Raw genomic sequence first — 288,358 nt, forward strand, 5'->3', positions numbered from 1 at the left:
TGGATAAATGTACATTCTGTTACAACTTCAGAAGCCAGAAATAATCACATTGCTCAAACCGCATTGCTTTCCAACATCCTACTTAGCTGGAATGTAATCAGTTATACAATTTAAAAATGTAATTATCCTATAGTGATGGGATAATTGGGATTTCTCCTCATGTGCCGAAATTGTGCATGTGCTCACACCCATAATGCAATGCCCCTTGCCCCCTGCGCATGTCTGCATGAAAACATTAGGGATGCTCAAAAGTTGTGACATACTTTGGGGATTGTAAAGATATTTTGGTAACTTTAATATAATTTTGATTTGCTTGGTAAGTAACAACATAAATATCATAACTTTTTAAACATATTGCTTGTTTCATGTATATTTTTTTAAAGTGAATTTACTGCTGTGCACTTAGCTTTTAATGCCCAGGCAATCTGTCTTGCTATTTTCTCCCAGACAAGTTCATTTATTGTATCAATTATGGGAGAAGAAAGACCAACAAGGTAAGAAGGCAAGCAAACAGAGGTGTTTAGCATTGCTTTTACTCTTGCTTAGTCAGCTTCTTTTTGCTAGATGTGTTTAAGTAGAGAATGGATACTTTTTCTGAAGAATTCTTAAATCTTAATTCATACACTCAGCACAGTGTTGAATTTGATGGCCAGTAGCTTCTTCCAGTTCTGATTCACTTACATTAATTACCCTGTTTCCCCGACAGGGTCTTATTTTCTTTTGAACCCCGAAATAAGTGCTTGGCCTCATTTTTTGGGAGGTCTTATTATTTTTGTGATGCAGGAGGCCCCTTAACCTCGGCCCATGGCCCACAAATCAGCTGATCCAGAGAAGACTGGAAGTTCAGTCTCTGTTTCTGTCATACTCTTGCCAGCCCTAGCCTCGCTGGGCCTCTTTTTGTGGCCGCCACTAAGTGACGGGGCGTGGTAACTAGGGTTTGCAGGAGCGGCCTCTGCAAGGCTGTTCCGCATGGATGACAGGTGCATGCGGGGTGAATGGGGCATGTTCCACCCCCAGGAAATGATGGAGACTAGCTGCGTATGCGGTTAAATATTTGGGGAGAGGGCTTATTTTAGCGCATGCGCTCAAAAGCCCGATTGTGCTTATTATCTGGGGAGGTCTTATTTTTGGGGAAACAGGGTAGTTAGACACATCTTTCTATGTATTCAAAGTGGCGTATACAAAATATTATATATAAAATCTATAAGAGTAATTTTAAAATAGCAATTAGAAAAACAGCAATAGAAATAATAAAATAAAACATTTGAAACATGTTGGAGAAGAAAGCCCCAAAGACCAAAAGATGAATCAACCATTCCTTTGTTGATTTATCAAGTAAAACATGGAAAATGCACTTTATTTATTTATTTATTTATTTATTTATTTATTTATTTATTTATTTATTTATTTATTTATTTATTTATTTATTTATTTATTTATTTATTTATTTATTTATTTATTTATTTATTTATTTATTTATTTATTTATTTATTTATTTATTTATTACATTTGCTAGCCGCTCCCTCTCCACAAAGGGACTCGGGGCGGCGTACAATAAATAAAACACATAATATAAAATTACACATTGTGTAATGTGTGTCGTTGTTGTTTATGTGGGAAGTGGCAATCTGATTTATTTCTTTACCTGTTCAAACTAATTGAGAGGATGGACCTTTTGTCTTTTGTATGCCTTTGAAGGAAGAACCACACAATGAATGAGTATAAATAAGAATTTGAAAAGTGAGAGCAATTTGAAAACAGGAAATGATTTTACCAAGAATGTTATCCTGCAAATCTTCTTACAATATCTGGTTTGATTTTGGTTGGACTCCTTCTAGGAATTAGCAAGTTTGAGGTTAGAAGAGAAAATTAGTAGAGGGAGCTTTTTCAGGTAGACATGGGTTGGGGACAGATTTCTTTCCTCCAAGCTTTTATTTTTAGACAAATGGTGGTTTATCTTGTCTTGGCCACAAGTGGGAGCCCACGGGGCATGATGAATGACTAATTGTGGCTTAATTAGGCTGGAATTGAAGAACCTTGGAGAGCACCAAGTACAATAGTTGTCATAAGATTTGCAGCTTAACAAAGGCTTTTTATCCCTCCTGGGCTAGACAAAATATAATTTGCAGGCTCCATTCCTTTTGTCAAGAAGGAAGAGTTTGAAACATATAGTTTACATGCTTAAATTACAGCACTACCTAGATTTTTTTTTCCAGGGGCTCATCTGAAAAGAGCACCTATAAGCTTGACAGATAGTCTAATTTACATTGTAGGAGGATATTCAAATTAATTTATGGTAGCCTCAGATTAGGAATCTGGAAGCACCTTTCCCAACTAAAAGCTTGTGAAGGTTTATGTCTTTCATTAAAAGGTTTTGGAAGAAGGGTCAGCAGAGTGTAGTTTAAATTTAGTATTGCAAGTTGGGGTTCAACATTCCTTAAGGTTGTTTTTCCTGCTGCTGCCCCTAGCCGATATCCAGGATTAGGATTGTATCATATTTGTGCTATTCATGTTTATTGCTCACTTCAACTCCAGATATGTTGGTTATTCCAGAGTGGAATAAGAGTGGAATAACCACTCTGTGGTTTGACAATTTGAGGAAATCATTGCTCCAATTTATTCCAAATGTATCAGATTGGGAAAGGTTATTGTATGTGATCTTAGACTGTTGTCAGAATGCTAATTCTTTTTTTGGGAAAAAAATGTTATTTGCCAATATTGGAAGAATAAAGGTCTAGACCCGTGATGGCGAATCTATGGCATGTGTGGCCAAAGTGCACCTGAAGCCATGTCGCCCGGCACATGTGGCCTTGCCTGTTTGTCTTCCGGGTTTGTAGCGTGCATGTGATGATCAGCTGTCCTTTGCGCATGAGGCAGTGCCGAAAACTGATATGCTCATGCGCTCTGACCAGCTGATTGTCAGGTGCGCATGCGTGCCAGAACCCGGAAGTTAAGCTTTTCCAGAGAGTGATCCCTTTGCACGTGCAACTAAGTGCCAAAAAGGTTTGCCATCACTGGTCTAGCCATAAAAACATCAGGTCCTTGATAAGAGATTTTCATTTATGTCTTAACCTTTTTTGATCAACTCCTGCAAGATGCCCTTGCTTCTCTTGAAGCCAATACTGCAATTAACATCAGTATGTGATGCTAGCAAGGGGAGTTATTTAGAGAGGTCATCCCGGTGGGCAAAGGGCAGAAAATTACTGTGAGGGGAAAATAATTTGGGAGTGACTCTGAAAGAGACAGAAAGAAATGGACACAGGGATGCAACAAGGAGGCAAAATGGGTTGAATGCAAACTGTGGGTCCCAGCCCTTTCACACATAGAGAGCTTCCATGGCAGACATTCAGATGTTTCTTGGTGGACAAGTCAAGTGAAAGTGTCCCTGGAAAGGATTTTTTTTTATTTTTTAAAGGAAAAATATAACCCTAGTGTTGGAAGAAATGTCCTTCTGGGTTCAATTCCAAGTGGGGAAAAAGACACTGGAAACATGGAGGCTGCTTGGAAAAATGGTTTAATGGTGGACAGGATCACATATCTTGAGCTCCTGAACAGAAAAGGGGGATCACATGCTTCCAGATGTTGGGTGAAGAAGAAAAGAGACAGAGATGCTGAAAGTCCCTGGTTTTATGCCCTCTCTGGCCTTTGAACCTGAGCTTGTATTCTGATTGGTTGTCAGATTCCCATGGGGCCATGCAGGGGCAACTCTGTAAGCTGTGTTTTGAGTCCAAGTTCAGTTGAGCATTGCTTCTTCCGAGGTGCCCAGTGGTGAAATGGGTAAAGGGCTAATACTATCATGCCTTAACCCCATCACCCTGAAGCTGAAGTGGGGAGATCTTTGTTATGTAGAATAGACTGGCTCAAGCTTTTTAATGGCCAATTGACAAAAGTGGGGGCTATTAAGTTTGAGTCAGTTTCCTACTAAAAACATGTTTCTCCATTTCCTATCCAGGGAAATGTAATATTCTGCCTTTTCAATATTTCCCAAGATATTTCATTTTTCTAGGAGAGGGGTGGGTTTTAACTTCCTACACTAGGAAATGTGAGATTTGGGGCAGCAATTTTAGTTATTTAAAATTTTAGTAATGGCAACACAAAAAATCCAACGTAGTTGTATGTTTTATTTTTAAAAATATGGTACATTAATATGTATTACTAGTAGTACGGTATTTCATAGTAAGCTACTTATAATAGTCTATACTTAATGTACAATAATATGATACTTTAAAAGCAAAACATTGGTTTTGACAGGCAACCGGTTACTCTTTGAACCTGAATTTGTTCATTGCCTTCATTTCTAAGCCTTGCAGAGAATCTTGCAATAGAGGCTTGACCTTCAAATACCTGTGGCTTGTATGATATTTGCATTTCTATCCTGGGCATCAAGTAGGCGTCAAGGGAAATGACAACATTTGCATGATAACCTCATCATGCAAATGCTGCAACTTACTGTATGTCGCAAAGCCTGATACAAATAGATAAGTACGTAATTATGACATTTGTGTAATAACATCACGTTCCCTTATCACAGTTTGTCATGAATGTGACTGTTCCTTATGTTTTTCTTTTTCTGCCTTTTTGTTTCCCCTTCCCTTTCCACAAACACTTTAAAAAAAATCCTGCATGATAATTGCAATAAGAAATAGCGTAACTCTTTTAAATTCCTTGAGTTGATGCCACTGAATTGTTGGTTGAATTGTTTAAAAGGAGAACTAAGTGGACTTGGAGAAAATGTTCTTTGCCGTGAACAGTTTTGCAGTTTCTCTAGACTTACTAGGAGAGGTTTTCCCATTCACAAAATGTCAGCAACATTGATGTAGCCAATTTCATTTCATTGACTGGTTATGTGCTATCATGTTGTTTTGGACTTCTAGCAATCATATCGATAGATTTTCTCCATGACATCTGGCCAGTACAAAACACCACTTGATCTGAAGGTGAAATGCTTATTCCATGCTATATTTTAGTTCCCCCAAAATATTTACTATCAAATCCATCTTTTTCCTTGGCAGGTGGGCACAAATAATTCATTGAGTGAGTCAGTCCTGATATCTTCCTAGTCTGTGATGTCCAGACCAATCCAATCAAGATGATATCTCTTGACTATGAAAATTCTCTCTTTGCACTGTTGGCTAATGTTCAGTTTGTGATCCACAAAGAAATCTGTATTCTTTTTCAATGTACAGTTGCCTCATACTATATGATTTTTTTAAAAAAATGCTGTACTCGTGTCTTTGATTTTTCCTACCGAAATTTAGGACTTTGCATTTATTTCTGTTGAAATTCATCATGATCGTTTTTATTCCATATGCCAGTTCATGAAGATTATCCTGAATATTTTGATACTATCTTCTAAAGTATTTCTCATATGCTCCTCCCTCCCTTTCTCTCCTTCCTTCCTTCCTTCCTTCCTTCCTTCCTTCCTTCCTTCCTTCCTTCCTTCCTTCCTTCCTTCCTTCCTTCCCAGTGTATACCCAATATGACTAAATTTAAAAAACTTGAGTATCCATTCAAACATCAATAAATGAGTCACTTTGTTCTGCACAGACTTGCAAAATATTCCTAGTATACAAAACAGCTAAAACTTTCTCAACTTTTCATGGTTTAAAGATTGGTAATACTTGACTTAAGCACCTTTTATTAAAGGCAATCATTGTAAGCTGGGAGAAAGTAATGCTAATAGGAAATTATTATTTTGGAACTAATGAACACACACCGAGGCCACCAAAGTTTCAAATCCCTCCTGTCTCCTACTTTACTTACTACCCCCCTGAAATCTGATAAATTTAAATTCATCAGCTCTAGATTAGACAACTGAACAAAACTGACGGGTTCTTCAGTGGAGCTTAGTACCTACTACTCTGATGGCATTTAAAGGGATTTGACATATTTTTGTTTTAACTGAAAAATAGTCCAATTATGGCATTATTGAGAAAATTAAATCTGGATTAAGAGGCCTGACTTTGAGCTATCTCAAGCTTCGAAATATTTTCTTTCTTGATAGTTAGATCTAACGTTTTCATTCCAATGAAGCCATAAGGACAATTGCATTTTCTCCAGCTGATGCCATCTCAGCAAAGCTTTTATAGTTAAGGCACAGGGTTGTTGTTTTTTTAAAAACAAAAGTTAGCACAATACTTCATTGTTACATATACAAAAGAAATTTAAGCCTATAACTCTAACCCTAGAATACAGTATGTAGAAATTATAGTCTAGGCTGGAACCTACATGAACCAATAATTTTTACTGAACAAATTAATAAGTAGGTAAACTAGTCAGTTAGAAGCTGAGAATCTACCTCAAGAACCAGCAGAGAAAAATAAAATAAATCAAAGCTCCGCCACATTTCATCCTTTTGCCGAAGATTCAGAGCTCGAAATGGTACCAAGGGCACCAATCCTGCTCCAACTAATTCTTTCCCTCTTTCTGTCACATTTGTCCTTTTTAATTTCTACAGGATAGGATCCAATTTATCAATGTTCTTTTTTGGACACAATTTTTCTTAACCAGCACAAAATGACTCAGGAGGCAGGAGGAAGAGCTGCAGCCTAGATAACTCTGATAAAAAAAAAATCTGAGCCTGCAGGAGGAAGGATGGTGAAAGCATCTCAGAAGGCATCCTCCCTAGCTTTCAGAAGAGTAAAAATGAACATAGGGTGGAGTACTTTAAGATTTGCAAGACTGTTGTGAGCTTTGTAATGTAGTCCATATAATAAACACAACCAGGACTGCTACCTTACATTAACAGAATCTTACAAGTCTGAAAGTGACTTACGTATTGTTAATTTCAACATCTAATGGAAATAAAGGGGAAAAGTTGCATCATCACACTGAGAAGAAGGGGAAAGTTTATATTCTGCTCCTGATTTTCTTAAACTCTTAAATTTAAGGGGCCTTAATTCAGGGGTGGGCTTTAAAAATTTTACCAAGGGGTTCTCTGCCCAGTTGCTGGGTTGGCGTGGCCATGGTGGCCATGGCCTAGTTGGCCTCCTGCACCATGGGGGGGGGGCATTTTTGTCCTCTCTGGGGTCCGGAGGCTTTCCTTGAGCCTCTAAGAGGGGGGAAATTGCCTCCCCAGGCTCCAGAGGTTCTCTTTCCAGCCTTCCGGAACCTCCAGTAGGCCCATTTTTCACTCTCCCGGAACCTCCGCATACACTCTGCCCTTACCTGCATATTTTAAAAAATCCTCCTTCTGAATTATAACAATTGTTTATCAGTAGAATATCTTGAAATGTTTAAACATTTAAGCAGAAGATGGATGTTCATCTGAGGAATGTAGATTCTGCTGTCAATAGAAATTGTGGTTAGATCATTTTGAAATTTTCTTCAGTTCTATAGATTGGTGATTCTAGTGCATGGATAAATCATGTTATAACTAAAGTAATGAAACATACCCGTATAAGCCGCACCGGAGTATAAGGCGCACCAAGGTTTTGAAGAGGCAAATTAAAAAGAATTTTTTGGCACTCTGCAAACCTCCCAAAAACGGAGGTTCCCCCCCCGCAAGGCATGAATAGCCTTTAGGGGCTTGCAGAATGCTCCGGGGAGAGGGGGCAAAAATGAGCAAAAAATGGCCTGTTTTTCGTAAAAAAAGGGGGCATGGATAGCCTTGGAAACTTATAGAGTGCTCCTGGGGGCTGGGGAGGGGGTAAAATTGAGCAAAAAGGACTGTTTTTTGCTCATTTCTGCCCTCCCCAGCTCCCAGGAGCTCTCTAAAAGCTTCCTAGAGGCTCTGAACAGCTGTTTTGGTGAAGGGGGCAGGGTTTCAGAAGGCAAAAAATGCTTATTCAGTATATAAGACACACCCAGATTTTCAGCCTCTTTTTAAGGGACAAAGATGCGTCTTATACTCTGAAAAATACGGTACTTTAATTCTTATCACCCTCTAATATGCCTTCTTATTGAGTGTTTGCTTGGGTAGACCTGGTAATCTTTACATTTACTTTTAGAGAAAAAATAGCCATTTTTCAGATTAGCCCATTTTTTGAAGAATATCATGGAACTCATATTTAATATTTCAAGGTAAGAGATTCTGGAAAATTTCATTTATTGCATGGTGCGAAACGGAAAAGTCAGGCAAAGCTTTGGGAATAAAAATTTAAAAGTGCACAGGTGTTTTGTTAAAGAAGATCTTGGAATGAGAAAGGGCTGAAATAAGTAATGCTTTCCTTATACTATAAATGTAATGCTTGTTTTGTAGGCTTTATTCCTGATTGTCTCATATGATCCTTGGACTCATACTTATTAGCAGAGATCCAATGAAGCAAGAATGCTGTCCAATCAAGTATTGATTGATCAATCTTATCTATATCTTGCCACAGTCATACATAGATTCTCAGCTACTTACAACGTAAAAAAAAGCAACAATTGCACCCTATAACAATTGCGTGCTGGTAGTGATTAAAAAGAAGATAAATGACAGGGGGAGGGAGAGAGAGAGATGATAGGGAGTAGCTGAGTAAGTAAATTAGAATATTAGGTAGGTAGGTAGATAGGCAGGCAGATAGGTAGATAGATAGATAGGTAGGTAGGTAGGCAGGTAGTGCCAAAATTGCACGCGCATGCACACGTGCCCACTCAATCTCTCCACCCACCTGCACACACAACCCCTCCCCAGGTGGATTGTGATGAAGATATAATTTCCGAACTTCCGGTTGGCCTGCTGGGGCTGTTTTTCTCCCTCCCCAGCCTCTGGAGGCTTTCCTGAAGCCTGGGGAAGGTGTAAATTGCCTCTCCTGGCCCTCTGGAAGGACAAAAAAATCAGCTGGCTGGCACGCGCATGCACACTGCAGCTGATGGCTGGCATGCCACCAAATATGGCTCTGCGTGCCACATGTGGCATGCATACCATAGGTTCGCCATCAAGGCTCTAGGCTGATGTAAGCTGGTTCTTGACTTTGCAGCCTATCAGCTTCCTATTTCACATTTTATAACAATATTCTTTTAAAAAGCCTTTTAGGGACTATCCTCCTAAGCATAAAAGGAGGTATGTGAGGAGTCATTGGTTTTCGTGGCAGTAGGTTGCCTGTTTTTGATTAATACAGAACTCTGACTGAAGTAGTGTTTTAGACAGAAATCAGATAATTCTAGCTCTTATGAACTTCTACAAAAATCAACTTTTTACCAGCCTTGGGAAGTCGATACCCTATATATGCTAATAGATTGAATATTTCATAATTCTCAACTAGAGTGACCATTGCCCCCCTTAACTGAAAATCAAGAGAGCATCGAACTGCAGAAAATTAGTTCCCAATAATAAAAATTCATTCTTCCATTTACAAGTTTTAATTCAAGAAAAAAGGACAACAGTAATATAGGCCCAAATCTCCTCAATTTGAGAGCAGTTATTGTTTTCCCAAATAAATGGTTCCTTTTGTAATAAGCATAACTTCCCCTGCCTTCCCTACTTTTGGTCTTATTTTGATTGCTGTTTGGAATTGTATTCATGTCTTTGAGGTACAAGCTGCTCTCTATCGTCCATGTGCTGCGAACAGCCTTGCACTTCCTGATTGTCCTTCATAACAAATTTGCAATCAAATAGCTTGAGATTTTTGAAGGACTTATTTTCTCCTTTCAATCTAACATAATTTCTAGGACAGTTTTATCCATTGCCATAAGCCTAGTAAACCAGAGGGAAAGAAAGTCACCTCAAACTACCCAGTGGTTCAGTTTTGGGGAGAGCACACAAAAATCCACAATTCTGGAAAACATTTAGGTTTAAGATTGCTAGTAACAGCCAAGTTAAGTAGATGTTGGAGAAACCATAAGTAGGTTTAAGAACATGTCAGGAACTGCCGACCACTGACACTTGTGGAAAGTAAGTCTGTAGGTAATCAATCAATTGTTCCATATGGCATGTCAGTGTTTATTATTTTTCTTTAAAAGGTTTTTTAAATGTCCCTAATCCCCATGGATTCAATGCAGTTAAGTATGGCCAAATAAGTTTTTGCCTCTAATCTTTTCCTCTTTTTACTTTGCTCTTGGTGATCTTCTCCAGGGCTAAAATGTAGACTGTAAGATCCTCAGAGAAAGCATATTCTTTTGTTGTCATATGGAATGGTATTATAATAATTAATAGTTTTTAATGTTTACCCAGAAATAAGCCCCATTGTGCTTAATAGAATGAAGGGTAAATAGGCTTATACTGCAGTCATACACATATTTTGGGCAAAACTTACACAACTGAATTTTTTTGCCTGCATGACCTCATAGCAAAATAGTTATACAATTGGAAGGAGCCAGTTATTCCTGTTCAGAGTAGAAATTCAAATAACTGTCTAGCTTCCACTTGAACACATCTACTGTGTTTCCCCGAAAATAAGACAGAGTCTTATTTTCTTTTGACACCCCCCCCCCCAATTCTTTGCTTGGGCCTTATTATTGGGGGGGGGGGCTTATTGGTTTGGGGTTGCCGGGTGGCTGCTCTCTTGCGAGCGGGCGCCCGAAGAGCCGGGCACAGCCTCAGGGGCAAACGGCTGTGTTGTGCTATGGCAGCAGCGCAACAAAGCTGCCATGAGGTGACCATGCTCATGAGCAGCTGCCTGGCAATGCCCCTTTCCAGCCGGGCAGAGCGCCACTCACCAACCCAGTAATATCCCAAAGGCGCTAAGCCGCGTGGTGCTCTGCCCGGCTGGAAAGAGAGGTTGTGCGAGCACTTGTTCTGCCTCCAGCTCGCATGCCCCCCTGCCTCACCATGCCCAACTCTCCCTGCAGGGCTGGGCCAGGGCGCCGTCAGCACTGCCACCGCCCCACCGCCGCCACTGCCCTGCTGCTGCCGCTGCCGCCCTGCTGCCGCCGCCGCTGCCCTGCTGCCGCCGCCATGCTCCGAGCATAACCGGCTTCCAAACTCCGGAGATCTGCTACCGAGTCTTCTGGCAGCGGCCGCTCTGGGACTACGCTCTTGGGGGGGGACTGCGCCCTGGCTCAGCCCTGCAGGGAGAGTTGGGCATAGTGAGGCAGGGAGGCACGCGAGCTGGAGACAGAACAAGTGCTTGCGCAACCTCTCTTTCCAGCCAGGCAGAGCGCCATGCGGCTTAGCGCCTTTGGGATATTACTGGGTCAGTGAATGGCGCTCTGCCTGGCTGGAAAGGGGCATTGCTGGGCAGCTGCAACCCCCTGATCCAGCTGGGCACAGGGCCACCCACCAACCTAGCGGTATCCCAAAGGCGTCAAGCAATGTGAGCGCCTTTGCCCCCCCCCCCCAGTTCCTGCGGCTTTGTTCTTTCGGGATATCGCTAGGTTGGTGAGTGGCGCTCTGCCTGGCTGGAGGGGGGGTTGTCCAGGGGGCTTATTATTGGGGGAGGGCGTATATTTTTGTTCACAGGAAAAAATATGGCATGGTCTTATTATCAGGATGTCGTAATTTCGGGAAAAAGTGGTAGTGAAGAGAAATCCATTGTTTTTCTGGGTAATTGGCAATTCAAATGGTTTTATTATTAGGTCATTATTTTCTAACATTCAACTGGAATCGGCTTTCTTATAACAAATGTCCCTCATTGCATGTGATTCTTCTTTATGAAACAATGAATTACAGGTCTTGACTTTCTTCTGCATGATACCCACTTAGGTATTTCAAAAATGCCTTTCTACCTTGCCTCTAGCGCCGCACTTCTCAATGCTAAATATATGCAGCTCTTTCTCCATAGTATTCTTTGAGTCTTAAAATCTTTTTTCATAGATCTTAATTTCTAATCTTCCTAGTGAATTCTTTTAAGTAGTAAATTTCTTGACTGCTTACTCTTCTAATCATCTTTACTGCCCTTCTCTGAAGCTATTCCACTTTGGCTATATCCTTAAGCCACAGGGCCATGAACTGCCACAATGCTGCACTTGGGTGGGATATTGCTTCTCATGATTTGGAAACCACATTGAATCTGTTGAGTCAGGCTAAAATTGCATTTCTCCATTCTGCAATTATCTCACAATGCTGAGTTACATTTGGCCTGCAGTTAGTTACTAATCCAAAATCCTTTTTACAACCTCTTCTACCAAATCAAATATCCCCATCCTATACCTCCCCACTGAATTCTATGTATTTTTGAAGAACTTTGCCTTTGACTCAGTTAAGTTGCCATCTGTAAAGCTGTCAAGATCCACTTGAATCTAATTTTTTATCTTCCAAGGTATTACTCATTCCCTCTATATTTGATAAGCATTCCTTCTACCTCAATCTAATAAAAATGGCGAAAAATATTAAGTAGGGTGCTAGTTGTTGCACCCCAATAAATACCTCATTCCAGTTTGATGAGCAATATTGATGAACATTTTAAAAATATTTCTAAATATCAACTAACGAGCTTCACTATCAGAATACTAAGAGATCTCTGACACTTTGATGACATCAGATTTTTTTTCATGTAGTCAACATTCCCCTAGAAGTTACCTATTCAAAAAAGCTGAAATCAGGCTAGTTTGTCAAGATCTATTCTTGATAAATCCATGCTGATTACTGACAATTAACAGGCTGCTTTCAAGATCCTTATACAGCAATATTTTTATCATCTAACTTTACAGGCTTCTCAGGTATTGATATCAGATGAAGTGTATTGTTTTTTCCCCCCAAATTTTCCTTTCTCCCCATTTTTGAAGATACAGATACAAAGTTTTCTTCTTCCAATCACCTGCCATTACCAGTTCCTCTGCATTTTTCAAATAAAATACATAGAGGATTGTTGGGATCATGAAAGTGCTCCTCCTTTATCTAACTCTGAAGAGATTTAAATTAACTCAGATAAGACCTGAGCATGGTTCTCTGAACCGCCGGCTTTAGAACTGGTTCATCTTGCCTTTATGGTTGTTTAGGTGAAATGTACCTTTTTGATGGAGCAAAGTAAAAATAAGAGTTCAGTAATTCTTCCTTTTTATCATTGCCTGCTAGCATTGTTCTCTCCTCATTGAGCGCCTTATAGAAAGATTCTTTCCATTTGTTTAATTTTTAATTAGCCCTTTAAATAAAAAAACTACACCATTACATGATTTTTTTAAAAAAAGCTTTAATATATAGAAATAAAAGGGAAAAAATGCAGAACCAACATAGACAGAAAACAATGCAGTTGAAGTGTGCAACCCCCTTTACCAGCAGTTACCCAGGAAGTATCATTTTTTAAAATTTTGTGCAATGAATAAATATGAAATAAATATGGCATATATTAGTGTGCACTGTATATTTTTCTTACGTTTGCATAGGTATTTATGTATGCACACATTACAAATGCTAAAGATGCGTGTGTTACTTGGAGTCAAGGTGACCAGAGAGTTTAGGATGAAACAGTCAGCAACATTTCCAGCTACTGCTCAACTGTGTCTCCCATAGAAATGTCCCAAAGGTGCTTTTCCAAAAGGCAAATGAACTTTTGGGTTTTTTCCCATGAAAATGTTTTGCTTCTCATCCAAGAAGCTTCTTCAGAACTAAGGAAGCTTCTTGGATGGGAAGCGAAACATTTTCAAAGGAAAAAAAAACCAAAAGTTCATTTGCTTTTGGAAAAACACTTTGGGACAACCATGACCTGGATCATTGACATTCTTCATAGATATCCTTCCATAGAAATGCTTTCTGGATTTTTTCCTCCTCTGCAGTCAATGGATTGATCTGGCTTATTTTCAGACTCCACATTTCTTTTGTTGTCTTCTTCTGCCACATCTAATTTCTCTTACTCTGTGGTTTTCGGAAAGTTATCCTGCTGATAGACAGAAGGACAGAGATAATAAACAAATGTAATTTCTCTCCAACATTCCAAGGAAGTGGAAAGAATAACAGGATAGAGAAATAGGCTTGTAGGATTATTTCCAAATCCTTTACCACAGTGGACATCGGAGGCATCTGTATTTTTTTTTAACATAAGAAGATAAGCATTGCCTTGGAGCCTTGGCCTCTCTAGTCCAGTGAGGGCCAACCAATTGCACAATGAATGTCACATGGCATTAAATCTAATAATCATTGATTCCCATGACCTCCAGGAAATGGTCCAATCCCGCTCCCCTTTCTTTGGTCAAGTCAGAGGAACTGGCATCCAACACCAGCACCAGATTCTCTATTTAACAAAGTAATATATTGCTTCTCTCTGTGTGTGAATGTGTGTGAGAGAAGGAAGGAAAGAGGAAAGTTGACTTATTCAACATATATGCTGCCCCTCTCTGCATATGGCTTGCCTCTAATGTAGATTTAATCAGTGTGCAAATGTGTTGCCACTTCACTGTGGATCATATGACTATGGAGGAAAACCGGGAGTAGGACTGAGCCATTAGCACAGGGGTGTCAAACTCAAGGTCTGCGAACGGGATCCAGCCCTCAGGCTGCTTAGATCTGGACTGCGGGCCCACCCTCAAAACAGCGAAGGACCAGCCCATGGTGCCTCTGCAAGTGGAGTTTGGGAGTGCGACGTGCGGTTCTCCCAGGCTTCATTTTTGGCCGTGATGGCCTCCTGCAACCCTCTGCTGTGTGTGGCCCTCCTGGGCTCCATTTTCACTGGCAGAGGGCTACAGGAAGCCACCACGGCCAAAAACAGAGCCTCAATGAGTGACGTTGAGCTGGCCACACACTCCTGGCCACGCCCCGTCCTCCCAGGTGAAACAAAACCCTGATGTGGCTCTCAATGAAATCAAGTTTGACACTCCTGCATTAGCAATATAACAAACTGAGCCAGTCTGCTCTAGTGGTGAAGGCACCAGGCTAGAAACCATGAGACTGTGAGGACTGTTAGGTAGAATTGCCGCATTTTTACAAAATAAAAGTTAATTATAAAAATAATAAAGGCAAGATTAAAAAAAATCTTTAAAAATTCCCATACCAAGCTAGTACCAAACAGCTTCCCCCTTAGGGATGTAGAAAAGTATATTTTCCTCCAGGAATCACTTCCTCTGCACTTTCAGCCAGATCCAGGATCAATTTTGACCTTGCTATTTCTTTTGCTGGCTTTCACACACATCAAATTTGATCCTGTTGTCTTCAGTTTGTGGAGACTTATTCTGCTGATGGATCATGAGCCCCTTTTCATGATTTCTTTCCAAAATTATGTTGTACCGAAAATACTATAAAAGGTAATAGGACAAAAAAAAGGTTATAGGACAAAAAAACATACATACAAAAAAACAGCTCCTAGGTGTTCAATCACTGCATTAAACCTTGGTCAAATTCAATAGTATTGATCAGTCTTTCCATTACATCCATAAAAAGCCAGTTTGCAAGCACGGCATGGATACATATCAATCCAAGATTATAGCAATGTCTTTCCATTATAAAACAGTAAAACCTGAACTATCTTTAAATGATGTTGTATATGACCTCCTGCTTGAGTAGGGGGTTGGACTAGAAGACCTCCAAGGTCCCTCCCAATTTTGTTATCAAGTGAACATTCTGTTATTCTGTTCTGTTATTATCATTTTCTCTATATCTCATGCTTGATAGGTCCATAGTTGTATACCACATTCACATCTTAAAATATATTACTCTTTGCAAAATATTAAGGAACCTATGGCTATGAAACCAAAATGGGACCATAGTGTGGCAAGTCCATATGCACAAGAACCCCCCTCCCATTTTTACTTCCAGTATATGCGTGTTATGTAATTAAGCTCCCCATTAGAAGAGCGAGTATGCAGAGAAGCGTAATGAGAGTGATATGGAATAACACGCACAAACCAGCATACAGAGACACTGAATAGTATAAAAATATAGTAGTTTACTATGTAGAAATATAGAGGTATTCAGAGTCCGGTTATCAGTCCAAGTTATACACGGTTCAGTAAGCCAGTTATCAATAATAGTCAGTTTGACACACAAAACAGCTAAACAGTAGCCAGACTCAGTAACTCACGAGCAGTATCAAACAGTGTTCATGATCAGTATCTAACAAACACAGAGAGAGCTAACAGTCATTCTGGCTCCCTCTTATAGCTGCATGAGGTAACAAACCAATTACACCTCTTAAGCATTTAAAGCAACAGTAAAATAATCATAGCTTATATACATTGCCAAACCAAGCCTAGGGTTACATCCCTAACAATGTGTGTCATTTTAAAACATCTTCTAAATTGTCCAATAAATATGAGAAAATGTTTTTGATTTAATGTCATGTTAATACAACAGGAAACACACATTAGACAAGACCTGTTTGTTATTATGAGGAATTTCAATTTTTTATTCCAAAATTCTTGCAAATACCATGCCCATTTTAACAATACTTTTTAATTTGGAATAATCCTGAACACATTTCAGTGCTTGCAGTAGTCAGGAGTTTTAGATCCTGCTAATGCAATTGGATTAACCTTTGAAATAAAAAGTTGTTTTGATTGGATATATTACGATCCCTTAATCTTAGATATCCCAATTCCTTTTGCAATAATTTGGGTGTTTAAAAAAACTTGACTGGAAATGAGCATAACTGCAGTACTAATACTCCTATTAGTCTACGACTTGAAAAAACAAATTTATCTGCAGTTGCTAGATTATGATTATTCCAAAACATGTTTATGATATGAATCAAAGTCAATGTAACACTTCTATTCTGAATTCTTTTAAATATGACCTGCAGTCTTTAATACTGCAAATATGTTATTGACTAAATTACTCAGTTATAGTCTGGGTAGAATACAAATCTTTTAAATAAATAAATAACCAAACCCCAGTGCCAAGATATCATAACTTTTTAATTGCACCCATAATGGTTTGGGACTTGTTCAGTTGGATTAAATAAAGAAGTGAAGTGAAAATTTTCCAGTGATAAAGCCAAAAGTTATGAACATCAAAACTTTATTGTTATAATTTAAAGAAAATTTTCAGGTTCATCTTTCCCATAAACACTTTCCTACACAATCATTTTCTGTCAAATGTTGCTGCTACTTCCATTCCTTTGATTAAAACCTCCCCTTTTCATTTTCATTGCCTTATGTTTTTTGGCAAATGAAATAGGAAAAATAATGTCCCCAGTAAAATGTGTGAATTTAATGAATAAAAACCACGATAGAAGATTAGAGCGATAGACATAACTTTGTTTTATGGCACTTTGATTTAATACACTCCTCAGATATTTCATTTTTTTACAAGACCCTACACCAGCAAAGAGATTATAATTCATTGAAGGCTCAGATGATGATTGGCATTTATTTAAATAATAAAGTGTTGTTTTTTTAAATTAAGGTATGTACTTTGGGTTTTTTTTTTTAGACATAATGCTATTGCATGCTTACTAGACTATAGTATAAACATAATTTTATATGCATTGGGAAATACACAAAGCTGTGTAACTTGCTTTATTGCGATAGTCACTTCATTGCTGTGGTCAGGAACTGAACCCGCAGTATCTCTGAGACATGCTTATTATACATATTATCTCACACCCTTCTTTACGTGTGGTGATATTTGGGAACAGTTCAGTATAAGCTGTCAGAATGTATCTGTGCACTTATCGGTATCTAGAAAATAAAACCAAGCACTGTAGGCTTATACCTGTTATCTCTAATGTAGATTACAGGTAGTCCTCAAGGTATTTTAGTCCTCAGGTCATTTAATGGTTGTTCAAAGTTACGACAGAAAACACCCCCTCCCCAAAGTTCAGCTCTTTAAAAGAAGTAGCTGAGAAACCTTTTTGTTGCCTGCCTGGCGGCCTTTAGGACAAAAGCTTCTGCATTTGGTGAACATTTGTGCTGTGGCCACTTTTGCTTTTGGCCTGAACTTTTTCTTCAGCTTCTCAGCTGAAAACAGCCTGCAAAGAGATTTCCTTAGTTTGTTGGCGTCCTTTCTTCTACTGTACTCTTCAGCCTGGTATCGCTTATCAAGGCAAGTATCTTAACATAATTTGTTACCCTCTTTCCATGCAGGCAGCTGGCCTTCCCCAAAGGCTAGCAAGAGCCAGGGGAGGTTTGCAATCTCCCAATGGCCAGCTGATTGGGGTAGACACCCACCCCACAAGCTTGGCATCATCGGTCAAGCATGGAGGTTTGTTTGGAAATCTCTCCAGCATTGCAACATAGTCCTGGGCCCTAATCTCTCTCTCAATCTCAATCTCAATCTCAATCTCAATCTCAATCTCAATCTCAATCTCTCTCTCTCTCTCTCTCTCTCTCTCTCTCTCTCTCTCTCTCTCTCTCTCTCTCTCTCTCTCTCTCTCTCTCTCCCTTCCCTTCCCTTCCCTTCCCTTCCCTTTATTGGCCAAGTGTGATTAGACACACAAGGAATTTGTCTTTGGTGCATATGCTCTCAGTGTACATAAAAGAAAAAAAAACACACATTTCTCAGGAATTATAAGATACAACCCTTAGTGATAATCATAGGTTACTAAAAAGCAATCAAATTGTACTAGAAAACAAATAAAACAATATAAATCGTAAAGATACAAGCAACATGGTTATTCTCATAAGTGGGAAGATATAGGAACTAGGAAGGATAATAATAATAATAATAATAATAATAATAATAATAATAATAGTAATATAGTCTTAGTAAATAGTTTGACAGTGTTGTGGGAATTAGTTGTTTAGCAGAGTGATAGCATTTGGGAAAAAACTATCCTTGTGCCTAGCTGTTCTGGTGTGCAGTGCCCTATGGCGTCGGTTTGAGGGTAGAAGTTGAAACAATTTATATCCAGGATGTGAGGGGGTCTGTAGATATTTTCATAGCCCTCTTTTTGACTCGGGCAGTTATACGGATCCTCAATGGAAGGCGGGCTCTTTTCCCCTGCTGAGTTGCTTTCTGGCTTTGCAATACTCTTTACTGCTGGTCTGCCTCCTTTACGGACCCACCTGGTGTCACTTAACGATTGTTACTACTTGTGTGTCAAGCTCAGGAAATCAGAAGAGAAGGCAATTCAAATTAAGGCAGGGTGATTGCATGCTAACACTCTACAGGAATCTGAACTACTAATGGTCAAAGCAAACTGGCGGTAGATCAGAGTCAATAAAATGTAAGGTGGGCTGAAGTTAGATGTGTGAATGTGAAGGGACTCGTGACTGATGACACACTTGACCCCACTCCCTCGGGCTCAGCCTGGTCATTTCATACATTGGGATCCTACTGAGCAGGCTCCACCATGGTTATAGATGGAGGACTACCTGTACTACAGCACCTTATATGGAGAGATCCCTTTGAAGACTACTAGAAGCTGTCATTGGTATAAAATGCAATAGCCCATATTGTGTTGTGTAGGAACTATTAGACATGTATAATACTACAAATAGGCTTCCAAGTATCTAATTCAGACCTATCAAGTACTACTAATTTTAACTTTTCATATGCCTTACATACAGATGTTGAGGGTTCCCCTGTGGGAAATTTAGTGTGTCTTTGTGTGTGTGGGGGAAGAAGTAATATTTCTCAGCGATGACCCTGATGCTGTGAAACCACCTTCACCTTCTTGTAGAAATTTATGACATTACATTTCAATCCTGCCTTATTATTTTTATAAACAACTCAAGGTGGTGAACATATCTAATACTCCCTCTTCCTCCTATTTTCCTCACAATAACCCTGTGAAGTGAGTTGGGGGTGAGAGAGTGAAGATAAAGCAAGTTCGTCAACAGAATTTCCAATACTTAAAATCTTTGTGGGAAGGAAGTGCCTCCTTATGATGGTTTATTGTTATGAAGATGTTGTTTAATTTGGTAGTGCAGTATAAAATAAGAAGAGAAATACATGAATGTAAATAATTGGTTTGATCTTGTCTTTAAAAAAGTGATTCATTCTAAATAGACATGCATAGAATCATGGCAAAAGACAACACAGTGTTAATGATCAATAATTATCTGATTGATACTGTTTGGTATTCCTTGCATGGTGTATATTTTAGCACATTTTGTTTAGTGACCATTTTGAAGTTACAACAGCATTGAAAAAAGTGACATGACCATTTTTCACATTATGACTGGTGTAGCATCCCCATGGCCAGGTGATTTACATTTGGATGCTTGACAACTGATTCATATTTATGATGGTTTCAGTGTCCCAGGTTCATGTGATTAAGTTTTGCAAATGTCTGGCAAGCAAAGTCAATAGCCAGATTCACTTAACAACTGCGTTACTAACTTAACAACTGCGGTGATTCACTTAACAAATGTGGCATGGAAAGTTGTAAAATGGGACAAATGTCACTTAACAAATTTCTCGCTTAGCAACATAAATTTTGGGGTAATTTGTGATTGTAAGTCGAGGACTACCAGTATATAGATGCAAGTTGTTCTGCATCTAACTATTAAAATGGCAGAATGTAAAAATTCTACATGTTATTTTAAGCTTGTGGGAAGACAGTTCTACAAGGGAGAAAAAGACAAGAAGAAATAAAACATAATTTTGATATACTGAGAGACATCTTAATATTGCCTTATTTGCAGAAAGACTTTGCAATGTGTGCAGAATTTTGCAAGGCCTAAAGCCCTTCATTCTAATCATGTTGAAAACTGATCTCTAAAAATGCCCAATGCCTAGTGAAATTGCTCTGATGATTCATTTGGAAAAGAAGTTGAGATAAGGCTGGGGTCAGATAACTCCGATTTGCGTACAGAAGGGAATTTCCCAAGTTTTTTCAGCTAATTCTTTTTCACGGATGGGAAACATTTTGTAGTCAATAAAATCAAAATATTTGACTCTTAAGGAATCTGTTAACAGGAATAGACAAGCAGTGAGCTTCAGGCTATACAAAATTGCTGTTTTTCATGGACCTACTAAATATGATGCAAGACATGATGAAAAATGCACCCAATGTTTTTTTCTGGACGAACGTCAGTATTTTAAATTTGCAAAAGAGACGTTTCATGCTGGGTATGGCTTAATGCAATGCATTATTCTGAAACATGGTTGTCTTGGTTTTGGCCTAAAGGTCCACCTCAGGCTGAATGATTTATAAAACAGGGCTTGTGGTTTCACATGATCTGTGAATTTTACTGTTGTAACCTAGTTTTCAAACTGTAGCCAACATCATCTATGACTGCTTATCCATGGCCACCAAACTTGTGGTGGCTTTATGCTAGCAGATGAAGAACTTTATTTATTAGTGAGGGTTTTTTTTGCCTAATGCATCATTCTTATACCACATCTACACTCCAGGCTACAAAACGTGGGGACTTTTGTTATTATGAATATGGGGGCCTACTGTAGATAAAATAAATTAATAATGTAATGTTTCCACATGAAATAAACAAAGCCAAAAGAGTGATATAGTGGCTAAGATATTAAAAGTTGAATTTGGATCAAGTACGGCCTGTTATTGTATCTCAGTCCTAGATGTTGGACTGGATGCTGTTTGTAAATCAATAAATAGGCCCCTCTACTCATCTTATGCATCGTTGAAAGGACAAAATGAGGGAAAATGCAGAAAGACAGAATATAAATGCTATATTAGCAAATGAAATGCCTTCCAGATTTCGGGCAAAGCCATTATTGTTTACAACTGTATCAATCAGTCTTTATTTGGGGCCTTTGTAGATAATGTGTTTGTGATGATCTCATTTTTCTTATAGCCATTCACGTGGAGGTGCTACTTTCATCTCCAATGAAATGATCTTGCTAGGGTTTGGAAGGCTATTGTTCCAACATGCTGCCAAGGTCTTTACATAAATGTGTGACAGCACACATCTTTTCTATGCTGAGGTTTCAGGTTCAGTCCTAGCCATTTTTGGACAGAAACCTGGAATGATTGATTATTGACAGTACTGGTTGAGGATGACAAACTTCTCTCTCTCTCTGCAAGGGTCACATTTCTTTTGCGGGAAGAGGCAAGGTAGGTCACACTGAAGCCAAAAATACCTCTGGTGCTCTTCCCCCTCCCTCTTCTGGAACTCCTCTTACTCTACGCTCTTCTCTGTTACTTGTGGAAAACAAGCTCTTCCTGGGTATTTGGAATTGCTCGCTTGCAGAGCCCATTTGAAAGTAGGTCAAGGAGCACCAACTTTGCTGGGGTTGCTCATTCCTGCGGTAGACAGGAGGGAGCGGGACTAATAATCTGACTTGAGATAAGCAACTTTCTGCAAGACCAAAGAAGAGTACAAATTATGGCCATCCCAAATTCCAGATATTACTGTAATGCACATTCTTATTTAGGTATCTCTACCTAATTCTCCCTGTGTAGTTCCAGTAATACTCTTGCCTGACGAAGAGTCAACAAATACTTGCTATATTTTAATTTAGAAGGCAATGGAATATTTTTAAAGTCGGCTGTCAAACCTTTGGAGTACTGTAAAAATGCATACAATATTGATATTTTGAGCTCAAAACAAAATACTATGTTTAGAAGCTTTCTTCTTCCAAATTTTGGCCCCCTAAATTGTTTTAAAGTTTTCTGTATTTTAGAATAGAATAACAGAGTTGGAAGGGACCTTGGAGGTCTTCTAGTCCAACCCCCTGCCTAGGCAGGAAACCCTATACCGTTCCAGACAAATGGCTATCCAACATCTTCTTAAAGACTTCCAGTGTTGGAGCATTCACAACTTCCGGAGGCGAGTTGTTCTACTGATTAATTGTTCTAACTGTCAGGAAATTTCTCCTCAGTTCTAGGTTGCTTCTCTTCTTGATTAGTTTCCACCCATTGCTTCTTGTTCTAACCACAGGTGCTTTCGAGAATAGCTTGACTCCCTGTTCTTTGTGGCAATACCTGAGATATTGGAACACTGCTATCATGTCTCCCCTAGTCTTTCTTTTCATGTTATGGTTGATGTTTGGCCTTTTAAATTACCAAACTTTGAAGTACATCAGCCAATAAAAAAACAAGGACAACTAAATCTCTGGTCTGAAGACAGGACAAAGGTTAGTAAGGTAATCACATGCTCAGAGACTGTGACAAGTAATTTGGACATAGAAAATACATGTAATTCAGTCTGATTTTTAAGTTTACTGTTATTTTAACTCTTTGTTATAAGAAAGTTAAAGTTTGCAGATAAAGCAAATGTCTCATAGCAACAGAAATGTTGGGCTCAATTTTGGTCGTACATTGAGGACTACATATACATATGAGCTTTCCTTTTCAATAAATTGCCATTTGTAAAAAAACATGCATTAAAGATGAAGTTGCAATGCATTATTAAGTTTTCAAATTGCCTAATTATTTATTACATTCATACTCCATGTATCTGTTTATACAATGTTCAAGAAAGACTGGATATTCTAAAAATGATAAAACATAATAAAAAGAATGAAATCACAAGCAGTTCAACAATAACTGCTGAAAGTTATTGATGAACTGATGAAAGATATGAGTTTTCATAATTTTCCTAAATACTGGAAGAGTGTGGACCAAATACATCTCCTTTGGAGTGTTTTCCTTATCCTGAGGGCCACATAAGAAAACCTTTCTTGTTAATTAAGCTTTAAACAAAACAAATATACAAACACTGTTTGTTTGTTTGTTTGTACAAAGAATCTTGATTTATTTGTTGCTTATTTCTTCCATGATTTTCTCTGAAAATTTTAAAAACAGTTTAAATACGCATTTAAACATCATCTCCTTGGAAAAAAATTTCTTTAAGGTAGCTGGTTACATATTATTCACGAAGTGATATTCAGACCTAAAACGACGACTAGCAATTTTGCCTTACATACATGAATAAAACCCAATATGCTTCAAATTTTCCATGTCAAGGTACCTTAAGTATTTAAGCTATAAAACTGCTGCTTCTCTTTTCTGCTGACTTAACTCACTGTGTGGCCTTAGTTAATCCATCCTTCTCTTAATCTTATCTTTGCATCAACAATATGAGATTGATCTAATTTATTTTTTTAATGTTGCGGAATTCATTGAGATCATGTATTTGGCAGCCAATATGTTAACTTGATTTATACATCATTCCAAGGCAGGGTTTAATTTGCTGCGAGCTGATTACAGTACAACTGGCTGGCTATATAAATGTGTGGAATAAAATAAATAAATTCACATGTCACATTCAACCATATACTGCAGATATATGCACAATGGCTCTGGTAACACAAAACGGTGACATTATTAAAACCAAACATATAATAAATTTGCAATATTGTTAAACCATGTGACGGAATTCCTTTGGAATAATCTATTAATTGGACTTAGTTTTAGCACAGTTTATAAATCTAATCTCTCAATCTAATTTAAATTGTTTCTATTCAGGGTTATGATTAAGATAAATTGGGAGAGGACAGCAACTGTCACACTTGGCTCATTGAAATCCATCCAGCCACCCATAATGGATGGGTATCCATTAAATGCATCCGATTCTTAGAAATATGCTATATAAATCTTATGTTTAAGTACTTTAGTTCCATTCTTCATCTCAAAACAGATACTGTAGCCTGTGACTTACAACAGTTTGTTCAGTGACAATTCAAAGTTATAACGGCACCAGAAAAAGTAACTTATTTTTCACAGTTACGACCACTGCAGTATCACCATGGTTACATGCTCAAAATTCAGATGCTTGGCAACTGACTCGTATTTATGACAGTTGCAGTGTTCCCAAGGTCATGTGATCACGTTGTGCCACCTTCTGACAAGCAAAGTCAATGGAACAATCAGATTCACTTAACAACCATGTTACTAACTTCACAATTGCGGTGATTCACTGCAAACGGTGGCAAGAAAGGTCATAAAATGGGACAAAATTCACTTAAGAAATGTTTTGCTTAGCGACAGAAATTTTGGGCTCATGTTGTATTTAGAGACCATGTTTTTAATATCTCTACCTGGAGCAAGAAGCTGTTATTTTTTTGTTTTGTTTCAGGAAAACAAGGTTTAATGCTGATGTGTTATTGTGCTCATTGGATGTGTGTGCTGTCAATAAAAGACCGAAATGCACCAATGAGGCACATGTTTGTTGTGTTGAAACCACTGGCATTTATCCATATATACATGTGCTAAGCTGGTGCTTTTTGCTTATACTTGCTTCTCTAGCAGATCCTAAAAATGAAGTGAGGACGTTTTGAAAGGTTTATGTAAAGGAGGAAGAACTTCCCATGTCTTTTTCTAGCAGAGGCTTGCTGTACTAAAATCAAAAAAGTTAGATGCTCCCTGGTAACCGGGTTGATAAATCACAGTAAGTCATGTGGTCTGTTCTTCATTTAGCGTGTAGCATGAACTCAGTCAAAGATTATACGCTAAGCAAGCCACGACTTTATGCGATGTGCGAAACTAGCTAGTATAATATCAAATTGCAAAAGTAATCAGTATGATTTCTCAATTGTTGTATGGTATTATGGCTGGGTGTCATGGCGGCCCAGTGCATTATTAGAAATTATTGCTCAGGCATGACATTCTACACATGAATTAACATTAATCATGATTCAGCAAATGTGCTAGGGATATCACAGCACACCACAACTGATGACAAACTGACACTATTTCGCTTTTAAATATATTTCCAAAATAAAATAATAATGTGGCCTGATCAAGACAGGATAATCCCATGTGGATTTGGAAGTGTTAACACCCAGCCTTCTATATTCTACATAGAATACATCCTATGCTCAAAATGAAGTAGTCCAGACTTACTATCTTTGCTAGTCCTAAGTGAGGTTAAACTAAAATGTTCCAATGCCACACAATGGAAGACTGCTGATGTTGCTCATGCAGCCATCATTTCTACATTGCCCTGATGGCTGGGATCCTTATCAGTAGTAAACCAAACATTTGCTAACACCAGGTTGTAAAATGGTATTTTATTTGGCATTGCTAAAATATAAAGCCATTGCAACAAAACATGACTCTGTTGCAAGCCTTTTGGATGAAATGTTTATTCCATCAATCCTTCAACAGGATGGAACTGAGTAGCTCTAATAAATTCAAATAAATAATGCTACTTTGAGGGCTAAAACAGATGTAGTATCTTTCATGCAATTAATAGTTCATGAATGTTTTAAAACAATAGATGCAGGTTGGATTAGAAACAGCGGTCATAAGACATGTTGGATCTGTTTATTTAATATCAAGTATTCATGTATTTGCTAAATATATGAGTACAATTATACCTATACAGGAAGTAGGTCTTTTTCAAGAGGCAACTTTTTCAAGAGCATCTTTGGGACAACCATGACCTGGATGACTGAGAATAGACAAGTAGGTCTATGCTTTCTCAGAAATTCTTCCTGGACTTCTGTTCTTTCTTCTAGTTCAGTATTGGAGATGTAACTAGAAATTGCAGGAAGCAGCTACTTTACCACACAGCTCCTGAGCTTCTGCAGCACAATTTTGTTATTCGGATTCCCTACCAAGCCATTATGGTTGGTGTGGTATTATTACACCAATAAGGAGAGGGTTCTCTGAATTTAAAGCAAATGGGTCCAACCCGTGGCCTGTAGGTGGCCCTGGGCAGCTAATAATGCTGCTCCACAAGATGATAAACTTTATATATAACACACAGTCACTATATTATATATTTTATACACAGCCCAAGATGATTCCTCCTCATTCAATGCAGCCTAGGCAAGCCAAATGGTTGGACACGCCTGATTTCAAGTAAAATTTCTCCTCCACAAGAGCAGAAATAATGCAACTGAGTGGGTTGTGGTTTATGGCTACAGCAGCCTTCTTGGATTTATTGCCCTTTGGATATACCAGATCTGTTGATCTTCAACCTCCGGAATTCTCAGAACCAGCCTTGCTGAAGCTCAGAGATCCAACATATTTGGAAGATACCAAAATCAATGCATGTCCTCCTTCGGATCTTATTTAGGAGGTAATGTGTCTGGGCTAGTCACATTCTTAATAAAAGGAAAAAAACCACTGGGGATTAAAGCACTGTCCACCACGTGTGTTCCTTAATAAATTAAGAAAAACTACCGTATATTAAATTTCTTAAAAATGTTTTCTGAAACATGCTGGAAATAACACCAGGCATGTGGATATTTTCCCCCCCTTACCATATTATAAGTCCAATTTGTCTAACAAAATCTTTGGGATGCTTCTTCATAGGGAAGGAATCCTTGTGTTGCTTTGGATTCTATGGAAGAAATTTAGAGATACAATTATAATAAAGAAAATTAAAGCATGCCCACGCAAATTAAATATCTATTTTGGTCAAAAAAAAACAAACAAAAAAAAAAACACCCAACCCCCCCAATGGTACTAGCTTAGGTCACAGATGTATACATTTAGTGGCACCCCTGGCTTTTCAGCTCATTGATGAAATCGACAGATGATTTGCTTGAATGCTGTTTTCAAGTGCAGATTTTGTTTCAGCTTACTCAGATGTGCTATTGACTAGCCGAGTGGCATACTTCTTTCTGCTTAAGAGTGACTGCATCAGAAGGAAAAGTGGGAATGATATCAGTTGAGTAGAGTTATAACGAATTAATGAAGGAAGATCCTGGATCCAAATTTCATAAGCTGGAATAAAGCTAGAATCCAGAATGTCTACGTTAGTTGGGTTTAAAGCCAAAGACATAACGTGTGGACCATATAAAGATCCTTGAATATATCAAGGGAAAGGCAAAAATCATGATTTTGGCCTACTGTGATTCAAGGACTGAAGCTAGAACAATGTATATATTTAATAATTAAGTTATTTTGTAACTATAACTGACTTTCTGATTAAATTCTAAATGACAAATTAAACACTCAACCTATATATCCCTGTTTTAATTTTATGGCCAAAGGTTACTTTTTAAATGTACTTTTTTTGATACACGTTGTGCTTCTTAATAAACTATATAATGGTTAAGAAAGATTGCATTGGGTTGTCACACTTGGTAGCCACCATGTAAGGTTTATGAGCCAGAACATGAAGCTGGAAGAACACAAACCAGTCTGTGCTGTTTTCAGATGGCATGGGAAGGGGTAGAACAAGCATAGCTATGGGATTTACAAGGGTGGTATTTTAAAGTGACAGTGACCTTTTTCAGTTAAACCAGATAGATTTTTTTAAAAGTGTATTTATAAGAAGGTAATGGATAACTACTTCCAAACAGTTGCAAAGCAAACAAGATGGACGTGTCCATGTAGCCACTGTATGTGAGTTAGGCAAGTTAGCATTTCTCAGGTCAAATACTGTGTAGAATTCACAATCCCTATCAAGGGCCAAGCTGCATCTATTAATTTATGGAAGAGACAGGGGGGAAAAATGATGGGCTTGAGGCATTGTGAAGTGCAAGATGACTATCCATTGCTATTCAGGGAAAGCACAAGCAATGTGCTTCATTCATATCTGCAGTAAACAGTCTTTTGTAGCTGAGCCATGCCTATGAGATTTCTGCCAAGTCCTCACCTAGGAGTCATGTGAAGCCCTATGAAGTCACGAGATCTGTGATTCGCTGCCAAATCCTGGCACAGGAGCCTGACATAATGTGGCATTACCTCACCAACTTTACTTAATCTTTAAAGCACTAAGCAGGGTCAGATCTGGTTTCTGTCTGTATGGGAGACCAACAGAAATTAGTACAGGTAGCCCTTGACTTATGACTGATGGCTTAGCAACTGTCCAAAGTTATAATAGACCTCCCTGAAGGTACTTATGACCCAGTTCTGAAGGCCAGGCTCCCACCCACAGTCATGTGACCACATCAGATGTTTGGCAACTGGCCCTCATTTACAGCTGTTTGCAGTGTCCTACAGTCATGTGACCACACACATCTCACAATGCTTTTGCTGAAAACTGACATTTATTTCCATTTTTTTTTGGCAAAACCAGGCCATAGTCAAACATTGACTTGATTAATGACCCCTGCAATAAAGGGTTGTAAAAGTGGGCTGGTCATGTGGGTGACCTGTTTTATGTTCACAACTATGATGGTGATGGGCAGGCTCCATTATGGTCATAAGCCGAGAACTACCTATACCAGGGTTGTCCAAACTTGGGAACTTTAAGACTTGTGGACTTCAACTCCCAGAATTCCCCAGCCAGCATGGCTGGCTGGGGAATTCTGGGAGTTGAAGTCCACAAGTCTTAAAGTTCCCAAGTTTGGACACCCCTGACCTATACGAAGTCTAAGGCTAGCTCAATGCTTCTTTTCTTTATTTATCCCAAAGCCGCTTACCATAAAGTCTTTTATTTAAATTTTTCTGTTATGATTAGATAATGAATTCATGTCTTGTTATCCCAAGAAAACCCCATATCTAATTTTGAGTAATTTACTCAATGTGTGGACTACACTAAGTGAACTATCCCCTACGAAAGCCGTTTCTACAGGTGACCAGCATGTTAGATAAAGGTAAAGGTTCTCCTTGCAGATATGTGCTAGTCGTTCCTGACTCTAGGGGGCAGTGCTCATCTCCGTTTCAAAGCTGAAGAGCCAGCGCTGTCTGAAGATGTCTCCGTGGTCATGTGGCTGGCATGACTAAATGCCAAAACGCATGGAACGCTATTACCTTCCCACCAAAGGTGGTTCCTATTTTTCTATGTGCATTTTTTACGTGCTTTCAAACTGTTAGGTTGACAGAAGCTGAGATAAGTAATGGGAGCTCACTCCGTTACGTGGCACTAGGGATTCGAACTGCCAAACTGCCGACCTTTCTGATCGACCACTGCATCCCTGGATCAGCATGTTACAAAGAGGCAAAATGTTGGAAATGGTGTCACAGTCCCAGCCCCAAACCTTTTATACAAGCAATGCTACATTTGTCCCTTTTTGATCCCTGGCTCCCGTGGACACTGCTGATTAAACCACTTCTGTATTGTTGCCAAGAAAATGAAAGGGAAGTGCTCATGTAATTCCCAGGAGCTGAGCTTGATTCCAGGAAGATCCTACCTCAATCTTTTCAGGTTGCAACCCGATTTCTGAAATGGTTAGCCAGCAGCCGTATGAGAATTCAGGGTGACTCAAAAGCCACATAACCTACCACTATGTTTAGAAATGTGAGTTTTGGATTATAGCTTACGTGTTCAAACATTGCAGTTCTGTTGGTGGTCTGACTGTATTTGACTGGTATTCTTTATTATATAAGGTCTAACTATACAATAATTACAAATAATACATAAATTAGCACTTGGGTTTGAGTAATACCTCTTTGCTCAATTCAAGTAAACAAAGTGCTCTGAAGATAATAGTGAAACAAGTACTGGTAATAGCTCTTAGCCCAGCTGTAAGAGGTTGCCTGCCCAGATTTATTAAGGTCATGTTGCTTGGACTAAAGCAGTTTTTTTTACATGGGATATGGAAAATTATGGTAAAGCAAGCATATTTCTCGCATTAATAAAACTAATAATGATCAGAATTGGCATAACACACCTAGAAAAGTGGAAAACGGCTGAGCATTTTTAAAGGTTTTGTGTATATCACAAGAGGCAATCCTTTGTGGGGATAACAGGTAAGAATATCATATTTTTTTAATTCGTTCCCTTTTTCTAAAACACTTTACTATCTGCTGACCATCCCTGTATGTGCAATGTGAGCTAAAAAACAATTCCCTGCTACAATGCAACATATTATAGTTACTTGAAACTGCATGCCAACATTTGAAGTTGTGTGGCATAAGATTGAGAGACCTATCCAAACCATAGCTGTGCAGGCAAAGGGTTGTAACAGAGAAATCTCACAAGCAGTGCAACTGCTCCTAAATGAAACATCCTTTCCTATCTCTTGGCATCAGTTCTCTTCCATGCAGTTAAGCTAACTGCCTTTTCACAACACTTTTACTCATTTCTCCCCCCCCCCAAGATTACTCATGTTAGTACCAGAAATCTGTGGAGCAGGTAACTGTTCATCAGTAACCACAAAGGACAATATGCTGATAAGATGTGATGTAACCAAAGCCTCAAGGATTACTTGATGTGTGTAGTTCTTTTCTGGGAGAGGAGGGGCGGGGGGAATGAAAATAGCCCAGATATTTAGAGGCATTGTCTGGGAATCCAACTATTCCTCTGGCTCAGCCCACCCAGCAAGTTCAAATGATTTACAAATCACAATCATTTCCCTTAACAAATCTACCCAACACTGGTGTTTATGAGGATATTTTTGGCTCTTTCTTTACACATTTACATATTCAGTATATAGGATGATAGGAGGATATTTTTTCTCTTTCTTTACACATTTACATATTCAGTATATAGGATGATAGTAGCAAACCCTAGAAGTCTATTGCCCCCCCCCCAATGCCTTAAGAATAAACAACTTTTACAGAGAAGAAGGGCACTTAATTTCTAGACTTGCAACCCCAACTTCTAAGTTGCATGATAAGTGGGTTTCAAATGCATAACAATTGCAGAATTCTAGTTGCATAAACTTTCCTTGAATGGGGAGGGAGAATGTTTTTGGGATTCTATTTCATTTTCTAAGCCCCTGTAGACTTCATAAAACAGTGGTTAAGAGTCTCACAAAATAAATCAATATTTGGTTTAAGTGTAAACTGACTGTGATTTGTGACCCATTGTTTATATGACTCAGGGTGCTGTGTAAACCCAGCAAGTTCTACTTGAGTTAAGAAACTATGGTTAAAACAAACAATGGCTTAGCACAACGGGCCAACCCTTAAAAGCTCATGTCACAATATACAGTTGTTCTCTCCCACCAAATCCAGAGTGATTCCAGGTATTCTGTCTTCCAAGGTGATAAACCTACATATTTCCTAATTGGGGGCTGGCAGTTGAATCTTCCATAGAACTGGTAAGACAAAACTCCCCCACCTTATCAGAAGGCAAACTGGAGAAGGCTGTTCATGCGAGATCCGCAGTTGTGTCCCCCCCCAAAGGCAGTGGTAGAACACCGTCCCCTTCCCATCCAACAAGGCATCTTCTCCTTTGCTTAAAAGTGGCATCTGATCACATCAGTTTGGCAGCAACTTCCTCAAATCAAACATCTGAGCCACCATGGAAACGTTCCTAAAAGCTCTTTTACAAATGGCTGCTAGTCCACACGAAATATACATAGTGTAAAACATGTTTTCTCCAGGTGGGTCCCTCCCCTGCTTTTTCTCCCCACCTGTTGGGACCCTCATTGAACCAAGTTGAGAAAGTTGCTGCACCTCTGGAGCCTTAATCTCCTCCCTTTTTCGGTTAGAAAGATCCAAATGAGGCATACTTTATTCAATCATCTTTATTAATAATGTTATAAAAAGCTCATAAAAAACAGGTATTTTACAAAAAAAAGATAAAAGAAGCTCAATATACCACCAGATCAGAAATCACATAAATAGACTTGTGGGATGTTTTTTTGTTTTTTTTCTCTTTTTTTTTTAGCTTTCCTCAAAAACCAAAACTGGCAATTCTGGCATCTCCCAATTTCAGACTCGGTTTCCTGGCGCTCCAGAACCATTTCGAAACCGGTCATCATAAAGAAACGCTAGAACTCGCAGCCAAGGTTTTTGCTAGGATAGCGGAGGAAAAATAAGGAGAGCACACACACCGCTCGGCCACGCGAAACTTCTCTCCAACAGACACACACGTGCAGGGCAGAAGACCGTTCCCATCGGAAACACCCGCGCACACGTACACCCGAAGCCCGCACGTGCACGTGCACGTACAGCAACAGGCCCTCCAAAACAACCAGGAAGCGCGTCCCCCCCCCCCCGAGAGAGAGGGAGAGAGAGCGAGAGCTGTTCGTTCACGCACGCAATCCGGAAATAAAGGGAAACAAAACTGCACGTGGAAATGGATGTCAATAACAAATGCTGGGCAAATCAACATGATTTGAATAACGTCTCGCATGAAAACTCACACAGAGCCTCTCGGGAGTTACGGAGAGGGGCGGGAAAGGCGAGCGCAGCATTTCGAGCTGCGCTCTTTCCTTCCCGTCCACTTTGCTCTCCGCCCGGGAGTCTTCCTTACACCTGAACGATGACGGTGCTGGGCCCGGCCCGGAGGCTACTCTTATACTGGTCGAGCCAGTGCCTGAGTTCGGAGATCTTGTAGCCCTCGGGGCCCCGGCCGCCCTGGTATATCACCTTCCGCTCTTGGATAATGTAGATGCGCTCGAAGTACGCCCCGTAGGCGGCGCTGGAGGCGTTGTCCATGGTGTCCACGGCCAGCGGGCAGCCCGGCGCGCCTTCCTTCATCAACTGAGCCGCGCGCAGCCGGTCCTGCAAGCACTGGTGCTTGGGGATGTCGTAGGCGGCGTCCGAGCTGACCCAGCCGTCGGAAGGGTGAGCCTCCTCGATGTAGACCAGCAAGAAGTCGGCGATGTCCACGAAGCGCGTGGCCAGGCGCTCGAAAGCGCGCAGGCGCGCCATGAAGGGCGGTCAGGTGCAGCTGCCGAAGTTGAGGATCAGCGGCCTCTTGCCCCGGGCGTAGTCCAGGATGCGCAGCCGCGTGCGCCCGTCCAGCTGGACGACCTCGGGGTTGGGTGCCGTCGCGCCGACGTGCGCCGCCTTGAAAAAGTCCAGCTTCTGCCCGTGCCACACGGCTTTGAGCGACTCCAGCGTGAACATGCGGTTCGAGTCGGAGACGCAGAGCGGAGGGTCGTCCGGCGGGCAGGTCCCATCGCTCGAGTCGCCGTCGTCCTCTGCCGCCAACTCTTGCTCCTCACCAGGTGCCGCCGCCTCCGCCGCCGCGGCGGTCAGCAAGAGTTTCTTCCGGATGCAGAGAAAATCCAGGAGCCAGAGCATCACAGCGGTCAGGAGGAAGCGGGGCAGGAGGAGGACGCCGGCGGCCACCTGGCTGAGCGCTTGCAAGGTTTGGGCGCCCACGGAGTGTAGCATCGCCGCGGCAGGAGTGGCAGCTCTGCTGGGCACCCACGCTGTGGTCCCGAGCCTCCCGCTCGCCTCCCCCGTCGCTCACTCCCACCAGCTCCTCTGGGCGCCTCAGCTGATGAGATCCCGCTTCTCCTTAAACCCATTTTATAGTCGGGGATTTAAATGAAAAAAGTGACTCCACCTCCGGCCGGAACCCGCCTCCTTTGGAACCTGAGCCCGGGGATTACCTACCCCTCCACTCCAATGACCTAAAAATATACTGGCCAAGAGAGGCACTGGGGGGGTGTGGACCGAGGGAACGCGCAAGCGAGCCAGCCCCAACCTGGCTTTGGAAGGACGGGGGGACGTGCCACGGCGCAGGGAACGGCCGTTCTCAGGCCAGGCAGCTTTAGGGCATGTCCGGGTCTTTTCCCGGGCAGGTCGGGCGTGCCGGGAATAATCGACGCAACAGGCGCCCTTCTCCTCCTCCTCCAACATTGCTCACTTGGGTGTAAACTTGGGGAGCGAGCGAAAGTAATCAATGAAACGCTGGGGACGCGGCGACCAATACCGGACTCCCCCCCCCCTTCCCAAGCACTCTCGGGCAAGTAGTCGCCCCTTTCTTGCCTCTTCTCTTTTCCCGCGCTCGCCACCCCAACCCTCCAAACGTGGATGGAAAGCGAGGCCGAAGTGAAATTATCCCGAAGAGTGAATCCTCCTCCCCCACCGGTGCACGCAAACGCCTCGGAAAGCAAACCTCTCACGCGGAGCAGCGTCGCCAAACTTTGTCTTAAGTCTTGGAAGAGCCGACTCGATCCCCACCTTCCCCTCAAGGTTTTTTTTTTTTTTTGCCTCCGCCCGTCCCCCTTTGCCAGCGGTGAGGCGCGAGAAGCGGTGGGCTAGTCGGTTAAAAACCAAAGTACCTGGCTCGGTCTTTCTCCGCTTGGGAGACGGACGCCTTTTCCTTTTGGGCCTTCGGGTTCTGGGACGCCGTCGACGTGGTGGTGGAAGGATAGACGTCGTTATCCGGGAACCCGGGAGTTAATGTTTGGTTGGTGACCTCGTCTCGGAGTTACCTCGCTGGTTAAACCTGTTGACCGCGGCGAAATCGACAGCCTGGTTTTAAATGCGCGAGATAATAGGTTTTGCTTCCCGCAGCCGCCGCTAGGGGTAGCTGTTGGCCGAAGGGTGAAATCGGTAGCTCGGAGCCCTCCGCGTGTCTAAACTCCCGTTTTTAACCGACTTGACTGAGAATATTTGGAATTTAGCAGTACAAAAAGCCAAAGGTGTTCACTAACTCCATCCCCAAAGGATATAAAGTTCAGCATGGTATATAAGATGGAATGAATGCACCCTCTGAAATTATGAGTCCTTAAACAGCTTTAGGATTCATTGGTTACACAGGGACATTGCATACAAGCACACACTTCCCCCTTACATTAGAAGTCATTCTGTTCCAAGGGGGACTGTGTTTATGCTGGGTATTAAGCAGAAGTCTTTCCCTTTAGCTGATAGCATACTTTTTTTCAGCTGGAGATGGCTTCAGTAAACTACTAACAAAACTAAGTTCTCTCATACCATCAACAACACATTAATGTTATGCAACAGGACTTTCACTCTGTGGTTTTGCTCTGTAGAATACTTTGAAAACGATTTAGAATTAGGCTTTGAACCATGCACAAGCACTTCCCTGCTGTTTATTAAAGGAGCCCATTCTTTTTCAAGCTTCTGTGCAAGCCGAAAAAAATAGACCTGGTGCTTTTAAAGCTTGTCTTAATGAAGAGAGTCCTTAAAGTAGCAGCAACCTTTTAAAGCTCCAACAGAAACTTTTAAAACGAGTGTCCAACTCGTGCTCATAAGACTTGTGAGCTTAAAGTTAAAGCATGGCTGGCTGAGGAATTCTGGGAGTTGAAGTCCACAAGTCTTAAAAGTTGCCAAAGTTGGATAAGAGAGGTCTTGTGTTTGAGTATGTCTGAATCATGGCTTCTAATATCTTTCAAATAGTGTTGGCCCCTGTCATGCAAGATAAATTTTGGATAATGTTACACTGTATATTGCATTTAACAGCCACCTGTTGTATAATGTATAAAAAGTTTCCCCCCCAAACATCATCAGTCTGCTAAACATATAATTCCCTCAATACTGTCAAACTATTCACTAAGGCTGCATTACTATTACTATTAATCTTCTCATCATTCCTATCACCCATTTCCTCCCACTTATGACTGCATGACTGTAACTTTGTTGCTTGTATCCTTATGATTTATATTGTTTCCTAGTATGATTTGATTGCTTATTTATACCCTATGACTATCATTAAGTATTGTACCTTATGATTCATGACACATGTATCTTGTCTTTTTATGTACAAGGAGAGCCTATGCACCAAAGACAAATTCCTTGTGTGTCCAATCACACTTGGCCAATAAAAAATTCTATTCTATTCTATTCTATTCTATTCCATTCCATTCCATTCTATTCCATTCCATTCCATTCCATTCCATTCTAATAAAATAAACCAACCAAAAAAAAAAAAAAGAACCAATCCTGAATGGAGACACTTCATATTTTTCTAATAACTTGGTGGTTATAAAATGTTGAAGGAGAATGGATCAATTGTAGTTCCTGGGTAGTTATCAAGGATAGACCCTTGTAGAGTGCACTGCAGTAATCCAAATGGGAAGTGATCAGGATGTGAGTGCCCCTGACGAAATCTGCTTAAATGACCAAAAATGACCAAATTGTATTGTATTGTATTGTATTGTATTGTGTTGTGTTGTGTTGTGTCGTGTTGTGTTGTATTGTATTGTATTGTATGTAAACTGCATTTCTGGGTTCACTATCAGATTGGGATGTAAGAATATGGACGGCCAGTGGATGGCAGCAAAGCAGTACAGAAAAAAATATGTATTTAAAACATTTATATAGCTTCCCATCTTATTTAGCATAATTTTATGAAGAAAAATAAAAGCATAAAGATCAGCATAAAAACTCATAAAAATGAACCCTTTGCTCCTATTAAGAGGTGGTGTGAGTTTTTAATTTCAATTTTAATTTGGGAATTTTTCCAGTAACCCTAGAAAAGGAGACAGTTCCATATTTCAAAATAGAGAATGAAGTAGATTTAAGTAGTGCTCTCCAGATGTTTGGCTACATCTCTCTTAATCTCTAGTGGTTAGCTGTGCTGGGAAGCCTGAGAACTGAAGTCTAGAATATCTGAAAGGCACTAGATTGCCTATCCCTGATCTAAGGATCCCAAAAAGAAAAAGAAAAAAAACTCCCCCTACAGATACAAAGTAAATTAAAACCTCCAAAACTGGAGACTTTAATTTACTTTCAATCAGCCAACCAGTTTTCTGGAGACTCTAGAGATCAGTGAACACCTGTACATTATTGGGCACTTGGCTTTGGAGACTATTGATGACAAGAGGACCAATAAGTACAAGAGAGTGATTATGTTCAAGGAAATAGAGCAGCATTTCTTAACTTTGGCCACTTTAAGATAGGTCTGTGATGGCGAACCTATGGCACGTGTGCCACAAGTGGCACACGGAGCCATTTGTCAGGGCACGCGAGGCGCTGCCCTGTCAGCTGGCCAGCGCGCATGCGCGCACTGGCCAGCTGGGTTCACCTTTTTAAAAGCTATTTTTCGCCTTCCCCAGGCTCCAGAGGCTTTATAGGAGCCTGGGGAGGGCAAAAAGAGCCCCCCCGCCCCCCCGGAGGCTTCAGGGACCGTCCCTGAAGCCTTTGGAGCGCTTAAAACCACCCTCCGAGCAAACCGGAAGTGACTTGCAACCCCCCTGCGCTCCCCCCACTTGTGGCACGCGAGCCAAAAAAGGTTTGCCATCACTGAGATAGGTAGTCTTCAACTCCCGGAATTCCCTCTTAGGGCTCCAGCAGACTTTTATTTTTTTTTATTTTATATACCTATTTGTATCCCATCTTTATTATTTTTACAAATAACTCAAGACAGAAAACATATAAAATCACAAATGAAGAGGTGATAAGCCGCCTGGGAAAGCAAAGGGAAATAATCAAAGTCATTAAAAAGCGAAAGTTAGAATATTTAGGACATGTCATGCGACACCCAGAAAAATATGGCATACTTCACTTAACCCTCCAGGGAAAAATGGAAGGCAAATGAGGTCCAGGCAAAAGAAGAACATCATGGCTTCAAAATCTAAGGGACTGGTTTGAACAAAACTCGACAGCACTTTTTCATGCGGCTGTTGAGCAAAATGATGGCCAACATCTGATGATGGATATGCCACAAGAAGAAGAAGAAGGAAACATATCCAGCATACCTTCCTCCTCCTATTTTCCCCACAGCAACAACCCTGTGAAATGAGTTGGGCTGAGAGAGAGTGACTGGCCTAAGGTCACCCAGCTGGCTCTCATGACTAAGGTGGGACTAGAACTAGAATTCACAGTCTTAAGCATCAAATCAAACTGGCTCTCCTTGTGGCTGGGGAATTCTGGGAGTTAAGAGTTTGCCCATCTTAAAGTGGCCAAGGTTGATAAAACCTGGAAAAGAGCATAGTATAGCTACACCTATTAAGGTTTTAGGGAAAAAAAAGTTGAGCAAGAAGTTATGAAATAACTACAAACAATTACAGTATGGAACCCTGACTGCTCTTTAGAAGGCCAGATCCTGAAGATGAAGCTCAAATACTTTGGCCACCTAATGAGAAGGAAGGACCCACTGGAAAAGAGCCTAATGCTGGGAAAGATGGAGGGACAAAAGAAGAATGGAAAGACAGACAATGAGGTGCTGGATGGAGTCACCGAAGCAGTAGGTGTGAGCTTAAATGGACTCCATAGGATGGTAGAGGACAGGAAGGCCTGGAGGAACATTGTCCATGGGGTTGCGATGGGTCAGACATGACTTTGCAACTAACAACAACAATATTAATGCCAAAAAAGATATTAGGAGATGTTCTGCACTGTACTTTTCATAATATTAGGACCCTAAACCACCAAGGAAATGGAATGGTGGAAAACTCAGGATAGACAAGGAAGTGCTGCTTCATACAGCCCATATTTCAACTATGGAATTTGCCATTCCAAGAGATGGTAGCAGGAACCTTCAAAGGTGTATGCGTGTTAAACATGTTCATGACAATTGCTCTTGGAATGGCTCATAGTTGTGCGTTAGAACATTATCTCTAGTATTGTGAGAAGATCCCACTTTATACTCATCGCTGAAGAAGAGAATGCCAGGATATTGTACTCCTAACCTGCTTGTGGGCTTTCCAGAAACATTTTATTGGAACATCACTTTAGGAAGATAAAGCTGGCCTGGATCATCTATGGAAAAATCCGATACTTAACTATGCACTTTGTGAAGAAAAGGAGCTTTTCCCTGTCATCTTTCTCCACAACTTACTCTATTACTCTATTACTGTATGTCCCTCAGTTTTTAAAAAAGATCTAAGCGGGGGTGGGCTTCAAAAATTTCAACAACGGGTTCACTGCCTGGTTGCTGGGTGGGGGTTGCCATGGTGGGTGTGGCCTAGTCAGCCTCCTGCATCATGGCGGGGAGGGGATACACACAGACCTTTTTGTCTTCCCCAGACTCCGGAGGCTTTCCTCGAGCCTCTGGGAGGGTGAAAACTGCCTCTTCTGGGCTCTGGAGGCCCTCCAGAGTTCCTTCTGGAACTTCCAGGAAGCCCATTTTCCCTGTCCCCAAGCCTCCGCACAGGCCCTGCACTTACCTCGCATCCAAAATGAGCCACATGAAGACTCCTGGGAGGGCGGGGTGGGGTAGGTGGGGCCAGTCGGGTTGGAATTTGGAGGGTCTCCAAACTGGCCATAATGTTAGCTACGGGTTCTCCCGAACCCAGGCGAACTCATAATGGCCCACTCCTGGATGTAGGTAAAGGTAAAGATTCCCCTTGCACATATGTGCTTATCGTAACTTACTCTAAGGGGTGGTGCTCATCTCCATTACAAAGCTGAAGAGTCAGCGCTGTCCGAAGACATCTCCGTGGTCATGTGGCCGGCCTGACTAAATGCTGAAGGTGCACTGAACACTGTTACCTTCCCCCCACAGGTGGTCCCTATTTTTCTACTTGCATTTTTACATGATTTTGAACTGCTAGATTGGCAGAAGATGGGACATGTAGCGTGAGCTCACTCCGTTACATAGCACTAGGGATTCGAACTGCCGAACTGCTGACTTTTCTGATCGACAAGCTCAGGGACTCAGCCACTGAGCCACCGCATCCCCTGGTTCTAAGGCACCCTCAAATTTAGAACTTTTCATCATAAATAAACTTAATGTTCTTTTGTATTCAATGGTTTCTCCCTTGTTGTTGGTATTGTTTTTGAACTGTGATTGTTTTCCTCTTACATAACTCTCTTACATTTGTAACTTTATTGTGTTTAATCTGAAATACGAAGTGTGAGCAAGAGGAACTAGGTTCCCCCCCCCCCCCCCCGCCGAATATGTATTGGGTCTCTTTAGTGCTAGTACTGCTGCATACCACACAAATTTGATGTTTCTATCCTTAAAACCATTCATACATCCATGTTTCCTATTCAAGAAATATAGACTGGAAAGAGCATAGTACATGTACTGTAATGTATTTGTGGTTGTGACCTTGTTGCCTGATCTTAATTCCTTAACAACAAGTGGTTGTTTGTGCTATATTTTGTAACTTTACATTGAATTGAGCAATGGGAAATGGAACGTGCCCATAACAGAATTTTAGCCTTGGAAGAAATTTCAGTTACTGCTCTTACCAAACCTATGGATCAAAAGGGATTGAGCCTCAATTGCTTAGGCAGTATTTATGCATGCTTAACTTGCTTTTTTGGATTTTAGTGGAAATGCTCCTACATAAACTTTCTGTAAGAGTTACTGATATTGCAGATCAATCTTGACTTGGGTTTTTGTGCAAAGTTGAATCCTCAACTTGGCTATATTTTTGAAGTCTAGATTTGATTCATATTTAATGTCAAGCATTTAGGAAAAATGGCATGAAAACCCCGAAGCCAAGCATTTTCTGGCCCCTTCATCCATCCCTAAGCCTACTAGATTATCCACATGCCTTGAGGGACATATACGTTATATTGGGGTAGGGTTCAATATCCAAACATTGAATAGCATAACATCTGTTTTTACTCTTGGCACTTACAAAATCAAACAAAACTGAAGTAAAAGTATGCTGAAAATGTATATATGTACAGCCTCTCACACACTGATAATGTTACACAGCATTCAATGAGTCCTATGCTGCTCCACAGAGAATAAATTAGTAATCCTTGCTGGAGCATAACATTGCTATAAAAGAAAAAGAATACTTTTAGAGATGATGTCTCTCTTTTGTAGGATTAGGATCAGTTAAAACTCTTACAAAGGGGACAGCCCCTTTAGAAATGCTCACAATTCAGATCTTTGCCAGTTTAACAATCCTGCCTGTTTTGAACATTCAAAGCAAAAATTGGCATCCTTCCATCTCAAACTTCTAATCACATAACGTTTCCAGATTCCCCTCCCCCCTGTCCTCCCCAGTTAGATTCGAGAGAACTGCCGATTCAGTTGCGTTTCTGGGGAAGTCATGACTCTCCCATTATGGTTAGATTACAGTTTCTGTTATCCTTGGCTGTTAGCCATTTTACCTAGACTCAATAAAATGTGCCATTTTGGAATGTCACAAGTTTGTTTGTTTTTTTAAAAAAGTTCTGGTTAAGCTCTGAAAAACTGTTGCCATTGATTTAGGTGTGCAATTGTCTTCCTTGCCCTGCAAATGAAGAATTCTCCAAAATACAATTCCAACAACAACAACAACAACAACAACACGTTGGAACAGAATTCTAACTTTTTTGTACCATGGATCCATTTGAGAGTCTGTAAACCTATAGACCAGAGGCCATAAGAATGTGGCTGTTTACATCACTATTGAACAGCAAGTTACATTTCAGTTAGAGGTTAATGAAAATAAGATTGCATATTTCCCCAATTCCCCAGGGGGAAAAAAAAACCAGCTTTAGAAGATACTTTTTTGTCCAGCCAGCTACATCTTGTACTAGTGATTGATTAATTATGTGCCATCAAGTAATTTTTAACTCCTAGAGACAACATAGATCTGTATGATGATCTGTAGTAATTGTTCATTTTATAGATTAAAGATTCTTTCCATCTACTTTCAAATATTGTAGCTAACAATGTGCAGTTCTTCAGGTTATCACTACATGAGTTCAGCATTGTTCTATTGCTTAATTCAGAATTCCTCAACTTTTCTGGCTTTGTAGACCAGTATGTGTGTGGTGTGGGTGGGTGGGTGGGGAGAGGGGATGGTTTCATGCAAGCAGCCAGCAAGCGGCACATGCTCACCCACTGCTCGGGCAAGTGGGAATGTACCCATGCACTCACATGCCGCTTCCGTAGCCCGGTTCCAAATGGCTTGTGGCCCAGTAGTGGTCCACAGTCCAGGGGCTGGGCATCCCTGGCTTAATTGACAACTTAACTTCCCTAACAGATCAGTCTTATTATTCACTAAATTACAGTATGTCTCCATGGGCCATCTGAACGTGGAGATGAATATCACACAGGAGAATTTAACATTGATAAACACAACATTGCTTTATTCGTGTTTTTGGATTTAGCAATCAATCCCCGTGAGTGCTTGAAATATAAGTAAAAACAGTTCAATGATTCTCAATTGATTTTGCCCTTGCTTTGTGCAGTAATTACGGAGACTGTAGGATTGGAGGATGGTATGGAGGTAATACTTGAAATGAGTTGATGTGTGAGGTTTTTGGCCTTATGCTAATTAAATTTAAGCTAGTTTATTTTTCTTACTGTTTTCAGTCTAAGATAAAGACGTCCTGATACCTGTGGATTTTCATAAAAGTCCAGTTCTGCAGGTTCCTCCCACTTTTACTGTTAGTGACCTTGCTCTGAGCATATATGCTTTGTATTGTGAAGAACTTCTGGGAAGGTAGGACAACTCACCTGTGAAGGCTTTGAAAACTCAGCCTCTAGGTTAAATTTACAGAGCAATCTTCCCCAAGGATAGAAAAGCTGGTAATTCTTGTTTAGCACTCTGAACACTGGAAAAAAATTGTCAACTAGCTGTTCCTGGATATTGACTTTTTTGATGGGTTAGGTTTTTTCAGTGTTTGGTTACTGAAAATTTGAAAGGTACTTTCCTGCAGCAAAGCTACTGTGAAGAGCAAGATATCAGAAGGAATGCGTAAACCTTTTGCCATTAGTTTTCCTCATTTCTACAACCTGTCTGCCTGGAATCCACGCTGTATACAATTGAGTGGGTCCAGAGGTGTTTCACAAGAAGAGTACTCCACTCCTCTGCTCACAATAGAATCTCTACCAGGCTCGAAATTTTGGGCTTGGACAATCTGGAACTGAGCTGCTGTGGTCCAACCTAAGCATAGTACACAACATCCTACCTGTCAACGACTACTTCAGCTTCAAATACAATAATACATTGGCAAACAATCGATACAAACTCAAGGTAAACTGCTCCAAACTCAATTGCAGAAAATACGACTTCAGCAACAGTGGTCAATGCCTGGAATACTCTACCTGACTCTTTTGTTATATCCTCAAACCCCCACAGCTTCAACCTTAAACTGTCTACTGTGGAGCTCACCCCATTCCTAAGAGGTCCGTAAAGGGGGCGTGCATAGGCACACCAGCGTGCCTACCATCCCTGTCTTACTGTCCCCATTTATTTGTACTCATTTCCTTTGTTCATGTCCATTTTTATACTTATTCCTGCCATCTTGTACATGTTTGACAAACTAATAAATAAAAATAAATAAACCTCCCCAGTTTTTCCTTACTTGCTAATCCAGAAGCTAACGTGATGCACCCTCTGTAATGGAATGTAGGAATGACCTTGGGGAGAGGCAGGGAAAGAAATGCCGCCAAGGAAACAATTAGACAAGAGAGGGAGAGCTCCCAGTAGTACAGTCCCCAGTAATCAGAGCAGGGCAGAGAAATAAACTTACAAAGAATCCACCCTAAAGGATCAAGTAAGTTATACATGGTGGAGGGAAATTTTGAACTTCCCAACTTGCAAGAGTTTTTAAAATATAACCTTACAATAAAGTAGATTTCGCTCATCTGGTTGTATTTTCTGCCTAGTTGGGGCTAGGAGAGCTAACCCCCACTTCCCTGTTCCCTTGCAAAATATTCTCTTAATTACATTCCAGGAAAGCAGCTTGGTTGTGATTTTTCAGTGTAGGAGATTGGCCTCTAGAGCAGTGTTTCCCAACCTTGGCGACTTTAAGTCCTGTGGACTTCAACTCCCAGAATTCCCCAGCCAGCTGGGGAATTCTGGGAGTTGAAGTCCACAGGACTTAAAGTCGCCAAGGTTGGGAAACACTGCTCTAGAGGCCACAAACTTGTTGCAATCCTGATTCCAATATTCTCTAGATCTAGCCATTCCTTGTGAAATCAAAAGGATAATTTCTTCTTGGCATTTTAAAAGGCTTTAAAGGCTTTAAATGATTATTACTACTACTTTAGATTTTATCTGCTAGCTTGATTTTTAAAAAATTAATTCTGGTTATATATATATATATATATATATATATATATATATATATATATATATATATATATATATATATATATATATATATATATATATATATATATATATATATATATATATATATATATATATATATATATATATATATATATATATATATATATATATATATTTATCGTAAGCAGCTGAGAGATATTGGTAGTTGGTACTAAATTAAAATTTAATAATAAAAACAAATAAATTGATTCAAACTCCAAATTCTCCAAATTGAGTCATGTGCTACTGTTGTAGAAGAAACAATTGAGGTCAAAGACCAGGACATGTTACTCTTCCATTAAGCTATAAAAAGTGAGGGCAAGTAAGTTGAGAGAATTTTCTAACTTTTATGCTTGGGTCCTATATAAGATTATTATCATGCTTCTCATCTTTATATTTTAGATATATTGTATAGCTTACAAATGTTATAAAGGCCTCCGGAAGCCTTTATTTTTTATTTTCCTAATTCTTAAACTCATCTCTTTCACTTTTGGAATGTGTCTCATTTTTAAAACCCAGAATCTATAACGTAAAACAAAGGCAGCTAAAACTATGTTGACAACTGTGCTTAATTTCTGGAATTTATGCTAAAATGATCATTTTACAAACCTAGCTTTTTACTTCCCATTATTTACTTACTTTTTTTTTACTTATTATTTTTTACTTACTATTTTAATTTGCATTTTTCTAGCCATTTTAAGTGTTTATGGGGTAAATGTGAAGCCTTTTGCTATAATCTGGGAAAGAAGTGGGAGATTTTCTTCTCAGAGGTGAAAACCAGTGTGTTGATGGAGAAATTTCAGATTTATGGGATTTACCTGGTCTTTTTACAGAACTTCCACATTAGTTAGGATCTAATGCCAAAGGCTCTCATGGACTTTCCCTTGTCTGATGTGAATATTTTCACATCTAGAGACTGAGCTTCCGTCTAATATTTTAAGAAAGCACTCATGTTTGAAGTAGCGTAGTCCAGAAACAATTTTATTGCCACTTCTGCTATTTGTAGGAGTTTTACCTAATCCCATCACAGATAAAGCCAATAGGATGACATTGGTTCAGTATTGCTCCTCTAAAGTAGCTACTTCTGCATACAAAGGCACAGATTTTCAATTTTGGGTAGTCCAGAGTCACTTTGAAGGTTAGTTCTTTGTATTTTATTTCAGTGTAAAACAAACATAATTCTTTTTTTCAAGAAGCACTAGCATTCCTTGCTTTGCTCAATGTTATCAGGTAAACTGAGACTATTTTCTGACATAATAGAAACCTTTTCTAGTATTTTTCCCCCCATCCCTGGTGTTTATATTGCTGCTAATTATCCTTAGCTAGATAAGATGACATGAAGACACACCATAAAATGGATGTCTATCAAAACTGTTGTATTCTGAATGTATGTTCTCTTGCTTTTCTTTGGGAAATTAGTTTTTTCCTTCTAAAAAGTAAAATAATGCATCACTTCACTGAGGTGAAGTCAAGAGAAATGCTATTTAGTTGTCAAAAATCAAGAGAAGTATAGCTTGTCTCTACGTAAGTTCATTAAAATAAAGAATATCCTGCTACTTACAGATTTTCTTTACAAAGACCCCCTAAGAGTAACCAAAAAATACTTTAATCTTTTACTTAAAAAAAAAACCAGGAACAAGACTCCTCTTCCTATTTTAAAGACTTATATCTGCCAAAACGTTGAAATAAAACAAATTACTGTTTCCGGTTCATATGGCATGTTACAACAGGTTATATTGATCTATTAATTTCCGTTTGGGGTGGCTTTGTTTTTGTTTGTTTATTTGCACTGCAAAGATTTGGATATGTTTTCTGACTGATTCTCTGTTACCAAAGAACCAAGAAACTGCAAGCAATTAAATGCTTTGCCATTTATTTACTCAGCATCTGACTGGTTCCATTTTTGTCTTCTTTCGTAGCACATTCTTTCGTGATCTACACTGGGAAAACCCATCCATCAATGTTTCTTGAGATGTGTACGCATACAAAAAAAAAATGAAGTTTCCAAACAGGGCATGCCCAGAGCCTCTTCACATGTAACTTAGAAAAGCCATGCACAAATCTTTGATGTAAATAAAACAAGTCAGATGCTACACAAGAGAAGAATCACATAATTCTTCATTCCCATATATACATATACATACACATACATACATACATACTGTACATACATGCAATATATAAACAGAATCATGGATTGATCCAGACTCTTCATACTTAAAAGTCACATGAAATTGGGTCTACTCTAAAGGTTCCACCTAATTGTATCTTTAGTTGGAATTTAATTGAAAACTAATTTTATCTAATCTTGGATGAACAGGAGGAATTCAAATATGAAGATGTCGAATTGATCCCAGAGAGATCTGATGCGTATCATTTAATATGACGACAATTTCATTTTTTTTTTGCTGAAATAAAAAATAAGCAAATGTGAGGAAACTGAATGGGATTGATGAAAATTAAAGCTATGGTAGTTAAACCGGTGTTCAGTTTCTTTTGTTCTAAATATTAAGTTGTAGTCTGTATGAAAAAAATAATAAACATTAAATTCCAGATATGTTCATAGACGTAAGCGGTCAATTTCTCAAAACTGGATCCTTAGTGAAATGTTTGATAATGATTAGCTACCAGAATAAATTATAATATCCTGCAGTGTTTTTTTTTTACTTGTCAGTGATATCATGGAGACACACTAACAATATATAACATTCAATCTGTTGCAATATTGATTTAATAATATCAGCCACTGCAGTGCCAAGCAAAGCAGCTGTCACTTTTCAGCAAGATAATCATTGCCAGTTAGAGACATAGAAAATTCTAATTAAAAGCCTGTTTTGAAATGCAATACATATTACAGTCCAAAGGCTAACCAGGTTTCTCACAAAAATGGTCACAGGAAGGTGCTGCAATTCTTTTTAAGAATCAGGGGATTCACAGTATTAACCTGTTTATATGTGTCAATCAGTGGTGAAATTCAATTTTTGTTACTACCGGTTTGTGGATGTGGCTTGGTGGGCGTGGCAGGGGAAGGATACTGCAAAATCCCCATTCCCTCCTCACTCCAGGGGGAAGGATACTACAAAACCCCCATTCCCTCCCCACTCCTGGGGAAGGGCACTGCAAAATCTCCATTCCCTCCCCACTCCAGGGGGAAGGATACTACAAAATCCCCATTCCCTCCCCGCTCCTGGGGAGAAGATATTGCAAAATCTCCATTCCCACCCCACTCTGGGGCTGGGCCAGAGGTGGTATTTGCTGGTTCTCTGAACTATTCAAAATTTCCACTACCGGTTCTCCAGAACATGCTGAATTTCACCCCTGGAATGAAATACAGTATTCTTTAATTAGCTTAGGTGTTGTTTAATGCTTAACATGTTAAAGAATTTGTTGCTCTTATGCTATCCTAACTTGCTTCTACGGATGGCGATCTAGTTAATTTCATAGGTATTTAAACTTGTACATAATTCATGTGTAAAACTCATTCAACCATCTAGTCTCTAGGATATGATCATTTTGGATCTCCCTCTCATCTTGAGAGATCTTGTTCTTCCTGGCCCTTTTTATTTAAATCCTTAATCCAGCCTTTCCCAAATTGGTATCCTGGATGTGTGAGCAAAGTAGTTTTGCCCAAGATTCTGTCCTTCAACAAACAGAATAAAGGAGTTTTCTCTAGTTAAACAGGGTAAGAATGATGGGACTTGGAAGTCCAACACATCTGGAGGATAAAAGATTGAGTATGGCCAATACTATTTAGCTTGCTCTTTTAACTATGTTACTTGTTTTTTTAAAAAATTAACTATCTTCTCCATTGACCAATTTTTCTTAGTATGTAATTTCCCCCCCACTTTATCTCATTGTCCTTTTATTTTTACCATGACACATTTTTATTTTTCTCCCAAATATTTTAAAGTTTTGACCAAATTTATGCAAGCCAAAATTACTGGCAAGGAGGATTTTCAACTTTTGCCAACTCTAAGCAATTCTTTTTGGAATATCAGTCTTGGCTTTCCTACAAAATAGCAAAACCAATGGTCATATTATTGCTCTCTGCCATTTGGAATTCCATAATACAGTGGAATCATGTTGGGATTCTCACTCATTTTACCCTGGCCAGCATTTCCAGGATTGAAGATGAGAGAGGCTGTATTTCAATAAATGGATATGCTACCAGTTTGGGAAAGACTGATGAATCTTTTTTCTTTTGCCTTACATTTTGCTTATTTCTTATTCTTTTTGCTCCTCATTTTGTTCTATACTTAGTACATTGTGGAAATCAATAGGTTTATGTTTTTAATTCTCTTAATTGCTTAATGGTTTATTACTTACATACGCTTTCCCCAAATCTTTTATTTTTGTAATGAAAAATATATTGGTAGTTATTGCTTAGCTGGAAGATCTAATTGAAGGGTTAAAGTCCTTCTTAAAATGTTGTGAATCCGATCTGGATCAGCTTCTCCTAAATTTATTTTTTTCATAAAACAACTAAAAAGGACACTGGCTTTTTTTTTGTATTAAACACAATGTGTACTGTTGTGGCCTAGCAGGAGCCGTTGGAGCGGCCACCTGACTCCGACAGCGAGGGTCCCTATGAGTTGGCTCTGGAGGATGTGGAGGACCATGGGCAGGGTTCTGACTCTGAGCAGGGAGCGGGGAGTCTGGTCAGCCACCAGGAGGCGCCTGAGGCATGGAGCAGCGGTGAGAGCCAAAGGAAGGGGGCTCTTGATGCCATGCCTTGGAGCAGTGGTGAGGAGTCACAGGACAGTGACTCAGACATCAGCAGGGAGTTCTTAGATGCTCGTTACTGCCACGCCCACAGGCGCAAGGAGCAAGGGCGCAGTTACCAGCGGTAATTGCTCTCAGCTGCTGATAAGTAGACTCCTCTCCAGTCTATAAAAGGACTGAGTGTGCATACGCCCTTTGCAGAAGTCAACATAGGAACTATTGGGAAAGTTCTGTCTTGTGAGCTTGGCATGCTGGATAGCTGCTATCATGTCTCAGTGCTGGAGGGTTCTGAGAGTCTAGTCGTGGTGGATTGCTGCCAAGGATCTGTCTGTCTGTCTGTGCAATAAATCCTGTTGAAGTAGTTTTGGTCCGGAGTGTGTTCTGTGTTGGCAAGAGAAGAAGGGGGGTCAGAACAGAGTACTATTGTGACTCCTGAGTTCAAACAATTAACCATAAAGGATTATGCTTTGATGTTCTATTTGTGAACTTAGAAGACTTCTGGTTTTCTGGAGAAACAAAATGTTGGGTTAACTGATTCTTTGGTATCATTTAGTAAATATTTTCTTCCTCCTGTTAATGGTTTTACTGCATGGGAATTACATGGTTCTTATTTTTTATTCTGCATTCTCTTGGAGATGCTTTGGTTTATTTACAAATGTTCATTAACAACTATATGCTGTTATATTCTATTTATTTTTCTCAATTAAATAATCTTTGTGAATCCTCTCTATTATGCATTTACATGACCTTTCAGACTAATTAAAAAAATTAAAGTCTAATTTTTCTACTTTTCTCTGCTCAGAGGTATGCTTCATTGTAGGAGTTATTTTTATTTTTCAGATTTGTGATTATTATGCCACTGTATCTCTTCCTTCTGTTTCCATTTCCTCTCATCTTTAATCTAAAGAGTTTGGGCAGATATTCTGTCTTCCCCTCCCCAATATTTTAGTGCAGTTTCTGCCTATCCATATATGAGAATTGAGGAACTTGTGACTTTCTAGATCAGTGTTGGCGAACCACTTTGGCACTGAGCGTTGAAATGGGAGTGCGGAGTGCGCAGGGGAGCACCAGAAACTGGAAGAACAGCTCCCTGGCTTGCATGTGTGGGAGCACTGGAAACCAGAAGAGAAGTTCCTCGGTGCGCATGCACGCACTGGGAAGCTGAGCTTCTGTCAGCCTCTGTTTCGTTATTTGCTTTTGGCTGCCATTGAAATGGGGAGGGGGCCCCTGGTATTTGGGAGGGGAAGCTTTAGTACAGGAGAGATTATAAAAAGAGAGTTTTGGTCTCACTGTCTACTGCGCATGCTGGAGATTAGCGCTTGGTATCGGTCAAGGCCAACTGTCCTGCATACCAATCTGATGATGCTCCTTGAAGATGGAACTCACATGACACCTAAGGGATTTACAGATTGGACAGTGGGATGAGGATTACCGGGGTGTGGCGGTCACATATTGATATGTATGATTTCGCACGCTTTTGCCTCAGATCTTGCTTTGCTTAGCTGCTATCTTTTCATAACCAATAAAAGTACTCTTAATTCTGCAAAATGGAGTTAAGTGGTTTCTTTCTTGGTGCACATCAATGCGCAAAGACCAGCTAGTCAGCACACATGTGCATGCTGGAATCCATAAAAGCAATGGGTGACGGCTGGTGTGCCCAGAGAGATGGCTCTGCATGCCACTTCTAGTACGCGTGCCACAGGTTCTAGATCAATGGTTCTAGATCAATGTTTGGCAACTTGACATTTTGTGGACTTCAACTCCCAGAATTCTATAACCAGCATTGCCAAGGTTGAGAAACAGAGTTATAGATAGTCTATGAACAATATCTTCTAGCATTAATTCTTATTGACCCTGTTGATAATAGGAAAGTCACATTATGAATATCTGGAGGGCCATAGGTTTTTCATGCTTCAACCTAAATCCTTCAAATTTTGTCATTATTTAATTCCAAGAGTTGTTTAAATATTATTTTAAGTCTAAGTCTCTCAACTAAAAGAACAGATTCTATAAAAGAGAGTTGTATTCCAAGATAACACATATTTTTTCTTGATTTGTGCTCTCCCATTAAAATGCCACTTTGATGGAAATGCTTAATAAAAAGTAGACTGAACACTGGAACTTTTGTTCTAAGTCTTACATTAACTTTTCAAATTTCTGTGTCTGTCTCTCCCTCCCTCTGAGAAATATAACTAGAAGGGCCAACATTAGTAATTTTTCAGGTCATTTTTATGTTCAGCTCATATTTTCAGTATAATTCTATCAGAATTAAGTGGGTATTATTATATATTTCCAGTTATATTTTTTCCAGTCCAACTCAGTTTACTTGGCTGTTCTGTTACAGGGAAGAATAGACCTGTGTTGGGCCTTGGAAAATATGCTATATTTTTCCATTCTGTCAGATTGCCTTTCTGGTTATAGTTGCATCAAGTTGGGGTTAGATGGTGAACAAAAATATTAAGTTCAAGATAAAAACAATACTCTTTTCTCACATTTGTTTGGGGGTTTTCAACACACATGTTTAGCATTCAGAATAGACAAATCTGCCAATTTCAATTTTTCTCAGGTCTGCATTTTTAAAAGTTTGCATTAAAATGTCCATTATTTGGGTAGATAGTTCCCCAAACATATATGTCTCAGGTCACAATTTCCCTAATGTAGACAGCAATTGGAAGCAATTTTATATAAAATGATGCATTTTTGTACATTATTCTTCTGAATACATATATATGAATACTACCTTAAAAATGGTAAATTGCAAGAGAACTGCATTTTTTCAGTATCATCTATTACCTAAATATCTTTGTTCATTTATTTAAAATATTTATATTTTAATGTAGTCCTAATGCATTTTCAAGGTGGTATACACCACCCAATGTTAGAATATAGGGCATTGATGACAACAAAAAGTAAACAATGTTCACATTAAAAACATCAGAACAGTAAAACAATCACAGATCAGAGCACCAGAAAAATGAAATTCACAAAACTCAGCAAATCCTGAAACAATCCAAAGTGGTGGTGCTTCATTGAAAATAAGATCAACTTCCCAATATTTAATCATTCTCTCTCCCTCCCTCCTTTGCAAGCAAAGATGAAAAAGAATCTTTCTACAGAAAAATAAAGGTATGGTAGCCTGAGAAACTGAAAAAAAAATATTCCAGAAGAAAGCACTGGCAAATCATTTCTATATTGTTTGCAATACATAAAGCCATTAAGAGTTAAGCTGGACATGAAGCAGTTTTTACTCACACTAAGTATAGATTGAAGACAATGGTCTTAACACTCAAGTAAATGAATCCTGAAATTAAATCATAATCCTATATAGTCAAAGCAATAAGCAATCACAAGAAAACAACATGGACAGTGTCTATATATATGAAAACAACATGGACAGTGTCAATATATATGTCCAACACAGTCCTAGGCTGCATCAACAGAGGGATAGAATCAAGATCACGTGAAGTGTTAATACCACTTTATAATGCCTTGGTAAGGCCACACTTGGAATACTGCATTCAGTTCTGGTCGCCACGATGTAAAAAAGATGTGGAGACTCTAGAAAGAGTGCAGAGAAGAGCAACAAAGATGATTAGGGGACTGGAGACTAAAACATATGAAGAATGGTTGCAGGAACTGGGTATGTCTAGCTTAAGAGAAAGAAGGACTAGGGGAGACATGATAGCAGTGTTCCAATATCTCAGGGGTTGCCACAAAGAAGAGGGAGTCAAACTATTCTCCAAGGCACCTGAGGGTGGAACAAGAAGCAATGGGTGGAAACTAATCAAGGAGAGAAGCAACTTAGAACTGAGGAGAAATTTCCTGACAGTTAGAACAATTAATCAGTGGAACAGCTTAATAATAATAATAATAATAAATTTGAATTTATTAGCCGCTCCCTTTCCAGACAGGACTCGGGGCGGCGTACAATAAAACATATAAAACATAAAACATATGTACAAACACATAAACATACACATATACAAAGACATACATGCACGGAGGAGGTAACAAATTACATCACATTTAGACAGTTAAAAATCACCATTAAAATACCCCATTAGTAATAACACAATTTAAAAATTTAAAAAATTTGAATGGACTGTCAGGAGGAATAAGAAAAAATTTACGGTTGAGCCAGGCCAGATAATTGAAAGAGGTGGGTCTTCAGCTGTACACGGAAGGAGCGGAGATCGGAAATAATCCTGATGTCACGGGGGAGGTCATTCCACAGGGCTGGGCCCATCACAGAGAAGGCTCTGCTCCTGGGTGTCGCCCCCCGACACTGTTTAGCGGACGGCACCCGAAGAAGTCCCTCTCTGTGTGAGCGGATTGGTCGTAGGGATGTATGGGGAAGGATGCGATCCTGCATGTAACTAGGTCCTGTGCCATGAAGCGCTTTAAAGATCATAATCAAAACCTTGAAACGCACTCGGTAGACTACAGGAAGCCAGTGCAGCTCGCGCAGGAGAGGTGTTACAGGGGAGTATCTAGTCCTCCCCATAATCACCCGTGCGGCAGCGTTCTGGACCAACTGCAGTCTCCGAGTGCATCTCAGGGGAAGCCCCATGTAGAGAGCATTGCAGTAGTCCAGGCGAGACGTCACTAGCGCATGGGTGATTGTGCGTAGGGCATCCCGGTCCAATAAGGGGCGCAATTGGCGCATCAGGCGAACCTGATGGAACGCCCCCCTTGCCACGGCTGTTACATGGTCATCCATGGACAGCCGGGCATCCAGGAGGACGCCCAAATTGCGCACCCGTTCCATGGGGGCCAGTTGCTCGCCCCCAATGGCCAGAGATGGAAGCAGCTGGTTGAACCGGGAGGCCGGAAGCCACAGCCACTCCGTCTTGGAAGGGTTGAGTTTTAGTCGGTTGCCATCCATCCAGACCCGTACGGCCTCCAAACACCGGGACATCATTTCAACGGCCTCGTTGGGGTGGTTCGGGGTGGAAATGTATAGCTGAGTATCATCAGCATACAGATGATATCCCACCCCAAAACCACGGATGATCTCGCCCAGCGGTTTCATGTATGTGTTGAACAGGAGAGGCGAGAGCACCGACCCCTGTGGCACCCCACATGTGAGGGGGCTCCGGGTCGATCTCTGCTCCCCTGCCAACACACGTTGCGTCCGGCCAGAGAGGTAGGAGCCAAACCACCGTAAAACGGTGCCCCTGACTCCCAGCCCCTCTAGCCGGTGCAACAGGATACCATGGTCGATGGTATCGAACGCCGCCGAGAGATCTAATAGGACCAGGATAGAGGAACAACCCCTATCTCTGGCCCTCCAGAGATCATCAACCAACACGACCAAGGCCGTCTCCGTGCTGTGCCCAGGTCGGAAGCCGGACTGGCGCGGGTCTAGATAATCATTCTCCTCCAGGTGACGTGGGAACTGTTGAGCCACCACACTCTCTACAACCTTCGCTAAAAAAGGAAGGTTGGAGACTGGACGATAATTGACTAGATCCGATGGGTCCAGGGAAGGCTTCTTGAGCAGGGGCCTCACAACCGCCTCTTTCAAGGCGGCCGGCAGAAACCCCTCACCCAACGAAGCGTTCACTAGGCCCAGGAGCCAGTTGCGCGTAACCTCCCAGGATGCCAGTACAAGCCAGGAGGGACACGGGTCCAATAAACATGTGGTAGGTCGCAGACGTCCACGCAACCTGTCCAAATCCTCGATGGCAACCGAGTCAAACTCCTCCCAGAGCGGTCCCTCAAGACTCGCCTCGGGCGTCTCAACTGGACCACTGAAAGGGGCCCATCCCATCTGGATTTGAGCGACTTTGTCCTGTAGATATTTCCCAAACTCCTCTGCTCTGCCCTGTAAAGGGGCTTCCCGCGGTCTCTCAAACAAGAGAGAGCGAGTCACCCGAAACAGGGCGGCAGGGCGGTTATCTGCGGACGCAATAAGAGCGGCGCAATGTTGACGTTTGGCCGCTCTTAATGCCACAAGGTACATCCTCAAATAGGCTCGTGCCTGTGCTCGGTCAAATTCGGAACGGGAGGATCTCCAACGACTCTCTAGGCGTCTCTTGTGGCGTTTCATCACCCTTAGCTCCTCGGTAAACCAAGGGGCCAGGGTGGTTCGTCGCCGCAGGAGAGGCCGCAAAGGCGCCACCCGGTCTAGGGCCCCGGTAGTCGCACTATTCCAAGCGTCTACCAGGTCCTCCACTCGGGGGCGGGTCAGTTCCACAGGAGGTGGCCCAAGCTCCGTCTGGAACCTATCTGGTTCCATCAGGCGTTTGGGGCGGAACCATCTAATACCTTCCGGTTCCGCCTCCCCGCAGCGGGGGGTAGCACCGGGGAAGTCAAGCCGGAGAAGTGAGTGATCTGACCATGACAGGGGAATAATAGTTGGATCCCCTATTCCCAGATCACTCGTCCACTGGCCAGAGACAAAGACAAGGTCCAGCGTGTGGCCTCCCTCGTGAGTAGGACCCTGAATTAATTGGGTCAGGTCCATGGCTGTCATGGAAGCCATGAACTCCTGAACCCCCTCAGACGCTTCTCCCATCGACGGCAGATTAAAGTCCCCCATCACTAAAAGTTTGGGGGTCTCAACCGCCACCGATGAGATCAGCTCGAGGAGTTCAGGCAGGGCCGCTGATGTATAGCGAGGAGCCAGGTATACTATCAGCAGGCCCAACTGCCTCCCTGGGCCCCATCTCACGACAAGGGACTCACACCCGGATGTCTGTGGCACAGTGAACTCTCTCGGCTCCAAGTCTTCCCGGATAATCACTGCTACCCCACCGCCCCTTCCCTGGGCCCGAGGCTGGTGAAATGCTCGATACCCTGGCGGGCACATTTCCACGAGGGGTAAGCCTCCCTCGTGGCCCAACCAGGTCTCAGTTATTCCTGCGAGGTCCGGCTCCCCCTCCAAAATTAGATCGTGGATGAGGGGGGCCTTATTGACAACGGACCTCGCGTTGCATAACAGCAGTCTCAGGCCTTGGGTCTGTAGATCCTGACCACCTAGTATGCAGGGGTTGGTACAAACGACCGGGTATGACCAAAAACCCCGGTCTCCCAACCGACTACGTGCTCTTGATCTGTCCTCGCACCTGCCCCTCCCCACGACCGTTGGTATCAAAGAGCCCTGCACAGGAATGCTCTCTTCCCTCTCCTCCCCCTCCAGAAGTTGTGAATGCCCCAACACTGGAAGTCTTTCAGAAGATGTTGGATAGCCATCTGTCTGAAATGGTATAGGGTTTCCTGCCTAGGCAGGGGGTTGGACTAGAAGACCTCCAAGGTCCCTTCCAACTCTACTATTGTATTGTATTGTATTGTATTGTATTGTATTGTATTGTATTGTATATAGGCACTGGAAGTTAAACTACACCTGTTCTTACCTACTCAACCTTTGTATCTTTCTAAAATTCTACAAATTCTGTCATTGTTGTCTGAGGATGAAGAGAACTCATTTCTGCTGGTCATGTTGCTTGAAACTCTTCTGCATTTAGTGGAAGAGTTCTGTTTTACATACAAATGACACACATACACACATCTTGGCATTCAAGGGAAAAGATGTTTATTCTTTTTGTATCAGCTCAGCATAAAGCTATAAAACTCAATCTTGCTCATAATTAAATTCCCACAGTCAGAATTTATTTAGCTTTTTATTTGCTCATAACTTTCACTTCTTTCTCTCCCTCCTTTTTATATTCAATGCCAGATTCTGAGGAAGAGGGTGATCAAGTTGATTAGATCATGCCTGTTTAAGCCTGACCTCATCAGTAAGGTAATGATACATTTACCTAATTAAACACATTTTTAATTTTAAAAAGTTTATCCAGTTTGTTTACCCCTACGTTAACTCATTGGGTACAGCCTAACCTTGATTAGTTCAATGTTAGTTGAAACAGTGACAGTCATACCCCTCCCAAGAGAAAATGGCAGTGGGATGAAAGTAGGATCTTGTCTACTATCATGAGAGTAAAGGAGATGTAGCTCAACTCAGGAAGTAATTCGACTGTTCTCTTAGAAACAACTAAAACAGTGGCTGCAAACAAAACACATTTTACTGTATTATAACACCTTTTAACAGTATTTTCTCAAATGGGTTGAATGCATCTCCCATTATGCTTCTTTATGAAGCTTCTTTCATTCTACATTCAAGGCAATATGGTCCAGGTTAATAAAAAGATACTCCATGGTTCAAAACCAACATTCTCTGTATTTTTATTCCTGTTTCTGGATTATCTTTCCTAGCTTTGTGGTGCTTATCTTTAGGACTAGAGATTGGTGGGAAATTTGGGAGATGTAATCCTAACATATCTGAAAGGCATCACTTGGAGATGAAAGAGTTTAACACATTTGTCAGAGACTAAATTATCCATAAATAGCAATAGCACTTAGACTTATATGTGTCTTCACAGAGCTTTACAGTGCTCTCCAAGGGGTTTACAGAGTCAGCATATTGCTCTCAACAATCTGGGTCCTCATTTTACTGACCTTGGAGGAATAGAACTCTTGAGTCAACCTTGAGCCGGTGAAGATCGAACTCCTGGCTATGGGCAGAGTTGCTCTGCAATACTGCATTCTAACCACTGTGCCCACCAAGGCTCTTTGACCCATGCATGTGAAGTTCGTGGTACATCCATAGTTAAACTGTTAAAACACATGGAACAATGAGGAAATAAAAGTCTGTTCCACAGGACACATTCGTGCTTGCAGCAACTTCACTGACTTCAAAAGCATGTGTGAGGGAAGAGTTCAGAGACTGTATTACTAGCAACATGCAGACCAGTAGAGCTACTTAGAGAGCAAAAGGAGAAACAAGCATGCTGAATTGAAACAACCAAGGTTTGCAGAATGACAAACTCCCCTCCCCCTCTCCCTAAAAACAAACCAGTGAGGAATGGGTAAGGACTAGCCTGATAAAATGAAAACCAAAACCCCGGGTCAGCATGACTAGAACCAATGGAGTTGGAATTGCAGAGAAGCAACTTCTGATTGATACCAAGAGATAACTTTCTATTGATAAGATTTATTTGACAATGGAATAATGGATTTCTTATTGTCAGGATCTAAGCAGGAAATAGACAGGTTTCTATGGTGACTATTATGACATCCTTTATATTGCACAGAACCTGGACTAGATGACCTCAAAATCTCATTCCAGCTGTCAGTTCTATGCGGCAAACAGCCAGGAAGATGAAGTCACTTATTCACAAACAAAGCTTTGTTACTTGTGAATCAGAAAAATTTCCAAGCTTGAGACAAATCAGCCCAGAGGAAGTCTGAGAAAACATTGATATATTTTTCCTTTCTCTTGGTGGAGTTTCTATTCTTTGCTAACAATTCAACTGGTGACATTTTTTGCATTGGCCATTCAAAGCTAAAGGCTGCCTTTTGTCTGGAGCTTTTGTTAGAGGCTCATTTTTTTTACAGACTGATCTTAGATACTTAGCCCTAACTTAGCAGAATTCAGTCCCAGCTCTGCAATCTTGCTGCATAAATCAAGTCTTTCTGATCTTTGGTGTTGATGCTTTGGTTTTAGGGTGAAGGATTCTTAACCAAAATAGCCTTTGGATGTTAATAATGTTAATAATAAAAAAGTAGATAATTCCTCTGTAAACTTTTGTCCTGAGCATTTAAAAAATGTATATATTTGGAGAATCGGAAGCTTTATACATATAGTAGTATAACAGTATATATTTGTACCATGTGGGCATAAATCCACTAGGGACAACAGTGAGACCAAGCTTTCAATTCCTTAACCTGAAATCCCTCAAGCCATCTCGAGCCCCTGTTTCTCTATTTGCTTTTCCACTAAAAGCATTGACTGACTCCTTAAATAATTTCCATCTTATGTGTACAGCCTACTTGGTTTGCAATAGTATCTTAATTTATGGCAGATGAAACCTTAATTTTCTAAATTTTTCCCTGGGGTCACAACTGAGGAAGCAACAGAATTATAAAGAACAAAAGAGTGGCTGTTCAAAATCTCCCTAACTGGAGCCAGTATTTCTCAAACTTTGCAACTGTAAGACTTCTGGACTTTAACTCCCAGAAATCCCCAGCCACCAGTCCACATGCCTTAAAGCTGCCATGTTTGAGAAATGTTGAACTAGATAATGTTTAATTGCAAACATGATGATGACACAAATATTTTAATGTTACCTAGTCATGTCCAGCCTTCCCTGTCAGTTGGCAAGCATTTTGCAACTTGATAATTACAGCACAAGATTTTATCTAGTACATCACAGGGACATCCATGCATAAAAAACAGGTGGAACTTTGACTATGGCCATTATTTTGATCATGCCCTGTGGACATCCAGGATCATATCTATGCTTCTTGGATTCTATTCACCATATCACCTCATCTGAGGTTAGCTCCAGCTTTTCTACTGTGTATAATATGAGGGTAGAACAAGAAGCAATGGGTGGAAACTAATCAAGGAGAAAAGCAACTTAGAACTGAGGAGAAACTTCCTGACAGAACAATTAATCAGTGGAACAGCTTGCCTCCAGAAGTTGTGAATGCCCCAACACTGGAAGTCTTTAAGAAGATATTGGATAGCCATCTGTCTGAAATGTATAGGGTTTCCTGCCTAGGCAGGGGGTTGGACTAGAAGACCTCCAAGGTCCCTTCCAACTCTACTATTGTATTGTATTATTGTATTAATCAGTTCTTCTTGCTGTCACAATAAAGGTCAATTAAGGGCTACAGAAACATGATGACTTTGAAGGCAAATGCAAGTTCCCCAGGGTGTGGGGTGGGATGTAAACATGATTAAAGTAGAATCTGAAATAGTGCAATTTTGCCCCTAGACTGAGGGATGGAGGGAAAGCATGCAACAGTGTGCTTTCCCATAACCTTGCTGTACAAAAGCTGTTCTTGGATTTCCATCCACTTCTTTAGCCATTCTAAAAATTTGTATTTGGAGATACAGAAGAAGTAATCATGTCACATGCTGGTCACAGTTCCACTTTTTGTAGACAAAAGAGCAAAGAGTCACATTGTGGCTGGTTTTGTGTGGAGAGAACAGAGAAATCATTATTAATCCGGGTTTATTAATGCATGTATGTGCATGCCCAACAGCAGCCAATACCACTCTTCATTATTTATGTAGTATGGACAGCTGCCGATTGATTGTCAGTGTGGTTTTGGCAGCTCTACCGGAACATTTTATTTACTCTTGTTGACTGTGAAGAGTTTATGCAACTTATTTATCTTATTCTAATCTTATTAATCTTCCAGTTGCCTTCAGTGAAGATTGCCTTTATGAATCAGGATAAGAATTCCTTTTTTGTAAATGGTGCTTTAGTACACAGGGCCAGTGAAAGAAAAGGTGTTAAAGCATAAATGTGTCCAAAAGAATATAATCATCCTGTAATATGAGTACGAATGTGTAGATTGACATGTAGATGTGGATATTTAGCCAAAGGCAACATTTGACATACTGTGGTTTCAGTCTGTTCTGGATGGGATTGTAGGATGCTTAAAAAGATCAAGCTAGCAGGTCAAGATTATTTTCATATTCATGTTTCCAGAAGGATAACTCTTTTTTTTCCAGTCAAGACAATAACATGGGGCTTTACAGAAAAACCTATTCCATAAATATAAAATACATTTGTTTATCTTCAAGATGTCATCAGATTCTCTAAGGATTTCCTCAAAAACATTCTATGGTATGGAGCAGCGACTGTTCTGACGATAAATCACTAAATTCATATCAGAACAATTATTGCTGGCAGAGAGATGCTATAAATCTCTAGTTTGGAAATGCTTTTTGCTGCCTTTAAATTTTACGCATGTCTTGAAGAGAAAATAATCACTTCTGAAATTTATTTTTTATTTCCAAGTTGCTTACTTGTCCGGATGTATGACATGGTGGATGAGGATGAGGGATTTGTAGTTCAGCATATTTGGAAAAATATCAGGTTGGGAACTACTCATCCACTAGATTACTGGATTGTTATTGTAGATTTAACACAGGATTTTAAAATCCAAAATACCGTAATAGCCTGAATACTCATGAAACAACAACCTTGAGACCATTTGGAAATCCTTTTATGCCAACATGAATTTTAGGGAAAGAATGTGTAAAATAACCACATGCATTGTATTAAATGCCCTTTGTCCCCAAGTATAACTTTGTTAGGGCCTAAAATCTACTATACATATAAAAGGGTTTTTATTAAATAACAGTGTATTTAATGCTCTAACTAAATCCCTCCCCGTCATTTAATGACCCTGTAATTCCTTGCATTGGGGTGGAGTCGGGGCAACTGAATCAGTGGTGGGTTTCAAAACTTTTTAGAACCTCTTCTGTAGGTGTGGCCTGCTTTGTGGGAGTGGCTTGCTGCCCATGTGACTGAGTGGGAGTGGCTTGCCAGCCATGTGACCAGATGGGAGTGCCTTGGCAGTCATGTGACTCGGTGGGCGTGACCAACTTGTAAAATGTGGTGAAACTCACTTAACAACGCTCCTGCTTAGCAACCAAAATGTTGGCTCAGAAACTCTGGCATTTGAAGCACGCAAGTCTTAAAGCTGTCAAGTTACAAGACCCTTGCAGCCCTAACCCTTTAGAAAAAAAACCCCAGGGATGTTCAAACTTGACAGCTTTAAGACTTTAAGGTTTAGATAGGACTCTTAGAAGCGGGTGGGGCGATGGTAAGCCAGCCAATCAGTGAGGGGCGAGCGGGGCAAGCGTGGTGCGGACAGGCGGGAGGAGGGAGCTGGAACCTGTTCTAAACGGCACAGTACATTTGTGGAACCTCTTCTACAGAAGAGGTTAGAACTGGCAGGAATCCACCCCTGAACTGAATAGAGCTGAGTGTTTACTGGCCTTCCTGTTGCCAATGTGGAGTTCGCTGCAGATATTTTCTCATTGTGCCCAGAGAGAGAAATATCTGCTGCTACCTAGGATCGAACTCACAGCTTCCTGATTATAAGGCAAGAGCTTCACTTCTAGGCCACTGCACCACTCAATGCTCCAGCTAAATAAATAAATAAATAAAAATCACTTTATTTGCTTTTAATAAATAGTCTTTTCACATCTTTGCTTTATAAGCTCTAGTTTTTATTTATTTAAATTGTGACCATCTTTTTGTTGCTTTTGGCACCATGCTTCTCAATTATTTTGGCTTTTAAAACCAAACTTCCCAAAGGAGTAATCCATGATTACGCTAATTAACCACATTCCCATCCTCCTCTGTTTGTAATTATTTTTCCTAACTTGTGATATGTTTTTGACCCAAACACCTGCTACTGTGATTTGGATTAACTTTAAGTATCTCAATAATTATTAATGGCGTGCTTCCATTTCATATTCCTTTTAATCAATCCTCTCCCTTCTGGGACTATCATGGTTTCCAGAAGGACACCCAAGAGATTACAGTCTACATATAACAGATTGTCTTCTTTGTCCAGGAAGAAGAAGAACTGGTATAGAAGAACAATTTTATTCTTGCAAGCATCCCTTTTGTGTGCAGAGACATCTCTACTACCTTATGAGGAGCAACAGAAATCATCAAAGGAAGAGTAGAGGTGTGGTGAAAATAGTAACAAAAAGAGGTTTGAAAGAGGTCAATGAGGGGAAGTGTTGGGCTTACTGCATTCAAAGTATTGCTGTTTCCTGATCTGGGTGGCACCATGAGTCAACAGTTCCAGATTTGAGAGGTCCTGGTCTCAAGGAACAAGTCTCAAATGACAATGTTATTGGCTTTGGGGAAGCATTCCAAACAATACTTTGGCAGCTAGATCCACCCATTTTCTTACTTTTCTGCAGTATTCCCTTGTAAGTGTTGCAATGTTTGGGCTTTCTAACCTTTTGATAATCTAAGCATAGAATATTTACTAATTTACTTTTTACTTTATCTGATTTCTCAGAAAGATATGTTTGCATTTTATAAAAATGATGTAAATGCGATTGACTAAACGATTGGCAAATAAAGAATTGGAAGACCTAATGCTGATTTCTATACCTTAATGAGGATTGGATAGTTGGTTGGAAGGGAGTTGAGAGGACAATAACAACCCTCAAATGATGATTAGCCTGATATATTCCTGGGTTTTAGCACTCTTAGTAGCTGCACAAATAAGACAATAAGCAGCAAATCATATGAAGCATGAAGGCTCAAAGGGTCCTCTGACTGAATTATTTAATTTGATGTTGTTTTTAATGAAGATTACAATGGTAGTTTATTTTGCTCATGAGGTTTATGCGAAAGAGAGATTTAGTTTGATTTGGCATGACCCAGTCAGAGCTCTTAATCATTGCTTCTCATATAACTTAGTGCCGTCGACTCAAGTATATTTTGGGCAGTGGTGGGTTCCGGATTCCGTTACAACCAGTCTAGCATCAAATGACGCTTCCACAAGCCTCCGCAATGCTCCAGCTGCTCCGCTGAGCATCATGCAGGTACCGAATGCGCCATGCGCGTGTGCGGAAGCACCAACAGCATACAGCACCGGCAAGGAGCGCGGGCGGGCAGGTGGGCCCTCCGGAGCACCGTGCTGGAATGGTATCCGGTGCTCCGGGCAGGATCCGGTATGCCCGTACCGGGGCGTACTGCCTGCAACCCACCACTGATTTTGGGCTTCAGCCAGTTTGGAGTATATAATATGTATTTATTTATCCCATATGATGAAAGAAGAGTTGAAATACAAGATGTTCATGCTGAGCTATTTAGAAAATAGAACTGTGATTTAGAAATGTTTTTTCTTTTTTCTTTTGTCCTGTCAATTTTTCTCCAGTTTGCTAAAAAGACCAACCTGTTAAAACAGTTAATGACTTAACAATAAAGATAATAAATAAATACACAGTTGTCTGGTACAGATATCAGCTGGGACCTGAAAATATTATAGGGTAATTTGGGAAAATAAATCGGTAATTATTTCTTTGGTTAGAAAATATTTCAATTTAGCCTGTTGCCAAATTAAGGCATATTGGGATGCTGATATGTTACTTCATGCAAATTAGACCAGCTCATGATACATGTGGAAAAGAAGGGGTGGAAAAAAAGGTTGTGCCTGTAACCAATAATTTTCTTAAAATACACATTTTTTAAAAAGTGTATTGATATTTATTTTAAATTAATTCATTAAATTAAAAATTAAATTAATTTAATTTTTCTTCTTTTCAAAGTTTTATTTTTACATTGTTATACTTTTTCTATTAGATATATTTCATTTTACGGTTTGGTAGTTCTTAGAAAAACAAATCTTTTAAAAAGCATATTTTGGCTTTAGCTGTGCAATGGTGAATGGACTTTTTATCATAAACTTAAAAGATTAGGTTCAATGTTGAAATAATTTTAATGTTTTTTTTTAATCCAGATTTCTGGGCAACAGGAAGTGTTTAATCTTTTTCTGGAATTTAATTTTTTTCCCCATCTAGTTACCAGTTTTGGATTTTTGTGGTAAGGATTCCCACTCAAATCAGTTCTGAGTCTGCATAGCCTTTGTTTTTACTTAGCCAAAGTTTTTTAAAAAACTCATTTTAAATTGTTGAGAACAATTTGCAATTCAGTCTGGATTTAAGCATCATGTTAGGGAAGACAGATTTAGAAATATCAAAAGTTTTAGTCTAAGGACCAGTTTGAAGGACAGCCAGCTGGATTCCTTCTGGGAAGCCCTCCAATAGGACATGAGGGCAATAGTACACACACATTACAAGGGATTCCCTGAATTTTTAATTCCTGGAAAATTTTGGCTCAAAAAAAATATTTATCTGGAAACCTGGTGGAGCAAACCAAGTATCGCCCTTATTTGGAATTGTTGTCTATAAGTGGTAGAGATTTCAAAGCAATTTTAATTTCATTTCTAAAAAAACATCTGGGGCTATTCCTGGTTATTTCACCAGAGTTTATTTCTTCAAAAGCATGCCATATGCCACTCATGTACTTGTGCTGTTTGTGCAATATAAATGAAAACCAACACTACATGCTTAGTTGTGGATTAAGACAGTGGAGTCCTATTCATTTATAAGAAAAAAGGATGGTTGTGTGAGTCCATTAGGAACAATAAATGCAGCTTGAAAGCTTCTGTGTCATTTGGTTGGTCCTAATAATGATTCTTTCATACTACTAAAAATGTTTTCCATACACAACAACAATACATGTATTATCTATACATGATTAAACGTACACCCCACTTTTCTTTTAAGAACATATGGTGACACATAGAGTTCTCCCATTCCTATATGATCCTTAAACAACCTGTGTGAGATGCACTAGGCTAAGAGTGGGGGTAGACAACCCAAGCTCTTTGTCTGCAGCCCTCAGAAGTGTTCCTGATACTGTAATGATGGATGAAAACAGATAGCAGAGTTTCCTATTATTTCTGAGGAGGAATTATCAATAGCAATAGGACCTATATACCACTCCATAGTGCTTTACAGTGCACTCTCAGTGGTTTACAAATATCAGTATTTTGCCCACAACAATCTGTGTCCTCATTTTACTGAGCTCAGAAGGATGGAAGGCTGAGTCAACTTTGAGCCGGTCAGAATTGAACTCCAGGCTGTGGGTAGAGTTAGCCTGCAATACTACATTCTAACCATTGTGCCACCATGGAAAATAAACACATAATTAACGCAAAGGACTCTCCCCACCACTTCAACCTGCCATTCTAAATCCTGCCTCTTCTAGATGTATAATGTGGCCTCACCCAATTTAAGTCTCTGTCCCCCATGTCAAAGAGGCTCTGGCCCACCAAAAGGTTGACCTTTTCTGGGATAAGAGACACTGGTTGGGCTAAAACATTTGTACTTCTCTGCCTACTCAGAGGGTTTTTTAAAAAAAATATACAGTCACTTCTTGGTTGAATGAACTTGGTTTAATGGACTTTGGATTTGATGGACAAAGTCTGTCCATATTCTGTTGGGTTCTGCACATATATCAAATCCTGTTTTTAAGTTTACATGTGTATAAAATGTTTAACACACACACAAACATCACATTCCATTTCCTTTCCCTCTTATGCATACAATATGTAAGCATAAAGATTCATCTGGACTTACTTCTCAATGAATGCTCCTTTGCTCCATTAGTCCATTAAATCAAGGGTTTACCATATAGACATTTGGATTTTTGGGTACAATTTTGGAAGAGATGGGGAAAAATATAGTAAGCAGATCATACACAGTAATTAAAATATTGCTTTAGTGGCTGATGCTTTACGTACTGGATGTATTAAACTAAGGTTCCTTCAACTTCAATTATTTTGATTGCATTAAGGACAGACCCATGTCCTTTTCTTGGCTACTATACACATATGGCTTGCCATTGCCTTCATTGGGGATTTCCCCACCAGCATCCTAGGCTACTCTATAACTCTGGTATTTCCTGGGGGTGTCCAATCAAAGGGCTAATATGGTAATTGTGGAATACAAAGATGCATTTTAGCATGAAATGTTTGCCTTTAGGTGTGGTTGCACTGACTTCATCTTCCCTTGTACCTGTCCCAACAGTCAGCTGGGTAGTGATACTACAAGCCCATGTATCCACATACCCGTGAAAATGATATGTGACTTTCAGAGTTCCTTCCTGCTGCAATGAACTAAGGATTAAAAAGGTGAAAATAACAACACGAAAACCCAGCCTGTCAGGTTTTTACATAATGGACATTCCTTAGAAAATAAAAGTTTCAAAGTCTTCCTGGAACTGCAGATTTATGAATTGCCACAGAACCCATGGGGGCTGCTTCAGCCTACGCCTGCAAAACTTGGTTTTATAATTATGGCTTCCACCACAGAATTCATTCTTTATGACTAATTTGCACTGCAATGCTGCACTGTCTGCTCATAGAGAGCAGGTCAGGATGCTGGAAGGGAGATTTAACCAGAGGCCAAAGAGTAGAAGAGTTATTAAATAAAGAAGTAAGAACAATGACTCGTGAGAGGAAGATATAAGGGGGTATTTTTACTTCAGGGAAAGTATATTGGGCTAGAATGTAGGACAGACAACAAGAAAGAGTGAGGGTTCAATTTTTATACTTGACATAAATTACAGAGAGAAACCTCTTTTCCCCTTGTTACCTCAGCCAACCGTTGTCACTTACACCAGGTCAGCTATAGCTTCTTTAAAATGTATTTATTCCATTTACGTCCCTTCTTTCTGCCAAGATGCTGAGGCCAGGATATGTGGCAAATACACCCCTGTCCTCAAAAAGGCTCTTATGGCCATTACTCATCATCTGAAGCCATATTCTGTCCAGCTGCACGGCTGTCCTACTGCTGCCCTTGGCCAAAGGGGTATATCAGGTTTTGTGTAGTAAATCAAGAGCACATTCCAGAAGTCATCAGGGCCTATTTTATTTTGTTTATTCATTTCTCCAAGTTATACAGTCCCCCATCTCACAAAACAAATGTCTCTGGGCAGGGTACAACAAAGCTAAAACAATGAAACGCTTAAAAGAATTATCATGATCATCATTCGTATTAAAAACTATAAAAACAAAGCTAACAAAGTTTTGGGAAGGGGTTTCAGAAGTTTTTGAAAAGTGAGATCAGTGCTTTAAAAGCATGGATAAGAAATAAAGCATTACTTTTGATCCTTTAGATTCAAAATGGGCCTGCTTTGGTTCTTTTCATACTGGGGGATTCTGAGGATTGCTAATAGAGCTATAATGACCCTGGGTCAATTTTTGCCAGGCTGCATAGAAACATACAAAGCTACCAGTATTTTGTTCTCAGAATAGTGAATTGATGTGGCTAGGAAACTCTTAAGCCAAGCTTAAGCACATAAGTATCCTTCCCTCATGTTTTTTATGATTTATCACTTGGAAGCATACTGGTTCTGATCCTGCTGGAACTAATATGTTTACTCATCACTGTTTCTCATATCAATACTAAGGTCACTGATTGCCTAATATCAACATATGACATCTTATAATATTATAACTGCTTCCTTTTCACATTGTAGGTGTCGATCTCTCCTGTGCTCTATGTATAGTAGCAATTTTATTATCTTTCTATTAAGAAATAGGTGCACGGGAATTAGACTCAAGTACTTTTACATTCTGTTTTTTAAAAATAATAATTTCTTATGACATTTTTGTTAGTTGAGATAATTGGATGAGATTTGCAATCATGGCTACTTTTTTTCTAGGATTCAAAAATTAATTTTAGGTATAGGTAAATACAGGAGATCTCTCTCTCTCTCTCTCTCTCTCTCTCTTGTGTGTGTGTGTAAGAATAGTTTTATAGATTCAGAGGAAATTTCCCTAATTGCTTTTTCTCAATGGGCAACATTTAGGAAACTACAGGCATTCTAAAGATGCCATTTGGTAAGATATTAGTTACCGTATTTTTCGGAGTATAAGACGCACAGGAGTATAAGACGCACCAAGGTTTTGAAGAGGCAAATTAAAAAAAAGTAGATAGGTAGATAGAGGGAGAGAGATAGAGAGAGAGTAAGAAATACGTAGGTAGATAGGGAGAGAGAGAGAGAATAGTTAGGTAGTTAGGTAGATAGATAGGTAGGTAGGTAGATAAAGGGATATATAGAGAGAAAAATAGAGAGAGAAATACCATAGGTAAGTAGGGAGGGAGAGAGAGAGAGGTGGGTAGGTAGGTAGAGGGATAGAGAGAGAGAAATAGAAAGAGATAGAGAGAGAAATACAGTAGATAGGTAGGGAGAGAGAGAGTAGATAGGTACATCGGTAGATAGAGTGGGGGAGAGAGAGAGAGAGAAATACAGTAGATAGGTAGGGAGAGAGAGAGAGTAGGTAGGTAGGTAGGTAGGTAGAGGGGGAGAGAGAGAGAGAGAGAGAGAAAGTGAAAGAAAGAAATACAGTAGGTGGATAGGTAGGGAGAGAGTAGGTAGGTAGGTAGATAGATGTTTCCAGGTGTATTTATCATGTGTTGGAGAAGGAAATTGCTGACAATCTGCAGCACCTAATACTTTGTTTCTGCTGGCACAGCACTTGATCAATGTAATTCTCATCAATCAGTTAAAGAGCTTTCCAAAAGGAAAGAAAAAGTTTTTGCACTCTGCAAACCTCCCCAAAATGGCCTGTCTTTTGCGAAAACTGGTCTGTTTTTAAAAAAGGCATGAATAGCCTTGGGAGAGGGGAGGGGGCTTGCAGAGTGCTCCTGGAGGGGGTGGGGTGGGGCAAAAACGAGCAAAAAATGGTCCGGTTTTTGTCAAGAAAAATTGCAGGCATAGCCTTATGGAGGCTTATAGAGTGCTGCTGGGGGCTGGGGGGGGGGGCAAAAAACGGGCCATTTTTTACTCATTTCTGCCCTTCCCAGCCCCCAGGAGCTCTCTGAAAGCCTCCATAAGGCTAGGCATGGTCATTTTGGTGAAGGGGGCAGGGCTTCGGGAGGCAAAAAATGCTGTATTCGATGTATAAGATGCACCCAGATTTTCAGCCTCTTTTTTGAGGAAAAAAGGTGCATCTTATACTCCGAAAAATGCAGTAAATTTCAGATGATAGTTGCCAGGGTTTAGAAAGTTATAAATTCAACACTTTCTTAAAAAACAGTAAAAAAAGAGTAAAAAAAGGAAAGTCCATAGATTTTTGATATTAGACAATATTGATTAGAGAACTGCCAATGAAGTGTTCCCTTTGATTAGAAGAGATATTGAACAATCATGTCTACTCTTGTTTTCCTTTTCTCTTTGCCATTTTATAAAATGAGAAAAGAGAGCTAAAATTAGAAGGGTTTGGGTTAGATGCTCTGTTTTGTGGCTGATACTTTTGCTTTCTGTAGTAGTCCAAAATAATGACATACAAAGTTAAAGTTGCAATTTAGGTTTAGCTACCTCAGCGGGATCCCCTTTACACTGTCTAACAAATCAGTGTGAAGCAACTCAGTATGATTTGAGACTCAGCAAACTCCCCATACATTTGAAGGTAGGATAGTCAAACTGTTATGGGTTGAGTGAAGCAGAAGGATGCTCAGCTAATACAACAGCTCTTTATTTGGTAGACCCGTACACAGAAGTGTCTGTACTGTCCGGCAGCTCCCTCTTTTAAAGGGAGCTGTCTGACAGCTCAGCCACTGAGATCTCTTGAATTTCCCACCTGTAATATGAACCTATCACTTTAAACCACCAGTCTTTTCAGTCTGACAGGCGGACCAGAGGGAAACCTTCATCCAAGGTTTCCCTCCCTATTATCATAATCAACACAAACATTGGAAACCCTGCTTTCCTAGGGTCCTGGCAGAGACAAAGAACCACCCACTCTTAATCTTTCTCCTACTTATTGTTACAACCACAGTTGAGTCTTTTGCTCTGCAACTTCCTGCTTCTTTCCCTTGCTTGAGCCTATTATCCCTCTGTGCTCATTGGTTGCATTAAATGAGTAATGTGCTTTTTATATGAGCCACCTAGCCAAATGCCTAGTGAACATATTTTAAAAAATTGTACTCAAATACCTTATTCAGTCTACTGTTTCTGCACTAAAAATGACTCTGTCATTCACATAAAAGTTCCATATTGAAATACTTAAAAAGTTAGCAGCTTTAAGTTTGCCTTATTTTTCCCTTTTCTTATGTCAGGGGTGTCCAAACCTGGGAACTTTAAGACTTGTGGACTTCAACTCCCAGAATTCCCCAGCCAGCCTGGCTGGGGAATTCTGGGAGTTGAAGTCCACAAGTCTTAAAGTTCCCAGGTTTGGACACCCCTGTCTTATGTCTTCTCTGGTGAGCAACAGTAAAGCTGTGAAAGTTTTTCTTTGATACATAATTATAATGACACCAATGATTTATTGGTATGTTGTAGAACCTGATAAATACAATCTGAGGAGGCTGAAATCACAGCTTCATTTTGTGTGATCTGTGAAGAAGAGTTGATGCCAAAGCAAAATAAAATAAGGGCACTGCCTTGCTAGATTTCAAAACTATTTTCAAATTTTATCTCTGATCTGGAGGGGTCCTACAATATATTTAAAAAAAATCCAATTGAAGAATTTATTTGAAACCTGGAATTATATTTTAGTTTTTAAATGAGGATTCTCAGGTGCATTGCCAACAGGGATCACAGCATTCCCCAGTTTCCTAGTCTATCAATAGCTTCCTAATCATCATTAGGGCACATAAGTGTGATCATGTAATCATCAAGTGGTTTGAAATGCTTAGGTGTTTGTACACAAGACCTTTCAGTGTTTCATTATGAGAATGTATGCAATTTTGGGAGTAAAATCATAAGATTCTTGCAAGGTTTTATTATCTTTCAAAACTTGGGATATATTCAAATTGAAGCTTCAAGAACAATATTTCTGGCTTTTGCTTCAAAGAATTACTCATTTCTTCCAATGCAACAGGAATACAATCTGAAACCTTAAGTATACATTTTCATTTATCCAATGCTTATTTAAAATCTTGTTCATTTTACTGTCATTCTTTAATTGAAAGTAATATGTTCTGGTGATGTTAATTCAAGCAATGTTTTACTTTGCAGATAATTCCTTTTTTGCGTGATAGCATTCATTAACATACATTGCACTCCCTGCCTGTTTGCTCTTACCACCCTCTATTGTTTCTCAGCTGTTCATTTAGACTATAATCTCCTTGGGAACGAAATTCTGTCTATACTGCTTATGTAACACAAGCAGTTTGATTGCATATATCAACATGTCATAATGCCAGGTTTATCCAAGGTTACTGAGAACAAGTTCACAGTGATAGGATATTGTCAGACCAGGCTTTTGTTAAGATAATTCAAATAATGGGATTTTATGAGGGGTCCAAAGTATGTCATCCATCATCTATTACTCTTCTGCTTTCTTGTACCACTTTTTCCCAATTGTTTTGCTTTCCCGAAACAAAATTCATTCAGGAGGACAAGATGGAAGATATTTCTAATTATATACTAGAAATACTGCACCCAATTTTGGTTACCACATTACAGAAAAGATGTGGAGACTTTGGAAAAAGTGCAAAGAAGAGCAACTAAGATGATTAAAGGCCTGGAGAGGAAAACATATGAAGAACGGTTGCAGGATTTGAGTTTGGCTAGTCTAGAGAGAAGAAGGATTTGGGGGGAGGGGGGTGGGACATGATAGCAGTATTCCAGTATTTGAAAAGCTGCCACAAAGAGGAGGGTGTCAATTTATTTTCCAAAGAACCAGAGGGCAGGACAAGAAACAATGGATGGAAACTAATCAAGGAGAGAAGTAACCTGGAATTAAGGAGAAACTTCCTAACAGTGAGGACAATTAACCAAGTAGTATAGCTTGCCTTCAGATGTTATGCGGGGCTTCATCATTGCAGGTTTTAAGAAGAGACCCGACACCATTTCACTTGTCTGAAATGGTATGGGGTCTCTTGCTTGAGCAGGGGGCTGGATTAGAATACCTCAAAGGACCCTTCTAGCTCTGTTCTTTGAATATTTGGTTTCATCCATCATGCTAAGTTACAGTTTAATGTGATGTGAAAACAGGGGTTGGTTATGAAATTATGACATATTTCAAGACAGTCATGGTTGTTGTTGGTTACTGACCATAACTGTAGTTAACCTTGATTCAGAAACAAGGACAGATGACTTGATGAGGTTTCCTAGGTAATACCTGTCCAAGTTTCCAACCAGTCTATATAGTTCCAAGATAAGAGTAACTAAAAAAAGAGAAAAAGCAAAAGAGAATTTGGTCAGACTGTTGAGACCTTGAGCTGGCTGTGTTGCTGATCAAATTTCCTATGTGTGTGTGTGTGTTTAAAATGACTGTTTAAAATGACTGTTTGTCATTTGTCATCTTTTTCTACCTTTTTGTTACAGAGTTACTTTTTGTGAGATGGACAGTTGTATAAATTTAATAAGTAAACTAACAATGATTATTTTGCTCATCTGCAAGATTGACTGTTTATTTCTGGTTTAATCAACAAACAATGGTTAAACCAAATAATGCTCCATATCATTGACTGATTCAGGGATATGAATAGTTCTATTAACCAGATTCATTAACCATAGTTTTGAAATGTCTTAGTTAAAAGGGTCCCCAACGAGGGGTGGGATTCAATTTTTTTTACTACTGGTTCTGTGGGCGTGGCTTGTTAGCATGGCAGATGAAAGGTACTGTAAGATCTCTGTTCCCTCCTCGCTCCAGGAGAAGTTTACTACAAAATCCCTATTTCCTCCCGATCAGCTGGGTCTCGGGAGACAGATAATAGATGGGGGTGGAGCCAGTTAGAGGTAGCATTTACCAGTTCTCTGAACTACTCAAAATTTCTGCTAGCGTTTTTCCAGAACTGGTCAGAACCTGCTGAATATCACCTCTGTCACCAACCTCTGGGCATGTCACCAACCATTGGACCATGGTCTATTCAGAACTGGGCCATGCAAGAGGCGGGAGGGCGCACACACACAGCTCTACTTGCACAGTGGGCCAGGGTGCAAACACATGCACACTAGCCCATCGCTCGCATGGCCCAGTTCCCCTCTCCCCATGAGCTGGGCTGCCAAGCCACAAAGAATGGGGACCGCTGCCTTAGTTTGAAAGAAAGAGAAATCTGTCCTTAAGGGGACAATTGACAATGGAAGCCAGTGCTTCCTGACAGTGATATGGCCAAGTAATAGCAGAGAAAGATGCATGCACCTGATGAAAAACTCTCTCATGTTGAATGCAAATAAAACCATGTAGGCAACCAAGGATTTACCAATGACACATTTACACTTATTCATAAATAAAAATAAACAGAATGCCTGGGTTACGGTTTTTGTATTACATTCAATTATTTTACATGGAAAATGTCTTCTGCATGTTCACTGGGTCTCCGAGTCCATGATAGAAAACTGAACGATCAGGATTCTATCTACCCCGCATGCTCTTTTTATTTTTTTCCCCATTTCATGATTGCTAAACATATATTGGCTTTTTTTTTTCATTCTTAAAAAATATTTACCCAAGGACCTTGGTATTTAACTGAGAATTATATCAATATGTTCACTTCACGCTCACAAACATTGCAAGTCTACTGCACCCAGTCCTTGGAGAGAAAATATATTTAAGTGCTGCCTTGCCTTTGTTAATCTACACAGTGGTTTTACAAGATATTGTTAAGAATAGGAAATTTAGCAATGGGCTTGGAGTGAAAACATAGTTTCAGGTTTTGCAGAAACACTTAAAAGTGCATTGAAATCTGTCCTACCCTTTTGTCATTTTAAAGCAATGCTTTTCTATACTGTAACCCAATTCTTATTTAAGATATTATTTGGTTGCTTCTATTCCCTTAAGTTGAATACAGGTGAAATATTTTTACAACTTCCCCATCTGTGAAAGGAATAAAATGGTAGGCACCTACTTTGCCTTATTGTTTTTTCTCTGCTTGGGCCGTTTTCCCAGCAAAGGTAGCTAATAAAGCTGCAACTGTGACATGTTTAGGGTGCGGAGTTGGGAGGAGAAGGGACAAGACTTGTGTTTTGGACACCAACAGAGTGCAGCAACCAAGGAATTTTTACTTCGGGAAGAGAGGATGGTGCAAAAGAGAAGTAAAGAAGCATAGCATCCAGGGGTGGGATGGCTGACCCCTCCCCTCCTCCCCTCCCCTCCCAGGAGTCTTCATGTGGCCCATTCATCATCCCAGGTAAGTGCAGGGCCTGCGCGGAGACTGGAGAAGGCGAAAAATGGGCCTACTGGATGTACCAGAAGTCCGGAAAAGGGACCGTTTCTGGCCTCTGGAGGACCTCCAGAGCCTGGGGCAGACTGATTTCGCTCTCCTGGAGGCTCAAGGAAAACCCCCGGAGCCTGGAGAGGGTGAAAATGCCCCCACAGCTGTGGTGCAGCTGACTAGGCCACACTCCCATGGCCACACTCACCCAGCAACCAGGCAGAGAACTGGTTGCTAAATTTTTTCAATCCCACCCCTGATAGCATCCCAGCAAGACAAAACACATATCATGGTTTTACAAAATAAAACATCTCAACCCTCAAAAGGAGATATAAAAAAACCCTATAAGGAGATATAACCCCCCCCCCCAACTGTCCAGGGTCCAGTGCTTTTGCATCTTTCTTTAGTTTTGGTCAATCTAAGTGGGAAAAGTTTAAAAAAGGATTCTGCTGACAGAAACATATAACACTCATCTCAGACATTAGATCTCAAAGTCCTTTGACATTAAAAACGCCTCTGTTATAGTTAAAGTATCTTGGGTAGAAAAGAAATGTTGATTATTATGAATGTATTCCAGAAGAGATAGGATTTGACTTAAGGAGATTGTTTCGTACACTATCCAGCTAATGCAGAGGCCAAGTTGTCATTTCAACAGATTTGGAGGGCTGGCCAAGAGTTACAAAATAAAATACATAAATAAAACCCTACTATAATTAACTGCAGTGGGCTTTGCATATTGCTAGGGGAACTTGATACCAAGTAACGGTCTTAAAAAGTTGAATTCCCATGGACTTAAACACAAAATTGTGGGGATGGACTATTATTTAATTGGTTAGTTCTGCATTTTTAAAATATTTAGTTAATGGTCCATGATTGCAGAAAATCTGAGAAACGCTGTGCTAGGCCATTCTTGTTTTAACTGGGCACAATAACCATCTGCTTCAGCCAGATTGGGGCTGTTTTTATTGCTTTTAATTTGTAATTACTTCACATTTTGTCCTACTAATGTTGCTTATGTAAGTTTTTCTTAAACTCTAAGTGCAATTATTGTTTTGGTGGTGTGTTTCTAATTATTCCTGGATAGTTTTTTTTAAAAAAAGCAGATTATAATATCAAAAAATAGAATACTGATATTTTTTATTTAATAACAATATATTAAAACCATGTGTGCCTTTAAAATAAATTAAGCCATGTTCTGATTTACCAAGAACTAGGCTTAGTTGAAAATCTTTTATTTTCTCTAGACATTTCTTATCCCAAACGAAATGAATAATCAATCTAAAACATTGCCCTGATTTTTTTTTTTAAAAAATGCGTTGTAGACTTCTGTGATAATTTCTCAATAATTTCTTCCATTGCTCCCAAAGTTTTACCTCTCAGGACAGGGGTTTTGAATGCATACATTGGCTACTTCCTTTTTAAAATCTTACTTCACTGAAGACAGTGGGGAAAATTTGCTTGCTCAGTTCAAACTAGTGGAAACCCCTGCTCCCTGGGATAGGGGGTGGTTGGAATATGGAGAATGGTAGGATTTGGAAGGTGATGATTTTGTAATAATGCATAAGCTTTGGATACCCAAAGCCCCAGGTTTCATTTGTGATTTCCTCTTGGAAGATCCTTGTATAGAACTATCGTCAATCAGTGTAGGCCACACTTAGTTATATAGGATAGGATAGGATAGGATAGGATAGAATAGAATAACAGAGTTGGAAGGGACCTTGGATGTCTTCTAGTCCTACCTCTGCTTAGGCGGGAAACCCTACACCAAATGGTTGTCCAATTTCTTCTTAAAAACTTCAGTGTTGAAGCATTCACAACTTCTGGAGACAACTTATTCCAGTGATTAAATGTGCTAACTGTCAGGAAATTTCTTCTTAATTCTAGGTTGCTTCTCTCCTTGATTAGTTTCCACCCATTGCTTCTTGTCTTGCCCTCAGGTGCTTTGGAGAATAGTTTGACTCCCTCTTCTTTGTGGCAACCCTTGAGATATTGGAACACTATTATCATGTCTCCCCTAGTCCTTCTTTCTATTAAACTAGACATATCCAATTCCAGCAACCGTTCTTTATATGTTTTAGCCTCCAGGCCTCTAATCATCTTTGTCTTCTCTGCACTCTTTCTAGAATCTCAACATCTTTTTTATTCGTAAGTTATACCAGAAAGGGATCTGGTTTCGATGGTTGATGCCTGAGGGTATGCTAATATTCTGGGAGGACACAAGAGTTAGAATTAATACAACCATAGAGGCCCAGGCCTTTATGGAAAAAAATAAAGAACTCCTAGATAAACCTGATGATCCTATACCAGATTTACAGGACACGGGAGGGGCCGGAGCTCTGCTGGCGGGGGGAGAAGGGGCAATACCAAGAAAACTCAGATCATAAAAATGAGTAAGAAAATCTGCTTGACATAAATTGATTGAAAATATTTGAAGACAAAAGTTTATATGCTGACAAAATATTATTATGTAGTATTAAACTAATCTATGTATAAATGAAAACTATGAGTACGAGGGGGGGGGGGGACGACGACACTGCCAAAATTTGTAACCTATTCCACTACCCCTTTTCCTTGATATTTTTTCTAAAAATCAATAAAACTTTGTTTTAAAAAAAACATCTTTTTTATTCAGTGAATGTACATGAATCAATGACAAAACAACTTCCTGTGTTTCTACAGCAGGACCTTTCTTTTGTTTTGCCCTTGCATCAGAAGTGCTTAATTGATCCATTACTGTTAGTGCAACACTTTTCCTATGTGAAAGTTACCTATTCTGAAAGCGTCATTGACCTGGAACTGTCTTCCTCCAATCAGTTGGGGGTACACGGTTTTGCCTTGTATTTAAACAGGATGTGTTAATGATTCAACAGTCAATAATGCGGAAATGATACAACCTCCTTTTGGCAGGGCCTGCCTATTGCAGTATTGCTTCCTTCCAGTAAGGAAGCTCATTTCTTTGTAAACACAATTTATTTTTTAGATAGAAACTAGAATGGGAAAGTATGACTCCCTCTATGAGGCATAATTTAGTACAGTAAAGTAGTTAGCACAAAGAGATCCAGCATCTACTGTATATTTAGGCTTGAAAAGTCTCCTCTCTGAAATAAACGGAAGTGAGGTAAGGTATAGCAAGGTAAGATATGAAAGGCAGAATCTCTATGGCAGGAGTGTCCAAACTTGGGAACTTTAAGACTTGTGGACTTCAACTCCCAGAATTCCCCAGCCGGCTGGCCGGCTGGGGAATTCTGGGAGTTGAAGTCCACAAGTCTTAAAGTTCCCAAGTTTGGACACCCCTGCTCTATGGGGATTCTCAATCATCCAGGTCATGGTTGCTCAAAGGTGCTTTTCAAAGGCAACTGGATTTTCTGGTTTTTTTTCTTTGAAAACATTTCGCTTCTCATCCGAGAGGCTTCTTCAGTTCTGAAGCATCTTTGGGTGTGAGAGCCAGTTTGGTATAGTGACTAAGGCACCAGGCTAGAAACCAGGAAACTCAGTTGTAGTCCCACCTGAGGCACAAAGCCAGTTTACCTTGGGTAATCTATCTCTCTCAGTTGTAGGAAGAAGGCAATGGGAAACCAATTCTGAAATCCTGCCAAGAAAGTTGCAGGAACCCGCCCAGGCAATCACAGCTGAGACATGGAGACTTAATCAAGGTTCTTAGTTCAAGCTCTTTGTTGACCAGTTGATCTGACAAATATGTTCTCTCAGCCTGTCCACAAGGCTGAACCCAACTCATAGCAATGGATTGTTGTGATCCTGGGCAAAGAAATATTTTGAGGCAGTGGTAAGGATCAATCAATTGAATATTTATTCAGTCATCAGCATTACTGACTAGGATGTAAACTAGGAGTTGAGAGTATTTTTCTACTTTCTATATTATATAATTTTTGGGAGTTGTGAAAGAAGAAATCACAGAATTTTTAGCCAGCAACCTTGCTGAGAATAAGTGAGGTAGGGATTCATGCATCTGAAGGGTAATTTGTGTTAGAAAAAGCTCCTTAAAATTATTTTCAAAACACCAGACAGTTTTGTTTTTCATAAAATAATAAAATGGTCTAGACTTCCAATTCAGTGTTTAACCTTGCCTCTCTCTAGACAACAGCCCCTTCCGGAGAGTCAAGAGTATTTTTTTTCTGTCATTCTATTTTTCTAACTTTTTCTTCTTTCTTGTTGACTCTACTAACTTTTCATAAAAATGTTATATTAGTTCTATCGGCTACACACATTTTGTCTTTGGAATAGTGCCATAGCTGCAGTAAGAAACAATCTCTTCCAGTATAATATTTAAAGTATAATAGTCATTTATGTTTATCTTTAGAGTGGATGGAATTGAATATTTCATCCTAATCAAAAGTGTTAAACCATCCAATGAAAAACAAGCAAGTAAACTCTTGTTTAGTAACTCTTCCTTCTCTCCGTTCCCTCCCTTGCTTTTAAAAGGCATATATATCTTTATTTTTCAATAAAGCATACCCCAAATATACTTTATCTGAAAGCAGATGAAAAGTTTTAAAAGAGGCACCATGGCACAGGTGGTGGATTTGGAGAAGCTAGGGCAGTTGCATGTTGATATGTGAAATAAGATACAAATCCTACCTGTGATCTATTAGATCAGGGGTGTCAAACTCGCGTCATCACGTTGTCATCATGTGACATATCGTGTGGGAGTGGCCAGTATGTGTTGCATCCGGCCCATGTCCTGCGAGTTTAACACCCCTGTAGTATTAGATGAATTATTGTAAATTAAAAAATGGTGGTGAGGGAAAATAGAGAAATTAAAAAAAAACAATTTCTTTTTGGAATTACTGGGTTAATTTCATTAAATATTGGTTAAAACTTAATTTCTCTGCTGCTTTAAATAAAGAATAATTCCAACAATTAGTTTGTAGTTACCATATACAACCGAAAACATTAGACTAGAATAGCATAAACTAGCTCAACTGTAATGGCAAATCAGGTGGGGTTGATAGTAGAGGAAGCCAACATAGCTATTGAATCATTTCATTCCCAAACTAGGCATCCTCTCTGCTTTTTCCTCAGAAGGAACAAAGCCCTTTAACTAAAAATTAAAAGTAACAGGAATTGGAACAAAGAATATCTGACCATCTAGAACAGCAAAAAACAACAGGATAAAATTGTCTGAATAGAGGCTTGTTCCACAGAAAAAGCTAGCATGTAATAAAAGATGCCAATATTGTAAGAAACATTCAATTGCAATTATAACAACAACAACAACAACAAAACAACAACAACGCCCAAACAGTACACCAACATGAAAGATGAGGTTGGAAAATAAGGTCAGTTCAGATGCAAGCAAGCTGGAGCAGATGAAAGAAAGGAAGCTGAATAATATCCAATCAAGAAATATCACCTAGAAACAAAGAAGGACTGGAATAAAGCAGCAAATAACAGTTTATAGCCAAGAAGATCAGCAGATGTGAAGCTACAGATCAGAAACTTTTTTGCCAGTTTATCTATAAAGAAACTGCAATGAACCAGCCAATGCCTTAACAGAAAATGTTGGAAGAGACCTTTCAGGTCTTCTAGTCCAACCCACTGCTGAGACAGAGAACCGTATACCATTTCAGACAAATGATTGTCCAATTTTTTCTTACAAAACTCCAGTGCTGGACACCCACAATTTCTGGAGGCAAGTTGTTCCACTAATTAATTGTTCTAATTGTCAGGAAATTTCTCCTTATTTCTTGATTAGTTTCCATCCCTTGTTTCTTGTCCTGCCTTAAGGTGCTTTGGAGAATAAGTTGACACACTCTTCTTTGTGATAGCTCCTCAAATATTGGAACACTGCTATCATGCCACCCCTAGTCCTTCTTTGCATTAAACTAGATATAACAATTCCTGCAACCATTTTTCATATGTTTTAGCCTCCAGTCCCCCAATCATCTTTGTAGTTCTTCTCTGCACTCTTTATAGAATCTCAACATCTTTTTGATATTATGATGACCAAAAGTGGATGCAACATTCCAACTGTTGCCTTACCAAGGCATTATACATCGGCACTACATTCTTGATTCTATTTCTGTATTAATGTAACTTAGGACTGTGCTGACATTTTTGGTGGCTGCAGCACACTGCTGGCTCATATTTAAGTGATTGTCCACTAGGACTCCCAAATCTCTCTTGCAGTTACTACTATTGAGCCAAGTACCACCTGACAAAGGAAAAAAATAATGCAGTTCTGGGACATTCGAAGCAAATATCATAAGAATGCAGCTTGGATGAAGGAAATGGAGAAGAAAAAAAATGGAAAGGAAATACCTTGAAATGTTCATGGAGAAAAGGGCAAGGAAGATCAAGAATTGGTCACCACCAAGCAAATATGAACTGCATGTTTTTTGGGATGAAGCATCTGCCAAACAATTTAGCAATATATTCAAATAGGTGGAACTGAAGGGTGACTAACATCTTATAAAACTTATCTGGTAATGAAAGATCCAAAAAGGTGCAGCACCAGGCAACTACAGGTCAATTACCTGCATACTAACAACTTTCAAAATGGTAACTGGTGTTGTAATTGAGGCAGTCCAAACAGCATCCAGTTGAAAATAAGCTCTTTCCACCTGGGCAAAGCAGTAGAGGGACAAATAGCAGAAGGACAAAAGATCAGCTCCTAACTGACAAAATGATTTTGGAAAACTGCAAGAAAAGGAAGACCAATTTGAATGCAGCTTGGATTGATTACAAAAAGGTGTTCAACTCCCTGCCACATGATGAGCTAATCAAGTACTTAGAAATAAGAGAATAGAAACATCAGAAGCTTTATACAAATGGCAGAATGAAAGACAGTTGCTAATCAAATCTGATAGAGAAGGAGAGGTTAATATCAAGAGAGAAATTTTTAACAGGAGACTCATAATTGCTATTAATTTGTCATTGCATTCATTCATCCATCATCAATCCAATAAGTTGGGGCATGGCTATCAAACATCAAAAACATGTATTAGACTACCCTACCTCCTTTACATGGATGTTCTGAAGCCGTGTGTAAAAACATTATCTGAAATAGTATCGTTGCTCAATCCTGTCTGAATATAGAGCCAGAGATATTGCAATGGAGTTTGGACTGGACAAATGTGCCACGTTTGCCTCAACAGGGGAAAAAATAATAGAACTGAAGGAATTAAGATGTTCTATGGCAATAACAACAAGTGTCTGGATGAAGGAGATCACTATAAATATCTGGGCATCCTTCAAGACAACAACACCAAGTACACTGAAGTCAAGAAGAAGGTTAGAAGTGAATATATCAAGTAAGTGAAGGCCTTAAAGTCCAAACTGAGTAGAGGAAATACCATCAAGGAAATTAACACTTGGGAAATTCCAGTCATTAGATACATAGCCTGAACAGCAGACTGGATTCAAGCTGAACTAAAACCTTTAAATAGGAAGGATGGAAAAATCATGATGATGAACCTTCATCATTCAGTGATGTTGACAGATTCTACTTACCAAGGAAAATTGGTGGGTGTAGAATGTTTCAAGTGCACATACAGTTGAAGAAGAAAAAAAGAAGATTGGAAGAGTATCTGAAGGACAGTGAAGAAGATCCACTGAAGCTAGTACATCATGAAAGCTTATTGAATACCCCAGAAACCAAAATGGCTTACAGGAAAGAACAGAAAGGAGACATGGCAAGGCAATCCACTACATAGCCAGTAAATTAAAAAAACTAGCAGACAGAACAGATAACAAGAAGACATAGGAATAGCTAAAAGCAGGAAAATTAAACCAAAAGGCAGAGGGGCAAATTTAGGCTGGAAAAGACCAAGCCTTAAGAACAAAATCATGTAAAGCTGGAATTGAGAAGGCAAACAGCAAATTTAATCTCTGCAAAGAAGCTGAAGAAACAGTGGACCATCCAATTAGCTGTTGCAAGAAAACTGTATAAACTGCAAATAATGGCAATTAAAATCACCATCAATCAATTGCAAAAGGCAGCTTTAGTTGGAACTTACATCCTGCAACGATTCCTTTAACACCAACGATACACTTAACACCACTAAACAACAACATTTGTCCATCCCAGATCCTTGTGAAGATGATAAAAATACAAAATCCAATCTAAACCTTTGACTGTGCGACCAACAATAATGCACCAAGAAAATCTGCAAAAGCACTTTAAAATAATAGAAATTGAGAGAATCTCAATTCCTCAATTGCCAAAAGGTTTATTACTTGGACTAGCACATGTATTGTGAGAATCTCACAGAGACACTTGCTGAGATGGGTGGCTATAGAAATCAAATAAATACAAACATAAATAAAAAATACCTTTAACTATTGTAGATGTTTGGAAAGGATCTATGGGAAGTCAAAAGTAGCAATTCCAGTTAGAACTATTGGTAGATTGTATAAATAACAACAACAACAACACAATATAAACAAATGAAAGCACTAATTTGGAATGATTAAGGCATCTCAAAACTCCTTGACCAAGTGAACCGAAGTCATTGCTATCAGTTCCCTGTAGCATCCTGGACCCAGTTCCCAAGAGAAAGGCAAGGTCATGAAAACCAGCAGGATTAGGACCATCTAAATCTCATGGAGGAGGCTGTTCCACAAGACAGGCTTCATAGCAGAAATGGCACACATCCTAGGTCCCATTAGATGACATTGTTTCAATAAACCCATAAGAAATGAAGGACACAACCTGGCACCTCCTTGGTTTGTTAGGCTGCAACAGTCCTTCTAGCCTAATATGGATAACCCCAAAGCACCAGGACGAAAAGAATTTAAGATTTAAATTATAGTCTTATTTACTAGGAAGTAAGCTCTGTTGAACTGCATGGGATTTTATTTCTGAGTAAACATGTTCAATCTTGGTCTGTAAATCTTTCAGTTCTGTCACTGCCAAATCAATGTTAGCAATGGTGGAAAACATTTGGAAAATGTCACTGATGTAGAAAAGGGGCCAACAGAAGCAAGTAGGAAGGAAGTCAGGGTGAAATAAAAGCGAGGTATTGCAACACAGTTGTCCTGTATATGAGTAAAATTTTAATCTATAGAAAAAAGTATATACCAGGCAATAAAATAAAATAATTATGGCTTCATCTGAGTGAATCTGTCCACTCCTCTAGAGTATTCTGAGTACAATTTCGTATGCCTATTAAACATTTTGGCAGTAATTGGGGTTTTGGTATTAGTCCGGGGTCAGTCATTTTGCTGAAGTAATTGTTGCAACTGTTAGAGCTTAACATGACAAAGGAAGCAACAATCCGATCTGGACTCTAAACCTTTGTGAGGAAAGAAAAGAAAAAAAGAAGCAATTTAGCCAATCATGTAAAGGGCTCAAAGGATTCTGGAAGAAGGCAATAGAAATGGTATTAAAAGTGTTTGGCAAGGCATGTCATCCAAGAGGAAAGGTTAAGATAACTTGGCATCCCTTGCCAAGTTCAGAAGAAGAACGGACGGGGCCCACGAGAACAGGAAGCATAAAGGAATGTCATAAAGAGGACAGGAATCAATTATTCTCATTAGTCAATGAGGGTGGAACAAGTATAATTGGCTGAGAAGAAAGGGAAGTTTTAGGTTAAATATTCAGCAGGGCTGTTACTAGTAGGCCTGTTCAACAAAGAGGTAAATTGCCAGAAGCTGTTGTATAACTGCCTGAGCCAGAATTACCAGAGCAGAACCTACATTTTCAGGAATAGTTATAGAATAATTAAACCAATCCTGTCACTGAGGGGGTAAGTGAGTGAGGTCTGTTCTAATACCAGTAGCTCTGAAGGTCTAAATAAAGCAGATTCTCTAGAGGATAAAAAAGTTGTTTAAGTTAAGCTTGATGTCAAAAAGCTGTAATACTATTTTTTCCAAAATTAATTATGCTCTTCATCCCAATGTGGATAGTTCTAAAAATGATTTTCTTACCCAGGTGTTGTGCTTATAAATTTAGTACAATATAATTATTGTTCTAAGTTGTTCTATCTTATTCTAGATAGAATTTGGAATAAAGGGATCAAGGTTGTAAAACAGAAATTAAAGGGAAAGGGAACATAAATTTGTGCTTGATTATGACTCATTTGTGATTGAAGTGTCCTGTAACATACTCACACCCAAATTAGAAATTTTAACTTATGCTGCATGGCAGTATAGTATGCACATAAAAGTTATGTAAGGATAAATTAAATAGTTAGTAGTGTGGTCCTTCAATTATATTTTGAATAGTGTCTAATAGAAAAATTCTCCTGAAGCTTTTCTCATTTAATTTGAAAAGAAAGTTGCTGTTAAAATTTGTTTAAAGAAGACAATTTCACATAAATTCTCAAGAAAGGAGTATGGTGCACTTGGCCTAACTTAATGAGGAAGATGTAGCCAAGAGATATGTGAATGCTTCACTATATAAATCTCTCTCCAGTGGTATGATTTTTTTCTGGCAACTTAAATTTCAATTACATTCTAAAGGAGAACATTACAAGAGATTTTTTTCCTGTTTGTAATGCAATCCTACTGTTGCTAAACTATCAAATAATTTCTCCTCCTTCTGAAGAAATCAAAATAAGCCACTACGGAGTTTCTCTGCCCAGAAATTTTGGGAAGAACTTTGAAAGGTCAGCTAAATTGTGTTCCCTTGTTTTCCCTAATTTGAAGGTTCAGATAATTATAATTTGCATGTGATTAGCCCTTTATTTCTGATTTTATATTATTATTGGTTTTCTTTCAATCTTTGTGATTAAATTTGTTCACTGGAATGGGGTAAAAATAAACATCTGTTTAAAGAATTTCAAGTACAGAAATGTAATTGGTTCAAGAATTCAAGTTATTAACAAGTTGAAGTACATATATGTGCATGTTAAAATTAGCAGACAATATGAAATACAGAGGATGTATGGTTTATCTAAAATCTAGTACATCTATATATTTTTTTTGAGAATTTCCAGTAGAGAATTTTTTAAAAAAGGGAAAAAAACCCCAAACCAGCTATTGTTACTTCTAATAAAGAATTCTTTCAGAATTAAAGGGAAAACAATGCTAAAATCAACAAGGATTTGCTGAAACACAACCCACAAACCAGAAAACAACATCCTTAAAAAAAAACCACAGGAAACAAATTCTCATTCCCTCCCCACCTCACTAACCTGCTTTCCAGCTCCATTCTCCTGTTCAGGGCAACAAAAGAAGATCAGCTGGGGGGAGGCAATGGCACTACAGCCTATGTGCCAGTTTTCTGAACTACTCAAAATTTCCACTACCGGTTCTCCAGAACCTGTCAGAACTGGCTGAATACTACCTCTGCTAGTCATCCAAAGAGTTCTGCAAGACTTGGTGTAATCAAACATTCTTCCCAGTGTTTCTTGGAAGTTCATTTTCCTTTCGTTTATATTACATTTAAGCATTAGTAAGTTTTAAACCTTCAGTGACATCATCAAAAAGTCCAGTCAGTTCTCATTACCTTGCCAAAACTGAGCTTGTTGTCTGCAATGGTCTATCCAAGCATATTTGGCCCACCACACAAGGAAGCTTATTCCATCTGTCAGATAGGAAGCTACTGGTTGTGGAGATTGGCACCATCTGTCAAGTTCAAAGGAACAGTATAAATGATGGGAAATATGGAATTATAAGAAAAATGTGAATTAAAAGCAACCCTAAGTACTCCTGCCTGTCTTTGCGGTTGCCACTCCTTGTATCATCCCCAAGGGCTAAACAGATGTGATCCTGATTGCATGGATGCAATTTGTGGGTAGACTGCAGTTGTCACTTATATGTTCACAGCCGTACAAGTTGGCCCTCAGAAAAATAGAATACTGTAGTTATAAATTACAACACAGAAATGAAATACTTTTGTTTAGCATTCCAAACTAAAATTTATAACTGTGTTGAATAAGGAGAAAGAACATGCAAAAGGAAAGGAAAAGATGAGAGAGATGGACACATGTTACAAAAAATTATTACAATAATTTTGAGCAATATGACTGGATGTTATAGACTGATTAAATAAAAATACATTTTCACCAAAAGTTTTTTTAAAAAATTTATATTGTTGTTCACTTGCCAAGCAACTCTGGGTTTTTAACAAAACTAAATTAAACTAAACAAACAAAACTAAACTAAAACCAACTGAAGGAATACAAATAATAAAAGTTCAGAAAAGAAAAAAAAGTGACCATAAGGAAATACATATATGCACTGGCAAAACCATATGGAAAGAGAGAGAGAAACAGAAGAAACTAGATATCAAAGAGCATATTTTAAAATGTGCTTTAAAATATGTTACCCAAATCCTTTTTTGAGATGGCAATGGAATATAAATTACATGATATTTGGAGAGAAAGGCACAAAACAAGAAAGCAATATACCTTTTATTCGAACCCCCACCAGTCCCTATCAAGAATTGACATGGCTTGGGTTTCATCTGATCTATGCAATCAAGTAGATGAAACTGAAATAGAAGCAAATGAGTGGGCAGATCATAATCCAATAAAATTAAGATGGAAAGGTCAAAGAAGAAAAAGATGGATGATGAATTCAAATATAGTAAATGAAATAGAATACACTCAAATGCTGGAGAAAGAATTAAAACTATTTTTAGAATAAATAAAAAAGAAGACACCTCAATTCAAAATCTCTGGGACACTATGAAAGCATACACAAGAGGCCTTACGATTGCCTACATGGCGAGAAAAACTAGAAAACAAAAAGAGCAACAAGAATGTATGCAAAAGGAAATTATGGAAGCCGAAGATGAACTACAGAAAGACCCAAAGAATAAAATTAAAAAAGAAAAAAGAGAGATAATAAAACATAAGATCAACTTAATAACTCAAAAGGACTTAGCACAGAAAATTAAAGCAGCCAGACAAAATTACTTTGAACAAGCCAACAAACCTGGACGATGGCTGGCATACAGACTGAAGAATGAAAGAGAAAAAAGGATGATATATCAATTAAAAGATGATGAGGGAAGAATTCAATACAAAGCAGAAGAAAAGAAGAATATTATTCATAAATACTTCACAAAACTATACGCACAAGATAGTATGGAGGAAAATAAAATAAAACAGTATTTAAACATAAAAGATAACACCAATCTCAAAAGAGCAAAGGGAGGCGATAAACAGGCCAATAATGTTAGCTGAAGTGGAATTAGTCTTGAAAAACCAGAAAAATAATAAAACCTCAGGACCAGATGGAATACCAATGGAGCTATACAAACAGAATATAATAATATTTGAAGAACTAGGAGTGGAAATGTTTAATGAAGTTTTAGGAAAAGCCAAGATACCTGAATCATGGACAGAAGCAATAATATCGCTAATCCCAAAAGAAGAAATCAGCCTACAAGAAATTCAAAACTACAGACCAATTTCATTATTAAACTCCGATTATAAAATATTTGCAGCAATTATGGCAGGAAGAATTAAACAGGTGTTAAATGAACGAATACACCCTGACCAAAACAGATTTTTACAGATTTTCACAGACACATTAAAAATAATACGAGAATCATCCTAGATATAATAGAATGCTACGAGGCGCATCCAGAAAAGCAAATGGTACTGATTTTCCTTGATGCACCAAAAGCATTTGACAACATAATCTGGAAATTTATAATAACACTATTGGACGAGATGAAATTTGGAGAAAAAATTACAAAAATGATAGAAGGATTTTATAACAATCAGACAGCCAAAGTTCTGATGAATGGAGAATTAACAGAGAAGATTGAAATTAAAAAAAGGAGTCAGACTGGGATGTCTCCTCTCTCCTTTGCTGTTTATATTAACTTTGGAAATTTTATTAAATGAAATTCAGAAGGACCAGGGAATAAAAGGTTTAAAACTCAAAAATGAAGAATATAAGGCCCAAGCCTATGCCGATGACTTAGTATTTGTTCTAGAGGACCCAGTAGAATCCAGCCTGAAATTAATTCAAAAATTAGAAGAATATGGCGAAGTGACAAGACTAAAGATCAATAAAGACAAAACAAAAATGATAACCAAGAACGTGACAAAAAAGCAAGAAGAGGAACTGGAAGTAACAACCAGAATGCAAATAACTAAGAAAGTGAAATACTTGGGGATCTGGGTGTCAGCAAAATGTTCCACAATTAAAGACAATAATTATAATAAATTAGTGACACAAATAAAAAAAGATTTAGAAAATTGGAAAAATATTCAAATATCACTCATGGGACGTATAGCGACAATTAAAATGAATATTTTACCAAGAATCTTATTCCTGTTGCAAGCCACACCTATTAATCCAGGTAAAAAATTTTTTCAAGAATTAAACAAAATTACCGCTAGGTTTATTTGGCAGAGATGAAAAGCGAGGATTAAACTAAAGTCAATGCAAGACAGCAAGGAGAGGGGAGGTTTAGCATTACCAAATTGGGATCTATATGCATCAGCAGTAACAATAACATGGGTGAAAGACTGGATAGAGCTAAAGAATAAAAGAATTTTGACCTTGGAAGGCCATGATTTGCAAGCAGGCTGGCATACATTCTTATGGGATGATAAAAATAAAGCGCACAAATACTTTCAAAATCATTTAATTAGAAGTGCGTTATTGCAAAAATGGCTCAAAATAAAAAAAAATCCACTATGTGAAAATTCCGAATTGGCTATCACCGACAGAAAGGACATCCATCCAAATTTTATAGATTTGAACTTAATTGATAGACAGGAAAAATTAAAAACAATTGAAGAATTGGCAGAACAGAACATGAAAGTTGACTGGCTAACTTACCTTCAAATCAAAGCAAAATACAGTAAAGATACCAAATTATATGACATTGAAACAGAACCACACGAATTGGATAAAATTATTCAAAGCTCAGATAGAAAGATGATAGGGAGAATATATAAATTTCTCCTGAAGTATAAAATGGAAGAGGAAATTGTGAAAGAACAAATGATAAAATGGGCACAGAACTTTGGCTATAATATTGAATTAGACAAATGGGAAAAATTTTGGGGAACAAACTTAAAAATGATATTATCAGTTGCATACAAGGAAAACCAGTACAAAATGTTTTATAGATGGCACCTGGCACCAACAAGGTTTGCTAAAATCTCAACAAATACCTCCCCAAAATGTTGGAAATGCGAATCGATACATGGAACATATTACCATTTATGGTGGACCTGTGAGGAGGCTAAATTTTTTTGGAAAAAGATCAAAAATTGGCTGGAGGCAATAACGAGGGTTAAAATAGAATGGAAACCTGAAATTTTTTTACTAGGAATAATGTCTGCAAAATACAAAAAAGAAATCCAGTATTTAATACTACATATAATTACGGTGGCAAGGATTGCTTTTGCCCACAAATGGAAAAACAAACTAACTCCAAGCGAAGATGAAATAATAAGAAAGGTTATGGACTGTGCTGAAATGGACAAATTAACTAAAGAGATTCAGGGAAAAGAAGAATCAGAATTCTATCAGATATGGGATAAATGGTATAGGTGGATGGAGGAAAGAAACAAGAATCAATGAAGGAATATAACAAAACTCAAAAATAATAGTTATGAGTAAAATAAGAGAGTTATGAATGGTGAAATCCAAATGAAATACAATATACAAGGGGAAATAATATAAGGTGAGCGGTATCGATTGATAATTACTATTAAAAAGAACAGGAAGTTCCTGTTTGTATTGCATTGTGTAAATGTGTTGTACGTCTAAGTTTTGTGTGTGTGTGTATTTTACATGTTTGTTAATAAAATTGAAAAATTGAATAAAAAATAAAATAAAATGTGCTTTAAAGAAAGAAGGGGAAGAAGCAGAGATATCAGAAAAATGGAGGAATAGGATTAAAAAAAATTAATGAGATATAGCAAAGCGGAAGGTATTGGCAAAGGAAAGATGAAAACTGACAACACAAATTAAAAAGAAGGAGCAAATATTTAAAAATACAAAGAAGTTACTTAAAGTGGATCTGTAAAGAAATAGATGTTGCTGAATTTTCAAAACAAAGGGTACAAAACCAAATGTAGAAGCCAGTAAGTAAAGCATTTAGTAATATTTAAAACTGAAAAATGGCAAGTTGTTGCAATACACGTGGTTTTGATAAATAGTGCAAAAGAGTGATTAAAAAAAACCTCATCAGATCTGAAACTATACACGAAGGAGAGAAAACCAAACTCTCAGGTTAGCTAAGGAGACTTTTCAGCAGCTGATGGGAAAGCTGTAGGAGGTGTAATTAATAGTAGCTGTCTTTTTCAACTTTAAAATGTGCTCACACTTCCCTTGACAGCTGCTTGTGAATATTGTTCCAAAATGGTATACTGAAGCTTTTTCTTTGCATTGCATGTATATTCCAACTTTGCTTGTAAAGCTCAAGATAACATGTTGAAGAACCACTCTAACAAACAAGATTTGGTTGCTTAGGTTTAGCATATCATGTCCTTTCAGCCCCACACCATAGAAAGACAATTTTGCACAGGACTGGGAAATTTCCAACCTGCAATTTAATCTACCTTGTGGACTTTCCACTTTCCTATCTGGTCTGTAAGCTCATTGAGAACCCAATTCTTCTATCTAAGCAACCCACCCCTTGTTTCTACTACCTTTTGCTAAGTGATGACCATACAAGGTTCATCTGTGGCTCATCATCAGTGCTCTGTCCTATCTCATTCATCACCATTCCTTAAACTTGAAATGGGATTTGACTCCCTGGCCACTGTAACATCTGAGATGAATTAGACTTTTTTTCGATGTGCAAGAGAAAAAGGATGCATCTACCCTTAGGTTACTGTTAACAGTTTCTTGCTCCTGCTGGATTTGCAATGTTCTTGAGAGGACTGAAGGAGAAAAGTAAGTGGCATGCTGAGGGAAGTGTCTGAAATTTAGTTCAGATACGTCTCCAGAGGCTAGTCATGACAGAACTTACAACACAAGCATTTGGAAGGAGGGCACTGAAAACAACTTGTCCTCATTTCAGTTGAGCAACTGCTAGCAGAAATTTTTTTCCACGTGGGCCATTTAGGGACAAGATGAGGAAAGAGAGAATGACACTAAGAAGAAAAGAAAGAAAAAAACCCCTCTCCTTAAATAAGATTCTGGAAGATTGTTCAGCATGCATTCACATTTTTATGTAAAGGCAGTTCTCATTCCCCTTATCCCTTTCCAATTTCCCCATCTCTATTCCCATTAGAGAAAGCAAAGAAAGTGCAAGTGACAGAAATTCTATTTATCTTACAGTAGCCTGACAGTTAATAGAAGGAAACTGATAAAATAAACTAGTTAGACACATCTGCCACAAAACAGTCTACAGGCTAAAAAAATGCATTGCTAAAAATCTTTTTATTTCAACCAATGAAAAATAGGCTAATCAAGCAATTTGCATGCTATTATTTTACATAATTCTGATTGCCAAGGAAAAAGATATACAGGACTAAAATTACCCTCCCTGCTTTGGGGAAAATCTGTTCTTTGTGTCTTTGACTTCTGAATGTCTATTGACCATTGTCCACTGTTTTAAACTCAAAATGAGAACCAGAAGCATAGAAAAGATGCAAAGAAAAATGAGATTCCCATGACACTGAATTTTGTGCTACATATATATTTTGAGCTTTGTTTTGTCCTTACACAAAGCTGCCTCTTCAAATACATTTAATCATAAACAGATTGGCATTGTCTGTAGTTTGTTATGAATTCTAAAGTAGTTTTACAATTTAACATGACACTGGAACTATCAAATGTTACTGCTATATGGTTTATGGGTCTGAGTGAATATTTAAAGAAAAAATGCTAGCTATTATGTGCACTATTTGTCAAACTAAAACATGGACCCATACAGTAGTACCAAGGTACAAGATTTTTTTTATAAGATAGAAATTATACAAGTTCAGTTTGATATTTTCTCATTCAATTCTTTTCAAGTGTATCTCATAAAATTTAGAAACTCTTATCATAGTCTACAAATATACATTTTCTTTGAATTATATGTCTATACACAAAAGTACGAATAATTGTTCTAAATAACAAAATTATTTGCTGCTATGCATGAGGAAAACCTTTAAGAGTTTCACCAAAAACCACATAATCCAATTCCTTGTTTCATGGAGAAAGTGCACAAGAAAGGTGGAAAACCAGTCTCACAGAGCCAGTCCTGCCACTAGGTTAACAAATTTGGGTTGTCTTGAAAGGACAGAGAATTCTTAGTTATTTTGTCAGCATATTTTTATTGCCGGGAATAGATGGAGATATTTCTACTTCATGTGCTAGAATAACGGCACACATGAATGGCTTTGATGGACATACACTTTGGTATGTAATGGAGGCACCACACTGCTGCTTAGTCTCAGGCAAAATAATTCCAGGAGCCAATGCGGATATTTCCCTCTTCTGCTTTTCAATAAGTGATGTTCAGTGAAAGATTGCCTTTGAAAGGAAAAGTTCCACATTCATTTTAACTAGTAGCTAGACCTTGTCCCATCCATTCACCTAGGCTTCCAGGTTCTGTAGAGCACCAAATTTCAAGGAAAAGAAAGCACTCTTGGAGTTTGGGGTGGGACACCAACTGCATGGTTAGCTTAGGGCAACAGCTGCTCGCAGTTAGTGTAGGACCACCCTTGCTAGCAGCCATTGCACAAATGACTCATCTGTGATCTATTTCACCTCCTCTCCTTCCATTCTATACTAAACTAGTCATTGGGCTTTGAAAGATTTCATGGAAATTGATTTGATCAATGAATCGTGCATTGTGTGAAGATTGAGGCTTTTTGTCTGCTTTGAAACTCTTTTCAGTTTTATTGATATGTAATGTTTTCTTATATGCAGATTATTTTATCTCAAACCAATGCTTATTTAAGATAATTTATAATTTACAGCTAAAATGTTAAAAGCAATGTATTTACTTTTTTTTTAAAAAAATAGTTATTTTAGACTATTTTTGACATTTTCTCAATATAAGATCATAGCAATAGCACTTAAACTACACCACTTCACAGTGCTCTACAGCCCACTGTAAGTGGTTTACAGAGTCAGCATATTGCCCTCAACAATCTGGGTCCTCATTTTACCAACTTCGGAAGGATGGAAGGCTGAGTCAACCTTGAGTCAGTGAGACTTGAACTGCCGAATTGCTGGCCGCAGTCAGCAGAAGTAGTCTGTAGTACTGCATTCTAACCAGTGCGCCACCATGGCTCATATTTATGGTACAGTGCAAAGCTACTTAAGGACCATCTCATTGCAGTGGGACTGGCCTGTCCCACCTGTGCTGGCAGAGGAGACGTGCTACAGTTTTGTTGGTCAGGGAATTCTGGCTGGCTGGCTGGCTGGGTCCCCAGAGAAGAATCTTTTCTGCTGTGTCTCTGGCCCTTTGGAACATCTTGCCCCCTTAGGTGAGATTAGCTCTCACCCTCATGACCTTCCTCAAGAGCCTTGGGGCCCCAATGGGGGACTATCATGCTGGAAGTGGTTGATGGGCAAATACCAGATCCCATCCCCCTACATTCTGCTACCCCTTCCCCATCTTTTAGCTATAACCTTTATTTTTATTGTAATTTTAGTGTTTGTCTATCTGTATCTACTTTGCTACTTTATGATCTCTCTCTCTCTCTCTCTCTCTCTCTCTCTCTCTCTCTCTCTCTCTCTCTCTCTCTCTCTCTCTCTCTCTCTCTCAGATATAGTTTTGATCACCTCACAGATGGGCAGAAAACCAATTTAATTAATAAATAAAACAAATAAAAGTAAGATATTGGTTCTATGATTTTGAATAAAAGGAAGCAGCACTTGGTTAACAGACTGGTGGTCCATATGCTATACTCTGATTACCTGAGAAGGATATGCAGGTAGTGAACAAATGCAATTTCTCTTTACAGTATTGGATTTTTCACTTAAATTGTACATTTCTGTTTAATACATTCTTTGTGTCCCTTGCTGTCAATAATTTTGGGTTAAAAATCCATAATCTCAGGAGTCTGCTCATCTTTAAATCTGCAAAATTATAAATGTATTATAATCTCATCAGAGAAACTTAATTATTTGGAAAGTATTGAGGAACATTAACATGCGATGGGAATTATTAATGTAAGCAAGGAGTGAAGCTGAACAATGTCTTATTCGCTGGTCATTCTGCATTCAGATGAAGTATCGTAATTTCTGACTGAGCGAAGTTCCTTAAAAAACAATACATCGTGACTGGAAGGAAGCCATTTTGTATCATTTGGGATTAAATGTCTGGGATTCTGGAGCAAATTTTTGCATATGCTCAAAGCCTGCTGTGGCTCTAGTTTGCTGGTTCCAACCATGAGGGAGAGAGTTATGGTGTACTAGGAAATTCCATCTTCTAATAGAATCCAGACCGGCACAGAAAGTTTTCTCTTTCCATTTAATGCAAGATTAACGGCAAGGCAAATGCACGATCCAACTGGAAGCTACATAACATTGAGACAAAGTGAGAGGTCCATCTGTGCCAATAACCTTATGCTAGGAAGATCCCTTACTTCTCACAGTGAGGAAACAGCTTGCTCTTATTATTATTAGAGCCTGGGATACAGGCAACACCAGCATAGAATCCATGCTTTATGGATCCAATTTAGTAGTTTGTTTATACATGCCTACAAAAACATTCTTAATCTAAAAGAAATTTTGTCAGCAATGTGGGTATCTGGAAAGCTTATTACTGCTCACTGCCGCCATCCTCTGTCCCGCGTTTGACAGATTATTATTTTGAGCTCATAATCATTCAGGCCATAACTCATAGCAGGACATGTGCTGTGTGTAGAATGTTGCTGTTTACTTCTACAAAACCTGCAGTAGCTAGGCATTGTATCAAAGGTAAGTAAAGTCCCAGGGCTTTGATTCAAATAGTGTATTGTATGAACAAGCAGTATACATGCTTGACTTGACTTTAAATCTAAGCATATGAGACAATAAAGTGATACATTTTCCTGAATATAAAATATAGTTCCACCGTTACATCTTCCCACTACAAAAGCTTCCTAGAAAGTTGGAGGTAGGTCAGCATTATTCATTCAGCACAAATTTAGGGCAAGCCCTTTCAAGTAGGTCAGCTTTCTTCAATTTAATAGTTTTATTGGAGTTGTGGTCCCAACACTTATGGAAATAACAGGCTGCGAAATGCCTTTTAATGTTCTAAACCACCAGATATTAAGTGGATATGAGAGCTTGCTTTGGAAGGTAAGAAAATAATTCATAATCATATTATTTGATTAGATCATTATCTTCATTTCTTTTGAGTGCAAGTCATAGGCTTTTGGCTCCAGATTTCCAAAGGAAGAAGCCAAATGCCAACAGAATGAAGAGTTGTGAAAATGATGACAATGAATCAGGTTCTTTCAAGGAATTTTGTTACTAAAGAATGAGATGGTCCATGCTCTCTTCTCATTCCATATTCAGAAATCAGATGGTTTCACCTTTGAATTTTATTCCAGTACAGGTGATAGGACACAGCATCTGAGAGAAACATATTAGCTTATAGTGTGTAGTCAATTTTCCTATTACTGATATAGCGTCGTCTAGTGTCCTCTACCAACTGCTGAGGTAATACAAAGCTTGTCCTGTTATGTAAATAGAGTAATAACTGGATGACTATAAATCAGCACTGAGTAACTGATCATAGCTTACATAGTTCCAACCTCCAGAATTAGGAGCTTGTATGATACAGTCAATGACGTTTTCAGAGTTCAGGACAAAATAGTCTCCTCAATAACATCTTGCTGGAATAGTCTAGATTGGCTCTGCTATGCCGGAACAAAACTCAAAGCGGAGTGTTATGGTTTTGCATCAGAACAAAACTTTTCGTCATATACATTGAGTTCAGAACATGTTACATGTTAGGAAGTCATAATTAGATGTTCTTTTCTTTACCCAGAAATCACAAAATGCTATCATTCAAAAAGATCTGAACTTTGTTCTGAAACATTTTATACATTCCTATGTGTAACCTTGTCTTCCCTGATTAATTGCTACACCTGTTTGGTGCATGCTCAAACACAACAGTGCCAACACCAGTGTGTCAACTGGTGCCAACACCAGTGTGTCAGAATTAAGCAATGTGTGTCTGTGCTGGCTATTCTATGTCTGATGGAGCATATGATCTGATTAGTTGTTTTTTTATCTGCTCGCTCACCTAAGCATTTCCCCCAATATTTATGATGTTTTGGAAGATTTCTGGGTGAGACAGCTACTCAGACCAACAAGGGAACAAATAAGCAACCTTTCTAACAGGTTTCCAACTTAGGAAAATGGAAATGTTGGGACACTCAACATGAAATTACCACTGGAGACTCCTGCTGCTCCAACATCTGCTTGAGTAGCTGGTTTGTTTTATACATAACAAACTTGATAAGGCACTGTATGAAAAGATACATTTTTATCTGCAGGGAGATGATTAAAATAGATGATCTTCCTGCACATTGTGTCTTATTTTTACTACCTCCCCTATGCTTTTTCCTTTGGTTAAAATATCTGAAAATGCCTTATCAACTTATTATCACATAATATCTATCAATAACACTGCTCTATCTATCTATCTATCTATCTATCTATCTATCTATCTATCTATCTATCTATCTATCATCTATCTATCTATCTATCTATCTATCATCTATCTATCTGTTTTAGCACATTTCCCTCAGAGATCCTAGGTTGCCAGATGTATTTTCAACACTTTCCTAAGTTGCAAGGTGTATTTTAAAATATAGTGCCTTCTCTAAAGTAAAATTAAGACTCTGAGCTAGTAAATCCACCTCCTTTCCCCTCAAATTTTCTCTTGCAGTTCCTCCCCTTGCAACCCTTTTAGCTGTTTGCTCCAGATTTTTAAAATTTGAGAACTGATTGTAGGAGTGATTTCGGCCGATCATTTACATTTAAAGATGAAGAATGAAATAGCTTGAAGACTTGGAAAGTGATGTTTTACATCTGTGAAGATTTAGATCATTTCTGCATATAACTAGCAATAGTTCAGAATTACCAGCGTAGTATTTATGAAAATTCCATCCTCGGCTGTGTCTGTTTTTCTTGTTAAATTTTCATTATTCATTTTTCTTCCCTGTATAAAATCTCTCTATCACTTTTTAAAAAGTAATATTGAGCTGGAAGATTCTTAAAGAGAAACAAGAATCAGGGAATTAATGTCATCATGACATTTGAGAAACAGACCTGAGGCCTTCCCTCTGTCATAACCCAATCCCAGCCCTACCTCTCCCACAACAAAATCCCAACCACCACGAATCCACCATGAAAGAAAAAATAATCCCCATCTACAGTACTCTCTTTCAGTACCTTCATCCTTGTCTCAGGGCTCTTGCCCCTCTCTGTAAGTCCCTCCATCACTATTGGCTCAGCATAACATCATAATGTCATACAATTCATTACATGACTGAAAATTTTCTGAAGTCATGTTTGAACCTTCAATGTTAAATAACTATGCTTGCTATAAATCTGTTGCCATGCAGCAAAATCTGAAATGTGTATTTATCTTATTTATCTATTGTGTTTATCTTATTTGACTTCCAAATTTCACTTATATGATTAATACAGAGATATGAAGTTGTTTTAGCAGGAATAATGGGGAAAAAACAATTCAGTATCAAATATCAAAGGAAAATGAATATGTGTTATTATGTTATGTTTGACTCTTGCAATCACATAGATAGAAAATAGAATAAAAAGGAAAATATAATTTAAAAATCAGACATACAGTTTAAAAATATGCTTTTTAAAATCCTGACTGAAATTTGAGAGAGGGGACTTGAGACTGTAGTCTATTGCCTCTGGAGAACATCAAAATGAAGAATGCTAATGAGGATTTGCTTTGCATAAAGCAAAACAGAAATACCAGTTCAATTAATGCCCTTCAAGCATAACATTAATTAAAATCTTAATCCAGCAACAGTCGTTCACCTTTTTCTTTGCAAATATGAGTTAAATCTTAAATATGAAGGTTATCTCCACTTTTCAAGTAGGAATACATTTCAGCTACATTCAGTTACATTCCAGGCATTGCTCCCCTACCCCAGTGGTGGGTTCCAGCTCCCATTGCAACTGATACGCTCCAACAGGGTCGCGCATCAACCACATGCATGTGCGCAGCATGTGCATGCATACCCACCACCCACGACGCTCCAGCTGCTCGGCGGAGCATCGCGCAGGTGCTATACCCCCCGTGTGTGTGCGCAAATCCCCAGTCAGCTCAAATAGAGGTAAGGAGAGTGGGCGGGTGGGCGGGCCTCTGGAGCACTGTACCAGAACGGTACCTGGTGCTTACAGCAGGCATTGGTATGCCCGTACCGGTGTGTACTGGTTGTATCCCACCACTGCCCTACCCCAACGCCAACACCGAAGAATTGGGTGTATTTGTAAGAGCTGCATTTGAACAAGAGTTTAGTAGGTTCAAAAAAATGAGAAAATGAAGTTTAAACAAACTAAAGGCAGGATCTATTCCCAGAATTAAAGGACAAACCTAAAAAATTAATTTCTTTTGTTTAGAAAGTGATTATTGGAATGAATCATTTGTGAGACAAAACTATTTGTCTGATTAATGCTTAGGGAGCATATAGACATCCCAGTATAACAGTATTGAATTAAGCATCTGCTATCCAGGACATGATCTGATTAGTGATGACACTAAACCTTATCACTGTGAAGCTAATATGTGTGATTTACAATCCATGAATCATTGATAAGCAGAACTCTCCCTCCCTTCCTAAGTCTTCCAACAATTTGGTGTAATCATCAGCTTGTTATGTAGATCTTAATGCAGTTTTGAGTTATGGGAAGTACAATAATCATTCTTCAGACAAATATTTTTGACTCACAAATGATTCATCCCAATATTTACTTTCTAGGCAAAAGAAAGTAATTTTCTTTAATTCTGGGATTAACTTTCTATACATCCTACTACATTCAAGAGTCCAAGAAGTCTCAGTCAACATGGCCACAAACCAGTCTGTTTTCTAAAACATTCTTTAATGCATGGAACAAGCTTGATTTGTGATATGGATTGATACAATACAATACAATACAATACAATAGTAGAGTTGGAAGGGACCTTGGAGGTCTTCTAGTCCAACCCCCTGCCTAGGCAGGAAACCCTATGAAGGAATGTACTGGGCCATGAAACATTGATACCACTATGCGGTTCAAGCTTCCCAGTTTCTAGACTAGACATAGCTAAATATTTTATATGGTAAGAAGAACATGATCTGAGACCTTTGGATTTGTATAGAGCAATGAAGATGACCTTGATGGAGATATTGTATGCAAACTCAGTTATTAAGTTGACAAAGAATATTTTTTTAATCCCTTGTTGCTCTAGTAATGGATAATGCATATTTCTGACAAGGCCCTCTTCCTTACTCTCTACCAAGGTGGGCTCCTACCGGTTTGGCCTGGTTCGGCCGAACAGGTAGTGATATGCCAGCCTGGGTCGCAGGACCGGCAGTGACCCAGGCAGGCCACGCTCCTGAACCGGTCCCCCGGTTGCCTCCATTGCCATCTTTTTTTTAGTTCTGCGCAAACCAGCAGTAATGCCAGCTGAAACCCACCCCTGCTCTCTACGGAATCTTATTATAACCCTAGTACAAGCACTGGAAATGCAGTAAGACATTAATTCAGGAAGAAACTCAACATAAAAATGAATTAATGTTTAATTTGAAGCAAGCCCAAATGAACTTATTTAAAGGATACCTATTCTAAGCCCAGTGTAAGAGAACGTATTTATGGTGAGTTGCTGGTATGATGACTCACAAACCTCTAATGGGTTCAAGACGGTATACAGAAGTTTCTTTTATTTAATCCTCACTAATCTGTAATATGTGGGCCTTGGAGATAATCCAGAGCATCCAGTTATCTATCAGAAAAAGAAGAACTACCACTACCACCACCACCACAATAACAAAAGTCAGCAGGAGAAAACAAAACTGAATGTTTAGCTTGGTCTTCTGAAAACATAAATTCTTATAATCCGAAGTATGATCTTCCTCAGACACAAAAACAAATATGCAAAATAAATATGAACATTATTGCAGTATTCTTTTAAAATAAATGCTTACCTTTAAATATTGGATGTATGTAATTTTTTAAAAAATATAGGCACTTCTGAAGATATAACAATCAACACGCACACTTGCAGGTTCTTTATGTTGAACAAAATGTGAGTGGCTCATTTTTAGAACCACAGAACCATTTTCTTATCCTAAGGTGGTAACAATAAAAGCCCTTTAAAATACTACTTACTTTCGCCTTTATGTAAAAAAAATAAAGCACTCCTAGGTATACCTGATGATCCTACACCCGACATACAGGACACGGGAGGGGCCGGAGCTCTGCCGCCGGGGGGAGAGGGGGCAATACCAAGAAAACTCAGATCACAAATAAGGATAAGAATAAGGAAATCGGCTTTATATAAATTGATTGAAATTTTTATATGAATTTATATGCTGACAAACTATCACTATGTAATATTGAATTACTTGTTTAAATGATTACTATGAGTATGGGGGGGCGGGGATACCCTTCACACATTGTAACCGTCAAAATTATGTAACCTACTCCAATACCCTTTTCCTTATTATTTTTTAAAAAAACCAATAAAACTTTGTTTAAAAAAAATACTACTTGCTTTCCAGACTAAAGGAAACGTGCTATGATGTTGGTCTTTCCTACCACTGCCAATTGTAGTCACCTGCAATCCTTACCGGCTACTCTTGAGAATCCTTTAATATAACATCCTTCCACCTGATTTCTGCCCCTCGTAGTTTAACTCCCCTGAGTCTAGTGCTTTTCTAATGGTTCCTCCAACCTTTAGAAGTAGAGTTGGGGAGATTGCAATGGAAAAAATTAAATACAAAATTCTGAAGCAGTATTTGTACTACTACAATGACTTTGGCTATGTTGCATCAGTTGCATATCCTACATGGACCTTCTGCAAATAGAAGTTGATTTTATTCCTTCTAGAAGGATCCAGAAATTTCCAACTCTTTTTAAGACCTCTGTATGCTACCTACTAAGGTATAAGGATATGCCCTATCCCAAACTAGCGGTCTACAAATGTGTTAGACTCCAATTTATTGTATATTGATTAGAAAGTATTAGGTTGTGGGAAGTGCCTTGACACATTCCCATTTGAGAGCTTTATTTATATATTATCAAGAACGCCCATAAATGGCCATGACTTGGCTGGTCCCTGTGAAATGTCTCAGTGATTTTGAGAGCTGTGTAATAGGTATCTTCTGAACAATCTTATGTTCTGTTTTGGAATTGTTTTCTTTTAATGTGCTTTAACTGTCTTCCAGATCTCAAATTAATAGTATATGAAAAGGTGACACATTCTGAAGTCAGTCAACAGAGACCAACTCAATGCTGTGTACATAAAAGAAGAAATACTAAAAGCCTAAGGCTGTTGCCTAGGTGATTTACAGAATCCTGCTCCATTAAGGTACCTTGAACTTGTCCATAACAGCAAAAATGTCATACTAAAATTAAAGCTAATCATGCCTTTCAACGGTTCTTAAGAAAAATTGCACAGGGAAGTTTTTTCCAAAGTGAACTTTTGGCTACACGTTTTATCTTTTTAAAGTCTGATCTTTTTTGCTCATATCATAGGAGGACCTTCAGTCCACCATAATGTGTCCTTGATGAACAAAAAAGTAAAGATGGCCATGCTAAGAAATAGATTACTACATGCTGGGATTTACCTTTGAGTGTATACCTTAGTTGTAGAGTAAAAGCATCACATAACATTTTAAAGACAACTTTTTATCACCTGGACACCTTCAGCCAAATTGATGGCTGACTAGTATAGAAATCATGAGCTCCAAGACTACATGAATTCCATAAAACAACCTCCTCCCCCCCCCAATAACTGAATTTTTTGCCATTTGTATAAAGAAAACTCTTGAAATTGCAATATAAAGATAAAAAATGGCTTAATGTTGTTTTCAAAATGAAGCTAAGCCTTGTCTCTATGCATGATAGACCTCTTCCTGGTCTGTGTCATCACATACCAATTGTTCCAATTGTTTCCAAAGCTACCAAATGCAGCCTTTGACCCCAAAAGGGTTATCCATTTCTGATATAAATCTATGTATGCTCATTCCCTACAATGCATATTGCATCTGATACGTTCAAGGTAGTTAAGCCACAGTTTTCAAATGACAACAGACACTGCATCTGGGAAAAATGCTTGTCACACAACCTAATGTCATTCTTATGGCAAGAAGTTCTACTGATATGCCTCTTATGTCTCCAGTCCAAATAGTTGATTCCCTTCTTCCAGGCAAACACAGTTTTTCTAGTACTGTAGAGATAATTTAGACATATAAACTTGAATTGAGGTCAAAGGACACAAGACAGACCAAGAAGAGGATGGAGACACAACTTCAAAGACACATTGCAATGGCATCAATTTGCTCATCAGTTCAGGCTGCCAGAAGAACAAGAGCAAGAACATTAATACAATTGAGTGAGTCCAGAGGTATTTCACAAGAAGAGTACTCCTCTGCTCACAACAGAATCCCTTACGCCATCAGACTTGAAATTTTGGGCTTGGACAACCTAGAACTATGCCATCTAAAGTCTGACCTAAGCATAGTACACAAAATTGTCTGCTACAATGTCCTACCTTTCAACAACTACTTCAGCTTCAACCTCAGTAATACATGGACAAACAATAGGTACACACTCAAAGTAAACTGCTCCAAACTTGATTGCAGAAAATACAACTTCAGCAACAGAGTGGTCAATCCCTGGAATTCACTATCTGACTCTGTTGTTACATCCTCAAACCCCTATAACTTTAACCTTAATCTGTCTACCATGGACCTCACCCCATTCCTAATAGGTCTGTAAGGGGGCGCGCATAAGCGCACCAGCATGCCTACCATCCCTGTCCTATTGTCCCCATTTATTCATACCCATTTCCTGTGTTCATATCCATGTTTATACTTATACCTGTTATCTCGTACATGTTTCACAAACTAAATAAATGAATAAAATAAATAAATAAATAAAAGAACCAAAACTTTATACCTCCCTTGACATCAGTAGTAAAAGAGGAAGTAAAGAAGAAGAATACCTAACAAATTTGGGCACAAATTTCTTTCCCAGCTCTGGTTTCTGAGATCTTTTCAGTGGAATATATCTGAGAGTTAAATATCTACAAAAAATGATAGGACACTTTTATGAGAGATGGTAGTTGTGCCATTATTAAAATCTCATATAAAGCTGTGAGATTGTACTAGTTCTTCAGTTTTTCATGAAGACAGGGAAGAGATTCAAAAGCTAGAGCAAAGATTAAAAAACAGAAGACAACAACGATTGAAGGAAAGTTGCAGAGTAATTGTCCAATATATCTTAATTGGGTTCCAACACTCTGTTCTTTCCAAACCTCTGCTTATCCTTCTGCACTTAGATGTCTTTATTCCTTGTTTGTTTTGCAAAAAAGGGATGATTCTTTAAATTCTGGCCAATACTAGAGACTTTGGCTTTCCAGCATAACATAAATGTTCATGTATATGATGTTATTAGCACCAGGGGTGGGTTCCTGCCAGTTCTAACCTCTTCTATAGAAGAGGTTCCACAAATCTACAGCGCCGTTTAGAACCGGTTCCAGCTCCCTCCCCCCGCCCGTCCGCACATCATCAAGATGAAGAGCGAGAGGAGGAATTCTGGGAGTTGAAGTCCACAAGTCTTAAAGCTGTCACGTTTGAACACCCCTGGGTTTTTTTCTAAAAGGTTAGGGGTGCAAGGTAACTTGTAACTTGACAGCTTTAAGACTTGTGTGCTTCAAATGCCAGAGTTTCTCAGCCAACATTTTGGTTGCTAAGCAAGAGCGTTGTTAAGTGAGTTTCACCACATTTTACAAGTTGGCCACGCCCACTCAGTCACATGGCTGGCAATCTACTCCCACCCCGTCACATGGCCAGCAATCTACTCCCACCCAGTCACATGGCCAGCAAGCCACTCACACAAAGCAGGCCACACCTACAGAAGAGGTTCTAAAAAAAATTGAAACCCACCACTGATTAGCACACATAGCCTAATATTAGTAACTGGAAGAGAACTTTTAGAAAACAGACTAAGCAGAAATACTGAGTCAATTTCAAACTGAAGTGAGAAGAATAATTTGCCCATCATTAACAAACTGCAGTTTGGAGAATTTTGTACTGACATTTTCCCATGCTCCTCTAGTGGCACAAGAGAATCATTATTAAGCCATCTTCAAACTGCAGTTTACTGTATACTTGCATAATGAACTAATTTCATGTGTTCCAAGACTGAATCCTGGTAGTTAAAATATGTTCAGAGAACAATGTTTGGTTTGCATAAAAACCAATTGTTTGTTTTTGTTTCATTTTTGGAACATCATTTTGTTATAATTGTAGAATTACTTCTGACTGGCAAGAAAGTTCTTTGGTTAGAAGCTCTTTGGCTGCCTCCCAAGAGATAACATCACGTCATTCCCATCTAGCATCATGTTCTGTTAGCAACACTTGGGTAAGTCATTAGTTCATCAGCTCCATTTATACTAAAATAACCAGACACATTCCATTGAATGTCTCAGAACTGTTAATGATTACGGGAAGCATCAGACTTTTATCCGGTTTCCCACTCTTTTTCCCTAATGTGAGAGTTCAAGGAACTAAATCAAACATACACACTCACACAATGCTATCCTGCTTCAGCAAGAGCCAGTGGGAGTCTTTTGGTGATTATTTTCTCAGTCAGAAGAATGTAACCATTTTCAGAACTGACCAGAAAAGCTGCTCTAGGAAGCAAAAAATGCTAAATTCCCACAATTCAGACTTCAGACTGTAAAGATATTAATTGGACCTCATTAAAGCTATTCAGATGTGGAGAATGAAAAACTGAAAGTGATGGAAGCTTAGAAAGGACGAAGCACATGTTAATTCACTGCAGTTGTGTCTTTGAATTTTAAAGATTGAATTGTACAGCTACCCAAATTGGATAAATCCTAACTTTCAATTACCTACCATTTATCAATTCTTAGAAACTAGCCTAGCATGTTCTCTCTTGATTTTAAGATACTTGTATAAGAAGCCTCCAGATCCCTGTTCTATCTAAGAGTGCACCATAAATATGCAAAACTGGGGGTTAATATGATGCTCTGCAGCCTTGGCGTTTGTGTAAAAGATCTGGAATTACCATGATGACAGTTCTAACATGACAGTTAGAACAATTAATCAGTGGAACAGCTTGCCTCCAGAAGTTGTGAATGCCCCAACACTGGAAGTCTTTAAGAAGATGTTGGATAGCCATTTGCCTGAAATGGTATAGGGTGGTATAGGTATAATGTTTCCTGCCTAGGCAGGGGGTTGGACTAGAAGACCTCCAAGGTCCCTTCCAACTCTACTATTGTATTGTATTGTATTGTATTGTATTGTATTGTATTGTATTGTATTGTATTGTATTGTATTGTATTGTATTGTATTGTATGATGCCAAGCTCTGTCCATTTGCATTATCCTAATGCATGTTTTGGTATTTGCCTTTCCTTTCTCTCCTTTGAATACCTGTGTTCAGTGGTGTATTAACCATTAAGCAGACTAAGGTGTGCTTAGGGTGCCAGGCACAAAGGGGGCACAACAATGTTGAGAAAGAAAAAAAAGACCAATGAAGCTTAGCTTCATTTGTACAGTATGTACAAAGGAGGGGGACACCAAGATTTGTCACTGCTTAGGGCACCAATGAGCCTTAATCCGCCATTGCATGTGTTGTAGTGTTTGTGTGTTTGGGTGGCCTATGAAAATAATAGACTAAATTGCTGACAACTGAGAATCAAAGGCCTGGCTTTTTAGTGAGGTGAGGCTGTTTTTAATTTATTTTAAAAGAATTACTGGCAAATTGAGGAAAACGAAACTATAGTATTTCCTTTTTTCTGCAGGGGATTATTGTGTCAGATGAGAAATGTGGACTTCATATTTCTAAAAAAAAATAATCCAGTTAATTCTTCCAAAGTATGAGCTCGAGTCTCTTTGGACTCAGGGTCATTTACTTCTTGGTTTGCACATTAACTATCTAATATTTTCTGGCTTGCCCAACTCTATGAACTTTCCTCTGGTCTCATAGCCACAGTGGCAACACTTTTCTCCACGCAGCAATGCAATTCTTCAGGGCCAATGTGCTGAGTTTTTCTTTATGGAAGTCAGGTTTGTGCTCTTAAGGACAAAAAATCATTGGAAGTAACTTGGAAGTTCTTACAAGTAATGTTTGCTCTCTGATTGGAACTCTGTCTTACTTCATGAAGGCCTGTATGAAAGAATCTGCCAAATAAAGTTGGCTAAGATTAATTTCCTCAAATTGTTCTTTCTCCCACTAAATCCTGCATGATTAGTTTACTTCTCATGGGAATAAAGCATAACCTTGGGCTTGCAGTATTAGCCCAAATTTTGACAATGTCAGAGTTTGAGAGGGCCATCCTAGACAAATTCTTAACCTGGATTTGGAGAAATGAAGCACTTCATTATTATAATGATGGTCTCAGTAGTAGATAGTTCTTACTGAATTACATATATAATTTCCTTTCCATCCTTCGCAGAAGAGCACATTAGCCAAGCTAAACTCATTACTACTTATGATCTTGGAGAGAGGATTCAATGATACTTAAAATGGCTTTGGCTTTAACTTTGGAAATATCTGCTGGCTGATTTATGTTTACTCTAATGGTTTGTGATTCATTATTTTCCTTTCTCCCTTTTCTCTTTGTTTAATGAGATTGTATTGCTATTTTGATATTTGTTACTTAATTCAATTTGACTTGACTCCACTTTTTCTTGTAAAGTAGTAGGTACTGGGGAAACCAATCATTCTGTGTCATAGAATCTTTTATTTTAATCTTTTCCAGCCTTACTGGAGTTATTTTATCTTTTTCTTATAAAACTTACTACCAAACCACTGACTGTCTCAATTTCTCTTCCCTGAATCATCTACAGTGTATTCATATTTGCTGCATTTATTATTTGGAGCAGTTGTTAAAGGGACATGTGAGTTGCAGACCACTTTCTGGTGACTTTGGGGTTAACTGGCACCAGAATCCTCCACAGGGAGGTGGAGCCAATTCAAGCAATATCAGCAAATAGTCCAAGCCTGTAAAGATGAAGTGAGGAAAGCTAAGACTCACAATGAAGAAAGGCTTGCCACAAAAGTAAAAAATAATTTAAAAAGCTTCTTCCAACATGTTAAAAACAAGAAAAAAGTTAAGGAAACAATTGGTCCATTGCTGGGAGAAAGTGGCAAGAAGGTGACAAGCAACAGGGAGAAAGCAGAACTATTTAACTCATGTTTTGCATCTGTCTTTACACAAAGGGATAAAACAGTCCAACTTATCAAAAACAGCACCACAAAAATCAGATTAGGAACACAAGTTGAAATAGGGAAGAAAATGGTAAGTGAGCACCTGTCTACCCTAGACGAGTTCAAATCACCAGGACCGGATGGATTACACCCCAGGGTTCTGAAGGAACTGGCAGACGAGATCTCAGAACCACTGAATTATATCTTTCAGAGATCCTGGAACACCGGGGAATTGTCAGAGGACTGGAAAAGAGTGTTTCCCATCTTCAAAAAAGGTAAAAAAATAGATCCAGGAACCTACAGACCTATCAGCCTGACCTCACTACCAGGAAAGGTTCTGGAAAAGATAATCAAGCTACGAATTAGCGAACACCTAGAAGTAAACAAAGTAATAGCCAAAAGCAAACATGGGTTTGTCAAAAACTGATCATGCCACCTAATCTTATTGCATTCTTTGATAATGTGACAAAATTAGTGGACCAGAGGAATGCCGTCGATATAGTTTACTTGGCCTTCAGTAAGGCATTTGATAAGGTAGACCATAACCTACTACTAGATAAAGTAGAAGAATGTGGGTTAGACAGCATCACCACCAGATGGATTCGTAACTGGCTGACCAACCGCATTCAACATGTAGTCCTGAATGGAACTGTATCTACATGAAGGGAAGTATGCACTGGAGTACCCCAAGGCTCTGTTTTAGGCCCAGTACTCTTCAGTACCCAGTATTCTAGTAACTGTGAGAGGGATCTTGGAGTCCTAGTGGACTCCAACTTAAATATGAGCCAGCACTATGCAGCAGCTGCCAAAAAAGCCAAAACAGTTCTAGATTGCATGAACAGAGGGATAGAATCAAGATCACGTGAAGTGTTAATATCACTTAATAATGCCTTGGTAAGGCCACACTTGGAATACTGCATCCAGTTTTGGTCGCCACGATGTAGAAAAGATGTGGAGACTCTAGAAAGAGTGCAGAGAAGAGCAACAAAGATGATTAGGGGACTGGAGACTAAAACATATGAAGAACAGTTGCAGGAACTGGGTATGTCTAGTTTAGTGAAAAGAAGGACTAGGGGAGACATGATAGCAGTGTTCCAATATCTCAGGGGTTGCCACAAAGAAAGAGTCAAACTATTTTCCAAGGCCCCTGAGGGTAGAACAAGAAGCAATGGGTGGAAACTAATCAAGGAGAGAAGCAACTTAGAACTGAGGAGAAATTTCCTGACAGTTAGAATAATTAATCAGTGGAACATCTTGCCTCCAGAAGTTGTGAATGCCCCAACACTGGAAGTCTTTAAGAAGATGTTGGACAGCCATTTGTCTGAAACAGTATTGGGTTTCCTGCCTAGGCAGGGGGTTTGACTAGACGACCTCCAAGGTCCCTTCCAACTGTATTGTATTAATCAATCTCAGGCACTCTGTGGATATATGGATACTCTATATATACTGTAAACATACTCTATGGATGTATGTATGTATGGATAGATGGATGGATGGGTCCAGAGGTTTAAGAGAAGAGTACTCCACTCGTCTGCTCACAATAGAATCCCTTATGCCACCAGGCTCAAAATTTTGGGCTTGGACAATCTGGAACTATGCTACCTGCTTTCATAGCACACAAAATTGTCTGATACAATGTCCAACCTGTCAATGACTACTTCAGCTTCAACCACAATAATACACGGGCAAACAATCAATACAAACTCAACGTAAACCGCTCCAAACTCGATTGCAGAAAATACGACTTCAGCAACAGAGTGGTCAATGCCTGGAATGCTCTACCCAACTCTGTTGTTACATCCTCAAACCCTCACAGCTTCAACCTTAAACTGTCTACTGTGGACTTCATCCCATTCCTAAGAGGTCCATAAAGGGGGCATGCATAAGCACACCAGCGTGCCTACTATCCCTGTCCTACTGTCCCCATTTATTTGTATCCATTTCATTTGTTCATATCTGCTATCCTGTACATGTTTGACAGACAAACTAACCAACCAACCAAATAAATAAATAAATAAATTTGAGTTCTAGAAAACACTTGGGGAATTTCTCAGCAACCTTAGGACAATTCCCTTGAGAGCCTTATCAACTTCAACAGGTGGGCTCTTGTAGGATTGCCTCTGAATGTCCTCTCTGTATTCTAATCACAGGTTGTTCATTTGATCTATGGATTGATTTATGGAGAATCTCCAGCAGTTGAAGTGCCAGAAGGATATCTGAAATGAAGTTGATAGAAGATAAAAAGAGAATTTGACTAGACATGACTATGTGTCAAAGCTGCGACTTATAGTATGGTAGTCAGGACAGTGAAGTATAGTTATTTCTTCAACCTTATTGCATATGTGGAGTGCTGTCGCGGATCCCTTTTCAATATTAAACTAAGCCTTTTTTTAGGATATGATGGCCTGAAAAATTGTTTAGAGGACCTCTATGAAATATTAACTTGATAAAGTCAATTTGATTCATTTTGAATTGGAAGTCAGCTGGGCAGATCTTGAGAAGATAACCCAGATAATGCTTTGGAACATAACTGAGGAGGAGCTTAAGCCTGTTACTATTGAAGGAGAGGACAGTTTTTGGTGAGAAGGTCACTTCTGGACTGGATACCTATTCTATTTGCTTATACTGTCTAAGATCTCAGGGAAGGGGCAGGAAGCACATAAGAAATCATCAAACTTAAAAAAATACAAAAGAAATTATGTGTGTTTGTTATATAGGTTATGATTTACATGTAGCCTATGTAGGCATAAAAATAGCTACAATAAATAAAATAATAAAATAAATCTGTTCTCCTTTCCAAATTTTCCTTTTATGAAAAAACAGAATTTCTATATCTTTTGGCCAATTAAATAAACAAACAGAAATCAGGTAAGAAAAGAAATTTCTGAATTTCCTCTATTTAATTAAATACTTCTACAGCAATCTATTTAGGACAAGACTCAGACACGTTGAAGGAGATCATCCAGTTGAGTATTCAGGTTTTCCCCTGAGCAAATTCATAAGCCTAATCATTTTAGCAGATTCTTGCAGGCAAAATTATTATATATAGTTGGAAAATTAAATGAAATGTCTGGGTTTGTGGCCTAGATATTATTTCCAGAACAATCTTCCTGACCATTGTTAGAGACTGAATTGGTCTGCTCTGGCAAGACAGTTCTTAGGCTCATACGGCCCATTACAGGCTGAATCACTGTGTTATGTGACTTATTGACCCATTGTCTGCTGCTAAGGAGAAAAACAAAATTCCACATTACGAATTATTAAAAAAAGAGTAAAAATAAATGAAAGAGACAATATTATAATACTTTTATAAGGGGAAAGCATTCTTCAAAAACGATTCAGCAGGAACACGGTACCTTTAAATTATTCATTTAAAGGACATCCTCATTATCTGGAAGGAATACACTGCTTTAAATAATCTACTTGCTAATGTTAGTGACTTTTAAACCAATGGCACTTTCTTCAGGCAAATATAGGAGCCAAGAATAGACTGGGCTCCTTTAATGAATCATGGAAAGATGCTATCTTCTGTTGGCAGAAGGCTTTCAAAATGTACACCTATCCACTTAGTCATTGGTCTGTAGAATATATAATTTTATTCGCTGCATTTAAAAAAGAATCGTATAGAACTGTAGAAAGGAATATGTGGGGGCAATCAAATTGATCAAGGAACTGGAGTGATTCCATAGAAAGTAAATGTTTAACAACTGAATTTTTTGCATGGAAAAAATGTCGAGATGTGTATAAAATTATTCTTACGGTGGAAAAATTAATTAGGGGAGGTCTTTCTCTTTTGGTCTGTCTGTTTTGTCTGTCTTTCTTTCTCCCAGAATAGGGAACCATTCAGTGAAGTTGAGAGATGGGAAATCTATGAGAAACAATAGGAAAGATCATTTGTAACTACCGTTTTCTGGCTATCTTTTTCGCTCTTAATATCGCAGGAGCAAAGTCGATAAAAAGCAACAGCCCTAAACATGATATTTATCTTTTCTTCAGCCTGGGTTTCCAGTAAGAAATCTTCTAAAACAAATCATATTACATAGATGAAGAGATGATGTAACATATGAACACATATGCTTACAGTTATCTATCTAGCAATTTTAATCCCAATTTAATTATAACGTTAATTTTATACATTATTTTATTTATTGGCTACTTTATATTATACATCAACCAGAGATCCTCTTTGATGGAGATGGGTGGTTTAGAAATATGAAACATTAAATCAATCAATAAATTAATTAATCAATCAATCAATCTGGAGAATAACTCCCCCCACAGTCTATTCTTGCCCATTCAAACAAATTACACTAACTAAATGAACATAATGTATTTTACTTATGGTTATTCAGTCACTAAGTGTAAAAAATAACTATGAATAAGCAGGTCAAGTTTTTGTATTGGCAAGACAAGCTATGTCTTCTCCTATCTAAAATATGCCTGGACTTCTGTATAGTGGACTTGACAGCAAACATCTGAGCTGAGCCTCTCTTCAGCAAGTGACCACAGAAAACCTCAGTGTAATGCTGAAAATTCCGCCAGAACAAAGGGGGGGGGAAAGAATATGTCCCCACAGTCCCCACACAGCTGCTTCTCTTGTACAAATTGCAAAATGAAAGCTTTAGTGGTTAGCTGGTGAGTGGAGAGTCTAGTGGATGAGAAAATATGATCTGCTCAAGACTGAGTTGCACCATTTATGTTCCCTTGATTCTGGCATCCCATTTCCTTGTAAAATATAATTTATTGTATTCTGAAGGTGTTGTGATTATTCATCTTCAAAACGTTTAGAATAAATACTTAACTTTATTTTTTTTATAACTTGTGAGATTTCCATCATGATGATTGGTCCATGCATAAATTTTCTTTATGTGTCTGCAAGACATGGTAAATTCTACTTTTGAAGATAACATTCTATTTCTTCCAAAGAGATGTCAGATCTTTTATATAAATTGAATAGTAATGATGAAAGGTTTTTTTTTGTATAGCCAAAATATTTGTTATAAGTGGGTTACCATGACAACCATGACCTGTCCCACATTATTGAAGTTTGAAGACATAATGCACTCTAGATCTGATTTTTATCTTAGTATAGTTGCAATGTGATCTGATTTTGAAGGACATTCCAATCAGTCTGTGGCCATGACCAAGTAACTCTGTTTCTTGGCTTTCTGGGCCAGCTGCCATGGGCAGCTTCAATTGGAAGAGCTAGAAGATACTACTATTGATGCTTTGAATGAATGCCACAAATAGCTGGAGGAGTGACTGGATGTAGGACTTACCTCCATTGTTAAAACACACATCCGATCTGGCAGATAGGATACTCAGATTTGCTTGAAGCTGAACTATAACTGGAGAGCTCCAGTAGAAGTGCCATGGGCAGAGTCTTGTAGGGTTATCTGGAACAAGTTTATAATTGTCTCTTAAAGAAATAGACTTGCTCCTCTGGTCTGTGGTTTCACCCAACTTTTTGTTGGTATCAGATCTCTCTTGGTTGGTCAAGGAATGATCTTTTATTGGATCCATGCAGAGACATCTTCTCTGAGAAAGGGATTGTCTTCTTAGCCTTAATGGAAACTGTAGTGCCTCTTCCTCAAGATGCTGTTGCTAGACCTAATGATTTTGAACAATTTCCAGTCTCCAACTGTCCCTATTTAGGGAAGATGGTTGAAAAGATGATTTGGTTTCAGCTTCTAAGAATCCCAAAGAAGATATATTATCTGGATCCATTACAGTTGGGTTTCAAGTTGGATTAGAGTATGATAATAGCATCAATTTGCACTAATTGAGGACCTGTGGTGAAGCTGAGATGGAGGAAGGCTGGCATCAACCTTGCAAGTTTCATATTCTCTTTCAGGAGAGCCTGAATATCTTGCTTTTGTTAGTTAAGAGTTTCCATTGTCTAGAGGGCACCTTGCTACAGATTCGTTGCCACATCAACAGGTAGATTTACAAATAACTAAGTTGCAAAATGCCATGGTGTCATCTGCACAAGGTAGATCAGGCCCCAAAATTAACTCTGCAGGAAGACTAGAATTACATTTATTGGTAGGCTACAATCAAATCTTGCAAGGTAATCATGTTCTCCTCGCCTCCCTCTTCTATCCCTGTGTCAATGCAGTGCTGGCAGAAATGAACAAAACCCTCATCTGCCTTTTATTTTATAAATAGATACAAATATGAAATTTTGAATCAACAACTGCTTTCTTTTAACCTCTGCAAATTCACTAGGTTCCATGAATATGTATGCAACCTAGCCCAAAGCTGATTTTGGCTATTTATAAAGGAAAATATTTCTGTACCTGGTATGTAAAAGCAGGTCTCTTATTGACTGTGATAATTCACACATTATTTTTAAATCAATTCTAAGATTTAACTAATCTTCCCAACCCCCTCGTGGCACAACAAAGATAGAAAAAATTATAATGGTTTCCCCAGTTATTTTAGTAGTAAAGTAAACATCTCTTCTGTTTGATAGACTCTGCAAACTCCTCTGAATTTTCAGGAGCAACTGGGTGTTGTAATCTGCATTACAAACTGAAAAGAGTTTACTGAAATTTCTGCATTGTTTTTCCATATTAGTCTTAATCTGTTATATTATTTCAAGATGCTAATCAATATCGAAGAATGCAAAAAGCTGTCAGGCCTGCAGCCGGTTCCTTTTAGGATCTTTTTGGCCAAAGCCTGTCACGCTCTCTATTATTGTGCTGTCCTGTTTCATTAGTGGGGAATTGGGAGGGGGAATAATAAGGAGTAGAATGTGTTGTTGTCAAAATAAGTTACTTTCTAGAAAGCCAAGGTCATCTTTTGTTCTCTACACCTCTGAAGAGCTTGGGAGGCGAGGCAAGTGGGGCGAGACAAGCGGGGTGAGGCAAGGCGCCCCTCGACATGAGTGATGTTGAGTTGACCACGCCCACTCAGTCACATGACCACTCAATCACATGGCCACCCAGTCAATCCCACCAAGCAACACCCACAGAACAGGTAGTAAAAAAAATTGAATCCTACCACTGGGTAGATTGAATCTAAATGTATAAATCTAAATTAAACTGAAATCTACAGTTCGCAGCTGCTGATTGTCGAGAATTGACATGTGGTTTTCTATCTTTGTTACTGGAGTTGGTGCAGCAAGCAATGAAGGAGAATTAATTTAATAATTTCCTCTCCTGCTTTGGTCCTAAGAAAGTTTGCCCTTCTGAAGTTCCCACTCTGAAGCTGGATATCAGGAAGACCCCTGCTCAAGAGTCTTTTCCAACCCAAAATCCAGTACTATTTTTCCCTCATGTAACTTTTCCAGCCATTTAATTGATGAGAGAAAAACACTGGTGTTGTTCCTATTTTTATAAACTGCAAATTTCTCATTATAAAAGCTTTTTATTTTTATTTTTTAGAATATGAACATTCCATCTTTTCTTAAACAGTGTGTCGTCTGGGTACAAATGTCTCTGGGCAATAGCCATCCGAATTTACAACATCATTCACTATATTGATATTAATGCTCTAATCTTACAATTGCAGTATATTAAACAATTGAGCATAGTAAACCTGTTCATTTTCCTCTCTTAATGTATCTTCTAATAAGAAAATAATAATAAATACTAATAACACTAAACATAATAATCATCATTATCATAATACTAACAATTATCATATTGTTTACATCTCTGTCTTAACATATTTTCTACTCTTCTTTAATCTCCTTTTATTTCTAACTTCCATTTTTATTCTCTAACGTTTGATAAAATAATTCCCATATCATATAATATTCATTGTTCTTTCTCTTTAATTTCCAGCATTAATCTGTTCATTTGTGCACATCCTAATATTTTCCTAATCACCTTCTCATCAGTAGGGATCTCTTCACTTTTCCAATTTTGTGCAAATACCCTTCTAGCTATGGTTAATACATGAATGATTAAATATGTGTTATCTTTACTATAAGTTTCAGGTAAGATCCCCAACATAAATATTTCTGGCTTTAAATCAATGTGCTGTTTTATCATCTTTTCCAGCCATGTATGTATTTTTGCCCAGTATTTTTTGCTTCTACACATGTCTACCACATATGATAAGACCCAGGTATCTGGTGGCACTTCCATCATTTAGCTGACTTATCTTTAAACATCTTTGCCAACCTCTCCAATGCAAAGCACGGCAAATTTCTCAGAGATCTACCAATAGATTTCAATTTACTTTCCTATCCTAGCTTCAGCTTATTTTTACCACCAAGAAGTCTTTTTTTTAAATGCTGGTGTGTGTGTGTGTGTTGCAGGCAATGTTACAATGAGGTTTTTAAAAAATGATTACTTGTGATTGTCCAGGGAACTGGACTGTTTTTCTATTTGCCTAGGGCAGCACCAGGTGAGGTTGAGAAGCTCTTACTGCCATGAATAAATTGTGGAACTGTATCATTAAAAAAAAGTTTTTAAAGAACTGGCAGTTCTGAAACTGCTCTTGGCAGGTCCTGCCCAGCTTGAAAGATTTTAGTGCAATAGACGGTAAGCTTTCTCCACCTTATCTGCTGCTTCAGGATTTTACAAGAAGTGTCAATATTTGAAAAAAAAAAGCAAAAGTATTTTATTACTCCATTTAGCATACTGGCAATAAAATAAAATATCAGAGTTAATTTTTGAACCACCATCTGAAAATCCAGAAAGAGTTTAATATCAAGGAATACTTCCAAATGAGAAAACTATACTTTCTAGTTTCTGTCTGAATATTGTTTTATTGAGCTCACTCAAGATATCATTGGTGAGTTTGATAAAATATGGGCTAGATGACTAGTGTAAATCTTGAATGAAGAATCACATCCTTCTAACCTGAAAGTGCATCAAAAATATTAGATTTAATATAGCCCGGTTGTGTAATCCATGAAAATGCCCCAATTTGGGGTTTGTAAATGGTACAAAATTGACCTATGTTTGGATCTAGATTTTTTTTAAAGTTCTGAATGCAAGTAGTTTATAGATTATATAGATTAAACTTTGACATTAGTCTTAGATTATTTTATTTTATTAGAACTGCTAAATGCATCGGTGAAACTCTGGATCATGTGGCAAAATCATTCAGTAACAAAGGCCACAGTCCCACGACAAAAGTCAACATTTTATAGGAGAAAAGTATAAACAGACTAAAGGTGTTTGGCTTGAAAAATGTTTATAGTTAAAAAATTTCCATAACTATACAGACACTGTGGAATATAACCGAGGACACTATAGAGCCAATTACTGTTCTTTTCGCATTGCACCATCAGGCCAGCTGACTGAGAGAAGTGGGAATGTCAAGAAGTTCAAGCTGGGGTTATTGCATTACAGCTGAATTTCCTCCTTGCTTGGGAAATCAGATGATACCAGAGAACTGAATGGCCTTGTGTAAAATAAAAATCCAGATCAGCGGCACTCTCCCAAATTGGGAAGCATGTTGCTGGGAAGAAGCCAAATCTGGAGTCAATATATTGAACAATGACTTAGATGACAGCATTCTACTATGACCCACAATGTGACACTCCCTTGTTCTTCCCTTCAATTTATTTTTAGATCTTTAATTGCAAGCTATGCTGAATGACCAGATCTAGATGTTCTTTAAATGTCCCAGCATGCTATGAGCAATGCTTTATCTGGAAGATCATGGCAATTATAAATGGCTGTTTTATGCGGTTATCTACTATGGTTGTGAGATTACAACTCTAATCTCTTAAAATATATAGGGTTCAACAGTAGGCATGCCTCCACAAGGCATTCTTCAATCAAAGTCCCCTCAAATCTGGAACCAACTCAGTGGGAAAGTATCACATTGTTCAGACACTTATGTGATAATTTGTCTGTTTGTTGGATACAATAGACATGCATATAATCTGATTCTTCTTGCTTATTTATATTTTCACTAAATAAATGCAAGCCCAATTCATCCAGATACCTGCTATCTAATATTTTAGAACTGACATGCTGATAGGAAAATTGAAAGTTTGAATTTGAAACATTGGAATGTTTCAGTATCCAAGAAATGTAGAGAAAGGTGTTAAGTAGATTTCATAGTACTAAATAGGAGGGAAAATAGAATTTGTTAAAGAAATAATTATGGATAAAACTATTATATTAAAACTCCCTATTTCAAAATGAAACATGGAAGTACTTTGCTTCCAAGATGAATTCAATAATTTTCTGGCTTTCTGTTTAATGCTTATATTTATAAGCATTATAAGCATCATTGCTTATATTTATTTTATGTCTATTTGTCTGAATTGCCAAAACCAGCCACTGATAGATATCTAGCCTAGAGAAATCTGAACTGATCTCATCTGATGCTCTCAGCAGGAACATGAATCACAAAAGGAAGGAAAAATAGCAGCAATAACAAACATTAGTTTATTCTACTTTGATCATCTGTTAAGGATACTTCTTTTCTGGAATATCTAGCCAGGTTTTCTTGGAAATTTTTTGGTGACAATATCAAAATATTCATAATAATTATACATCTTATATAATAGTTGTACTATTATAGATATAAATGGCAGTTTTTGTTCCTTGAGTTAATTCTGTCCATCTACAATTTCCAGAAGATGCTCACAATCAGTATCTCTAGCTGTCTGTATTTACTGGCATAAGATGTAAGAATGCAAGCAACTGAATAGACAGAGGAGGAAATCGGGGAGGGGGGGAAATCTTCCTCTGTGAAGGCAAGTGGGAACAGAAGGGTCTTGAGACCTATACGGCTGGACTCATGTATTTTAGTAAGTATAATTTGAAAGTCAGCTCAATAATTGTTTAATTTTATTTTTTTGTTCTTTTATTTTTTGTTTCCCAAATCTATTTTTTCTAATGTGTTCCTTTTTCCTTTTCCATGAAAATTGCCTTTTAGTTCTATTATTTACATTTAGCTTACTCATGTTCAGATTTCATTTTGAATTTATTATACCATCTATAAATTAAATTCAGAGGGCTGTTTTCCTAGGACACACAACTTGGGTAGATCACTTCTGTTTATAGAAGATACCTGAAGGTACTTGGAGTTACATAAAGCATTACAGGCTAAGACCAATACTTTGAATTCCACCTAGAAACCTGTTGTAAGTCAGTACATGGTCCATTGCATTGATATTACATGCTGATAACCAGTGGCTAATTCTTCCAAGAACTGAACTTTCAATGTCAGCCTTATGTATAACACACATGTGATGCTATGAGAATGAATTAACACTGCTAACTTCTCTGCTCCATGTGGAATATCATCTAGCATTTCAGCTAAGGGTGACTTTAGACACAACCTGCCCCTCTGGGAGAGTCTCAATTAGTGATGTGCTCCTTCAGAGGTATGCCTCCACATTCAGAGTTAATATTGGAGCAGACATGGAACTTCTATGTATATTGCTAAGGTTCACCTTCTACCTCTATTGCCCTGTCTAGACCCAACAGTTTCCAAGCTCAAAGTCAAGGTTTCTAGAATATCTGCAGTTTGGATCAGGATAAAAATACATAGTACACAATTAACTTTCAACAGTACATTGATGATACATGCCCCAGTCTCATAGATGACTTCTCCCAGGATCTTCATGTAGATATTACAGAGTAAGAAGGAGAGGACTAAAATCTCAGACAACCCACAGATGTCCATTGAGCTGTCATTCCTATCACCAGTGTCTAGAATTACGCCAATAAATAAAGAGTAGAATCACTGTAAAACAATGCCATAAAACCCTATCCTATGCAAGCAATCCAGAAAAATAGCAGGACTAATGGTCCTCCTTGCTTTTGGGAGGTCTTAATAGTAATAGAAATATTGCACTACTGAAACAAGTCATAACCAGGAGCAACTAAATGTTGTTCCTATCCCTTGCTGGGCCCTGAACCTTGACTGGGAAAGGATGTTTTGCTGATGATGCACCCATTGTTTTCTTGCTGACATTCTCCCAAAAGAGGAGGTTAGACTTAGTAGTGTAATATGATTTGGTCCAAAGAAGTCTGCTTGTTGGGGTCATGCACTGACTGCACCATCCTTCAAGACTGCTGACATCAACCTCCCCTTACAAGGCCTTCAGAAACAGATAAGGCATTTAATATGTCATCATGTTTAGTCAAACCCATTTAGAGACTTTTGATCAATGTCAGTGTTCTTCTGTTTATAAGGGTGTGGGTGTGTCAAGTGTGGGTCTTGTGACAGTCTGTAGCCCTTGTGAACAGAAAAACACTGATACTGACATCCCCTAAACTCTGCTGAATATGTTACCTAGCCTGGTAATGAAATGTTTGGAAGCTCGGAGAACGAACTTCACCCTCATCCTAGACCCGAGCTACAGATATCCACCACTATTGCAAAACTTTTGATCAGTCTTGGCTTCATGCCTGAACCAACCAGGAATGTGCTGATGCTGGGGCAAGCTTTCCTTGTATCTTTTCTGCAGACTTAAACTTATTCACATGTGTGTGAATGCCTGCACTGACTTTCTATGCAACTATAAAGATAAACTGGAGGAACATACTATATAGTAGAGAAGAGCTATCAAGAGCTTCTTTTGATCCTGTTACTTATGGCAGCAGTGGGTAATCTTTTCTAGAGAAACAGCCACATGCTTGTAAATTGATTTAGACCAGTTGACACACTCAAAAACAGTGGCAAAATAAAAACTGAATTTCATTTTGTTTTCATCAATTCCCTATCCCGATCCCTATTCCTGTCCTTGTCCCTTTTGGGTTCTTTTTGTCATTAAGAGAGCCATGTTCTCACATGAGTAACTTTCCAAGGGCTGATTGCCAGAAATAAACAATTCGGAAGGGGAATCAGTCATATACTCTCTAAAAGAAACGTGTCCTGTGCTGGTCATCCACCCACTTTTGCCTTTGATCTCATCCAATTCCGGATAGAAGGTTTAGTGTATTGTATGAATTCAACCAGCTGGTACATTCATTCCAAGTGACCAAAGTGTGCTTACTTTGTGGTTATGCATTAAAAAATAAGGGCCTTGTAATATGGGCAACAGAAGATGCAGTCTGAATTGTATTTACGGTCATCCCTACTAGGATTTCAAAAAATAGTTTCCTTTCAGTCCAGTGGCCATTGAAATGTGTATAGTACTTTGGAAGTCCAGATGTTTTTAACAACTGGTAGCAGCCAATGAATTTATGAAACAATCTTATCTGTGTAGGTTTACTAAGAATATCTGACTAATCATAATACATAATGCATGTAAAAACAGACAGGATTTTAGTTTCATGCTGTGGCTGTCATATTGATATTTTTTTGACTGCTCTGTGGTTGTTTACTCCGATCATATACTGTCACTGTCCTGTAATGTGGATTCCACCCAGAACACTGGATTCCACCCAGTCTCATTGCATATGTCTGAATTGGAGGTAAGCAGCATAACAGCTGGCTGGATCACTTTAGGCCAGTCACTCTCCCTCTCTCAGCCCAATCCACCTCACAGGTTGTTGTTGTGTGTGTGTGGGGGGGAGAAGGAAGAAGCATTATGTGTATTCACAATCTTGAGTTATTTATAAAGTGATGAAGATGGGATAAACATCTAATAAATAAACTTGTATATATAGCTGTGTTAGAAAACATTGCTAGAAGATATAGATCAACTAAAACAGCTAATTAAAAGGTCACATACAAAGTTATCATATAAGATATCAAATAGTCCAAAAATATTCTAGATTATGTTGGGTTGCATTTATTTATATATAAAGATAGGCACGTCGGTTTAATACACTAGGAAAAATGACTGCTGAAAACCAGGGCCTCTGAGATGACATTCAGTTAGATCAGTTTATCTCAGTGTCAGAGCCTTTAAGATGTGCAGACTGGAGGATGTGCATGTTGACTGGAGAATCCTGGGAGTTGAAGTCCACATATAATAAAGAGTTTGAGATGAAGAAACACTGAGATAGATGAAAGAATTGCCTGTGTGGTTATATTCATGATTACCTATTTGCATGTTGCTACACTTAAGTGGACTGAATGTAAAGTGTGACATTTTTGACCAGTTTTAGGAAAGAACTATGAAACGAAAGAGGAAAAGAAAGAGCTTTTTTCCCCCCAAATTTATAAGTAAGAAAATATCTACTTTGGCTTTTACCAAATAGGCACCTGATGGAAAGGATACCTATCTGGAATTACAAAAGCTGGGATTAGTTTGGAGTATTTCAACTGGATGGAGTTTGCAGTTCTGTATACAAACCTGCTGCTAACATCCCAGTTTGCTTTAGTTCAGCATTATAATTTTTATGCGGAAAATAATCCTTTTGTTGTTACCACTGTTAAATATTGTTAAACAATATTGATATTGTTATATGATATTTTTTAACATAAATTTCGCACAATTTTCTATCTAGGTGAAATGGACATATTATTAAGCCAAAAATATTCATAAATAGAACATGACCAGGTATACTTTGCCCATACACAAACAAAATTAGCAAAATTAGAGCTAAATAAAGTAGAAGTGTGATAAAATTAAATTAAAATGGGAGCCAGGCTAACATATAGTATTTTTTGAACTTTTTTGAACCTTGACATTAGTACTAAACTGTCAGTGAAGCACAGGACTGGAATACAGTATGTTGTCAACTGACAGTTATTTTACAGCAAATGATATCTTGAACTCTTGAGAAATGGAATAAAATTTAATGAATTCTAAAATTCATTTCGAGTGGTAAAACTGGAATGGACAACTGAGGTTAAAGGCACTGCCTTTCAGCCTAATCCTAATTCATAGGATTATTCTGAGATAAAAAGAAGACAAGAAGATTTTTTCTACTTTGGTAAATCATCATTATTCAAATAATAAGCTTCAAAGAAGCTTAAGCCTTTTTATTAAAAAAAAAAGTTATTCTGAAAAGGAGCTACCGGATTCCGAGTTACAATTACAATAGGCTACAGTAATGTAACTTTCCTACTATAACATCTTGTGATGGAAGAAATAAAACCCAGATTGTCTTCTGCTAAAAATCAGGATCAGATTGCTCATGTGGGATGACAGAATGGCTAAATCATGCACCTTTGCGTGTAACTTAGAAGTAGCACATACTCTTTTGATTTTGTTTATTTATATATGCTATTTATAGGCTTCCCCCAACCAAAAGACTTCTGGGTGGTTTACATTGTAGAGCAATAGAATTAAATAGCATATTATTGTAAAATGCAACCCAGTGTGGCAACTGAAACCAATCCACAAAAAGCCCCACCCATTTTTTCCTCACATTTTGATTCATCATCTCATTTGGTTTTCTGTGCATGGACAGCTTTCTAAAAATATTCTGTGGGATTCTATGGGACATATGTTGATACAGAACACACAATTTTCCTACTATGAGTAGAGAAACATCACTAAATCTGCTTGATCATTTTAACTAGATAAAGTTTCTCTTCAATAATGTTTCTTCTGACTCCACTTGGCTTAAAAAAAGAGTTTGCACTGTCTTTCCAGCCACAGGCTGATCTAATCAAAGATATCATTTTACCTTCTCAAGTATATTATGTAGTACACTTTTTAAAAACGTCTATTTTTCCATATCAAAATAAAACAGATTTCAACTCTGTCTTCAGAGGAGACCTCCCACAAACCATTGTTTATAGAAAATGATTCAAAGGGGTTTAAGAAGTGTGACACATATTTAAAAAGTGACAAATAGCATGCTATGTTAACTTTTGTTTTCCTGGAATAATCTACAGCATACTTTTATTTTTGATGGGGAGATATTTCTGGCATCTGTGTGGTGAACTGGACATAATGACAACTCAACTATGAGGATAACTTTTCTAGCTCAGAGTTGAATATTATTAAAGATACAATAGAACAGCCTTTCTCAATCTTGTAACCCCTAATATTGAGACTGTTGTTTAATATTAGGAATGATCTAATTGGGAAAGGCTGTTGCATCACCATTTTACATTATATAACATTTCCAAACTATTTTGATTAGGATTGGTTGAATTTCTACAAAGACAAAATGAATGTAAACTACACTACATTTTTTGTTACCAAAGTTTAGTAGCCCATTTTACATTGGAATTGGAATAGTTAACACTTGGAAAAAATGTTTCTAAACCCAATTCAGCTATGTAGTGCCAGGCTTTCTAAAGGGCCACCTCCATTCACATGAATCTATCTGTAATTTCCATTATTGGAATTGATGTTCTTATCTCCTATCACATGAAAATTTTAAGCTGACAAATATAAGAGCAGGATTACTTCAATAACAACATTTCAGTTGTGACATTTCCTCCCAAGCAGTGTCATTCCTTCTTTTATTTTGCATTGGATGGCCGATAGTATTTGCTTTATACATCTGTTTTATTTTTATACAAAATCAGACTCAAAACATTTGATTTTATATGACATTTTCCGCATTTTCCTTTGCGTAGTATTTTCTCCTGTTGCCCCCCCCTTTTTAATATCTTTTAATTTGAGTATTAATTTGGTGTCTAATAGAAGAATGCACAAGGCATACATTGAATATATGTCTGGACACAGATTGAACATAGAATAACAGAATTGGGAGAGACCTTGGAGGTCTTCTAGTCAAAACTCCTGCTTTAGCAGAAGACCATATACCATTTCAGAAAAACGGTGCCCAGATACACTAAGGCAGGGATGTCAAACTCGATTTCATTGAGGACCGCATCAGGGTTATGTTTGACTTCAGAAGGCTGGGGTGTGTGGCCAGGGATGGGCGTGGCCAGCTTGACATCATTTGTGTTGAGGGGCACCTGTGATACCCAAATGCTAAGGCAAGATTCCCCTCAGACCCTCCCTCACTCTCATTATAATTTCCTTCCTTCCTTCCTTCTCTTCTTTTTCCTTCCTTCTTCATTTCCCTCTTTCCTTTTTCATTCCTTGCTCTCTTCCCATCTTTCCTTTTTCTTTGTATTTCCTCTTTTCCTTTCTCCTTTCCTATCCCTTCTTGCATGCTCAAATTCAAAAGGGGAAATATTTCTCCTTTTGTTTTGTTTATAATTTGTTTTGCTAGCCCTCTGCCAGTGAAAATGGAACTGTGGGGGGAGCTGTGCCCCCTCTGCACCCTGTTTTTGGCCACCTTCTGCAGCCCTCTGCCAGAAAAAACAGACCTCCCCCCGACCTCCATTTTCACTGGCAGAGGCACCATGGGGCCAGTCCTTTGCTGTTTCCAGGCCAGCCCCAGGGGCCACATCTAAGCACCCTGTGGGCCTTCAGTTTGACATCCCTACACTAAGGCATCTGCCTGGTTCCTATGTTCACCTTTGCATTAGCTAGTGAAGGCTTCTCCAATGTGGGACCCACAGCATCATCTGCTAATGACTCCAATTCACCTGTAATTTCATTGCAGCTTTTGCTTTATTTTATTATGCAGCCCAAATATTTTTTTCAGCATCTCTGTTGAAATTCTGAGATTTTGGTTATATCTCTAGCTGTATAAACTGTCATCATTAGTAGAAACCATGCTGGCAGTATCTCTTGATTTTCTGTACTTAATTTCTGCCAATATGACCTAGGTGAAACTTGCAAGAAATAACCATGGAGGCATCACATTTGGCATGGGATGCATTAATATTGATTCAGTTAGTAATTCAATAACAAATAATAATAATATAAAGATTCTCCATTAAAAGCTAAACAATGTCATGAAACACAGCTGTATTCTATTATTTCCACATCACATAAATTATTTTTAATTTACATGAAAATAAAGTATATAGTTGCTCAATGAATACAGAATCTTATATTAGGTGAGACCAACAGAATCTCAATACTTGTGAGATGAACAACTGTTAACAATTGTTAGCACAAAGTAAAAACACAGAATGATATCAAATGTCAAGTTTTCTTGATAATTCATTTTCCTTCAATATTCTGGATTTTAATAGAATTTCATGAGAATTTTAGACTTTGTGAGAATTCTATTTTAATCAAAACCTCAAACTACTTTGGCATTTTTAAAGAGTAATTGTGTGAGTAAATCTTTCCTAACAAAAGGAGGGTCCCTATCAGGGAAAAGGTTTGCTCCAGCTTCCAGAAGGATCAGTAAAGAGGAAGGCAAAATGAACTAGGGAAAAACACTTTTTGTTTGTCATTTCCTTTCATTTATGGAGAATAAATCCTTCAGAAAGATATTTTTTAACAATTGAAGAAAACTATAAATCCAAAATCTAAATGGTTTTTTTTAGAAAATGAGTGTTGATTTTTAATTCTGTCAAGAGGGTTGTAATTTAAACATCCATTTTAAATGTCACTGAAAAATTGTTCCATTGAAATACATCAATTCCTCTCCCCATTCCAAAAAAACGTCTAAAGAAGCCTCCCACTTTCTTTTTCTTAAATTTCTCAAGACAGCTGTGATGGGGCCTACCAAAGTGAGCAAGTTTTCATTTTACATCTGAGAGGCAAGGAATTTCTTGACAGAAACTGAGGTTTTTATGGCTGAAATGCAGCTGCCTTTTCTACATTTGGAAGCAAAACAGGCTTTTGTCTTGGGATGTTCTTTGGATAACTCACACAAGAATGCAATTCACTTAGCTTTACATTGATTCAGAAAGAGATAGTTAATTTGCATATCAAAATCATAAGAAAAGTGATAGATGTTTTACAGTAGCTCTGACAAAGAGCAAAGAGCTTAAAATAGCATTTTAATAACCATGAATGGTTTCCAGTTTTAAAGGACTCCAAAGATATTTGTAATTCCCTGGGCAGCATCTTCACTTTTATTCATAATATTAATTACTTCTTTCAGGTTGACTTTTCTAAAGTGGTTCTGATAGCAAGTATTTTTTAAAAAGGAAATTTCCACTGAAGTTTCAGGTAAGTATATGAACAGAGAGGAAATCCTTCAACTATTGGAATCTTAAACATGTAAATAATTCTATCCTAGTGTATATCCCATACCATTAAAAGCAAATGGAAGTTATGTGGAGATACGTCTTATAACATTTCACAAACTCAGGTTTTATCCAGATTCTGGGACAAAAGTGTACAACATTTATGGCAGATATCCCATAGCCCCACTAACTGTGTAACAAACTATTCTGGTCTATAATCATAAGAAAGATTTGATTTTATGATATAAAGGGGGTTCACCATTGATCTTAAGAAAATATTGTGCTAATTGACTGGTAGCTTTTTTTTTTGCACTGTCATAAGTGTGCAATCGGAGGACACCATGTATGTATAGCAAATATATATTAGCCCTTAATAGGGGAAAACAAACCGTGTGTTTTAATTTGAAGAAAAGTAAAGTTTAAAATAATGTCTTTTGATACAGACATTAATTCTTGTGAATATCCATGAATGCAAAATAGAAAATGAAAGTGAACTAACTTTAAAACTGAAAGAAATGACTTTAAAGTTAGTTAAAATACTTTGTATTCATATGCATGATGGATGATGGTAATCATGGCAGGAAAGGGACAGTAATGTAATTTATTAAAGAAAGCCTGTTATTAATAAGTTTTAAAATGGACAAATGCCAATTAAAAATTAATCAGCAGCAAATGAAAAAATGTACCTTTGTTTATGGCAAATGTCCATAGGTTTTATGAACAGGAGGCAAATCTAAATTTAGTCATTTACTCTCTTGACTTTTTATAATGGGCTACCTAACATACTAGTAACAAAATACATTCTTTCCTGAATTAAAGTGTGGAACAATCACAAATAAAGTTTTAACTGGATGAATTGTGTACTCCATTCAGTTTTGGAAATCCCCCCCCCCGATTTCTCCCCCCCCCTCTGTCTCTGTATATATGCCATCCATAGCTTCTGTTGTCTAAATGGCCCTATAATACAAAACAAATGTATTCCTTTAAGAATGAAGTCTTCCCATTTTTGTTTTAAACCATGTGAAGTTTTAAAGCAACCAAGGCACTATTTTGGGAAAGAAAAGAACCAGAATGAATTACCATTAAAAAAAAATCTTGTACAGATAATTTTGGTTTTTTTTTTTACTCTGTCCAATCTATGCCACATTTGTCAGATGCAACACACAGCTGAACTCCAATCAGCAGAAAAACCACTATTGTAGCTCAAGCTTTCAAAGACTGCAATAGGAATGTTGAATATCGATTCTGATTAAGTCTCATAAGTAAAATAGAGTAGTGTAGTGCAGTGCAGTGCAGAGTAGAGTAGAGTAGAGTAGAATAGAAGTCTCATAGAAATATCTGGTTTTTTTTAAACAAATTGGAATATGATATTGGATTCATTTCACTGGATTATGAGGCACCACACAAAACATGTGACAGATGCCCCAAACTCTTTTTTTTTAAAAAAAATATTCTGCAACAAATCAATATGGCTCTTGTTCTGAAATAGCCCAGTTGATTTTGCTGGGAATCATCCAGCTGGAAATGGCAACATTGTTATTTTAAATAAATCCAAAGATTTGCAATGAAACTTTCTCTTAAGGCTGGAATAAATGTAATGAAATGGGGGGGGGGGGGGGGGAGACACGGCGACCTTGGGCCAGTCACTTTCTCTCAGCCCTAGGAAAGATGGTAATGGTAAACCACGTTTAAGAAGTCTTGTCAAGAAAACTGAAGAGACTTGGTCCAGTCATTCTCTAAGAATCTGACATGATTGAAGTGGGGGGTGGGGGGTGGGGGGAGACCTCGGGAAGCCATAAAATAATCTAAAACAAAATACTGTATATATAAATATATATGGTATATACAAATGAAAATCCTCCCAAAGCGGCGATGGTGATTATTGTTATGATTCTCATATCTTATTATTTCATAATACCATGTGAAGAAAGGTTCTTCGGGTCAAATTCAGAAGGCAAAAAAACAACCAACCAACCAACCAACTAAACAAAAGCGGAGCATAAATATAAAACGGGAAATTACTAAAGCCACACAAAACCAATCAAGGCAAAAAAAAGCAGCGGCTCTCCTTGGAAAGTCAGAAGGGACCATCCCAAGTGTCACCTGAGAGGATTAGAAAAGGCGGGAAACGTTTCCGCGAACCTTCGGGATCAACGTCGCGGGTGACAGGACCCGCCGACGCTCGTCTAACGCCCCCATTGTACTCTGTCTGTTTAGTTAGTTGCTGAAGCGTCGCGTTCTGCGTCGATTGGAAAGAGTCACCGGACGTTCTGCGTTCTGATTTCGAACGTTCTCGTGTCAAGCGGGGCGTTTCGTTTTTCCTTTTGGATCTTTCTATAAATAACTGGACGGGGCGGGTAGAGGAGAAGGGAAAGAGCGACGCGCTACGATCAGGACGGGTCCTTTTGGGACTGCTGCTCATTCCCCAGCGCTGCGGTCATGTTTCCCCCGCCCGGGGCCCGTTTATTTTGCCAATTAGCTGACAGGCTTCCCTCACACAGCTGCTTCTTTTATTTGGTCTCTCGGCTGTATTTTCCTTCCTGAGATGATAGGGAAAGCGCTGGCTTTACGCGAAACACCCACCGGGCCGGACACACCCGCTGCCATGTGGGGATCGTGGCCCTTTGATCGGCTTCCTTTCCCAACCCGTCCGATTTTCCTGAGATCTAACTTCGTTGTGCTCGTTATTTTCTCAACAAAAGGAGCGCGTTGTTGTTAAAGGCTGATATGGAATAAGTTTTCCAACCCGGCAGTTGTAGGGGAAAGACACAAGCAATTTCACTTCCATCGACACTTCCCCCTCCCCCCCAAAATCTGACTTTTCATGATCTCACCTGGCAGCGCTGGCTTCGATTTTAAACTTTAAAGGAGGGTGTGAGCCACAACGGAGAAAATAAGGTTTTATGGTAACTGGGTGTTCCGTCTGTTTTTTTTTTTAGCAGGACTACCGAATGAATGAGGTTCCCGGTCCCTTATCACACTTTTCATCCTTATTACTTGACAGCTCTCTTTATTTTAGAAAGTCAGTCGTTTTACTTCCCCTCTCCCAAACTTTGCCACATAAATCGTTTAGCGTGAAGATAGAAGCAGAGCAAGAATCAGTTTGAATTTCTCATTCCTAGGAGGTAGATATTTGGCCACCCACGGACCTGCCCTGGCTAGCGTCTAGTCTTGCCTGATGGGAGACCACGAGGAAATCTCAAGAGAGTAGGTTACATGGAAAAAAGAATGGACCCTAGTAGTTTTGTCCCGTGGCATCCTTATCTAACCCACTCCCTTCCTTTCACTGGATGCTTTCCTTGCTTTCTTTCGGATCCCATTAACACGTTAAGATTTGTAAGAATTTTTTTTTGAGGGGGAGGGGGGAAAGGCCTGTCTGCCAATATTTGCGGAAAATGTCGGGTAATCGACTCCCAGGCATAAAATATTACTGCTCCAGGTATATTGTGGTTATGATCGACACAGATTCGGAACAGATTCGGTTTTGACCCGACCTGCATATTCCGTTTTCAGCACTGGATGCCAGGATGGGTGAAAAGCACTCGTAATAGGCTCGGGGAAAAAGCCAGTAACGGAATAAATTGACCGAAGAAAGAAAGAAAAAACACCTAGGGGTGTGGAGGAGTTGGAGAGAGATCTGGGGGAAAACATTGTGCTAGAATCTCCCCTCCCGTCTCGCCTATCCTCCTTAGGGGACGCCGTTAAATCGGAATTATTTCACACCACACACACCGCGGTTAATTAGATGTCCGAGTGCAGCAGCCGTCGAGAAGGGGTGGGGGTGGGGAGAGAAGTCAAAGGAAAAATGGCCTCGCCGTGGTCACCTCCGGACAAACGCAAAATACTTTTATTCTGTGGTGAGTCATCCTGACTTCAGATTTTAGAAGATTATCGTGGCGACTCACACATGAAACACATAACAGATGCATTGTGTGACCCGCTCTTATTCTTTTCAAAAGGGCTTAGCATCCTACGGTTAAACTCTTCAGAGCGCTTACTCAGGCGGGGGTGGGGGAGTTTCGCTGTAAAGGCGCATATAAGACTATATACTGCAGGGCTTCGTTTGGGGATTAAAAACAGGCTTTATTTCCAGTATAGTAAAAATGGGCTAGAGGGAACCTGGGTATCTGTCTTCAACACACCCTGTAGACTTTTGTTTTGCTGCATGGAGCTAACCTTCTCCCCAGTATAGCGGTTTGCCTAAAAACCGAGAGTAAGAGAAACAGGTGGTTTAGCAGGGGCTCTCAGAGAGGGCTATTCTTAACCCTTTCACCTCAGAGGGGCGTTTCCCTGAATGTAGTTCTTGTCGACGCGTGTAGGGTAGCCTTTTCAGGGTCGTAGCCTACTCCTCCCTCCCACCGCGCCCTTTCTTGCTCATCCCTCAGTTGCGAGCGAGGCGAGTCAGGCTTCCCCGTAATTTTCTATGATTCCTTGTTGGCAGTTGGAGCGAACTATTCGATGCCCTGTTTATTGAACGCGTTTGCGTCACAACGGACAGCGAATTTCCCAACTAGGGCACAGAGAGTCTCCAGGCAGAAATAATAATGCGTAGCAGATCGGAACTCTTTTGTAAAGTTGTCCTTCTCCTCTTCCTCCTCTCAGTTCCGAAACAAAAATTTCGGGCTGCGGAAGAGTTCTTTAGAACGGCCCCTACGAGCGAAAAACCGGCGTTAGCCTGAATCGGATGCTATATAATATACTTCATTCCTAGGTTTCAAGCTGGCAGAAACTGATTTCGCCAGCAAGCAAGCAACAGCTCCTGTCTTCCGGGTGGTATACAGGTAGCGGTTACTCCGTACTTCTTCCTAGACACGCCAAGTGTCACAAAACCTGCCGCTCGGTTTTCCCGCGGAGGCCCGAGTTTTCGGGAAATTTCCCGGGGGCGGGGGGAGAAGGAATCAAGCTAAATCAACCAAATCTCATCTTTCTGGCCGGTGGACCAGCCTTCAGGAACCGACCTTAGGAAGTGAAGCCGAGCTTACTCTAATGTCGAACTTAACTCTAAGGCCAAACACACTCCACAAAGCCTTGGGGGGCAATGCACCTGTTTCCCTCGCGGCGGGGAGAGTGTGTGTGTGCGCGCGCGCGTGTACTATATCGAGAGGACATCCAGTCCTCCTCTCTCCTTTCCAGAATCCTTAGAAAAGTGGGAACGTGAACTAAAGGAAATGGTTAGAAACCGGGGTAGTGAATATCCAACCGCACAGGTGCGACTATAAAAAGGCCCACAAATTTGGCTGGGTATAAAGCAAAGTCGAATTCGACTTCTGATGACTCCCCGAGGTTTTGGTGGCAACTGGACAGAACCGGTGTGCCCTTTTGCCTTCTTCCGGACCTCCTCCTGCCTAGCTTGAAGAAATTCCCCGGGATGAGAACGGGGAGGCTAAACACCTCGGAGCCGAAGAGAGGCGCTGAACTCTCGAACCGCCGAGCTTTTAAAGAGACCTCCTCGCCTCTTCTCTCTCTCCCGTTCCCGGCACGGCGCCCAGTTCATCTCAACGCGGCGACCTCACGGAGTCCAAAGCAACCTTTCCCGCTCCCCCCCCCCCGAAGAAATCGGTGTTTGCCAACCCAAAATAAAGCTGCGATCCTAAACGTTCCTTCCTGGGAATAAGGCTGCAGCTACTTAGGCCCAAATATGATTGACCTGGGAAAGAGAACGAGCAACAGCACAGGATCGCGCTGCGTGTTAGGTCCTTAAATATCACCTTGCCCCTGCAAGCCTATTCTTGTCTACTCAGAAATAACGTCCGTTGGTCTTAATGGGGCTTGCTGCACTGCCGCAGGTAAGAGCCTAAAAGCGTGAGGGCCACGGCACTCAAGACAAAATCCCTCCTGAAGAATCGAGCACTCTTGGCCGAGGGGTAAAAAATCCTCCCTCGGAATCTACCCGAAGTGAACCCTATAGATTTCAATGAATCTCACTCCCAGGTAGAGTAACAGGTTCTATACACCTCTCGGCTTGAAGTGTCGGGAGGCTGGAGCATCACTGGATGCGTCCTTCCGATTTTATTAAGCGTGCAAATTTTTTAACCACCCTGGACTTTTGCAGCGCCGAAGCAGAATATATGAATACTTCGCGCAGCATTTCGTCCTGAAACAAATAGGGGATCGAGGGTGCCTGGCGCCTGTCCTGAAGCGACTTGAACAAGCTTCATGCGCTTCTAAACATAAACGAGCTGCCGGTCCCCCTCCCGGAGTTAGAAGTGGAGGAGTTCAGCTTCTCCATCAACCCGGGACTAGGGCTTTGGGGAGGGGTGGGAGCGGGGCTGAGCAGGGGGCCGAAAGGAAACGGGGGCAGGACGGGTTTGAAATGATTCAGGGAGAAAAAAAACCCCTTCTTATCTCCACCAAACGCGGTGGTTCAAGACATAGCTCAGCTGGAGTTTGAAAATCCTATTCGCGAGCGCCCCGGGAGAAGAGCGAGACATAAGAGCGGCGGGAAGGAGGCGGGGGCGGCAACCGAGTCATCTGAGGATAAAGTCCTTATAATCCCAGGCAGAGCTACGTATGCGCTCGGCCGGCCTCCTTTCTCCCGCTTCGCAAGCAAGGGCGGTCCGAGGCTGCAACGCCGCTGAGTCAATTTTTCTCTCCCTGCGGAGCAAGCCAGGACTCTTGACACTCTGCATTATTTCTCAAGCTTATTGTTGATTAACTCCTTGCAAGTAAGCATTGTCCCAACAGAAGGGGGGCAATTCTCCTCACCTATGGGCCTGGGGGGGGGGCGGCGGCGGCGGAGCGGAGGCGGAGTCTGTCTCAGGAAACTAAAGGAACGGTTAAAAAAACCTAAGAATCTATCCTTGAAACTGGACAGGTTACTATACTGGGTCTATAGGTGTTTTGATTCTGTTTACTTAGCAATGGGACTCATTGGACTCAATGGGGCTTTGAGTAGACATGTGCAGGAACAGGGATGGGATATACTCCGTATAATTCAATTTAGAATCATAGATCCCTGCTGGATGGTTATTGAAGTTTATTTTATGTCTATCTACACATACATGTATTCGATTTATAACCCAATGGCCAAATGCAATGCCCTGGATACAGTGGTTGCAATCCTATGCATAGGGTTCCATGTTTATGGGGATGCGGAATGCACACTAATATTCTTTATTGCCAAATGGTCTGTAGGAGTTGGGGAGGATATTCACCTCTTAATGGTACTGCCAAAATTAGAGCAAGGCATATTAATGCAAGCTGTCCTGTAGTGGAAGGTTGCTGATGAGAGTTTGGGTTACAGAAAAAAGTTGTGTGCTCTTGAGCAAGGCGGTGGGGGTGGGGTTTCTTGTGCTCTCTGAGACTGGTTGTTTTCTTGCAGCAGCGCTGATGATGTTACTTAAATTGGGTATTGAAACGTCTGCAAAAAAACAAGCTCAGAGAGCATCAAGGACCCCTCATTTCAACCCTGAGCTGCATATATATATATTTATTAGTATTCTTAAATAAATTAATAACTTTGAAGCTGCAGCTAAAAATTGTTAAGCCAGGCTTCACTAGCCATCACTAAAAGTCATGGGATTTAGGAGTGCCATTCGTCTTTGACCACATGATCAAGATCCAGGACATGTCTGGCTTTTCTCATGCTTCTCTTTATTATGCCTAATAAATGTCTTTAATTTTTCACTACAGAAAGACCTTTATCCCTCCTTATAAACTCCTGTTGAGTTTGATTCTCTTGGGGAAGAGTTGGCGCACCCATGTCCCTATAATTTCAAATCTTTTTGCTTCACTGTCTCTACTGAGCCTGTTTGCCTGCTGAAGTTCTTGCAGCAGCAGGAAGATATTAACATTAATAATTTTAATTAGGGAGAAAACTGGCCAAGCAAGTACGGTACCACCTGACGATTCAAATCATGGCTGCACCAGGTTCACCTTATTCTAGGTTGTAAGAATCAGGTCGCCCACTAGGTGACAGCAAAAATACAAGGAAAAAAAAACTCCTTGTAGGCATCCAAGATTCACAGGCTAGACTAGGGCCTAGGCCCACTTTAACTGGCCACTTACACCCCCCCAAAAATGGTCCTATGCCACTTGCTTCCTGTTGGAACCAGGATATTTACTTATGAGCAAAATTAACCCCTTGGGTTGCTTCCTACAGGCTTTCTTGATTTCCTTATCATCCCATCTATCTATTTCCCCAGTATCAAACCTTAGATTAAGGGAAAGCACCATTCCCACTGAAAGGGCTACACAAAAGGTTAGAAATATCCATCAGTTCCAAATTGCCCCCACGGCCACTCTTCATTATCCAGCATCCCTGATCTGGTGCTCCGTGTGTAGATGACTGCTGGGATTGCGTCACTTTCTCCGGTAAAACGGCGCTTAACACGACGCGCCAGCGCTCAAAAGACAAGCCGGAAGAGACTGGAAGTCGAGCCACAGTCGGGAGGATCTTGGAACCGGCTGTTCCAATGACTCGCAGTTAAGCAGGTGGAAGTCGAAGCACGCGAAATGAGCGGAGGCAGCCGAGAGAGGAGGAGCCCAAAGTCTCGCGAAAGGGAAACGCACAAAGGGCAAGTTTGGCACAATTACCCGGCGGGAGAAAAAAAAAAAAGGGGGGGGGAGGCCGGGGCTCCTCAAGAAACCTCTTCGAGGGTGGGTGGGTGGGTGTGCGCTCTCGGAGCGCCAAACGGCACGAACAGGCAACAGTAGCGACTTCCGCGGAAAGGGCAGGCGAGGGCACCGCTCGCTTTGACGCCTGCCACCCCACCCCTTCCGTCGCTCCAGCCGCTTCGGTCCTCCCTCCCTCCCTCCCTCCCTTTCTTCATGGCTGATCGGGGATAAGCTTGGTTAGATCACTAGGTAATAATTACACCTTCGGCCAAGGGAATGCGGGCTGTTCCACACTGACGCAGGGTGACCAGAGGGCCCTCATTTCTCGAAACAGACTCGTTTACACCGGGAACAAAGCGGGCGTACCAGCCCCCCCCTCTCCGCCTCTACATTCCTCCTCCCCGGAGGAGAAGCAAAAAACACCGGCGCGCTCGTTTGCGTGGCTCAGGCTTTGCTTTCCTGGCCCGGGGGGGAGTGGGGGAGAAGAAGAGAAGAGGGGGAAGTGTTCCTTCTTTAAATCCGGTTTCCATTCACTTTCAGCAGGAGTCTGGCCCAGAGCCTAATCGAAAAGTGGCGGAAAGCGTCCCGCGGAGGGGGCCAGGGCTCGAAGCTCTCCACCACCGAGCCCCAGGCCTTCTTTCTCCTCCTTTCACCTTTCGGCTCCCGCTCACTTGAAAGCCGGGGGCCCCCGATGGCCAGACCTCTGCAGTGTTAACCCTCCCCATAACACACGAGAGCCAGGTGGCAATCCTCTTGCCTTTACTTACTGGGGAAATGCATCTGATTGAGGCCTTCTAAGTAATGTTCTGCGTGGGATCGGGCCGCCTGAGCGCGCCTCCTCGACGCCTCTCGTTTCGAGGGCTCCCCCCCTCCCCCCTCTGTCTGGGTTTGTTACCTCCCCTTAGTTCCTTTGCTTCCCTCGGATTCTTCTTACCTCTCCCGGCTGCCTGTCTTTCTCCCTGCGGAATGATTATTTAGGGCTCCCTCCCTCCCTCCTCCCCACTTCAAACGGGGGGGCGGGGGGGTTGGAAAGGCAAGGCTCGTAGCATCCCTTCCTCTATATGCCTCCAAGGAGGGAGGGGGCGTTTGCCAATCTGCCTCTTTGCCTCGCTCATTCGCTCTTTCCTCTCCCTCCCTCCTTCTCTCCCGTAGCCTTGCGCGCCCCCGGCTCCCTCTGCGGCAGCCAACGAGCCGGGTTCACGCGAGGACAGCGGCAGCTCCCAGCTGAAGCGCGTCTGGCTGGCAAGGGCTCTGGAATAGCGCCGCTGCCGCCGGGTGGCGGAGGCGGAGCCGCCCTTGCCGCTGACTCGTGACGGGCTCCTGAGGCCTCGGATTAGTCGGCCGGCCGCAAGGCAAGCGCGAAGGGCCGGGCTACCGCCGAGCTGGGATGCCGCATCTCTCTCCGGTCAGGTGCCTTAATCTCCACAGTTCCCCAGTGAGAATTTGAACGTAGTCAGAGACTGCATCGTTTCTTCCGTTTCAATGAGCCCGGCTTTAAATATTAGGTGCGTTGTTCTACTCTACACCTTTCTCTGGCGCCATATAGCCTTATTTAAAAAACAACAACTGCCAAACAATATTTCTAATAATCGTTAGAACAATCACAAACTCCCATGTTGAGGATGGGGCTGTAGCAGGCTGCAGAGTTTAAATCCATTGCACACAGCAGAGGCGTCTGTGCCCAAAGCTATCCTGGACAGTATAGTTTCATTCCAGCAGTGAACAGCATCTTTATGGGATCTTTTTCACTGGAGTTGAACACATTGCCACACTCAGTTCCTATCCCAGTAATGGCAAACCTATGGCACGTGTGCTGGAAGTGGCATGCAGAGCCATCTCTCTGGGCTCGCCAGACATTGCCTGTTGCTCTTTTGGGTTCCAGCACACACATGTGCGCAAAGACATGTGGTCTTCGTGTGCATGGGGGCACTGGCATGAATGTGCATGCTGAGAAGCTAAGCTTCTGGTTTCCAGCATGCGCATGCGCGCCAGCCAGCTGGTCTTCAAATCGGAAGATCAGGTGACTGGTGCGCATGCGCACAGCGGAAATTGGAGCTCAGCTTCCCAGCATTCACATGCGCATTGGGGAACTGCTCTTCCGGTTTCTGGTGCTCCTCCCCCCGCTCATGTACTCCCATTTCGGCACTCGGTGCCAAAAAGGTTCACCAACACTGTCCTATCCTAATGCCCAATTGGAATTTGGAGGGAAAATATAAACTAGAATTGTAGTTTATATATCTTAGAAATTAGACTGCAACTGCAATCCATGACATTCTCTTATCTCTGTGCAAATCTGACCATATGAATAATCAGTAATGCCTCAGTGGAAGATGAACTCGAAGATAATGCCAAGGGATTTGCATTGTCTGATACTTTTGTCAAAATGATGACAGCATGTCATGCTGTTTCCTCCATAACTTTTGTATTGCGTGCAACAGTACAATACACCTTGAAAAAAGTGGAGCTTACAGTTGCAATGGTGTGATGCTACTTTTGTCATTTGCCTCCCTGCCCTGCAGACACCTAACTGTTACAGATGTGTTCCAACCCCTGGCTGGCTGCTGGCCACTGTGACTTTTACCACTTTCTACTGACTGCTGTATGAGAACCTGGATTCCTGGCTTCTGTTGCTTCCTTTTCCTTGTTTGAAGTGGGAAGGAATATCTGTTTCCCTGGGAATCAGTGTATCACAGTGGTGGTCAATACACTCATTGTAAACCTACTGCCTGTTGTACTTTAGTGTTAAATATAGTAATGATCCTGTATACTTGGGAGCATTATGTACAGTTGGAATAGTTACACTATCCAATCACTCAGCTGAGTAGTCAAATGAATTTTAAATGGAAAAGTTTCTGTCCGGTTGCCTAAAATAAGCCTTTTCAAACCCGGTGCCTTTCCTAACACCAGTGCAGAGTAGCATTTTGGGAGCTGTAATTCTAACATAACTGGAAAAAGGTTGTTTTGGAAAAGCTGATTGCAACACTCCTCCCAGTTTTTATGTACTTTCCCTTTAAATAAAAGTGGCAATGAGTCATGGTGGCGCAGTAGTTAGAGTGCAGTACTGCAGGCTACTGCTACTGACTGCCAGCTGCCTGCAATTTGGCAGTTCATGTCTCACCAGGCTCAAGGTTGACACAGCCTTCCATCCTTCCGAGATGGGTAAAATGAAGACCAAGATTATTGGGGGCAATATGCTGACTCTGTAAACTGCTTAGAGAGGGCTGTAAAGCACTATAAAGCTGTATATAAGTCTAAGTGCTATTGCTATTGCTAATTCAGGGCTGGCCAGAAGTATTTCTGAGGTCTGATTCTTACATGTTCTTCCCTCTTAAGTTATACAAGAATACAAATTGCACAAACTTATATGTCATAGAAAAACAAAGGGAGACTTTCTTTGTGTAATGCACTGTTGTTAGAGGTTTCCCATGCATGGATTCAAAACTATTGGGGGATTTAATTGAAATGACAATTATGCAAGACTGAACTGATAGCAGTAAAGTTCTGATACCGAAATATGAAATCCAGAATAACATTCCAGAGATGAAGAGTCCTTCAGACTTCCAACAATACTCATTGTTATGATTGGATTCCAAATCCCTTAAAAACAGACCAGGGCAATGGGGAGATTAGAAGGAAAGATGATAAAACAATACTGATCATGCCAACTGTGGAATGAAACCCACTGCTATATAATGAAGACCAAAAGCTTTAAGAGAAGGCTTTTTTTAAAAAGTCATTATTCAGTAACAATGTAATCAATCATCTTGTTTGCTGTGGCAAGCTGGGAACAGGATTATTTTCTTTGTTCCTTTTGGCATCAAGAAGATTCTTACTGAATGAACAATAAGATGTCCAGATAAGGGCCATATCATGTGTTCGGCATAGATATAGGTATCCGGACCCCGGTGGAAGCTGCTTGCTGCAAAAGCAGCTCCAGGAGGTAGGATTTGGAACAGGATATTAGCAAGAGTGAAAAGTGAGTTAATTCGTCTTCTACCCGCCACATGTTATTGTAACTGTCTCTCCATGTTCCAGGATACTAGGCATCTGTTTTCTTTCAAAGATGAATTTGAGGCATGATTTACCTTAACTGTTTCAAAGATAATTTCAGTTCTCTATTTTTCATTGTTTTTATGAATAGGCAATTAAGAAAACAAAGACAATATAGGTATGTGGTTGTATATAAGTGGATGTGGGGCGTATCGATTACTTTTATAAAGCCAGGCCTATAAAAAGGAAAGTTCTAAGTATAAAGACATTTTTATTGACAATTTATTCTTTGATGCTCTAGATCTCAAATATTCACCTGGTAAAATTGAAGTTTACACATCAAGGTTAAATGAGTTCCTCATAATTTGCATACATGAAATAGCAAGGCAGAAAGAAGACCTAAAAGATTAAAAAATAAAACTAAAAATAAAGTTCCTGTTTGGATTTATGTTTGGTGTATTACTGGCAAGTTATCCATTTCTAGCAAGCTGTAAAAGATGTGGGAACAATGGCTTTATATAAGACAGTCTGCCAAATAATATTACAAAATATAATTAGTCACTAGAACAACTAGTTCCTGTGCTAGGATAATAGTGGAAGTTTGAGATAAATTCAGAAAGATACCTAGTCTGTTCATAGAGATCCTGGAGCACCGGAGAACTACCAGAGGACTGGAAAAGAGCTGATGTGGTTCCCATCTTCAAAAAAAGGGGGAAAAAAGAACCAGGAAACTACAGAGCTATCAGCCTGACCTCAATACCAGGAAAGATTCTGGAAAAGATAATCAAGCAACGAATTAGCGAACACCTAGAAGCAAACAAAGTAATAGCCAAAAGCCAACATGGGTTTGTCAAAAACAGATCATGCCAGACTAACCTTATTGCATTCTTTGACAAAGTGACAAAATTAGTGGACCAAAGGAATGCCGTCGATATAGTTTACTTGGACTTCAGTAAGGCATTTGATAAGGTAGACCATAACCTACTACTAGATAAAGTAGAAGAATGTGGGTTGGACAGCATCACCACCAGATGGATTCGTAACTGGCTGACCAACCGCACTCAACGTGTAGTCCTCAATGGAACTGCATCTACATGGAGGGAGGTATGCAGTGGAGTACCCCAAGGCTCTGTTTTGGGCCCAGTACTCTTCAACATCTTCATCAATGATTTGGATGAGGGAATAAATGGGGAACTCATCAAATTTGCAGATGACACCAAGCTGGCAGGAATAGCCAACACTCCAGAAGACAGGCTAAAGATACAGAAGGATCTTGACAAACTTGAACATTGGGACTATCTAATAAAATGAAATTCAATGGTGAAAAGAGTAAGGTTCTACATTTAGGCAACAAAAATGAAATGCACAGGTACAGTATAGGTCAGTGATGGCGAACCTTTTTCGCCTCGTGTGCCAAAAGCACATATGTGTGCGCTATCACACGAACTCGAGTGCTGACCCACATAACTTAATGCCCCCCCTCACCTGTGTGGACCGCGCATTTTTGCGCAAGGCTTCCTCGCCACTCCCTGCTCTGGCTGCTTCCCCTTGGATAACACCCAGTGAGGGGAGAAGTTGCTCTGCCACAAACGGGCAGAGATTGGGGTGGGGGTGGGGGGATGCTCAAGTGTGCTCCTGTGTCAAAAAACCTTCCCTTATCATTCTCCTGTGTAAAGATTGGGCCCTTTTTACTATGGCAGGTGTGAGTCCAGTTGCTAAATTCTCCCCTTCTATTAAAGAGGATCCTGGGCACTACAGTCAATAGACAAATGAGGAAGGGAGCTGCTGGCACAGGGGAAAGAAAAGCATCAAGAAAAGAAGAAAAAGCAGCTTTTTCCCCTCAAGGTGGCTGTTCTGTTTCCCCCCCTCCCCTCTGCTAGCACAGAGGATCCTGCCTGGTTGCTGCAATCCAAAGAGAAAGGAGGAAGAGAGCAATCTGCATGAGGGAAAGACAAGCAACAAGGAAAGAAGAAAAAGCAGATTTTTTCCCTCAAGGTGGCTGCTCTGTTGCCCTTTTCTCCATTTCAGCACCACTCCATGGAGCCTGCCCCACCCCCCATCGCCCAGGTCCTCGCTTCTCCCAAGCATTTCTTTGCCTATTTAATTTCCCCTAGCATTTTTCCATCGTGTTTCTTGCCGTTTTGGACAGGAAAACAAAGTTTGTGGGACTAAAAAAACCTCCTTTCAATCAATCAATTCCAACTTTGCGAGATCTCTTTCCCCCCGCCCCAAGTTGTAATTGATTGAAGTTTTGTTTTAGTCCCACAAACCTTGTTTCTCTGCACACACTGGCAAGAAATGTGATGGAGCTGGAAATCAGGTAGGCAAAGAAATGTTTGGGGGAAGCGAGGACCTGGGCGATGGTGGGTGGGGCAACCTCGATGCCCTAGCACTGAAATGGAGAAAAGGGCAACAGAGCAGCCATGTTGAGGGAAAAAAGCCTCTTTTCTTGCCGCTTGTCTTCTCCCCCTCCCCCCTGCTGGCAACTCTCCTGATTTCCCTGCGGATTCAAGCGATCGGGCAGGATCCTTTTTAGTAGCAGGGGAGGAGGGGGAAACAGAGCAGCCAGCTCGAGTGAAAGAAGCCTCTTTCCTTGCCGCTTGTCTTCTCCCCCTCCCCCCTGCTGGCAACTCTCATTTCCCTGCGGATTCAAGCGATCGGGCAGGATCCTTTTTAGTAGCAGGGGAGGGAGGGGGGAACAGAGCAGCCAGCATGAGTGAAAGAAGCCTCTTGCCGCTTGTCTCCCCCCCCCCCCCCCCCGTTCCAGCAGCTCTCTCCTCATTTCTGGTTTGCATTGGGCTGTTTTTCGCCCTTTGGAGGCTTCAGGGAATCCTCCGGAGATTTAAAAAAAAACTATCGAAAAATCAGCTGGCCAGCGGGCGCATGCGCACTGCAGCTGACAGGGCAATGCCTCGCGTGCCCTCAGAAATGGCTCTGCGTGCCGCCTGTGGCACGCGTGCCATAGGTTCGCCGTCACGGGTATAGGTGGTACCTTGCTCAGCAGTAGTAACTGTAAAAGGGATCTTGGAGTCCTAGTGGACAACCATTTAAATATGAGGCAGCAGTGTGCAGCAGCTGCCAAAAAAGCCAACACAGTTCTAGGCTGCATCAACAGAGGGATAGAATCAAGATCACGTGAAGTGTTAATACCACTTAATAATGCCTTGGTAAGGCCACACTTGGAATACTGCATTCAGTTTTGGTCACCACAATGTAGAAAAGATGTGGAGACTCTAGAAAGAGTGCAGAGAAGAGCAACAAAGATGATTAGGGGACTGGAGACTAAAACATAGGAAGAACGGTTGCGAACTGGGTATGTTTAGCTTAAGAGAAAGAAGGACTAGGGGAGACATGATAGCAGTGTTCCAATATTTCAGGGGTTGCCACAAAGAAGAGGGAGTCAAACTATTCTCCAGGGCACCTGATGGTAGAACAAGAAGCAATGGGTGGAAACTAATCAAGGAGAGAAGCAACTTAGAACTGAGGAGAAATTTCCTGACAGTTAGAACAATTAATCAGTGGAACAGCTTGCCTCCAGAAGTTGTGAATGCCCCAACACTGGAAGTCTTTAAGAAGATGTTGGATAGCCATTTGTCTGAAACGGTATAGGGTTTCCTGCCTAGGCAGGGGTTTGGACTAGAAGACCTCCAAGGTCCCTTCCAACTCTGCTATTGTATTGTATATCTCAGCCTCATTTACATATAAGATGTTATTATATCAGATATTCCAGCTTGGAGTAAATGCAGTATCACTATCAAAAGAAGTAATTCTGTTTTATGGCTAAATACAAGCTTAAAATTGGACTCCCTCTTCTTTATATCTGATTCACATCAGATCAAGTTTGCAAAAGAAATATTATTGCCTAGGTTAGCTCGGTATTCGTACATTACAGGCTAAGAAATCTAAAACTCTCCCAATGCACAATTTAGAAAAATGACTCTAATTGGATTCATCAGGTGAAACCTTCACTGAGAATGCAGAAAAAAGTGATTGTGGAAAATGTAAGACGGTACAAGTGATGAAATGCACATTATGATATTGTGGTGGGAATGTTATCCCTTGACGTAAGTTTAAAAGAGTGAGAAATTGCATTGTAATGTCACAAAGCACTTTTCCTCATGTTGCAATCACACTTATGGAATGCTAAGAGTTGAGCTGGACTCCAGTTGGAGCAGCCCAGAAGCCTAATATTCCATTCACCCAAGAAAGAAAGAAAAAAGTAAGTCTTATAAACAGGGCAGTTTAAAGAAAATGAAAGGCAAGACAGTAAATGGAGACCCCCAAAAAGTTAGCCTTGCTACCTCAAAATGATTCTGATATAGATTATGATAATCAATTATCAATATATATATATATTATTTATTATATACAGATTAGATGATAAAACTCTTGCCATCTCAGACAGCCTCAACTCCCACCCTTAGCATTCTCAATAAATGGAAGTGAAACTACACATTATATATTCCACTTTGATGATTTCTTTCTAAGGGGCAAAGATACAGAAATATTTAAAATCAAACGCAGTCTATAAGACCCCCAAAAGTGTTTGGTAGTTACACAATTTAATTCACTGACTTCAAACTTGAGTCCATGTTTCAGTTTGCAAATCTGCTTTGGTGGGATGAATGATAAGTGCATTGTCAAAATGAAGCACAGTGGTACAAAGTCCTGTTACTCAGTGGTCCAAAGTCTTCCTTTCTGATGAGAGCAATTTTTGCCAAAAGCACCAAAAACTGGTTCAATGACCATGGGATTACTGTGCTTGACTGGCCTCTCCATTCTTCCTCCATACTCTGGGTCCTTGGTTTCCAAATGAGATGCAAAAGTTGCTCTCAACAGAAAAGAGGTCTTTGGACCACTGAGCAACAGGACTTTCTGTGCTTGATTGGCCAGCAAACTCGCCTGACTTGAACCCCATACAAAATCTATGGGGCATTGCCAAGAGAAAGATGAGATACATTAGACTGAACAATGCAGAAGAGCTGAAGGCCGCTATTGAAACATCCTGGTCTTCCATAACACCTCAGCAATGCCAAAGGTTGATAGCTTCCATGCCACACTGCATTGAGGCAGTAATTGCTGCAAAAGGGGCCCAAACCAAGTACTGAGCATGCTTATACTTTTCAGAGGTCCGATATTGTTCTATGTACAATCCTTGTTTTATTGATTGCATGTAATATTCTAATTTTCTGAGATGGTGGATTTGGGGTTTTCATGAGCTGTACTCCATAATCATCACAATTATGACAAATCACGGCTTGAACTATCTTGCTTTGTATGTAATGAGTCTTATTTCATATATTAGTTTCACCTTTTAAGTTGCATTACTGAAATAAATGAACTTTTGCACGATATTCTAATTTTTCAAGTTTCACCTGTATACTGACCATTGCTGCAAGTTGACCTTCTTAAATGTGACTTCAGGTAATTCCACCCTTCAGCCTCTCCTTGCAAGGCTTCTGTCAGCCCTGAATGGGGCGTTACTTGGCTTTCTGACAGTTTCATTTTCTGACTTTCTCTCAGCCTCATCCTTCTGGACATAAATTCTGTGAATTTTCTTAAAGTATGGCACTCAGAATTAGGCACAGTAATCATGGTAGGATCTGAATGCTGCAGAATAAACTAAAACTATTTTGTTATTGGTGATTCAGTAATGATTTCATTATGGCAGCATATGACTAAAATGGCTGTCTTTTATAGCTATATCGTATTTTCCAGCTGTGTTTAGTTTGTGAATTACAATTCTTTGGGCTTAGTCATATAAAATCCAATGTCTATGTGGTAGCCCCTTTTCAAATATTTTGTTTATATGCCAAAAATTTATGCTTAGCCAAACAATCTAATTGAACATAAATGAAATCAGGGCAATAACCATAAAAAGAAATCATCTATCCATCGTCTCTTGCCCGCTTCAATTCTTTAATTGCTATGCTTTTTTTTCTTTTTTCTCTTTTTCCTCCCCCTTTTAGGTAGGTGACATGATTAGAAGTTAGGTAAGATAGAAATAAAACATCTTTTAATAAAGGGTGCTATAATTAAAAGTTAGAATAAGAGATAGAAATAAGAGAAAGGGAGAATATCAATGTATATATATTTTATATAATAAAATAAGAGCAATAACAAGAGAAAACATGGAATAATTGAGTAATGACAGACTGCAACTTAATATAATTATGTACTACTATTAGAAATATATGTTGGTTGAATGTAATAATTATGATTAATTTTATTAGTTTTATTTGTATTAGAATGTATGACACACAGGTGCCACCCTGTTCACCCATTGATATGTTTGGAGTAAAATAAAATAAATAAATAAATAACTTTTTAAAAAAAGAAATGAAATTTTGCGTACGGGAAAGATGATACTTATGTTTTATGTGAGAACCACTGGTGGTATCAGAACAGAAGAAAAATAAGATTTTCATTCCTTTTCTAACATCATATTCCAGCGAAACAGCAAGATGTCAGTCATATGATTTCTCACATTGACTTAAAACTTCTAGTCTGAATAATTGCATAATTAGCTTCTTGCAGAAAGCTAACTGAACATCAGATAATATGGATCAGCTGTAATATATCTTGTCTAGGTGATGAAGAAAGAGTTAAAATTCTCCATTAAGCGTATTAATTTTAACACCAGACATTCTGGCACTTTCTTATTGCAGTATTTGAGGAGACAGCTTTGTTTGCTCACACTTGTCTCTCCTAAAATTCATATCTCAGCAGTAAAATCTATTTTCCCCACTTTAACAGCTTGTGCTTAGTTCCCACGGAAGGCAGAAGCTTGATCAATTTGTTGCTGCAAATTATAATATGAAATCCAAATTTATTCTAAACAAGTTGTGGCAACAGAGACAATTAAGGCTCAGTCCTCCAAGAGCTCCTCTTGTGTAAGTCTTATTAGCTGGGCTCTCACATTGTGTTAAGTCATAATATGTTTTTTTTTGTGTGTGTGTGGCATAACTTGATGTATGAAGCCAATATCTGATCACAATAGCTCTTTCAATAATGTGTGTTAAAACTGTAGATTAATATTGCACATTAACTAGGTTGCTAAAATGCTTTGTTGTGTATGAGCCAAGGTGGTGCAGTGGTTAGAGTGCAGTACTGCAGGCTACTTCTGCTTAGTGCCAACTGCCTGCAATTTGGCAGTTCAAATCTCACTAGGCTCAAGATTGACTCAGCCTTCCACCCTTCCAAGATGGGTGAAATGAGGACCCAGATTGTTGGGGGCAATATGCTGAGTCTGAAAACCGCTTAGAGAGGGATGTAAAGCACTGTAAAATGGTATATAAATCTAAGTGCTATTGCTATTGCCCTACAAGGGTTGAATGGCAACTAATGTGTTTTCTTATCATTGCTAAAAATTGGTGTCAGTCCTTCCCACTCCACTGAATAAATGCAAAGGGAGGAGGAAAGGACAGGGATATACCCCTTTCTTCATGATGCAACCTATTGAGGTGTTTTTTCAGGAGCCCAGTACTGGCTTCTCTGACTAAAAGCAGATCTCTGTGGGCCCCTGCATGTATTTATTACCCAAACATTTAGAAACAGCGGTATCAGGATGTGAACTTAGATTTAATTTTGTACAAAATATAAGCAGTATTACAAATGTGCACAATTTGAGATCCAATATTTGTACCTCCTGAACGTTTTGGACTGTCTCAGATCAACCTCCTCCCACCCAAAAAAATTGCCAGTCAATGGTCATGTTTTAATACAACAGAAGGAGAAGTGTGTAACTACAGTATAGTCATCACATGGACTTTGTTTAATGAATAACATTGATTTTAACCTAAATATGCACTAAACTAAATAATATGTAGTTTTTGTTTTAGTTCTAGCCCTCCCTCCCTCCCTCCCTCCCTCCCTTCATTTTACCATAATGGGGCCCTTCTCTGATTCAGCTTCATCGGCCTAGCACCAGTTGTTCAACAAAAACAAAACAAAAACACACCACAGTAAGAAATGTGAACACTGTGAGATCTCATTTGACCCTTAATGTTTTGGAGCTTTAAAAGTTTTATAAACTTAATTTTATGCTTTCGTTAATGCTAATTTTAATAAGCTTAGAAGAATGTGAAGCACTTAGCAAAGCCTCATTGGTTTCATTAGATGTTTGATGGCAATGACTGAATTTTTAAAAGCATATCCTCTTTGTGAGTTTGCATTTTCCTGCTGTGTTGTTCTTTTGTTGTTGTTGTTCTGCACTATATTTCTTAGTGTATTGTGATACATCAGGCTGAGTGCTGAGCTAAATCAGGGATTGGATAGCCATTTTAAGCAGAAATAATAATAAAAAACCCATCTAAGCCTAAAATAGGGACCCAGTGGCTCAGTGGCTAAGACGCTGAGCTTGTTGATCAGAAAGGTTGGCAGTTTGGTGTTTCGAATCTCTAGTGCCATGTCATGGAGTGAGCTCCCGTTACTTGTCCCAGCTTCTGCCAATCTAGAAGTTTGAAAGCAGGTAAAATGCAAGTAGAAAAATAGGAACCACCTTTGGTGGGAAGGTAACAGGGTTACCTGTGCCTTCGGCGTTTAGTCATGCTGGCCACATGACCACAGAGATATCTTCGGACAATGCTGGCTATTCAGCTTTGAAACGGAGATGAGCACCATCCCCTAGGGTCAGGAATAACTAGCACATATGTGCGAGGGGAACCTTTACCTATACCTTTAAGCCTAAAATTAAGCCTAGATAGATTATGCCACTCTTCTTAAATATTACATGGCTAGATTTGACAAGCAGATACTTAGGGAAGCTCACCAAACAGGACCTGATGTTTATAGCTATTTCCTTTTTATCATCAATGTCTGATATGAAGAGTATTTAAAAATGGAGATTATGTAATACAGAGAGCTCATATTTAGACACCGAGCCGTATTTTCTTTCAAAGTATCAGTTTTATATCTCTTTATTAATTTCCATTCTGCTCCTAGCCACAACAGGTTTCTGTGATCATTGAGTGTGTCAAAGTCTATTAACGTCCCTCCTGCAAAGTTTTAAAATAATTTTAAAATCTTGGAGTATTCCCATCTGCTGATAATTTTCTTTTTGACATTTTGAACATATTAGGGTTGTCATTCAAGAAGGAAAACTGTTTAAAAGATTTCATTTTCATAAGAATATTTGGAATTCTGATCCATCATGTGATTTTTATCATATGAAAGAAAACAGAGATGCATGTTTCCCACTATCCTAGTTCAGTTAATGTTCCTTAAGTCAGTGAGCCAACTCATTCATGCAGGCTGTTAGTGTGATTTAAAAACTTTCTACCTTAACAGATTCCTCCTGATCACTTCTGCAAATAAATCATAGAGGGAGACCAGGATCACAGTGAAAATGGCAACAGAAGGGAGAGGAAATAATACACTTATTCATAAACCTTACCTTATCAAATCCTAATTGTGTGGGGCATTAGAACAGCTAAACAGAAGCTATGAATCATATCTTAAAAATGATGATACTTTTCTGTAGGAACTATCATTTTAAGTAGTGTAGAATATGATCTTTGAGACTGGACCCGTCTCTGAAAAAGAGGAAGGAAAATGTCATAGAGGAAGGTGTCAGTTTTAGAAATTAGGCCCATTAGCTAAACTCAGCAATTTAATTTGTTCTTGGAAATCCAGGAGTGAAGATCCTGTTTTCTTTCAAAGGCCAGTTAATCATAGTAGCAGTAGAATTACTATATTCTGCACAGCATTTTTGCTTTTTTATTAAATTGAAATGTTTGTGAAATTCAAGAGAATCTGAAAAAAAATTGTGGCAATCTCAAGATTTGGTCATTGATTAATGAAAGGAAGATGTGAAATCAACAGTTCTTCTAGTTTCATGTTTTCTAAATAAACTGATGAATGTTGTTCACTCAGAACAACATTCAGGTTTTTATAGCCTAATATGGATTATATTGGAGACAGAATATTGGGAAGCATATATGTAATCTTCCTTGTCCAAAGTATGTTTGTGTATACTTTGCTCTTATCTGTCCTAAACAATAGCTAATCTTGCCGTATTGGTCTGATGGTATCATTCCCATTTGGGAAATATAGGGCTACCTGACACTAAGAAATGTTGAGTGTCATAGTTTATGCAGAAGTCTAAATACTATCCAAGATTTAATCTTTGCTATCATCAGGTAATGCCGAGGTGTCTCTTGTCTGAAACAGTGGTGAGCTACTACTATTCAATAGCAATAGCACTTAAACTTATATGCTTCTTCACAGTGCTTTATAGTCTTCTCTAAGCGATTTACTGAGTTAGCATATTGCCCCCAACAATCTGGGCCCTCATTTTACCCACCTTAGAAGGATGGACGGCTGAATCAACCTTGAACCAGTGAGACTTGAACTGCTGCTGGCAGCTGACAGTCAGCAGAAGTAGCCTGCTGTGCCACCATGGCTCAGTAGAAGGACCAAATATTCTAACTCGGCATAAAGCCATTTCCTATTACTTAATTTTTAATTTATAGACTAATTACATGATGTTAATGATTGGAGAGTAGTATGTTCTGTGAAGAGGCCAATCCAGTTAAAAGGGGCTGGAATTAGATGGAATTGGGTTTCACCTGAAACAGTTTTAGGCCTGTTTCTCTCAATATTGACAGAACACTCTGAATCTGATTCTAAACACATTTGCTTATTAATGGTCAGTGGGTTTTATTTTCTAAATAAACATGTTTAGAATCAAAGTAGCAACTTCTGCTTGGAAAGCCATCCCATTCATGTTTCTAGTAAAGGTTGAATAGTGCACATTAAGTAGTAAACTGGTACACACTGTAAAAATTCCATGTTTAGATAATTTAGAATCTTTTGGTGTGTTAGGCATAAAGGTCTAGATTATTTGAAAAGTTTCCATGTTAGTCTAATGGATTGTGGGTAAGTATTACTCTTGACATTGGTCAACAGTAAGTGTCTTCTACAATTTTCCACTGGTAGTGGTAAAATTATTAGTATAGCCATTTATACACAACCAACGGGAGTTTCCTAAAACTCTTCCTGCAGATCAGCTAAACCCTGTGTTACCACTCTAAAGAAGGACTTTGGGAACCTAAATGTAATTGGCACTGAGTAATGATAACCACAATGTAAATTGTGGTGAGGCTAAATATTCAAAGTACTGCTAAAAGTACAAGGAAAATGTTGTTGCTGTACTCACTAAGGAAGAAAAATATTTGAAATGGATTCTAGACAAGATGAGCTGCATTTATTTCATTTACTACACTTGTATGTGTTCTTACTATGCTTGAAGAGGGCTTGTCTAACAAGCCAAAGGCAGCCAACATTGGCATTGCCTCACAACAATGACCACTACAGTTTGGTAAAACAGATTTGACTGAAAGAATGTGAATTGATCAGAAGAATGTCCGGTCTGTGTCAAAGACATCTGTGTCGATATGCCACCCTGGGTGTTAACAAATGGTTGGATTTGGCTTTAAAAAGGCCACAATTCAGTGCAGAGGACACACTTCGACAGTGGCAGTTCTTGACTGAGGGTGCATCCTCCATTGTTCCCAATTAACGAGAGGTCAAATAGCAGAGCAGAGAATGACTTCTTTTGAGATTTGAGAATGTTGAGAGGCTAACTAGACAAACAAGAGAATGAGGGAAAAGGTAAAGCATGTTCAACTATATTAGATGAAAGCTCTCATCTCTTGACGTACATCTATTTAGTTATACTGACTTTCATGTACAGGTGACTTTTTATTTCTGCAATGAAATGTTGAATAGACTGTGTAGACTTGAAGATGCATTTTCCCAGAGAGTTAATTTGTCTGTATACCATTTGCATGTGTTATACGCAAACAGTCATATCCATGTATGTAAAATCCAGGCTAACTATTCGTTGTATTCAGCCTATAATGCAGCAATATCCCCAGGTTGCTTGTCTTCCATTGGAAACAGATAGATAAGGTTCCATGGGGATTGTGGGTGGGTGTCTTACAGTTGTGCTTACAGTTGGATCTCTTACAGTTGTGCAAGAATTCAAGGCTAATTCCCAACTTAAGTTTTCCTCCCTGTCTGGCTGGGTGTTTCCCAAAAGCATGGTAATGAATTTTCAGGGCATCAAGTAGAAATTCTCTAATTCCTGTTTACCTATTAGATACCAGTGATTACACCCAGAATGTTGCACATGGAAAACAATGCTGTCACTACAACCTCTGCTAAATTCATTCTTTTTTGAAGGCCACCAAACATGCTCATATCTCTTTGGTCTGCTGCTTGATATATAAATTTTTCTGATTTGACAAAGGTTGCAGTTCCTCAGGTATTGGCAGGACCCTCCTCTCCTTTCTCAGAAGAATTATTTGAGTTACATAACCACTATAACTCAGCTTCTGAACTTATTCTTAATATTTGGGAAAAAAATTAAAACCATTTTAAAAGAAAGTCATTTGGAAAATTAAAGTCATTAAATAAATCCCTACTATAAAAATTGATGGAATTAAAGTTCTTAATTTTGACCACATTGTTTTATTTACACACACACACACACACAGAGAGCATATATATATGATAGATAGATAGATAGATAGATAGATAGATGATAGATGATAGATAGATAGATAGATATGCATAAGCTTAGCACATGGTTGCAATGCTATTGTTTTGATTTTATGAAAAAAAACCTATATATTATAAAATAAAATATCTTTAAAAATATTTTGCAGCAGTTGAAAATGCTTGGCAGATTTTTTTAAACTTGACCCAAAATATCCTATTCATCTAATAGCAAGTGATGACCATCCCAATATGCTTCTACCACCTATTGTCCATCGTTAATTTAATAATTTGTTCAGAAGGGACTGCACATTTCAATGTATTGCTTTCCAACAGCACAAATGGATACTTCTGTTAGATTCATAATGATTTTGGTGAAAGAACTTCGAAACAATTAACAGTCAGAATGTTATTGTCTGAATATCTGAATAAGAAAACATAAGTCAAAACCTTGTATACTTTAATCATAGACATCTTTAATATAAAACATTATATTAAAATAAGTAAAGACCTAAAGTAAGACCTACATTTTGCTGCAGTTATCTTGCCTTTTCTCTTTCCTTCCCTACCTTTAATAAACCTAGAATGCAGTGTAAAGAAGGCCAAATATTCAGGGAAATACATGCATGTCTTTTTATTCCACCACATTTAGCTCTTGAATCTGTGCAGTTATTAAAACAATGGGTGATTCAAATAAAATATATTGTTTTTAAATTTTGAAATATTATTGTTCCTTGAGTAATTTCATAGCATTATTAGAAGTTCACCATGCACTCTATTTTTCGTTGTCATAATACCACCTGCATCAAAACTGTTGTAGCGAGTCAGATAATATTGTGACCCAGGTGGTCAAGTCAAGGCACACTTTTAGATGGTTGTTTATTGTCCTCAGGAAGTGTTCAACAAATATCCCTTCAACCACCAGTAAGGCTCCATCCCATACTATCCTGAAGGCAGCCACCCTCAGTTCCCCAAACAACAGCCCAAATATTACTCGGAAAGTCCACAACACACCGGCTAGGCTTAAGACAAATGGGAGTCCTCATGGCAAAAGCATGGGACAAGGCAAAGGCACTTCTGAAGATAAAGCAAAGCAAAGGTCAAAAGCAGTCCACAAGGCTAGGGTAAGACAAATGGCACTCTCAAAGCAAAGGCGAATAGCAGTCCTTGAAGCAAGGCAAAAAGGCATGAGTCAAAGCTGGGGGAGTGTAATCCAAAATGAACAGTTGTTCCTGGCAAAAACTAACTCATCACAGCTTTTCCTTAAGTCACTCCACTCCGGGTGTTCTTTGTGAGGAGGAGTGGGTGACCTTCTTCCAAGTAGCCTTGCAGCCCTTCTCTAGGCTTCCTATGCTCCCGTCTCCTTGTCTTTGGATCGAGTGGAGGAAGCAGCTGCTCCTCATCAGAGGGGATCTGCTACTTATCAGCACCACTGCCTGTCAGCAGCTGATCCTCTCCTGTGTCTGTGAAGGCAGGCAGCTCTCCGTCTGGTTGACCACCTTCTCCAATGCCTGAGGGGCCTGGGACAGAATCATCCTCAACCCCTAGCCTCTCCAAATATGCCAAGGAAGACATGCCATCCCTATTGGACAGTCCCAGTTCCAACTCCTCCTCCTCTGAATCGGGCTCTGATGGGGCTATGACAGATAAGCACTCAGAATAAAATTGAGTACAACCAACTATATCTGCCAGGTATGCATATTTGCTGATGGAAACACATGGCAAGATCCAATATAGCATTCATTTTCGTAACAGATGCAAAACAAAACTCTTTGGAAAAGTGAGGCATCAGCTGGATTATTCAGGAGCCACCAATTTGGAGGGTGTGAGAGTTGGAATCCTGTATGTGTCAGTGAGAAAGAAGAACTGTCATTTGTATATCACTTTTCCTTTCTTCTAAATGCCACCAATTAATATGGATAAATGGTTTGTTTATTTTTCTTGAAAATACCTGGTTACCAAGCCTAGTTGCAAAAATGGTTGGATAAAGACTATTGGGAGTTTGGATGTTGGCTTGCTGAATTTTCAAATGTCTCAGTAGATGGCAGCACCTGGCTTGGTTGGGCCTGGAAGCCAAGCAGGATTGAACTTGGTTGGTTCTAGGATGGTTGGTTCAGGGAACTTCAGGGCTGGAGGTTAATCTGAAGAGTCAAGAAACACCAGGGGAAAAGCTAATGTTAAACTGCTTCTGTATCATCGCCTTCAATTGGCTTTCAAAACTTTCCTTTTTAAGGAATGTTTTCAGCTATGTTAGTAATTCTCGATATTTTCCATTAAAAAAGACTCTTGATCATACTGCAATTTGCTTCCTGTTTCTTCTGAGAGCCAGTTTGGTGTAGCTAGAATGCAGGAGACCAGGAGTTTTAGTCCTGTTTAATATACAAATCAGTTGGGTGATTTTGGACCAGTCACTCTCTCTCAGCTCTATGAAGGAGGCAATGACAAATCACTTCCAAAACATCTTGCCAAGAAGACTTCAAGGACTTCAGATAATTGCCAGGAGTCAAAAACTGACCTGAAAGATATCCTTCCTTCCTTCTTTCCTTCCATCCATCCATCCATCCATCCATTATTGTTTGCTATATATTGCGTTTTATAAATGCTAAATAATAAATGTAGATAATTTTGAAAATTCAAACTTAATCATATTTAGAGAAGAACCATAGGGCCCTAATTTTAACTCCATTTATTTCAAAGGGGCCGTATCTCTATTAGAGAACATTTCATTTTATATATTTTATACCTGTGAATTGTGTTCCAAGGTTCAAAAATTATTATTATTATGTTTATTTTACGCTTATGGCAATCTTCTGAGGTAGATTTAACTGTTAACCTAATAAGTTTTCAAATGAGATTGGACATAAACCCAGTTCTCCCCAGTCTAGCATTCTTGCCATTGGACTATGGCAGCTATTGGAATACTTGTTAGCATTTTGCAAGATACCAGATTTTCATTAGCATCTGTCTAAAGACTAATGGCTAAAAATGTGGAGCAAATCAACTTAACTGGATAAAAAATAGGGAGGCTGAAATATTTTCACTAAAACCCTGGATTCTGGTGAAAGTGCTGAGAGAATGATGGGTCCTTTGCTCCAAATTGTCCTTTGCTTTGCTAGATCCTTGAACTTTCTAGCTGACCTATATAATTCTATATGACTAACTTATCTTAAATAAGCATACCTTTCATTCTTGACTTTAGCAGTACAACCCATTACAGTAAATCCATACTGTAAATGACCGTTTGCCTTTGATGATACTGTATGTAGTAATACCATCCAAAATTCATTCCTTTCAACTTGTCAGAGCAGGTATCTTGAATCAATGAGGGCATTCATTTGAGGTAAATTGCCTTGATTTGCAAAGTGCCCTGCTCCAGAGAAATTAATCCACTGCATGCATACATCTACAAATGCAAATGGTTGCTATATGGTTCCTTTTTCAAATTCAATACTATTATTTTCATATGGAAATAAAAAGGATACTTGGATAAATATACAGGAATAATAGGAAAGGAGACACTAGATTTATATTAAATTGCACATTTAATGTATTTTTCATTCCATTCTGTACAATGAGTATTCAAGACAAACTAAAAAAAAACCAATAACAATAATTGACCACCCCCTCTTAGAAACAGGACGTGCATCGGGGGTGGGTTCCGGCCGGCACTACTGTCAGTTCGCTCATGTGCAGGCATGCACAGTACAATTAAAATTGTTCTGCACATGCTCAGAACTGAAAAACAAGATGGCGGCACTGACAGTGTCAACTGGGGAACCAGTTCAGGGTCGTGGCAGGCTGGGGTCGCTGCTGGTTCCAGTGACCAAAGCTTCCAAACCACTACTGGTTCGGTAGAACCATTCTGAACCAGTAAGAACCCACCACTGATGTGCATCCAATACAATGGGAACTCTAGAACCAAAATTAATCACTGAAAAGCATAGGTTTAACCAGAGAACTGATATAAATTACGTGGGAGTTTCAGAATTAAGCTGATACTTCCTCAAAATTCCTGTTTTTTTCTTTCCAACCATCCTGAAACCACATTTCTAAGAAACAGGACATGGAACAAAGACTTAACCAGACTCAAGCCAAGTTCAGGTTCAAGTTCATTTCTTCTGCTGATCAAACCAATATTCATTTTTAAACTGGGTAATACATGCGCAGCAGGGACGTGCGGTCAGGGGAGGCAGGGGAGGCAGAGCCTCACCTCTCATCATGAAATAATAATATATAAAATAATAATATCCACGAGGGTCCACGAGTGAGTTTCATATATATAAGAGGAAGAGGAGGGAGGAGGAGGAGCGCGCACGGTGCCAGCTGGGCAACCGGCGGAGGCAGGAGGGTTCTCGGAAGCGCCAATAATCTTCCTGCCTCCGCTGTACTTTGCGCACTCCTTGCGACTGCAATCGACGTCCAGAAGTGGCAGGGGCTTGATGACGTCACCGCAGCTGCCATGCACGGACGGACGGCGGTAGCCAGAGTGGCGCCAAGGCAGTGATGGACGAGCGACCGAGGATCAGGCTGCCTGATCCTCCATCGCTCGCTCGCTCTTTCGTCTGCCCGGACCCCTCGGCGCCACTCTGGTTATCTCTGACCAGCCGTGCCCAGCAGCGACGTTGGCGACGTCATCAAGATGAAGTGGCTTGGAGCCTCAGCTTCCAGCACACGTGGTCCCATTCCCCGCCTTCCTGATGACGTCACCAGCCTCACCAGCCATAAACCTCACCGCACGTCACTGATGCACAGTATGACACACACTGGAGCATATTGGGGGACAACAAAGACCTGTAAGTGAGAGAAGCATTTTCATTCCATGCAACCGTAATATTTTCAAATTTCCTCAGGCTTGCTTGATGAACCTCACTGGCTAAATAAAATAATTTGATCAATAAATAGATGTCCTATTGATAAATAAATCTCACTTAACGATCCCTAGTTTTTCAGATGACATGAAAATACCTCAATAACCTCAGACAACAGTAGGCATCCTCTGTATAAATTAGGACAGCAGTTATGGGTTAAATAAAGGCTTGTTTGCTCCAGTGGGAATGGGTAAAATAGTTCTGTTGAAAAATCATGACTTGTGGTCATATCAATCAGTGCAGAGTGTAATCTCTGATCATTGCTTCACACTTGTAGTTAATCATGTTGGTTTGCACCGATAATATAGGGACACAGGTAACTGATGTATAATCATTACCTCTCGGGGACTTTTTAGAAATAAACTCTGTGATGAGCCACTAAACCATAATACTAAGAAAGAGATTGACTTAGAGGTTCATGTGACTCCATGTTGTAAGATGTGCCTATATAGCATTCAAATTCCATCTCTTTTTCTTTCACAAACAAACCTAAGCACATTCATACATGCTATCATTAGTAGCAGTAATTATTTAATACCAGTGATTCTACTGGAGATCCCCTTTTCTCTGCTGTTATTGGCAATGGCAAAAGAGAAAACAGATCCCTAGTCAACAGGTCTTTGATCAACTGATAGTGGAGAAAAGTGAGCAGGAAGGCTTGGAAAAAAAATAAAGTATTAAACAAGTTATGTTTTTTTTAACTACAAAACATATAGTCAGTCTGGAAAACTTATCTATGGAAAAGAAAATATAAAATATAGAATCTTTGTTCAGACAATCAATTATGTCTTACATGTTTTGCACTTTTCCTCTTTAGTAAAATAATATTCATTCCTGTAAATTCTCTAATATTTTAAAGAGGCTTCTTAGGATTGTGAACAGAAAAGACAGTTATAGAAATACTGTAGTTTATATACAGGTGGAACTTCTTTAATGGCCACTCATTCAAAGAGTGTTTGAACTTACAATATTACTGAATGAATGGTAGTTACAACCAGGCATTGTACTTTATGGCTGTTGTAGCATCCCCACAGCCACTGATCATTATTGGGGTGCTTGGTGCTTGGTTTGCAATTACAACGTCACAGTACCCCATGGCCATGTGGTCACAATTTCCAATATCCCCTGCTGGGGATGACAAGGAGAAGAGTTTAGTATGCCCCAAATCTTCTCATTTTTTTTTAAAAAAAAGTCTTTCCATTGAAAGATTTTAGATCTAAGACCTAAATCCTGCCAATAGAAGAGAGTCATTGCTATGTTAACTACAATCTATTTGGTGTTTCAAATATCTCATGTAAAATAGTCCATTACCTTCCCAAAGGGGCTATCTCAGCGAAGAAAATGGCATAGAGGAAAATAAAAATGGAAAAGCCTTCCCAATTTCTGCTGTAATTCAAACCAGAACCCTCATAGTTATCTATCTATCTATCTATCTATCTATCTATCTATCTATCTATCTATCTATCTATCTATCTATCTATCTATCTATCTATCTATCATCTATCTATAAATGTGTGTGTTGTGTGTGTGTGTGTTGCAGCATAACTCTGGAACACCTCTAGCAATTTCAACCAAACTTGGTACACAGATGACTTACTCTCTGGAAATAAATATTGTGGGGGTAAGACACCCCAACATCCCTCGAGGTGTGTGTTCTGTTAAGATACAGCCTGTTGCGCCTTAAAATGCGCTCTTCTACTGTACTACCATAAAATGGCTTCTACTGTACAGTGCAGTGGAGTTGCCATGGTAACGGCTTCACAATACTCCACAAGGGGGCTCTCTCTGGTAAGGGGAAAATCCAACTTCAGAAATTATGTTTGGTCCTGACATTTCCCCCCCTATAAATAAATACCCAGACAACACTGGGTTATCAGCTAGTTTAAAATAAAAACAACTATTTTGAAATATAGTTGCACAATTCTGGTATCATGTTAATTTTGACCCAAGGACCACAATTCTTTACATTATTTATATTCCAAAAATTATCTGTGGATTTTATATTTTATAAAACTAAGCAATGCAAGACAGAAGGCAAAAAAAAAAAAGTTATATATAATAGTTGGGCATGCGGTGAATGGACAGCCAGACATTCTCCAATAGTGCTTTTGTGCTAAGCTAGTTAACAACAGCAATTTCTTATTAATTACTAAGATCAAAACCAACCAAATTAATCAAATGACTTGCAAAGGAGCAACCAAATGAAAGCTTTGCACTGCTTAATTTTTAAACATGTTGGTAACTTCCTTAGTGCAAGTGAGTGAACTTTGCTTTATGAACAAATAGGTTATCCTATAATTGTCATTGTCAATATTCAAGCTATTTGCTTGATGCACAATGCCCCATCAATTTTTCTCTAGAGTAGAACCTATTATTTTTTACTACCAATCATTATGCGGGTTATAGAATAGGAAGCAAGTTAAGCATTTTTCCATTTTAAATGTTTGACTGCTGAAGCGAATTTGCTATTGCCAAGTTTATTTCAACAGAATGAGATCATGCTTATAATTATGTTGATTTATCCTTAGGCAAAACAGTGTTTCACAAATGTGAGATCATAATCAGAAATATTAATTCATTACATAAATGAATAAAATGAATTCATTTAATTATCATCATTTTAATATTCTATTTATGGATGTAGGTAATTCTCAACTTATGACCACAATTGAGCCCCAAATTTATGTTGCTAAGCGAGACATTTGTTAAGTGAATTTTAACCTATTTTATGACCTTTCTTGCCACAGTTGTTAAGTGAATGTGTTTTCCCCTTGACTTTGCTTGTCAGAAGGTTGCAAAGGGTGATCATATAACCCCAGGACATTGCACTTGTCATAAATATAAATCAGTTGCCAAGTATCCAAATTTTGATCATATGACCATGGGGTTGCCTGCAATGATTGTGTGAAAAACAATCAAAAGTCACTTTTTTTCCAGTGCTGTTGTAACTTTGAATGGCCATTAAATGAACTGTTGTAAGTCGAGGTCTGCCTGTATACTCCAGACTTATTCTGGAGAAATATCCATTGAAGTGTTATTTTAAAATGATCCAAACAAAACCACCAATCGTAAACAATAATAGTTGTTTCAGATGTTTGAATGCTGTTGAATTCTTCACCAGAGTGAATATAAAGCCTGTTTAAGATTATTGTCATTTTGTAAATGCCTGAAACTTCTAGGAATTGGCATTTTAATATAGTACTCTTGAAGGCATTCGTTTTATAGCATCCATTGCAAAATTGCATTACTTCAAATCTTGAATGACATCTGGCATCTTAACCTCCTTTCTGGCTTTCGAAGAGAGTATTTAGTGCCATTTACAAATCTATATTTTTCAGAATATATATAAACTCTTCATGAGATATTTAGAGTTTCAGGTGTGTATAATTAATGTATTGCCTAAGGCTTGTGGTTAGACAAGAATTGTTCTGACCTAGGCTTCCCAAACAGCACGAAGCCGAGTCCTTGTCCCGATAAACCCCTTTTATTTAATTTACAGCGAATTCCTCTTCAGCAAAGTCCCAGCTCAGTCTTTCAAGATAGTTCATAATTATCAACCTTTATCAGGCTTGGAGAGTGGCCTGGCCATTATCTTTCAGATGCCGCAATACTTGGCAAGAATGCAGGAATGAACTAATTTTCTCCTGCAAACACTCCTCTTTCACTCCTCTTTTATTTCCTATGGGAGGGGCCTTCACCTTCTACCTGTGGCCTAACTCCCAAGTTGATCCTTGTTCCTTAGCTGTTTCCTTTGTCTGGCTGGCAACTCTGTGCATGCGCACTGTTGGTCTAACTCTGAAGGCAGCTGATAACTGTCAGACAGCCCTAGCCCCATCTCTGCTTCCAATGCAGAGCCCTCGTCAGAGCCTTCCCCAGACTCCAGGACTGGCCCATGTTCCTCCTCAACCTCCTCACTGTCCGAATCTGCTGCCAGCTGGCAGGTGAAAACAAGAATATAAGGTCTCTCTGCTCATCCCATTGCCTTTTGTTTTCAGCAGACATTATGCTTGCTTAAATAGTTTAATTCCTCTGCACATAATGTATGTTAAAAACTGATTGGTGCACTTATTTTTTTTTGGGGGGGGGACTTCTTTAAGGTAACTTTTATAGTGGGTAACATAGACAGGCTTTTGCAATTTTTTTTGCTGAATGCAAAGGGATAACTGATTTATTTAAAATATAACTATAATATTTAATCTGTGCCAGACATCTACACAGACAAATGGCAAACAAAGAATATTTGGAACAATATAACAACGGGCAGTTTCTCAGGAGCCAGAAATAGGATATACAGCAAGCTTTGATAAATAAAGGTCGGTAAACTTGCTCGAAGTTATATTATTTAAACACCTGGGAGATAAACATTCAAGGCCTAAACTCACATATTTGACCAAGGGGCCCAGGAGAACTTCGTTTCTGAATCCCTGTTGTGCTCAGCTATGGAATATGTTCCCTTAAGCTCTGGATGTTTTTGCCCAATGCACGAAGTTAGCATATTGGAATATTTGCTAACTTATGTTGCTTTCCCCCAGTGACAGAATTTCAAAGTTGCTGCTTATTTGACCAAAGCAAGAAGTCTCAAACCTTCGTTAAAATGCACCACAAAATATATATGTGTATCTGTGCTGAAATGGCAACACTTGCTTGACTGAATCATGCAAACGTAGCTGTTGTAGGAGAGCCATTCCACAATGGCTAGTGATTATGGTCACCCTGACAGATATTGGCCCTTCCCAGATTAGCACAGGTAATACAAATACCCTCGGATAGAAATGGTAACAAAAATATCAAGCATTCCGACTTTAGACGCCCTGAAGCAAAGTCTCTGAGTGGAAGAGAAGGAGACTTAATGGAAGTTTATTACAGCTCTCAAATGGAGGAAGAGAAAAGTGACTATTTACATTCTACACTCTAAAAAGAGCCACGGTGGCACAGTGGTTAGAGTGCAGGCTACTTCTGCTGATCACCAGTTCCCAGCAGTTTGGTAGATCGAATCACACCAGGCTCAAAGTTGACTCAGCCTTCCATCCTTCCGAGGTGGGTAAAATGAGGACCCAGATTGTTGGGGGTAATATGCTGATTCTATAAATCACTTAGAGAGGTCTGTAAAAGCTCTGTGAAGTGGTATATAAGTCTAAGTGCTATTGCAATTGCTAACTCTGGACAACAGGTAGTCCTTGACGTACGACCACAATTGAGCCCAGAATTTATGTTGCTAAATATCCCCATCCCTATCTAGCAAAAAATGCCTTGGTCCAATAAAGTGGACTACAGAAATGCAGAAAGAGAAATATTAGTATTCAGTAGCTGAAGAAAGAAGCACCAGTAAAGATAATTCATGCCCGCCACTAGATTTGGGGCAGGCTTAGAGCAGAGATACACAACCCTTGAGGGCTTGTGGGTAGATGCCAATGTGTTGTAAACTTAAATAGAGAAAAAAAGTACAAAATTATTTTCACTAAACTCTAAAACTTAGCATTTCATCCAACAATGTATATAGGTACAAAGTAATTCATGGTTCCTTAACACCAAAAATGTTTGTTAACTCAAATACATCTCACTATGTATCACAGTCATCCCTCAAACTGCATAATGCCCACCCATTACGCAGCTCACACATCAGAATAAGCTGTAGTTCCTTGTAACCATATATTATGGTATATATCATTTTGGTATACCAGTGGTGAAATTCATTTTTTTTTTACTACCGGTCCTGTGGGGGGTGGCTTGGTGGCTGTGGTGTGGCTTGGTGGGCATGGCTTGGTGGGCGTGGCAGGGGAAGGATACTGCAAAATCTCCATTCCCACCCCACTCTAGGGCCAGCCAGAGGTGGCATTTGCCGGTTCTCTGAACTACTCAAAATTTCCACTACCAATTCTCCAGAACCTGTCAGAACCTGCTCTATTTCACCCCTCTGGTATACATTCATTTATAATACTGCCACAAGTCATGGCTCACACAAAATCACTTTGCACTATGCCAAACCTAAACCAGCTCTGCAGCAAACAGTGTCTAAAGTATGACTAATGTCATAGTGCTAGCAGGGTTGGGCTTCAAAAATTTCAGCAATGGGTTCTCTGCCCAGTTCCTGGGAGGGTGTGGCCATGATGGGTATGGCCTAGTTAGCCTCCTGCACCATGGCCGGAGGGGGTGTTTTCGCCTTCCCTAGGCTTTTAAGGCCTTGAGCCTCTGGGAGGGCGAAAACTGCCTCCCCTGGGCTCTGGATGCCCTCCAGAGGCCCGTTTCCCCCTCTCTCCGAGCCTCTACATGGGCCCTGCACTTACCTCACATCTAAAACAGGCTGCGCAGAGACTCCTGAGAGGGACGGAGTGGCGTGGGGGGAGCAGGATGGGATGGGCGGGGCCAGCCAGGGGTGGGATTTGGAGGTCCTCCGAACCGGCTATAACATTAGCTATGTGTTCTCTTGAACCTGGGCGAACCCATAGCAGCCCACCTCTGAGTGCTAGATTCTGTTTCTAAGTTCCTTTAAGCCAGGTGGGAAATTTAATTTCCCTCAAATCTCTAAAAGGAATATTTTGTTTTGAAACAATTTCTTAAGAGAATTCAGCTTGAGTATCACTTAAGGCTGGAAAAAAATAAGAAAAGATGCAGGCCACTGTTTGTGAAGCATTGCATCAAGTCTTTTTGAAATCAGCTGGAAACTTCAAAATATGCTTGTGATCTGCTTGAAAGCAGCAGGCAGCAGCCCTTCCTCTTTGTCAACCTTCTACTGTCTGTATCTAAACCACATGTAATTGCATTTTAGATATTTTCCTTTGGAGGCCAAAAATAATTAATCACCGGGGTCTTTCTCCATTGAAAGCTTTTCTTTCAGGGACTGCAAAACATGACTAATAATGTTTGAGTTTAACAGCCTGATTTGAAGGTCATATAAGGATATTGTTGGAAGGATTAAAAGATTTTTTTGTTACTCTCAGTTCTTTTCTTTAAAAGAAATCACGCTCCCAGTAATTTAATTAAAAAATAAATAAATAAGGAAATATTTAGAAAACAGGACATGGTAATAAAAGTATAACAGTTGTAAGAAAAGAGGGGGACTGAAACCTATAGCAAGCAACTAACACCAAATGAAAAGTAAATATATAGTCAAAGCGAAAGTAGAACTAAGTTCATGAAAGACCATTTTGTTAGGAAAAATATATGAGTTAAAAAAACAAGAAATAGTTATTTCTCATACATGATGCTGATATTCTATCTGTAATTTGGTTATCATTTTAAATATGTAATTTTCTTTTCTATTTAGTTATTTAATAAATTCCAAGGCTTTTACAATATAGAAATGGAGTAAATATTTTAGTTGTCTTATCTGATGCGGACTAATGAATGAACATAAAACATAGAATAACAGAGTTGGAAGGGATGTTGGAGGTAATCTAGTCCAACTTCCTGCACAAGTAGGAGAGACTAAATAATTTCAGATAAGTGGCTGTCCAGTCTCTTCTTGAAAACCTCCAGTGATGTGGCGCCCACAACTTCTAAAGGGAAGGCATTCCGCATGTTGATTGTTCTCACTGTTAGGAAATTTCTTCTTAATTCTAGGTTGCTTCTCTACTTGATTAGTTTCTATCCATTGCTTTTTGTCCTGCCTTTGGGTATTTTAAAGAATAGGTTGACCCCTCTTCTTTGTGGCAGCCCTTTAGATATTGGAACACTGCTATCGTGTCACCCATAGCCCTTCTTTTCACTAGACTAGACATACCCAGTTCCTGCAACTGTTCTTCATATGCCTCTTTGAATTCACATCCCACAAATGCACAAGAGTAGGATGGTAAGCTGTAACTATGTCCATATTTTAATTATATTTTTATTTGTGTCAGTGCAAAAAAAATGTGTGGAAAAGGAGAGCTGTGACTAACATGGAGAGACAAAGAGGGAGAAGGGTAGCTACACACTCAGATTCAGGTGATCATCAGTTAGGGAGGGGACCAAAGATGGGTTGCTCCGGGTTCTGCAAACAAATTACAAGAACAAATTCCAGTCAACTGCGCATGTGGGAGCAACGTGTGCCCCCTGCATGCGCAAAGCGAACCGGTACCAGTCGGTACAGGAACCCATCCCTGGAGGAGACAGCCTTAAGGGCCAAAGGACACAGAATCATAAAACAGAATCATGAAGGGCATATATCCAACTCATCACTGTGGAGTGTGAATTCAAAGATAGTAGCTCAGTACAAGAGTTCAAATTAAAGCATCTCTGACAGACGGCAGATTAGCCTTTGCTGGAATATATTCAGTGAGGAGAGTCCAACATTTGTCTGGATAATTGGTTCCACTGTTGAACTCTTTTTATACTTAGGAAGGTTTCCCCCCCCCCTAACATTCAAGTGGAATCTGACTTCCTGTAAATTAAATCCATTATTTCATGCTCTGCATTTAGGAATGACAGAGAACAGATTCCTTTCTATCCCTCCCTCAGTCATTCTCAAAGTGACCTCAGGGCACATTTTTCTGTTCCACTTCCAAAGCACACTTATTCATCTTGAGTGTTCCTGTCTGTTTCAGACAGCATGCTTCAGTCTGATGCAGGCTAACCTTAGAAGTTCATTAGCTATTTGCAGAGGAAAAAATGCCCTTCAATTGAATTCGTGTTTACCAAGCATTTTAACAGCTTCTATATCTCCCTTTGAGAGAAAGTTTGGTATAGTGGTTAATATACCAGGCTAAGATCTGGGACACCATGAATTCTAGTTGCACCGGAGGCACATAACCAATTGGTGAACTTAGGCCAGTCACTCTCTCTCAGCCGTAGGAAACAAGCAATGGCAGACAACATCTGAAATCTTGCCAAGTAAACGGCAATCGCCAGGAGTCAACATTGACTGGAAGGCACAAACTCCATCCCCCCAAAACAAGTCCCATTATCAGTGCTTGAAATAAAACAGTGGTTATTAACACCCCCCCCCCCCCCGACATACAGGGAACAACATACTTACAATGCCACAGAAACTATTTTATTATAATATTTTTCCTGACCTAAATAATTTTCTTTAGCATTTAATAAAATGGTAAACATCAAGTATGAATCTGAAAACAGCAGCTGCTGGAAAGGTGGACTTTCAGACTACAATTTGATGTGCCTTATTCGCACAGCAGCTAAGTCATAAAGCATGGCTTATAAACAAAATTTATTGAGTTCCTACTTTAAACTAACCTCATTACATAACATTATACAAAAACACATAACACAAAAAGAAAAATGAGTCCAACCTAACAAAAATAGTATCATAAAAGACAGATTCAGAATAAAAGTCAAAATAGACAAGATAAGACAATGCCTATCCAATCTTCTTGTTATTAGTTGCGAAGTTGTGTCTGACCCATTGCAACTCCAGGCTTCTACCATTCCCCGGAGTTCATATAAGCTCAAGCCTACTGCTTCGGTGACTCCATCCAGCCACCCCCTTCTCTGTCGTCCCCTTCTTCTTTTGCTCTCAATCTTTCCCAGCATAAGGCTCTTCTCCAGTGAGTCCTTCCTTCTCATTAGGTGGCCAAAGTACTTGAGTTTCATCTTCAGGATCTGGCCTTCTAAAGAGAAGTCAGGGTTGATCATCTCTAGGACTGACCAGTTTGATCGCCTTGCAGTCCAAGGGACTCACAGGAGTCTTCTCCAGCACCAGAGTTCAAAGGCCTCAATTCTTTGGTGCTCAGCCTTTCTTAAGCCTTTCTTTCTCTCATCTTTCTATCCACTCTAGACAAGTTTAAATCACTAGGAGCAGATTGATTACATTCCAGGGTTCTGAAGGAGCTGGCAGGTATGATCTTGGAACCATGAACCATATCTTTCAAAAATCCTGGAGCACAGGAACTACAGTAGTAAAGTAGGAACCACAGTAATAATGGGAGTCTTTAACTACACTGATATAAACTGGGAGATAAACTCTGCAGCAAGTGGAAGATCAAATAGATTCCTAATGAACTTAGCTGACAACTTTGTCATCCAAAAGATAGAGGAGGGAACTAGAGGAAAAACTATACTGGACCTAATTCTTACTTACAGAGAAGAAGAGATAGAGGGAGTTGAAGTTGCCGGAACCTGGGGTGAGAGTGACCACATCATATTAGAATTCAATATAATGCTAACATAAGCAACAGAATATAACCCAACCAGCTCTTTAAAAGAGCTGATTTTAACAATCAGAGAAAGTCTAAGAAAAATTCCATGGATAAAAATCCTAAAAGGGAAAACCAATCAAGAAGTGTGGGAAACTCTGAAAAATATGATCATAAAATTCCAGTCCAACACAATACCACTGAAAAAGAAAAGAAACAAGAGGGAACCAGCATGGTTACACAAAGATCTTTCTGATAAACTGAAAGACAAAAATGATAAATACACAAAATGGAAAGAGGAATACATAATTAAGACAAATTATCAGCCCGAATCTGCAAAGATAAAGTTAGGAAAGCAAAAGCTCAGAATGAACAAACACTTGCAACAAAAGTCAAAGGTAATTTGAAAAAAAAGTTTCTTTCAACATATAAATAACAATAAGAAAAAAGTCAAGGAAACAGTCTGTCCATTAAAGAGAGAAGATGGCAAGGAAATAACAGGCAGTAGAGAGAAAGCAGGGCTGCTTAACTCATTCTTTGCATCGATCTTCACACAAAAAGAAACTATAGTCCAACCTACCAAAAACATAACTATAAAAGACAGACGAGAAATAAAAATTAAACGTTGGGAGAGGCAAACAAATTTCCTAGGAGGAGGAAGCAAATCTCAGAGGTTACTTTAATTATTTGAAGAATGCACAGTCCCTTTCAAAAATGAACCTCTCATGAATAATAAAATAAATAGCTTGAAGTATGGTTTGATTTCATTTCCATGTTTTTGTTTACAAAGCCAATATTAAAAGAGAAGATTTCCTATATAATTTTTTTGCTCTATTGATATTCAACATTCAGGAGAAATATGATGATGGCAGGACTCATAAATTGCTGAAATTTTGAACAAATTGTCCATCAGGATGCTAGAGGAGAGAAGCCAGGGATAATTTCATACCATGAAGTTTATGTTATTTATCAGATATAAAAATAGCAATAGAAATACAACTGCATTTTCTATCTTACATCACAATTCTGATTCTGAGAGCACTGAATGTTATGTTTATTAGTTAAACATTGTACAACTTATGTCACAATAATCACCATTAAGTCAGGGTCAAATACTAAATGAACCATGTTAAAACTACTTAAGTACAAAATCCCTAGTAAAAAAAATATACTTAAGATACTTATCATTCTTCAGCAGACTTGGCCTTTGTAAAATAAGCTTTATGTCTTGCCAAAATAATTACTGGAAAATCTGTTTTCCTCTCACATAAGTATGCAAAGGAGGGTAGAAGGAAGCAATTCCTTGAGCCTTACTAAATCTCATGGCTGCAATCCTAAATCCACCTTTGAAGGGGTACAATGACTTCTGGGGATCCTACATAAATAGCTTTAAGAATAGCCTTAAGAACACAACCAGCTTTGAAAAATCTTGCATAATATTTGTCACATTTTCTTTCAGAGGCATATTTCTTAAAATATAAAACAGGTGCCTATTTAGACATACTCTGGGGATGAAAAAGTATCTCGTCAAAGCAGACAAAATACAATTTTACTCAAATTCATGGAACATGTGTTCAAATGTTTTGACCTGTAACACATTTTTTTCTCACCACAACTGTATATACAAATATGTATACAAATGTAATACTGAATTTTTTTGGACTGGAGCCAACAGCAGTAATCATTTTTATGACAGAAAGTTAAATATATAAAATGATGTTGCATTAACAGTGGGAGTACCAAGTGACCAGAAGAAAATGTGTATAACATGCTCAAAGTAAAATAAAAGGGATCAATACATTAACTGTTCAGTAAGAACGATGAAAGGGTAAGAGATATCAATTCCTATTTTGGTTCAGTCTTCTCTGAGAACAGGACATGACTTCATACTCCACTCAGTATCAAGGGTGCAGCTGTAGAGGTGATCAACAGTATTATGTATCTAGGGGTCCAAATAACTAACAATTTGAACTGGTCTCTCAACACGTTATTCTTAGGAAAGCGCTATGTGGAAAGCGCTATGTGGTTAGAGCTCAGAGCATTGTTAGAGACCCCAGACACTCACTTCACAGTCTGTTTCTGTTGCTCCCCTCTGGGAGGAGGGTTTGAAGTATTTCTAGCAGGACTTCCACACTCTGTAACAGCTTTGTTCCCTATGCCATCTATCTGGTAAACTTGCAAGATTTGTTTCTCTTGCCATGTACATGTATACATCTGAACTAGACCGTGTTGTTTTTCCATGTCATATAATATATGTGGGTACATGCGTATGTATGTATGTATGTATGTATGTATGTATGTATGTATGTATGTATGTATTTATCTTGTCATGTTTATGTGGAGATCATCATGCAGTCCAAGGGACTCACAGGAGTCTATCTCCAGCACCATACAATACAATACAATAATTGTATGGTGCTGGAGTAAGACTCCTGTGAGTCCCTTGGACTGCATGATGATCTCCATAGATCATCATGGAGATGATGATCTCCATAGTTCAAAGGCCTCAATTCTTTGGTGCTCAGCCTTTCTTACCATCCAATTTTCGCAGCCATACATTTCAACTGGGAAAACCACAGCCTTGACCATATGCACTTTTGTTGGCAGGGTGATATCTCTGCTTTTTAGTATGCTCTCTAGATTTGCCATAGCTTTCATCCCCAGGAACAATATGGTGGATTAGAGAAATGGATTAAAAATAACAAACTGAAGTAATCAGGCAAATGTAAAGTTCTTCATTTAGGAAAAAAAATTACCGGTAAATCACACAGATAAAGTCACAGAAAAGTGCACTGTTTGTCGAATAAGCCACATTGTTGAATATTTGTTAATGCAAAATTCCCTGCAGTTTTTTAAGGTTGTCGGGGTTGCTAGCTTTATTAGTGAAGATGAACTGTTTCTCTTCAACATCCAAGGCCCACTGCCAAGTTTTAGTAGGACTAAGCAGTGATGACATCTGCCCCTAGGACTTCTGCATCAAACAAATGAATATATAAACGGTTGTTTTATTTTCCCCAGTGATTGGAATGACAATACTGGAGTGCAGTACTATAGGAAATAAAATAGCATCTGCCGGATGTTGTTGTTGTTTTTTTAATCATTGTTGCTTCTGGCCAGGAAACATGGAATGCATCATGATTTGCATTATTTTGCTTTTATTGCTAAGTGACTGGATTATTAGGCAAAGCATATGGCAGGCACTCTCAAGTTCTCTAGATAACCAAGTTCCAAACATGGCCTTGATTGCAATTAAGTCAAGGAAATCACAGTGGTTATTTATTTGAATCCCATTTCTGAACATGATCTTTTATGTATTCATTTGTTTGATGCAGAAGTCCTAGGGGCAAATATTATGGATTAGTGGGTTAGTCTTTTCTAGCATGAAGATTTAGACATGTTTGGATTGCTAATCCCAGAATTCCCAGTCAAATGACAACACTAGAAGAGGTGGCAAATTGGGGAAGTAGTAGACTATCCTTTGAACTGCTAGTGTAATAAAGTCTCATTCAAGTAAAACTCAATCCCATAAATGTAGTTCTCTTGCTAGCAATATTACTTCTTGCAAAAACTGCACTCAACATCTTTGAACATGCAGACAGATGTTTGAGCAGGGGTTAATGTTCCTAGAGTCATCTGCAACGGTTCTGCGAAGTGCAGCTACTATATATGCTGACATTGTTGCTAAGAATCCTTGCTCTACTTGCTTTGGATAATACATCCATTACTTGCTTTCTCTAGGGTTCACTGATGTTATTGTTCATGCCTTTTCTTTTAATCATAGCAAATATTAAATTAAACTAGTTCCTTACAGGACTACTTTGAGTCCTACATTTAAGGTGATCCTATATCCTAAACAGTGATGGGCTTCAAAAATTTCAGCAACAGTTTCTCTGCCTGGTTGCTAGGTGGGCATAGCCATGGTGGGCATGGCCTAGTCAGCCTCCTGCACCACAGCATGGGGGGGGGGTTTGTCTTTCCCAGGCGCTGGAGGCTTTCCTCAAGCCTCTGGGAGGGTGAAAATTGTCTCCCCGAGCTCTGGAGGCCCTCAGGAGGCAGGAAACAGGCTTGTTTCTGGCCTTCCAGAACTTCCAGGATGCCCATTGTCCCCTCCCTGGCCCTCCGCACTTACTTCGCATCTAAAACAGGCCACGTGGAGGCTCCTGGGAGGGAAGGGGCAGGGTTGGTGGGATCAGCCAGGGGTGGGATTTGGAGATTTTCCAAACCAGCCATAATGTTACCTATGGGTTCTCCTGAACGTGGGGGAACCTATAGCAGATCCTAAATCAGGGGTGTCAAACTCACGTTGTCATGGTGGCATCATGTGACGTATCTGGAATCCCCCCCTTTGCTAAACCAGGGATGTGTGTGGCCAGTGCGTGACATATCTGGCCTGCATCCCAGGAGTTTGATAATCCTGTCCTAAATCATCTAGGAGTAGCCTCAAGTTGTATTGATTGACAGCTCTACAACAAAGGCAATATTTGTCAGGCTATTTTATTAAATACATGGAAAATTATAAGTGATGCTGGATTTATTTACAATTTCTCTCTCATTGGTCCATTAAATTCCTCTGACAAGGTCTGTAAACATACCTTGGCTGAAGAATGTCCAAGTGAAGTTCCCAAGAGATGACCTAATTAATTTACGAGCCTCGAGACAAAGTTAAAAAAAAAACCATTCATTTATTAGGATCAACATCTTGGCATGTTCTTCTGTGGAGCCGAAACTAATCTCCACTTAATGGCATCTGAACTTTGTCCCCTGTGTCCCCTCCCCTCTGCCTTGGTCATAAATCACATTCACCAACAAGGTGCTATGGCCGGTTATGGACATGCACATTCACATGCCAACTGCAAGAATGTGAGACCTGACACTGGCCAAAAGTATGCATGGAATTCTCCTCCCTTCTCTATGCCACTTGATAGTAGTCATGGCAACACTTTACAGGTTGACAGTCAAGGTAATACAGAAAGTACTCCACCACAAACATGGTAACTCAGTAGCCTCTTAAGCGTAGCTGACAAAGGAGGACATGGAATTGTTTGAATTTTATGCTTCTTAAAATATATATACAAATAAATGCATGTTTAAAAATAATTACCATAATACTTAATATAAATAATTGCCATAACACTTAATATAAATAATTACCATAACACTTAACGCAATTTGTAAGCTACCACAGCCTATGGTTTAGATGCTATTTCTTTATGGGCAGCTTCAAGGGCTTTGTTCTTTTAGCTTATGATCCTTTACCTTTAAAATGGACTTTGGTTGGAAATCCCTCAAAGAAGGCCTATGATGTTTGTGGACTACAAATTCCAGAATACTCACTCCGCATGGCTTGGAATATGCTAATTGGGAATTATGTGATGGAGGCCTTCTTTAAATGGTTCACATAGCTTATATTTAATAAGCTTTAAATAGCTTATATTTAACCCCTTAACTTTAATGCTTATATTTTAAACAATTGTGATGTTTATAATATATAAATCACTTCTTTAATTTTGCAGAGCATTTCACATTAATTAACAGTAAGGTGACCAACTTTTTTACAATGAAAAGGAGGACAAATAAATTGGAAAAAAATATCATAAATAAAAGAAATATTTTATTCATTGCAACAATAATACATTAAAATATGATATATGCATAATAAAAACATTTGTAACATTTTATATTGTAATTATGCTTACATGCCTATTAATTATTATTTAAATGAGTACTTTTCCATTGAATTAATATTTTTTGTCAATGTATCATTTTCTAACAATATATTGGAAATATCTGAACAAGAAATACCCTTCATATTGAATTTTACGGCAAGTGCTGCAGCTAGCGTATCAACATTCAATCTCGATTTCTCACTTGTCCAAAAATCATTGGCAATTGAAAAAACTCTTTCAACTGCTGCATTAGTTCCAGGGCAGCACAACGTAAATTGAGCAAGTATAAATAAATTTTCACATGGAATATGTTCATTTTTGAAATGGCTGAAAATATCCACCCATCTTTTATCAATTTCAACATATTGATTTTCCCATTGTATTAATTTTTCAGAATTTAAATATACATTCAGTCTTCTAATTTCTTCAAAGAGACATTTGTCTATTTTAATGTCTGGCATTTCTTTAGATAAAAACTCAACACAAGATTCAATCTCTGTCCAATATACTTGCAATGAAGTCAAAAAACACAATTGAAAACTGTTATTTCCCGTGATATTTGTTTCAGACCATTCTTCGATATATTGAAAACATGTTTGGTAAAAATTCTGCACTTCTTTGATAAACTTTTCCGTTATGCCCAGATTTGATTCCTCTAAGTCTGACAATTTTCTTTTTATAATTAAAGGAAGAAATTTATCTTCAAATCGAGACTTATATTGAAGGATAAAGTCATTCAAAATAAGACTAACTTCTGTAGCTGAAATGTGTTCACCTTCAATCTTTTGAATTGTTTTGTGAAAAATAGATGCTTGATTATGTACAAAATACATTAATATCTCAGATATTTCATTATTGAAAAACAATTCCAGGATTTTAGGACATTTGTCTAAACTTAAAAAATATGAACAGAGAGGCTCAAATAATTGTAGAACACGCTCTACAGCAGGTGTTAGAGCAAGCCATCTAACTTTTGAACATCCTAAAAGTTTTTTGTATTCAACATTCGCTTCTTCACAAAATTGTTTTAAAGTAGCCACACGAACGGTAAAACGACTAAAATACAAATAAATGGTAGTTATAATTACTTCTACATCAATTGGCATGGCACATGACGCCGTGTTGATTGCATTTGACAAAATATGTGCATTACAACCTATTCCTAGTATTTTCTTTTGGAGTAAATCTTGTAATATTACATACACATTATTCATCCCTTTGCGTCTTCGCCCACCAAAATTTGTGTTTGTATTATCAGCTGTTAGTGCGATAACTTTGGATTTCAAATTGTTTTCATTTATTACTCTGTATAGATGGTTTGACAAAATTTCAGCAGTTTCACCCTCAATGGATTCTAAATTTAAATTTTTTACTTGAATCCCCTTAGTAACATTAAAATATCTTACTAGTATTGGATACAATTTGGTTTCATTATGATTTGATGCATCAGATAAAACCGTTACAAATGCTGCAATTTTCAAGTCTGCTGTAAGTATTTTATCACAGTAATTTTTAAATACTGATTTAATAATAGCCTCACATTTTGTCCTGGCGCATGAAAACTTAGCATTGTGAAACTTTTTCAATAATTTAGTTGTACAATCCATACTACAAAAACTTTGATTGTGAATTATGGTATGAAATGCAAATGTTCCCTCCATTGCAGCTAACTGTTTTTCATCTTCAGAATAATTTGAAGTTTTTTAAAAAACTGTTACTTTATGACTGGAAGCTGATGCATCTAATGATTGCTTATGTTTGTTGGTGGACAAGTGTTTCGTTATAGCTGCTCTGCCCCCAACTGCAATACAAAATTCTCCTCTGCAAATATTGCAGAAAACAATGGCATCTTTCTTTGATATGCGGAATGGAAATTCCTTTTTCAATTGATCGTTGAAATGGCATTTCCTCTTTGATTTTTCCATCCCTAAATGAAATTTAAAATTTAAAATAAAATATAAAGCTGCACGAACGATGCAAGCACATTATGAATAAATAAAATTAATTATTACAACTAAAACTTTAATAACATAAGCAAATAAACTTCACTAAAATTTAAATTTAAATTATTTTACACTTCTGTTGACAACAGGGTTGTATAAACTTGTAAATAAAATTATACATATTTGGAAATTATTAAATAGATAATGAATTAATAAAACGTGAATTGTACTTACCTCTGTATAATTGAATATTCACTGAGAAAGAAATAATTACCGTGAGTCATTCAATTGCCGACGTGCCGTGAGTCCACTTGAGTGCGTATGTGCCATGTTGTGTTTCGGTAAGAAGTAAAAAAAGCCACTTGCACGTGGCGCTCTCTCTCAAGGTCTCCCGTGCGGAGCGCATGCGTCTCATAATCGCATCTTATACTGCACTATACCGAGCGTTGACGAATTGTCATGTCAAATACAAATACGTCACATAACGCGCAACAGATTATTTATTTTATTTATTTATTATTCATATTTATAGACCGCCCCCTCTCCCGAAAGGGACTCGGGGCGGTGTACAGTCACTAAAATACGTTATAAAATACATACAAAACAGTTAAATAATTAAATACGTAGGTGGAGGAGGTTGCAAGACTGTACATAGAATAATAAATATTAAATATAGTATATAGTGTATTAAAAAAATGAAGATTAGTCTTCAAATATCGAAAAGGAGGACATGTAGGAGGACACTTCGAGGGAGGACAGAACTTACAAAAGAAGGACTGTCCTCCCTAAAGGAGGACTGTTGGTCACCTTAATTAACAGTATATGGCAAAAGGGGCAGCAAACAGATTAGAATTTTGTGGTACTATTAACTTGCTGGTCTTAATCTTTTTCTTTCTCCAAATTTTGTATCTTGAAGGTGGGAAAGTAATATATTATTCCTCCTTTTTCTGCCACTTTTTGCCCTTTTGCTGAAATATTAAATAACATACCTCTGGAAACACTGCTTCAATGTTAGAACGGTCTTCTTCCCAGTCAATTATTTTGGGACATGTTGTTTATAATGCTGGCATTCCTGACCATTTTGGCTACAGGTCAGCCACAGAATAGAATGCTGAGGAAGGCTGCCTTTATGGATTCTATTGCTTCCTTCTATTGTTATGGAAGATGAACTTTATTTTAGTTTGAAATTTATTATTGCAATTGTTTTTTGACAGAAATATTGCTTTTATTGTTTTAGGTTATTATATTATCATTGTTTACGATTATTATAAGCTGGCTTGAAATGTATGCAAAAGGTGCATAGTTAATGCTTATAAATAAGAAATAATATTTATTCATGTATATTTTACTGGTTATGTCATTATACTTCCTATAATATTGGGAGCCTTATGCCCCCTATTAAATTACCTTCTGTTATTAAATTAGTTATTTCAGAACATTTTATTATATTATATTTAATAAGGTTTCATAAGCACTATTGATTACTTAGGGATATAAGTGAAATATTTGGTAATTGCATTTGAAATGATCTTTTGCTGAAGAGGTTTATGGCTGAATGTGTTCCTCAAGCATCTATGTTTCAAATTATAAGTTCTGCATGAATGATTGTTATTATTTTCTACAGAAACTCCTTGATTGAATTATAAAAAAAACTGTAGGCATAGTCATATTATGATAGTAAAAATGTCTCTTTAGGAAGGCAGGTATTTATTAGCTATTTAGCATAGGACATACAGTATGTTTTATTATCCATGAGAAGTTCATTTTTGAAAGAGATTGTGCATTTTTCAAATAATTAAAATAAATTCTGAAATTTGCTTGCACGTCCCATTGATTAGTACATCATTTAATTTTTATTTCTAATAAAAATTTCTAATGAACACCATACTCCAATTCTAATGCTATGCTGTACAAATTAATAATAAAGTTTCAGTCTTATGAATATTCACTTGGAGGGAAAAATATGCCACTTTGAACACAGTGAAACTTATGCTTTAATTATAGCTTAGTATTCCTTGAGGACAAGTTGTCCTTTATGATGAGGATCTGAGATAATGCCCTCCCACCCTTTCTATTTAATCGTCCAATTCCTGGACACTGCCTGGACTAGTCCCTGTAGTTTTCTCGGCAAGGTTTTTCAGAAGTGGTATGCCATTGCCTCCTTCCCAAGGCCGAGAGAAAGTAACTGGCCGAGGGTAACCCACTGGCTGATGTGCCCAAGGTAAGAACTCACCGTCTTCTAGCCTGATGCCTTAATTACTATACCACACTGGCTTTCAATGATTTCTCAGGAAATATGACTGCAATTTCTATCCATTTGAGTGACCCTCTATCTCCCATAGTTCTGCTGAGCCAGTATGAACCAACTGTGGGTGTGCTCCAGGTCTCCTCAATTACATATTATTGTTTGGAATTGAGGAAGCGTGCACCTTTTCTTGCCTTCTGGTGATATTGGTAGCTTCTCCTCCAAGTGTAGTATCAGTTCCTTAAGAAGGTAGCTCCACTTCAAGGCCTGGGGTTAGGGTCCTGATTTTTGGATTTTACAGTTGTTGTCTTGTCCACGCAGCCATCCCTCCATCCTCCCATCCCTCCATTTTACTTACATATCTTAGAATTTAGGTCTAACTGTTGCTCAAAGCAGGAATTCAACTGAAAAAATCCTTGACTAGGGCCTGTTTCTCTACTTGTATATATCCAATGAGGAGGTCATGGTTTGACTGTATCAAAAGTAGTCAGCTGATTTGTTTGCAGGATTAAACAATTAAATAAAGCAGATTTACTTTGCTCTCCCTGCCCGAATTACCTTCAATCAGTGATAGAAATCATCTAAGGCAGGGGTGGGGAACCATGGCCCGAATTACCTTCAATCAGTGATAGAAATCATCTAAGGCAGGGGTGGGGAACCATGGCTCTTTTGCGACTTGTGGACTTCAACTCCCAGAATTCCAGAACCAACATGGCTGCCTCAGGAATTCTGGGAGTTGAAGTCCCCCAGTCATAAAGGGGCCATTGTTTCCCACCTCTGCTATAGAGCAGGGACCTCCACCCTCCAGCAAACCTCCAAGCTTTGCTGGCTGAGGAATTCTGGGAGTTGAAGTCCACAAGTCGCAAAAGAGCCATGGTTCCCCACCCCTGATCTAAGGGAATAAGAAATATTACCACATGTTTTGGTTGACTGTGAAATAGGTTCTGCGTTAGATTGGCTTGTATACTTCCCATCTTCCACCTCCATTTGGAAATAGTTTGCTCAAAAACATCAACCTACAACTATTGTTAGATTGGGTAATGGATAGGCACACACAGGCTTAAAGGTAACAACAGCTCTTTATTAAGTACAACAAGTGAGAACAATCCAGCGAAGGTTGAGTCTGACAGCTGCCCTTTTATAGGGAGCTGTCAGACCCTTTGACCAATAGGATTAAACCTCTGTTCCCGCCAGAACAGAGGACCTTCGTGGAAACCACTGTAGTTAGAACAAATATCTAACAACTATGAATTACAATAATTCTTTGTGTCAGCTAATGCTGTTCTTTCTTACTTTTTTTCTGACAATGGAGAAGCACAGGGGTCACAGCAGTGATGGCAAAGGATGGACTGTGACTAGACTTTTCATCTCCTTTTCCCCCACTTAATGGAAATGAAGGAGTTCTAAAATATCAATGTGCACATTAACTCTACCATATTTTATTAGTATTTTTTAAATCAAAAGTTAAAAACATGTTACTGTCATTCAATATTTTGTGTCAAGTTTCAATGGATTGATCCTATATTGTGGCCTGTCAGCCACCGGCCCCTCCAGCAGCCGAATTAGAGGAGGAAGAGGCGTGGGAGGCAGGGTCAGCCTCAAGGCAACCTGAGAGCTCTGAGGAGGAAGAGGGAATGGAGCTGGCAGAGATAGAGGTGGAGCCTGGGACTTCCATCAACCCTCAGATGGGGAGTCAACAGCCCCCAGGTCTGGAAGTGACTGATGAGGAAGAGGTGGAACAGCTGGGTCCAGTGCTGACGCACGGATGCGCAGAAGGCAGAGGAGAGGAGAGCAGTAGAAATACATGGGCCGATCCTTGGGAACTAAGAGCCACCGCTGCTAACAAAGCGCCACCTTAGCTCTGGGCATAAAAGGTAGGGGGCGGAGATGTATGGATATGGCAGACAACTATTCATCTTCCGGCCGGACAGACTTGTTAGCCTGAGTTGAGTGAGAAACTTTTTGCCGGGGCTGCCGGCACTCCTAATAAAGGAATCTTTGAGTTCACTTCAGAAGGTTTGTTGTGTTTGGGGAGCTGGGTTAGAACATCCTGGGGCCCTAGGGGGAAAGGACTGGGGGTGCAAATGTGCTCTGTTGGCTGAACATATTGATTGCTGATGTAAAGAAACAGAAAGTCCATTTTCCAAGATTGACTTCTAAATTTTAATAGAACCTTTGAGGTTTTGTCATTAACCTTATAAGACCATCAACATTAAATTGGTAGATAAACAATTAACTAATGATTGAATAATTATTTTCTCTGTTTTCAGGATGGATAAATCAGAGAACTATGCCTGATGGCTGTCACATTCTCTTGACTAGTGTAATCTGGCACAGCAATAGGAAGTCTGAGTCATGCAGATTGCCGGGAATTGAATGATTGCAATGATGGGGTCAGTTCCAGTTTGGGGACATCAGTATTTCATAATCCCAAGGCTTGATTCCAATTTGGATACTTTTTTCATTTTTTAATTGTTGTGTGTTTCATCCAACAGCGCAAATGAAGATAAATGGGATGCTAACGTCTTCCTTTTTACTGGAGAAAGGTGCATAATAGCCCTGGATTTTTAAAATATATTGTTAGATCTGTGTTCAGAATCTTAAGCATGAGTGACTAGCTGAACTAGCAAAATTTATGGTTTGATACATGCTGATAAGGAATCTAAAATAGTTTTGTTCATATGGTAAGTTGATACTGAGTAATAAACCTGAACCTTTTGCATTAAAATTAATGTCACTGATAGAGGTAATAACTTTTCTTGAATTGAAAATAATGAAAGATGTACATCAAATAATCAAACTGAATTTAGATCTATTGTTATCCAGAATAGCAATAGATTTGGATAAATGGACTCCACTTACACTGAGTACTAGGAATAAAATTAATATTTTAAAAATGAGTGTTTTATCACATATAACCTATTATTGTATGTACTATTTCTCTGTAATAAGCCCTGAAACTATATTCAGGCTTTTAATAAACTATTTTAAAGGGTTATTTGGGGAAACCTTTGGTAAGATGAACTGCTATATAAATTTGATAAATAAAATAAAACATTCTCTGTGGGTTTTTTTACTTAGGAAGCATCAGTTATCAGCTAGAGAAGATTTTATTTTTTAAAAGATATTATAAGGCTGATTTTCTGTCTCAAGTATATTAATGACAGATGTTATCTTCTAGAAATACTTTCTTATTGGCTTTCTTGGGATCAGCATAGCTCCCCCTGCTTGTAAATTAGAGATCTTTAAGAATCATCTTAGAAAAGAGTGAAACTTCTCTTCAATTTAACTGTGAGAGAGGTGAAAGTAAAAAAGCACAGCAGCTTTGCAATCATGCTAAATTAATTCTATTGATGAATTTAAATCTGAACATCAGTATTTTTGTGAAAATAGCTTGAACCAGGGGTGAAATTCACCAGGTTCTGACAGGTTCTGGAGAACCAGTAGCAAAAGTTTTGAGTAGTACGGAGAACCGGCAAATACCACCTCTGGCTGTCCCCAGAGTGGTATGGGAATGGAGATTTTGCAATATCCTTCCCCCAGGAGTGGGGGAGGGAATAGGGATTTTGCAGTATCCTTCCCCTCGAGTGGGGTGGGAATGGAAATTTTGCAATATCCTTCTCCCAGGAGTGGAGAGGGAATAGGGATTTTGCAGTATCGTTCCCCTGGAGTGAGGAGGGAATGGAGATTTTGCAGTATCCTTCCCCTGCCACGCCCACACAGCCATGCCCAGCGAACCGGTAGTAAATTTTTTTGAATTTCACCACTGGCTTGAAACACTGGGTGGAGGTTATATTGCACCAGATCAAAGGGTAAGAACCAATGGAGGGTATTCTTTAAAAGAATTAATTCAAAGAATATTTTCCCCTATTTAAAGAACTGCATCATAAATGTCCTTTGACAAAAAGCAGCAAATATCAGTAACTCTAGTTAAAATAGCTTTGACTACTTAGATATGGATCTGCAGCTTTAACTGCTTTAAAACTCACTCTGTTTATAGAGGATCTAATAGGCGCTTCATAAAACAATGAACCGACATGTATTATTTATAAACAAGTTGTTAAAATACTTAGCTATCCAAAAGCACAGGGAGGGATGAATACATTAATGTCAATGGAAAACTATTTGGTGTCTGTAGGTCATATTTCAATAAAGTAGAAAAATATTATTTCATGTATATTAGCAGTTCTTGTTTCTTTTTGTGGATAGAGCTTGTGTGATGGTCCTGGTTCTTCAGTTAGTAGCTGTAGCCAGGAAGTCCTTTGCAGTTTGCACATATTAATCCTGTCCACTAATTTCACCTATTTGTGCACTAGGAGGCTATCTGGACTGTCACTCATGCTTTGGTCAGATTGATAAAATTGGCAAGCTTCCGGTTCCAGCCAGGGGTAAAATTTCAGCAACGGGTTCTCTGCCCGGTTGCCGGGTGGGCTTGGCGATGGTGGGCTTGGCCTAGTCGGCCTACTGCTTTCCCAAGGCTCTGGAGGCTTTCCTCGAGCCTCTGGGAGGTCAAAAACTGCCTCCCCCAGGTTCCAGAGGCCTTCCGGGAGGCCTGTTTCCCCCCCATCCCCGAGCTTCCACACGGGCCCTGCAATTACCTTGCATCCAAAATGGGCTGCGTGGAGACTTCTGGGATGGTAGGGGCTGGGTGGGGTGGGATGGGCAGGGCCAGTCAGGGGTGGGATTTGGAGGTTCTCCGAAATGACCATAACGTTAGCTATGATTCTCCCGAACCTGGCCGAACCCATAGCAGCCCACCCTTGGTTCCAGCAATTAAATAGTGCTTTTTGATGAGATCCAGGAAGCAAGCCTTCTCTGTTGCAGTGCCTTCTGGAACAGCATCCACCTTCAAGATTCATGTTGCCATTATCCTATGTTCATTAAAACTCACCCCTCCCAGGCCTTGGGTTAAATTGGGTTGTAGGCCCCTTGTCAAAATGCTGTATGTGTGCCAAGGTATTCGTTTTATTCTGTTCAGATATTGGCTATTTTTTTTCTTCATTGTTAATTTGTTTTTAATATTATCTGTCCCCTAGAGTCAGGCCACCTTAGCAGTTCTGAAAATTACGTAAATTTGATATATTTGGGGGTTTGATTTTGGAAAAACTCTGGTAACTTTTATTAAGTATAACACACATTGAGTCTTAGTTGATTGAGCTACATTTAAACTATATTTAGTAAATACACACACTTGATAATGGTCAAAGTCAAGTTGTTTACTGACAGATGTAAGTTGCTCTTTGGTTCCTTGCATGAGCTCCAACAATCATCTACAGCCCAGAGGGACTTCCTCCTAAACTTTTCTAAATTTTGGGGTGGAGAATGAAGAGCTGAAAGGACAGGGGAATCACCCCTTCCATTCTACATATGAAAATTGCTTCTGCTTATGAAAATATACCATTATTTCTCTCCCATTACTTTAAAAATCAGACTTTATGGCATTAGTTGAATGTGCATGTCCTGTTTCAGTAATTGTGTTTCTAGTATCCTCTTATTGGTATATTATATCTATGACAAAAATAACTTGTTAAAGCTGACATCTTCATGTTGGAATCTGTTTTTAATCAGCCAGCTCTTTGGCATTAACTCTGAATTCAGTACTGCCAAATCTTTCCCTGGTTCAGAAAAATACCTAAAATTGACAAGCAATGTAAGAAGATAATAATGATCATGATGAGAGCAGCAGCAAAGAACTGAAAGCTGCTAGTTTGTGGGTTTAAGCTTTGGCACTGCTGAGAATCCCTTTCAAAAGGCAGGTTCCATAATCTAGATTGTCTCCAAAAAGATCTTTTGCCTCCTACAGACAAAACAGCTTCTATAGGGATCAGTTACTTGAGTAAAAATGTGGTTGTTGTGCACTTATACTCATACAGTAATGTAATTTTGATGTCCTAAGCAGAAGTTACACTAGGACTTGTTTTTATCAGAACCATCTATGGTAAATATTAACTATAAAGTCAAGGCACATCAATGTCACAAGAGATGATAAAGCATAATCAGAGATTAAAGTACAAATGTATTTACAAACCAGAAGCTCAGTGCGCTTACTTCCCATTGACGGAGAGAAAGCCAGTTGTGAAATTTTATCCATAAAGGTACATTCAGTGATGGAAAATAAAATCCAGTGCTGCCCTCCATTGCGTTTTCCTGACCAACACAATCCTTAAAAAAAAATAAAAATAGATTGCTCAGTTTTTAGCTGAGTCATTTCCTCCTTGATTAAAATCAAACTAATATAGCTGACACCAAATAGGGGAGAAAAAACATTTTCAACCATAACAGTTGTTGGCTTGGATTTTTAGAATCCTGTCTAACCATTCAAAAAAACAGAAAATTGTTTGCTTTGGTAAGCCAAGTTATGATAGATAACGATGATCTCATTGATTTCCTATGGCAGTGATGGGTAACCTTTTTGCCATCATGTGCCAAAAGCCGGGGGAGTGCAGGAAGGTTGTGTGCGGGCATGACATAATTCTATGCACGTGACTCCCCCAGGCATGCATGCACGACCCCCCAGGCATTTGTGCGCAACCTCCGCCCTCCTCCCACTTTTGGTGCTCAATGGCATGGTGGACCCATTTTTTGCCCTCCCCAGGCTCCATACGCTTTCTAGGAGCCTGGGGAGGGCGAAAAAGGTCTCCCCCGCCCCCTGGGTGCTCTCCAGAGGCTTCAGGAGGCTTCCTTGAACCAGGTCTTCAGGCCCTTATGGAAGGTCAGAAAGATGGGAATCAATCTCACCTCAGGACTGAGATGTTCCAAAGGGCAGGAGTCATGGCAGAGAAGGCCCCTCTCCTGTACCCCTGTATTACCCTATATATCACATGTGCCTATTTCTCTCTCTTCTGTCTTTTTCCTGATATTTTACAAGTTCATCTGTTCTTTTTTTCCCTCTGCAGAGGAGAAGAGACACAGGCAGCAAGGTAAGGAGACAGATTTTAGATCAGAACCAGGGAGATCGTGACTTAAGCCCAACTATAGCAATGGAAACACCCAGGATGTATTTGGCAATTGCTGCCTTTCAGTCACCTCTCTGAGGTGATAGCTATGGGAAAACAATGGGTAAGATTTATATATATGGCTTTGAGTTCCTAGAAGAAAGAAGGGATTTAACGAGAAGAAAGAGATAGATGGGTGGATAGATGGATGGATGGGTGGGTGGGTGGATGTTGTTGTTAGTTGCAAAGTCATGTCTGACCCATCGCGACCCAAGGGGCAACATTCCTCCAGGCTTTCCTGTCCTCTACCATCCTTTGGAGTCCATTTAAGCTCATGCCTACTGCTTTGGTGACTCCATCCAGCCACCTCATTCTCTGTCGTCCCCTTCTTCTTTCACCCTCAATCTTTCCCAGAATTAGACTCTTCTCCATGAAGTCCTCATTAGGTGGCCAAAGTATTTGAGTTTCATCTTCAGGATCTGGCCTTCTAAAGAGCAGTCAGGGTTGATCTCTTCTAGGACTGACTGGTTTGATCACCTTCCAGTCCAAGGGACTTGCAGGAGTCTTCTCCAGCACCTCATTTCAAAGGCCTCAATTCTTTGGCTATAGATAGCCAAAGATAGATAAATATAAATTACAAACAATTCTCTTGCAGACTTTTTTTTGCCAGTTCTCTTCAATTTGCTCTTGAAATGTATTTCAGAAGAAAAGGGATTTTGAATGAAATTCGCATGGTTGGAAAGAGAACTCCTATAAAAATGCTTTGAAGTAGTTTTGCATCCATATGATCTTGTGCCATTGTCTATGTTTGTCAGTACAAAACACCACTAAAAGGAATTTGAAACATAAAAATAAAGCCAATCAATTTGAGAGCAAGAAACATTCTCTCTCAGGGGAAGAAAATGTGAAGAAATTCCAGGACAGATTTAGGCACTCTGCCTGGTGGCTTAGCCTTAGTGGCACCAGTCAGGAAAGGGGGTACAATTCCCTATGTAAGTGCTCCATGGCATCGCCATATTTTGAAAAATATTGCAGCATTAATGGGAAAGATTCTGTGTTTGGAATATTGGACAACTCTTGCCAAAACAAATACCATACCGGATTGAATGTTCTGCCTGTTCTTCAACAATTTTCATTCACTAGAAAGGAAATTCATTTGGTTTGTTTTTTTTGCACCCCGCAAAGAACATTTTAATGAAACGTGTGTGGGTTGTGGGCAGTGTTCTTAATTTTGTGGTGAAGTGGCTGGTGCATGTGTGATGTCTTGTCTTCTTCTAACTATATCCTCAGTGAGCTGCTCTTAAAACTGAAGGGAAGATATCAGAGAACAGCTCCCCCAAGGGGCTTTCATAAATCATAACCTCAGGACCCAGGAAGTCTGAAGAAAATTAGAGTTGCAACTGAAAGCAAAATCAACAATAACCTAACCATCAGTGCTACCTTGCAATGATAAACTAAGCTTTAAGATATAATTGCTAAAACAAATTCTGCAGATGTTTGTTATCCCAAAGGTGTTTTTCCCCAAAAGGAAACTGGATTTTCTCTGGACAGAGATGATCCCTGATTTGAAAGAGGAGTCAAAGAGATCATCTGTGTTAAAACTGAACACACCTCCCTCAATAGATGGGGAGAGATATGACACTGCCTCCTCCTTTCACCCAAGAAGTTTCCACACCCATTTGCACTCTGATTCAGGTGAATTTGAAGATACAGATAAAGATCTCCCCCAAGTGGCTTCAACAACTGCAGAGAGCTAACGAACAGATTACTGCAAAGAATATAAATCCTTCTGATCCTCACCAGTCAGTTAGACCTGAAGAAGCTTCTTGGATGAGAAGTGAAACATTTTCAAAGGAAAAAAAAGCCAAGAAAATCCACTTGCCTTTTGGAAAAAGCACCTTTGGGACAGCTTAAGCATATGACATAAGCAGCCGTGGATTCTCTTACTGACCTTCTGTTCCTTTCTTCCTAAGTTTAGATAGGGAGATATTTCCTCACAACTATAAAGGTTATGTTCTGTTATAATGTTCACATTATATAACACATTTTTTTAAAAGTACTAGGAACATCTGGCTAATACCAAATGGAACTGAAATTGAGCAAGCAAGTGGATTTGTACAGAGTCTGTGTGAAGAATTGCCTTATTTGGGTTGAGTCCAGAACCTTGTAGATGAGAATGATGTAGCCTCTGGTACAATATCATTATTTTGTTTTTATTTTGTTGTGGTTAGCAAGAGCAAAAGTTTACAGCAGGCTGTTGTTTTTCCTCAATTGTGGAACAAAGAGCAGAAGGCCACTAAAGGAAGCATGTTGCTTCCATTTAAAAGTAACCAAGAGGGCAGCAAAATACAACTGAGAAAATGCTCCAGGTATTGGTTGGTGGAGCATTCACCTCTACATCTTTGACCAGTTTATGATACCCTTATAAAACAGAAGACTCTTTAATTTAAAGTTTCTTCCATTTATTTTCTCTCACTTTTATTAGTCTAATAAATACTTTTATAACTGGGAGTGGTAAACAGATATGATTTAAAACAACTAATTCTTAGTAAACACTCTTCTGCTTTGCTTCAAGGCCAATTCAAATTGACTTTAAAAGATTACTTAGGAGAAGAGAGGAAAAAAAAACCCACAGGATTTCTCTGCCAAGGCATCTTTGGGGAAAAAAAGCAAAATTGAGTGTGTTTACAGACATTAAAAATGGATAAGATACACATTCATTGTTCCAGCGCCAGATAACACAGGAAACTGAAACGAGGTGCAGCTTGCTGGTTAACAGTTGCATTGAGCAGTATCCTAGTCACTTTTGTGATAGCTCATTAAATAATACTTGTTGTTAGTTTGGTGAGTGACTTAAAGTTTCTGTAGATAAGATGAAAATTGATTAAATGGCCTTCACTATCCTTGCTTTCCAATTTAATTAAACAGACTAAAGAATAACAGAGTTGGAAGAGACTTCGGAAGTCTTCTAGTCCATCCCCTGCTCAAACGGGATCTCTTTTGGACAAATGGATGTTTAATATTGTCAGATGTGTCTCCTTCAAAATTCAAGAAAGGAAACCCCCAACTCCATTGTTTTAGAGAAACGGTACTTTTACTGAATATGAAGTGATAGCATCGAAAGTAAAGCAAGATCTGAGGCTAAAAGGCGCGAAATTGTATATATCAAAAGTTTACCCAAATCCCCCCCCAACAACCCCAAGTTAAATGTCCAATCTCTATCCCCCAAGGGTGTCATGTGGGGTACATCTTCAGGTGGCCTCATCCATCTGGTGTGCAGAGACAGTTGACCTAGACCAGGCTGAACCATTCAGAATGCATAGAAGATGGAGAGAACAAAACTTCCTCTTCATCTCAAGATATCACCTCCAGCACGATTCCCCTCCCAAATACCGAAACCTCCTTCCTCCCTGTTACTATGGCTGCCGATAGCAAGCAAAGCAATATAGAGGATGACATATATCTTCCTAAAAACCTGCAGTTATGGAGCACCCCAACTTCTGGAGGCAAGCCCACAGATTAATTGTTCTCACTGACAGGAAATTTATGCTTATTTCTAAATTGAACTTCCCTTTGTTAAGCTGCCATCCATTACTTCTTGTCTTGCTTTTGTGTTTGGCTATTTGTCTGAAAGATGATTGAGGTTGGTTTGATCATAAGCTATTTAATTTCACAACAGATGTGTCCATTACTGAATGCAATACAGTCTTTCCCTCCCTTCTTTCTGGTCCCAAACCTTTTGTATTACCAATATTTGCAGCATGTCTCAGTTCCAGAAGTGCAGACTGGACCAGAAGATTCACCTAGCTTTTGAATCAGATCTGCTTTGCCTGAGGTGAGCAAAAACTGCCCCTAAGGCTGAGTTTGGATTTTCCTTGCATTTTTATACATGGAATGCATATTACTATTTTATGACACCCCCGCTAGCCAGGCCACATCCCTTCTTCATTCACTGCTCAGGAAAAAGCATCCCCTGACCCACACACAAAGTTATAAAAACTGCATAAAACCTTTTCATCTTATGGGTGACTGAAATTGATAAAGGGTGTTTCCCTGGGAATCCAGCCAACACTGGAAAATTAATCTGGAAGTAAGATCCCCTCAAAGATACAGAAATCTTTTAAATCACAATACTGTTTCTTGACACCAGACTCTTCATCCAAAACCCTAATGCCAGAGACTCATCTTAAAATCCCACATCTTGGAAGAGATTTACATATCTAAGATCAACACACCCCACAGGGTGAGAAATGACTTTTCTCTCTGGACTTTCCAGGGCAACACTTCAATTTAGACATCTAGGACATCTCACATTCAGCATGATCAAAGGCTATTGTTACTATAAATAGTATCCTGTGTGTTCTATGGGAAACCCAGTTAAACTCAAACCCGGAATTTTCTTCCAACATTATCTGTTTGGTTGCCCTTCCTTTTTAACATCATGTTTAGCCAGTGCAATAGTTAATTTAGTAATTTTAAATAAAATTCTTGACTTTAAAGATCTTGACTTTCTCATTCTCTAAAACCTTCTCAACCTGATGGTCCCAGTGGTTTTTGCTGTACTCAAATCCAAACCTTTGGCACAATTTCCAGTGAATGATCTTAGCAATACAGTCATGGCATTGTAGGTAGTCAGTTTGTGAAATTTTGCTGTACCCACTGATCAAATGGTCGACTATCTCATCTTTCTTATTACTAAGGTGACCAACTTTTTTACAATGAAAAGGAGGACAAAACACGTTCTATTGTCCAAAATGCTAAGGTGACCAACTTTTTTACAATGAAAAGGAGGACAAATAAATTGGGGAAAAAAATATCGTAAATAAAAGAAATATTTTATTCATTGCAACAATAATACACTAAAATATGATATATGCATAATAAAAAACATTTGCAACATTTTATATTGTAATTATGCTTACATGCCTGTTAATTATTATTTAAATGAGTACTTTTCCATTGAATTAATATTTTTTGTCAATGTATCATCTTCTAACAATATATTGGAAATATCTGAACAAGAAATATCCTTCATATTGAATTTTACGGCAAGTGCTGCAGCTAGAGTATCAACATTCAATCTCAATTTCTCACTTGTCCAAAAATCATTGGCAATTGAAAAAAACTCTTTCAACTGCTGCATTAGTTCCAGGGCAGCACAACGTAAATTGAACAAGTATAAATAAATGTTCACATGGAATATGTTCATTTTTGAAATGGCTGAAAATATCCACCCATCTTTTATCAATTTCAACATGTTGATTTTCCCATTGTATTAATTTTTCAGAATTTAAATATACATTCAGTCTTCTAATTTCTTCAAAGAGACAATTGTCATCTATTTTAATGTCTAGCATTTCTTTAGATAAAAATTCAACACAAGATTCAATATCTGTTCAATATACTTGCGATGAAGTAAAAAAAACACCATTAAAAACTGTTTAATAAAATACGTCACATAATGCGCAACAGATTAGCCTTCAAATATCGAAAAGGAGGACATGTAGGAGGACACTTTTCGAGGGAGGACAGAACTTACAAAAGAAGGACTGTCCTCCCTAAAGGAGGACGGTTGGTCACCTTATTATTACAGAGGTGTCATTTGCTGTTGGTGGTAACATGTTGAATTTTTGCCTTCGTGCAGTTTGTGGCTAAGGCTTGTTCTTGAGCTGCCAAAATAAAGCCTTCTGTTTCTTTTTTTTCAGTACTCCTGATCTTAACCAGTTCCAAGTTAGTTTTTGGTCAGCTTTGCCTTCAATACCTTTCAAGTATTGGCCATGCATAGCTTTGCTTTTCCAATTTTCAGCTCACTTCTCAATTACATCTTTCTTATATTCAGCTTTTAACTTAGTTGTCTTCAAAACTAAGTTAACCATCCGGGTGTGAGTCTCTGGGCGTGAGATGGGGCCCAGGGAGACAGTTGGGCCTGCTGATTGTATACTTGGCTCCTCGCTATACATCAGCGGCCCTGCCCGAACTCCTCGAGCTGATCGCAGAGATGGCAGTTGAGACCCCCAAACTGTTAGTTATGGGGGATTTCAACTTGCCGTCGATGGGAGAAGCATCCAAGGTGGTCCGGGAGTTCATGGCTTCCATGACAGCCATGGACCTGACTCAACTAATTCAGGGCCCCACGCACGAGGGAGGCCACACACTGGATCTTGTTTTTGTCTCTGGCCAGTGGACGAGTGATCTGGGAATAGGGGACTTAGTCATCACACCCCTGTCATGGTCAGATCACTCACTTCTCCGGCTTGACTTCCCTGGTACTACCCCCCACCGCGGGGAGGCGGAACCAGAATGTCCTAGATGGTTTCGCCCCAGGTGCCTGATGGAACCGGATAGGTTCCAGACGGAGCTTGGGCCACTTCCTGTCGACCTGACCCGCTCCCGGATGGAGGACCTGGTAGCCGCATGGAATAGTGCGGCCGCCGGGGCCTTAGACCAGGTTGCGCCTTTGCGGCCTCTCCTGTGGCAAAGAACCACCCTGGCCCCTTGGTTTACCGAGGAGCTGAGGGTGATGAAATGCCACAAGAGACGCCTAGAGAGCAGATGGAGATCCTCTCGTTCCAAATTTGACCGAACACAGGTAAGAACCTATTTAAGGACATACCTTGTGGCATTGAGAGTGGCCAAATGTCGATATTGTGCCGCTCTCATTGCATCCGCAGACAACCGCCCTGCCGCCCTGTTTCGGGTGACCCGCTCCCTTCTGTCACAGAGGCCGCGGGAAGCCCCCTTGCAGGGCAGGGCAGAGGAATTTGGGGAATATCTGCAGGATAAAATCGCTCAGATCCGGAGGGAATGGGTCTCCCTCAGTGATCCAGGGAGGACGTCCGAGGCTAGTCTTGAGAGACCATTCTGGGAGGAGTTTGACTCTGTTGCCACCGATGATTTGGACAGGCTGCGTGGGCGACTGCGAGCCACCACATGTTTATTGGACCCATGTCCCTCCTGGCTTGTACTGGCATCCTGGGAGGTTACACGAGGCTGGCTCTTGGGACTAGTGAACGCTTCGTTGAGGGAGGGGTTCCTACCAGCCGCCTTGAAAAAGGCGGTTGTGAGGCCCTTACTCAAGAAGCCTTCTCTGGACCCAACTGAGCTAGCTAATTATCGTCCTGTCTCCAACCTTCCCTTTTTGGCGAAGGTTGTAGAGAGTGTGGTGGCCATACAGTTCCCACATCACCTGGAGGAAACTGATTATCTAGACCCGCGCCAGTCCGGCTTCCGACCCGGGCACAGAACAGAGACGGCCTTGGTCGCGTTGGTTGATGATCTCTGGAGAGCCAGGGATAGGGGCTGTTCCTCTATCCTGGTCCTATTAGACCTCTCAGCGGCTTTCAATACCATCGACCATGGTATCCTACTGCACCGGCTGGAGGGGTTGGGGGTAAGGGGCACCGTTTTATGGTGGTTCTGCTCCTACCTCTCCGACCGGACGCAATGTGTGTTGGCAGGGGAACAGAGGTCGACCCTGAGGCCACTCACTTGTGGGGTGCCGCAGGGGTCGGTCCTCTCGCCCCTCCTGTTCAACACATACATGAAACCGCTGGGTGAGATCATCCGTGGTTTTGGGGTGGGATACCATCTGTACGCTGACGACATGCAGCTGTACATTTCCACCCCGAACCACCCCAACGAGGCCATCGACGTGATGTCCCGGTGTTTGGAAGCCGTACGGGTCTGGATGGGAGACAACAGACTTAAACTCAACCCCTCCAAGACGGAGTGGCTGTGGCTACCGGCCCCCTGGTTCAACCAGCTGACTCCATCGCTGGCCATTGGGGGCGAGCAACTGGCCCCCGTGGAGCGGGCGCACAATTTGGGCGTCCTCCTAGATGCCTGGCTGTCTATGGATGACCATGTGGCAGCCGTGGCAAGGGGGACGTTCTACCAGGTTCGCCTGGTGCGCCAATTGCGCCCCCTATTGGACCAGGATGCCCTTCGCACAGTCACTCATGCACTGGTGACGTCCCATCTGGATTACTGTAATGCTCTCTACATGGGGCTTCCCTTGAGATGCACCCGGAGACTGCAGTTGGTCCAGAACGCGGCCGCGCGGGCAGTTATGGGGAGTACGAGGTACTCCCATGTGACACCTCTCCTGTGCGAGCTGCACTGGCTCCCTGTAGTCTTCCGGGTGCATTTCAAGGTGTTGATCACCACCTTTAAAGCGCTCCATGGCACAGGACCTAGTTACTTGCGGGATCGTATCCTGCCCCATACATCCCTACGACCAATTCGCTCTCACAGAGAGGGACTTCTCCGGGTGCCGTCCACTAAGCAATGCCAGAGGGCGGCGCCGGGGGGGTAGGGCCTTCTCTGTGATGGGCCCAGCCCTCTGGAATGACCTCCCCCCCGACATTAGGACAACTACCAATCTCCGCTCCTTCCGCACGAAACTCAAGACCCACCTGTTCCAACTAGCCGGCCTGGCTTGAATTATAACTACATCTTCTAATCCCCCTGGACAATTTCAAATTTTAAGTTAAGTCTGACTTTTTGGGTATTTTAATTGTTTCAATCTTACTGTGTGTTTTAACTTATGATTATTTATTTATGTATTGTACAATGTTTTTGTATATACCTCCTCCTCGTTATTTGTTGTATATTGAATTGTACGCCGCCCCGAGTCCCTTTGTGGAGAGGGAGCGGCCTATAAATTGAATAAATAAATAAATAAATAACTAATAAAAGGCCTCCTTTATTTATTTCCTTAATCATGGGTTCTTTACTTTTCTGGATGTAATCATTCAAGCTGTGTCTTTCTTCTTCCACAGTCTGCTTTACTTGTAGGAGTCCTCGACCACCCACTCCTCTTGGTAGATATAATTTTAAATAAACTACTACTACTACTACTACTACTACTACTACTACTACTACTACTACTTATTCTTATTCTTATTATTCATTAAACATGAAACTCAGTCAAGTGAACATTTAAAGATGTCGCAACAACAATGGTTGATACAGTTTCTTGCCAGTGTCCTAGGCATCAACCAAGTACCGTCTTAAAATATAAGATGTTCCGAGTAGCGCAGTTTTTATGCAGTTCCTTTGGTATTATTGCAGGAAGCTGCAATTTGTTGAGGTATCTTGTAAAATTCTTAGACATGGTGCCAAGTGCCCTGATGACAATGGGTATTACTGTTACATGCTTCATCCATAGCCATGTAGTTTTGATGGCCAGGTTGCGATATTTCATTATTTTTTCTAGTTCTTTTTCTTTGACTCTGGCATCTCCTGGAACAGCGATATCAATAAACTGTACACTTATGCCCTCTACAACTGTGATATCTAGCATGTTGTGCTCCAAATGATGATTTGTTTGTATTTGAAAGTCCCACAAGATCTTCACCTTCTCATTTTCGATAACTTTTTCCACTTTATGTTCCCATGACTTTCTGGATACAGGTAAATCATATTTTTTACATAATGGCATGTGGATTAATTTAGCAACTCGGTCATGTTTAGCTTTGTAATCAGTTTGTGCAATTTTGCTGCATTCACATATTAAATGTGAAACAGTTTTGACTTTGTTATTGCAAAGTCAGCAGTTTGGGTGGGATTTTTGTATCTTCACTTTCATGGCATTAGTTTGTATTATTATTATGTGGTTAATCTTTGGTGAGATTCACAGCCTTTGGGGCTGGTTGGTAGCTCAACAGCTCGAGTCCTAACCAAGGACCTAGGAACTGTTAAGGTAACGTCAGAGGATATAAGTTGTTCCAAGTAGGATGGTTTTTTGTAGAGTCAGAATGTTTAAGTCAGGTAAATTTAGAATTTTCAAATAGCGAGGTAGCCCTTTAAGTATTGCTCCAAGGCCACCAATTACAATTGGGACAACACATGATTTCTTTTTTCACAGTCGCTCAACATCAATTTGCAAGTCCCGGTATTTTGTGATTTTTTTCTTGCAGTTTATCTTCAATTCATGCATCACCAGGTATTGCAATGTCAATGAACCATACTTTTTTCTTTTCAATTATTGTTATGTCAAGTGTGTTGTAGGCCAAGTGCCTGTCAGTCTGGATTCTGAAGTCCCACAAGATCTTGCCTTTCTCATTCTCTAAAACCTTCTCAGCCTGATGGTGCCGGTGGTTTTTGCTGTACTCAAATCCAAACTTTTGGCACAATTTCCAGTGAATAATCTTAGCAACGTGGTCATGGTGTTGTAGGTAGTCAGTTTGTGAAATTTTACTGTACCCGCTGATCAAGTGGTTGACTGTCTCATCTTTCTCATTACAGAGATGACATTTTCTGTTGGTGGCAACATGTTGAATTTTTGCCTTCGTGCAGTTTGTGGCTAAGGCTTGTTCTTGAGCTGCCAAAATAAAGCCTTCTGTTTCTTTTTTCAGTACTCCTGATCTTAACCAGTTCCAAGTTAGTTTTTGGTCAGCTTTGCCTTCAATACCTTTCAAGTATTGGCCATGCATAGCTTTGCTTTTCTAATTTTCAGCTCGCTTCTCAATTACGTCTTTCTTATATTCAGCTTTTAACTTAGTTGTCTTCAAAAGGCCTCCTTTATTTATTTCCTTAATCATTGGTTCTTCACTTTTCTGGATGTAATCATTCAAGTTGTGTCTTTCTTCTTCCACATTCTGCTTTACTTGTAGGAGTCCTCAACCACCCTCTGCTCTTGGTAGATACAATCGGTCAACATCACTTTTAGGGTGCAAAGCATGATTCATTGTCATAAGCATCCTTGTTTTTCTGTCCAAATTGTCCAACTCCATCTGGGTCCAGTAAATTATTCCTGCAGAGTATTGAATTACAGGTATAGCCCAGGTATTTATGGCTTTTATGATGTTTCCTCCACTCAGTTTGGACTTTAATATCTTGCGAATTCATCAAATGTACTTGGCTGAGGTTAATTCCTTGATTATGCATTAAGTCAGAGGCCTCTAAAATCCCCAAGTACTTGTAGCCTTCTTCTGGTTTTACTGCCTTTATCATTTCTTCATTCTCAAGTTGTATTCCATCATCTTCTAGGACCTTGCCTGCTTTGGTTGCCATTGTTGCACATTTGTCAATTCCAAACTGCATACCAATGTCTTGGCTAAATTCTTTTGTGCTCTCAATTAATAATTTGGTTTACCAAACAACTTCAAATCATCCATGTACACCAAGTGTGAAATTTTCAGTCCTTTCTTTGCAAGTTCGTATCCACAGTTCACCTTATTCAAAAAGGTTGTCAGTGGTAGTATTGAGAGTATAAAAAGTAGGGGTGAAAGGAAATCACCCTGGAAAATGCCTCGTTTAATTTCAACTTCACCCAGTTCTTCTCCGTTAGACATACGCTTCATTTTCCAGAAGTTCATTGAAGTCTCCTTGAATTTTTGTATGTTGCTGCTGATGCCAAAGATTTTCAGGCATTTCTTGATCCAGCTGTGGGGAACTGAATCAAACACTTTCTTATAGTCTATCCAAGCCATGAACAGCTTGGTTCGTCTTTTCTTTGAATTCTTTAGGATTAGCTTGTCAATCAGCAGTTGGTCCTTTCTTCCTCTTGAATTTTTGCAGCATCCTTTCTGTTCTACAGGAAGCAAGTCATTTCTTTCCAAGTATCTGTAAATTTGGTTTGCAATGATACCAGTAAGGAGCTTGTATGTTGTTGGCAAACAGGTGATTGGCCTATAGTTTCCAGAATCCTTTCCTTTTTCTTTATCTTTTTGGATCAAAAATGTCCTTCCAGTTGTCATCCATTCATCATTTTTTCAGGTCTTTTAAAGATCTGGTTCATTTGGGCTGCCAATCTTTCGTGCATACTTGTAAGTGCCTTTAGCCAGAAACCATGTAGCTCATATAGTCTAGGTGCACTCCAATTCTTCACTTTTCTTGACTGCCTTTGCACCATTTCTTTTGTTATTTTCACATCTTCCATTTTATTCACTTTAATAGAATCCTCAACCTGCTTGATCCATTTTGCATTTCTGTTGTGCTTCTTGTTGTTTTCCCACAAATTCTTCCAGAATTTCAGAGCTTTCTCTTTATCAGGCTTTTCATTTGTTGTTACTCCATCTCCACTTTCTAAGCTATTATAAAACTGGTGCTGATTTGCTCTGAACTGTGAGTTTTCCTTGAACTGAGTTACTTGATTTTCATACTGTTTAATCTTTTCAGCAGTGGCAACAATCCTCTGCTTCAGCTCTTCAATTACTACTGCAATTTCCTTATTCTCCAAATCGTATCTTGCTTCCAGGCTGCTTTTGACCTGCTTGTTCTTTAGCTGACCTTGCCTTAGGTTCTTCAAGTTGCTCAAGTCTCCACGAAATTTTTTGATCTTCAATTCCAACCGCATTTTCCACTTAGGCTTCCCCTTCTTGCCTCTTTGGTTCCTTTGTATTTTCAAACCCAATTCTTTGGTGGTTATGAAGGCTGCTGCATACATCAGCTGGTTTGTTTCAGCTAATGTAGTGGTTTGAATGATTTGCACAGCCTCATTGACCTTTTTTAGTACATTTCTCAATTCTTTCTGGTTCACTTGGTTCAGCTTTGGCAAACGTGTTCTTTCAGCATCTTCCATTTGATGCTTTATTTTATCAGCTAATTGAGCACTATTTGTTGGTGCTTGCTCTTCAGTGCTTCCTTGTTCTTTATCTTCATCCATTTCAGCAGCCACTTCCCCCTCTTTCTTCCTCAGTTTGCTTTTGAGTCTGCAAATCATTCTTGATGTTACTCTTCTTTGTTGATATACTCAGACCATTAGTTGCTTTCTCTTCGATTCCTGTTAATTCTGCTGTAGTGAAAAAATTGTGGCTCAGAATTACATGTCGTTGGTCCATTAGCCTTTGTTCACTGATATCACAGTCCGTGTGGTTCACCTTCCAAATCTAATACATTCTTTTTGAAATCCACGTTTTTCTGGCTCAGACTGATAGTAAGCTTCCATAATAGAGATGTTTTCTTTCCTAGTCCAGATTTTTCACTTTTTTGCTTTTTCTTCCAGTAGCTTGTCAGCTCCATGCCCTGGTTGCCTACCAGAGGTAGCTGAGTCCTGTAGCTCATTTTGCACAGAATGCCCAGGAGCCATAGCATCCAACAGAACCCTTGTTAATCCGGACCATGGTTCAGCTGGCATAAATTTCATTTTTCACATATTCACCAGGTTTGAATGGGTTGTGGAGCAAAGTTTGTCTGGCCCTTCACCTAAGACCTGTCTGATATGGTTGCACCTGTTCAGCATAGTCCTTAGGATCACTAGAGTGTGCAAGTCCCTCCACCACAACAAGGTAAAGCTCCTCAGAGGGTTGTTGTTGTTGTTGTTGTTGTTATTATTATTATTTAAGTAAACAAATAAAAAATATATACATTTAATTAATTAGTTAATTTAGTCCAGATTGCTACCTTGTTCTTTGTACAGTTCAAAGCAAGCTGGTTAACACCTTTCAAGTTTACATATAAAATTAGAACTTTTACAAGACAAATGCTACTTAACTGGTCTAAATTAACTGATCCCTCATGATTTTAGTCATTGTGAGGGAAACATTTTCAAAATGAACTAGTCAGACTGTTAATTACTTCCAGAGGTTTTGTTGTAAGAAAAATGTGCATTGTAGCAATTTAAAGAACTAACAAGCTTATTGTGGTGTAGTTTGGGAATATTTGCTGAGCTGGACTCTATGTATTGCTGGATTGAACAGCTCGGAGTTGTTTAAGATGGCTAGCCATACAAATCTTTAAAACAAACAAACAAATAAATATATAATCTCTGAATTTTTATTCTTTAATACAATGGTAGTTGCTGAAACTGGACAAAATATATTTTACATAATAAATTATGGTGCTTTGGGTATGTTTTAAGACTCCTAACAGATTCAACTCCATTGTGACAAGCAGCATGATGGTATTAACTGTTGACAAATTGGTCCTTAATATGCAATGCCCTGCAAATTTCATCAAAGGGCAAATACAATTCTAGGAACCTAGGTTTTACAGACAACCAATTCTACCAGAAACTGGTCCAGCAATAGAAGACTCATAGAAGATAAGATAGAAGAATTCAAGAATTTTTACAGAATTGATATGGCCTATTGGAATCTTAACCAAACCTTAACTTTTTAATGCATTCAAATTTGAAACATTGGATTTGTACTGTTTCCAACAAGTTGGTGGAAACCAGCACAGGCAGTGGTGTATTAACCATTAAGCAGACTAAGCATGTACTTAGGGCACCAGTCCAAAGGGGCATCACAAAGTTGAGAAAGAAAAAAAAACCAATGAAGATTTGTACAGTATGTACAAAGGAGGGGCACCAAGATTAGTCAGTGCTTAGGCCACTAGTGAGCCTTAATCCACAGTGAATAGAGGACATCAATGATGTTGCTAATAATGTTGATGGTACATCTTTAGCAGTTCTAGGCAGTCTAGACAGACTGTTGGATTTTGAAAAGGAGTTTCAGAAGGCATGGGAGTTGACTAGTTTAAGAAGCTGTCAACAAATGTTACATTTTGTTCCATACTCTCCAAAGCTCCTTTGTGGAACCAGACCCAAAGTGTTGCACAACCCTACTTTTTAGCATCACATACAAGGCAAACTCAGCAGAGTTAATAATGTCCTCCTTATTTTTTTTTACAATAGTTTCCCAAACATTAATAATAAAACTGGCATACTCAGTCTGCCATGAGCTTTAACCAGGAATGGCAAAAGGAGGATTTTTGTTTTTGAAAATCTTGTTATTATTCTATTGTCTCCATCCATTTTCACTACTGGTTTGGTGTTTTTTTTTGTTTTGTTCGTCTCCTTTTGAAAGTATTGTGGCATATCACAATAATTCTTGAGCTGAGGCAGTGTGGGAGGATGGTTCTGATGTCCTAGTTTTGTAGGATATTTTTTTTTATTATTTTAGAAAATTTTACTGGGTTTTTAAAGATATATTTTATCCTCTCCCTTCTTAATTATTCAGTGCCAAGAAACAAATATTTTCAGGACATAAAGCAAAATTATGATTAGCACAAATGAAAGAAGCGACCTAGTTTGTCATTTTCTGCTTTTGTTTAAAAGAGCATTTGTTTTCAGACCCTGGATTCCTACTAGAGCAGTAAAAATGCTGGCTGCTGCCTTTAAAAAAAAGCTTTTCTATCTTGTCTTGTGCCCCCCCCCCCGGGTCCCCAGCATACTTCAAAGTATTAAAACAGCATATTGCCAAAACATAAACATTTTTTAAAAAAAAGCTAAAACTAGAAACTGGACACCAACATCACAAAAGTCAAGAAAGAAAACTAAGTCTACAGTTCTATGCTCCTCTGGGCTTCACTCAAATGTCTCTCTCCAACATCAGAAAGCATTCTGGCCAAAGAAGGTAAATTCCAGTGCTGGAATCCCTTCCTGGTCCCCATTTCCTCCTAACCTTCCCACTTCTTTTTCTTTACTAAATTCATAAAGTTAAATGGCACAAAAACTGAAATATAGGCATGATGGCAAGATGGACAAAGGAAGTAATAAAGAATAGGCTTTGAGTTCAGAAGATGCCTTCCTTGCTGCTCCATCATGACCTATATTTAGAAAAACATTCAGATCTGCCTGGAACTAATTCTAGTTATAGTGGATCTGTTGTTCGCAATGGAAGGGAAACGGAAAGGAAAAGAGTAATACAGCCATTATTTTTCAGCCCTTTGATAGTCCAAGCAGGAATCAAAACCACGAGTACTACCTTTATTGTAAAGTTACAGTAACAGAAACTTACAAGTCTGAAAGTACTTCCTCCTTCCTTGTCTTTACTTTCCAGAGAACTAGGGGATGGGGTTCCTTCTGAAATGCTTACTTTTTTGGGAGTCAAAGTTTGTTTATCAGACCATTGACTAATCTTTCTCCTGTCTCTTGAGCTTATTCTGTTACCCTGGTAAGATGGGTGGCCAGTAAATTTGATAAACAAACAAACCAACCATAAATGGAGACTCTAGAAAGAGTGCAGAGAAGAGCAACAAAGATGATTAGGGGACTGGAGACTAAAACATATGAAGAACGGTTGCAGGAACTGGGTATGTCTAGCTTAAGAGAAAGAAGGACTAGGGGAGACATGATAGCAGTGTTCCAATATCTCAGGGGTTGCCACAAAGAAGAGGGAGTCAAACTATTCTCCAAGGCACCTGAGGGTAGAACAAGAAGCAATGGGTGGAAACTAATCAAGGAGAGAAGCAACCTAGAACTGAGGAGAAATTTCCTGACAGTTAGAACAATTAATCAGTGGAACAGCTTGCCTCCAGAAGTTGTGAATGCCCCAACACTGGAAGTCTTTAAGAAGATGTTGGATAGCCATTTGTCTGAAATGGTATAGGGTTTCCTGCCTAGGCAGGGGGTTGGACTAGAAGACCTCCAAGGTCCCTTCCAACTCTACTATTGTATTGTATTGTATTAAATATTCTCACAAACAATTATGTTTTTGTTCCTTCACTTCTGCCTTGAAAGTCTGCTGCAGGAATTACCTGGACATTCTGGAGACTCTATAGTCATTTTCTAGGGGCAATTCTGCATAGCAGCCTTAAACTGCTTATCAACGCTGGTGGCTTAACACATTCTGAATTTCAAACTTTGGTAACAGTGCTGGTCAGAGGTTCTATTCATATGGTATTTTTATTATATTGACTACCAGGAACCAAAATGTGATCAGTTTCATCCTTATCTAAGATTCATCAGGCATAAGTAGCTACATAATTTTCAGTCATGCTTAGATCCTCTATCAGCAATTGACCTCATGAGCCATTATCTCTGATTGAATAGAAGAGAATAACAGAGTTGGAAGGGACCTTTTCCAACCATCTGCTCAGGCAGGACACCCTACACCATTTCAGACAAATGGCTGTCCAATCTCTTCTTAAAAACTTGCAATGTTGGAGCATTTACAACTTCTGGAGGCAAGTTGTTCCACTGATTAATTGTTCTAACTGGTGGACTCCCTGCTTCTTCACTCTTCCTGGCCTGTCTGGGAAAGTAACTGACAATATCTACTTTTTGTAGAGTCTTTGAGGACTCATCGTTTCCATCTCAATAAAGATATAAATATTGTGCATTTATATCCTCCAGAATGTCCAGGAGATCATCCTTGTGTCAGAGCAAGCAGGGTGATAGATGAGCCTTAAGTGAATTGAAGGCATGGAGGATCAAAAATATTTTTTTCCAGTAAGGCATGAAAAAATCTAATCTCTTCCTAGCCATCTAATGGTTCATTATTCACAGCTGGATTTTCTCTGAGATTCTCCAACTTTCCAAAAACACTTCTCCTTCTGAAGAAATGCTAGCAATTAATTTTTACAGTCTCCAGATAAAGGCTGTTATAACAATTCTAGGTATCTCTTTGATCTTGAGATCTAAATGATGAAGGCAGAAATCAGACTAAATTTTGAAGAGGCCATCGACAGAGATATACATGAGATTAGGTATTTCTATCACTTTAGGTCAGAGATAGGTAGCATTTTTAAAAAGTAAGTTCTGTATTTTCTCAGGGATGATTTATTTGAGGCTATATGGTCTATGATAGGGGTCGGCAACCTTAAACACTCAAAGAGCCACAAAGGTCCTAACCAGAAGCCCACCATGCAATTCAACCGGAAGCCTGGTTCCCCCACCATAGAGTCTCCACCTAGTGTGGTGTCCTTATTCCTCTACCTGTCCTAACTGAAAGCCCTATCAATTGTGGAGCCGACCAGAAAATCCACCCCTTGCCATAGAGTCTCCTCCTGGTACACTGTGCTCCCCCCCAAGCTCCTCTCAAAATTGTGGCACCGACCGGCAACAGGGAGCTGCAGGAGAGGGATGAAAGAGCCACATGCATCTCCAGAGCTGTGGGTTGCTGACCCCTGGGCTACGAGCTGAAGTAAGGAGTAAATAGGACAAGAATCCCAAATCTTTGGGATCCACTTTTTGGAAAGTTTCCCTTTCCTTTCTAGCCTTCCTATTCCTTTCTTCCTTTTTACAATATTATATTTTCTATCAGACAGCAAAGATGGAAGAGAGAGCTCTTATGAGAGAATTAATAGCAATAGCACTTAGACTTATATACTGTCCCATAGTGCCTTACAGTACTCTTTGGGTAGTTTACAGTGTCAGCGTATAGCCCCCAATCTGGGTCCTCATTTTACCAATCTCAGAAGGATGGAAGGTTGGGCCAACCTTGGGCCCCATTAGGATCAAACTCCTGGCTGTGGACAGAGCTGGCTTGCAATTGCTTTCTAACCACTGCACCATTTTAACTAACCTTTCTCTGGAAATTTAACGAATTTCCAGAGAAAACTTTTTTCAATTAGGTCAAGAACTGCATTAAATTAGGCTGAGGGCTTCAACCTATGGTAGGTTCTTTCGGGTTATCACAAAGGGAAAGCAAACCATAAAAAGCATTAAGAGGAAATCAATTTGTAGGAATAGTAGTAAAACTGTCTCTAGTGACTGGCACTAAAGCAACATGTTGGAGCTTAAGTTCCAACTACTGAGGATGGGGTGGGGATGAGGGTTTGAGATGAAAAGAAAAAAAATCACAAATGATTCTGTGAGCCATGCTATTTCTCTCCTCTTTTTATTAGCTTTTGGGAGATGAATAATTGCTCTTGATGACATATTTACAACAACAACAGCAAGTTATAACAGGCTTATTTCATTATTTATCTGTTTCATCATTTTAATTGCATCCTAGATTATTCAGCTAGACTTAAAATACAAAATGAAGTCTAATCTTGATAGTACTTGATGCCAGATAAATGAAAAGAAGCAGATAATCTAGTTTTGTATTCTATATAGGAATAGCAAGAGAGCAGTAGCCTCATTTTTAATTCTGTCCTTAGATTAACCTTTTCCATCATGCGTTGTTTTGCTTTTCCCAATCTTTTCTCCTGCCCCATGTCCTGTCTTGATAGGTGGGAGGTTGTGTACATAAGAATAGAATAACAGAGTTGGAAGGGACTTTGGAGGTCTTCTAGTCCAACCCCCTGCCTAGGCAGGAAACCCTATACCGTTTCAGACAAATAGCTATCCAACATCTTTTTAAAGACTTCCAGTGTTGGGGCATTCACAACTTCTGGAGGCAAGTTGTTCCACTGATTAATTGTTCTAACTGTCAGGAAATTTCTCCTCAGTTCTAAGTTGCTTCTCTCCTTGATTAGTTTCCACCCATTGCTTCTTGTTCTACCCTCAGGTGCCCTGGAGAATAGTTTGACTCCCTCTTCTTTGTGGCAACCCCTGAGATATTGGAACACTGCTATCATGTCTCCCCTAGTCCTTCTTTCTCTTAAGCTAAACATACCCAGTTCCTGCAACCGTTCTTCATATGTTTTAGTCTCCAGTCCCCTAATCATCTTTGTTGCTCTTCTCTGCACTCTTTCTAGAGTCTCCACATCTTTTCTACATCGTGTCGACCAAAACTGGATACAGTATTCCAAGTGTGGCCTTACTAAGGCATTATAAAGTGGTATTAACACTTCATGTGATCTTGATTCTATCCCTCTGTTTATGCAGCGTAGAACTGTGTTGGCTTTTTTGGCAGCTGCTGCACACTGCCGGCTCATTTTTAAATGATTGTCCACTAGGATTCCAAGATCCCTTTCACAGTTACTACTATTGAACGAGGTATCACATATACTGTACCTGTGCATTTTGTTTTTCTTGCCTAAATGTAGAACCTTACTTTTTTCACCATTGAATTTCATTTTGTTAGATAATGCCCAATATTCAAGTTTCTCAAGATTCTTCTGTATCTTAAGCCTATCTTCTGGAGTGTTGACTATTCCTGCCAGCTTGGTGTCATCTGCAAATGAATGAATTTTAAATGCCCTAGCCATGGCAGGTCTAGACTTTTTTGGTTTCTTCTTTGGCAATAAATGTTTATTTCATAGATTTTAATTAAAAGCTCTGTCTAGTGGCCTTGACTTGTGGAAACATATCCAATCAAATGGACAATCTCTTGGAATCCTTCAAGGTTATCTGTCTCTCTCTTTGTAAAACTACAGGAGATTTAGATATTAAGTTTATTATATGAAATTTAGTTTAGCCTGGGGCAGCCTGCCTTATGGTGGTATGCTCTCAGTTTGATCTTTTCTTTTGCTTCAGAACAGAACATAATGCAAAACTATCATTTTTTCTGAATGTCCAGCCTTGAGAGTAAATAGAATTTATGATTGAATTACGTTCGTGGTACGTTATATTTGATTTTTACTATAAGGCTTGCCTTTTTACCATTTACTGTCCCATTAATTTCCAAGTTCAGCTAGTATGCTGGAATTAATTCATATCAATATTAATCTTTAATGGATAATTAAAGTATCAATCAGTTTTGAGACAGGATATCTAAAAAGGCTGCTTTCATGTCCTTGGGACAAGAGATTTTAAAATCAAGGAGGTCACAAAGTCAAGAAGCTGGCCATAATTGTGTGATGGAAATCCTATCCTCCCCCCTTTTTTACAATTCCTGAATGCAACAGATGTAAAATAGGCACATCTTTTCAATCGTATAGCTGTGGCTGATACCCTAGTGCAAATGCTCCTGATTAAAATGTATCTATCAGTTTTGGAATCCACTTTTTCTTTCTTGCTTCCTGACTGCCACATATTTTAGTGTGGGAAATTGGGAGTTTTTTCGTTGTTGTTGGAGCGGTAGAAACTTAGTCATAACAGCATTCTTTACTCTAAAAGTCAAGGGCACTTGCCTGCACCTGGTTGGGACTGCCTGGAAATTGTATCCAGTTGAATGCGAAGATTGGATTAGGCCATGTGATGAACTTGTGTTTATGGGGCAGCTAATTTCTAATTTCTAATTACTATTAAACATGTAACACCCACAGTTGCATTCATTTGTTCCACCACAAAACTGTCTAGATAATGGGTGGTGTTTGGGAAGGGCAGGAACACTCTGTAGAGAATAATTGTTTGCACAAATTGGGTACCTTCTGATCTGTCCCCCATTCCTTCCCTTTATCCTTTGCGTGATGCACACCACATATTCTATCACATGTCACCTCAACTGTCCTAGTTTTGACCTGTTAGATTGCTGGGTCAAATGTGATGTGATTCTGCTGCAAGACAGTTATCTTCTTATCTCTGGTTACTGTTTTAGAGTTGGCTTCTTTATCTCTTCAGGTTGTTTGCTTATGTACACGTACACATTCTTTTCCAGGATGAAATTTTGATCGTTGTGCTCCAACATTTTCATTCTCATAATACTGATAACCAGGGCCGGATTTTCTTATAGGCTAACTAGGCTTCAGCCTAGGGCCTCAAGATCAAGAGGGGCCTTTTATTTTTATTTATTATCCGTGCCACATTTTTTATAAAGGTTAGTACCAATTACAACATGTTTCATTTAATATATTGATATATATCACAGTAATGATGTATTTTATTATCTCTCATGTAATTTACAAACTTAAAAATGGGAGGTGAAAGGGCCCCATAAGTGGAATAGCCTAGGGTCTCTTTTCATCTAAATCCGGCCCTGCTGATAACACTTTTTTGGCTTCTGAAAAAGCTTATTCACACTGTTATGGTGTGTCCACTGCCATGCTCCCCCCATCCCACTGCTTGTAGTATATGTGATGGAGCATGATGGCTAGATTTAGCAAAAACTAAATTCGGTTATAATAATTAACACATCTGCGAAAGCTGTAGCTGTGACACATCCATGGATATTTGCTACTGCATGAACTGATCAAAGAAGAGACACTAGAGTCAGGGGTTTCTTGCTGCTTCCTTTGTAGGAATCCCCAAAGAATCTGCAAGAATAACACCTTGTACATGTAAGTCAAAGTAATAGTAAACAGACTTAATTAAACATCCATTATACTATGTTTTATAAGTATTTAAATCAGCATTTTTTCTTTTTGGGCATTTCCCTTCTTTTTGGGCATTTCCCCATTTATTCCTTCTTCTTCAGTCATATAGCCATCCAGGGGTGAAATGCAGCAGGTTCTGACAGGTTCTGGAGAACTGGTAGCAGAAATTTTGAGTAGTTCGGAGAACTGGCAAATACCATCTCTGGCTGGCCCCAGAGTGGGGTGGGAAAGGAGATTTTGCAGTATCATTCCCCTGGAATGGGATGGGCGTGGAGATTTTGCAGTATCTTTCCTCTGCCACGCCCACCAAGCCATGCCCACAGAACCGGTAGTAAAAAAAAAAAGAATTTCACCACTGTAGTCATCCCTCTGAAATCCATGATACTGGGCAGCTACCAACACCTAAAAACACTCATAAAGGACATTATATAAAACAAGAGCACATAATCTGAAGACAAGGTTTAAAAAAACCCAAACCATTATCTGCTATTGCATGGCTTGCCACAGTAGCCATTAAGTTTTGCCATGTTTCCATGAATTTATGTTTATTTTGTCTGCAATCCATAGTTAAGTCAGCTTTATCTGTATAACCAACAAGCCACAGAATGTTACTCTTGAGAACAATCTGATATGGTTCACCAACCTTTTGCACCAGTACTGATATGTGATTACCTGTATAGGAGAACAATCTAGAATCTTTCGTCAACTGAGGCTTGTGTGAGCATAGCTTTGCCCCTCCAGTCTTTCCCCAAGGATTGTATTCCTGGGCATTCTTTTTAAATCATACACTCCCCCATCCCATCAGATCGCAGAGCTGATCAGCCCCAGTGGCATCTGCAGTATGTGTGTGTGTGTGTGTGTGTGTGTGTGTGTGTTTGTGTATGGTCTTTGTGTGCAGTAAAATAATAGTAAAATAAATTCTTATCCAGAAAACTGAAGCTATCGAGCATTGCTTTTGTTTTTAAAAAGAGCACTACTCTTGGAAAATTATGTTAAAGAAGCTTGTTCTAGGAAAATTTATCTGTCAAAGAATGAAAAAAAAACCAATTTATATTGTAAACGTTTATCAGATAATTCACATTATTAACTAGGAAAATTAGGAGAAAGAAGCTGAATAAAATTATTCTTTATATTGGGAAATAGTGCAATATAAATGGAACATTAGATTTCTTACATTTTTATAGAATATATAAAAAGCAGGAATGGACCCAGTTAATACTTAGATGGGGGATCTTAGTTAGCTTTCATTTCCCCTTAATATGAACAATAAAGCAGATCCATTGTTTTGCTAACCTGCATATCTCTATTTGTATTATATGGTAGCCTTGGTTTCCACCAGATTTCCAGGAAAAAGGAATATGAGATGGGGTATGATATGCATATTGTGGAATAGTCCATCCTAAAACTGTTTCATTGAAGGAAAACAGCTTTCTCAAATTGGGAGGTCCATTTTGAATAGTATAGGCATTTATGAGCATAAAAATAAGGCTCCTGAAGTCATAAAACAGGTACCCTAGTGAGTATTGCCATCAACCTATTGACCAGAAGGTAGACTAGTAAGTTTCTCCTTGCCATTCTCTTTAGGTTTCTGGATGTTTTCTCTCACTCCAGTTTACTTTTCTCCTTTTTGCTAGAAACAAGAAGGTTTCTTACAAATAATCTTCTTCTGGGGACTACCTAGACATTCAGGAAAATAGGTAAAGATGGAGGCTATTATTCTAGGTTTGTAGTATGCTATATTCCATGTATTCATTTTGGAAAATTCACAGTAAACTTTAAAAATGTCAGGAGATGGAGCCAGGTGAATTCCCAGAAGTATGTTTATTTCAGTCCAAATAACCCCATTCAAGTCATTATCGATGCCTGGTCTATAAAAGTGTGTAGTTCTTATGCAAAAGAAAGGGAGGAAAGAATAAATGTGCTGCATCTGAATTTACTGCTCATTTTTAGAGACTTTTACTGAAAAAGTTGAGTTGTTTACCCTATAGAGGCAGAACACTATCTCTTTGGGGCATCAGCTTACTCCCATTTGGAAGAATTGTTGGAATAAGCTAATCGGGAGAGTTTTCAAAACATTCATACCTCAGGGAGCTTGTTTATGAACAAATCCAAATAAGGACTTAATTTTTGCCTCACAGGAGAGAAAAATAGGGGACTGCTGGAATCACCATTATATAAAGTTGGCTTGGCTCCTGTCTCTCCCCCGCCCCCTTGTCTTCTCTCATCTTCAAAAAGGAAGAAAACAAGAGGGAAAAATGCAGGGAAACCAGTGGCATATGGTTTTTAGTGACCTGGTCTAACTGCAGTTATCCTGATGTGAGGCAGCAAATGGGGAGTGGAAAAGGGAGAAAGAGTTCAATTCTAGCCTTGAAGGCAGCTGTGCTGTCATGAGGGGAGATTAACTGATGTTGCTTCTAGCCAGAACTTTTTGGGGAGATGCAGATGTAGAGGCAGTGCTGGCCCAGCCTGATACGTAAGTATTGGGGACCTATATACACTGGGGAGACACCCATCTTTTCAGTGCTGCTAGTTTGAGCCAAAATGAGAGAGGGGTGGAGGAAGGAGAACAAGAATACAGGTTGTCCTTGACTTACAACGGTTCATTTAGTGACCGTTCAAAATTCCAACCGCACTGAAAAAAGTGACTTATGACCACTTTTCACAGTTATGACCTTTAAAGCATCCCCATGATTATGCAATCAAAATTCAGAGGCTTGGTAACTGGTTAATACTTACGACCGTTGCTGTATCCCAAGGTCATGTGATCACCTGTTGCAACTTTCTGACAAGCAAAGTCAATGGGGAGGCCAGATTCACTTAACAAGCAGGTTACTAACTTACCAGCTGCAGGGATTCTGTTAACAACTGTAGCGAGAAAGGTCGCAAAATGAGGCAAAACTCCCTTAACAAATGTCTCACTTAACAACAGAAGTTTTGGGCTCAATTGTGGTCGTAGGTTGAGGACTACCTGTAGGGGAAAGACTGCAAAATAGAGGGGCTACAGAGGAAGGTTGGGGAATGAAGTTATGTGGATGTGCAGAGCAGCTGTCAGTTTCTGGTTGTAGAAACGGAAGAAGAGTCCGCAGGAGATTTCCCCAGAGGAAGGAAATTGAAGTCCCAGAGAAAAGACATCTTTAACTCTTGCCCCGAAACAGGAAGGAAAGATTTGTCTGCCATTGGTGAACACTTGTCCCTAAACCATGGAGAAGCAGTGGACAAAAGATTCTGATAGAGGTTCTTTCCCCAACAGAGGAGAAGGCACTTGGTTGAGCTGATACAGGAGAAGGTGAAGCCAGGCTGAGCATGCTACAGTACATTCAACACATTTCTTTCTCTTCACTGTCTCTTGATAAGTGGGGGATGGAAACAGACTGGAAAATTTCAAAACAAAATACACTTACAGGTCAAAAAGAACCTGGTCATAGTGTGTGTGTGTGTGTGTGTGTGTGTGTGTGTGTGTGATTGTCTTTGCAACGTTTCGGCAGGATCTCACCTGCCATCTTCAAGCTTGGGCTTAAAATGGGAACGGAGCTGCCATCTTTTTGTAAGTCTTGGTGGGAGGGGATGGGGTGCTGGCTTTGTTTCAGTAAGTGGAATGATTGGTTGTGTGGTTGTATCATGATTGGTAGATTGGTGCTGATTGGTGCAGGCTGTGTGTGCATTGTTGTTTTGTATTGTAACAGCTTGGGTGGTGGGTGGTGTTCGTTTGTTGGCTAGGGCTGGTTTCCAGATGTTTGGTAGGCGGGAGGTATCATCACGTTTATTCATGTTGTGGGGGTGTTTCTCTATTTTGATGGCTTCCATAATTATTCTCTTGTTGAGGTGTTCTGTTTTGGAGATTAACCTGGCTCCTTCAAAGTTGATTTCATGTCCTGTAGCTTTAAGGTGCTGGAAAAGGGGGGAAGTTTGTGGAAGTTTGTGGAACACAAGAACGCAGTAAGAAAAAAAGAAAAAACTTCTGTTTTTTGAAGTTTTGAAGTTTATCAGTACAAATACAACACAAATATAAAAAGGCAACATTAAAAATAAAAATATAGTTTTCTGCCTGCATGGTCTTCTGTGATGAGCCGAAGGACAGAAAGAGGGAGTAGTGACCTTCCTCCCATATTTAGGCATACCAGGGGTTGTAACACAAATACATATATCTATATCTATATCTATATCTAATCTATATCTATATCTATATCTATATCTATATCTATATCTATATCTATATCTATATCTATATCTATATCTATATCTATATCTATATCTATATCTATCTATCTATCATCTATCTATCATCTATCTATCATCTATCTATCTATCTATCTATCTATCTATCTATCTATCTATCTATCTATCTAATCTGTATGTGTGTGTGTGTATGTGTATGTGTGTATATATGTATGTGTGTATATATATATATGTATGTATGTATGTATGTATGTATATGTATGTATGTCTGTGTGTATACCTAGATACATACATACATACATACATATACATACATACACACACACACACACACGCATACACACACAAACACGGTATATGTATAGTAAAAAAAAAGCATTAATGCCTTCAGTATCTTGTTTCTCTGTGTCAATTGATATAATTTCAAAACAAAATACACTTACAGGTCAAAAAGAACCTGGTCATATTGTGACAATTCCAAAACAGGAATATAAATAAATTCATTTTCTTGGTCATATGGTACATCAACTCTTTTCCTTGGGGGACAAAAGTGCATGGAATGAGCAGATCTTGAAGAGAGAGATTCACCATGCTTGGGATCCTTGCAGGCTCTATGGGAAATTTTGGGACCCAGATTGCATTTGTGGGTCCAAACTCCTTTAATTTGAATCTTTTGGTTTGGATCAAATGATCCAGAATGGTAAAAAATAAATCTGTTGTAATGTTCTGCACTTAGGCAGGTAATACTAGATACACTGGTACAAAATAGGATTTAAAAGCAGAAGTGAGAAAAGTAGCACAGTCGGTAGAGTAGACATCATTATAGTTCTCATATATGAGCAAGATGCCAGTCTTGCTAACAGATGTGTACGACCGTCACAATTGTAAGACTGAATCATTTTCTAATTTCATCCCAAGGTTCAGATCTAGGAATGAAGTGACAAAGACATAACTATTTACCTCCACTGCTTTGATCCCTCTTTTTCCCATCTGGTACCATCATTGTATCAGTTCAGCCATGGTGGTTTCCTTCTCTGATAAGATACAATGGTGATAAAAACTTTGAAAAAATTGAGGAATTTTGTTATTATGACAGCTAATGGTCACTGTAGGGCACCAAATACTGGCATGTAAACACTTCAAATTCAAAACACTTTGAATTTAAAACTCTCCATTTTTTTGTTTGAAGTTTACAAGTTTGAAATAAATGTTCTGACCATTTCAGAAGTGTTTTGAAGTAGAAACATCCAGTTCTGGACTCAAAAGAATCATGCTATGTTTGAAGCAATGATGGAACATTATAATGAAGTCAAAACAATTCATTTTGAGCAAGAGACGTTTCACATTTGAAATACTTTGCCCAACTTTAGGACAAACCCTAGAACATTAGTGCAATATTGTCATAGCAATATTTGGGGTTTTAAAACTCCCAAATGATGTTTCCACTAAACTACATTCCTAACCTCAATTTATTAAAAGCCTCAAGGTATAAAATTTTATTTTCTACTCCTGGGGATTACCTTCAATAACCTCCTGAGGCCTTATAGTCTTTCCCCATTCCCCTTGGTTCATTACTTGGTGCATTTGAGGCTAATGTGTTATAAATTGCCACGTTATGCCTATTTCTACATTTGTTAAAAAACAGTGATGCAATGTGTTATGAGGGCAGCACTAGGACAAGCTCTGAAATGATTCCATATTGATTTTGTTTTAAAAGTAGCATTTTCCATAGACAGACCTGGTCTACAAGTTTATTTTGCCAGTTTTCTTTCCCCTTCAAGCAATTAATTTTTTTTTGTGTGTGAATGCTTTTGCCATCAGCCACAGGAAAAGAAACATCAACGCATTGACAGTGATTGATAAAATATTTTTGCAATCTGTTTTGATTGACATTAGTAAGAGGACATAGCAAGGCGAACAGGAAATAATGGTTCCATTTTGCTTGGCATTTGTTAAACTGCCTGAGCTGAGAAGCTATATCCTCTTTCAGGCAGCAGATATGAAAAATGATGCATGATAGATAAGCTGCTCAAGATGTACGCCTCTACAATTCTGAATTGCAAAACATGAGGAGAAGTAACCATATGGCTTGTAAGCCAAGGCCAATTGTGCGAGTAGGGAGGTAAGAGGCAGCCTAAGGCAGCAGACTTTGGGGCATGCTGCAGTAGAATAAAAAACAAATTTTCCTGTGCAATTCGAATGAAAATGAATAACAGCGTTAAAAGAAATTAAATCCATCCCATTCATTTTTATGAAGTACCCCAAATATTTTCCTTTGAAAGTCTAAAGTTCATTTTACTATTTTATTTTACTAGGTTTATATGTTATTTCAGTCACAAGTGAGTAGTTTACAGACTTCTACAGAGGTAATAGTATTGCAGCTATAATACAGCCACATAAATTGGCTAGACCTTGGGTAACAACCATAACAGATAGAAATATTCACCTTCCAGGAGAGAAAGTAATGTACCTCTTCAGATGTGGAAGGCCTACCAGTTTCTGAAAAGCTGCTTCAAAGAAGGGAACCATAATTGAAATGGCCTGGCCTCAGGGTCTCTGCAGATGATATTCCTTAAGAGTTGGGTCTGGATGAAGCCTCTCCTACAGTTCTTAAAAGGTAAAACAGAGAGTACGTATGTATGGGAAGGTGGTCAAGATCCAGAACCAGGGCACTAATGGTGTTAACCAGCACTTTGAATAGCACCTAGAATCTAACTGGTAGCCAACACAACTCTGGAAGCAGAGATGTCACAAAGGTTGTTCAAGATACCAGCTGAAGTTTCCATGTGATCTTCCATACATGGTCACGGAAGGTGAGAAAAATGTGAATGATCATACCAAAGCTGGAGATTCAGGAAGAGCTAACTGGCACACAAAATGGAACTGTTCAAAGATCCTCGTAGCCAGCACCTGCTCTTCAAATAGAAGTATGACTGCTAAAGGACCCCTTTTATGGACCAACTCTCCATGGCGAAACATGACTTCCTCCAGAGCAACGATGGAATATCTCTGGAAACAGAGGGCCTGTACCTTCAAAGCCATTCCTTTTTGTTTGTGATTTTTTTCCTAAGCTTGTTCATCCCAATTTAGACTCTAGTGGCTTTCATCCACGTAAGAGAGATACAAACCTCTCCTTACCTATCTAGGTCTTGATACTGCCCTGTCATCCATGATAAGATTGTGGTTGAGAAAGAACACAATACTGCTGGCATTCAACAGCAGGAACCAGAGCCCAGGGCTTCTGACAGCACAATAACCTGGCTCCTGGGTTGTGAATGTGGAGAGATAGTAGGATAAGCTGCTCTTCTTTTCCTGAGATGAGCCCATCCTCTCCTCCCGCCATAATTTCCTTAAGACCTTCATGCCTTCTCCTTTAGCTCTACTAATTTAGCACAGCAATTCCTGTCTAGTTCACAGACAATGAAAATGTGGACCGGCCCTTGAACTGCCACAACAGAATGGTTTTTCTCTATTTGAAACTTGGGATATTGCTACAGAAACAAGTATTGAATGCAACATAAGGGAACTTCCTAGATAATCAGGGAGGAGTTTCCTTTCTGGCTTTGAAAAACGTCTTGCCAATACTGTTCCAATTGCAAGTGTTGCCATTGTGCAAAATGTTACTTTTCCCTAAGTGGGAATGGGTCCATCCATCTGTAGTAAGAGGTGGCTCTTTAATGAGCAGATGTAAGGTACTGTAGCTGTCTATGAAAGAAGGAATATCTGCCTGTACCACTGTAAAGAGATTCAGCAAAATGTATCCCTCCTATCAGTGAGAAACCTTCTTCATAACTATATTGTTTCTTAAATCCAAAATCCATTCCTGGATAATTGATTGGTTTCAACCAAAGGGAGATAAAAGTGAACAGGAAAAGTTTTAAGAACATCCTTTTTGGTAAGTGAGTTAAAAGAAAAGTTGTCCTAATGTCCTCTTAGATTTGAGAGTTAGGCTGCAATAATAGTTCTTTTGCCTGGAACATGCAGGAAAAATGAATAGAAGATGCTAGTACTCTGAAATTATTAATCCCTAACCTGCTTTACTGATTGATAAATCACAGCTTCCTGGCCTGACAAATGACATGAGAAGGGTATAAATTAATAAATTAAAGTAAATTAGAATTGTAAAGTTGGACAAAAAGCTATGTAGGAGCCTAGCTAACTTACTCTTCTATGCAGAAACAATTGTGACATACTTAACAAATACTTTCCAAATAATTAGCAACCATAGAAACAATTTTTCTTCAGGGTAATTTATTCCAGGCTTTTCAGGAGCTATAAAGTATCTTAAATGTGTCCAAAATAAGATAATTTGACTCTAATCATTTTTGCTTTGAGTGAGAACTGTGGATTGATTTATTCTATGTTCCATTTGTTATGGCTATCCACCATATCAATAATTATTAAAGTGATTCTAGAAATGAGGCAATTTTACTCTTGGCTCCTTCTGATGACAGCCACATCCCACAAAAACATTGAATTAGTTTTGCTTTTATAGCAAAACCCACGTTGTAAAACAACCCAAAACCTACATAAAAAATTATATAGCCCACTATAAGCAAAGCCATATAATTACTTAATTACACACCATAGAGTAGATGATAGCATGGTCTACAGGATAGAACACAGCCACAATGGTAGTACTTCCTTTACCACACAAACCCAGATGCTTGTTTGTCTTTTAGTTGCTAGATTATAAGCACACACAAAAATGGATTAAGACCAAGGGGAATCCAGATGTCTCTCATTTCAAAATGTCTGCTTTTATGGTCCAGATGTGAGCACTATTTCAGACATCAGCAGCCTTTCGGAATTCATCATCACTGACCTGGACCTGGAGGATATCTGCTAGAGATAAGGAACAAAAGAACTCTATATGCCCAGTAGATTAGAATGACATTAGTATCAGTGGCATGCAAAACTTCATTTTTTTCTCTGTCATCATATGCCTTACTGCCTCTGCCTAATGATATGGTAGCTCTGGTCATCGTGACTGTTCTATCCTCGACCTACGACCGGTCTGCCCTGCCTGACAGCAAGCAACAGCCAAGTCGCGCCTGATTGGCTAAGACGTGGCTTGGCTGAGCGCGGGCTGTTTAGTTCGTTCTCATTGGCTGCCCTGCTTGACAGCTCCGTATAAATAGCTGTCAAGCAGGGAAGGTGCTGAATCTCTCCTGTAAATAGTCCGCTTGTGCCTGTTGCAAATAAACCGCTCTAATTCACCTCAGACGTGTCAAGCCTCATTCCTACGCTTAGTCTACAACAGTGACTGTGATGTCCGAGGGGCGGCACCAGTGGTAGGATTTAATTTTTTTTACTACTGGTTCTGTGGGCATGGCTTGGTGGGCATCGTGTGGCTTGGTGGGTGTGGCTTGGTGGGCGTGTCATGAAAAGGATACTGTAAAATCTCCATACCTACCCCTCTCCAGGGGAAGGTTACTGCAAGATCCCCATTCCCTCCCAATCAGCTGGGACTCGGGAGGCAGAGAAAAGATGGGGGCAGGGCCAGTCAGAGGTGGTATTTACCGGTTCTCCAAACTACTCAAAATTTCCACTACCGGTTCTCCAGAACTGGTCAGAACCTACTGAATACTTCCTCTGGGTGGCACCAATTGTTTTATAGGACTTTTCCTGAATATCTAGTGTTCTGTTTCAGCACATAACTACTGTGCGTTTCATTTCTCAATTACTTAGCTGAAGAGTCTATGAAACTGTTCAAGGCTGCGTAGCTGGAGATACAATTTGTGTATCATAGCTGACTCACTTGGAGAATAAATGGCAAAATGTTGCTTCCTGTGACATTATAAATTTAAAATAAAGTTATGTCATTGAATCATAGGGTTGGAAGGGGAACATTTATTGAAGTCCCTTCTCAATGGGGAAATCCTAATTAAAACTTCTTCATCAGAAGGCTGACCAGATTCCACTTGGACATATTTAATGAAGTTAAGCTCACTAATTTTCTGGATAAATGGTTCCAATTCAGACATTTTCCCCAAACATTCAATCCATCCATCCATCCATCCATCCATCCATCCATCCATCCATCCATCCATTAATCAGAATAGAGCTGGAATGAATACTGCTTTTCATCTGGCATTCAGGCCAGTGCAAGTGAGGATTGTAACCATTATTTTGTGGTCTGAAACAATAGAGACTAAGTCTTGATCTTACTAATGAAGACATTCCTTCAACTACTTAAAAAGTGTTATCCATCTCTCCTTATAAGATTTAGTTCCTGACCCTATTTCCCCATTATCTTTCTTTTATGTGATTCTTCTTCTGAATCTTTTTTTAAAAAATTGTTGCACAGAAAAGGACACACTCGGGCTGGCCAAGCAGAATCTAGTCTACCTAATCCTCAACTCTTACAGCTGTTTCATAATGTATCCTGTTTTCAAGTATAAAATGTTTGCATTATTCACTCATTGAATTGGATGTAATCATTCTTTAAATATTAAATTAGCATTATTAATTATAATAAATAATAAATGTTCATTGCATTCAGAGGATAAAATTTATGTTAACAATATAGCAAATATAAGAAGCAAGAAAGCCATCCAGAGTCACTATGCTGAAGTGGAAAGCCACATAAATCAATTAAATGAATGGGAAAAAGAAAGAAAGAAGGAAAGAAAGAAAAAAGGAAGGAAGGAAGGAAGAAATAAAAAAAAATCTCTATATAAATTTTAGATAATAAATTTCTAACTAGCTAATTTCCAAGCCGTCCAAGTAGGTAAATGTTTGCATTTATGTGCCATAACATAAATGTCCTAAATTGACACTGAAACCTGACCAAACTCTTGGGTCCTTTTCTAGCCATAGAAGATCCTGCCAGCTCCTGAACTTGCATGCTTGCCATAATCCTCTCTCTCTTTTTGTAATACTGACTTCTACATATTCCTCATTTGAAAGTAAGATGTTCTCACTTCAGGAAAACATTTTTCTTGAGTGTCATTCCAGTGGTTTCACTTCATTCCAATCCTGGAAAACAAAAATATTTGGACTGGGCTGTTTTCGGTCAATTATCATATTTTTAAGTATCTCAATACTTTAAAATATCTATCTTCAATGTGAGAGAATACATAACACCCCCAAAATTGACTACTTTTTATAATTCCTTTAATTTCCAGTGGATACAGGCGATCCTTTCATTCTTTTAACTTAAATCTGTATCATTTTGGTTGACTTGGATCTGTACATTTACAGTTAAAAATTGTTAATGTAGTGTCTGTTATATGAACATTTCTTCAGTTGAGAGCTTAGGCAATTCCTTTGATGAAGTGATGAAGTGTTGTAATTGGCAGTGGAAGCAATGGATGGAAACTAAACAAGGAGAGAAGCAACCTAGAACTAAGGAGAAATTTCCTGACAACGAGAACAATTAATCAGTGGAACAACTTGCCTCCAGAGGTTGCTCCAACACTGGAAGTTTTTAAGAAGATGTTGGACAACCATTTGTCTGAAGTGGTGTAGGGTTTCCAGCCTGAGCAGAGGGTTGGACTAGATGATCTCCAAGGTCCCTTCCAACTCTGTTCTGTTCCATGCCTTTCTATGCTATTATAGCCCATTATAAAACAACCTGTTTATCATTTCTAACATAATATCTGGCTTAATTTTATACTGTCTTAAAAAGGAGGAAATATGTGGGTCGTCCGTATCCAAACTATTTCTGTTTCAAGGGCTATATTTATTTATTATCTTTATAAACAAGGTATGGTCCTAAAGTACTTGAGCAAATCGGATCTCAGTTTTGAAGATGATACAGAACAATATGGGAGGTGATATATGGGACTGTAGGAAAGAAAAGGAATTGCCCAAAATTGCTTCTTTTCCAATGCTACTGACAGAAACCTCCACTGCATCATAGATCAAACTTCTATGATGTTAATAAAAATATACCAATATTATAAAAAAAAACACAGTCCTTGATTTACGATAGTGGTAGGTTGTGATGGTCGAAAGGTGGGTTAGTCATGTGACCAACCTAGTTTTATAATCTTTTTTGTTTGTTGTTGAATGAATGCAGTGAACACATTGTTTGCTATGGGGCATTTTTGCTGAAAACCAGAAATGCTGCTTTTCAGTAAAAATGTGATAAATGCAGTCAAATGACTGTTGTCAACTCTGAAATGAACCTGGTTGAAGCCATCTTTTTCTGCCTCATAGTTGCCACGAACTCTGAAACGGGGAAGAGAGGGGGTGAAGGAGACAGACTGGCTAACACTCAAAACAAAAAGTTTTCTTGTGGGAACCAAGGTCATCCCAACAGGTGGCAGTTGAAGGAGGAGAGATGTGACCAAGCAGCCCACCAGCTACTTTCATTGGACAATGTGACCAATGATCTCTGGGGAAGGAAACATTTACTTTTAATTAGGCTAAAACCTGCGGGAACTTTTAGAGTTGGTTTTCACTAGCTGTGCCAATATGATGTATGTTCTTTGAGGAATTTACCTCCGTTGGAGTTTTGCTTCTGGTAGATGCATTACTCGGAATGTTGACAACTGTGGGATGCTGTAAGCAGACACATTGAAACCCATTGTGGAGTACCTGAAATGAGACCATGTTTAAGGTTTAAGGTTTAAGGTTTATTTGGATTTATATGCCGCCCTTCTCCAAAGGACTCAGGGTGGCGTACAACATTAAAAACACACATCACAAAAGTTAAAAAAAGATTAAACCCAATTCCAAAAAGACCAAACCGAATTTTTTTTTAAAAAAGAAACAGTACATTTAAAATAAATTAAAATTAACATTAACATTAACAGGCCAGGCCGGCTTGCTGGAAAAGCCAACTTTTTAGGGCGCGTCGGAAGGACCGGAGGTGACTGAGAGACTGGGGCGGTGGGCATCAGAACTTCAGAACTAGGTTGTAAGTTCTTTAGGAGGGTCCATCATAACTTCAAATGGTCCCTTAATGACTGATCGTAAGTCGAGGACTATTTGTAAATTATCACTTATTTTTCCTTCTAAAATGTGTATGGAAGTAAAATGGAGAAAGAGCATCCTTATTCTCATCATTTTTAGGAAGCGTTGTTAAATTGCATGGCTCTCACATGTCATCCAAATAAAATTGCAGTATGTGGTCAACATGTGTATTATTCAACATACATGCACAGCATGCTAGTTATTCATTAGATCCAGATATTCTGTTCTTCTTCAGAAGCTCAATGCAACCTCCATAGCATTTTTTTAAAAAACCTGGGCTATTCCACAATACTGGCTCTGTGCCAATGTTCGAACTAGGGATAGAAAGTACAGGTAGCCCTCAACATACGACCATAAATGAGCCCAAAATTTATGTTCCTTAGTGAGAAATGTGTCGAGTTTTGCTCCATTTTACAACTTTTCTCGCCATACTTGTTAAGTGAATGACTGCAGTTCTTGAATTAGTAACACAGTTGTGAAATGAATCTGTTTCCCCATTGTCATAAGGTCGCAAAAGAGGATCACACAACTCTGGGGCACTGGAGCCATCAAATATGTGAGTCAGTTGTCAAGCATCCAGATGTAAATCATGTGACCATGGGATTGCTGCAATGGCCATACGTGTGAAAAATGGTCATAAGTCACAATTTTCAGTGTCTGTGCTGTCCCTCCATCCCTCCCCCCTTTCTCTCTCCCTCTCTCGCACACAAACATACACACCCCTCTGGTATAGTGAATTTATTAACATTCCCCAATAATTTCCTTCACCAAAACTCCAGAACTGCCCTAATTAAGTCCAGTCATGAGCAGACCAATGCTAGTCCACTGAGTAATGGCCAAAGATCCACAAAGCACTTGAAAGTTTATCAATCAGAATAAAGCCACCAGAAAAACTGAAATTTACAACATGAAAGAGTTCATGAGGCAAGAAAAGTCCAGAGTTTCCAAAACACAATCCAAGTCAAGTCAAAGTGAGGCAGAAAACACACAGCTAGCAAACAAACATGTTGTTCCCAGCATCTCCTCCATCTGTCTGCTGTGCTAAATAGGCAGCTTCCGGTGCAGCCCATCAAGAAAGGCGAGGATTTCTCCTCGCAAGTAATCTGGCTGACCTTCTTTGTTCCTGCCTTTTCTCTGCCCTCTCCTGCCCTGTTATTGGATCAGTGTAGAAGGCAGTTCCTCTTCCTCATCAGTGATTGGCTGCAGATACATGCTTTCCCCACATGGAACCTCAGGATTGTTCTGCTGCAGCTGCACTTCAGCCAAATCCCTCACAGACGACTGCTTGGAACCTTCAATCAACTCAGCTCCTGACATGCCAGGCACTGGTTCATCCTCCTCCAAGCTGACATCTAGAGAGGTATCTGGGGAAGCGTCCAAGGGAGTAATCGCACTGCCATTGTAACTTCAAATCAAATAGTGGTGGGTTTCCAGTTTTTTTTACTACTGGTTCGCTCGTGAGCACGTGAGACACTTCTGTGCATGCGCAGAAGTGTCTGGGTGGGTGGGCGGAGCATCCCGCCACTGCCACTACTGGTTTGCCCAATCCGGGTCAAACAGGCAGAAAACCACCTCTGCTTCCAATGTTCCCTAAATGAACTGTTGTAAGTCAAGCACTACCTGTAGTCACCTGCAGTCTGGTGCCCTTCAGATATGCTGGAATGTTATTAATTTGTTATTCTGGAGACAGAAGTTTGGGATTGCGTGTGGCCTCTTGGTCGTGGGTTGCCCATCCTTGTTCTAGTATCAGATATGCCACAGCCTATAGTTTATTTGGCGTAAAGGGTGGCATATATACAACTGGGGAGATGGAATAGAAATCAGGGCTGGCTATGGCACTGAATAGAAATATTCTATATAGCAATGTTTCATCGCATTGCTAATTCATGATAGTCGTTTGTGTTTTGTTTCTGAGTAAGTCTTTCTTCTATATATAACCAGATTTTGCCTGCAAAATTCAGTCCTGGAACAGGATCTCTTTTGTGCAAAAGGAAAAAGTAGAGGAGAAAAGTTTAAGATTTGGCTCACAACATTTGTTTTGGAATACCTGGGAGGATTTGTCGATTTTATGGAAAGTGTCCAAGGACAGCAAAGTCATACTCTGACCTTTTCTTTTCACTAACCTCCAGACTTGTTTTACTGCATGAAACCTTCTCATTTTTCAGAAACCAAAAACAGAATCAATGGATTCTTTGATATTTAGGATCAGGTCCTTATTCTTATTTAAGCAATCTTGTAAGAAAATGATATCTATGCATTTATATTATATACATTATTTTTATTATAAGCCACTCAGACTCACTTACGTAGATATGATATGTGGTATAAAAATGTGATCAATCAATTAGTCACAACAAGGAATGAAACATTCATTCGTGAATCCTAATTCATTAATTGAAGATGATATGGAATAACATGGAAAGTGGCAGTTGGGACTGCAGAAAGGGAATTGCCAAAAATGGCTTCTTTTCCCATTGTACTGGCAGCCCCCCCAATGCATCCTAGACTAAACTTCTATTAATTAAGTACACCATTTGTAAAAGCAGTAATATATCACTTGCCTTTCCTCCAAAAATTAGTATGTTAAAGACAAAAGAAAATATTGCAAAACCTGGTTTATTATACAATGATATTACCTTGTTAAAAGCTTCATAAAAAGTTTTGGAATCTCTTGTTTATGTACCTATTACCTATTGAGATGGACACTGATATTACAAAAAGATAGAATAACAGACTTGGAAGGGACCTTGGAGGTCTTCTAGCCAAACCCCTGCTCAAGGGGAGGTAGGGACCCTATACCATTTCAGACAAATGGTTGTTCAATGTCTTCTTAAAAACCTCCAGTGATGGAGCATCCACAGCTTCTGGAGCCAAGACATTCCACTGGTTAATTGTTCTCACTGTCAGGAAATTTCTCCTTAGTTTTCGGCTGGTTCACTCCTTGAGTAGTTTCCATCCATTTTTTCTTGTCCTGTCTTTAGGTGTTTTAGAGCATATATTGGCCCTTTCTTCTTTGTGGCAGCCCTTTAGATATTGGAACATTGCTGCCAGGTCATCCTCTAGTCCTCCTTTTCAGAACTAGTGGTTAAAACACAGAAACTAGGTGACCTAGTCCCACCTTAGGTGTGAAAGCCAGCTAGATGATGTTGGGCCAATCATCTCTCTCAGCCCAGATTATCTCACAGGTTTGGGGAAAATAGATGGAGGAAGGAGTATTAGTTTCCCGCAGTCCTTCTTTTCATTAGACTAGACATATCCAATTCCTGCAACCGTTCTTCATATGTTTTAGCCTTCAGTCCCCTAATATCTTTGTGGATTATACACACTTTGGAATACGTTATCAAACATTTGATTTGAGAGCCTTGGTGGCACAGCAAACTCTGCCTACAACCTGTAGTTCAATCCTCATGGAGGTCAAGGTTGTCTCAACCTTCCATCCTCCTGAGGTCAAAATAATGAGGACCCAGATTTTATAACATATATTCTACAATGCACAGAGAGTACTGTAAAGTGCTATGGGACAGTATATAAGCTTAAATGCGATTGCTATTTGATGAAAAAACTAGCTTTCTCTTGCCAATCATGATTGTAGTTGATTCTATGATTAGAACAATACCAGGTTGCTTATTAAATGCAATTATTTTCCCAGAACATTTCTTTGCTATGCTTGTTATTCTTCTTCCGTGTCCTTTTAGCAGAAGACAGCAGTATGCTTAATACATGTTTTTCACATATTGCATTTGTGAAACAGTTTGTTCTGATATCTTTGTCCACTCCTCTATTGTCTCTTTCATGAAATCTGTCCCTTTAAATCTAAGAAGAAACAAAATGCAATCATTATGAATCTAGTGTTCACATCTTTGCTTTTTTTGGAAATGAGAAATATAAACCAAAACACTTCAGCTTATTTCTTAAAAATTATCCGATGGCACTTCTTTCAAAACAAACGTATAAATATTTGGATATTTAGCTTCACTAACTTGATTAAGTCAAAAAAGTACAAGATTCTTAACATTTTAAGTAGTGTAAAAAGAATGAATATAACCGCAAGAATGTGGTTAGTCAGCAGACCGAGGACAGACAAAATAATAGTTGTTCATTTAGTACATAATTATCCTGGATTCATTATTGGAGGAATGCTGAGATAGTATAAGCAATGTATTCAAAGATTATTAAAAGCACAGAAGGCACTAGTTTTGTTTTGCCATAAAACCACCATATTCATTGGCAATCTATTTGATACCTAAATGGATATATTAGGATGATTATTTTTCCTGGAGCAATGGCTTCCCCTGTTTTTTGAGAGTGATGCTTCAAGCTGCAATTCTAAAAACACTGAAGAGACTAGGTCAAATGCTATATTTCAGTAATGGCAAACCTTTTAGACACTGCCCAGTGGTGGATTGCTATTTTTTTTTACTACTGGTTCAGGCGTGTGCGCAACGCTTCTGTGCATGCGCAGAAGCATCAGGACAGGTAGGCAAACCCTCCCACTGCTGCTACTACCGGTTCGCCCGATCTGGGCCGAACCAGGAACAACCCACCTCTGCGAGTGCCCAAACTGTGTGTGCATGCATGCCCAAACTGAAAGGTGTGCATGTGCATGCGTGGGCATGTGTGAAAGCATGCATGCACAAATGTGCACAGCAGAGTCCCGAAGACCAGCTGGCCACTGAGGCAGTGCAGCAAGAGGTAAGATCATTTGCAAGGAAACAGAAGCTCACAAAAGAAACGCCATGGAGATTAGACCTGGGGCGATGGCGCGCATACCAGCAGAGAAGGCTCTGCGTGCCACCTCTGGCATGCGTGCCATAGGTTCGCCATCATGGCTATATTTCATCTGATTAAAACTAAATGTTGCCAATGTGATTAATTGCTGTCATGTATATAATGTTTTCCCCTTCAGTCCCATTAAAAATAGCACCTTTTGGAGGTTTCTCAGGGCCATACTCAAAACATTTAATTGGTATAATGTGCAGTTTTGATTTTTTTGAGAAATGATTTCATGGTTCCTATTGCAATAGCCAAGGAGAGAGAAGAGTATCTGCCACACTACAGTGTTTCTTCCAAAACTCCATCTAAGCAGTTCCTTAATATACACAATTCACTTTTACTGCTGGCTGCATAACATTTGGCAGATTGTCCAATATTTCTAAACTTTTTCTGTATAAAGAAACTGCCTGGATTGTTTACAGATTTGTTCTGTTGCCAGAGTTGTATCCACAATCTCTGACATTGAAAGAAACTGAAGTTTATAAAGGAATGTTGTTAAGGGGAGGAAGAGGTTCAGCTGTAGGACCACTATGTCTTCTTTTTTAGGGGTGCACCCTGGAGAAACGTGTAACGAGAAGAACAGAGTATTTTTTTTGAACCGTTAGAATTGCAAAGAAATCATAAAAAGGCAAAGCTTCTCCTCGCACATATGTGCTAGTCGTTCCCGACTCTAGGGGGCGGTGCTCATCTCCTGTTTCAAAGCCAAAGAGCCAGTGCTGTCCAAATACATCTCCGTGGTCATGTGGCTGGCATGACTCAATGCTGAAGGCACAAGGAACGCTGTTACCTTCCCACCAAGGTGGTTCCTATTTTTCTCCTTGCATTTTTACATGCTTTCAGACTGTTCTGGGGTGTTAATCACAGCAACCACCTCATGGATCTGCAGTATGGGATCAGATCATTAGCAGAAAGTGCAGAACAAGGATTTTCTAGAGTTGAATAAAATGGTCAAATATTGTTCATTTAAGGTTATGGTTGTACAAATGTCATAATATTTGTATAACAAATTGGTATAATGCATGTTTGTAAATGCATTTTTGTTTACTTGTGAAAAAATGTAAAAGAACTAGTGGTTAAAACACAGGGAGTAATAAATATGGTAGATAAGAGCTGTGGTGGCGCAGTGATTAGAACTGTAATTATTGCAGGCTAATTCTGCCGACTGCCAGCAGTTCAATTCTCACCTGCTTAAAGTTGACTCAGCCTTTCATCCTTCCGAGGTTGGTAAAATGAGGACCCAAGTTGTTGGGAGCAATATGCTGAGTCTGTAAACTGATTAGAGAGGGCTGTAAAGCACCGTGAAGTGGTATATAAGTTTAAGTGCTTGTGCTATACTCGTAAAGGTCTTGTTTAGGATGGCTCAAGTCCTCTTGGGAAGAAGTTCATGTACAGAGTAGCTTGGTGGAATATGCAGGAATCACTCAGGTTTATTTTCAATTGGAACAAGCTTTGGTATAGGTCCTATGGAGTGCCAGGGTATAGTCTCGTCCTGTTATCTGGAAGGAGTTTGAAACTGTTGAGCCTTTCAACATTATGATCTTAGTCATCAGTTTATTAAGCTCATACCTCTCCTTAGTGAAGTCTCCCTGAAAGATAAAATATGATTGATTCTGATGGTGGCAAATTCTTCCTTGAGAGAGGGAGTGGGTCCATTACCTCTTAAAGAAATGGTGCAATCCTCAAGAAATGGTGCAATCAGCATACATCCTAATTCAATATGAATTCTACAACACCCTAGCTTTCTTTTCTTCATACATCAACTTTGCTGTTTCTGTTTTATCCAATTCACAATCTGCCCAAGCGATTTCATTATCCTTCTATTTTAATCATTAAATACAACTTTGGGGGAATCTCAATCAAATCACTGTGTTTTCTAGGTTTGGCTTCTTTACATTCTCAATGAATTCTGAATAAGAAGCAAAACGAATCGGTCGCTGTTTTTATCTCTCAATCAATGTAAAGTTTTCATGTTTTGGCCCACTTTATGTGTATATGTGTGTTAGCCTTTGACGTTTACCTTATAAGTGTAGCACCACCTTCTATTTAAATCCCAAATCTTTTTGATGAGATAGAAATCCTCCAAAGATTCAAATCATGCCAGAGATTCAAAAGTTTCCCTCTGCTCCAGCTTGGCTTAAGATTGCTTTCAGGGAAGGAGCACACCTCACTGACAGAGGATAAGTCTTTTTTGCAAATGTTCCAGGTTCAGCCCTTAGCATTTTCAATCACAAGGACCTCAGGTAGCAGATGATGATATGGACGAATTCTGCTGGAGACCATCTTCCAGGCCAAATAAACAGTGTTATAAGAGTAGGTGGATAAACAGCCACACTTGTAAAAGGCTGACTCCTATATTTGGGTTTTTTCCATGTTACCTAATGTGCCCCCATCTGCTGCTTCTTGTTTATATCCTCCCTATGGTTATTTTCCATCTTACTTTTTCACAAATGATTTCACATTTATCACTGTTAATCTAGCATTCTTTGTCCAGTTCTTTCTTTCTTTCTTTCTTTCTTTCTTTCTTTCTTTCTTTCTTTCTTTCTTTCTTTCTTTCTTTCTTTCTTTCTTCCTTCCTTCCTTCCTTCCTTCCTTCCTTCCTTCCTTCCTTCCTTCCTCTCTCCCTCCCCTCCCCTCCCCTCCCCTCCCCTTCCCTTCCCTTCCCTTCCCTTTCCTTTCCTTTCCTTTCCAAATAAGGAATTTTCCAGACTAAAGAGGACTCCATGAACTGACCCATACACAGCTCTCCACCAATAGTTACTATTGTTCTCTGAAAGTACATTTAAGGTTTTGGGAACAAATAATAAAACAAACAGCTGAACAATTTTAAGCCTGGCCTCATTCCTACTTACAATTATTTTTAAGCTATCCCACCATTAGCCTGACTCTGACTCTTTGGTAAGAAACATTACATAAAATAGAAGGCTATGCTCCTATAAAAAAGGCATTGTTTTCAAATGCCACATGGCTTCTGTTCTGTATCCAGCTGTCATTTCTCCTTGTAATTTATGAGTAAGCAAATATAGTTTAATTCAGTCCCCTAAGTGTTGCCCAATTGCTTCCTGTTGCACACTTTGAATTGCAGCTATGCTAAAACTAAGCAAGTTTTAAAGAAAATCTCATAACAATACAGAACAGTAATTAACTATATTCCTATTTTTTCCCAATTTCAGAATACTTCAAAAGGGGAAAGGTACAATAGCCTATACCAATTGTTTTAATGCATCTTCTTAAATTGCTCAATACTATTCTTAATGGAGAAGCTGCTGTTTTAGAAGGTCCCCATGCACTAATCTGAAAGACTATGTATTTGCATTACTTTATTTCTTAAAGGAACAAAAATTATTATCTCAGGAAAACTGATATAATATTTAAGCAGAATAAATTTATTCTAAGGTATATAGGCAATTAGATTCAGAATTTAAAAGAGCATTGGCTCATTGTTATCATTGGTACTTAGGCATAATGAAAACTTTTAAGACCCAACTTTCTTAACACATTAGAAAGGATTCAATGCTCAACAAATAGCCCTTCTGATATTTATATCAGAGCTGTGGTGGCGCAATGGTTAGAATGCAGTACTGCAGGCTACTTCTGCTGACTGCTGGCTACCTGTAATTTGGCAGTTCAAATCTCACCAAGCTCAAGGTTGTTCATACTTCCATCTTTCCGAGGTGGATAAAATGAGGACCCAAATTGTTGGGAGCAATAAGCTGGCTCTGTAAACCACTTTACAGAGTCAGTATATTATGTAGTATATAAGTCTAAGTGCTATTGCTATTGCAATTGGTATATGGTAGACTAGATCATATCTCCTTTGCAGATGGAAACATTAATCAACTCAAGTTGATTAGAAATAGGATAGGAAATCACCAAATAATCTCAGGCTAAACATTGCAATGGCCAACCACTTCCATATGGATGGAAGGAAAACAACATGGATTTGTCCACACAATCACTCAGTGTTCAGCTTGCCTCAGTGGAATATTTTCCTCACCAACTGTTAATTATCTCTACTCCAGTAGAATAAGTTCCAAATATTTATTAGCACTCTAATCTCTATTTTTGTCCTTCAATTTACTTTAAAAAGACTAAACGAGACACTTCCTCCCATTCCATTCCATTCCCTTCCTCCCTCACCACTCCATGCGCATCCCTACCGAAGCTGCACTTTCAGTGGAAGAGGATGACCATCCCAGATTGAAGGAGCACACTGATTTTTGGTCAAGGGTGTCCGATAGCAAGTAGGATGTCAGAGAAAGAAAAATAGTAATAATAAACTACCATTTCAATAACCTGTTTACAAGGCAAATGTTATAACAATCTTGATGTTACAACATTCATTGTGAAGCTTTAAAAGCATCTGAGATCATGGCAAGCAAGGATTCAATTAAAGGAGTACACTTGTCTCTGTAAGGGTCTGGCTGCAACAAACTGAAGCACACTATTTACAGAATAACAGAGATGGAAGGGAGTATGGAGGTCTACTAGTCCAACTCACTGCTCAACCAGAGATCCTATACCAGATGTGTTAAACTCAAGGCCTGGGGGCTGGTTCTAGCTCATGCAGTGCTTAGATCTGTCTAGTGGGGCCAGGGCCGGATTTAGATGAAAAGAGGCCCTAGGCTATTCCACTTATGGGGCCCTTTCACCTCCCATTTTTAAGTTTGTAAATTACATGAGAGATAATAAAATACATCATTACTGTGATATATATCAATATATTAAATGAAACATGCTGTAATTGGTACTAACCTTTATAAAAAATGTGGCATAGATAATAAATAAAAATAAAAGGCCCCTCTTGATCTTGAGGCCCTAGGCTGAAGCCTAGTTAGCCTATAGGAAAATCCGGCCCTGAGTGGGGCCACCTTGGAAATAGTGACGGACCCGCCGGAAGTGCCTCTGCCAGCAAAAACGGAGCTCGGGAAGGCTGCAGGTGGCTCTTGTGAGCTCCATTTTTCCTGGCAGTGGGTTGCAGTAGGCTGTCACAGCTGAAAATGGAGATCAGTAGCCCATTTTCACTGGCAGAGTGCTTGGGCCACCACAGGTGTCCTCTACACGAGTGATGTCGAGCTGGCCACACCCACCCAGCCATGCCTACCCTGGCTCCCTAAGGTCAAACACAATCCTGATGCGGACCTCAATGAAATCGAGTTTGACACCCCTGCCCTATACCATTTCAGACAAATAGTTGTTCAATCTCTTCTTAAAAAACCTCTAGTATTGAAGCACCCATAACTTATGAGGCACATTGTTCCACTGATTAATTGTTCTAACTGTCAGGAAATTTCTCCTTAGTTTTAGGTTGGTACTCTTTTTGATTAGTTTCCATCCATTGCTTCTTGTCCTGCCTTCAGATGCTTTGGAGAATAGCTTGATTCCTTCTTCTTTATCCCCCTTAGATATTGGAAGACTGCTGTCAGATGTTATCCCTACTCTTTCTTTGCATTAAATAGCCCTTATTTTCATTAATCTAAACAAAAAGACAAGTGACTGAGGTGTCATAACATGCAAAAAATATGAATACATAAGAAATACCGGAGCATTCAGCCAGAGTAGTTAATATGACAGTACTTGCGGAAGAAGGAACCTGACAGTTTGAACTAATTCTGAAGAATGCAAGAATTATTTCCTACTATACATATGAATATAATTAAAAATCACAATAATTAAATGTAGAAAGGGCAATTCTACTGCAGAAGATAAAACAAACAAACAAAATAAGACAAAACATCAGTCCCTTCTCTTTCCCTGAATATCCAAATATAAGTATTAAAACAATTCACCAATACTTAAAATATGGCTTCTAACATCCTAGTAAGACCATTTCCCCCCTATCTGCATCCTTTCTACTGGAAACCAGTCCAACCCAGGGCTAGTTTTTGCCATAACCATCAGAAAAACAGAAATCTATTTTAAAATTCTACAAAAATTAAAGCGAATCAGAGTGGAGCATGTTTTCCGTTTTGGAGTTTGAGGTTTTTATGTGGGCCATGTAGTAAAAAAAGGACGACTTTTTAAAACTGAAAATCATTAGAACCAGATGCCTCCTCAAAGTGCTTGCCTAGAGCAGGGAGGGGGGGAAGGGGGAGAAGGATATTACAACTCCAGCCACTGTGAAAACTCTCCTTCGTGAGATGTCAATTTCATAAAATAAAGAAATCTGACTTTCTTCCTAATCATACTGGTTGAAAGGGGCAATAAAATTATATTTGCGGATAATGTTCTCTAACCCTGTCAGAAAACTCAACTTCTTCCCATTTTGGGAGCTGTAAAGAAATATATTGCGAACCAAGCCACATATTTAATAATGGAGCATAGATTTTTAAATGAATGTAGCTTGGATCCAAACACTATAATGCTTGGAGAAAGTCACATTACTGTCAATGGATAATTAATTGATGATGTGCTACTAAGTCATTGTCATCTCATAATGACCACATAGATTTTCTTCATGACAATCTCTCCCTAATCTGTTTTTTTTTCAGATCTTTCAAAGAGCATCCATGACCACAGTAACTGAATCTACCTTGTTGCTGGTTGTCCTCTTCTTTCCTCTTTGCATAATGCTTCCAAAGTAGGATGGTTTGACTCTGATCATTTGTGACTTGAGTTACGAATTCTGGATTGATTTGTTTCATGATCCATTTGTATGTTCTCTTATCTGTCCACAGTATTCTAAGGAATATTGTCCAACACCACAATTGAAAAGCATAATTACTTATCCTATCTTGCTTCTTCAAATTTTGTTTCCATAGAGTGTCACAGGGAATACCATGGTTTGCATCATTCTGATCTCTCTAATGCAGGGGTGTCCAAACTTGGGAACTTTAAGACTTGTGGACTTCAACATGCTGGCTGGGGAATTCTGGGAGTTGAAGTCCACAAGTCTTAAAGTTCCCAAGTTTGGACACCCCTGCTCTAATGGATCAGCACAAATTAATTGCTGATTAACTGCTACCCCAGTGAATTCTCTAGGCATAGTGGAAGGCTTCTGTTTAATTAAACAGTAAACCAAGTGAGTCAGAGAGACAAGGCCACACAGAGCCCATGCCAAGTTTAGATATGAACCCCAAGGAGCTACGTATGTTGATAAGAAATTGAAAAAAAATATTGTAGTAAAAGAGGAAAAATATTAGAATCATAGCTAAAGAATACTGCAGTGATCCCTTGGGAAGATAAATTTTCTCCTTCAGTAGATATGAATTAGATGAGGATAATAGAAAAAGCTATTGAAACGAAGAGGAGGAGGTACAGATATCAACTGCTGAAAAGTAGGGAGTTGCCCTATCTGGGAGATGAGTGGCATATGAAATGAATGAATGAATGAATGAATAAATAAATAAATGTATTTATTAATAAATAAATTAATAAATAACATTTATTTGTTAATAAATACATATTAACCATTACGTGAGAACAACTGAAAGTCTGATGAATTCAGCTCTTGCTGTAATGACTAATTAGGGTCTCCTCTCCTCTCCCCTCCCCTTTACCCTTCCATTTCCCCTCTTGTCCTCCACCTCCACCTCCCCTTCCTCTCTCCCCCCTCCCTTTTCCCAAGTCTCATTTCTATATTTTTCCTTTTCCTTCCTTCTCCAGTTCCTCTTATCATACTTGTAAATAAATACAAAATTATGCATATGCATATATTATATGACACAGAAAAACAACACAGCCTAGTTCGGATGTATACATGCACATGGTGAGAAAAACATATCTTGCAAGTTTACCAGATGCATGGCATAGGGAACAAGGCTGTTACAGAACCTGGTACTCCTGCTAGAAATACTTCAAAACCTCCTCCGAGAGGGGAGCAACAGATGCAGACCATAAAGTGCGTGTGTAGAGTCTCTAACAATACTTAGAGCTCTAAGCACATAGTGCTTATAAGCAGTATCCTGAATAACAGGAAGCGAGCTTCCTATAATCTTCTCGGCTCTCCTTACCACTCTCTGTATGGACTTTCTATCTGATGCATTGCTGCCACCAAACCAAACAGGGATGCAGTTGGTTAAAATGCTCTCAATCGTGCCTCTGTAAGGAGAAAGATGTGCTCTCCTCATCTGACATAGGAAATGCAGGCACTGGTTTGCACGCTTCACTAAGGATGACTTGTGGAGAGACCAGTTCAGATGATTAGTTATCTGCACCTTCCAGATACATAATACTGTTGACCAGCTCTACAGCTGCATCCTTGATACTGAGTGGAGTACAATCTCCTTTGCTTTATTAACATTTAGAACCCTGGGGGTGCCCTGGGGGCAGGAATTCTCAAGGTTAATCTCAGCTGGAATCTAGAACCTTACATTGACAGAATGGGGAAGCAAGACGTAAGGATGTGCTTATATAGCTCTTTTACATATTTGGGGGTGAGGAGGGATTTTAAATTCCTGCTTAATGTCCTTCAAATAATTATGGAAATCAGATTAACCGTGTTCACTTTTAATTATATTCAGACTTCAATGAAATATTTTTGTCGTGGTTCTGTCCAGAGATGCTATTCTGTGGGTTCACCCTGGGCGAACTGATAGTGGCAGTAGCGGGAGGCTCTGCCCGCCCAGATGTCATCACAGATGCAGAAGCGCTCACTCCTGGTTCCAAACTGGTAGTAAAGATAAGAAGATTTAATGCCTGGTTCTGTCTCTTACTTTGTGAACAAGTTAGCTCTTAGCCAGAGAAAAGTGAGGCTTTTCTGTCCTTGACTTTCTATGGAAACTGGAGGTCAGTATAAGGAGTTGTGGGAATATGGGCCTCTTCCCTCTTGGAACACAGAAAGAGGTTCTGTTCTGCTTCAGTGTCAGCAGATATGGAGAAGTTTGTTTTGAAAAGTGTCTCAGAACAACCTAGGAAGGTTTCTCTTGGAAGCTGTTCAGCAGTGTAGGTGGGGAAGAGCGTTGGAAGGTTCTTTTGAAGATCTACAAATGGAGCTCTTGAGCATCCTTTGCCTGTGTCCTTTGAAATTCCCATAATCAGCAAACCACAAGTGGGCAGCCAATGACTGACAGATTGAGAGAAATGTTTGTATGCTTGTACCTGGTCCTATTTGCAGTTTTGTAGAAGAAAAACAGTTTTATCTCTTTAATCCAGTTTTTGGCACATAAGCCATGAAAAATGTACGTAGGACACTGTTCAATTGATTGCTTTGCTTTTTTTCCATAGCCTCTAGCCTTGAAGTTTAAGACCGGAGTGGGAGAACATCCTCACATTTTAAAGGAAAAAAATATCCACCACTGGAATAGACCAATAGAGCTGCATCTCAAATGATTTGCCACAAATGTAATGAGAAAAATGTGTTCTTATTCATTTCAATTGATTCTCCTGATTAAAAGAGATTGGCACAGCAAATAAAATTTCAAGATAAATCAAATGACACATTGTATTTGCATTTAAATGAAGTAACCCACATCCCACTATGAATTAAGTTTGCAACAGTTCCCTACCACAATCAAATATTAATCTTTCATAGTTTCAAAATGATGCATAGACCTATGTAGTTGTTAACGGTGATCTAGATAAAGGAGCCTAATAGAGGGTATCTACCCTAACCCTAACCAAAGATTAACCAAATAATAACAATAACAATAACAATAACAATAACAATAACAATAATAACAATAATAATAATAATAATAATAATAATAATAATAATAATAATAATAATAATAATAATAATAATAATAATAATAATAATAATAATAATAATACAGTCTTAGTAGATAATATGACAGTGCTGTGGGAATTAGTTGTTTAGCAGAGTGATGACATTCGGGAAAAAGCTGTCCTTGTGTCTAGTTGTTCTGGGGTGCAGTGCCCTAAAGTGTCGTTTTGAGGGTAGAGGTTGAAACAATTTATGTCCAGGATTTGAGGGGTCGGTAGTTATTTTCATAGTCCTCTTCTTGACTTGTGCAGTATGCAGGTCTTTGATGGAAAACAGGTTGGTAGCCATTGTTTTATCTGCAATTCTAATTATCTGTTGAAGTCTGTGTCTGTCTTATTTGGTTGCAGAGCCAAACCAGACAGTTATAGAGGTGCAGATGACAGACTCAATAATTCCTCTTTAGAACAGACTCAGCAGCTCTTTGTTCAGTTTGAACTTTCTGAGTTGGCACAGAAAGAACATTTTTTGCTGTGCTTTTTTATGACATTTTTGATGCTAGGTATCCATTTTAAGTCTTGAGATATAAAAGTTGCTCAAATATGAGGAACAAAGAATGCAAAATAAATCCCAACCCAAACAATAACAGAAAAATAAAGATAAGGAAACACAATCATAAATATAAAAAACCCTGTTATTTTTAAAGACGGCATTAAAACTTTACCACACATTAAAACACCATTTTTTACGTTTTATGGTACATACCATCCAGAATCACTTATCGAGTTGGAAATCAAACAAATACTGTAAATAAAGAAATAAAATAAATTAAAAAAATATTGGCCAGACTTTCCACAATGTTGGGTCATAAGCAGAGAATGAGCTCATATTGTCAATGCAAAACTGTCAATCCAGGTGACGCTGCCTTTCTGTTGCAATAGAATAATCTTTGCTTCTTTCCATGCTCAAGAAATCAAAAACTCTTTGTATATTGAAACATTTGAAATATTTGATATATAATTCAATATTAGATTTAACATTTTTAAATTTAAATTTAAATAAAATTGGACAATAATGAAACAGACCTATGCAGTGGTGGCGCAGTGGTTAGAATGCAGTATTGCAGGCTAATTCTGCCAACTGCCAGGAGTTTGATTCTGAGTGGCTCAAGGTTAACTCAGCCTTTCATCCTTCCAAGGTCAGAAAATGAGGACCTATATTGTTGAGGGCAATATGCTGACTCTGTAAACCACTTAGAGAGGGATGAAAAGCACTATGAAGTGGTATATAAGTCTAAGTCTATTGCTATTAAGCATCCTCTTCATCATGTTATGTTTCTTACACAATTAATCCTATTTTAAGATAATACAAAATATAATTTTTAAGACTCATAACCATTGATTTGTTAATCAACAGGATTACAGTTCATTATTCCAAAGCTCATGCAAATAACCTGTATGAACTTTATTTATACTCTTTATACATCATTCAAGATATCTGCATTAAACTGGAATCAAAAGTGTCTTAACTGAAGGTACAGTCAGCCTGCAATTCTACACAGTCCAAATTCCTTTTGTATATTTCAAAGGGTTTGGAAATTTGAATAGCAATATATTAGCCTAAGATTTTCATTCATAATGAGTTCCTATTAGTCCATGATTACCAAAAAAGTACTTACCTATGATTTTCAAATAGAGGTTATTCCAAAATTTTCAAAACTTTATCGCAAATATAATGAATAGTTATATTGTACGTCTGGGATGGGAAACTGAATACATTATTGACATGTAATTTTACTGTAGTTTATGGTCTTGATTTGCCAGTTTGATTGTTGAGGTTTTATTTTCTTGCATTATAATTTTTGTAAATGGTTTTAATTATTCAATAAGAATTATTTTATATTAAATTTTGGTGGTAAAATTCATTCCACACTGTCTTGCCTTTTCAGTCAAGATAAATATTCTTTTTTTGTGTGAGAAAAATGAGGTCATTGTTAATTAAAATCATGAATGCAAAAGGGCATTCCAAATTATCAAAAGGTGTTTCTTTATGAAAAAAAAGTATAGCCCCTGTTTAAATTTTCTGATTCATATGGCATCCAAAATGAGATTGTTTCTGATGCATCTCTTCAGGACAAAACCAGTTTCACTAAGATAAATTAAATCAATTTCAGGGCTATTTAGCCTTGTTGCATATGTAGCTATACAGAGTTTATAATCTATATTCAATAAAGGGGTAAACCTGTATAATTCTGGACAAATTGGATTATTCTCCCTCCTAGCAATAAGAACCTTCTGCCACAAAGGAGAAAGTATTTGACGCTACTGTTTCTCATTCTTTATCTGAATTTACAGTTTTGTCACATTTTTAAAAAAATCATAGAAGAAAAAAGCTATTTCCTAGAACATATATAATTTTAATTGTGGTATTCTTTATTTTCTTTCAGTTTCTCTTATTGGTTTCTTCAGAGCTCACTTTTTTAAAAAAAATCTGTACTTTTCATTATCTATGTTGTATTTAACTACTCTGAAATCTTTTTCAGAGTTGATGTCTGTTTTCTGACTAATTCAGAATAATATTTACCAGATTGATTTATCATCTTTTCTGGAGTTGAGGCATACCTCTTTTCATCCCAAATTGAAGCAATAATTCTTTTTTTCTAGTTCTTTTTTCAGTTAATAGGCCAACAATTTATCTGGTTTATTACCTGTCAAAATATTTCTGTTTAATGAAATCCATCTTTTTATACTTCCATTAAATCCAGTTGACTTTAAATCACTTTTATCTTCTGTTCTAGATCCAGTACCAGAATCTGTTTGCATCTTGATTCTAACAGTTTAAATTTGTCCAGCAAAGTTTTATTTTTATTTCATTTTTTTTGCATGGCTTTCTTTTTCATTTGCTGCCAAAGAAATGAATAATCTTTGTTGGATCAGGGCAATGAGAGGACAGACTCAGGATCAAGGCAACAACAGCTCTTTATTCACAGACAAGTATGTACAATCCAGCAACTGTTAGGTCTGACAGCTCTCCTTTTATAGGGAGCTGTCAGACCTCTCAACCAATCAGGTTAAACTTAGGCTCCCTCCTAAATGGAGGACTGGAGTGGAAACCACAGCAGCTTGTGTGGACATCTAACACCCCTCCCCTCTTGGTTGGAGTGTTCCTATTCGTTACGTAGTCTTTTAGGTAGGTGGGTCTTTGCCTAACTCTGGCAGACCTGCGCAGTTCATTTTGAACCAGTTCTTGGAGCAGGTTGGAGGGACCTTTGTGCTCCTCAGTTCCTCTTGGTGGAAGCTGCTGGAACTTACCCCAGGCCGTGGCTGGAGTCCTTTGAGCATGTTCACTCGGGGCTCGCTGTGGGCTTGCAACAAACTCAGGTAAGTCTGCCGGTTCGTTCGGGATTGAGAAGTCTGTGGAAGGAGTGACTGTTTGCTCCTTTTGGGTAGGGCTTTGGCCGGTTGGCGTCAGAGTTCGTCTGGTGCTCTAAGATTGGAGTGGGTTAGGCGACCGCGGAGTTGGTCAATGTGCCTCCTCCAATTTCTACCATCCTCTAGCTCTAACAGATAAGAGCGAGGCCCGGTGATGCCTATCACCCTGGCAGGAATCCACAGAGTTCCCCCTGCATAGTTGTGGGCGTATACTGAATCCCCTATGCTAAAGTTCCGAATCTTGCTAGTGGAGTCTGGGGGCTATGTGGCAGAGTAGTTTGGGTGTAGCCAGTCTAGGTGGGACCTTAGCCGGCGACCCATTAGAAGCTTGGCGGGGCTTCTCCGTGTGGTGGCGCTAGGAGTAATATGTTGTATTAGTATATAGTGATCAACCCATGTTTGCCAATCACCCGGGCCCATTTTGGCGAGGGCCTCTTTTGCTGAGCGCACCATTCGTTCTGCCTGTCCATTCGAGGCCGGATGGAATGCCGCGACTAGGGCATGCCGAATTCCCTGGCTAGCTAGATAGGTCTCGAAGTGCATGGCCGTAAATTGGGGCCCGTTGTCGGAGACCAAGATGTCAGGCAGGCCGTACGTGGAGAAGTTTTCGTAACACCTTGATGACCGTCTCTGCCATGGTAGAGGTCATCAGGGCTACCTCTAACCATTTCGAATATGCATCCACAACTATTAGGAACGTTTGGCCGTGAACGGGGCCTGCAAAATCTATGTGCACCCTAGACCAGGGTGCCTGAGGGCGCTTCCACTCCTTAGCGGGCGCCTATGGGGGAGCTGGTCTGGATTCCTGACAAGGAGTGCAAGTGGCCACCCACTCTTCAATTTCCCTGTCCATGTTAGGCCACCAGACGTAGCTCCTAGCCAATGCCTTCATCCTGATGATGCCAGGATGCCCCACATGCAATGACTCTAATACTGCTTGTCGCAGTTTGTTTGGAACAACCACCCGGTCCCCCCACAGTAAACTTCCCTTCAAAACCGACAGTTCATCACGCTTTGCAAAAAAGATTTTAAATTCGGCCCCAACAGGCCCCTTGGGCCACCCCCTCCACACCCAGTTAAGTACTTGCTTAATTACATTGTCCTTCGCTGAAAGGCGGGTAACATCAGCAGAGGAGACTGGTCCAGAGTCCAAACAGTCAATCAAAAGGACCCGAGTCTCAGGAGTGGGGTCGGCCAACAGTTCGGGTAGGGGACAGCGGCTCAAGGCGTCGGCATGTCCCAGCGTGGAGCCAGGTCGATGTACCAGTTTGTATGTGTAGGCAGCCAGGAAAACAGTCCACCTGGTCATGCGTGGGGAAAGGGATACTGGGGTGGGTCGGTCCCCAGCCAGCAGCCCCAGCAGCGGCTTGTGGTCCATCACAAGTTTGAAGTCACGGCCCTAAAGGTACTCATGGAAACGCTTGACTCCCGCTACAGCAGCCAAGGCTTCTCTGTCCAGTTGGCTATAGTTCCATTCAGCGGGAGACAAGGTTCTCGAGTAGAAGGCGATGGGGGCTTCAGTGCCATTGGGCATTCTGTGGCTGAGGACTGCAATGACGCTGAAGGGCGAAGCATCACACGTTAAAACCAGTGGCAGGGTCTGGCTGTACTGGACCAGCAGGGAGTCGGCTGTGAGCAGGCGCTTTACTCCGGCGAATGCGGTGGCCTCGGCTCATCCCCAGGTCCATCTAGCATTTTTGGCTAGCAATCGGTGCAAGGGCTCAGCGACGGTTGCTTTCTGTCTGAGAAAGACGCTGTAGAAGTTAAGAAGCCCGAGGAAAGCTTGCACCTTGGTCTAATTGCGAGGTGTAGGGGCGTCCTGGATTGCTTTAACTTTTTGGGATGTCGGGTGGATCCCAGAACTGTCAATCATGTACCCTAGGAATTCTACCCAGGGCACATTAATTTTACATTTTTCTTTTTTGTGGCGGAGGCCCTTTTCCCGAATTCTGGTCAAAACGGCCCTGACACATTTTAAAAGTTGTGCCTCATTTGCAGCTGATACCAAGATGTCGTCAAAATAGGGGATGACTCCTGATATCCCCTGCAAAAGCCGTTCCATACGCTTTGGAACAGTCCGGGGGCGATACTAACCCCAAATTGTAGGCGGTTGCATTTGAATGCACCCCTATGCATCACAATGGCTTGGGCCTCCGCTGTGGCGCCATCTACAGGCAACTGCTGGTATGCCTGTGCCATATCTAATTTAGCAAAACATTTTCCTGGCCCTAGCTAATGTAGTAGGTGCTGTACAATGGGCACAGGGTAGGCGCTTTGTTGTAGTGCGTTGTTTATTGTGCATTTATAGTCAGCGCAGATGCAGACTGACCCATCAGGCTTGACCGGGGTCACTATTGGGGTCTCCCAGCGACCATGGTCGACTGGTTCTAGGATCCTCTGGCTCACCAGCTTGTCAATTTCCCTATCAATTTTAGGGTGGAGGGCAAAAGGCACTCTCCTGGGTTTAAGCCTGATAGGCACGACGTTGGGGTCCAAATTAAATGATATTGGCGTTCCCACATACTTACCAAGGCCGGAGCTGAAGACATCATCGAACTCCTTAAATATCGCCTCGGCGCTGCCGTTTGCGATGGCGTTGATGCTGGTGACTTCCAAACCCAGGGCTTCGAACCAGTCTAGCCCCAGGAGGCTTTGCAGCGGTGCTCTGGCCATGGTCATGGGAAGCTGGGCTGAGATGTCTTTGAATTGGACCCAGAAGGTGCCCTGGCCCACGATGGGGACTCGGTTCCCCTGGTAGTCACGCAGCATGATGTCTGGCGTGCGAAGCTGCCGTTTTTTGAGGCTTGGGATAGCCTTTTTTAGGGTCAACCAGGATATGATCATGAGAGACGATCCAGTGTCGACTTCAAGCTCGCAGGGAGCGTCCTCAATGAGGACTGTGAGCTTCAGCTTTTTTGGCCGCCGTGTGCGGACTTGACCTATCGTTGTGAGATAGGTTCTCAGCGGCTCTCTCTGAGTGTGCTCTCTCTGGGTATACTCTCTCTGGGCTGTCTCCCTTGGTTCTCTCTCGGCACCCTTGGTTTTTTCGCCAGGCCCCTGGGATGGGCCTCTGTTGGCGGTATGTTTGTGGCTGCCAAGTGGTGGCAGGGACTTCGCTCCGGCACACTTTTGCGATGTGCCCCTTCTTATCGCAACGCTGGCAGGTTGCGTCCCAGAGTCTGCAGAAAGACCGGGGATGGTTCCCTCCGCAGCTTGCGCAGGGCGGCAAAGGGGGGGGGGGATTTTCACGCTGGCTTTGTGCGGCTGCTGCGCATGTGGTAGCTGTCATTGCACTCATTGTCATCTGTCTCCTGGTCTGCAGCCTCATGATGGATGCGCACCTGCTTAGGGACAGACTGGGGCACGTTGTACTGGCGCTGTGGACCTGTCGGCTGACTCTGAAGCCCTGGCCTCGTCAAGTGCGATCTGCAGAGACATGTTGGATTTTGCCAGCAGGCGTTTCTGCAGATGAATGTCCTGCACTCTGCAGATCAGACGGTCCAGGATCTGGTCATCCAGGTCACGGAAATCGCAATATGTGGCCGCTTTTCATAGGGCTGCGACATATTGGTTGATGGTTTCATCTGCCTTCTGGTTCCGCATGTAGAACTCATGTCGGCGGACATGTTGGGAAGGCTTGGGCGCGTAGTGTGTCCGTAGCGTCTGCTGCAAGGCTGTCCACGTTACTGCCTGGATCGGAGTTGGCTCCGACAGGTCTTTGGCCATCTCGAAGACCTCCCGGCCGCAGTAACCCAGGAACAGGTTCTTTCGGGAGTCCGGTACTCCCATGAGGTTGTTTGCCTCGAGGAAGCATTCGAACCTCAGCATATAGGATTCCCAATGTTCGGCCACTGGGTCGTACGGAGTTGGCGGAGCGTGCATAGCCATTTTGTCTTGTGTGGTTTGAATTTGCCGCTTAAAATGGCTGCTCGAAGCCGCGCCGATGCTCCGGGCTGGATTACTTGCTGGATTGTCTGGTTGTTTGTTCTTCGCCCTATCTGCCTCTCAATCCCACCCTCGTCGCCAGTGTTGGATCAGGGCAATGAGAGGACAGACTCAGGATCAAGGCAACAACAGCTCTTTATTCATAGACAAGTATGTACAATCCAGCAACTGTTAGGTCTGACAGCTCTCCTTTTATAGGGAGCTGTCAGACCTCTCAACCAATCAGGTTAAACTTAGGCTCCCGCCTAAATGGAGGACTGGAGTGGAAACCACAGCAGCTTGTGTGGATATCTAACAATCTTCTTTACTGGAACACTTTATTGGACACCCATACTGTGAATAAAGAACTATCAAAAGTTAAATTAGTTTTTTAAGAAGCTCTTTAACTCAGATTGGTACTTTGATATTTTCTTGCAACAATAATCAACCACTCAGTATTCATCTATAGAGAGGAAGGATTGCGACCTTGATGAAGATATGCAAAATCTGAGGCATGATTGTGACATTACAACCATTGTGAATAAAAGTAGTTTTAGTCTTTCTGTGGAAATGACCTCATGGTCTGTTCTAGCTAGTGGGGGTAACATTGATCTTCCTCCTTCTCCTTTCTATAATTCAGAAAATTAAGAGATGTTTCTCTGAGCACCAAAATATTGACTTAAAATATTTTTCTTCCCTCATCACACTATAATGGATCTTTCATAAGGTCATCTTCCTTACTCTCTTCACTATCTTTTTGAGCCAGACATTCCTGTTGGCCATGTTATAATTGTTGGATTATGATTTATGTTATAAGTGCTGGAAGTTCCATGATTAAAAGTTTAATTAATAATAAGCTGGACATCTAACACTTGAACTGTTTTATCAATGAAGGAATAATAGGGATACTGTTTTTAAAGGGGATATTTTAATGAATCTGTGAGAAAAATGTAATGATACTCTCTAGAATATTTTGGAGGAGTTTACCAGAATTTCATTTCTATGAGCAAGATTAAGGAGGAAAAAAATCTCCATTCACATCCCTAAGAATCAAAACATTTATCTCTGTAATTTGTGATTGAAGTGATTGTGATTGAAAACATAATTTAAGTAATTGTGATTTTCCTCTTGTTTAGTAGGAAACCACAGTAATAATAATCTTGCTACTTCATGCGGAATCTTTTCTTTTCAGTGTAGTGTTTGGCCGTCGAGATCAGCATATGTGGGATTGATTGGGGTAGACTGTAGGTGACACTGAAATATAATTTTAACATATTGTATTTATCTCTATATTAAGTTATTGTATTTATTCCATTTTAAATTGTGTATTTATTCCAATTCCATTTTAAATAGTTTTTATTGGATTTTAGTAATAATTTGTGTTTGGAACTCTACAGTTTGATATGGTGGGTTAATCAATAAAGTAAACTAATACTTGGCTGTTGAATTCCACAAAGAAACCAAAGTCAATATATATGCTAAGTGATGGAGTTGAAAATTAGGAAAGTTCAGAACCTTATCATTATAAAATGAGCATAATTTGGACAAAGAAAGCCTCTTTTCTATTAAATCTTTCGTAATAACTTAATCTGCTCTAAATATCTTAAAAGGATTAGCAATACTTTTAAATATGTATATTGATCTTGAAGTAATGTTTGTTTATACAACATTATTCCTTCCCTGAAAACTCACTGGAAAATATCACTAATAATAAGTGATCATTTACCATATTGTTGTACCGCATCTATACATTTGGACATAAAGTACTGACAATTATTTGTAAAGCATAACATATATTAGCATATAATAACTGTTGATGTTCAAATTTAGCTGTTTTTAATACTCAAAACATCCTTTCATTTATTGACCAAACCAAATATAACAGGAAATAAAGAATATCCTTTATCAGTTGCGTAAACTATCTTAATATGTGAAGAAATAATTCCATTTGCAATAATCCAGGCTGAAAGGTTAGAATAACAGATCCAGTTAATGAGAAAAGAAATACAAATTTAGCAAAAATTTAGCTCCCAAAATTTAAACTTACAGCATACCAAACCTCACATAGCAGACCAATGGCCAGTCTCTCAGTCTTGCTAAATATACAAGTGTTGTTGAGTACCTTTATACCTCTCCAGACCTGGCTGAAAATGATGGGAGTACATTCTGTCACTTGGAGATCCTCATATTCCTTCTAATGGTTAATATTAACAATACTGGACAGCTGATACCCACAATATTAAACCAGTGTGGAAGGTTTTAGAAGAAAACCTTCTAAATGTGAACATTTGAAAACTTAAAACTATGGTAATTTATATAATAAAGGATCTAATTTTCAGTATACACATCCATACACATCAGTGGTGGGATTCAAATTTTTTTACTACCGATTCTGTGGGTATGGCTTGGTAGGTGTGGCAGGGGAAGGATACTGTAAAATCTCCATTCCCACCCCATGCCAGGGGAAGGTTACTGCAAAATCCCCATTTCCTCCTGATCAACTGGGACTCCGGACAGTGGTGCGTTCCAAATCCCAGTGCTACTGGTTCGCTCATGCTCATGTGCACGCTCATGCACAGAAGCGTCCAGGCAGGTGGGCGGAGCCTCCTATCGCCACCACTACCAGTTCGCCTGAATTGGACCAAACCAGGGGCAACCAACCTCTGACTCTGGAGGCAAAGAATAAATGGGACCTGGGCCGGTCAGAGGTGGCATTTACCAGTTCTCTGAACTACTTAAAATTTCTGCTACCGGTTCTCCAGAATTGGTCAGAACATGCTGAATACCACTGCTGATACACATCCACACACACACACACACACAGACACATAGAAATACACACAAATGGGGTTCCCCAAACCTGGGCCTATCACCCAAGGTCAACACCAGCCAAAGGTGACAGCCTGTTCAGGTAAACATTCCTTTCAGGATCTCCAAAATTACACCTATTAATAAACAAAAGATCCCTTTCTCCAAGCGGCTGTCATCTCCAGCTGCAATATTAATTAAGCAGGAAGCTATTTGATAAGGTTAGTCAGTGGAGAAAACTCACAAAATCAGCAGAGTGCACACATTTTGTTGTGTACGCTTAGAGACATACATTTATTACAGATTAACAGAGTTGGAAGGGACCTTTTAGGTCATCTAGTCCAATCTGCCATCCAAGCAGGAGACTATACAGCATTTCTAACAGATGGCAGTCCAGTCTCTTCTTGAAAGCTTCCAGTGATGAAGCTCCCATAATTTCCGAAGGCAAGCTGTTACATTGGTTGATTGCTCTCACTGTCAGAAAACCTCTCCTTATTTCCAGGTTGAATCTCTTCTTGTTCAGTTTCCATTAATTATTCCTTGTGTGGCCTTTGGGTGCTTTGGAAAATAGTTTGACCCCATCCTCTCTGTGGCAGCCCCTCAAATATTGGAACATTGCTATCATGTCTCCCCTGGTCCTTCTCTTCACTATAGTAGCCATGCCCACTTCCTGCAACCGTTCATCGTATGTTTTAGCCTCCAGTCCCCTAATCATCTTGGTTGCTCTTATTTGTATACATAGTTAGCAGAATTCTGTACTTTCGTTCTCATGCTGATTATTCATTGTGTTCAAGAATACACACCAACCTATCTAGTATGTTTCTTTCTTTTGAAAGGAGACATCAGTGAAGTGGAACCTGAAAGGATGGGTGGTCTTCCATATGTTTATGTGTGCGTGAGAGAGAGAGAAAGAAAGAAACAATCCCATAGTTCAAGCTCATAAATCATTCGAGGAAATTCAACTAACTGACCACAGAAGACCAAAAACTTGCCTCCAAGTCTTTCACATTCATGTTTTTAGTGTCAAGGGATGTGGTCAGATATGATTAGTGGAGCAAGACCAACATTTGCTTTTTCATCCAGCTTTCCATTTTGACTCAGATTCAGACTGAAGATTTAATGTTGTGAACCAAGTACTTGAGTAAAATTCTGCCTGCTTAAACAGCATCCTCAGCCAGTAAATTGGACTCACTGAAAGCCTATGGTGCTAATCTTTCCCTACTCTTTGAATGTATCCTTTATGGTACATAGAAATGATGCCTGTTCCTTATTTACCACTCATCCCTTCCACAGTAATGTGTAAAAAAATAAATAAAGTAAAGTAATTACAAGTTTCACCAAAGAGACTAGCAGTAAAGGAACAACTGTGGAGCCATAATTCAGTAAAATCTGAAGCACCATCTATTTCCACCTCTGCTTTAGGAGGTGATGGGCAAGTCAACTGGCAGTGTTGTCCTTGGAAAAAAGAAAGACAGAGTTTAAGATATATGCAGCTATCATGTATCAATTTGCAAAATTCCAAATCTTTTGTTTTTATAGTTTCTTCTAGCTTACAGTGAAATTGTTGAGAGTGGCAATATTCTTCCATGCTACCTGAGGTAATAAATGGAAATTAGTGATTTGAATACCAGAACATCTAGGAAGGATGTATTATAAATAGATACTTGGCTGCAAATTGTTATATGCTCAACAGAATCATGGAAAGAAAGACATATTTTGGAATACTAACGTAGACTAATTCTGTGATGTTTGGAAACCACAGTAAATATATATTTAAAACCAATCCTCACTCCCAACATATCCAAAACAGATTTTGCCTCAACCAGATCAGAAACTATTTTGCCATTCAAAGATAGAATTTGGGTTTTATCCCAAACAGTTGGAAAGTTCTTTCTCATTGTTGTTATGATAAATATGCATGTTTCATTCCAAACCTTCTTCGCCTTTCTGGGAAACCACAGTGGATCCATGCCTACAAGCCAAAACTGGGGTCTGGCTTCAAACTATCAAATTGCCTTTGCCAAGTGGCCTCCTAAAAGCATACTCAGCCTAATTTATAAAGCCATTTTTGGATAAGGGAGTATTAAAAAGATAAGCGTTTTGAATGTGGTTGTCATGTCTGCAAGCCATCTTTTTCTTTTTGGACTTCAGGCCTGCCACACTTTCTATTGTGGGAAAATGGGAGGGGGGATTATATGGAGTTGGGTGATATGTAGCCATAATAACATTCTTCTTAGAAAGTCAAGGTCATCTTTGTCTCTGCACCTGGCCAGAACTGGATGGGTGGAATCTGTCTTTGTGGCAGTGGAAGATTGGACCATGTGATGAACGTGTGGGTGTTGGGGCAGGGTTTTGAACTTTCAACTGGGTGGGAAAACTTGGAAGCTTTCAGATTCGGGTTTTCCCAGATGTGCCAACATGGCTCTTTTAATAAATTGGAACTTTGAGGAACTCTTGCCTTGGATTCTTATTTTATTTTGGATGCTATTTGGACCCTGACAGTGGTATGGTTAAAAAACAAACAAATAGCCAGGTGGCTCATTGATGACCACAACTGAGGTTGAAAGCACTACAGGACATATACATAAGATAAGTTGTAACTATATAATGTTCAATGACAGAACCATGTTGATGGTTAGATTTTGTCCAGTCAGGTGTACATCTTAACAAAACATTACAATACTGTGAGTATTTAATACAAATCCTTAGTAATAACAGTATTTTACACAAGACTCTGAAAATGACATACCTGTAGTGCTTTCATTTGGTTTTATACTGCCCCCACACAGAGCTTGCTTCTGAATTCATTTATTTTAGTTAGTGTTTTGGGCCACTTTTGATGTGATCTATCACCTCCAGCATTTCCGAGTCATGGTGCGAACATATTGTTTTATGTAATCTAGAACTTTCTGCAATCCTTCTGTGATGGCTCACTGCCCCATTTAGTCAGGTCTCACTTTCTGCAATGTTATATTCGAAGTGAATTTGTTTAACTAAACATTCTGATTTGTATAAACCAACATGATTCAGACATATTTCCATAAAGTTGGTTTTGTTTTCACTGCTCTGTATTCCTGGTTAATTTTCATTAATGTGCCTGTTTCAGAAAATGGTAATTGATGGGGGTTAGAGATATGAGAATTTTATGTCTCTGCTTATCCTCTCATTCGATAGCTTATTTAGACTTCTGGATAACTGCCTGCTTCCAAAGTGATACTTTTCCCTCAACAGCTTTCCTGCTTCTGTGTTGGTTGCCTTTGCACCATCCCATTAGGTAAGGTGAGACGTACGTGTTCATTCTGGATAAGTCATGCAAAGATGAGAAGAATCTGCTGACTAAATAAAGTTCTTAGAAAGTTCAGAGTCTCTTTTACTGTGCTTACATCTTGTAATCTGTATTGGTGAGGACTGATAGCAGGATAGCTTATGCTTTGCAAATAAGCTTTTAAAATGACATAAGTGCAATTATCCATGAACAGTCATCCTTGCTACAAGCATCACACTGATATGAGCTTGCTCTACTGAGTAGAAGAATGCAGTTCAACTAAGGTAACGAAGTTCATTCCTTTTCCCAGCAATCAGCTTGAATCTCAGCTGTCATCTAAGTACCTCTAACCCATCACATTACCAAAATAGCAAACTTCTTAATCCTCGACTGCCCAGAACAAAGGTTTAATTCACTCAGCAGGATTGAAAAAGGATCTGCCAGCGGCATACGTGTTATTTTTGTGAGAAAACAGGGAAACAGGAATCTGCTGATATATGTTAGATTAAAGAGTTTATTGTGTTGAGGTTAATCTTCCACGTTTAAGAACAACTAAATGAAAGACATAGCATTTCTCCAAATGGCATCAACTACCACAGCACATGGACCTCTTTTTAATCCATATCAAAGATGTCCCTAAATGAGAAACAAACTGCTATGTGAGTCACAATTCAATTGGTCAATGGTGACCTGGGAGAATAGTAATGATAATTCTCAGTGTAAAGTGAAACATTCTTTTCTCTTGCAAGTTGATGGTAAATTGATGGAGGATTTGGCCATCAAATCTTGTCTGTTTCTCCTCTGCTAGGTTTTTATTGTTTTAGTGAGCCTATAAACTGCTAATGTATGCATCTAATGTAAAACATTTTAACTGTACTAAGCAGGCTACTGGATCTTAGATCGTTGAGTCATCCTACTTTGCTTTTCTGAAAGTAAGAATTGCCATTAGCCCATAATCCCCTCTGATGTGATCTTATTTATCTGTAGTTGTGGATAGTGAGGCCATCAAACTCCCATTAGTTTGATTTCTAATAAGCTTTGAGGAATTTAACCACTGCCAGGGGATTTTCTGGTTCTTCACTGAGCAGTTAAATGCTTGCCTTATGCAGTCATTACTGATGATCAGATTGTCAGATGTTACGCAGCATACTTTTCTTTCTTTATTTTTATTATTTATTACAGTTTTATCCTGCCTTTATTACTTTATAAGTAACTCAAGGCAGTGAACATACCTAATATTCTTTTTTCCTCCTATTTTCCCCACAGCCACAATCCTATAAGGTAGATTGGGATGAGAGAGAGTGACTGGCCCAAAGTCATCCAGCCAATTTTTCATGCCTCAAGTGGGACTAGAACTCATTTTCTCCTAGTTCATAGGTCAGCACTTTAACCACTAAACCAAACTGGGTCTCCGTATACTACTTTCAAAACACTTCAGGACCAGAGAAGACTCATGCCACAAATATAATTAGCAACTTTTGAATGGCTTAAAATAGTAAATAACAAGCAGGGGAAGATAGAAATAGTCAAAATAATGACAAGAGTTAGATGGAGAATAGCCATTTGTCTCTGCTATGATCCTATTCTGGATCAAGTTTTTCCAGTTTGAATTTGCAAAAAACTGTAATTGATGTAGGAAGGGCGCTTTCTTCAAATGGAAAGGTCAGAAGAGGGGCAACTCCTCTGTAAAGTGGGTCTACCCTAGTTGCAAAGGATTGAAAACTCCTTATCACTGCTGCCAAATTCCAAATTCTGGCAGCATTCCCATTTTTGATTTCAGCTTTTGCAAATAGTTAAGGTACTTAAATGCATCAAAATTAAGGTCCATTTTGACAGATTTTGGGGTTACCTTTTCTTTCCTGTTGTCATTCCAAAAGTAGTAAAGGTTTACATTAATCAATCAATCAGAATAGAACTAGAAGGGACCTTGGAAGTCCAACTCCAGAGCCTATACCATTTCAGACAGGTGGTTGTCCACTGATGAAGCACCCACAACTTCTGAAGGAAATCTGTTTCACTTGTCCTCACTGATAGGAAATTTCTCCTTAATTCCAGGTTTCTCTCCTTGATTTGTTTCCATCCATTGTTTCTTGTCTTGCCTTCTGGTGCTTTGGAAAATAAGTTGACCCCCTCTTCTTTGTAGCAGCCCCTCAAATACTGGAATACTGCTATCATGTCCCCCCCTAGTCCTTCTTTTCTCTAGTCTGGCCATACCCAATTCCTGCAAACGTTCTTCATATTTTTTGTCTCCAGATCCTTAATCATCTTAGTTGCTCTTCTTCACAATTTTTCCCAAAGTCTCAACATCTTTTTTTGGTAATGTGGTGACCAAAACTGGATGCAGCATTCCAAGCGTGGTCTTACTAAGGATTTATAAAATGGTACTAATACTTTACATGGTTTTGATTCTGTGCCTCTGCTTATACAACCAAGGATTGTATTAGCTTTTTTTTTAGAAATTATTTTATTGTTATGTTATATTATTAAAATTATTATGTATTGGTTTTATTTTGTTAAAATATTTTATTAAAATAAGACCAAGACATTTCCCCCACAAAGAAAAATGTCTAAAGTTATTTTGTCATTTGAAGACAGTTTTTCTTCCAAACATCAAATTTATTGTTGATCTGCCAATTGCAAGGACATTCTTTGCAAGGATAATGTTTAAACCATTTGTTAAAATTCATAAATATAAGCCTTGACAGTCTAATTGTGTTGTCTCTTCTACTTTGGAAGCAAATTAACTGGGATGACTCTTGAGAAATGAAAGTAAAGAGACTGAGCATAGTCTTGGAACATTCTACTCACTAGATTAATGCCAACTGTTACCATCACAGACAACTGTGTTTTTCTTTAAAATCCCACAATCATTTTGTGTTCTATGGAGAAACCTGTCTTGCTGCCATATTTGATAATTAGCAATGAGTGTGGCTCCAGCTATCCCATTTTCAACTCCTGCATTTCCTCACTACATGTCAGAATTTTGCAGCAACCCACTGGTGATCTTTGAAAAAGACTGACAATTGCTAGCACACTGAAACAAATCAACTTCTGGGTGTCCTCAAGTTGTATTGTGGCAATACCACTTAGAAGCCAACGACTGGAATGATCAGAGGAATTGCTTTAGGCAAAGATATGCAAACCCCCTCAAAACGTTTATTTCTTTATTCTGTATCCTACCTTTCAGAGGTGGTATTCAGCCTGTTCTGACAGGTTCTAGTGAACCTGTAGTGGAAATTTTGAGTAGCTTGGAGAACCGGCAAATAGGCTGGCCCCGCCCCCACTGTCTCCTAGCCGATCTTCTTTTGTTGCCCTGAACAGGAGAGCGGGTGGGGAGGGAATGGGGATTTTGCAGTACCCTTCCCCTGCCACACCCACAAAGCCACGCCCACACAGAACCAGTAGTAAAACATTTTGAATCCCACCAGTGCTACCTTTATTGTTTTTACAAATAACACAAATCGGTGAACATATCAAATCCAGATTCCTCCTCCCATTTTCCTCACAGCAACAACCCTATGAGTTGAGTTGGGCTGAGAGAGAGTGACTGGCCCAAAGTCACCAGCTGGCTTTCATGGCTAAGAGAGGCCTTTAATTCATCGTCGTCTGCTTTCTAGGCTGGTGCCTTAACCACTAGACAAAAAATAAAGAGAGTTTTTCTTGTTCTCATAAAAAGGAAGCTAATGGCTATTATTATAATTGTTAGTATTAGGAGCAGCAGTCATATTATTCTATCCGGCATGAGGTATTTGAAGGCTATAGTCTTGGTGTCAAAATATTATATACAATAGCCTTGATTTGGGAGCTCACAACTTTATCCTTCATAAGAGAAAACATGAGGAATAAAATGGCACTTTTCATGAAGCTGAGGAATGTCATCTAGAAGGTTGTGATAAAAAATAAATAAATTAAAAACAGGTTCTTTTCAAATCATGTTCCTAAAGCATTCCAGCTGCCACGTGCTGTGCTACTTGTTGATACCATCTTCAAAGACTAACTCAGGTATAGTGCAATGCAATTAGCAGTTATTGCTCTATTGGTTTAATGTGAACTGTTATGCTGAAGAAAGCCGGAGGGAAACATTAAAGAATAAAAAAACTAAGGGCATTTGAGCATTTCAAAAATTGTTATTGTTACGCTACATACCTCCTACTACTCAGTGCAGTAGGACTTCATGCTATGAAATATTACAGGTTTCCTTTTCTGTGATAGACAGTAGGAAAGTAGTAGGATTCCCAGGAGAGAGGGAATACATTCCAAAGGAATAAGAGGCAACTTAGTTCAGAAACTTTGTGTGTGAGAAAGAGGTGAAGACAGCCCCTCCTTAATAGTTCCCTAAGTATATAGTTCTTGTGGGTATAGGGAGTCCTTGATTTATGAGCAGAGGTGGTATTCAGCAGGTTCTGACCAGTTCTGGAGAACAGGTAGCAGAAATTTTGGATAGTTTGGAGAACGGGTAAATACCACCTCTAACTGGCCCCGCCCCCATCTATTCTCTGCTTCCTGAGTTCTAGCTGAGGAAATGGGGATTTTGCAGTAACCTTCCCCTGGAGTGGAGAAGGAATGAAGATTTTACAGTATCCTTCCCCTGCCACACCTACCAAGCCATGCCCACAAAGCCAAGCCATGCCCACCAAGCCACACCCACAGAATCGGTAGTAAAAAATTTTGAATCCCACCACTGCTTACGAGCACAATTGAGTTCAAAATTTCTGTTGCTAAACAAGAGAGTTGTTAAATAAATTTTGCTCCATTTTACAAGCTTTCTTGCCACAATTGTTAAATGAATTACTGCAGTTGATACTGTAAGTTAGTAACATGGTTGTTAAATGAATCTGGCTTCCCCATTGGCTGAGCTTGTCAGAAGGTTGAAAAAGGTGATCACATAACCCTGGGACACTGCAACTGTCATAAATATGAATCAGTTGCCAAGCATCTGAAGTTTGATCACATCACCATAGGGATGATGCAATGGTTGTAAGAGTGAAAAATGATAATATGTCCCCTTTTTCGGTGCTGTTGTAACTTTGAACGGTCACTAAATGAACTGTTGTAAGTTGAGGACTATCTGTAGTATGTTGCTTCAGTTTGGCAAGATTTTGTTCATAGGTATGAAACATTAAAGACATCTGCTTGTAAGAATCATTACATTCCTTTAGTTTCTGGAGCCTGGTTTTTTTCCAACTCTTGTATGTCTTTTTTGTTTTATTTTATTTCTCAAGGCAAGCCATTCTGATCTTGGGACTAAGCTGTTCATTTATGTTATCTAGCACAAAATCAGAAGTTCTTTAAATATTCCCTTTCCAATGGAAATGGAAGCAGTAGTAACAAAAGTCCATACCATGATGGATCTTCCCTACATTACTTCCAACTTGATCCCTACTTGGAGGTGCAGTGGGTGGGAAGATGCCATACCGATAATCTTTGGAAAGTATAGGCTGGGAGAGACTGGGTAAGAGTACCTACTCTGAAAGAAGGAAGGAAAAATATGTGACAAGCATAAAGTAAAATTGATGAACTTAAAAGACACAGAGAGTAAATTATGCTGCAATATAATTTGCTGAAATAAGGCACCTGGAAATTATCTAGTTTTCACAAATGTAACATGATTTTCCCTAAGGCTGGCTAAGTTGCAATTTTCTTGCATTTTGCAAAGAAGTGTAATTTGCAGAGGAGATAGGGAATACTATGATCTGTATAAAAGAAGCTGAAATGTTATTTCTCTTAATAGTCTTATTTATGTAAAAGAACTTGGAGATCTGTATTCAGGTTGGCCAAGTCATTTTGTAGAAGGTGGGAGTATCTGAGCACTGAAAAGCAATGCCTCCAAGGGGGAGCTAACAATAGCTTTAAATCTAAGCAGCCCTTTTTCATCCAAAATTTAGAAAGCCTTATAAATAGGTTTTCTGTCTGCCTCTCTAGAAAGGATGTAATAAAATGGCCAGAACCACAGACAGAGATCTTGTGCAATGTGCAACATTAACTTTAGAAATCCCAGCAGGATATTACTGACCAACAATGGATTAATGGACACAGGGAAGACTTAATTTGAACAAGTACTTAACTTGTTTTCAGTCATATTTCAGAAACTCTGCTCTGAAAATATGTGGAGCAATAGGAGAAGATGGAGATGAAAATAAATTAGCCATTAGTCTTCATCCACTATCTAGTTTCCTACCCCATACCAGGTTTTCCAATAAGAAAAGCAGATCTTTAACCCTTGTAGAATCTAAAATGAATTAACCCTATAAGCACTTTTCTTTTTTATCTTGCCTATGAGGAAAAAGGACTGCTTCCATTTTTCAGTGTTAGTCCATAAAGCCATAGTTATGTCAGCTTATGAGCAGGGCCAATTATTTCTTCACAGAAGGCTTCTGAGTCTTTCAATCTACATTTTCTGGAACAGGCTGTGGCCCTTAAAAAATACTTTTTGTGTGTTTTGCGTCCAGAAAATATGGAAGATAATCTTCAGTAAAATTTGTAGGAAAAAAGAAATTGGAGCATCCAACTAAAAAATATTTATCAATTGGCATGTTTCTCTGGTCAACCCAAAAACTGTAAGTCAACTGTGTCAAGTTGAGGAAATTTAGCTCAATACTTCTATTTGTCCTCAGTCCCAAAGGTGCTTTTTCAAGAGGCAACTGGACTTCCTTGTTTTTCTCTAAAGATGTTTTGCTTCTCATCCAAGAAGCTTCTTCAGCTTTTGGATAAGAAGCAAAACATCTTCTATTAAGTTTGTGAGGAGGCAATGACTGAGGCAAGGTAGGACTCGGATAACAAGGCTTTATTCCAACAGCTATTGCAACAATAACTCCAGAACCAACAAGCTTGAACAGTTCCCGCTTGACAGCAATTTATAAGCAGGCTGTCCCAGGGTTAGCCAATCACTGTGCAGTAACTTTCCCGTTCTTGTCACGTGTGCGCCTCGACCAATGGCGAGCCTCGGAGACGGAGCCACGTTTCCAAGGCTAAGACATAACACGCCTCTCCACCAGCCTGGCGCATGCGTAATCCTACAAATATGCAGGCCACCTGCGTGTGCGGTCCGATCTTCTTGGCTCGGCTGGAACTGACGCAGGAGAAGGAGGAGGAGGAGGAGACTTCTCTAGGGAAACTGCCTGCGACTGCGCTAACTCTTCACCGGGAACTTTGGATGAAACCCTGATTGCCCAGATAAGTATGGTGCCAGAATGGTAGACTGCCTGGTCGGGCAATGCGGCATTTCTGCGGAGGTGTCCGGAACAATCGGGGGTTCTATAGGACCAACTGGGAAGAGATCAGCTGGAGTCTGCGTTGAGGCCATCGGCAGTCGCAGCTGATAAATGTGGCAGCACCAAATGCACCCATCGCCTAGGCTAACCCTGTAAGGGCAGGGACCCATTAATTGCAGAATGTGCCCCGGTAACCACCTTGGCTCACCCCCATAGTTCCGCGTGAAAACCAGATCCCCCATTTCAAAACCCCTGGCGTGGTCATTGTCAATAGGTTTGTCATTGCAGTAGCTCGGGTGAAGTCGATCAAGGTTAGTCCGGAGGCGGCAGCCCATTAACAACTCTGCAGGGTTGCAGTTATTTAGGGGACATGGAACTGTGTGCTGTACTAACAGGTATCTGTCAATTCGGGCCTGCCAGTCCCCTGGTCTAGCCTAGCTAGAGACTCCTTAACAGATCGCACCGTCTGCTCCGCCATGCCATTGCTTGAGGGATGGTAAGGGGCCACCAAGACATGGCAGATGCTGTGTCCCGCTAAGAACATCTGAAATGATGCAGATGTCATCTGGGCTCCATTATCAGATACCAATACTTCTGGGCACCCATGAGTTGCAAACATCTTTTGCAATGCCCTAATCAGAGCCTTGGTAGTGGTCGATGGCATTAGGACGACTTCCACCCACTTTGAATATGCATCAACCACTACCAGGAACATCTGTCTGTGGAAAGGCCCTGCAAAATCCAAATGGATCCTAGCCCAGGGAGTCTTGGGGTCCTCCCACTTCCTAGGGTGTGCCGTGGGAGGAGCTGGCCTGGACTGCTGACATTCCTGACACCTAGCCACCCAATGCGGAATATCCTGATCCAGGCCAGGCCACCACACATAGCTCCAGCCCAGGACCTTCATCCTGACTATTCCAGGGTGCCCCTCGTGCAGACAGTGGAGGATAGGTTCCCGAAGTTGAGGAGGAATGACCATCCTATGGCCCCACAGTAGGCACCCTCCTTGTACCGACAGTTCATGCTGCCTGTGCTTGAACAGCAGGAACCGCGAGGTAAACTGCGTCTGCGGCCAACCCCTCCTTACCCAATCCAAAACCTGAGCTAGAGTAGCATATCTAGCCAAATGGGTGGCAACATCTGTGGCCGTTAAGGGAACTGGGAGGTCCTCTATCAGTAAAACCATAGGGTCAGGATCCGGGTCAGCCTCTGTCACTGGCAGGGGGCAACAGCTTAGGGCCTCCGAATGCCCCACCTGTTTCCCCGGCCAATAGATTAGCTTATAATTGTACGCAGTGAGGAATACAGTCCAACGGGACATGGGGGAAATAAGATCAAAGGAGTTTGTCTATCGCCTGCCAATAAACCAAATAAAGGCTTATGGTCTGTCACTAACTCAAAGAAACGTCCGTAAAGGTAGTAGTGGAATCTTTTATTTTCAGCTAATGCCTCCTTGTCTAATTTCATTCCGGAGGGGACAAAGTCTTTGAAAAGTATGCCAGAGGTGCCTCAGACCCATTTGGGAGCTTGTGACCCAGGACAGCACCCACCCCAAATGATGACGCGTCACATGTGAGCGTCAGGGGAAGGTGATCGCAATACTGGACAAGGACAGCATTGGATGTTAAAAGCTCCTTTACAGCCACAAAAGTGGCTGCCTCCCTACAACCCCACCTCCAAGTGGCCCCGCTATCGAGGAGCCAATGCAAAGGCTCCGCTACAGAGGCTTTATGGGGCAAAAACACGGAGTAGAAATTTAGGAGGCCAAGGAAAGCTTGCAATTGGGCCTTATTGGTTGGTACAGGTGCCTGCTTAATGGCTGCTATCTTTGAGGTGGTAGGATGGATGCCCTTGGCATCAATCAGATACCCCCAAAATTCCACTTCGGTTACCCCTATCTGACAATTAGAAGGCTTAAGCTTTAACCCCACCTCCTGGAACTTTGACAAAACTGCACGCAACCTTGCCATGAGTTCAGTGCTGTTTCTGGCAGAAATAAGCACATAATCAAAGTACGGAACAACTCCCGAGATGCTGTGGAGCAATCGCTTCATGAGGCTCTGGAATATGCCCGAAGCTACACTGACACCAAACTGGAGCCACCGGCATTTAAAAGCTCCCCTGTGGGTGATGATAATCTGCACTTCCGCAGCAGCAGCATCCACAGGAAGCTGCTGATACGCCTGAGCAATGTCCAGTTCGGTGAAAATGGAGCCCAGTCCCAATGTATGAAGCAGTTCCTGTACTACAGGGACAGGGTAGGGGTGTATTGGAGACCCCGATTTATTGTGCATTTAAAATCCCCACACAATCTAATGGAGCCATCGGATTTCAAAGGAATCACGATGGGGGTCTCCCATTTGGAGTAATCCACAGGCTCTAACACCCCTTGGGCAATCAACTTGTCTAGTTCAGCATCCACTTTTGGATGCAGGGCCAGGGGGACCCTCCTGGGCTTGAGACGGATGGAAGCGATCTGAGGGTTCAAATTAAAATTAATGGGGGGGGGTCCCCTTATAATTACTTAACGACCCATCAAAAACTGCAGCAAACTCCTTAGTCAGGCCTTCAAAATCATCAAGGCCCGTCGTTGCATGCACCCCAGTGACGCTGAGGCCCAGTCCAGACCCATTAGACTGGGGAGGTTGCCCTGGATAACGATGAGGGGAAGCCTGCCCTCAAAACGCGGAGTGACCACTTGCAACCGGCCACTGCCTACTACTGGAATATAGTTCCCCTGATAGTCCCGCAACTTAATAAAGCAAGATGACAAGCACTTCTTTGATAGGGAAGGCACCAAATGCTTGATAGTAGACCAGGATACAATAGACGAGCCGGTGTCCACCTCCATGTGACAGGGCTTGCCCTCGAGTTGGACGCTGAGATAAATTTTATATCCTGATGTTGTGTTGGCAGAAAAATTGCAAAACAGTCCTCCGAGGTGTGGTAAGACTGTAACTTTAGCTTGTGATAAGTTGAATGGTCGGCTGGTTGACCTTGAGGAGGAGATGGTGCGCGGCACACCTTAGCCAAATGTCCTTTCTTCCCACACTTATGGCAAATAGCTGATTTGAAACAACATCAGGCACAGGCATGGTTCCTGCCACAACCAGCACAGTGGCTCTGAGGTAATTTCATTCATGAGCGCCCTGCTCTGCCGCCTGCTGTTTTGAGGCAGTCAACACCAGCCTCATCAGTGTCAGACGAAGAATGTTCGTCCACCTCCCCGTGATGAATAGGCACAGTCTTAGTAGATGGTAACGCAGGGGGCTCTGCGGCTTGACCCCTTTCAATCTCGGCAGAGGACTTGTTGGATATCTCAGAGGCACGAGCTTCATCTAACACCACTTGCAGGCTGATCTCAGAACGGGCCAACAAACAGTGACGCAGCCTTGAATCGGTCACCACACACACGAATTGCTGAAGTAGGGAGTCATCTAGATTAGGAAAATCACAGTGCAACGCCGCAGCCCTGAGGGCAGCCACGTACTCGTTCACTGACTCCCTCTCTTTACTTTGTTGGAAAGTAAAGTGCCTGGCTATGAGAGATGGAGCTGCGGCATAATAGTTCTGCAGTCTTGCCAACAGGGTCTCCCATGATAGGGACTGGATTGGTTGCGGGGCGGCCAAAACCCTGGCTTTTCCGAACATCTTGCGCCCACAAGCATTTAGGAATTGGGCTCTTTCCCTCACTAGGCAAGTTAGCCAGATTGTTTGCCTCGAGGAAACATTCGAAATGGTCAATGTATGCCTCCCAGGACTCTAAACCTGGCAGAAATGATGCAAAATTATTCAAAGTGGCCATTCTGAGGAAGACACGTTCTGAGGAGATTGCCTCAGTGATTAGCCGAAAAGCTTCATGTTAATAAAAAAAAATCTTCCTTACGTGACACAGCTCTTCCTATGCTTCAGAATATCCCACCCTCGTCACCAATATTAAGTTTGTGAGGAGGCAATGACTGAGGCAAGTCAGGACTCAGATAACAAGGCTTTATTACAACAGCTAACGCAACAGCAAATCCAGAACCAACAAGCTTGAACAGTTCCCGCTTAACAGCAGTTTATATGCAGGCTGTCCCACGGTAAGCCAATCACTGCGCAGTAACTTTCCCGCTCTTGCCACGCACGCGCCTCGACCAATGGCGAGCCTCGGAGACAGAGCCACATCTCCGAGGCTAAGACACAACTGTCACTGCGTTAATTGTTTGCTAGCTGTGCTGAAGATGTACTGCGCAGGTCATAGGCCTTATCTGACAATGATTTACTGTGCATGCTTCTTAACACGTTTCTTAATAAATCACACATTCCAGAGACTTCTGAACTTCTGTTCGTCTGCCAAGGAGGTGGGTAACAGAGCTCTTCCCAGAATGTAAGAATTTAGATAGTAAGGTTTTGTTCATTTATTTTATTTTCATATTAAGGTTTGTTTTTCATTAGAACTTCTTATCGGGTCTTATTTTCGCTTTTCTGAAGATATGCTATTAGGAATGCCAACGGTCTACACCTCGTTAGCTCAGGGTGAAATTTCCCCTGACAATAAAATCTTCAAAGAAAAACAAGTAAGTCCAGTTGCCTCTTGAAAAAGCACCTTTGGGACAACCATGACCTGGATGACTGAGAATCTCCATAGACATTTGCCTTCAGTCCCACTGAATTTAACCTGTACTGTGATTTTTTTTTTGAGATGAGAGACATGTGGATATCTTCCTTCATATTTTCTTTTCTCTTTATGATAATTTGTGCAATCTAGAGCACTATCACCATCCTAATTATGACCATTGATTAAAGTGGCAAGAAAAATGGAGTGAAAAGCAGCATAACTCTTATCATTATTTTCAAATATTACTCCAAAGATTTACAACAAATATTTCTTGCTTCTTCTTTTGCTCACCAATTTTCAGTAATATGAGGTATCACAGTATAGATTAATATATTTTTAAGTAAAACATGTGGTCAAAAAAGATTTTTATTCAAAGGAAAGCTGATACAGAACCAACATTTCCATCAGGACATTCCAGGGCCTTGGGCACGACTGGGCCTGTAATAATGTGAAAACGAATGCCATGAAGGTTTGCTTATTTACTTTCATGTCTATGAGGCAAAAAGTGTCACAGACTCCTGATTAGAAGAAAACTGCAGTAAACAGATTCTTATGACATGTATCTGAAGATAATTTTAGTTTTGATCAGCACCTGAATGGAAGATCGCCTGAAGCCCTATATCCCATCCCACGAATGAAAGACATTCTTGAAATCAGACACATCAAGTTTATTAAGAAAGTAAATACATTATTAACAATATCATAGTTTTCATTGCTCAAAGATGGAACAGGTTTATTAGAGTTCTACTCAATAAACTGTCTACTCAACAGAAATAACACTTATAAGAATTTTTGAACCAAAACTTGAACCTGGATTTATTTTGCCTTTCTGTCTCTTTTTCCCTCTTGCACTGGATCCTTAAACTTTGTCAGTTGCTCTCTAAAATATTTCATATGCAGAAATATTACAGCAGAAAGGCATCACAGTCCATGTAGATAACAAAGCATCAATAAAACCGATAGACAGTATGCATGAACCAACAAAATTAAATTAGCTCTAGCCCCATATAACCCTTCAAATCTGAGCTTTTGCAGACCAAAACAGAGATTTCTTTTTGTAGGGCCAAATAGTAACTCTTTCTCTTTACTTGCATAAACAAAGGAGGCACTCTGAGGTTACTTTTGCAATGTTGAAGTGTTAAGGAGTAATAATGAATAATAAAAAATGAACAATTAATAATAAAAAAGGCCAGTCTACATGGGAGGAAACTGTGATGTGGTTTCCTCCTATACCAATCGTATCTCAGGGGGAAAAATCCTTTTTCATAATACATAATAGCCATGATCATCTAATGAAAAGACCAAAAGAAGTACTTCAAATGACAGATTGTTAAATGGTGAATGAGATGTATTATTACAAATGTGTTGCACAGAAATATTTGTCTGATGTTTTTCTACCACTTCTCATTAAATTTGATGAGAGGGGAACTGATGTCAAAATGTCTTTCAAAGGCAAAGAGAATTTCAACAAACCATTCACACGGATGTATTTATTGACTAGATTTGTAAGGCCACCCAACTCCAACATGGTGACTCCTAAATAACAGAAAATAAATACATCAAATAAATATAAATTATCACAAGTGTGTGATGTTCTTACCCTTCTTTAATTAAAAAATAGACAAAGGCGACATGGACCTCCTTATGTTTCACATTTAATGTCTTTGCTGTTTCTCTGTCTTCAATTCAATCTTAAAGGAAAGCATCAAGAAAGAATTGCCTCCAGTAGGTGGTGTTTCTCAACCTGGACTGGTTTATGAGATGTGGACTTCAACTTCCAGAATTCCCCAGTGTGGGGAATTCTGGGAGTTGAAGTCCACACCTTGGAATCGGTCCAGGCTAAGAAACACTGCAGTAGGCTATTCTGTTTGAGAAGTATGGGCAGACAGACATGCTTCAAAGCAGTGAAAACATACCAAATACCCTGTTTCCCTGAAAATAAGACCTCCCTGGATAATAAGCCCAATCTGGCTTTTGAGTGCATGCGCTAAAATAAGCCCTCCCCTGAAAATAAGCCTTCCCCGAAAATATTGCAACACAGCAGCAGCCATAAGGTGACCACGCTCGCTGCCTCCTGCACCTCAAAAATAATAAGACTTCCCCAAAAATAAGGCCAAGCACTTATTTCAGGGGTCAAAAGAAATAAGACCCTCTCTGATTTTTGGGGAAACGCAGTAGAAAACAATAATGGCAGTGGCAGCAACAGATTCCTTCACTAATTCCAAGAATACCTGTAGCGTAAAACTCTAACAAAAGAAGTCCAAAAGAAACTCTCAAGTATAAGATGTAAAAAAGAAACAAACAGCAGCTTCTTTCACAGTGGAAGCAAAGTGCAGATTGTGGCACAATATGGTCTAACCAATGCAACTCTCTCTTCATAGAGAAAGGTCTGAGGAAGTCAAAGTTGGTATAACTACAACTATGAAGCTATGATGGCTTTACACTACTTCTGGGATCAGAGGCAATATGTTCTTGAACAAAATCTGCAAGTAAATATATCAGAGTGAGCGTAATATAAAACTGCTCTGCTTTAGATGTTAATCCCAGAGCTGAGCAAAGAAATATGCCTTCCTCTGCTCTGATGGAACTGAAGAAAGTCAAATGTGGAAGTTTCCTTCCTCAAAATTACTCCTGAATGAAAACACCAGCTTTTTAATCCTACTGGAAATTTTGAGGATTTCATTTCCATTTTGCTTGCTACACTAAACTGGTCAAGATCTGGTGAACTCTGATAACCAGAGTCCTCCTTTTTTAGCTCAGTCTGCCCCCTTGTGGGTTTGAGCACAGTCTGAAGGATAGACAGGTCTTGCATGCTGGAGGGGTAGATATGAAAAGGTGAACAAACGGTATCAAGACTTGCACACTGGCGCAGGAGACATGAAAAGATGAATAAATGACATTATATCTCTTAGGCATGTATCTCTGTTGCTTATAATTGCTTACAAGATGGTTATCTGGCAAGGAGCAGTCTATGGAGGAAAGGAGGTTCAGAAATAAGTGCTAAGATAAGCCTTCTCCCATTTTTTTCCTTATGCATGCTACTTGTGTTCAACCTGCTTGCAATCTTCAAATGCTTTGAAAATATAGCAGTTTTAACCCCATGTCTTCACTTCACTTGTACCCCGTCTGTGGACATTAGACTTGCAGTTGCCTTTCTCCACTGTTCAGTGATATCACTAGCTGTTAGCTGTTGGCAGGTGTTATTTCAAAGATATGATTCCAGGGTTTGTGCGTTAGTTATACCTCCTCCTGCAGTGTTTCTCAACCCTGGCGACTTTAATATGGACTTCAGCTCCTAGAATTATCCAGCCAGTCTATACATCTTAAAGATGCTTAGACTGAGAAGCAGTTCTATTATGTGCAAAAGGGAAATTCATGATTGGGAACCGAACAATGAAAAGGAAATTTATCTGAAGGCCCAGAAAAGATGAAAAATATTTTTCAAGTGGATAAAATCTATTTTCCCCTTTCTTGCCACTCTTTTTTTATCATTGTCATCCAGAATGTTTCATGCTATGTATATACAACTATGCTGTTTATTCCAGTAAACCTATATTTCAACATCATTGCTGCTTATGGCAAAAAACTAGAAGAACTGGGTGCATGATATACTCTGCTGAATTTGATTGCCATTACATTTTAGTTTGTCACATTTAATACTGGTCTGGGCAAGGATTCACACACTAGGTGCCTGACAGGTGTATAACAAAGTATAAAGTGTGTGCTCATTACCTATTTTATTCTCTTTCTCTCTCATCCATTGATCCTATATAGGCAGTGTAACAAACACACATATTAATTTTTCATTCACAAAAGAGTACCATGCAACATATTGAATCCTATATGATAACAGAAGAATCTACCTACTGCTTTTGAGAATCAATTTCTGATAGACAGAACTTTTTAAGAAATTAAGTATGTTAACTGGGATGTAGATTTTTGTTCACCATTTCATTGACCAATCTTTGTTGACATTTTCCTTAACATGTTTTGATTATACTCTATTTTTAATGTATTCTATGGTATATCCTTCCTCCACTGTATTTAAAGGTCCAATGCTCCAATCCATTCATCCAACATGGATACATTTATTACATAAAGCTGTTTGTTTTAAAAACATGATAATCCATTGTATTGATCTTATTATTATTATTTTGCAAATGACTTTGATGATTTTATATAAAGGCGGCTTACAAACACTGTTAATGGATATACCTTAAATATTTAAAAGGATAGTCTAAAAATATCATGTAAAATTCTCAAAATGGAGATCTGTGAAGGGTTATGCTTGATGCTGAACCTTACCTGGGATTGTACAGTAGCTGGGTAAACCCCCTCCTCCAAAGGCACAGCAGTTGCAGACATGAACTATCTGAAAGACTCCTGCACCAAAAAGCACCTTTTTGTGTTAGAAATTGAAGAAACTGCACAGCCCTATGATTCAGTGGAAGATAAAATACGCAAACCCAATTGATTTATAAGGCCCAAACTACTGCATTCATTAATGTATAAATCAACCACACGTACTGAAGTGTTCTTGAGTACTACATAAAATACTCAAATACCTTGTGTATTTTATGTAAGAAATTAGGCTAAAAGCACTTCAATCGACTAACAAGTAAGCCACTGTGTAGGAATTGCTAATACTTATGCCATTATCTATCAACTATCACATAACAGACATTATGAAAGCTGTTTGAAATCACTTGGCAATTATCTACACAAGTAACTGATATATTAGCTGTAATATATCAAATGTCATAGACTAAATACTGAAGACAAGTATAACTGGGTTCTAAACAGAACAAAATAAATATAGTTCAAAATAATTGGAGGATATGTGGAAGCCAGACAGCATTTGACCTTGGAAATTTTTCCAATGGGAATTTGTTTTTTCAATGTTTCTTTTTAAAACAAGCTCTACATTTAATTCATGTGTACCAATATTTTTCATGGTGTTTAATGTTCTTTTATAAATCATTTTCTACTTTTTCTGGAAAGATCTTACCAAAACCATGAATCATATATTACTGCTGTGAGATGTTGTTTAACTCAAGGGAGACATAAAAAGAAGTTACATTTGCGCTACAACATATTTTTGCAGCAACAACATTAATGTGGATTTCATCTTTTTACCAAAGCAAACAGCCCTTTGGAGGCTTGTGTCATACATGCACGATCTCTACTTTATGATGCAAATTAAGCTATACGTGGGAGACATGCAAACTTCATGGCAGTTCTGTTCCATGACCCACAGATGAGTGTCCATAAAATGAAATGAGCAAGACACGTACAGTTTTGGTTTGACTTTTTTTTCTTAATTCAAATGCCAAAATGTCTTCAGCCAGCAGTAGTATAAAAGTAAGATGCTGATGGCATCAGTTCTCAAATGCGGTTAGAAAAACTGCCCAGCATTTTACTTTGCATGTATAAGAAATGGAGAAATTGGAAGGGAACTGGGGGAGGAGGAAGAGGAGGAAGAGATAATAAGGATTGCTTATTTAAATAGAAAGGCATTGGCAACTGTACTCAAATAAGCAGATGTGAACAGATACACAGAATGAGAGAAAGGCTTATTCAATGTATAAATGACATTAAAGATAGGGAGCACTATCTGCTTCACTTTTAGGTTTAGGTAAGCCTGATAGTTCGGACTAACAGCTAAGCTCATCCGTACTCTCCCATATGATTAGGATATTGCAGAAATGCTTGTGTGGTAGCTTATAGACAAACAGATGCGCTCATTAATAGACTTCTTGCCTTTCAGAGTCTACCAGCAGACCCATTTAGCATCCCTGGAGAATTATTAGGACTGTGTCCTATAAGTCAGCACCACATCCTAGAGCAACTCCAATTGCTGGTGCAATCCTCTTGGAGGAAGAGTCTTAATATGGTAAACTGAAGTATTCAGCTTCTATACTTCCAGATGAAAGTATTAAGATGACCCATTTTGCTTCCTCTGTTTTATTTTGGCATATATTTAATCCATCTGTCTACCTACCTACCTATCATCCAATTTATTCATTTGATCTATAGAGTTGCGCATCCCAGAAAGTGTGACTCTGGGCAGTGTACTGTAAAAACAAAACAAAATACCAAAACCCAAAACAATTACATAACATTAAACACACACCCAATATATGATACATAAAATGATAACACATTAATGAAGAAACTGCCAAAAGGGGACTCCACTCTATTGGACCTGAAACCTTGTGGGGGAAAGCCAAGTCTTAACAGCTTTCCTAAATATGTGGGACTTGTTGTATACCAGAAAGTAGCCACCAAAAAGGCACACCTCCCAGATCATATAACACAAGTTTAAAAGAAGGAATCTGGAGCATGCCCTCTCCATGGGAGCACATTGGACAGGCAGGTGTTCCTGGAAGCAGGTGGTCCCACAAATAATCCAGTCCATTATGTGTTTTGTTTTCTGTTTATTTTGCTGAAAATCCTGTTCCAACAGAGATGATTCAAGCAGAACCACTGTTGGAAAAGTGCTGGAAGCTGAACACCATCCCCTAGTAATCACCTAATGATCTTTTCAAAGCATTCACGTGTGAGCATATGAATTCTTTGAATGTGAGAGTAGGCAGAAAAGAGAGAGAGGCCGGATTCACACATTATGTAAGCTGAAACTGGTAAATGCTGACTGACCTTCTATCATATGACCTCACAAACATACTAACTATGCCTGAAGAAAATAAACTTTCCCTAGGGGAGGAAGAATGTAGAACGAGTGTTTCACAGAGAAGGGGAAGTACATTGAAATGGGCTAAGGAACTGGCAGAAAGGATCGGAGCTGGTGAAGGTAACTGGTGAGAAAAGTTGAACTTAAACATCATGGATGCTGAAGAAATAGCAATATTAATAGCACTTAGACCAGGGATGTCAAACTCACATCATCACGGAGGCATCACATGATGTATCGGGAATTTTTCCTGTTTCGCTAAACTGGACATGGGCATGGCCAGCATGTGATGCATCCAGCCCGTGGGCTGGGAGTTTGACAACCCTGACTTAGACTTATTTACCCATCCACAGTGCTTTACAGCCTTCTCTAAGCGGTTTACAGCGTCAGCCTAGTGATGGGTTCCTACTGGTTCTGGCCCCCAAACTGGTTCTTCAGGTGGTGCCATAGGCATTTTGATCTTGTTTTTAAGTTCTGCACATGCGCAGAATAATTTTAATTGCACTGCTTATGTGCTTACGCGGGCGCAGCATGCATCAAGCATACGTGCATCAAGCATTAAGCACGCACACACGCAGCATGCATCAAGCACGCACACATGCGCAGTGCACACACAAGCAAACTAGTAGTAGTGGGCAGGGAGTTTGACAACCCTGACTTAGACTTATTTACCCATCCACAGTGCTTTACAGCCTTCTCTAAGCGGTTTACAGCGTCAGCCTAGTGGTGGGTTCCTACTGGTTCTGCCCCCCAAACTGGTTCTTCAGGTGGCGCCATAGGCACTGCGATCTTGTTTTTAAGTTCTGCACATGCGCAGAATAATTTTAATTGCACTGCTTATGTGCTTACACGGGCGCAGCATGCATCAAGCATATGTGCATCAAGCATTAAGCACGCACACGCGCAGCATGCATCAAGCACGCACACATGCGCAGTGCACACACAAGCAAACTAGTAGTACTGCCTGCCAGAACCCACCCCTTCTATTGCCCCCAACAATATAGGTCCTCATTTTACCCACCTCGGAAGGAGGGAAGGCTGAGTCAACCTTGAGCCTGGTGAGATTCGATCTGCCAAATTACAGGCAGTTGGCAGTCAGCAGAAGTAGGTAGGATAGTGGGTGATGGAAAAGGGGTTTTATTTATTTAATTAAGTTAACAAAGCCAAGCGCAGAGAAACCAATGCTTTTCTATCTTGAAATGTAATATATGGAAAAAAATGGACTTTCACAATTCACTGCATCTTATATTTTGTTTGCCCAGTTCTGAGATCCCTTTACCTCTGATATCAGATTTATTTAAGCTATCATTTGTTGAACAAACTACATATCATGCAAAGATCTATTCGCTATGACCTCACGATCTTTTCCATGCTTAGAAAAAGCTCAGCTCCTATACCCCAAATTGGGATTTGTTTTACCCCGATGTGGATCAATTTAGGCTTACTTAAATCGAATTGCATTTGCCATTTGATTGACCATTCATCAGTTTCAGGAGACCTTTCTGGAGCTTTTTCCAGCCACTTTCAGTTTTTAACACTGTGAATAATTTAACAGTGTTTGTAAATTTGACAGCTCAGTGCTTATCCTCAATTCAAGATTGTTTGTCATTAAATTTAAATGCACAATTCCAATGTCGCAACCTTGAGGGAATCCACTTCTTGCTTCCTTTCTTTGGGATAATTGCCCATTTATTCCTGCACTTTGCTTTCTGTTTTTTTTAAACAGTTAGCATTCACTGAAAGGACAGGTTATCCTACCTAATGACCACTAAGTTCCCTCAAGAGCTTTTCCAAAAAAGTTTTGGAAATCCAAGTACAAAGTATCAACAAAATCATGTCCTCCCATCTGCTTCCTCTCACACTTGAAGACTTCTAAAAGGTTGGTAAATTCTACCCTTACAAAATTTATCCTCATTTTCTTTCATTGAGGTTTATTTTTCTATGTGCCTGGTTATTTTTCTTTTATTTCCATTTCTACCAGTTTGCCTGGAACAGATGTTAAGCTGACTGGCATCCAATTTCCTGCATCTCCCCTGGGCCTGTTTTTAAAAACTGATGTCACATTGGCTACCTTCCAGTGTTCTTGTACTGAAGGCTAAGTTACATAATTTGCTAGGAAGTCAACAATTTCATATTTGAGTTCTTTATGGATTATTAGAGGGATGCTATCACAGCTTATAAATGCTTAGAATGTAGTCTCACAAAATGAGCTAGAATATGTTGCTTCCACATTTGTTGCTTGGCACATTTGACAAGGCTAAGCTAAGTGAATAAATCAAGAAAATAAATAATAAATAAGAATTCTCAATTTTTTATTAAGAATAACAGATAGTAACGCTTGAGGATTACTATGTTTGTGTAGGAAATCCATGGCCCTTACTCTTTGACTACTACTTCTCATCAGTCCTTGTCTGCATGTTAATGAGGAAGAGGAGGATGGACTTTTCCACCAGTAGTGTAAGGGTCCAAATGACAAAATTAATCCTTGGCTCAATTTCCATCTTTCAAACAGGTGTGGGAAAGAATCTACAGTGGGGCAAAAAAGTATTTAGTCAACCACCAATTGTGCAAGTTCTCCCACTTAAAAAGATGAGAGAGGCCTGTAATTGGCATCATAGGTAGACCTCAACTGTGAGAGACAAAATGTAAAAAAAAAAAGACCAAACAATCACATTGGCTGATTTGGAAATAATTTATTTGCAAATTATGGTGGAAAATAAGTATTTGGTCACCTACAAACCAGTGACGTGCGGTGAGGTTTATGACTGGTGAGGCACTGACACAGTGCTGGGTTTCAAATATTTTTAGACTTGTGGACTTCAACTCCCAGAATTCCACAGCCAGGCATGCTCAGTTCCAATTTAAAGCGACAGCATTTGTTTTTCTCCTTTGCTCCTTCTTTCTTTTTCTTTTTCTTCTCCTTCCCCTCCTTCCTCCCTCTCTCCCTTCCTCCCCCTCTCTCAAAACACACACACACACACACACACACACACACACACACACACACAGAAGTTGGATTGGACTATCTCTCCTACCCCTTCCCTCTCTCACTCACTCTTAAACAAACCCCCCCACACACAAAAGTTGGATTGGATATCTTTTCCAGTGGCTTGAAAGCAACTCCTCTGCCATCCCACCCCCCCCATTCCCCTGCTGCCTTTCCCAAACACCTCCACCATTGCAAATGCAGCCTGCTGTCTGGGTGGGAAATGCCTGGAACACAATAAAGCCCACCCACCACCTCCTGCTGGCAGGCTGGGGTGAGAGGAGAGGCAGAGAAGCCGGAGGGGAGCCGAGCTGAGCCTTCCAAAAGAAAGAGGCTGGGGGGAAGTGTGTGTACTACAGCATGGCTCTTTGCCTGGCTTCCTGCCTCCTCCTGTGGTCTCCTCAGTGCTCACTTGTGCTCTCCCTCCCCAAGTGTAGTTTGATTGCAGGTGGAGCCACGTTGCCTTTTCAAACTTGTAATCAGTGAAGCTGGGCTAGATTTTTATATAGTTTTATCCAGCTGTGTGTGTGAGAGAGAGAAATGAATGGGGGCCTTGGGAGGAAGTCACTACACTTGGGGAGGGAGAGCACCAGTGAGGTTAAGCAGAGTCATCTACGGTGAGGCAGCAACTAGCTCAGCTTTTTCCTTTTACTTTTTTTTTCATGATGAGAGTGGTGAGGCTGTGCCTCACTTGCCTCACCTGACTGCACGTCACTGCTACAAACAAGCAAGATTTCTGGCTCTCACAGACCTGTACCTTCTTCTTTAGGAGGCTCCTCTGTCCTGCACTCATTACCTGTATCAATGGCACCTGTTCGAACTTGTCATCAGTATAAAAGACACCTGTCCACAACCTCAAACAGTCACACTCCAAACTCCACTATGGTGAAGACCAAAGAGCTGTCAAAGGACACCAGAAACAAAATTGTAGACCTGCACCAGGCTGGGAAGACTGAACCTGCAATAGGCAAGCAGCTTGGTGTGAACAAATCAATTGTGGGAGCAATAATTAGAAAATGGAAGACATACAAGACCACTGATAATCTCCCTCGATCTGGGGCTCCACGCAAGATCTCACCCCGTGGGCTCAAAATGATCCCAAGAACGGTGAGCAAAAATCCCAGGATCACACGGGGGGACTTAGTGAATGACCTGCAGAGAGCTGGGACCAACGTAACAAAGGCTACCATCAGTAACACACTACGCCGCCAGGGACTCAGATCCTGCAGTGCCAGACGTGTCCCCCTGCTTAAGTCAGTCCATGTCCGGGCCCATCTGAAGTTTGCTAGAGAGCATTTGAATGATCCAGAAGAGGATTGGGAGAATGTCATATGGTCAGATGAAACCAAAATAGAACTGTTTGGTAGAAACACAACTCGTCGTGTTTGGAGGAGAGAGAATGCTGAGTTGCATCCAAAGAACACCATACCTACTGTGAAGCACGGGGGTGGCAACATCATGCTTTGGGGCTGTTTTTCTGCAAAGGGACTAGGACGACTGATCCGTGTACAGGACAGAATTAATGGGGCCATGTATTGTGAGATTTTGAGTGCAAACCTCCTTCCATCAGCAAGGGCATTGAAGATAAAACGTGGCTGGGTCTTTTAACATGACAATGATTCCAAACATACTGCCCGGGCAATGAAGGAGTGGCTTCGTAAGAAGGCCCTGGAGTGGCCTAGCCAGTCTCCAGATCTCAACCCCATAGAAAACCTTTGGAGGAAGTTGAAAGTCCATGTTGCCCAGCGACAGCCCCAAAACATCACTGCTTTAGAGGAGATCTGCATGGAGGAATGGGCCAACATACCAGCAACAGTGTGTGCCAACCTTGTGAAGACTTACAGAAAACGTTTGACCTCTGTCATTGCCAACAAAGGATATATAACGAAATATTGAGATGAACTTTTGATACTGACCAAATACTTATTTTCCAGCATAATTTGCAAATAAATTATTTCCAAATCAGCCAATGTGATTGTTTGGTCTTTTTTTTTACATTTTGTCTCTCACAGTTGAGGTCTACCTATGATGCCAATTACAGGCCTCTCTCATCTTTTTAAGTGGGAGAACTTGCACAATTGGTGGTTGACTAAATACTTTTTTGCCCCACTGTATATCATCTTGAGTGACTTAAAAGTGTGTTTTGGTAAGAGTAAGCAAGTAAGTAATTTAAACAAATAATTGCTGCTGAACTGATTGAATAAGCATTTTAAATCTTTCAGTAGGAAGAACTCCAACAGCTAAGGAATATGCTGTGCAACTGTATATTTTTTCTCTTTCAACAGTAACAATTATTCTGTTTGGCAATAGGGAAAAACTTTAAAGTAAAGGCACCAAAACGGGAGTGGAAAAATTGGATAGCCACTAGATAGCAGCAAAGAAATGGCATTTTCTGAATGTCTTTAATGCCTTTTAGTGGTCATCCAGAGTTTTGCAGCTTAGCAACTCTACTATAAAGGCCAATATTTTCCATTTGGTTTTCATTCCCATTGATAACAAGCAGCCAGTGCTCTTTTAAGGAATGCCAGTTAAAAAAAACCTGACCTTGGCAACAAGTAATTATCATTAAAAGGTCATCAAAGATTCCCTAGAGACTTTATGTTCATGTCAACATGAATTTATTATTTTTAACTGGTAAAAAAAATTAGATATATGTAGCAATTTATATTTTGAAGACATCAGTCATCCCAAAACATTTCAACATTAAAACCTCAGTAATTAGTGGAGCTAGTATAAATTTATGGCACACCAAAAGCAACTTCTTTTGAATGTCATGAATACATTGATTTTATCCTGATGTAATTCTGACTTTGAAATGCCACTAAGGCATCCAGTAGCAACAGGGGAACAGAGGGAAAAGAAAATAATCTTATAAGGTTCATCAGCATGGTTCCATAAAAACTCTCTTATAATAATAATAATAATAATAATAATAATAATAATAATAATAATAATAATAATAATAATAATAATAATAATAATAATAATAATAATAATAATAAGTTCCTTCTCCAGGTGATAGCAGGGTCGAGGAGAAGGAACATGAAAAAGTCACGAAATACCAGGACTTAAAAATTGAAATCCAACGATTATGGCACAAACCAGCAGTGGTAATTCCAGTGGTAATCGGCACACTGGGTGCTATTCCAAAAGCACTGGAATTACATTTAAAACAGTTAAAACTTGACAAAATCACCATCAGTCAAATGCAAAAAGCTGCACTGCTTGGATCTGCGCGTATATTACGAAAATACGTTACGACGTCCTAGGCCCCTGGGTGGGGCCCGACTAGTAATCAATGCCAAATCCGGCGAAACAACTGGCCGCTGTGATACAATCGTATAATAATAATAATAATAATAATAATAATAATAATAATAATAATAATAATAATAATAATAATAATAATAATAATAATAATAATAATAGGAAAGACAGCGCTCATTCACTGGAACTAAGTCCAGAATCCATTTGAACTATGACCATGAACTGTGATGTGAACCAAATGATGCATATGATGTTACACTGATGGTCACCTTCCTCTTCCTCCCCTGCTCTTCCGTTATCTAGATCAGTGGTGGGATTCACATTTTTTATTACCAGTTCTGTGGGCATGGCTTTGTGGGTGTGGCAGGGGAAGGATATTGCAAAAATCCCCATTCCCTCCCCACCCCAGGAACCTGCTTTCCATCTCTGTTCTCCTGTTCAGGGCAACAAAAGAAGATCAGCTGGGAATCTGGGAGGCAGCGGGGGCGGGGACAGCCTGTTTGCCGGTTCAAAATTTCTGCTACCGGTTCTCCAGAACCTGTCAGAACTGGCTGAATCCCACCTCTGATCTAGATGCCTGGTGCCATGGCAAAGTAGAATGCCAGGTGAGATGTCATGTTAAGTATCTGGTGTATATGGATTTTTTTAAGTAAAGTAAATATAGGGGCTCAATTCACATCTGGAAGTTTCATTCTAGATTGGCCCCTTGCCCCTGTGCTAACTGAAGAAAAAAAGGGAGCCACAAGGAATGTTTAATCCAACATATAATTTGTTCCTGATTCTACTAAAAATACAAACTCCAGCCGCGCACAGGAAGTGGTAATCCACAGGCTTCTTGTGGCACCCAGGCCCTTGTTTGCAGCCCGTAAGCTTCCTGATGAGTTACAGAAACACATCTGCAAAATGTTAGGCTTCAGCGTGTTTTTAAAAATAAAAACATAAATCAGATATGTTAAAACTCTTCAGTTTGCCCACCTGCAGGGGGATCCGTGGATCAAAAAGGGTGCCCTTTCAGGGCTTCGGAGGTCTTTAAAATGGAGTGCCATAGGTTTGCTATCATGGTTATATATTGTTATGAAGAGGGATCTGAATCCTGTTACAAAGACTTTCTAAACAGGTGTCTCCAGCAAAATCATGCTTTCTCTTCTTTTTAATGGATTCAATCAGGAAATCCATTACCAAGATCCAAGAAGATGTCACTTATATATTACAAAAATGGGGGAAAAAATCATTTTTCCAACAACCCAGGCATTATTTTTCTGCAGCAATATTTCTCTACCCTTGAGACTGGCTGCAATTAAAGTTATTCCAAGCCAGATGCATTTGTTGCTTTGTTCAACAGGACAGTCTTGTCATTAAATAACTGAAGCAACTATCTTAGGGAGCATATTTGCTGGGGCTGGGCTGGGCCGGGCACTAAGCTGGGAACAGGGCTACTATTTTGGAGACAAACCTGCATATCATTTGCTTCCTTTGCTGGTTCACTGCTCCAAGGGCAGTAGAAAATGCTACTTCTTCTGCAATGTTGAGAACAAGCCTCATTCGTTTCAATGCACTAAATGGGAACTAAATGCTCACCATAAGCAAGAAAATGGTTTGGGCTCTTGGTGGGATCAGTAATTCCCCCTCTTATAAACAATTAGCACATTGAAGGGTTTATATCTTTAAAAAACAAACACACAGAGGGGAATTTCAAGTGAATGATATTTGCTCTAAATGTGATCACTCCCCTACTGTTAAATTGCTACTCTCCCCCTCTGGCTTAATATTATAGTCTTTAAAAAAAAAAAAATCTCCCAAACTTTGAAAGGGAGGAGGATAGCAAGGAGACAGGTAGGAAATTATGCTTGGTACATTAATATATATCACAAATGAGAATTTGGAAGAGAAGAGTTAAGAAAATCAACAGCATTGTATTCATCATACAGTTGGATAGAATTTTTTTAAAAAAACTTTCAGTTTGGCCCTAAGTGGGATGCCCACATCTCTGTTTTCTTGTGCATTTGCGAAATCACACACATGGTAAGTGATTTTTTTTTTCTTTAAAGAGTCACGGGGTGGACTCTGTCCAGGGTTGATCTGAATTCCTTGTACCAGGTATGAGTTGTTTGTTATTTTGCAGGAAAAATAAAATCTTTTTAGAACAAGCTGTCTGTTTCCTGTGAAGGGATAGACAAATATTTTGAGAGGGCAAATGCCAATTTTCCCCAGCTTCATTACTTGGCCAGCATTACTAATAGAGGTATTGAACAAACCTGGCACTTTTGTACTGATGACCTTCTTATATTGGTTTCTCCCTTGGCAGTTGAGTGAAGGCTGTTGAAGTAGTTCACGCTGGAAAAAAATGACACCCAGGAAGAGTGTTACTTGTGTTACATCAAAGGTTGTTTTCTCCGAAATGGCTCAAGCATGCTTCCAGGAAGTGTCTCGATCTAACAGGATTTATTCAACATAGATGTGTATCAGATCCCCCAAAGAAACAATCTTAACCAGACATATGGGTGGAAACTAATGAAGGAGAGAAGCAACTTAGAACTGAGGAGAAATTTCCTGACAGAACAATTAATCAGTGGACCAACTTGCCTCCAGAAGTTGTAAATGCTCCAAAACTGCAAGTTTTAAAGAAGAGATTAGATAACCATTTGTCTGAAGTGGTGTAAGGTTTCCTGCCTGGGCAGGGGGTTCGACTAGAAGACCTCCAAGGTCCCTTCCAATTCTATTATTCTATTCTATATATAGGAAGCTTTCTTCAGGAGGAGTTAGCAGCATACTAGACATGAGATTCTCTCCTCTACCTGATATTAATACTTTTCATATTTTTGTTTTTTAAAAATAAGGAATTGGTGTAGTGCATAACAAAGCTTTCCTCCAGCATCCTCTTTCTTTTAAGGAATATTCTGTAGTCCACCCTTAGGGTTTTTCCTTACTTGCCTCTAACCACTGCTTCTTTTCCACCAGGAAATTTCAACTTATCATTAACTGGCCCGGTTTTAAAATAACATTTTGTATCTTTCCCCATGCATCCTCCCCCCTCCCATCCCGTGGATAGGTTTTCACTTGCTTGATGGCCGATAAGACCAGGGATTGAGATCTGTCCAACAGCTGCTCTTGGCCAATGTATGTCCCTTCTCCTCCGGTCACTGGGCACTTCATTTTGTGGCCAGTTTGACTTGACTTAATAGAGCAAACACTTGCCTTGTAGAGAAGCCTTAGCTCATTGAGTGCTTGATCAGCATGTTCCATAGCATCTGACCAATCTCATGTGAGATCTTTACTAAGATAGACTTAGCACACTTTTGAAGATGGGTTTAAGCAGGTATACCATGCCCTCGTAATAGTTTGCACACAATGTTAATTTACATTGGGATAGACAGAGGTTTTGCCAGATGTCCTTTGATAGTTTGGTCACATGTGCGTGTTTCAGGGTTTTTTTCTGCTTCCATTGACAAAGGTTGCAATTGCAGAGTGCCAGTTGGAGGTAGCCAATTTTTATGAATCCAACAGGTACTCTGCTTCTTCTATGCCATACTTAACAACTCTTTGAACTACTTAACTATCAATGGGCCTTTGCTGCTGCTGTCCTTGAAGGCCAATACAGGAAGATTCCCTAAATAGATAATGACCCCGTGAGTCTGGACATGTGAAAAAAAAAACACATGCATTTCTTCAGTGGCTATACTACAGAGACATTCATATTAGCCTCATTTCACTCTTATACATAAAGGGTGAACAGGACAATTCTACATCACCTTCTTGTTCTCAGATAACGACCCTTCTACCACACACAGTATAATGTTGCCACGTTCTGCACAGGAGCATTTAAAACATGTCAGGACATGACCTGTGACACAAAACAGATTATCACATGTCATTTGTGACACCAGTTTATAAGTGTCTAAACATTATTATAGAATGTTTAGTATTAGATTGTATTATTTGCATTAGTTTTCCATGTTTGTTGTGTCCATTTGTTGATTCTATCCCCCCTCTTATATTTTTTTTCTGATTTTTGTTTTCCAATTTTTGTTCTGATTATATTTTTTATTATTTTACTGTTATTTTATTATTATCATTAGATGAATATATACTAACACAATCTTTATATGTGAAGCCTATGGTGCTCTCTGAGCTTGGTTGTTTTCTTGTTTTTGTTATACAACATTTACTATTATCCTTAATGTTACTGTATTATTTTAAGTATTTCTGCAAGACTTCAATAGTATACCTGGTTATTTATCTCACCCTTGGTGGGGTGACCTGGAAACATTTCCCCTATGGCATTCTTACTTTGTTAGCGCTAGGAGCCACGGTGATGATAGCTGTCATTTTTCAGTCCTGATTTGTGACCTGTACATCTAACCCAGTTGGAGAGATGGAGATATTTTGTATTGTTGCTAAACCCAAATAAAGTCTGTATATATATATATATATATATATATATATATATATATATATATATATATATATATATATATATATATATATATATATATATATATATATATATATATATATATATATATATATATACATACATACATACATACATACATACATACATACATACATACATACATACATACATATATATATATATATATATATATATAAAATGCTGCTTTTCCCCTGTTACTATGGGAACAGAGACAGAGTAACCATCTACAATATGTTGGCTTTTGAGCAACAGCAGTCTACAGTTGCCTGGCTCATAGCAAGTGAAAGTTTCCATTTGCATTTCATCATAATTGTTCTTCCAACATCCCTAGGAGAGTTCCCCATCCATGTTTCTTTTGTTGGTCACAGTAACAGTCCAGGAAACTCACCAGAGCAATAGTTATGCAACTCCAATGAGAACTTTGAATTGGTATACAAAAGGGTTTGAATATGGGCCATTCTGTGCATGCTTGGGTGATTTCCAAGGTTCAGTGCTCTTCAGGTTGGTAATCATCCAAATCACAATAGCCGATAAGAGAGGAGTGGAGCCATGTCTGGGAATCAGCTTATATCTCATGTTTTTTGTATTAGCTCATTGCAGGAGAGACTTGAAATAGTCTTGTCCCAATATAAAGATAATCTCATAAGCCTCATTTTCAGGCACAATAATGCTCTCCCCACCTTCACTACTTCTTAATGCAGGTTTTTCCTATCTCTGAAACTTGGGCAATAAATCAATAGAGCTGTTCTGTTAGGAACCTCTACCAGTAGTTGCAAATCTCTTGGCTTCCAACTGCCCCCTACAGTCATTTGGTGGAATGTCTATTTAGATCTGTGGGCACAAAGTTCTCCATGCAGTATGACCTATTAAGTGTTTACGTCTTCTACCATTATGGTAGAACCCCAATTATACCTATCTCTCTCTCCTTTCTTCCACAGTTCTGGATGGTTTGGGAGGATATTTTCCCCACTGTCTTGGGGCAGAGGCAGATACTATATTTCCATATATGCACTATATCAGTGTTGGTGGGCCTTTTCGGTACCAAGTGCCGAAACAGGAGCGTGCGGGCAGGGAGCAACAGAAACTGGAAGAGCAGCTCTTTGGTGTGCCTCGTGGGAGCCTCGGAAACCAGAAGAGCAATGGGTGATAGCTGGCATGCCCAGAGAGATGGCTCTATGTGCCGCTTCCAGTACATGTGCCATAGGTTTACCATTGTGGCACTATATGATCAGTGGGAGGACATATGAACAGGAAACAATTTGTCTTAACTACTCCAGGTTGAATTCTACTGAAGTTTGCTACAGTGGAATTCAGCATGATTCATTTCTATTCTGCCTGCAGCACTGCTATGGACTCCAGTCAGTCGGTGCCCTGAAACTCCAAAATTATGTATGAGAGGGTCAGGGGTGGGTTCCTGCTGGTTCTAACCAGTTCGATAGAAGAGGTTCATCAAATCTACTGTACTGGTTAGAAGAGGTTCCACCGGTGGATGCAGAAGTAAGTTCCGGAATGCCTGCCCCGGCCCTGTCTCTCACTCGCCCCGCCCATTCCGTCGCAGCTTGCTTGCTCCCCCGCCCATCCACACTAAACTAGCCCAGCCCACCGCTCACTGATTGGCTGGAGTCCAGCCAATCAGTGAACGGGCTGGAGTTGACCTGCTCGCCTCTAACACCCGTTTAAAAGTGCAGCACCAATAGCCAACATTCCTCTTTTGAAAAGAGTCTTTTTCTATTGAAAAGAGTCTTTCTCGTTCCCGAGCAGCTGTCGCATCGCACTTGCTGATCAGGTCTTCCCTTCACTTCGCTTCACTTCGCCTTCCAGCAGCTTGCTGCTTCCCAATGATAAGCAACTAAGCATGAGAGGGGACGGCGTTGGAGGCGGGAGGCTAGCATATGCCAGCCCACAGCCTTCCCTTGTGAAAGCTGCAAGCTGGCATATGTCGCATGGCCGAAAGGAGTGCGGGGGTGGCGGGAAGCTTGCGTGGCCAAAAGGGGGTGGGCGACAGTGGCAGTGGGTGGCTAGCATACGCTAGCTCGCAGCTTTCATGCGGGAAGGCCTTCAGGCCTTCCCTCGCAAAAGCCGCAAGCGGGTGTATGCCACATGGCCGAAAGGGGCACAGCGTCAGCAGCGGGAAGCTAGCCTTCAGGCCTTCCCTCGTGAAAATTGCAAGCTGGTGTACGCCACGTGGCCAAAAGGGGAGCAGCACATGAAAGCTGCGAGCTGGCGTACGCCGCTTGACCGAAAGGGGGTTTCCTGCTACCCCCTGCCACCCCAGTCCCCAGCCTTGTCTGGCTGGCTAAGCCTACCAAGTGGCGGGCCTAGCTGACCCGGTTGTCGCTTGTCCCTTCAACCAGCTTACCTGCTGCCTCATCGCCTGCCTACTCCCTGCTGCATCCATTGCATCGGAGAGCTGCTGATTCTGCCTGCTGGTAAGTTACCTGGTTTTTATTTTATTTTATGCTTTTAATGTTTTTTTAAAGAATATTTTATTTATTGTGTATTGATTTTTTAAAAATCATAAAATTGTCTTAGACTATTTAAAAAAAGATTCTATCAACAATAAATTAAAATAAACCATTAAAAAATCTATACTCAATACTTTTAAATGTATTGTGTATAGAATTTTTTAAAAATAGTTTTATTTAAAAGTATTGAGTATACAATTTTTAAAAATGGTTTATTTTAATTTATTGTGTGTAGAATACTTTTAACTGGTTTTATTTTAATTTATTGTATGTGGAATACTTTTAACTGGTTTTATTTTAAATTATTGTGTGTAGAATACTATAAAATTGTTTTATTTTAAATTATTTACTATTTCTAAAATCCTCCAATGACACTAAATCCTTATGTCCTATTCTAGCTAAACATCCATAATATTTAATAACAAAACTTTCTAATCCTTCTTTCCAAATCACTGTTTACAATTTACATCCCATTTCCTTATGTTGTACCCATACATATATATACATTATTATCATTATCCCTCCTTTATTTGACTATATCCTGCATCATATCATTTCTCCCCCTAATAATTAAGACTTAACTTGAATCTAACTTAGTTCTTTATTATTAATCTTTTTTATATATATAATCCAAAAGAGTTTCTAATCTTCCTTTCATGGGTACCATTCAATATTCATATCCCGTTATTACTTATCATAACACTACACATTGTATACATTATTATCATTATCAATTATTTATTTAACTATATCTGTTGTCACTAAATTTCACTAAGTTTAGCTAGTTTTAAATTATACTCTTCCATCTATCAACCTGTATCTTTCCAGTACCAAAACAGTCTCATATCTTCTGCCATTTGTGGTGTCAGTCCTCTAATAATGTCCTTAGTCAACTTTGTATGGACACCTCTTAGCAACTCTTTGCTTATAAAATCTCTCATGTAATTTCGATGCCCTTTTTCTGTTTCCTTAAACATCTTATCTTTGAATGTCGGTAGTGTTATCAATGATATTGCTAATAAAATTTCTCTCTTTAAATCCATAAATTTTTTTTTTCTTCTTCTTCTGTATCTTGCCATCTGGGATCCATTTCCCCTCCATTTAATTTCTCTTTCAATATTCCACTCTTTCAATTCCAATCACCATAAATATCAGCAATTTTGATTTCTTTATATTCATTTCCTCTTCGATTTTTAGGATTTTAATTGCCACTTTTTCCATTTGATAAACATCTTCAACTTCTTCATCATATTTTTCTGTCAGATGCACTGTCTTCCAACTTCTTCTCTATCCTCTCATGTGTATCTGATAATTTCTGTATTTCTGAGAATATCTTTTGCAGAGTTAAAACTTTTTTCTGCTGTTGAAATTGTGCCATTATTTCCAGCTAACAATAACTGCTGCTCTATCTTAGAAGGTTTTAACAGGATTAAGCATAGATTAACTATAACATTTCATTTTCACCTTTCTCTGGTTAAAGATATACTTCAAAGGAACATCTGAATGCTTTTCTTCTTATCACTCTCTATAAACAAGCAGTGAGACCTTAAAGTTCCAAGCCAGGATAATCAGTGAAAAAAAATTAAAGTGTTTCGTTTCCAATACACAAACCTCCAGCCTCTGAGTAGCAGTGTTATTGTTGCAATGTTGCAATTTTCTTTGTTTCTTTTTGTATCTTTTTTGTATTTCAAGTTAAAAAAAAGTCCGATTCTTAAATGAGTTAGAAAAACACCCACAGTAATGAAAGAGGAGAATTTTAGTCCATAGATTACAAAGAATAGTAAAAGAAAAAAATAGAAGAAGAAAACTTAATCCATTCGTTTTAAAAGTCTTGCATAAATTCCATCCGTGAAGATAGTGTTTAAAAAGTAAGATAATCCACTGTCCAAAACCATTCCAAATTTAATTCCGCTGCTTATTTCTTCTGTTCTTCAATTTAAATTAATTTTAAGTTTTTTATAGGCAGTCACTTTTAAAACAGTAAAAATTCCTCACCAGCTGGAAACACTTTCTCTTTCCATATCCTTCCGTTTTGGAGCCACCTTGACTTCATCAGACAAATGGCTGGATTTTTTTGTCACCAGCTTGAAGAACTTCTCTTGGATCAATCAGGGACTTTGTGATGTCCCTGAGATCAGCAAGACTTATTTTTCCTGTTCACCGTCTCTGTGGGACGGTTTAGGTCAGTTTGGACTACCTAGTGACAAAAGTATCGACTGCAATCTCAGAGCATTGAGATCGCATGTCGTCTCGTTGCGACTTCAAGTCCTCCCCTCGAAATACATTTGAAAGTATTGTGTATTGAATATTTTTAAATGGTTTATTTTAATTTATTGTGTATAGAATATTTTAATGGTTTTATTTTAATTTATTGTGTATAGAATATTTTCAAAGGTTTTTAAAGATTTTTTTTCTTATTTAAAGAATATCTTTAAAAAAATATTTTTAGGGAATTTTTATTTATTTATTGTTTATAGAATATGTTTATTACAAGAAATGTTATTTCTTTTTGCAAATGTTTTATTTGTGATGCAATATGTTGCTTTTAAGTTGCAGGTTGGTGCATGGTTATGTGTCTCAAAATGGCTGCTTTTCTATGGGCAGGCCAAGTTGGTGCAAGGCAGCTTTGCCAGATTTTGTGTGTTTCTGTGTGATACCTGGTTGTTTAGGTAATTGTGGTTTCTGGTTCTGTGAGCTTCCTGGCACTGTCCTTTATAATTTCCCACAATGCCTTGATGGTTTTTTATTCCAGTGGCTTTGTCTTTCCTGTCCCTAGGGTTAGGGAAAAACTGTTTGTGTGTGTGGATGTGTAATGTCCCACAGTTATTTACACATTAATAATGATCAAGTACTAATAATATTTCCTTATACATTTTAGTGACCTTCCCTTACATAATTGGTGTTTTCTTTCATACTTTTAGATTTCTAATTTCTGTTTCTGTTAGTTAGCAATTGATCTCAAATCTCATGTGAAAAAGTATTCGAAGTCTTCTTGATTTTAATTGTCAATTTATTCATTCCTGCACATTCTAATATTTATTCATTTTCATATCTTTGTTTTTCCACAGTTGTGCAAACATAGTCCCAGCAGCTGTTAACATGTGTAAAATTAAATATGTATTGTATTCCCTTTGAAATGCCCAACCAAATATTGCTGGTTTTAAATCCATATCTTGCTTTACCATTGCTTCTAACCATGACACCATTAACTCTTAAATAGCTACTTGGTCTGTCCTAAGTACTGAACCTAATTCATATATTCCTGTTTTTTGAACTGAGGAATAAATTTCAGAAAAAGAAATCTGTATTGCTCTGTGAATCTACCTATGACATTCATTCTTGATCTAACTTCTTAGATGAAAAACTATATCTTTCCTGTTTGTTGGGGGACATCCTTCCTGGAAAGACTGTACATTGTTGGGTGAAAACAGAGGTCCCTTCTGTTACCTGTAGTGTAGTCTTCAGCTTACAACCACAATATTGTTTTATTTCTTCTGCAGTTAGTATTATTTAATAGGATGAAGAGGCAACAGAGTATGACCTCTAGGACAGTCATCTTTCCTATGTAAGTAGCTGTTTTATTGCTTAATATAGTAGTGCAAGCAATTAAAGTCTTCCTTTCTATATCTCTTTGTGCAGGCCATTCATTGGAGCAAGGTGATCAGTGGGTGACTTCAACACACAAAAGGACGGTAATCTTCCTTTTTATTATTTTGTGTGCTGGTTTCATCTTAATGCAGTGCATGCAATGAAAGAGTGTCTCTTCTTTGTGCAGGCTATTCATTGGAGTCAGTGGTATTGAAGACTGGCAAGGACAGTCATCTTCCTTCTGTAAGTAGCTCTTTTATTGTTTTCTATACTTATTTTAATCTTATTTAAGTAGTAAGTACACAAAATAATAAATTTCCTATTTTATATCTTTTTGTAGATCATCCATTGGGGCAAAGAATTCAGTGACATCATCTTGGCCATTCTCATCCGGTCACATGACTGCCAAGCCATTCCCATCCGGTCACATGACTGCCAAGCCACTCCCACCCAGTCACATGGCCAGCAAGCCACTCCCACCTGGTCATATGGCTGGCAAGCCACTCCCACAAAGCAGGCCACACTTACAGAAGAAGTTCCAAAATTTTTTGAAACCCATCACTGGAGAGGGTCATCACCTCACCATTTATACCTGAGGACAAAACTTACCATATTTGAAGATGGCTGAGGAAGTCATCATGGACCATATCAGACCCAGAGAAGGAATATATTTAATCAGTGCAGTATCATGAAGAGAGCTTTGAATGCCTAAACACATGATGCTTCTGTCTTTATGCAAGACTGCAACTGGCTAAGAAGAGCGTTGACAGTATAGTAGACATATACACTGTCCTTCACAACTTGGCATGACTCTGAATGCAAGGGTGTGTTCTCCTCTCAAGAAAGCCCTGGCAGTCCTCACCACCAGCACTGCCGGCTCAAGTGTTGATGCTGTATAGATATGCCAGTAATGGATGGAAGCATTCTGGGTCTCCAGAGTTCATTTCTTTGTAGACTTAAAGGCAACACAATACTTTTTAGGTGTAATTGCATTATCTTACTATTTTGGTCCTCTGTGATTTGTCTCCCATTCCCCACCTCTCCTGCACATTTAAGAACAATGACAGTGGGTCTTAATGTAAAAATCAAGAGGTCCTCTCACAAGGAATGACTGGTACATGTAACTGGATTGGCACCACAATAGAGGGGACAGGGCAATTGACAAGAGCAGTCATACATGGACTGTAATGGCAGAAAATTAGTTGGCTGCCATCTAGCAATCATCAGGAGATTTGTAGGCCAGATCTGGTTACCTTATCTTGACTTTTCCCAGAAGCTGACCGGATTAACCAGTGGTGACTAGTTGCAGAGAACTAAAAGCATGACTATCTGGTAAGAAAAAGTTACATTTTAATACCAAATGTGAAGGAAGTGATTTATTCTTTGGACATGCAGATGTGAATCTTTTCCACTCCCCCCCCCCCCTTTTCCAATTCCAGCTACTTCATCATTTTCAGGCAATTTATAGGTTTCTTTTTCCAAGAGTAATTCCTGTTTTTCTTTCTGCACTTGAGGTTTCGTGTTTTGTTTTATTTTAGAATGTAGTATTAAAACACTTCCTAAAGAAAAGCCCACCTCCCTCCTTCCTTCAGCTGAATTCTACACATTTCTACCTCCCCTGAGATTGTTCTCCAAGCAGTAGATTTGACTGAAGTCAACCCTAACACAATTCCACACTCTGCCAAAATGTCATTGCTGGATTTTGCTGTTTTTTTTTTTTTTGAAGATGCTAACAAGCTGGAGAGAACTTCTTGTACAGGATTTCTTGTAATTGCTGCTTACCTCCCCAACACAAGTTTCTTTCTTTCCTCCCTCCCTCCCTCCCTCCCTCCCTCCCTCCCTCCCTCCCTCCCTCCCTCCTCCCCCTAAAATTTGTTGTAGGTGACTGCCTCTTTTCTCTCTTTTCTCAAATATTTATTTCAGAAATCCATGCTGCTGATTAAGAATTTTAAATATTTCTCTTCCAAGGAACTCAGGATGCTAGTGGTTTGAGTTTATTTGTCATGGAGTTCTTGACTCTTGACTTGTATTTTGCTGAGCGTTTACCAGGCAAGAGTTGAAAGGGAAATATTCCTTCTTTATTTCAATGAACTTACTTGGGCTGGCTGGTTTTCTGCTGAACATGCCAAAAACATGGGCAGCAGCCTATCTAACAGAGCATTATATTCTGAGGTGAATATAAAGTGAGCCTATCTGGATATGACCAGAGTGAGAAGAGTTTCTGAAGCAGCAGAATCTGGATAACCTTGATAAAGGCAACAGCTGTTAGATCTTTAATATGTTATTATTGTACATATTGTTGTCCAGGATGGGCAGAGTTAATTACAGGAGTTTTGTTCTCTCTTGTGCTAAATTAACAAAAACAAATTAACTGTTGATTCTGTGACCTGATTCACCAAAAAGGAATACTTTGTAGTAAAAAAGGAATTTGCATTAAAGGATAGCGATCATGTAATACTGGAATTATTGATATTAAGGGAAATTTGAAGCTTCTGTAGTCAAAAGAAGGCCTTGGATTTTGGAAATGTAGTGAATTCAAGTCACTAAAAAATATACTAATTGTTTTCTAACCTGGAAAATAGCAGGAAACGTCAATGTGGCTTCATAGAAAGTTTCGCTTCAATCCAAAAGTAAAATGAAAAGGAAAAAAAAACCAGAAGAAAGTATTTAAGATGTGGAAAGACAAGTTATCAAGGAAGAATGCATGCTGGGTAAAAAAACAATCTGCACCAGGAGTAGATGGGAATACAGAAGGGAGTTGCAATGATCAGGCTGAATGGGGATCCTGGCATAGGAGTGAAGAGCCAGATGTCTGAAAAAGGGAAACGTTATTTTACCTTCAAAAAGAATGAAAAGAAATACTTGATTACTATAGACTAAACAGTCTGACAGCCATACCTGGGGAAAAGTTGGAGCAGATTAGGAAAAAAAAAACATATTGCTTTCTACAATGCACTGAACTTTGAGCAATGTTGTTTATGTTTCAAATGGGATATTTATTTATTTATTATTTATATCCCACCTTTGTTATTTTTTTTAAAAAAATAACTCAATATGAGGGACACAGCCAGCAAACCTTCCTCCTCCTATTTTCTTCACAACAACAACCCTTTGACATGAGTTGGGCTGAGAGAGAGTGGCTGGTCCAAAGTCACCCAGCTGATTTTCCTGGCCAATTTTCTTAGTTGATCGAGGAAGTGCCGTAGACAGAATGTAAAGTCAATATTCAGCAAAACATGATATAATGCCTTACAATATACTATTTAGCAAGTTATTTAAATATGGCTAGATGTCATGCTATCAGCTGTATAAGATCGAACAGACTAAGAAACCAATGCCACAGAGATCAGGACTATTTTTATGCTAACTACTATAGTAGCAGAATTTTGCATGTCTGAATGTACTTTCCCCTCCCTCATCTTATCTTAGTATGAACTAGGCAGGGGTCTGTCTGAGATATTTACTCAAACCAGTTCCTTGGAGTGAGCTCAAGCCTCACCAGTTTTACCTTTGCCTTGGCTGTCTTTCAAAGCCATTCCTTATGCCTTCTGTCGCTGATGTTTAGTTGCTAAGTTATATCTGACACTTTGCAACCCCATGGACTATAGCAGTGATGGCCAACCATTTGTTGTCGTGTACTGAAACCCATAATGCAATGTGGGCCTGACACCCCCCCACATGCCCCGCCCCCTGCGCATGCATGCGACCCCCCTGCACATTCCATTTGCACATGCGCACACATCTCCCGCATGCACCCCCTGCGCATTTGCAGCAGAGACCCGAAAACCAGCTAGCGGATGGGAGGCATAGACGCATGCGCAGTGGAGCTGAGGCGACGGCTCGCGTGCCCGCAGAGAGGGCTCAGCGTGCCACCTGTGGCATACGTGCCATAGGTTCGCCATCATGGGACTATAGCATGCCAGTCCTCCCTCTTCTCCACTGTTTCCCAGAGCTTGCCCAAATCCATGTTCATTACATCAGTGACCCTATCATCCTCTGCCCGCCACTTCTCCTTTTGCCTTCAATCTTTCCCAGCACCAGGGTCTTTTTCAAGTTAGTCCTCTTTTCTCATCTGGAGGCCAAAATCTTTGCGCTTTAGCTTTAGTATCTTCTTCCAAAGAATGTGCCCTCTGCATATCCTTATTTGGTATATCCCCAGGTGTCTTGAGAAGTACACTGAAAGAGTACTCATTCATGGTCCCTCATGAAACTGGAATGAAGTATCATAAACGAGGTGCCAGATAATTTGGTTCTATAGTAAATAACCTTCACTGTGTTTCTTAATTATTTGAATAGAAAGTAGAGAGAATATCTTATCAGACTTGCACATAAGGATAACCAGGTAACATAGATAGTTTTAGAAGAGAGAAATAAAATCTAATGATTTTGACAGCATAGAGAAATAGACTCAATGCTCCAGAATTAAATTTAGTGAAGACAAATGAAAAATTCTTGATTTAGAAACCAGAAATAAAATGAACAGAACAGATATTGGAAGAGGATACTGGAAAATTATAAAAATTTACTACATAAACTTGCCATTATGCAAGGGATTCAGAAATGGAGTGTTTATTAGGTTTCCAAGTGTTTCAGACCTTTTTATGTGTACTCCATTCCATTATATTTCAGGACCAACTCCAACGTGTACATTAAACTGTATCGTGGTAATCCTGCATTATCACCCGGAAAGCTTTTTCTCTTGTATGTATGTCAAATGCAAAGGATAGGATTAGAATAGTGTATTAGAATATAAAATACAAATACAAATAAAAATAGCAATAGCACTTATACACTGCTCCATAGTGCTTTATAGCACTCTCTAGGCCATGATGGCAAACCTATGGCATGCATGCCGGAAGTGGCACGCAAAGCCATCTCCCCAGGTGTGGTTAATCTTCCAGTTTCTAGTGCATCAGCCAGCTGGTCTTCATGCACCTGGGAGTGCTGGAAACCAGAAGAGCAGCCGCCCGGTGTGCATGAGCATGCCAGTCGGCTGCTCTTCTGGTTACCGGCACGCGCATGCACACTGGCCACCGGGTCTACCAGTTTCTGGCGCGCATGTGCGTGCAAAGACTAATTGGCTGATGTGCATGCACACGCTGGAAAGAAGAAGATCACCATGCCGGCTAGCTGGTCTTCACCCACTTATGAGTGTCAGAAACCGGAAGAGTAACCACCACTAGTGCACGTGCACATGCCAGAAACCAGAAGACCAGCCGCCCGATGGGCACACACTCACACTTCAGTTTCGGCACTTGGTGCCAAAAAGTTCACCAGCACTGCTCTAGATAGTTTACAGAGTCAGCATATTGCCCCCAACAATCTGGGTCTTTATTTTACCGACCTTGGAAGGATGGAAGGCTGCGTCAACTTTGAGTCAGTCAGAATCGAACTCCTGGCTGGTGGGCAGAGTTAGCCTGAAATATTGCATTCTAAGCCCCCACAGCTCCTATCAGAAAGGAAGGGGGAAAAGGAAAGGAAAGGAATAAGAAAAAAAAAGCAGCTGTGATTTCTGACTCTGTTTGATGCAGTAGAATATAAACCTCAAATTTTTGCTTTATATTTCTGGTAAATACAAGCCATTTCTATGACTACAAAGTTAAACACAAAAACAGTTTGGTAACGATAATAATAAATTCAAAGCTGTGTGACAACACATACACATTTTATTTCAGGAAGTTCACCTAAGTCCTTCAAACCTCAGGCATTTATGACATAACGATCACTTCCCTGACAATATTTTCTCTTCCCCGCCAGACATCAAATATTGTAAGCAAATAATTATGACCTTGAACTGTACTGCAGATTAATTACATGTTGAAAATATTTCTTCTTGAGTAGATAAAGTAAATAGAGGGGGGGGGGGAAACTTCCCAAATGAAAACATTATTCATTAATTTGGGGGTGCTGAAGTCTTTGGAAGCAGCTACGGATTTCAGAAGAAGAAAACTCCTTGCATGCTTAAATTGTTTAGCTAGCAGTCAGAAGACCGTTCTACCCATCAGAAGCTTCAGAAACAGCTTTATGCCGATAGACACTTATTCCTTTGGGCCATTGATCTTGAATTATTGGGAACAAGGAGCAAAAAAAAACCCAATTATTGTCTGCCTCCCAGATGCCATAAGATCCAAAGAGAGGGGTGGGTTGCTGCCAGCATTACTGCCAATTCAGTGTGCACAAAAAGTTTGTTATCTTTGCTCGTGCGCATGTCAGACGCATGCTCCGTGCATGTGCACACTTGCAAGTAAAAAGGTCTGCGCATGCACAAAATCTTAAAAAATGAAAAAAAAATTGCAATGAAAATTGTTTTGCACATATGCAGAACTGAAAAACAAGATGGCGCCGCCATAGGAGAACCAGTTTGGGGGCGTGGCAGGTCTGTGTTGCTACTGGTCCCAGCGACCCAGGCTGTCAAGTTACTACCTATTCAGCTGAACTGGGCCGAACTGGTAGTAATTCACCTCTGCCCAAAGAGGATGTTATTCCAGGAGGTCTTGGGACCCCAGGGGACAAGTGAACGAGTGAGGCAATTCTGTTATTATTTAAAATCTTTGTTTTAGGTTGGTTTTTGTACTATTTAATGTTCACTCTTTTAGTTCTCTTGTATGCCTCCTGGAATTGATTGGTTTGTGAGATGGACAACTGTATAAATTAGTTTAACAAATAAGTAAATATTCTCAAAAATGGAAAGATTCTTAAATACCCACAATTGGAGGAGTCATTGGAGAAGAATACAGAACCAGCAGAGATGGCAAAAATAACTTGGACATTTTGTTTGAAAAAAAGAGAAAACTGCAGTTGTGATTTATGGCTTGGAAGATTAGAAAGGGTAACTTATGGAAAGAAGAAAATTATGACAAAATCTTAGAGAGAGAGAGGATAAAATGCAAATGCATTCATAACCACTGTTAAACAGATCAGAAGTTGCTTTTTTATCCTCTTTTCCTTTTTCGTCACCATTCTTCATTTTTTTTGTTTCTTTTCTACTATTTGTATTGTTTTTAGCTTGTCAAAACTTTCTTTAATAAAAAAATATATTTAAAAAATGACTGCTTACAAATGTTTCAGAACACTGCAAAAGAAAATAGGTATTTCAGAATGACACTGAGAAAACTTTGACTTTATTAATTCAGTACATTTTTAGCAATGGTCTATGGTAAATTGTTCTAAGAGGCAAATAAATCAGGCATTTTAAAACTGTGGTTAAAAGCTCTAAATCTTTATTCCTCAATTTGAATTGCTGGATGAGGAGGTAATAAACTCAAATAATTATAACACTCAGAACAAATAGTTCTTGTGCATTATAAAATTGAAGAAAAGACAACTTGATTGACAAATCATTAGAAACGAATTATGGTAGTGCTAAACTCCATTATTT

General features: G+C 39.5%; 1 protein-coding gene and 2 long non-coding RNA genes across 8 annotated transcripts; 1 reads left to right on the forward strand and 2 right to left on the reverse strand.

The window, feature by feature from the left end:
- Positions 1-12,972: 12,972 nt before the first annotated feature.
- On the reverse strand, positions 12,973-136,692 carry LOC309383105. 6 transcript variants are annotated; one of them, XR_014173756.1, is made up of 5 exons: positions 135,801-136,692; positions 85,690-85,808; positions 26,804-26,883; positions 14,787-15,027; positions 12,973-13,679 (listed from the first exon to the last, which is right to left on the reverse strand). It is a non-coding gene; the product is annotated as an uncharacterized lncRNA (long non-coding RNA). The 6 variants fall into 6 exon arrangements; XR_014173759.1 differs by lacking the exon at positions 135,801-136,692 and adding an exon at positions 135,634-135,736; XR_014173757.1 differs by lacking the exon at positions 26,804-26,883 and having other exon boundaries at positions 135,801-136,691.
- On the reverse strand, positions 31,895-34,344 carry DIO3 (iodothyronine deiodinase 3). The gene has a single exon (XM_081935284.1). It carries the CDS (start codon positions 33,507-33,509, stop codon positions 32,637-32,639), a length of 873 nt encoding a protein of 290 aa, XP_081791410.1. The 5' UTR covers positions 33,510-34,344; the 3' UTR covers positions 31,895-32,636.
- Positions 134,617-179,097, forward strand: LOC309383106. The gene is made up of 3 exons (XR_014173762.1): positions 134,617-134,826; positions 178,420-178,542; positions 178,645-179,097. It is a non-coding gene; the product is annotated as an uncharacterized lncRNA (long non-coding RNA).
- Positions 179,098-288,358: the final 109,261 nt, after the last annotated feature.

The sequence above is a fragment of the Natrix helvetica genome (genome assembly GCF_964273705.1).
Source record: "Natrix helvetica genome assembly, chromosome: 1".
Lineage (NCBI taxonomy): Eukaryota > Metazoa > Chordata > Lepidosauria > Squamata > Natricidae > Natrix > Natrix helvetica.